The following is a 288,358-nucleotide window of genomic DNA, read 5'->3' on the forward strand; positions in this document are numbered from 1 at the left end:
GCAAATACAAGGACAGATACAAAGAGTAAGGCAAAGAGCTGGACACACACACAATAACCGTCTGCATGGATAAGGCACATGTGATCTGTAACAAAGATTATACAGACATGTGCATGTGAACTACGGCACTCACTTACATTGACCAATCCGAAGTAGTGCTCGTTGACAGGGAACTGCTCTGAGCCAATCTCTTTCTCCAGAGCGGAGGCATTGGCGCCCTGTAATACAAAGTGCTGATATTTTTGGCATAGGTCGATGGGAGTGTGTACCGATCAATAGTTCCAAATGGAATTTCATATCCAATGCCAATAGCTGTCAGTGGGAGGGGGGGCAGAACGACTGTCATTCTTTGTTAATGGAACATGACCCTAACCATCAGAGGCTGTGAAAATGCACAACAACCAGAATTTCCTGAGTAGGCCTACATGGACAAAGGTTGGGTTTGATCATAAAAAAATAAATAAACTAAATGTATGATCCAAATGAATGAAGTCTGTCTGACAGGTTTGCCAAACTAAGTAGTTATATTGTTCCCAGTTTACAAAGATGACAGCCAGTCTGTCTTGTCTAGCAGCTGATCATGTCGTCATCTGCTGTGTTCCAGAAATAGCTCGCGCTTCGGTGGAATTCAGAAAAGGGGGTTTACAGGAAGACAACTCACTGTATCGTCAGTCACAATGTTAGATTTTGACTAACTAACTACTGTAACTATCTGGAAATGCTGTCGAGCGAAATTAACATTCACATACAGGAAAAGCACAACTGTGAACATTACTTTGTTAGGTTTGACATTGATCGTGGAGTTGAGTAAACTCAGCTAACAATTACGGAGTTATGTTGATATAGTATTCAAATTGTGTCCAGTGTTGAAATGTCTTGACATCCACACTGCTTTACTGCAAAATGAACGTGCAAGCTAGCTAGCCTCGGTAACTAGTTAACCAGGTGCTGAAGCCGCAGAACTATGCAGTGCGGTCACAGTGCGGGAGGAGATAAGCATCAATAATCAATGAAAGATCATACATAAACAGCCCACTAATATAACAAATTAAAGGCCTACGACATTAGTTATCATAGCTAGCAATAGAACGTAAGACAAAAACAATGTGTCAGTGAAGCCAGGAAAACTGACTTGGGTAGCAACAGAAAAGCAGACGATTTTAACCATCTTCCATGTCACGCAAGATAGTAACAACACAACCACGGTTGTCGTGCCACCCTCTCATCACTTTGCAATGTGTTTAGTAGATGCCATTTACTCACCATGGTACAAAAAGAGGCAAATTTGGAAACTGTCATTAGGATTTCCATTCGCCCAACGCCATCTTCCACCCAATCACCGCGAGGAGGACTCCCTTGTGACAGGGCACACTGGACGGGCGATGGGAGCTCCTCTAGGTCTTAGAGGGTCATCCCTGGAAGCAATCCATCTTTTGTTAAATTAACGTCAAATTAAAGAGAATACGGTAAAGGTTTGGAAAAGATGTAGTTAGCGAAAATGCAACAAAAACAAAAAAAATATATACTTTTACGTTAATTTGACAAAAGCTCGATCCCTTCTAGCCGTGACCGTTTTAGCTCCGTGCAAGATAACCTCCATCCGATGTCCATGTTCTGTGGCGTAGATAATATAACATTCACAAATGTGCCCACATGAGAATTTCTGGACACACAGCTGTGTAGAGAATAACGACTGTAATTAATGTCAAACCAGAGTCAAACTCACTGAAACTTTGATCAGGCTTTTGAGACGAGAATCCAATTTATTTGTCAATATAACTGGCTGTCACGGTCAGCAGTTCATCAATCAATTATTTTTGATAATGTACAAGCACAACAAAATCTGCATTATTTTAATAAATTTTGTTAACAAAAGTTAATCAGATGAGTCGTTCAGCAGTTCACTGACATGGTCATAGGACGCTTCACAGTGCCTCAACATTCCAATAGGAAAGGAAGTTAGCTATTATCTGATCTGAAATCATTTAATACATTGTACCAATGGAGCTTAGTCAACGAGGTAGATAACCAAAACTGGACTTAGATCAGCACAGAGGGGAAACAAATTATTCTACCCCAGCATGTTTGTTCAGGCAATGGGAAGGCCATGCTTAAATCTATTTCAGAAGGAGGAGTTTCGGGTCCTTTAATCTCTCTTTCCGCCGTACCCGCCATCTTGTGAGTTACCGGGGGTAAGATGTGCTCTGCATTTAAAGACCATAAACATATAAAATATAAATTTAAATGCATATGAAGACATTGATATAAGTATGTTAAAACATACTCTATATTTGAGGCGAGAATTCACCTTTTAAAATCCGTATGTGTGGCATATAGTGACACGGCTTGGTAATGGGGTAACAGCGTGGCTGCACATGCGGGCCTAACCACTGTTGCGTTCGCAGGATTTATTATTTCTTAGGCACAATAGCATACACAGCCAGAGAATTTGACAGGCAAAATAACTTAACTTTGGTGCAACGTGGCAGTTAATTTAATTGTCAATCTGGGAAAATCAAGCGGCATTGGACTGAGTTTGCGAGCTAGGTAACGTTGGACTTCAATAGCTAACGTTCGTTTTTTGGCGTTGTATTTTTGACTGACGTTTCCATGTTTTGCGTGTCCCCTTATTATTAGTAACTGGTGTACATCTTATAATCACTAGCTATGATTCGGACAACATTGTTTTTCTTTGCAGTTAAATTCACTTTGTAGTGAAATTCACTTTGTTACAACAGGTTGCAGTTGTCAGAAAAACGTTAATCAGACCACTGTATTGGTAATTTAGTTACATAACATAGATACATAGGGCGGGGTTAAATTAAGTTTTTGTGTCTGACAGCATTATGTCCAATGACTACTAAACCCTAGTATACAAAGTCCTCGACCACTCTTGTAATCATACATTTTACAGCCACAGTAATTAAGAATTCCTACTTTGCCATTGAGTTTATCTAACATTTGAATGTCCATGTTTTCAAGTAATCAGGCATCATGACGAACACAAGAGGCAAGAGGAGGGGGACGAGGTACATGTTCAGCAGGGCCTTCCGCAAGCATGGTGAGTTCATATCAGAAAGACTGCAGATGAAATGTCTCATTAGGTCACTACAATTTCTGAGTTATTTGAAGTAAAGAACTTGAGATTAGGGGTGTTACTGGCATGATCCACAGCTGAGTAGCCCTCATTAGTTACTCCAAGCCCATTTTCAAATTGTTGTTTTGGTTGATTGTGAGGAATCAATGTACTTTGTTCCTCAGGTCCCATTCCCCTGTCCACCTACATGCGTATCTACAGGAAGGGCGATATCGTTGACATCAAGGTAGGGTTTGTTCCACCTTTTCCAGGTTTCACTAACCAGGTTTCCATCTATCTATTCATGCTGATGAAATGCCTGAAGCATGAAAGTCACCATCAGGCTGACACCAGAACAATGTTATAAATGCAGACTCAATTTGCTCCTTCTATAGGGCGGAAACTTTTTGTGTCAAATAAATAATGTGAAAAATGGTTATGGAAACCCGTTAGTGCGCATATATTGATATAATAACTCATATCGAAGTACATTTGTAGTCATGCAATGATATGGTGTGGACCTCCCATTACGAATCGGAAACCATGCAGTTTATTGGGCTCAGAATAAATATGTTTTTGATTAACTTCACAGGGTGGTGAATGTCCAATAATTATCCAGGGTCTTATTCAGGTGACATAATTGATGCTTGGCTGCCGTTTGACAAATACATACAAATGACATCGCTTTAATCTATAATAATCTCATAATGTAGATAGTTTCAGGTAGGCTATCTGTGAGCTGTTGGTTAAAGGTAGTGGTCACATTTGCTATATAATGCAATAGGTTTTGTGATATTGAGAATGCATTGGAAACACATCTTTCTTGTATTTTTCATTTGGTACATGGGAATTTAACAGCAAGTTATGTGCACTACGTCATCAAAACAAAGTCAGTTTGATGGAAACACATCTTCACCAAAAATGCAGTCCCATTTTCACTTTGCCACCTGGGCTGTCCTGAGTGGTCATTCACGTGTACTTTATCACCCCGGCCAAGCATCTACCGTATGTTTGAACTTGGGTTGTTGGAGACCAGCACAACAACACAAAATTCCGCACAATTGCAGGTCATGGCATAGCACAAGTTCCAGCAAAATTAAGGATGTATAGAATTTCAAAAACATTACAATACATTTCACACCGCATTGTTTGCCCTCAGGCCACTACTCTACTACTACATATCTACAACACAAAGTCTGTAGGTGTGTCCATGCTGTACCATATGGTGTGTTATATTTTTTCAGATTGTATTGCTTGCGTGCGAAACTTGGCGTGGAATAGAGTTCCATGTAGTACTAGATGCGCCTCCCGTAGTCTGTTCTGGACTTGGGGACTGTAAAGAGACCTCTGGTGCAGGTTTTTGAATATTCACATGAAAATTGGATGGAAACCAGGCTATTGGTAGTGACTGCAGCGTAACTAAATTAGTTATATTTTGGACTTCACCAAAACCCAACTCTTAAGATGGTGAATGTCTCTCCTCCAGGGTACAGGTACCATCCAGAAGGGAATGCCTCACAAGTGCTACCACGGCAAGACGGGCCGAGTCTACAACGTAACCCAACATGCTGTCGGCATCATTGTCAACAAGCAGGTCAAGTAAGTACGGCAATGTATGGTGGATTGGTCAGTATTGGTTTCCTTTCCAGCTTGGTCATGTTTTAGGTCTTTCATAAAGGAAACTGATGTGCCCTGCCGGTATCTTTGTAATGGAAGGTTACTGTTGCAGAAGTATGATTGCTGCCTATCTCAAAACCCCACCTTCACTTTGCCGCCCGGGCTGTCCTATGTCCTAAGTGGTCATTCACGTGGGGGACAGTATTTGTACTTCAGCATCCCGGCCAAGCATCTACCGTATGTTTGAACTTGGGTTGTTGAAGGAGACACACACACAAAACATTTGCAGGCCATGGCATAACACATTTCTTTCACCATTTGGAAGTGTTATGTTTTCTGATAAGTCAGGGTCTCAATTACGCTGCTTACATCCATCTTGTGACCAGTAGCCTTTTGTATGTTGTGCTGACCACATCCCTGATTTATTTCCAAGCTAAAAATGTCTCCCCTTCTCTCTGTAGAGGTAAGATCCTTGCCAAGAGGATCAACGTACGTATTGAGCACGTGAAGCACTCTAAGAGCAGGGACAGCTTCCTGCAGCGCGTCAAGGAGAACGAGAAGAGGAAAGTGGAGGCCAAGCAGAAGGGCACCTGGGTGGAGCTGAAACGGCAGGTATGGAGAGCACATTTACCTGGGCCCGTTGTCAGTAGTGTTTTAACCTCTGGCCCACCCGACACGCTAGCGTCCCACCTTGCCAACAATAATTGCAAATGCGCTACGCCAAATGCTAATAGCACTCGTTAAAACTCAAACGTTCATTAAAACTCACATGCAGGGTACTCAATTCAAGCTACACTCGTTGTGAATCTAGCCAACAAGTAAGATTTGTAAAATGCTTTTCGGCGAAAGCGTGAGAAGCTATTATCTGATAGCATGCAACCCCCCGAAATACCAGAAGGGGACGTAAACAAAGGAATTAGCGTAGCCGGCGCTACACAAAACGCAGAAATAAAATATAAAACATTCATTACCTTTGACGAGCTGCTTTGTTGGCACTCCTATATGTCCCATAAACATCACAATTGGGTCTTTTTTTTCCCGATTAAATCGGTCCTTGTATACCCAAAATGTCCATTTATGAAGACCGTCAGATCCAGGAAAAACACTGTTTTTAAACGCAATGTTATTTTTTTTAATTAAAAAAGTTGCCTATAAACTTTGACAAAACACTTCAAACTACTTCTGTAATCCAACTTTAGGTATTAGTAAACGTTAATAAACAATCAAATTGATCACGGAGCGATCTGTATTCAATAGGCACAAGTTTGGGAAACGTAGCCAGCTTTTCCGGTTCCATTTTTCACAGCTGTGGACCTGAGAACCGGATGTGGCTATTACTCAGATGACCAAGGATTTAGTTAAATCGTAATCACAACACTGGCGACATCGTGTGGAAGCTGTAGGAACTGTAATCCCACCCTGAAGTATTTTTCCTTCCAATAGACGATACATAGACTGGCGGATTGATTTTTTTTCTCCGTCGATTTTGTGATCAGGTTTCCTTGCGATTTTGACCACGGAACTCGTTCTGTTATAGTCACAGACACCATTGAACCAGTTCTAGAAACTTCAGTGTTTTCTATGCACACATACTAATCATATGCATATACTATATTCCTGGCATGAGTAGCAGGATGTTGAAATGTTGCACGATTTTTAACAGAATGTTGAAAAAAGTAGCCCAATCTCTAAGAGGTTTAACAGGCTGTACATCCTATAGCTCTCTAGGACCAGCCTTGTTTGTCACTATTCTATGTAATTGAACATTCCAGATAGATTGAAGATATAGAAAGGACATCAACACATCTAGTGGAATGTTTTGATATTTTGAAGCATTCTGTAATGGTAATTCAGCCATGTCATCATTTCTGATAGTCCTTTGAATTGTATACCCACATATGAATGTATGCACACGTGACTGAGTCGCTTAGGATAAAAGCCTGCTAAATGGCTATTTTTATGTAGCCTTTATTTCATTATTTTGTATTTGTAGTGGCATCTCATCTGTGCATTTGTCCTTTCCTCATCTCCCCTTGCAGCCCACTGCTCCCCGTGATGCCCGCTTTGTCAGCACCAAGGGCAATGAGCCTCAGCTGCTGGAGCCCATCCCCTATGAGTTCATGGCATAACTCTGCTGACCCAAATAAAACTGTTTCTGCACAGATTAATGTGAGCTTGAGTCTTATGTACACTAACATGCAGGGATGTTGGTAACTTCTGTGTCTAAAACTACCTAATGGAAAAGGAGATGGTTCAGGGCAGGGGGAGAACTGACCCTTATGTGATACCTTGAGTTATGTAGGTGCTGTCCAGGGAGACTTAGGTTGCAGTTGTCGTTCAATGATTGTCTTTCATTGATCACTCGTAGGGAAGTGAAATGCGATTTCTATTTCACCGGCAAACAGAACTCCAAGCACAGCAGTCTCAAAGTATACGCACAGCTTTTACTCAACCCACTTCAGGCACTCTACACTTGCGTTTGAGTTGACATTAATGTGAAGTGTTTTGACACTTTAAAATGTGAGTGCTGTCCATTGTCAAAAAATAAAGAACATCTGGGTGTATGTTTTTAAAATTGATTGGTTGTGTTGCAAATATGTCAATGTTCAAGGTAGACTTTTTCAAAATGTACATTTCTCTGTACACCAGTCAGGCCAGCAGGTGGCAATGTTCACCAGGGTAAGTGCCTTCCTCTCGGAGCTGATCCTTGGATTATTTATTACTATGGATCCCCATTCGCTACTCTTCCTGGGATCCAGCAAAATTAAGGCTTTATACAATTTAAAAACATTACAATACATTTCACAGCACATTGTGTGCCCTCAGGCTATTATTCTAATACTACATATCTACACGTCTCCACTGTTCCAGAGGGTGTATTTAGCTTTTATTTATCAGATTTTACTTGTATGAGTTGATGTGGAATAGCATTCCATGTAGTACATTTGTCATTGTTTCATAGTACAGATTGAACGTCCAGGCTCCTTTACAAATGTCAATGGTCATAGACTGCTACTGAGAATACATTTGAATAAGCTATACCCTGAATGTTGATTGTGTCTTATCAGATTTAGAAGCATTTGAGAGCAGTGAGCCCTTAAATGCCCTTCAAGTACGATCACAACAGGCTGGTGTTCAGTCTTTAGTGTAAAGTACATCATTCTTCATTCAAGTGTTACATCTCTTTTCTGGTGGTGTGACCATGCAGCCATGCCTGTTATGTGTGTGTCATGTGGTACTGTTTGACTGTGTACTTTGTGTGTGTAGGGAGGAGGGACTACCCCTGTCCTATCTTGACTTGCGCTGTTTAATCAGCAGAGCCTGAATGGCTGACTGGGTATCTGACATATGTTATCGCATCCTACCTCAGTTCTTTACCCAATATTTACTCCAATTAGGACCAGTTTACTGAGATAGTAGCAGCAGCTGGGAGAGAGAGCATGAACTGACGCTATCAGGTAATGAGCCATATCGTGAATGTATATGAAAATGTATCACTTTCTTTATTGAAATGTCATGCTTGATGAGTTGTCTATCTGAATATCATTCTAGTTCTGTGGTATGTCCTGTGTCGTTGCATTTTTGAAAATGCCTCTATTTCTCCCCGATTATTTTAAAATGCAGCCAATTGGCTGCATTTATAGAGGCAGACCAATTTATATATTTTTTTCACTAATGGTCTTTTGACCAATCAGATCTGTTGGGCAAAATAAATGAATATGTCTGCCTGTGTAAATGCAGCCTATTTAGTGTTCCCATTGGTGGGATACTATCCCTCATAAAGACCTCAAACCTACAGCCCCTGTTACCCCTGTCTGTCTCCATAAAGGCAGAAGATAACTGGTGGAACAAGTGTCCAACAAGCTGAATGAATACAATCTGGGGTTACACCCAAAATCAATGTGATCAATCAGTAGCGGACATCCAAATCCCTGGTTATTGATCAGTATAGACTGCGTTGAGGCCTGGGTGCTTAGATAACTGCCCATGTTGTTGGGCATCTACCATTTCACCTATGGAGCTTCCTTTAAACAGTGATATCTGTACCGTCAGACAGAACAAGGATATGAAAGAGTATGAAAGAAGGAAACATAATGAAACTGTGTGAATCTGCTCTCACAGACAGAATGGGCCTTCATCTGGAGCGCTGACTCATGTAAGTTAGTGATTGAAGGAGGAAAAAGTAAACAGTCTGAGAGGAAAAGAGCGAGGGAGGGAGGAGAGAGAAAGGAGGGGTGGTGTGGAACGGGACTTGTGGATAAAAGCCATGGATCACTATGGGCTCCTTAATCACACACGTTCGACACACAGATTGAGGCTGTCAACTCAGCCAGCAGCCCAGAGCAGCCATATCGACCTTGTGTGTCACACATTAACCACTCACACCACTGGTTGATGGAGGAGAGCAGAAGCTGTATGGGATGATAATAACGACAGACATCAGACTATGTCTCTCTCTTTCTATCCACAATGTTTCCATGAGTTCATGTTGTTCTCACACACTTGTCAACCCTTCTTGTTTCACCTCTCTCTCTCTGTTTTTCTTTGTCTCTGGCCTGATTAGAGTCGGATTAAAACCGCTGAAGGACTGCCAGTGAGTAAATGAAGGGTGTATTTGTGTCAGTAATGTGAGGGGGGAGTGTGTGGTATGTGTGTCTGTTTTCGTTTGGGGGGTGGGGATGGACAATGGAGCTAGGAAATCCCAGGCCAAACACAGAGCACACTGTATCTCTCTGGGGGATAGGTGGACAGATAGGGTCTTTCTTCCCCCTCTACTTGTCAGTAGTGGTTATCAGTGAAGACCATGGTCATATACAGAACTAGGGTTATTGATCCTGTCAGTGGAGGGATTGGGCCAGTGTGACCGGACAGGGAGAGGTTGATAACGGTGGCGGGTGACCTGAAGCGTGGGAGGGAGCAGAGGTAACGCCCTGGAGTCCTTAATAGGCCTCATTCAGAGAAGTCAGCCAAAGGTTTCTCACCAGATCATGGGAAAATGACACATGCATGGTAGTTGGTCTCTAGTCTTTAGGAAATGGACAGACCATATTGTATTGAAGATTTTCTGTTTTGTTTTCACAATTAAGTACCCCTGTGGAAACATATTACATTGTTAATCTAAGTAAAGAGCAGTGTCATAATTGGGAGTGGGTTGAACGGTCTTCATAATTGCATGACTCAGTCTTGTGGGTTAAAGAGGATCACATTGGGAGAGAGTAGGAGAATGAAGACTGGGGTTTGACTGTAAATCCCAGTATGGAGCTGGTTGATAAGACCACGATTAGGGCTGTAATTTCCATGTGCGTTTGAAAGCTGGGGACAGACAGTCACTTAGCGCATACGACAAACGGACGCAGACAGAAGATAGCGATGCAGAGTCAGGAGCCTGGATAACAATATTAAAGCCTGCAATCAGTCAGAGAAAGGTAAATTCAAGGACTTGAATCACAACAACTGCTGGCTAGTCTACTCAATTTACCAATAACAACATTTAGATCTAGAAAATCAGAGCCAGAAACCCAAACACATCCATTTGCAAGAGAGGCTATTTTGGCCGAGTTCAGTCAAGCAGCCCAATTCTGATACTTTTACACTAATTGATCTTTTGACCAATCACAGCAGATCTTTTTCAGAGCTAATCCGATTGATCAAAATACCAATTAGTGAAAACTGGGCTGCCTGTGTACACACTAATTGAAAGGAAAACCCCAAACTCAGACACTAGGCTTTCCATGGAATGAGTTTGAAACCCCTGCAGACACTCCTCGTCACAACTCTGTATAGGCTGTTCATAGAGATAGATAAAGGACTGTGCCATTAAAGCAGGGGTGTCAAACTCGTTGAAAGGAGGGCCGAGTGTCTGCAGTTTAAAAATAAATCTATAATTATTAAGATCTAAACAACCAGGTGAGGGGATTTTCTTACTAATTAGTGACTTCAAGTACAAGGGTGGAGCAAAAAACCTGCAGAAACTTGGCTCTCCTTGGAATGAGTTTGACACACATGCGTTATAGCGTGTGTGGCAGCACCATTGAGGCTATAACCCATAGGAATTCCCACCCAGTTGACTGCTTTAAAACGGTGGAAACATGCAAGCCCTCAATGGCAATGTCCATGCTAAGACAGGTTATATCCATGATGAGTCCTTTCTCTATCAGGCTGTTTGCATCGATTCACAACAATTCACTGTTCCTAACTTCCTCCAAACAGGAACGAACCAATATAAAAAGTAGGATGATGAGTGAATAAAATCACAAAGCAGATGTCCAATATTAATTTATAAAACATCAATATTTCTCCAAAATAATGAAAATACTTATTAGGCTACCAAGACAAAAAATTTGCTTTCCATTTATTTAACTTTCCATTGCGTGAATTGAAACACCCCTGTATTATCCAATAGTGGTATCGCCCAATATAATATATCATCCTCAGGTGTGTCATTTACATTTATATTTAAGTAATTTAGCAGACGCTCTTATCCAGAGCGACTTACAAATTGGTGAATTCACCTTCTGACATCCAGTGGAACAGCCACTTTACAATAGTGCATCTAAATCATTTAAGGGAGGGAGGGAGGGAGGGGGGGTGAGAAGGATTACTTATCCTATCCTAGGTATTCCTTGAAGAGGTGGGGTTTCAGGTGTCTCCGGAAGGTGGTGATTGACTCCGCTGTCCTGGCGTCGTGAGGGTGTCAATCTGTGTAGTGTGGTAAATGACCTGCTCTCGGTTTTTTTTTATTAGAGGTGGTTCTTTACCAAAACACTGTCATCTTTACCACCTATACAATTAAAATGGGGGAAAGGATACAAGTCCCAAAAAAGTTTTAGTTGTTATTTTGTGAACTGCGAAGCCACCTTCAATAAATCTTGGAAATTAGATGCCCATCTTTGTAAGCACACAGGTTTGGTGTGTTTATATCTGTCCTGCCCAGCTTTAGCTTCTTTCAAAAGATGGTCCCAAAGAGATCAGATCTTAGCTCCTTGGGCTTGAAATTCACATTTCTGTTAGATCAAAGACTGGACATCCTATGTTGTTTTTTTTACTAATAGATGAATGTTAATGTGTCTGGGGGTCAGAAACACATGGGTATTATAGTGTTTGTTACAGAGAGGAATCCATGATGTTGCTGTTTCTCTTCCATAGAAACCCTTCTCACTTAAACTGTGATGAGCTTCTGGATCCGCTATCGGGTCACCAGACACGGGCTGAGCCACAGTGGAGAGAAGCCATACATGTGAGTGTGAAGCTTCAATATCCTAAAGGGCAATGGTTCACTTCACTGTCAATGACTGTTTGTTTGAGGCTGGATGGCTGATCTTTCTACAATACTACATTGTTTCCTTTCCAAGCCATTTGTCAAGACAACCAGTTGGCTAAAGCAAAGCAGCAGGTTGGCTCCGAGGCTCGGGTCTAGTTCTGAATGTGTTTGAACCAGAAATGTTACTGAATGGACTTGAGTAGTAACCTAACTCACTGTGACACTTCCACTCTACAGGTTTTGAGTGGGTGAAGGAAAAGTGACGGCCATATCGGAAAATGACAAACATGGGTCCTGCTGCACAAGATTGAACACGCACATCTGCTGCCCTTTCAGTGAAGATACACACACGGGCGTCTACGAGGGTATTTAGGCTCTACCACATCCGCCTGAGCTCTGACCCTTTCTCATAGGTATAACTTTTGGGGCTGTAAGAGAATTTGCTACTTTTTGTCCCAAGTTATGTTTGGGGCAAGTACAACAAATTACAAAGTACCACTCTCCATATTTTTAAACATAGTGGTGGCTGCATCATGTTCTGGGTATGTGTGTAGTGGTTAAGGACTGGAGAGTTTTCAGGATATAATTTTAAAAAATGGAGCTCAGCACAGGAAATATCCTAGAGGAAAACCTGGTTCAGCCTGCTTTCCACCAAACACAGGGATATGAATTCACCTTTCAGCAGGACAATAACCTAAAAACCCAAAGCTGAATCTACTGGTGTTCCTTACCCAAGAACACAATGACTTCCTGAGTGGCCAAGTTAGTGTTTACTTGAAAAGTGGCAAGAGTTAGACCTGAAAATGGTTGTCTAGCAATGATCAGCAACCAATTGGAAAAGGCGTGGAAAGCTCTTAGATTTACCCAGAAACGGGAGGTCCGTGGGGCGACCCACAATTGGCCGAGCTTCGTCCGGGTTAGGGAGGGTTTGGCCGGTAGGGATGTCCTTGTCTCATCGCGCACCAGCGACTCCTGTGGCGGGCCGGGCGCAGTGCGCGCTAACTAAGGTTGCCAGGTGCACGGTGTTTCCTCTGACACATTGGTGTGGCTGGCTTCCGGGTTGGATGCGCGCTGTGTTAAGAAGCAGTGCGGCTTGGTTGGGTTGTGTATCGGAGGACGCATGACTTTCAACCTTGGTCTCTCCCGAGCCCGTATGGGAGTTGTAGCGATGAGACAAGATAGTAGCTACTAACAATTGGATACCACGAAATTGGGTAAAATTAAAATAAAAAAATAAAGATTTACCCAGAAGGACTCACAGCTGTAATTGCTGCCAAAGGTGGTTCTACAAAGTATTGACTCAGGTGTGAATACTAAAGTAAATTAGATGTCTGTATTTCATTTTCAATATATTTGCTGAATTGTCTAAATATGTGTTCACTTTGTCATTGTGTGGAGATGGGCATGGGATCTATTTAAATCACTAAATATGTGTTCACTTTGTCATTGTGTGTAGATGGGCATGGGATCTATTTAAATCACTAAATATGTGTTCACTTTGTCATTGTGTGTAGATGGGCATGGGATCTATTTAAATCACTAAATATGTGTTCACTTTGTCATTGTGTGTAGATGGGCATGGGATCTATTCCTCGGACCACTTCCCTATTGAACACATCACTGGTACAACCTTTTAAAGTTTTTGCTTGTAAGCAGGAATCGGGAGGATAGAATTATAGTCAGATTTTCCAAATGGAGGGCGGGGGAGAGCTTTGTATGCGTCTCTGTGTGGAGTCAAGGTGCTCTAGAGTTTTTATCCCTTTAGTCACACAGCTGAACTGCTGGTAGAAATGAGGTAAAACAGATTTGAGTTTCCCTTCATCCAAATCACCGGTAACTAGGAGAGCTTCCTTGATGAGCATTTTCTTGTTTGCTTGTGGCCCTATGCAACTCGTTGAGTGCCGTCTCAGTGCCAGCGTTGGTTTGTGGTGGTAAATGGACAGTTTGAGGTATTCTAACTCAAGTGGGCAGAATCTTGAGACTTCCTTAATATTAGAGATTGCGCACCAGCCGTTAAATACACCACCACCCTTGATCTCACCGGACTCTGCCGTCTGTCCTGCTGATGCATAGAAAAACCCAGCTACATTTCTGCTACATTTCTATTATTCATGTCCTTGTTCAGCCATGACGCTGAGAACCATTGTATATTCATTCTTAATGTCCCGTTGATAGGATAGTCTCAAACGGAGCTCATCCAGTTTATTTTTCAGCGATTGCACATTAGGTAAGAGGGTAGAGGAGATTTTTTAAATTAATTCGCCGACATAGTCTTACCAGGGTGCTCTCACACCGGCCTCTATAGGACAATATTCCCCTTCTATGAGTGTTGGGGATTAGGGCCTGGTCTGGGATCGATGCCAATCGCCGCCTCTATTTGGACGAGGACTTCTACTTTAATGAGTCGGTTAGTGACAGCTGTTCTGATGTCCAGAAGCTCTTTTCAGTCATGGGAAATGATGGCAGAAACATTATGTGCAAAAAAAAAGTTAAGATCAGAGCAAATAAAGACAACAGTCTTAAGTCGTCCCATCAGACTCAGTTGGAGTCCGGGACTGTCTCCAATAATGGAACTTTCATATCGTGTTCTAAAGTGTGTTCCTTTCATCCAGGGGAGGGGGGATCTTGAAATGGCACTTAAAATAGCCAAGAGGTTTGTGTGCTCCTAATATATCAACTCTCGCATGCTCTTCTCAGTGCTCACAAGACACCAACAGAACTGACTGAACACACACGGCAGGGAGCCTAGTGGTTGAGTGTTGGGCCAGTAACCGAAAGGTTGCTGGTTTGAAACCCTGAGCCAACTACTTGAAAATGTGGTTTGAGCTCCTGAGCAAAGCTCTTAACCCAAATTGCTCCTGTAAGTCGTGTCTGCTAAAATATAAATGCATCCAGGTGCTGAACTGACTCCAGTAAACTAGCGCGCCAAAGACATGTTTTCCTCTTTCACTATGAAGGTGTGGGGCCAGTCGGAGGTGGTAAGGTAAGGTAAGAGAGAACTGACTCATATGCGCTCTGTGGGAAGTCTTTATTAAACCGCAGAACACACATTCACACACGTATAAAACCCCAGCAAGCTGACGGCTGGGTCGTCACGGTGATGAGGCCTAAGGCTGTGTCCAGAGGGGCGGGTCGGGCCTCCAGGGCGTGGCAGGTATTTGGTAAGGCCTGGGTTTATTCAGTTGGGTTGTATTCAGTAAGAGCGACTGGGTGAATGTTTTTTATATTTTTTTGGAAAGGGGTGTTACCTGAACTTGTTTCAAAATGATTTCTCCTCCTGAACATAACCCTAGAAGCGTTTTATAATGACAGAAATACATGGCCTAAAGCTGATCTATTTCATTATCCTACATGGCAGAGAATCCTGTTCTATGCAGGGAATTTCTATCTCAAACGTTCTGTAACGTTGCGGCCATGTGAATATGCCCCTGGTATCTACTAATGGAGTCCAGTAAAGAGAAACAGAGATGATATACTGTCCTCTAACATACAGTCCCACTCTCTCTGTGTGGAAGTGAAGACGGGTAACATGACCATACAGATATAGCTTCTTCATTTCAGCCAGTTTGCTACAGCAGGAAATGTTGATTATAAAGGATGGACATTTTTGTAGCGTTTTGATACAATTTTCGTAAGGAAAAATGAAGTCTTGAATTTTAAAGTGGACCTTTTTAAACCTCATACACTACAAGTTTGAAATGTCCTGCATTGCAGGATAGTTCTGCAACAGGGTGATCAAATTAGGATCTTACATCTGTATGAACACATCAGTATGTGAGTGCAGTGTGGTGTGGGGCTGGCACAGTCCAGCCTAGTATCGAGGGATTTGGCCTCGGAGGGCCAGGTTCACTCTAGCCTGGTTTGATGAAGTCCATGTGATTTGTCCCAGGTTACAGTAGGTTAGATCCAGAGCAATTTCAGTATGGCATGATTTGGCACCATAGCTTGGGTTCGATGCAGTCTAGCATGATTTGGTCCTGGTTAGATACAGTCTAGAGTAATATCAGCATGGCATGACGCAGTCCAGTGCAGTTTGACCCGGTTCTATGCCAAGCTGCCAGGCCAGGAGACCACAGTGAGAGCCACTCTGCTACGCTGCTCCTTCAGCATGGGTACCAGGGCTGAGTGGCTCATACCAGCTGTAGACAGCCCGTTAACCGCCACTATCATGTCCCCACACCTAGGGTACAGAAGGGGACACAGAGGGGAACATCAATATGGATGGACCATATACACTGACTATACCCAACATTAAGAACACCTTCCTAATATTGAGTTGCACCCCACCCTTTACCCTCAGAACAGACTCAATTCATCAGGGGAATGGACTCTACAAGGTGTCAAGCATTTCACAGGGATGCTGGCCCATGTTTCCCACAGTTGTGTCAAGTTGGCGGGATGTCCTTTGGATGGTGGACCATTCTTGATACACACGGGCAACTGTTGAGCCTGAAAAACCCAGCAGCTTTGCAACTCTTGATACAAACAGGTGTGCCTAGCACCTACTACCATACCCCATTCAAAGGCACTTAAATTGTCTTTCCCACTCACCCTTGGATTGTGTATGTGTGCCATTCAATGTCTCAATTGTCTCAAGGCTTAAAAATCCTTATTTAACCTGTCGCATCCCCTTCATCTACACTGATTGAAGTGGATTTAACAAGTGACAATAGGGGATCATAGCATTCACCTGGTAAGTCTGTCATGGAAAGAGCAGATGCCCTTAATGTTTTATATACTCTGTGTGTGTGTGTGTGTACTTTATTGCCTATTAACTTACAAATAATGGAAATGTGTCTTTATGTTCACAAGCCAACAACATGAATGATGGCTTACTTGAGGCGGCCATCATAGTATGCAGGCGTTCCAAGGACAATGGTCTTGATGAAGAATGCCTGGTTGCTATGGTTTTCCTCGTATCCCCCAACGATGCTGAAGCCCCAGCTCCCAGGGTGACTTCTACGCAAAACAATCTCATGGCTACTGTGAAGGAAGCTGAGATAAATGGATGGAAATAATGAGTCAGTGTTTTAGTGAGGGAGACAGAAGAAGGGGGAGATGGAGAGGGAGGAGCCAGATTTAGAGGGAGAGGGAGGGGCCAGGTTTATAAGGAGAGGGAGGGGCAGGTTGAGAGGGAGGGGCCAGGTTGAGAGGCAGAGGGAGGGGCCAGGTTGAGAGGGAGAGGGCCAGGTTTAGAGAGAGAGAGAGGGCCAGGTTTAGAGAGAGAGAGAGGGGCCAGGTTTAGTGAGAGAGGGAGGGGCCAGGTTTAGTGAGAGAGGGAGGGGCCAGGTTTAGAGAGAGGGAGGGAGGGGCCAGGTTTAGAGAGAGGGAGGGAGGGGCCAGGTTTAGAGAGAGAGGGAGGGGTCAGGTTTAGAGAGAGAGGGAGGGGTCAGGTTAAGAGAGAGAGGGAGGGGCCAGGTTTAGAGAGAGAGGGAGGGGCCAGGTTTAGAGAGAGAGAGAGAGGGAGGGGCCAAGTTTAGAGAGAGAGGGAAGTAGGGTAAGAGAAAGGGTGAAAGGAGAAAGACCGAGGTGGGGAGGAAAAGAGAGTTTGTGGAAGGGAGATTCAGAGAGGGAGGAGAGAAACAGAGACAGAGCAGAACAAAAGGAGAGGGCGATAGATAAAGGGAGGAATGAGTTTGAGGCTGTCCTCTCTGTACCAGTCTCAGAAGGATGAATGGGGGAGAGACACTGGGGATGTCACCACATGCCCCTCAGTTGATAATCAACAGCTGTTGAGTTTTACAGCGCCGTTCAGGACAACACACACACATGTCAACACACACACACATGTCAACACACACACACATGTCAACACACACACACATAATACATGATCTGTGTGACATTTACATCCCAACACAGAACACACTCGAATCAAGATCAACACAAACGCTCCAACTACACATTCTCCGCAGATTACTTCAGGTGAATCATGGGGTGGATCTCACTAGTCAACTTGCTTCCTTTCCTTGTCTCCTCTGCTTCACCTACACTAATATGAAAACACTAAATTAATCAAAGCAATATTTTCACACTCAAACTCCCAACATCCCAACCACCCCAGGTGAGTCCAACCCAACGAGGTATGTCTTCTATATCTCCTGTTTACCTGGGCAGGCCGAGCCACAGGACCCAGGAGGGGGACCAGGAGGAGTCGAAGTCTGAGTCGTGTGTGTGGTGGTGTGTGGGCAGCAGCTGGTCCTCGGGGCTCATGTCCTGGTCTGGCTCCTCCACCATGCTGACCTCCAGCGCCCTCAGCTGGACGGAGGGTGACGCCGCACTGGCCTTCAAGGTGCCAACCGCCTCGCTGTGGCTCAGGTAGGTCAGGTCCTGGTCGTTGATACTCAGGAGGATGTCACCTGCAGGAGAGGAGGGGACAGAGAGAATGAGAGAGAGAGGAAAACAGAAGTTGGTGATGCAGAGTGAAGAACCGAAAGAGTACAGAGACAGAGAGAAAGAGGGAGAGATAGAAGGGGCGAGAGGGACATAGAGAAATACATTGTTACTTCAGGACAAAGAGTCCTGAGAGAGAACATTCAAACACTGACCCCTGAGAATGTAGCTGTGGCAGATAATGAGCCAAACCAAATAAGAACTTGGCCTCGACAATCTAACAGGCTGTGATGCAGCCCACAGCTCACCTTGTTTGATTCGTCCAACCCGTGACAGGCAGCCATGTGGTTGGACGCTGGTCACAAAGATGGGCAGCTCGCCACTCTTGCTGCCCCGCCCCCCGGCCACGGTCATACCCAGAGACTCATGAGTCTCCTTCTTCACAGTGATGTGTTTCTCCTTACAGGTCACACACTGGGACAGGTCCTACACACACACACACACACACACACACACATATAAATACAGTTGAAGTCGGAAGTTTACATACACTTAGGTTGGAGTCATTAATACTCGTTTTTCAATCACTCCACACATTTCTTGTTAACAAACTATAGTTTTGGCAAGTTGGTTAGGACATCTACTTTGTGCATGACACAAGTTATTTTTCCAACAATTGTTTACAGACCAGATTATTTCACTAATAATTCACTGTATCACAATTCCAGTGGGTCAGAAGTTTACATACACTAAGTTGACTGCCTTTGAACAGCTTGGAAAATTCCAGAAAATTATATCAATGCTTTAGAAGCTTCTGATAGGCTAATTGACATCATTTGAGTCAAATGGAGGTGTACCTGTGGATGTATTTCAAGACCTACCTTCAAACTCAGTGCCTCTTTGCTTGACATCATGGCAAAATCAAAAGAAATCAGCCAAGACCTCAGAAAAATAATTGTAGACCTCCACAAGTCTGGTTCATCCTTAGGAGCAATTTCCAAATGCCTAAAGGTACCACGTTCATCTATACAAACAATAGTACAAAAGTATAAACACCATGGGACAACACAGCCATCACACTGCTCAGGAAGGAGACGCATTCTGTCTCCTAGAGATGAACATACTTTGGTGCGAAAAGTGCAAATCAATCCCAGAACAACAGCAAAGGACCTTGTGAAGATGCTGCAGGAAACAGGTACAAAAATATCTATATCCACAGTAAAATGAGTCCGATATCGACATAACCTGAAAGGCCGCTCAGCAAGGAAGAAGCCACTGCTCCAAAACCTCCATAAAAAAGCCAGACTACAGTTTGCAACTGCACATGGGGGCAAAGATTGTACATTTTGGGGAAATGTCCTCTGGTCTGATGAAACAAAAATAGAACTGTTTGGCCATAATGACCATTGTTATGTTTGGAGGAAAAGGGGGGAGTCTTGAAAGCCAAAGAACACCATCCCAACCGTGAAGCACGGGGGTGGCAGCATTATGTTGTGGGGCTGTTTTGCTGCAGGAGGGATGGTGCACTTCACAAAATAGATGGCATCATGAGGGAGGATAAGTATGTGGATATATTGAAGAAACATCTCAAGACATCAGTTAGAAAGTTAAAGCTTGGTTGCAAATGGGTCTTCCAAATGGACAATGACCCCAAGCATACTTCCAAAGTATTGTGGCAAAATTGCTTAAGGACAACAAAGTCAAGGCACTGGAGTGGCCATCACAAAGCCCTGACCTCAATCCTAAATAAAATTTGTGGGCAGAACTGAACGTATGTGTGAGCAAGGAGGCCTACAAACCTGACTCAGTTACACCAGCCCTGTCAGGAGGAATGGGCCAAAATTCACCCAATTTATTGTGGGAAGCTTGTGGAAGGCTACCTGAAAAGTTTGGCCCAAGTTAAACAATTTTAAGGCAATGCTACCAAATACTAATTCAGTGTATGTAAACTTCTGACCCACTGGGAATGTGATGAAATAAATAACTCTCTCTACTATTATTCTGACATTTCACATTCTTAAAATAAAGTGGTGATCCTAACTGACCTAAGACAGGGAATTGTTACTAGGATTAAATGTCAGGAATTGTGAAAAACTGAATTTAAATGTATTTGGCTAAGGTGTATGTAAACTTCCGACTTCAACTGTACACACACACACACACACACACACACACACACACACACACACTAAGAGAGGTCCTACAGTGTATAATACACATTGGGAGGCCTCCAGCATAAACAGATACATATGAACAAACACAGTCAGACACACACTCAGGTGTGTACTCACTCTGTGGGTGCTGGAGCGGGCCAGGTGGGCGCAGGTGGGCACGGTGCTGGGGTTGGGAGAGAAGCTGTGGTGATGGTGGTGGTGGTTGGGGAGGAAGTGGTCATGGCAGTACAGATCTCTGCTGGAGGTGGAGCTTGATGGAGGGGGAAGGGTAGGCTTGCTGGGACGGCCAATCAGCAGATAGACTCTTTCGCCGCTGGCCTGTAGTTGACAGGAAAAGAGAGTTGGGTTAGCCATCCACAAGAGGATGGTCAGAAACACTGTTAATCCCTTAGCAGTCTTACCTGTATGATCTGAGCAGCCTGTTCAGGCGTGCCGTGGCGTAGGTCCTGCTCGTTGACCGCCAGCACGCGGTCGTTACTACACAGCCTCCCGTCCTTGGCAGCCAGGCCACCGTCCAGCAGGTCTAACACAAACACCCCCTCCTCATCAGTCCTCCGCACCAGCTTGATGCCCAGCTGCTCCGACGAGTCCCGCTTCTGCAGGGTGATCCTCAGGCTGGCAGGGCTGGATGGAGTACCCTCTGGGGTGGAACAGGGGGCGTGGGGCACCGAGGGGGTGGTGGAGGGAGGTGGGCGAGAGACACAGCGGCGCTCCCTTAGGACAGTGAGCTGCAGTGTGGCACAGGGGCGTGCCAACATGGAGCGAGCAAAGGTATGGGCCACATTGCTGATGTCTACACTGTTGACCTGCAGAGGAGCAGAAAGAGAGAGACCTAGGAGGAGGGAGCTTGGCTTTGGAGGAATATTAGAGGAGAAAAGGTGAGGATGGATCCATGGTCCTCACCTGTAGAATCTGGTCCCCGGCCAGAAGCCTGCCATCTCGAGCAATGACCCCATCACGGTATACTTCCTGGATCACCACGTTGATGAGAGGCGTTTCGTTGCCCCCGACGATGCTGATGCCCAGTTCTACATAGGGGTTGGAGCGGTGGACCTCGATGGTGGTGATCTCACCCTCTGGAAGGGACGGCAGCTTCACACTACCTGGGAGATACACAGGAACATGGAAGCACATCAATCTCTTATATTCATGAATGTTTAGATTCGACATGATTACATTGGAAGGTTAGAGACAGGAAGTCAGATGGAGGAAGTGATGTCATACCCTCTTCTGCAGAGAGGGGCGGTGACTCTGGGCTGTCCCACCCAGAGGAGGCAGAGCTGGCGGTGCGGAGGAGGTGGATGCACGGGTTACTGAGGGGTCGCTTTACCCTGGGCACCACACACTCCAACCCTACCACACCTACACACAGAGAGAGAGGTTATACACACATACACACACACACACACACACACACACACACACACACACACACACACACACACACACACACACACACACAGTTGTTACTCACTGTCCTCCTCATTGCTCTCCTCGAAGGCGGGGTTGTCCAATCCAGGCTCGTCGGTCCACATGGGGATGCTGCTTCCGGCGGTGGAGGTGACACCAGGAGGCGAGGAGGACCTCTCCTCCTGCAGGTCTGTCTCCGTCTGGTGGGAGCGTGGGGACTTGGAGGGGCTGGTCACCATGGCTCCCTCCTCGGGATCACATGGTGGTCCCTCTAAACTGGTTTGCTGACACTGCGTCCCCGGACACCTGGACTCAGAGAGAGAGGGATGTGGTGGTCGACTTTGGGCAAAAACTGATCAATGCACTACCAGGTCATTTAATGCTTAAAAACAAACACATTAGGATGAATACTCGAGTAGAATTTTACTGGGTGAGTTTTACTTGAGTCATTTTCTATTAAAGGTATCTTTACTTTTACTTAAGTATGATATTTGGGTACTTTTTCCACCCCTGGCATTGACCAGTCCATCCTATAGCTGCTATGATTTAAGCTGTGCAGGAAGAACCACAGCTAGTCCTAAAGGATCAAGGATCAGATCATCAGACAAGTTCCAGAACATTCCACCCAGTTCAAGGACGTTCCAAGTGCCCTGGCAGTCTTCTGTTCTAATCTCTGACTTTAAGGCGGCTTTAGTGACACAATATTACATGTCCAAGCTGACAGACACCCAAGTCTGTCTCTCATGATCTCATCCCATCCTTAGCTTCATTACTGTCTTAGGGTTGGGGCATGGGGAATGACCCACATGGACCTGGGCCTTAATCTATAGATGCTTTAAGAACAGACAAAGGAATGCCCAGTCATGCACAGACACCTCAGAAAGATCTAGGGACCCCTTGGAGTGAGACATAAAACACACCTCTTCAACTGGTTGCCCAGTGGGAAGCAATTTTGTATACTTGTCCATATGCTGAGGAGAAGGTGTAGTGGATACCTAGTGAGGAGAAGGTATAGTGGATACCTAGTGAGGAGAAAGTATAGTGGATACCTAGTGAGGAGAAGGTGTAGTGGATACCTAGTGAGGAGAAGGTGTAGTGGATACCTAGTGAGGAGAAGGTATAGTGGATACCTAGTGAGGAGAAGGTATAGTGGATATCTAGTGTTGAAGGTACCAAAGGCAATGTAATAATTCCATGCAGAAATGTTCAGTGCCGGGTGCAAAAATCATATCAAATCAAATTGGATTGGTCTCATATACGTATTTTGCAGATGTTATCCCAGGTTTAGTGAAATGCTTATGTTCATAGCTCCAGCAGTGCAGTGATACCCAACAAGAAAAATTGTCTAGGAGATACGAACAGGGCAACCATGTCTGTTCACACCATCTTGTCAGTCTGGAAGTGAATGATAGCATAACTGTTTTACTGTCATTAAATTAAACATTTTTCAAATGATCTTCAACCACTGTATTATTTGATTTCCAGACGGCTGGTCATGTGTTTAATGCTCATCCTGTAGAAATAGCAATGGCGCTGGTCCAATGATTTCGTTTATTTTCTCACGCTGCCACATGGAAATATTAGGTTGTCTTAACCTGTATTTTTCCGACCTAGCATTTTACACTTTGTTTAAAAACTTTAAAAGGTATCCTTCCTTCCTTCATTGCTTCATTGAGGCAATCACTGATTAAAATGAATGGCAATGTTTGTTGACCAAGTTGACGTTGTTGGCAAAGGTTTTCATCTCATTGGTTTCACCAATCCAACCTTGACAGATCAGTGATGACTTTGAGGGAGGAAGGAAGTAAGAGAGGATGCACTTTAAAATGATTAGAATTGTGCTTTAGTGGACAATGTGCCATAGGCTGGGCAGAGCAGGGCAGGGTAGAGCAGTGCAGGGCAGAGGAGGGCTGGGTAGAGCAGTGCAGGGTAGAGCAGTGCAGGGTAGAGCAGTGCAGGGCAGAGCAGTGCAGGGTAGAGCAGTGCAGGGCAGAGCAGTGCAGGGTAGAGCAGTGCAAGCCAGTGTGTCCATGTATTAGGATGACTCAACACTATACATGTCAGCTACTACAGCAACTGAAATGACTGTAACACTTAACAAAGAGCTGCAGTTAGTTTCAGAATGGGTGGCAAGGAATACGTTAGTCCTAAATATTTAAACAACTAAAAGTATTGTATTTTGGACAAATCATAAACCCCAAACCTCAACTAAATCTTGTAATGAATAATGTGGAAATTGATCACGTTGAGGTGACTAAACGTCTTGGAGTAACCCTGAAATGTAAACTGTCATGGTCAAAACATTGTTGATGTGACAGAAGATAAGATGGGGAGATGTCGCTCCATAATAAAGCGCTGCTCTACCTTCTGAACGACACTATCAACAAGACAGGTCCTACAGGTTCTAGTTTTGTCGCACCGGGACTACTGTTCAGTCGTGTGGTCAGGTGCCACAAAGAGGGACATAGGAATTGCAATTGACTCAGAATAGGGCAGCACGGCTGGCCCTTGGACAGAGAGAAACATTCATAATATGCATGTCAATCTCTCCTGGCTCAAAGTGGAGGAGAGATTGACTACATCACTACTTGTATTTGTGAGAGGTATTGACATGTTGAAGGCACCGAGCTGTCTGTTTAAATGACTAGCACACAGCTCAGACAGACCTGCATACCCCACAAGACATTCCACCAGAGGACTCTTCACAATCCCCAAGTCCAGATCAGACAATGGGAGGCGCACAGTACTACATAGATCAATGACTACATGGAACTCTATTCCACATCAAGTAACTAATGCAAACAGTAGAATCAGAATTAAAAAACAGATAAAAATACACCTTATGGAACAGTGGGGACTGTGAAGCAACACAAACATAAGTACAGACACATGCATGCAGACACATGATAACATACGCACTACACACACATATTCATGTATTTTGTGTTGTAGATATGTGGTAGTGGAGTAGGGGCCCGAGGGCACACAGTGTGTTGTGATATTTGTTCTGAATGTATTGTAATGTTTTTTAAATTATAAAGGACTCCAGGATCCTTTATAAATACAAATTCAGCAGGAGTCAGGACAACAAACATGTTGGCTGAAGATGAAAGGCTAGCACTCAAGCTAGCTATAGAAACCAAGCAATAAGCTTCAGATACAGTTGAAGTCTGAAGTTTACATACACCTTACCCAAATGCATTTAAACTCAGTTTTTCACAATTCCTGACATTTAATCCTAGTAACAATTCCCTGTCTTAGGTCAGTTAGGATCACCACTTTATTTTAAGAATGTGAAATGTCAGAATAATAGTCGAGAGAGTTATTTCTTTCAGCTTTTATTTCTTTCGTCATATTCCCAGTGGGTCAGAAGTTTACATACACTCAATTAGTATTTGATAGCATTGCCTTTAAATTGTTTAACTGGGCCAAATGTTTCAGGTAGCATTCCACAAGCTTCCCACAAAATGTCAGGTGAATTTTGGCCCATTCCTCCTGACAGAGTGTCACACCCTGACCTTAGAGATCCTTTTTATGTCTCTATTTGGTTTGGTCAGGGCGTGAGTTCGGGTGGGCATTCTATGTTTTGTGTTCTATGTTTTCTATTTCTGTGTGTTGGGCCGGGTGTGGTTCTCAATCAGAGGCAGCTGTCTATCGTTGTCTCTGATTGAGAACCATACTTAGGTAGCCTTTTCCCACCTGTGTTTTGTGGGTAGTTGTTTTCTGTTTTTGTGTCTGCACCAGACAGAACTGTTTCGTTCGGGCTCTTTGTTGTTGTTCAGTTCTATCAATAAATCATGAACACTTACCACCCTGTGCTTTGGTCCACTTCTTCCAACAGCCGTTACACAGAGCTGGTGCAACTGAGTCAGGTTCGTAGACCTTGCTCGCACACACTTTTTCAGTTCTGCCCACAAATTTTCTATAGGATTGAGGTCAGGGCTTTGTGATGGCCACTCCAATACCTTGACTTTGTTGTCCTCAAACCATTTTGCCACAACTTCGGAAGTATTCTTGGGGTCATTGTCCATTTGGAAGACCCATTTGCAACCAAGCTTTAACTTGATGTCTTGAGATGTTGCTTCAATATATCCACATTATTTTCCACCCTCATGATGCCATCTATTTTGTGAAGTGCACCAGTCCCTCCTGCAGGAAAGCACCCCCACAACATGATGCTGCCACCCCTGTGCTTCACGGTTGGGATAGCATTCTTCGGCTTGCAAGCCTCCCCCTTTTTCCTCCAAACATAACGATGGTTATTATGGCCAAACAGATCTATTTTTGTTTCATCAGACCAGAGGACATTTCTCCAAAAAGTACGATATTTGTCCCCATGTGCAGTTGCAAAACGTAGTCTGGCTTTTTTTTATGGCGGTTTTGGAGCAGTGGCTTCTTCCTTGCTGAGCGGCCTTTCAGGTTAGGTCGATATAGGAATCGTTTTTACTGTGGATATAGATACTTTTGTACCTGTTTCCTCCAGCACCTTCACAAGGTATTTTGCTGCTGTTCTGGGATTGATATGCACTTTTCGCACAAAAGTATGTTTATCTCTAGGAGACAGAACACGCCTCCTTCCTGAGCAGTATGATGGCTGTGTGGTCCCATATATATATTTGGAAATTGCTCCCAAGGATGAACCAGACTTGTGGAGGTCTACAATTGTTTTTCTGAGGTCTTGGCTGATTTATTTTGATTTTCCCATGATGTCAAGCAAAGAGGCACTGAGTTTGAAGGTAGGCCTTGAAATACATCCACAGGTACACCTCCAATTGACTCAAATGATGTCAATTAGCCTATCAGAAGCTTCTAAAGCCATGACATAATTTTCTGGAATTTTCCAAGCTGTTCAATGGCACTGTCAACTTACACAAAACCCAAACCGTCTGCGCGCCATCGTACATTCATTTATTTTGTCACCCCACACCAAACGCAATCACGACACACAGGTTAAAATATCAAAACAAACTCTGAACCAATTACATTAATTTGGGGACATACATTAAATATGTATGGCAATTTAGCTAGTTAGCTTGCACTTGCTAGTTAATTTGTCCTGGGATATAAACATTGAGTTGTGCATTTCAGGTAAAATAAAGTCCTCTACTCTGACAATTAATCCACACATAAAACTACCAACCGAATCGTTTCTAGTCATCTCTCCTCCTTCCAGGCTTTTTCATCTTTGAACTTAAATGGTGATTGGCATCTACACTTTTACCACGACAACCGGCAAAACATTTTGTCTTTCAATCACCCATGTGGGTATAACCAATGAGGAGATGGCACGTGGGTACCTGCTTCTATAAACCAATGAGGAGATGGGAGAGGCAGGACTTGCAGTGCAATCTGCATCAGAAATATAAAGGAGTTCTATTTTAGCTCTTGGCATCGCAGACGCTTGTTGGCGCAATAATTGAATAACATGGATTTCTACATTTATTTTGCGATGCTCGCGCACGCGACGTGTCCGGTCTGCTCAGCATAATAGTGTATGTAAACTTCTGACCCACTGGAATTATGATACAGTTAATTATAAGTAAAATAATCTGTCTGTAAATAATTTTTGGAAAAATTACTTGTGTCATGCACAAAGTAGATGTCCTAACCGACTTCCCAAAACTATAGTTTGTTAACAAGAAATTTGTGAGTGGTTAAAAAACTTGTTTTAATGACTCCACCCAACTTCTGACATCAACTGTCAAATCATCTCTACATAGTAACTGCAATGTCTGTCCTATTTACTGTTTTTAACACTACAAATGTCAGCATCAAGACATCCCAGCTTAGAGACCAGATCCTGCAACCGAAATTAGTACTTTACACTACAGATCTCTCTCACTTCAGATATAGTTGATGTACAGTTTCCTCACAGCGACCACTAGCCTGCTGAGCTCCCAACCGTCACATATCCACTCACATTGAGGTGTGTGTGTGTGTGTGTGTGTGTGACTCCACTCTACCGCTGTGTGTGTGTGTGTGTGTGTGTTACTCCACTCTACCGCTGTGTGTGTGTGTGTGTGTGTGTGTCTGTGTCTGTGTGTGTGTGTGTGTGTGTGTGTGTTACTCCACTCTACCTGTGTTTGAGGTGAGCCTCCAGGTCACAGCGGGGCATGCTGAGGCTGCAGGCCGGGGCCAGGGGACAGGACACAGACAGCTTGTCAAGCAGCTTGTGTACCAGGATGCTGCTCCGCCTACACACCTGCAGATGTAGCCGCTCCCGGTCCAGCGGGCAGAAGTCCCGCTCCTGGAGGAAGCTGCGGAGGCAGCGGGCACAGAAGGTGTGTCCGCAGGGTGTGTCCAGGGGCTGGACCAGGGGCTGCAGGCAGATGTGACACACCAGGTCATCGTCCACCTCCAGGCGGTAGTTATAGAGGTGGTTCTCCCAGGCCCGGTGGATCTGACCACACTCTGGACACAAGGCCTCCAGCACGGGCTCCACAGGCCCTGCCGGACTCACCTGGATAAAGGAGAAGAGATTTATATGGGAGATGTTGGAGGACAATAATAGTTGAACAGAAAAGCTTGTTTGAATGAATCCCAAAGAAACAACCAAGTAATCTATATGTTATTACGGTGTAATTACCAACTTGTCTTTTATTTGTGTATACAAGGTAATTAGCGGATCGGAATGGTTAATAGCAGATCAGAGGATCAGCATTACACAATTCATGCACACAGCTGGGAGGGTACAAACTGCAAAATCAAAACCCACCTCACAGCCGGGGCTGCCCATGTCAGGACCAGGGCTCCAATCGCCAGGCACGGCCTTCGGCACAATCGTCACTGGGGTTACAGGTCGGGAGGTTACAAAGGGGTTGGGAGGGGGGCGTCCTATCCCATAAGCCTCAGAGGGTGAGCTGGTGACAGAGAGGACAGCCGCCCCCCAGTGGCCAATCAGACTTCACCCTGTAGGTCAGAGAGCAGAGGTTAAAAAGCTGGGAAATTAAAGTGTGTGTGTGTGTGTGTGCATGTGAGTGTGTACTCAAGCATACATGTGTACTACTGTATAACTTCGTAAATATTTGCATTGTATGTGTGTATATGTGACGTGTACATGTTAATATGAACGCGTGTGTGTGAGGTGTGTGCAGAGATGATGTATTGTAGCACTGCGCCTGCTCAGTGTAATCTCTCTTTCGCTCTCGCCTGCTGCAATATTATAGTCTCTCAGAGAGGGATTTATCTGGGATTGAGACAGAAGGAATTATCTGGGATTGAGACAGAAGGAATTATCTGGAATTGAGGCAGAGAGGAAATGGGTATGGTTGAGAGGAAGGAGAGAGAGATAAAGAGGGAGAGGGCTAGAATGATGAAGAGAAAGAAGGATAGAGAGGGAGAGGAGTGAGAAAAAGAGAACGAGAGAGAGAGAATATGAAAGGGAGAGGGGAGGGAGGGGAGAAAGAAATCAGGAGAGAAGAGAGAGATGGAAAGAGAGAAGGAAAAAGGTTGACAGAGAGAAAGGGTAAAACGGAAAAACAAAGGAGTAGAGAAACAGAATGAAAATGAGAGACGAAGACAGAAAGAGAGAGAGAGCTGTGAGATAGGGACAAGAAAAAGAGTGGAAGACTGTCAACTGATCACTGTGCATGTGGTGTGTGATGTGGTGTGTGATGTGGTGTGCATGTGGTGTGTGATGTGGTGTGTGATGTGGTGTGTGATGTGGTGTGTGATGTGGTGTGTGATGTGGTGTGTGATGTGGTGTGTGTTGTGTTTTTGTTTTACTATCCTTGTGGGGACCAGAATTCCTCACAAGAACAGTAAAACAAATATTTGGTCAAGTGTGGACATTTCGTCGGTCCCCACAAGGAATAAGGCTATTTTAGGCTTAGGGGTCAGGTTTAGGGTTACAGTTAAGTTAAGGGTTATGGTTAGGTTAAGGATGAGGTTAAGGGCTAGGGTTAGTGGTTACGGAAAATAGGATTTTGAATGGGGGTCAATTGTTTGGTCCCCACAAGGATAGTAAAACAAACGTGTGTGTGTATGTGTATGTGTGTGTATGTGTGTGTGATGCACTCTGGCCGGTTCTGCAGGGTGAGAGAGCCAGAGCTAACAAAAACTCCTTGCAGCTCTGAAACACAGCCGACCACTCATACAAATCCCCAATGCTGAGCCATCCTCAAAACTAATGCATTGTGTACCAGTCATTTCCCCAGTGTTACACGTTCAAAGCCATTTAGACTCACTTCCCCTACTACAGTACTCTAGCCCCATCCCTGAGGAGCTCATGGACACAAATCGACACAAGGGAGCGTATTTAAGCATGAAACAGAGCCAAGCTAATGACACCTGACTACCAGCCTCTATTCTCATCTCCTTGCCTCCTTCTGCATGAATCTAAAAGAACTAAAGAGGTCATAGCAAATGCTAAATAGTCGTCCACCATATTGCTTTCACCAATCCTGTGATTTCAGACCAAAGCAGATGACGTGGAGAGGAAGCCACTTTAGACTGTTAAGATGCAGCCTCTGTCTGTGCGAGGGTCTGCTCCTGTCTCCATGGCTACGGAGCATGTTCAGTAGAGCTTGACATTCAGAGCTGTGTAGATAGAGATGAAGTGTTCTCTCCTCCATGTGTCCTTTCTATTTCTGTACACTTCTATCGGCTGCTGGCTATATTCTCAATGGTTCCTGTCCTTCTGACCGTGCCACTGCTGTCTCTGCCTGTCTTTATGACTGTTGTTTCCATGACTACATGCCTCAATGTAACCTGTCTATGTAACCTGCTTCTGTCTCCTTGATTGCTGGTACTCTTTTCCTTCTTTTAAGTACCTGCTTCTGTCTGTATGTGTGTGTGTGTGTGTGTGTGTGTGTGTGTGTGTGTGTGTGTGTGTGTGTGTGTGTAGCTGGAGATGCATTATTCATGTAGACAGAAGGCTCCTCTGTTTCCATATCCAAGCTCTGACATCATTTTACCTCACACACGCATGTACACACACAGTGTATGTTTTTGGGTATGAGTTTGTGGGTGTGTGCAGTGTATTCTAACCACTGCTGTGTATATGTTTGACATGCAAGACTAATGCAGTCTATAAGTTCGATCTCTCTTTCCCTCTCTCTCCCTCACTCTCTCTCTCTGTTTTTAACCTTCTGCCAGGATAATACAGCAGTTACAAGAGCACTTAAATCGTATCTTACTTTCAAAATAGCTGGATTGCAACAGCATGTGTTTGTGTTTTATTGTCTTTGTTGTGTTACCCGGCGCCTCAAGGCCACTATGCTATTGTATTGTTATTTCATACATAGGCTTGCTGTTCTCTGCTCCTTCTATTGATACCAGCAGTAGACACGGCCTACAGCGACTAATGCACAACACCCGATAACTAACGCAATAAGAAGATGACGTCTGTCCTATTGCCAACCCAAATAAAGGGGTAAACCAGGACTATAACACATAGTCTACAACAATCTTGCATGTCAGACAAGAGGAAATGCGATATCTCCTTGCCCTCAGGAACAGTTGATCACGTTAATAAGGTAGTCAGTAGACTAATAAAACCACAATCCCAAAGATGCATTACGCCTAACATGGATTTCAATAGCATAATCATCTTATCAACCTTCGCAAAAAAACTAACCTGCATATGCAATGTTTAATTTCATGTTTCGTTTCAATATAGCCTAGCCTAGAATATATATTGTTGAAGGCTGAATAACATAATGGCTTATTGAAGGGGAGAAAAAACGGCATATACCAAACAAAGGCTATCTATTCAAATTGCATTATTTAGCTACCCATTTTATGCACTGCCCTGAAAGACGACACTCAGATTCAGATAGATCATATAATTGGTTCGACGACAGCAATGCCCTTCTCCATTTAGGCTGGTGAGTGAACCAGCCGGAGTGTCTGTCTGATTGTCAGATTCCCCCCTCCCTTCCTTCGAGATCCGTGGAATAGCGCTGAGATGGATACATAATGGATGGACAATAGCGACTTCAATTGAAAGCTATATAGACTATTACTAGACCATAGATATAGAACCTGCTTTATATATATGTTCTAGACATCGTGATAGTGAAGATCTGCGATCAGAATACATACATTATATTACCTATTCCGGCTTCTCCTTGGTGCCGAGAACTCCAGCCCCGAGAGGGGACAATTAACCGACCTCAATCACACATTCACCGCAACAAGCAGAGCCGTAGCAGCCGCACATAAAACGCTCCTGTGACTTTCGCCGTGAAGAACCCGCCCACGGCTCTTCTCCAGCAGTCAGTCAAGGAGAAGGGGGCAGGGTCTCGTGCTGTCAATCCCAAAATTAAATTAGAGGCTTCGCTTTATGCCTGTTTGAAACTAACCACTAAAAAGTATCATTATGACATTTTATTTTCAATATTAGACAAAATATATACTGTTTTACAACATTGTAACATAATTTGTTTGTTGTTAAGCAATGCTATCTGTTTTTTACGTATATAATTCGATATTACGTAAGGCACTGCTAAGGACAGTAGTCATGCGGGGTCCCTGCCGGAAGGCCCCCATTGTGGAGAAGTAAACATACATATTCAGAAATAAACATTAGCTAGCATTGGCCGTATTGATTTGAAATATCTTTTGATTAATTTACATTGATCATTACACTATGGCAGATGATGGCGAATTGGAGAAGTATGTTATAATCTATCCTATTGCCAGACTGGTATTTCTTGCTTGATGTGAATTTCTGGGGTGTTTTGAAGGGGGAGCTAACGTTAGCCAAGGAACGTCAGATAGTAGCGTTAGTCAAGTAGCTAGGTCAATGTGATTTATTGTGCTATTAAAATAGCTAGTTAATTGTTCACCAGCTTAGTTACTAGGTAGCTTGCTATGCGTGTCAATGATTAGCTAGCTATGTTTCAATTATTTGTTGCATGACTATCTAGATAACTCACATAGAGGCTGAATTGTTGTCGAGATTCAGTAGGGTACTGTATGCCAGTTTAACAAGTTGAGGATATTTTTGAGTCACAGCTGCTGGAAAGTGTGTGGGTGTGTGTGTGTGTGATTCTGTATTTCCTGTGCACACTTGTCTGGGATCCGTGGTCAAAGGTCAGCTGTTACAGCTGATCTGTAGTCAAAGGTCAGCTTTAACAGTTGATCTGTAGTCAAAGGGCAGCTGTAACGGTTGATGGTTGATCTGTAGTCAAAGGGCAGCTGAAACAGTTGATCTGTAGTCAAAGGGCAGCTGTAACAGTTGATCTGTAGTCAAAGGGCAGCTGTAACAGTTGATCTGTAGTCAAATGGCAGCTGTAACAGTTGCTCTGTAGTCAAAGTGCAGCTGTAACAGTTGCTCTGTAGTCAAAGGGCAGCTGTAACAGTTGCTCTGTAGTCAAAGGGCAGCTGTAACAGTTGCTCTGTAGTCAAAGGGCAGCTGTAACAGTTGCTCTGTAGTCAAAGGGCAGCTGTAACAGTTGATCTGTAGTCAAAGGGCAGCTGTAACAGTTGATCTGTAGTCAAAGGGCAGCTGTAACAGTTGATCTGTCGTCAAAGGGCAGCTGTATCAGTTGATCTGTAATCAAAGGGCAGCTGTAACAGTTGATCCATGGTCAAAGGGCAGCTGTAACAGTTGATCCATGGTCAAAGGGCAGCTTTAACAGTTGATCCATGGTCAAAGGGCAGCTGTAACAGTTGATCCATGGTCAAAGGGCAGCTGTAACAGTTGATCCATGGTCAAAGGGCAGCTGTAACAGTTGATCCATGGTCAAAGGGCAGCTGTAACAGTTGATCCATGGTCAAAGGGCAGCTGTAACAGTTGATCCATGGTCAAGGGCAGCTGTAACAGTTGATCCATGGTCAAAGGGCAGCTGTAACAGTTGATCCATGGTCAAAGGGCAGCTGTAACAGTTGATCCATGGTCAAAGGGCAGCTGTACCAGTTGATCCATGGTCAAAGGGCAGCTGTACCAGTTGATCCATGGTCAAAGGGCAGCTGTAACAGTTGATCCATGGTCAAAGGACAGCTGTAACAGTTGATCCATGGTCAAAGGGCAGCTATAACAGTTGTTCCCACTGACTCAGCAGATCAACCCAGGACACACATGACATGTGCCTCTAGCTCTGTGACTGACTATCTTCTCGCTCTACTTTTTATCCTGCTGTTTTCCTTCACTTTTATTCTCTTTCTGTCTCTTTCTCTATTCTTACTTTTTCCTCCTAATTATATGTTAATTAATTTCTCCCTCTCTTGCACCCTAAACACTCTCTGTCACTCTCTCCATGTGCCATGTAGACGTGCAGTGGAGGAGCTGCTGAAGGAGACCAGTAGGGCTCGGGTGCGAGCAGAAACTATGGGTCCAGCAGGCTGGTGAGTGGCATACGTTAGTAAAGGATCTGGTAAACCATCTGTTATGGGTGTTTGGCTTTCAATGCAGAATGTACTTGACACATGGCAAGGTGTGACAGACCAAGACGGATGCATATCAAAGACAATGGCTCATATTGAAGGCCTTGCTGGATTTGAAATGTTAATTTTGGTTCAACTTTCTTCCAGGATGAAATGTCCACTGCGTAGCACCAACAAGCGTTTCCTGCTCAACACACTGCGCACCACCATCCCACAGCGCCGCCCTGCTGGCCACTCAGGAGAACAGACATCAGAGTGTAGGAGGCGCAGCAGGACCCCATCCACAGACCACAGAGACAGTCACAGACGACACAGGGACGTAGACAGTCATAGGGACAGCAGAGAACATAGTCTCAAAGATGGACACAAAAGAGACAAAGACAGCAACACGTGCCATAGAGATGGCTACAAATACAGAGGGGTTGGAGACGATGACAGATATAGACATAGAGACAAGAAACACCGGGATAAAAGTGTCCCTGGTCACAAAACACACAGTCCCCATTCTAAAGAACACTTCCCATCTGAAGTCCCTTCCTCTTGTAGAGACCGCTCTCTCCGCCGATAGTAGCTCCTCCTCCTCATCACCCCACGCCCATTTCAGGGCCAGTTCTCACTCCATAGGCCACACCTATCAATCAAACCAGCACGCTCTTGCACACCTGTCAAAGACACTCCCAGTGGGAGGAGCCACATGTGACATCATAACCTTGTAGGGAGTGCTGTAACGGCATTACCAGAGGAGGTTTTCTCCCTCGAAGACATACATAACCATTGAATGACTGGAATGAATGTATTGTCTGAGAATGTGAGAAAGATTGGGGTTGCTGTTGTCAGTTTGTGACAAGCATAACTGATTAAATTGCATTTGTTTCTACTGATCTTTTACCTGGAGGTCGTGTCTTTTCTATTCTTATTCTCAATTTTGACACACTTATTCCCATCTTGCACTCAGCTCTGTTATTTCATTGTGAATCATGCTGGTATGATCTGTAAACTGACATGATCAAATCAAATTTTATTAGTCACATGTGTCAAATACAACAGGTGTAGACATTACAGTGAAATGCTTACTTACGAGCCCCTAACTAACAGTGCAGTTTCAAAAAATATGGATAAGAGTAAATAAAAGTAACAAGTAATTAAAGAGCAGCAGTAAAACATAACAAAATGCATGGGGGGAGCTGTCTCAGCCTCCAGCAAGAGGTAAAATATATAGTGAAAACAACAGTGGTCCTAAAACAGAACCTTGAGGAACACTGAAATTTAGGCCATAAGACTCCTGAACATGTAACCAATGGTTACCCGGACTATTTGTATTGTGTGCCTCCTCCTCCCATCCCCTCTTTTACCCTGCTGCTACTCTCTGTTTATCTTATATGCATAGTCACTTTAACTATACATTCATGCACATACTACCTAAATTGGCCCAACCAACCAGTGCTTCCGCACATTGGCTAACCGGACTATCTGCATTGTGTCCCACCACCCGCCAACCCCTCTTTTTACGCTTCTACAATTCTCTGCTCATCATATATGCACAGTCACTTTAATGATACCAACATGTACATACTACCCCAATAAGCCTGACTAACAGGTGTCTATATATAGCCTTGCTACTCTTTTTTCAAATGTCTTTCTACTGCTGTTTTATTTCTTTACTTACCTACACACACATACCTTTTTTGGCACCATTGGTTAGAGCCTGTAAGTAAGCATTTCACTGTAAGGTTTACACAAACCAAATCAAATGTATTTATATAGCCATTCGTACATCAGCTGATATCTCAAAGTGATGTACAGAAACCCAGCCTAAAACCCCAAACAGCAAACAATGCAGGTGTTGAAGCACGTTGGCTAGGAAAAACTCCATAGAAAGGCCAAAACCTAGGAAGAAACCTAGAGAGGAACCAGGCTATGAGGGGTGGTCAGTCCTCTTCTGGATGTGCCGGGTGGAGATTATAATAGAACATGGCCAAGATGTTCAAATGTTCATTTGACCAGCATGGTCAAATAATAGGTCTGGGACAGGTAGCACGTCCGGTGAACAAGTCAGGATTCCATAGCCGCAGCCAGAACAGTTGAAACTGGAGCAGCAGCACGGCCAGGTGGGGACAGCAAGGAGTCATCATGCCAGGTAGTCTCAGGCTCAGGCCCTCTGAGAGAGAGAAAGAAAGAGAGAATTAGAGAGAGCATACTTAAATTCACACATGACACCGGATAAGACAGGAGAAGTACTCCAGATATAACAAACTGACCCTAGCCCCCCGACACATAAACTACTGCAGCATAAATACTGTAGGCTGAGACAGGAGGGGTCAGGAGACACTGTGGCCCCATCCGATGATACCCCCGGACAGGGCCAAACAGGAAGGATATAACCCCACCCACTTTGCCAAAGCACAGCCCCCACACCACTAGAGGGATATCTTCAACCACCAACTTACCATCCTGAGACAAGGCCGAGTATATGCCCAGTCACGGACCAGGATGTCTTGCTCCCAGGCAGACTAAATAACTTTTTGCCCGCTTTGAGGACAATACAGTGCCACTGACACGGCCTGCAACGGAAACATGCGGTCTCTCCTTCACTGCAGCCGAGGTGAGTAAAACATTTAAACGTGTTAACCCTTGCAAGGCTGCAGGCCCAGACGGCATCCCCAGCCGCGCCCTCAGAGCATGCGCAGACCAGCTGGCTGGTGTGTTTACGGACATATTCAATCAATCCCTATACCAGTCTGCTGTTCCCACATGCTTCAAGAGGGCCACCATTGTTCCTGTTCCCAAGAAAGCTAAGGTAACTGAGCTAAACGACTACCGCCCCATACCACTCACTTCCGTCATCATGAAGTGCCTTGAGAGACTAGTCAAGGACCATATCACCTCCACCCTACCTGACACCCTAGACCCACTCCAATTTGCTTACCGCCCAAATAGGTCCACAGACGATGCAATCTCAACCACACTGCACACTGCCCTAACCCATCTGGACAAGAGGAATACCTATGTGAGAATGCTGTTCATCGACTACAGCTCGGCATTCAACACCATAGTACCCTCCAAGCTCGTCATCAAGCTCGAGACCCTGGGCCTCGACCCCGCCTTGTGCAACTGGGTACTGGACTTCCTGACGGGCCGCCCCCAGGTGGTGAGGGAGGTAACAACATCTCCTCCCCGCTGATCCTCAACACTGGGGCCCCACAAGGGTGCGTTCTGAGCCCTCTCCTGTACTCCCTGTTCACCCACGACTGCGTGGCCACGCACGCCTCCAACTCAATCATCAAGTTTGTGGACGACACAACAGTGGTAGGCTTGATTACCAACAACGACGAGACGGCCTACAGGGAGGAGGTGAGGGCCCTCGGAGTGTGGTGTCGGGAAAATAACCTCACACTCAACGTCAACAAAACTAAGGAGATGATTGTGGACTTCAGGAAACAGCAGAGGGAACACCCCCTATCCACATCGATGGAACAGTAGTGGAGAGAGTAGCAAGTTTTAAGTTCCTCGGCATACACATCACAGACAAACTGAATTGGTCCACTCACACAGACAGCATCGTGAAGAAGGCGCAGCAGCGCCTCTTCAACCTCAGGAGGCTGAAGAAATTCAGCTTGTCACCAAAAGCACTCACAAACTTCTACAGATGCACAATCGAGAGCATCCTGGCGGGCTGTATCACCGCCTGGTACGGCAACTGCTCCGCCCTCAACCGTAAGGCTCTCCAGAGGGTAGTGAGGTCTGCACAACGCATCACCGGGGGCAAACTACCTGCCCTCCAAGACACCTACACCACCCGATGTTACAGGAAGGCCATAAAGATCATCAAGGACACTGCCTGTTCACCCCGCTATCATCCAGAAGGCGAGGTCAGTACAGGTGCCTCAAAGCTGGGACCGAGAGACTGAAAAACAGCTTCTATCTCAAGGCCATCAGACTGTTAAACAGCCACCACTAACATTGAGTGGCTGCTGCCAACACACTGACACTGACTCAACTCCAGCCGCTTTAATAATGGGAATTGATGGGAAATGATGTAAATATATCACTAGCCACTTTAAACAATGCTACCTTATATAATGTTACTTACCCTACATTATTCATCTCATATGCATACGTATATACTGTACTCTATATCATCGACTGCATCCTTATGTAATACATGTATCACTAGCCACTTTAACTATGCCACTTTGTTTACATACTCATATCATATGTATATACTGTACTCGATACCATCTACTGTATCTTGCCTATGCTGCTCTGTACCATCACTCATTCATATATCCTTATGTACATATTCTTTATCCCCTTACACTGTGTATAAGACAGTAGTTTAGGAATTGTTAGTTAGATTACTTGTTGGTTATTACTGCATTGTCGGAACTAGAAGCACAAGCATTTCGCTACACTCGCATTAACATCTGCTAACCATGTGTATGTGACAAATAAAATTTGATTTGATTTGATTTGAGTATAGCCCACAAAGATCTCCGCCATGGCACAACCCAAGGGGGGGTGCCAACCCAGACAGGAAGATCACATCAGTGACTCAACCCACTCAAGTGACGCACCCCTCCTAGGGACGGCATGAAAGAGCACCAGTAAGCCAGTGACTCAGCCCTTGTAATAGGGTTAGAGGCAGAGAATCCCAGTGGAAAGAGGGGAACCGGCCAGGCGGAGACAGCAAGGGCAGTCTGTTGCTCCAGAGCCTTTCCGTTCACCTTCACACTCCAGACTACACTCAATCATATGACCTACTGAAGAGATGAGTGTTCAGTAAAGACTTAAAGGTTGAGACCGAGTTTCCGTCTCTCACATGGGTAGGCAGACCATTCCATAAAAATGGAGCTCTATAGGAGCCCTGCCCCCAGCTGTTTGCTTAAAAATTCTAGGAACAATTAGGAGGCCTGCGTCTTGTAACCGTAGCTTACGTGTAGGTATGTACGGCAGGACCAAATCAGAGAGATAGGTAGGAGCAAGACCATGTAATGCTTTGTAGGTTAGCAGTAAAACCTTGAAATCAGCCCTTGCCTTCACAGGAAGCCAGTGTAGGGAGGCTAGCACTGGAGTAATATGATCAAATTATTTGGTTCTAGTCAGGATTCTAGCAGCCGTATTTAGCACAAACTGAAGGTTATTTAGTGCTTTATCTGGGTAGCCGGATAATTTTTCTGCATCATTTTTTGGACAGAAAGTTTCTGATTTTTCCAATGTTACGTAGATGGAAAAAAGCTGTCCTTGAAACAGTCTTGATATGTTCGTCAAAAGAGAGATCAGGGTCCAGAGTAACGTCGAGGTCCTTCACAGTTTTATTTGAGACGACTGTACAACCATTAAGATTAATTGTGTGTCATCCGCATAGCAGTGAAAGTTAACATTATGTTTTCGAATGACATCCCCAAGAGGTAAAATATATAGTGAAAACAATAGTGGTCCTAAAATGGAACCTTGTGGAACACCGAAATTTACAGTTGATTTGTCAGAGGGCAAACCATTCACAGAGACAAACTGATATCTTTCCGACAGATAAGATCTAAACCAGGCCAGAACTTGTCCGTGTAGACCAATTTGGGTTTCCAATCTCTCCAAAAGTATGTGGTGATCGATGGTATCAAAAGCAGCACTAAGGTCTAGGAGCACGAGGACAGATGCAGAGCCTCGGTCTGATGCCATTAAAAGGTCATTTACCACCTTCACAAGTGCAGTCTCCGTGCAATGATGGGGTCTAAAACCAGACAGAAGCATTTTATATACATTGCTTGTCTTCAGGATGGCAGTGAGTTGCTTCGCAACAGCCTTTTCTAAAAATTTTGAGAGGAATGGAAGATTCGATATAGGCCAATAGTTTTTTAAATATTTTCTGGGTCAAGGTTTGGCTTTTTCAAGAGAGGCTACCTGTTGTATTCAGCACATGTGACAAATAAACTTTGATTTGATGTTCTGCAGTGGTATACCCAGGGTTGACTGGCTGGGGTTGTATCCATATCACGCCCACAAGTTCTACAGTGGTATACCCAGGGTTGACTGGCTGGAGTTGTATCCAAGTCGCTCCCACATGTTCTACAGTGGTACGCCCAGGGTTGACTGGCTTGGGTTGTAATCCAAGTCACGCCCACATGTTCTACATTGGTATACCCAGGGTTGACTGTCTGGGGTTGTTTTCCACAGATGTAATGTGCCTTTTAATCCAGCAGGTGATGTGTGATATCCGCATTGACCCAGGGCCTTTGACGTTCGCGTTGTAATACAGCAGAGATGTTTTTGCAGTCATGTCCCTGGCGCTAATGATGGGGAAAAAAACATAACAAAGCGAACAAACGGGGCCTTATCCAACGTTAGAATTATAAAGCCTAGGGAGATTTAACTGGTCCTGGTGAATATATTCTTCTCGTGTTCAAATTACTCTTCTCGTGTTAATGATTTCCCCTAAAATATAGTCTACATATTATTAGACCCACAAAATGGCACTTCAAAATCCCATAATGTAGATAGTATATTTGTTGCTTAATCCTTTCGATTTGGCATTAAGCTGATTTGCAGTCGTTATTTCACATTGTCTCTCATAGTTTGATTTATGGTGCCGTAATTTCTTCACTCAGAATAGATTTGATTTTAATTGTCGTTTGCATTTGGTCGTTACTCACTGTTGGCCATGTTTACATAAGCTATGGCTGTCGCCATGGGTAAGCACTTTTTATCGTGTCTACTCATTTTTGACATGTATATACCTGCTTATATCAGAAACGGCTTTGTTTGTGAAAGAAAGAATATCTACTATTTTCGTGACACTCCTCGGGTTCTGTAAAACCTGTTTATTGAATTCCACTTGGTTTTTCTTTAATCCATTAACCAACATTTTACTTCAATAATTATAATTTTTAATTACACAGAAATAGGATAATACAACAACAACAATATCTATTCATATTAGTTCATCATGGTTGTTGTTAATTTGGAAATATATATAAATGTGTGTGTGTGTAGTACCAATCAAAAGTTTGGACACACCTACTCATTCGAGGGTTTATCTATAGTTGTACTATTTTCTACATTGTAGAATAATAGTGAATATATTAAAACTATGAAATAACACATATGGAATCATGTAGTAAACAAAAAAGTCTAAATATATATTTTCTATTTGAGATTCTTCAAAGTAAGTACCCTTTGCCTTGACGACAGCTATGCAGACTATTGGCATTCATGTGTTATTTCATAGTTTTGATGTCTTCACTATTATTCTACATGCTTTGCTCTATCTTGGCCAGGTCGCAGTTGTAAATGAGAACTTGTTCTCAACTGGCCTACCTGGTTAAATAAAACAAATAAATATATATATACAGTATATCCATATTTAATTAAACCAGAGAAGTCCCATTGAGATGTACATCTCATTTTCAAGTGAGCCCTGGACAAGGGCGGGGTCGAGGGAGCGGCATACATATAATTAAACAACAGACCTGGACAAGGGCGGGGTCGAGGGAGCGGCATACATATAATTAAACAACAGACCTGGACAAGGGCGGGGTCGAGGGAGCGGCATACATATAATTAAACAACAGACCTGGACAAGGGCGGGGTCGATACATATAATTAAACAACAGACCTGGACATACATATAATTAAACAACAGACCTGGACAAGGGCGGGGTCGAGGGAGCGGCATACATATAATTAAACATACATATAATTAAACAACAGACCTGGACAAGGGCGGGGTCGAGGGAGCGGCATACATATAATTAAACAACAGACCTGGACAAGGGCGAGGGGGACCTCGGGTCGAGGGAGCGGCATACATATAATTAAACAACAGACCTGGACAAGGGCGGGGTCGAGGGAGCGGCATACATATAATTAAACAACAGACCAAGCAAAACAATGAATGAAAGTTAAAACAGTGCAAAGTGCATAACTGACCTTAAAAGAGCAGCTTTAAAAACGTGCATTCAGTGGTCAGCGGTCCTCAATTATCATTTTAGACACATTGTTGATGGGTTATTAGGCAATACTAATTATCCCTATTACTTTAGATTTTTTTATGGGATTGACAATTTCCATGAATTGAGAAAGACCTTGTTTGAGCAATTTAATTTATTAAGATTGAATGAATGAATCATGTTGCTCGCTAGGCGCACATAGGGGGTAACCCAGGGACTATATGAGGCAACATCAGTATGAACAGCATGGCCATTCACTAAAGCATTATCGTATCTCTCCCCACAGCACTCCGTTCCATCTGGGTCCATAACCTGTACTGCACTCTATACGACAATGGCCCCTCTCGATTGCCTACAGACGTTTTATTGCGGTTCATATTAAGAGTCCTTAAAGGCTTTTTATTTGCAAACCTGTTTGTGAATCATTGCATTTGGGTTCAGCAACGCCGCATTAACTTTCACTTAAAACCATTACGCAAATTTCAATGCCATGGATAAGGGGCCTAAATAGCGTTTTACGCAGTCACGCTTCATAAACTCCGTTGTGCGTTTTCAGTGTCGTGAGGAAATACATGCGGTTAACAGTTTCCTTCCTCGTTCAAACGACGAGCAAATATAAACACCATTAAGCGACAATACATGGACTGATTTGTATGGAATTGATTTACTTGAACTTTATAGCAGGTGCTGAGTGCCCCATTAAGATACTGGAGAAAGAGCCATAATCTCTCTTGAAGAACTCAGTGCTGCCATAGGCCTATTAGTTTATGTGTGCGTTTGAACTGGTCATTTTAGACATCACGTCAACTGTCATGTCTAAAATGTAGATAAAGCCTTTCTAAGCACAATGGCCAAAATAGAAAAACAATGTAAACGTTATATATATTACATTTCTTATCTCATGTAGGCAAATGGTTATTATCGATGGCCTGCAAGGCCAGCTGAAAGAAATGCTAGTGCTTTATAACATTACAGTTATAACATGGTAATACATTTGATATTTTAATAAGTCGTGGGCCTTAGCTGCTGTTTGGCACTCAGTTGCTGCGTAAATGTGCTCGCCCGCCTGGAGAGACGTGTATTTCCTCGCACCACGCGCGCTAATTGAGTGCTGCTCCTCACTCCATGCTAATTGGTTTACACCCTGGCTCTCCTCTTTACTTTACCGTGAAGAGTGTTGTTTAATGGAGCGAGCACCTGTCTGCCTAATGTCCAGCAAACACAGAGGAAGAGTGGCGGTGGGAGACACGAGCTCTGCTGCTGTTTGTTATGAACCAGAGGAGATCCGTTAAATGGTGTTAAATGAGCCATTGGCTATAATGGGCTGGATTTAAAAAGTCGCAAGTTCGGCCACTTTTAAGAGAACACTAAAAGGTATCCAACCAGGTGAGGGTTCGTCCAGGACTTGGTCTTTGATCCCCCTCACATCTCATTGCCAAGTTTCCAAGACAACCGCCGCTGCAAGTTGCTTATCACCAGGGTCAGCCGATGCGAGTAGGCTATTAGGCCTATACATCTGGTTATCGATTTCCCACTCTATCAGTCGCCTATTGATAAGAGAACTAGGTTCATATAAATGTTCAATGGCTGACATTGTTCTACGGCAGTGAAATCTGCATTCAGGCTTCACGAGCGCACTGCATTCCCATCGTTTCTTCTTATTTTCCATCAAGAGAACCAAAGCCGTGATGATACTGACATTGTGGAGACACTTTCTGTTTGCGTTTCTCGTCGTGCTTTTTCTCTGCGGGCCGCAATCTCTCTGATTAGTTCGATCGCATTAGCCCCTGTCCGCTCGCAGCGATAGGACCCGCAGATTCCGCTGCTCACCTGTATATCGCTGCATTAGGACCAACTTGCGGCAGGTGGGTCTCAGATATCCGCCGTCAAACAGTGGAGTGTTTGCCGAGGGCATTGATTTGTGCACGGTCAATTCTGTTCAATTATTGTCGCTCCGCGGGGCAGAGAATACAGACACGAATAGAAACTAAGGTGACGACTTCTCAGTTTTGTGTAATCAGTGAAACCGATGGCTTAGGTGCAGCAGGGTCACGTGGTGGCGGTGACACACCTGCGCAGGGCCTATAGCGGCGACAGATGCACGAGCAGCACAGGTAGAGCAGAGCACAAGGTTCCACGCAGCAAAGGCAATAGGGCGCATGTATATGTGTGCACACACACCCGTTGGATAGCCCTGGCCCTCGGCAGTCATGAATCGAGAAGAGCACTACTATTCCCCCGCGCAGCTGTTCAAAGACCCCTGCCCCTACCAGAGACCCCACAGCGAGGACTTCAGCCACAGCCCTCCGCCCTGCCTCTATATGGGCCGGCAGGCTCAGTCCGTCTATTCCTCGCCTTCCATCGGAGGGCTAGACCAGGCAAGTCTCCCTGATATTGCTCCGTACAGTATGCCCATGCGAGAGGACCCAGGTGTGCCGCAGCTCCACCACCCCCAGGCGCCCCAGCAGACTATCCAACCGGGGGGTTACGGAGACCCGGGGGAGCTGGCTCTGTGTGCCGATAGGAACAGATACCACCTGCCTTTCCCCTGGATGAAAAGCACCAAGTCTCACGTGCAAACCTGGAAGGGACAGTGGGCAGGTAACTCACTGCAGTCACCTTGGTAATGTTCGTATAATTCTCGTTGTTGTAGGGCTGCAAAGAAAGCTTTTCATCTAGGCCTCTCAAGGAATCTACCCACACATTTATAGGAATTTTGCAGAGCGTTCTTTTGCAGTAGGCCTATCTAAATATATTCGTTTGAACACACTTTTATAAAGTATAAATACCCTACAAGTGGATAATCTATTTGATTAAAATACAATATTTCAACAAAAGTATTTACGTAATAGTTAATTGAACATTCAGGAGTTTTCTTTTGCCAATAGCCATGGAGTGAATGTTATTTGACCATAGAGAATTCAGCAGACATAAAAGTGAACATTGAGTGTAATTCAAAAGCTTTTTAACTCACACAATCAACTGTCGTGTATAGAGCATGAGTTGCCGCTGCTTTATGTGTAGGCTAATGCCACCGATGTGAACATAGGAAAACGATCAGACGTTCATCGTGATAAATGTTCATGAAGTTTGAATAGACTGAGTCTTTTGTTCATGTATAAGAACTTAAATTACATCATGATGTCTATAATATATTTCGAGGGTGGGTGTCAGTTTACCTTGTCAATCAATCTGTAAAGGACCTAGGTTCCCTCATACAGGCCAAACTGTTTTGTATGCCTCTGAAGGTGTGCCTCCTCTCTCAAGTATCAAGTTGAGATATACTTCAAATATGTGAAAATTTCAGTTGTGATAATTTCTTTGTTAATGATTTCCTAATGGCAGTTATTATCCATATAGGCCTTCATGAAAAATGCTGCGTAGTATATATTACAATAACCTTCATTATATCAATATTTTTTAGACATATCAAATATATTAAAGTGTATATCATTAAAGGTGGAGTCTTCAGGAATCGTAGCAAAATAACGAGTCAACTCTTCCTCCTAAAAGTATTTTCTGTTGCGGCCATTTTAAGTGAACTTGGTTCAGCGGGTATATGGGAACTCGATTGAGCCTTTTTTTCTCGAACCTAAAATATCTCAATACGTTTTCAAGCCACTTACACAATTAAACGAAATATAAAGTAGTGTATGTTACTCAGCGCCTGACTTGGGCAGGCGTCCACCGGAGCTGAGGACCGGCACTTTCAATTTTCTTCTGCTTGATCTCTTGTTCCACTTATATAATATTAGCTCAAAAGTATTGTGGAGCACCTGCACCTTACTATAAACAGTACCAGAACCCAGAATGAGCACCGGCACCTATTTCAGTCCAGGTGAGGCACTGATGTTACTTAAATAACTTGATGGTAACAAGATGTGGGAAGGTTAGAGCAGAGCACACGGTTCTTCTCAATTATTCCGTAGGCCTATAGACAATTATTCTCTCAACTCAACCTTCTTCAAAAACAATAACACAAATATTGTTTGTAAATAATAGGACAATTAGGATACAAATGTGTTAAATATGACTTAATTGGGCTATATGTGCTTTTATTGTTTATTCCCGTGGCTTTAGAAAATGTGTGTAACTTTACACACGATACACTTTTTGGCAAATCATTTCGATAAAAGCTTATTTCAGTAAAAATATCTTCCTCATTAGACAAACGCAACCAGGGCAAGAATAAGCTTACTCTAAATAATTAAGCAGTTCAACTATTGAATAGAATAGATTTGAAATGCTTATTTATTTTGAAGTCAAAGACCACCTTGACCAATAAAAAAGTTTAACAGTTGTGCCACTAATTTCATAATTCAAAACACAAATGAATTGTAGTGGTGATACAGGAAAAACTATGTCTGTTCTTTTATCATATGGGCCTACCTTCATGTTTTATAAAAGTCATTACGTTAAATTAACGGACTGTCTGTAAATTGCCTTGTTGATCCAGGCTTTGTGTTTTAGTGAACAGTTCAAGTTAGCGAAACTTGTCAGGTGAAATTACTATAGAATAATAGCCTATCATGTGAAGAGAGATTAGATTATAAGCCACAGGATGTTCAACTATTGTACACTTTTGTCAACTAACAAAACCCACAGTAATCGTGTCACAGAGCCTGGAGCGGTGGGTGCGGAGTCAAACGCAGAGAGCAGAGGATACTGGGGAAACCGGACTTTATTTCGGTTTCCAATGCGAACGCCCAAAACAGGCAAAATAATCACAAAAATGTCCAACCCAACACATGGCACAAACGGACAGGAACAATACACGCACAACCTCGACTAACAGAAAACAAGTCCGCACAAAAACAGACGGGCCTATTTATTTATTTATTTATTTTTTATTTCACCTTTATTTAACCAGGTAGGCTAGTTGAGAACAAGTTCTCATTTACAACTGCGACCTGGCCAAGATAAAGCATAGCAGTACGAACAGACAACACATTACATGGAGTAAACAATTAACAAGTCAATAACACAGTAGAAAAAAAGAGTCTATATACATTGTGTGCCAAAGGCATGAGGAGGTAGGCGAATAATTACAATTTAGCAGATTAACACTGGAGGGATAGATGATCAGATGGTCATGTTCAGGTAGAGATATTGGTGTGCAAAAGAGCAGAAAAGTAAATAAATATAAACAGTATGGGGATGAGGTAGGTAAAATTGGGTGGGCTATTTACCGATAGACTATGTACAGCTGCAGCGATCGGTTAGCTGCTCAGATAGCAGACGTTTGAAGTTGGTGAGGGAGATAAAAGTCTCCAACTCCAGCGATTTTTGCAATTCGTTCCAGTCACAGGCAGCCTAACAGGCGTAAATAGTCCTGAATCAAAAAACAAAATAAGAGACAGGTGCAACCAATAAGACAAAACAAACAGAAAAGGAAAAAGTGATTGGTGGCAGCGAGAAGACCGGCGACGACGACCGCCGAGCGCCGCCCGAACAGGCAGGGGAGCCACCTTCGGTGGGAGTCGTGACAAATCGAAATGTTACTGTTCTTTTTTTATATAGTCCTAACCTTTTCCCCTCAAATTGATTGACCCATTTGTGAGTCTTTGTTATAGAATATGCAGTAATGTGAAATTCAGTGTGCTGTGACCCAGGCAGAATTGTTCGGCACAGAATACATGATACCTCACATAGTCAATTTCCAGTATACAGTATCTGTTGCTATAGTTGCATTGACAGCTGTGAGGGTTACCTGTCATCTGATCTAGCCTACTGTATGTGTTGTAGTTATCATCAGTTACCCAACTGTTTCTATACAGTAGATGTTCTGCATTCTAGGGTGGTCAGTGGGTGAGCTGAGTTCAGTCAGCGTGCTGTGTGCGTTTCAGCTAGACCCAATGGGTTAAAACCCACTGGTGGGTCATTGCCAATTTCATCTCGATTGTGCATTTGGGACTTTGACTGTGACAGGGTACAATGTTAAGTTAAAAACTCAAAACCCTTTCCATCTCTCCACTCCTGCTCTTTCATTGCCTCTCACTCTTTCTCTATCTTCCCCTCCCCTCCCTCCCCATCCTCCCCCCAGGCCACTACATGGAGGCAGAGGAGAACAAGCGGACAAGGACTGCCTACACGCGAGCCCAGCTCCTGGAGCTGGAGAAGGAGTTCCTGTTCAACAAGTACATCAGCAGGCCGCGGCGTGTCGAGCTGGCCCTCACCCTCAGCCTCACAGAGAGACACATCAAGATCTGGTTCCAGAACCGACGGATGAAGTGGAAGAAGGAGGAGGACAAGAAGAGAGTGAGGGGGGTCGACCCCGAGCAGGACTCGTCCATTACGTCAGGGGACCTGAAGGATGAGGCTGGGCTGGGGGTCGGAGGGGCTGGGATGGGGGTCGGGGGGGCAGGGGTGGGGGTGGGGGTTGCATTGGCTGGGGCTCCCACACCGGCACCTCTCACCACTACCACCACACCCCCCTCACCCCTACACTCCCACTCCCACTCCCTGTCAGGTTCGAGAGACTCGGCTTAGCAGGGCTGATATGGGTGAAAATTGGGCAGACACTGAGGAAAAGGAAGGCACTTTTCAAACAGACTCCGCTGGCATCATTCATGTTCATTGTCGGCCGTGAAAGATTGAAGAGATGTGAAGGGAGAGGACTGCAGGGACATTGTCTGTGATGTCATCATTCTGCGACTGAACTGACCTCATGTTGGTGTTGAGGACCTGAGGGGCATGCACTGATGATGACACTTTGCATTGGACATACATATAGACCCACTTTATACTATTGCTCTGAATCCCTGGGCAGTAGCACCAGCAGCTTGGAGAGACCGTGGTGATACAGACCACACAACTCTGGTGAGAGCTACTTTTAAAGCAAGCTTAGTGCTTTAAAACCAATGCACTTCAGATTTCAAACTTTTCTCTGAACATTTTGGCAGTATAATGTATGCAGTTTACGCACAGTACATGGTTCTGCTGTCAATATTAACAATACTGATGCATTTTCTGATAAATTGTTATATGACAAAAATGAGTCACTCATACCAGTTATATAGCCTTTACATATGTGTTATATAGCCTTTACATATGTGTTATATAGCCTTTACATATGTGTTATATAGCCTTTACATATGTGTTATATAGACTTTACATATGTGTTATATAGCCTTTACATATGTGTTATATAGACTTTACATATGTGTTATATAGACTTTACATATGTGTTATATAGCCTTTACATATGTGTTATATAGCCTTTACATATGTTATCATATTGTTATGTCTAAATGATAGGCACTGTGAAGAATGTACTATATTTTGAAATCTTTATTAATTAAGCTATCATCTCAGACTTATCAAATTAAAGTGCATATTTGAAATCAGAATAAAATCAATGAAACATCTGCAGTTATTTAATTACTTTTGCTCAATTTTGGCACTTGGTACAATTAAGCACATTTAGGCACAGTTACTCCTTTACGCACAATGACGCAGCCATTATGATGCACTATTCAAACACATACAACTCATCAGGTAGACCACACGAAACTGTATGTCATCCCGTCAGTCAGTTATAGCTTGTTGGACGTCTCTGGGACCACGAGCCCCTGCAGACGGAGGTGACAGATCTTCTTCACTTCATCGATGGCGCACGCCCTCTCAATGGTGCGCTCGTTCCGGAGCCGCTCCTCTAGCTGCCGCAGGATGGTCGCCTTGTTGTTCATCCGCGCGCAGATCACGAAGGGGAAACCGAAGTGGTGCTTGTATTCCGTATTCAGCCGGGCCATGCGAGAGACCTCCGCGGTGGTCAGCGTGTCCAAACCGGCCTGGACCTGTTCCTCTCTCGACTCCCGGGTCAGAGTCCCACTCTGGAGGTCTCTACCCGTGAGGTCGGGGTGAACTCTGAGGATTCCCTCTTTACCTGTGGATAGTAGAGTTTAGATAGTAGTCCGATGCTGGAAAAACTATCGCAAATTCAATATTCATTGGTTAATAGAATACCGTGTAGTAAAATATATTTCACATCCACGTTTAAAAACCTTATAGTTTAACAATCTCTCGTTGGACTCGTAACTTAAAGGTTGCAAGTTCGAATCCCCGAGCTGACCAGGTACAAATCTGTCGTTCTGCCCCTGAACAGGCAGTTATCCCACTGTTCGTAGGGCGTCATTGAAAATAAGATTTTGTTCTTATTAACTGACTTGCCTAGTTAAATAAAGGTTAAAAAAATAAATTAAATAAAAAACAATCTCTCACCAGCTGAATGTAAAAAATAAAAAATATTACATTTTAAAGAAAGAACAAATAACGGCCTATGGGTTATCCATTCATCCTTGGCTATACCTGATTCGGGGAGGGCATCGATGAAGTCGTTTATACTGGCCTCCAGGTCAGCAAGGTTCGAGAAGGGACGGCGTGACCATACTGCGGCCGTTATGAGTGGACATTTCTCCACCACGTTACCGAAAACATCCACAAAGTCCTCATAAGGAAGATAATTCACTGATCCGATGTCCATATTAAACTCTACTGTCTCGTCTCCACAGACTCATTTAGTAGCGGCCCCAAAACTGCCCTTCGGACAGGTCAACAGAAAAGCCCAGCATGCCAACACTGTAGGGTTATTGAACTCCGGGACAGCAAGGCGCGATGACCCCTCAAGCCTTCTTATGCCCAGATTTGAAATCTTACTACTTTATAATGAAACCCGAACCTTGACCTGTTTGTTATATTTCAAAAGGTTTGAATTGAGATAAAGTGGTCTTTCACAGCTTTTAATTTGATGCGAGCCAGGTGAATGACACTATTGCGTCTCTGAACACCGGAACGGCAGGCGTAGCTCTGGCGCCACCAATCGTGCAATTTGTGCCATTGCTCCCTACCCCCTATAAATATAAAACATTACTGTTCATTCCCAATGTCACTCAGACCTAATATAAAAGCCACAAAAACAGTGATCATTTCAAAGACTTTATTTCAAATATTTGAATAATTTCCAAAACTCAGATGGACAAACATACCGAAAACTAAATCATTGTTATTCATTTAAAAAAAAAAACTTCACATATGAAAGAAAAGACAGAAAAATCCAGCTGTCAAAATGATTGAAATATCTCTTCTCCAAAAGCAGTAATAACATGATTAATATTGAATTAGTTGCACACAGTGTATAATATGTTCACAAAAACAGGTTGTGTTAATTTTGACATCCATTACTGTTACAATGTTAAATATTACTTTATCAATTCCTACAGTGACGGAGCTACTGGCATTTGATACAAAAACAGTTTTAATTGACATATTCATTGTTAAACATATTTGGAGAAAGCAAGTCATTAGTGCATTTGAAATCCACAGCATTATACAAATATACACTACCAGGATATAATAGGAGAAATCCTTATGGCACAGAAGAATTAGAAAGACAGGCCACTGCTCTCACTGACATGGTTTCAGAGGATTGTCATCATCAGTCTCCATGGCAACCCTGTCAGACAGTGTTTTGGTGGTTGTTGTTGGGGCCTCTCCAGTGGAGTGGGTCTTGCAGTATTGGTTCTGTGACTGTGCTTGATGACCCTTTTCTTTGGCCAAGGCTGAGAGATCAGATTTCACCGGTGCATTCTGGTACAACACATGACTGCAGCTCCTGTCCAGGATGTTATGGTAGAGCTAAAAGAGAAATCACGACTTTAATGGAATGACGTGCACTGAGGTTTGTTGTATTGTTTGAGCCTCACCTTCTTCTCCATGTCAGCCAGTTGGTCGTCCATGAAGGCCACCAGCTTGGAGAAGTGAGGGCGGTCCCGAGGCTCCAAGGCCCAGCACTTACACATGATCGAATACCTGCAGGAGGGAGGAAGGGAGGGGGTATGAAACCTCTTTTACAGTTCCTATATTTGATAATAATTAAATGTGCATGATGTAATGTTATAGATGTAGGTGCAGAGCGGTTCTGGATACGTACACAGATTCACTGGCGTAGTATGGCTGCTCCATCTTAAAACCTCTCTCTATCATCACATAGAAGTTGTTGTCCACCTTTATCCCTGGGTAGGGGGTCACACCTGAGAGAGAGAGAGAGAGAGAGCGCAAATCACTTAATACAGTGCCTTCAGAAAGTATTCACACCCCTTGACCTATTCCACATGATGTTGCTTTACAGCCTAAATGCAACATTTATTAAATCAACAAAATTCTCACCCATCTACACACAATACCAATGATAAGGTGAAAACATGTTAAAACATTTTTGCAAACATATTGAAAATGAAATACAGAAATATCTAATTTACAGAAGTATTCACACCCCTGAGTCAATACTTTGTAGAAGCATCTTTGGCAGCGATTACAGCGATTAACATGATGCAGCCACCACCATGCTTGAAAGTATGAAGAGGGGTACTCAGTGATGTGTTGTGTTGGATTTGCCCCAAACATAATGCTTTGTATTCAGAACATACAGTTCATTTCTTTGCAATATTTTTGCAGTTTTACTTTAGTGCCTTATTGAAAACAGAATTCATGTTTCAGAATATTTGTAATCTGTACAGGCTTCCTTCTTTTCACGCTGTCATTTAGGTGTCACGCGGGTATAAAGGATTTTGGAGACAGGCGCAGGAATATACAATAGGGTTTTTTAATACACCCAAAAAAACACATATACAAAAACACTGGGCTGTACACAAACAAACGACACGATACCCGTAACACACAATATATATAGCACGCAGCATAACAGCTGCACCAACGCATAGATACTCGCTGCACCAACGCATAGATACTCGCTGCACCAACGCATAGATACTCGCTGCACCAACGCATAGGTACTCGCTGCACCAACGCATAGGTACTCGCTGCACCAACGCATAGGTACTCGGGGGGGGGGGTCCATGACATTAGGTTAGTATTGTGGAGTAACTACAATGTTGTTGATCCATCCTCAGTTTTCTCCTATCAGAGCCATTCAACTCTGTAACTGTTTTAAAGTCACCATTGGCCTCATGGTGAAATCCTTGACCGGTTTCCTTTCTCTACGGATCTCCCCAGTACTGATGCTCATCAGTACCTCATTCTGTTCACCATTTCCGCAGGTCTACGTCACCGGTTTTCTAGGCTTCACTTCACATGATCATCAACCCCGGACTGTCTTTACAAGGACACCTGTATCTTTGTAATAACTGCGTGTATTTATACACCATCCAAAGTGTCATTAATACATTTACTATGCTCAAATGGACATTCAATGTCTGCTTTTATTTGATTTTTTACCCATCTACCAATAGATGCACTTCTTTGTCAACTGTTGGAAAATCTCAAAGTAATCCATTTTAAAAAGTCACGGGGAGTGAATTCTTTCTGAAGGCACTGTATCAGGGAAAACATCAAGTTTTAACAAAAACCCCCACGAGAAACAAGAAAGAAAGAGAAAAACCAAGAGAATGTAAAAGCTACAGGGTCAGTGCCAGTACCAAATTCACACATGGTCTGTGTGTAGTTCGTACCCACTGGGACAGACGTCAATCTAACGTCTATTCCACGTTGTTTCCACGTCATTTCATTTAGTTTAAATGACGTGGAAACAACATTGATTCAACCAGTGTGTCCAGTGGATATTCTTATTTTTTTTGTGAACAAAAGTATGCTTTTTGAACCCTTCCACCCCATCCCACCCCACCCCCATCCCCACCCCCACCCCATCCCCACCCCCACCCCCATCCCCACCCCCATCCCCATCCCCACCCCCATCCCCCACCCCCATCCCCACCCCCCATCCCCCACCCCCATCCCCACCCCCATCCCCCATCCCCATCCCCACCCCCATCCCCATCCCCACCCCCCATCCCCATCCCCACCCCCACCCCCATCCCCCCCCATCCCCACCCCCATCCCCATCCCCACCCCCCATCCCCATCCCCACCCCCACCCCCCATCCCCATCCCCACCCCCCCATCCCCATCCCCATCCCCCCCCCATCCCCACCCCCATCCCCACCCCCCATCCCCATCCCCATCCCCATCCCCACCCCCATCCCCATCCCATCACCACCCCCCATCCCACACATACACTGACACCCTACAATACAACCAAAAGTAAGAGTAGGTATGTTTATGTGTCTACCCAGAGAGAAGACTTCCCACAGCAGGATACCATAGGCCCAGACATCGCTCTGCATGGTGTACATCCCCTGGAAGATACTCTCTGGAGCCATCCACTTCACTGGCAGACGCACCTGCAACACAACACACACACACACATCAGTCACACACACTGACACTGGATTCTGAGAACACAGATGTCACTGACACAACAGAGAATTTGTCGAATACATACAGACAAATACAGACAAACACTCGGTTTCCACTATATAGCACAGCCACAAAGTCAAAATTGGCTATTGTAAAAAAAAGCAGGATTATTTCATTAGCTTTTTAGTCTTACTTGAAGGTTAGAGTTAGGCACAAGGTTAGCAGAAATAGGAAGGGTTTATGTGGTAACTAGCAGTGCTTGACTGAAATAGGTGCTGGTACTCATTGTGGGTGCCGGTACTGTTAATATTTAGGTGCAGGAGCTTTTGATACTACAATACTTTTGAGCTAATATTCTATAAGAGGAACAGGAACTCAAGCAGTTGAAAATTGAAGGTGACGGTATTCAGCTCCGTTGAACTCCTGCCCAAGTCAAGCACTGCTAACTAGTGACGACCGAAACACTCCCGGCTGTGTATAGTCCTTACGTTTCCTCTCACTACGTAGTTGGAGTCATTGTCGATGTCCCGGGCCAGTCCAAAGTCCCCGATCTTTACTAGTCCACCCTGAGTCACCAACACGTTCCTGGCAGCAAGGTCCCGATGGATACACTGGAGACAGATACACACACCCAGGACACAGAGAGGGTGTGACGATGTCGGGGACAGGGATTATTAAGATTTAGTGCAGTGAGCGCAGCTTTGTATAATTCAGGGGGGACATGGTGAAGTGAATATGGTGCCATGTGTAGTGTGTAGTTTGCAGTGGGCAGTATTGTTGCTCCACATACGTGTTTGGAGGACAGGAAGTCCATGCCCTTGGCCACCTGATAGGAGAAGCTGAGCAGGTCGTCGTAGGTCAGCGCCTCCTCCTCCTCCTCCTCCTCCTCCTCCTGCAGCTCATTTAACTCCTCATAGATCCCTGGACCTGAGGATCAATAGTGATCAACAGGGATCAACAGGGATCAGCTGGGATCAACAGTGATCAACTGGGATCAGGTGGGATCAACAGTGATCAACAGGGATCAGGTGGGATCAACAGTGATCAACAGGGATCAACAGGGATTAGCTGGGATCAACAGTGATCAACAGGGATTAGCTGGGATCAACAGGGATCAGCTGGGATCAACAGTGATCAACAGGGATCAGCTGGGATCAACAGTGATCAACAGGGATTAGCTGGGATCAACAGGGATCAGCTGGGATCAACAGTGATCAACAGGGATTAGCTGGGATCAACAGTGATCAACAGGCATCGGCTGAGATCAACAGTGATCAACAGGCATCGGCTGAGATCAACAGGGATCGACAGAATCCACTGGACAGCAGTGGGGAGATCCTACAGATATTTTAAGTAAGTAAACAAGCCTATTTCTTAATTTGTGTGTGTGTGTGTGTGTGTGTGTGTGTGTGTCTACCCCACACTGACCATCAGAGGTGTTCATGGGAGAAGAGTTGAGGCTGATCAGGGCAATGCTCTCTTGCCCTCTAGTGGTGGTGGGGGACATGGGGATGTATATGCTGTCCACTGGCCTCTGGAACTCACTAAGAAGAACACAGACAAACATTAGCACATTAACCCTCACAATCATACCCCTACTTCACCATGAGAGTAGCCTACAATCCCGTTTCTGAATTAAACTAAACCTTGACACCCCTACATTAACCCCAACCTGGAGCTCCTCTTGGGCAGGTTGTGGTAAAGTCTGCTGAAGCGGTCCCTGGTGAAGGCCTCGGTCAGAGACTTGTGGTAGAGCTCTCTGTTGTTCTTCAGGTAGTTCAGCAGGTCCCCGTTACGGCAGTACTGAAATATCAGGTATGTGGGCCCTGTCAGAGTCACACAGTGTCAGAGTCACACACAGTCACAGAGTCACACACAGTCACGGATCTGCACACAATCACAGATCTACACAGTTACAGATCCACACAAACAGTCACAGATCCACACACAGTCACAGAGTCACACACAGTCACACAGCCAATCACAGAGCCTGTGATTGGCTGTCGTACCTGAGCCAGTGCATGCCCCCAGCAGGTTGACGATGTTGGCATGCTGTCCGATGTGAGTCAGCATCTTCAGCTCTGACATCAGAGCCTCCTTCTCTACTGTCTCATGCTTCTCTGCATGGGCAAACGTTAGCACTCAACAATGACCTGAGAGACTTCACTGGTGCAGGGTACAATAGTATGACAAAAGTTTCTTCAGCAAACACCAACACTTAGCCAGCAGGGTAAAACATCACACAGGTAAAACCCTGTACCTTTCAGCATCTTGACAGCCACCTGCTGGGAGACTCCCGGCTTGCTGATTCCGTAGGCTGTAGCCTGAAGCACCATGCCAAAGGCCCCAGAGCCCAGCTCCTTCCCTGGGGAGAAAGACCACAACAAACACAGGGTTGGTGGGAATACTATTGGTGAGGCTGGCTGTACTGGAGACTAGAGATTCCCAAGTAGATGGGTCAGGCTAAGTCATTCCACTGGTACATCTCCCCCAGTCTTACCTAGCTCCAGGTTCTCTCTGGGGAACTCCCATTTCTGGTCATACTGGAAGTCTTTGAAGTTGATGTAGATGTAGTCGTTGTCATTAGGCCCAACCATCTGGATCATCTGCAGCTGACTCTGGTACTGGGGTTTCTACACAGGAAATATCAGGAAGGTGTGCGACAAAGAGGGTGCATGTGTATGTGTGTGTATGTGTGTGTGTGTGTGTGTGTGTGTGTGTGTGTGTGTGTGTGGGAGTACCTTCTTCCTGATGAAGTAGAGCAGCACCAGGCTGACCAGCATCAAAGCCAGGAACAGGACCAGACTGGACACTTTCAGGAGGAGTTGAGAGGAGGCTGGTGGAACAGATTTAACTAATAGAAAGGGGAGGAAGGGAAGCGCTACTAAGGTACACAACAGTATATTTTGGTAGACAGAAGGTGCTCTTTGGTAAAAGGGGTGAATTGGTCATCAAAAAGAAAGGAGGACCAAGGCCTCTTCATATAATGAATTAAAATGCCTTTATTTGCATGGCATGTTCAATAGAAACAACGTTTTAAAAATCATACAAATAAATGCATTTTAATGAATTATATGAAGAGTGCCCTGGTCCTCCTTTCTTTTAGATATAACCAATGTCTGACTATAGCGATGCCAATACTGTGACCAATTCTGTTGCACACTGGGACAACTGTTATAAACGTATTTAAAGTTGTCAATTATTTTCTGAGGACACATTTTTCCTGACCGACCACTTACATTGTATGTTGAACAGTGTCTCACTGCAGTGAGACTGTGAGCGGACAGAGTTTGTGATGCAGCACTTGACAAAGTCCCCCACCTCGGTACTGTCCCGGGTACTGAGGATCCTCTTATGACAGAACTGGTCTGAGTCAGAGAGCTTCAGGGGTGGGCCAGGGATCTCCTTCCAGCCTGCAGACTCTGACTGACAGCTGGCAAAGAGCACAGGTTAACATACACAGGTTAACATACACAGGTTAACACACACAGGTTAACACACACAGGTTAACACACACAGGTTAACATACACAGGTTAACACACACAGGTTAACACACACAGGTTAACACACACAGGTTAACACACAAAGGGTAACACACACAGGTTAACACACACAGGTTAACACACACAGGTTAACACACAAAGGGTAACACACACAGGTTAACACACACAGGTTAACACACACAGGTTAACACACACAAGTTAACAGACACAGGTTAACACACACAGGTTAACACACACAGGTTAACACACACAAGTTAACACACACAGGTTAACACACACAGGTTAACATACAAAGGGTAACACACACAGGTTAACACACACAGGTTAACACACACAGGTTAACACACACAGGTTAACATACAAAGGGTAACACACACAGGTTAACACACACAGGTTAACACACACAGGTTAACACACACAGGTTAACATACAAAGGGTAACACACACAGGTTAACACACACAGGTTAACACACAGGTTAACACACACAGGTTAACATACAAAGGGTAACACACACAGGTTAACACACACAGGTTAACACACACAGGTTAACACACACAGGTTAACATACAAAGGGTAACACACACAGGTTAACACACACAGGTTAACACACACAGGTTAACACACACAGGTTAACATACACAGGTTAACACACACAGGTTAACACACACAGGTTAACACACACAGGTTAACATACAAAGGGTAACACACACAGGTTAACACACACAGGTTAACACACACAGGTTAACACACACAGGTTAACATACAAAGGGTAACACACACAGGTTAACACACACAGGTTAACACACACAGGTTAACACACACAGGTTAACACACAAAGGGTAACATACACAGGTTAACACACACAGGTTAACACACACAGGTTAACACACACAGGTTAACACACACAGGTTAACATACACAGGTTAACACACACAGGTTAACATACACAGGTTAACATACACAGGTTAACAGACACAGGGTAACAAACACAGGTTAACACACACAGGTTAACACACACAGGTTAACACACACAGGTTAACATACAAAGGGTAACACACACAGGTTAACACACACAGGTTAACACACACAGGTTAACATACAAAGGGTAACATACACAGGTTAACACACACAGGTTAACAGACACAGGTTAACACACACAGGTTAAAGATGGATTGCCAAGTAGGGGGAAACAGCGCCCCCGTCCGCCCCAAGGCCGTTGTTATTCCGAAGCGGAGGTGGGGAGCATTGAGCATCAGGGTAAAAACATGTGATTGCATCAGCAGGCAGTTAAGTAGGGTTGCAGGAACAGTCACGTATGCTCTTTTACACAACAGTGTCGTTTAACAGCCAGGATAAACTGATATCATGATATGCTCTGCTCCTATCGATATAATTTGATATTGTTATCATATCAAATGATCGATATTGGTGCCTACCACTACAGAGCTGAATCCTAACATTAGAAACTGACCTAGATCTAATACCTGTCATTGGTCAAAGAGCAGGAGCTCCAGGTGAGGTTGAAGGGGAGGGGGGTGTTAGTCTCACAGGTGATATTGTCTCCATTCTGTAAGAGACTGGGGGTGGACGTACCTGAGAGACAGAGGACAAGGACTTACTGAGGAGTCATGCACACAATCACACATCTTATCTATCTGGGCAATCGGCTGTCACTCACCTGCCACACACAGAGAGAGGGTCTTTGTGAGGTTCAGCTCTCCAGCCTCCAGGTGTAACTGGTACTCTCCTGGCTCTGTGTTACACAACTCCAGAGTCCTGGAGAGAAAGGGAGAGATGATGAAACCACAGGGAATCTTATATAGTATCCACATCAAACCTCATCAAACTACTGTACATAAACATAACTAACTACATCTGACGTTCTCTACCTGCTCTTCCAGAGCCGTGTGGGCTCAGGGCACTGGGTCTGTCTGCTGTCCGGGCCCAGCCAATGGCAGCGTAGGAGAGGGTGTGAGGAGACCAGGGCCCGCAGACAGAACCCTGGCTTCTCCTGGGCTGAGATGGTACTGCTCTCATTCAGCTGGTCGATGGAAATGAAGCCCTTCTCTGAGGACACACAACACAGGAAATTACATGTAGATCACGTTTTGGGCAAAAACATGCAGGCAGGTGGTGATAAAGAGAGAATCACAACAAGAATGTGTCTGAGAGATTAGTAAAGACCAAGTACAGATAGACATTTAAAAGGGAATGTTTGACTGAAAACAGGTAACGAGGAGGATTCAGTGTTGTAGCCTATAAACTGACCCAGGACCTGGACATGGGTGGATTTGACCTTGTTCTTGTTGCCTCGGCATGTATAGATTCCACTGTGGTTCACTGTCACCGACTCAATGAACAGGTAGGTCATATATATTTCTTTATATGTGAGTTGATATATGGAGACCTGGAGGAAAATATGGCATGCTGCATTACATTACATAACTACAGTGAGGAAGTCATGATGGGGAAGGTGGAAGGGGTTTCAGCAGAGAGAAGAGAAGGCTGATAAAACGTGAAAAAAAGATTGTCAGATTGATAAATCTTACTTGTCTCTGGTTGTCAGGCAGCCACAGTGTGGTGCTGTTCTCTTTCTGCCGACAGCTGAGCAGCAGGGGCTGCCCAGGACTCACAGTGATCTCTGGAGCCTCATCATCCTCATCACTGGCACGGTCCAGATCTGAGGCACACACAGAAAAACACATATGGTCAAGCTCACGCTATAGTGTACTGCAAATGTAATATTGTAATTTGATTACTTTTGTTCAACGGTTAACTTACCGTAATCATATAGTTGAGAACACTCCTCTCCCTGAGAATTGCTAGCACAGCACATAACTGTTGTCCTGTAGTAATTTTTACTTTTCTCTTTGTTGTTAGCCCTCTCTTTGATCGTAGAGGGAATGTCTGTCCCATCATTACCTTTTCTGTTGGAACGGAGGAGAAATTAAACGATGGTACGGCTGCTATTGATGGCTGAGATTGAAATCATGTATAGCCATTGCTTTATAAAACTTTAAAGCAATACCCTGAAAATAATTATTTTGGATTCTATACATTTTCATTGAAATCTGGTGAGACCGTACCCAGTCTTGTCGAGGTTGTTGAACCATTTGATCTTGGGCTTAGGGTTTCCCTCTGAAGAACACTGATAGTCTGGTAAGAAGCCTCTTTTCCCAGGGATAAATTTCAGCTGTGGTTTTGTGGGAAGTCCTAGATAGGTGGATTGAGCCATAGCTATGAATTTTGCATCAAACATAATTTCAATGTGGTTCAGAATCAATATGGTGCTATAGATTCAACTCTGATACAAGACATGAATATTGTGTAGATCTGAATATGATTTCAAATGATTGTGTGGTTAGGAACATAAATTTTGATAATAATTTTGTAGCAATGGAGAGGATGCTGTGAATATGGTTTCAGGTAGTCTGAGGAGGCTTGAGGTCCAAAAGAGCTAGAGTATTGGGTCATGTGGCTGTCACTCACTTAGCAGAGGTATGACCAGTAGAGAGAGGGTCAGAGAGGAGTTGATCCCGCCTCTCTCACAGCTGAATGTGTACTCTCCAGAATCACTCACATGTGTCTGTAGTATGGTCAAGGAATAGCCCCTTCTGTTGGCAGGGCAAACTACAGATGTAGACAGCAGGGAGGCAATAGTACACCCCTATGGATGCAATAACAATACAATAACACAGTGGCTTTGAGGCACCAGGTAAAACAACAAACACACCTTTTTGGGTCAGCTCCACGGCTCCAGATGCAGACAGGGTCTCCTGGGAGGCTCTGCATGGTGATCAGGAGCCTCTGTCCAGCAGGGACCTCTAGTCTGGTAGGACCAGAACCATTCAGATGGGTTTCAGACAGAGTACACAACCGTCCCTGGAACACAGAACAACATGTCACCATGTCAGGGAGAGAGAGAGTCAGAGAGGAAGACCAGCTCTAAAATGATGTGGCTTTTGAAGGGAAATAGAGATCACTATTCAGAATATTCATTATTAAGTAATTCCGTCACAAAGGTCAGATAACCAAACTTTGTACCAGAAGCCCTACCAGAATGTCAATTGTACATTTAGTTGAATTTCTATTGAAATAGCAGTTCTGCTTTTTCTCTTTGACTTGGTCACATATAAAGGATTGCATCTATAAGCATGTGTTCTGAACACTTTTTACACTGTGTATTACAGGAACAGGGCCTTCAGAAAGTATTCACACCCCTTGACTTTTTCCACATTTTGTTGTGTTACAGTCTGAATTTTACATGGATTCAACTGAGATTTTGGCTCACTGGCCTACACACAATACCCCATAATGTCAAAGTGGAATTAGGTTATAAGTTTTTTAAACAAATTGATTAAAAATGTTTTTTTTTAATTATTTTGACCTTGTTGAGGCCAGAGTCTTCTTTTCAGAGTTATGTTATTAAGGCAGCAGAATTTCGTTTTTATTATCCTCTAAAAAATTCACAAGATTCTTCAAGAACACAATACAACAGACCTACAAAATGATCAGAGCAATTCTGCATCCTTCTACAATGCAATGTGAAATGGCATTATGCTACACAGCCTATAGGCCTGCCATCAGAAAAATACAGAACATAAATGAAGGTTTACTATTTGTGAGGTTGATCTCAAAAGGTGTAACGGTTCTCGTCTGTCGAAGGAGAAGCGAACCAAAATGCAGCGTGGTGGTTAGTCATGTTCTTTAATGAAAAGGAACTCGACATGAAATAACTAACAATACAAAAACAACAAACGGAACGTGAAAACCTATACAGCCTATCTGGTGAACACAAACACAGAGACAGGAACAATCACCCACGAAACACTCAAAGAATATGGCTGCCTAAATATGGTTCCCAATCAGAGACAACGATAAACACCTGCCTCTGATTGAGAACCACTCCAGACAGCCATAGACTATGCTAGATACCCCCACTAAGCCACACACCCAACACCCAACAAAACCCAAGACAAAACACACCACAATAAACCCATGTCACACCCTGGCCTGACCAAATAAATGAAGACAAACACAATATACTTCGACCAGGGCGTGACAGAACCCCCCCGCCCCAAGGTGCGGACTCCCGGACGCACATCAAAACAATAGGGGAGGGTCCGGGTGGGCGTCTGTCCATGGTGGCGGCTCCGGCGCAAGACGTGGACCCCACTCTATCAATGTCTTAGTCCCTCCTCCTCGCGTCCTAGGATAGTCCACACTCGCCGCCGACCATGGCCTAGTAGTCCTCACCCAGAACCCCACTGGACTGAGGGGAAGCTCGGGACTGAGGGGAATCTCGGCACTGAGGGGAAGCTCGGCACTGAGGGGAAGCTCGGCACTGAGGGGAAGCTCAGCACTGACTGGCAGATCTGGAAGAGTCTGGCTGACTGGCGGATCCTGGCAGACTGGCGGATCTGGAAGAGTCTGGCTGACTGGCGGATCTGGAAGAGTCTGGCTGACTGGCGGATCTGGAAGAGTCTGGCTGACTGGCGGATCCTGGCAGACTGACGGATCTGGCTGCTCCATGCTGACTGGTGGCTCTGGCTGCTCCATGCAGACTGACAGCTCTGGCGGCTTCTTGCAGACTGGCAGCTCTGGCGGCTCCTTGCAGACTGGCAGCTCCTTGCAGACTGGCAGCTCTGGCTGCTCCATGCAGACCGGCAGCTCTGGCTGCTCCATGCAGACCGACAGCTCTGGCTGCTCCATGCAGACCGACAGCTCTGGTGGCTTCTTGCAGACCGACAGCTCTGGCAGCTCCTTGCAGACTGGCAGCTCCATGCAGACTGGCAGCTCTGGCTGCTCCATGCAGACTGGCAGCTGCTTGCAGACTGGCAGCTCCTTGCAGACTGGCAGCTCTAGCTGCTCCATGCAGACCGACAGCTCTGGCTGCTCCATGCAGACCGACAGCTCTGGCTGCTCCATGCAGACCGACAGCTCTGGCTGCTCCATGCAGACTGACAGCTCTGGCTGCGCTGAACAGGCAGAAGACTCCAGCAGCGCTGTAGAGGGGGAAGGCTCTGGCAGCGTCGAACAGGCGGGAGACTCCGGCAGCTCAATCTAGCCCGGCCGATACGCGGAGCTGGAATATACCGCACCGGGCTATGCACCCGCACTGGAGACACCATGCGCACCACAGCATAACACGGTGCCTGCCTGGTCTCTCTAGCCCCCCGGTAATCACAGGAAGTTGGCGTAGGTCTCCTACCTAGCATCGCCATACTCCCTGTGAGCCCCCTCCCAAGAAATTTTTGGGGCTGACTCTCAGGCTTCCATCCTCGTCACCGTGCTGCCTCCTCATACCAGCGCCTCTCAGCTCTCACCGCCTCCAGTTCTTCTTTGGGGCGGCGATATTCTCCAGGCTGATCCCAAGGTCCTTCTCCGTACAATTCGTCCTCCCATGTCCATTCCTCTCTTTGTTGCTCCTGCTGTTGCTGTTGCCTGTTACCACGCCGCTTGATCCCGTTGTGGTGGGTGATTCTGTAACGGTTCTCGTCTGTCGAAGGAGAAGCGGACCAAAATGCAGCGTGGTGGTTATTCATGTTCTTTAATGAAAAGGAACTCGACATGAAATAACTAACAATACAAAAACAACAAACGGAACGTGAAAACCTATATAGCCTATCTGGTGAACACAAACACAGAGACAGGAACAATCACCCACGAAACACTCAAAGAATATGGCTGCCTAAATATGGTTCCCAATCAGAGACAACGATAAACACCTGCCTCTGATTGAGAACCACTCCAGACAGCCATAGACTATGCTAGATACCCCCACTAAGCCACACACCCAACACCCAACAAAACTCCAAGACAAAACACACCACAATAAACCCATGTCACACCCTGGCCTGACCAAATAAATGAAGACAAACACAATATACTTCGACCAGGGCGTGACAAAAGGGCACTGTAAATGTACAGTGACTCAAAATACTGTAATTATAATACAGCTGTGTTACAGTAATGATTACAGTAATAATACAGTAATAAATCTGTATACAGTAATAATACTGTAAAATCATATTACAGCATCCCTGCTGTATTGCAAAATTCCAGTATTAAGCAGGCAACTTTACTGCCAGTACAATGCTGTACATTTCAAGGGGAAAGTTTACAGTGTGGGAATTCCGGAAGCACATTCCTGCCACCCTCATTTCTTTCATAAAATGTTGATATTATCTCAACATTTTGAGATACGTTAGGAAACATTTTGAGATACTATCAACGACCAAAAAATATATAGATCAAACATATATGTTGTTTCTTCATGTATGGCATTGTGTGGCAAATTCCATCTGTCCACGTTGCAGAGATCAGCACAGCTGGGCCGCCGGAAAACGTGTGGTGAGCTGGCATTTGCCCCAGCGCTTTTGATTTGGTTTAATACAAAATATGGATGGAAAAGCATTGAAAGGAGGGACAAAGTACTGCTGTTTAGACTGATTTTGCCTCATGATTTGTCAACTCGTGCACAATTAATCTGTGCTTCAATCTAGTCAACTGTAGCCTACTGATAACAACCACAGCTGCAGGAAGCCTAGAGAAGCCTATGCCCTCTAAACCCATCTGGGCCAGGGGAAACGAAACGGTAATGTCATGTATTTACAGCCTAAGCTATGTCTTTATAGCCTAAAATAGGCCACATTTAATATCTTTTATTTATTTTTTTGTTAAAAAGAGTATTTATCTATAGGTACATCAAGAGGCACATGCACATCATCCTGGAGCAAAGAGTTGTTTAAAGAGGTCTCCATGGAGATGGAGATGGACACATTCTCTAGGCAATGTTTCAGAGACCTTGCCATCACGTATCCTGAAAATGTGAAAAAGTCCATCCCCAGAGACTCTGAGGGAAGACTTCGTCCTAAAAATGAACAAGGAAAGAAAGGAGACCTGTTCTACATAGATTATCCTTGGCACACTGCTCCAACAATTAACTTCAAATGTCATAAAACAGAAAAATTAGGCAACTGTACATTGATTCCACCCCCAAATGTAACATTAATATTTATAATATTGCCACTGTGAAGGTTCAAGGTTCGGAGGCCAGTCTGGATCAATTTGTCCATTACTTCGACCAAATAAGAAGGAGCTACATGAGCTAAGACAGGAATTTCTCAGCTACTACCATCCACTCTACAAACAGTCCCATAAAAAACACAGGACCAAACCAACAGCTGAATCAGAACCCACCCACCAACCAACCAAACCAACCAATGCACCAACCCAGCTGACCCCCTCCATCCCCATCTCACAGCCTGTAATTACTCATATCCCTCCTGCCATCCTCCATCAACCTGACGAGAAACCAGACATTATACTAGTGATAGACACCAATGTAATGTTTATATCAGAGAACAAACTTATACCAAATAAAAAAGTGGAAAAGTTATACTGCCCCACAACAGAGGGAGCTATGGAGCTCTTGACTGTGGCCCAGCTTGGCTCCCCTAGCCATATCATCACTCCCCTTGGGATCAATGACCTGCGAGCCTAACAAGAGAGGGTGGCCACATCACTAAGGGGAGTGATGGAGAGGGCCTCCACCATCTTCCCTGCTGCAAAGATTGTAATATCTAACCTGCTCCAGAGGAGAGATTTTCATCCTGCCACCATCCAGAGGGTAAATGCCAGCATCTCTCAGGACTGTGTGCTATGGCCCATCATACACCTGGCCCACCATCCCACCCTCAGCCTGGACTGTCTTTATGACAATGTAGACCTGTACAAAGAGACAGTCCCCACCTTCATTAAAGGATGTTGCTCCGGGTGGCCAGTCCACCTCACCTGACAGGAGCAACAGACCAGTAATCAACTCCCTGAGACAAATCAGACGCTCCTTTAGAACTACGTCCGGTGGTGCCTCACAGAGACTGGAGAACAGCCAGCAACACTGCCCCCCACACCACCCTCCACCACTTCTCTACCAGGAACTGCATGCAGATACACTGAACTATGCCATACTGCCTTCCACACCTACCTCTTCAATTTCCCCTAGATGTGTCCATAAACCAGAATACACATTTATTTGTTGCTGGGATTTACCTCCCCCCTGTTGCCATGGCAGATGCTATTAGCGCTATATCTGAGTGTTTAACACCTTTTTTGTCCTCGCAGTTGGTCATTTTAAGGGTTTTGAATCTGGATTGGCTTCCCTCTGCCTCAGATCAATTTAAGAGTATATGCATAGATTTTAATCTGACTCAATTGATCTCAAAACCCACACAGCTAAATGTGAAAGCCCTATTTATTCCTCTGGCAGATAAAGATGCCTCTTTTAAACTATTTTGAGTCAAAGATAGATCTAACCCTTGGTTTTCTTTGGAGCTATCTGAGCTCATTCAGATGAGAAATCAGGCCTGGGCCAAAGCAAGAAAAACTGACTCTGTAGCGGACTGTCAATCTTTCAGACAATTGAGATAATTGAGATACAGATGTACTATCTCCATTTATTTCCCTCACCAACTTCAAACATCAGCTATCTGAGCAGCTAACCGATCGCTGCAGCTGTACATAGTCCATCTGTAAATAGCCCACCCAATCTACCTACCTCATCCCCATGCTGTTTTTATTAATTTTATTATTTACTTTTCTGCTCTTTTGCACACTAGTATCTCTAATAATAATAATAATATATCCCATTTAGCAGACGCTTTTGTCCAAAGCGACTTACAAGTCGCTACTTGCACATCATCATCTGCTCATTTATCACTGCAGTGTTAACCTGCTAAATTGTAATTATTCGCTCCTATTGGCGTATTTATTGCCTACCTCCTCATGCCTTTTGCACACACTGTATATAGACTTTTTTTCCTACTGTGTCATTGACTTGTTTATTGTGTTATTGGCTTGTTTATTGTTTACTCCATGTGTAACTCTGTGTTGTTGTCTGTGTCACACTGTTTGCTTTATCTTGGCCAGGTCGCAGTTGTAAATGAGAACTTGTTTACAACTAGCCTACCTGGTTAAATAAAGGTGAAATAAATAAAATAAAATAAAATAAAATTAAGAAAGCTAGATCAAGCTCATTTTAAAACTCTATCTCTGACTCTGCTGGTGATCCTTATACATTTTGGAAAACTGAAAATGGACTGAAGCGTAGAAATTGCTCTTCTTCCCTGCATAAGCAAGTTCTGTTTGACTCTGGCATCATAACTGAGAAGAATGGGATAAGTGATGCTTTTAATTATAATTTTACCTCTGCAAGCTTTTTATTTGAGAGAGATGGTGGTTTAATTGACCCTGGTCAGTCAATCGACTGCTCTTCCCTCCGCCAGTCTCTAGCTGACCCGACAGTTAACCCTTTAACTTCAAGTGAATTTTTGTTTTCATATTAACAATTTACTATCTGTGATGTGCTTGATGCCTTGCTTAAGATTGATGTAAAAATATAAATCCACTGGGGCTGATATGCTTGATCCAGTTTTGCTGCAGCTCTCTGCCCCCCTGATTGCTGAATCATTAACTCATATTTTTACCTAATGATTAAATCTGGTACTATCCCCAAGGTTTGGAAGGTAGCCCATGTACTCCCCCTTCACAAGGGTGGTGACCCTTGTGACCTAAATAATGACTGCCCTATTTCTAAACTTTCTTGCCTAACTAAAATATTATAATAGTTGACAAATTCTCAGCTAAGATCTTTCTTATCTTTGAAATGTATTCTAAATGTACATCAGTAAGGTTTTAGAATAGGTCATAGCACTATCTCTGCTGCATCCCTAGTTATAAATGATGTGGTTAACTGTATGGATAAAAGGCAACATTGTGCTGCCCCCTTCCTTTACCTATCAAAGGCTTTCCTCAATTAGCCTAGACCAGACTGTACTTCTTACTGTTTACATTAACAATGTTGACTGGTTTGAAAATAATTGTCACCTGCACTACTTGTATGCTGATGATACTGTTGCGTATGCTATCTGCCTTCATTGAACCACAAAAAAACCTATATTTTCCTGAATTTAGTATTGAATGCATATAGAGACTAATGAGTTAGGTACATCTGTTATTCTGCACCTTATTTGTGGAACAATCTTAAATGTGATGTTTTGTTGCCTCTGGGGAAATTCAGAATGCTGATTGAGGACCTTATTAACGATGAATGGCTTGTTTTTATGACCATGTTTTTCTTTCTGTTTGCATTTTGTATTTATATTTTAAAATGTGTATTTTATGTAATTACAGGAATTCATGGTTACTAATAATAATGAATGGCTGTAATGGGCTTCCATTATTAAATGATTATTAAACAGGAACCGAACGGAGGACACGGGTCTTTCTTTACTGTCCGTGACATACACTGAGTGCACAAAACATTAGGAACATCATCCGAAAATTGAGTTGCACCCCGTTTCATCCTCAGAACAGCCTCATTTCGTCAGGCCACGGACTCTACGAGGTGTCGAAAGTGTTCCACGGGGATACTGGCCCATGTTGACTCCAATGCGTCTCACAGTTGTGTCAAGTTGGCTGGATGTCCTTCGGGTGGTGGACCATTCTTGATACACACAGGAAACTGTTGAGCATGAAAAACTCAGCAGCTTTGCAGTACTTGACACTCAAACCCGTGAGCCTGGCACCTACTACCATACCCGGTTCAAAAGCACTTAAATATTTTGCCTTGCCAATCCACCCTCTGAATGGCACTCATACACAACCCATATCTTAATAATTTTCTCAAGGATTAAAAATCCCTATTTAACCTATCTCCTCCCCTTCAACTACACCGATTGAAGTGGATTTAGCAAGTGACATCAATAAGGGGTCATAGCTTTCACCTGGATTCACCTGGTCAGTTTGTAATGGAAAGAGCAGGTATTTCTAATGTTTTGTACACTCAGTGTATTTTCCCGCAACAGTCACCGGCTGCAGCTCGCCCACTCTCCTTTCTCGTCGCTGGCTAATTTCCTTGAACAACTGTTTGAAAACGTGGATGAGGCCAAAACCTGATGTGCCATAGGTTTAGAGTGGGTGACCGGTCAGTTTGGTCAATTATAATCCCACGGATGCACAGTTTAGCCACCTACCTCCTGGCTGGTAATACAGTGCGCTCGAGGTGAGTCTCCCTGAGGCTGCGACGCGTTTCCATCACAACGGGCGAACAGCAACAGGAGCGCAGCTGGAGAGAGAACAAGATCAGCGAAACGCAAGAGTTTATAACAGCTAATCAACACGAAGAATCATCAACTTGTTGTAATGCTTTTCTTTCAGATAAAGACAAAAAATACAGCTTTTGATGCATTAAAAAATACAAAATTATGCGCAGCAGGTAGGTGATTGGTCTATTGGGGAAATTGGGACTATGGGAAAGTATCAAATTCAGCATATAGTGTTGTGCAACATAGAATATAAAACGTATTTTGAAAATATATAGGCTGGGATTGTTATTTTAGGGTTATCGAATAAAACAGTCGTTGGACATAAGACAAAAAAATGTAAATAATTAGTTTAGAGATAATAATATTCAATTGATTATTTTTGGAATTAAAACGTTGTTGATTATTTTAATAACTCACCGATGAGAACTCTGCTATTTCCCTTCACTGGCATTGGTGTTCAACGTGTGTCTCTTTTTTTCACAATGAGAAGTTCTCGAGAGTGATGCCCCAAGAAGGTATCTTTTATGTGTGACGTTTGATCTGCGGTTCTTTATCAGAGACTTATTTGGTACTTGAAGGTTCATGACGTTATCACAGTAACTTTGAATGTCAGGCCACGAAAATTGCGATGGTTGACTTTGAAAAAATATATACACTACATGACCAAATGTATGTGGACACATCTCATTCCAAAATCCTGGGCATTAACATGGAGTTGGTCCCCTATAACAGCCTCCACTCTTCTGGGAAGGCTTTCTACTAGATGTTCAAACATTTCTGCATGGTGTTGCTTCCATTCAGCCATAAAAGCATTAGTGAGGTCGGGCACTGATGTTGGGTGATTAGGCCTGGCTCACTGTTGCAACTTGGTAGTGAGTGTTGCAACCGAGGACAGACAATTTTTACACGCTAAGTGCTTCAGCACTCTGCAGTCCTGTTCTGTGAGCGTGTGTGGTCTACCACTTCAGGGCTGAGCCATTGCTGCTCCTAGACATTTCCACTTCCTAATAACAACACTTATTTGTTGAAGGTTGCATTCTATGACGGTGCCACGTTGAAAGTCTCTGAGGTCTTCAAGTAGGGCCATTCTACTGCCAAAGTTTGTCTATGGAGATTGCATGGCTGTGTGCTGTCAGCAACTGGTGTGGCCGAAATAGCCGAATCCACTCATTTGAAAGGGGTGTCCACATACTTTTGTATATTTAGTGTATATTGTCACCCCAGACAGGTGCAGTGAAATGTGTAGTTTTACAGGGTAGTAGTACGGCAACAAATTAATGTTAAGTGGATCAAAACTGGATCAAATTAGGTTAAGTGGATCAAAACTGGATCAAATTAGGTTAAGTGCATATTGACAGACTTTTCACCTTGTCGGCTCAGGTATTCAAACCAGCAACCTTTCGGTTTCTGGCCCAACGCTGGGCTCCAGAGTGGCACAGCGGTCTAAGGCACTGCATCTCAGTGCTATAGGCATCGCTACAGACCATGGTTCGATTCCAGGCTGTATCACCACAGGCCGTGATTGGGAGGCCCATAGGGCAGCGCACAATTGGCCCAGTGTCGTCCTGGTTAGGGTTTGGCTGGGGTAGGCCATCACTGTAAATAAGAATAGGGTTTTAACTGACTTGCCTAGTTAAATAAAGGTTAAATAAAAAATGTATTAAAAAAACACTCTAACTGCCAGGCTACCTGGTGATGAACTAGAGCCAATAGGCCCTAATGTAATAACCACTTACTTATTATATAGCAATATTTCTAATAACCTAATAAAATGAAACCAAATGTATATAAAATATCCCACATATTTATTTAGTATGAAATATTCTCATATTCTCAAATTTTCATTGGATTGATAATAATATTATTGTAGGACCATAGGGATTTTACTTTACAGAAATGTCTTTATCAAGTGATTACGAGTAATCCAAGGACTGGTGAAATGTCAAAGGGAAAAGGAATACTGCGTAATGCCTGCTACAATGTAACAAACAGCCCTAAATGTTGGCTTGTAACAATGTGACATGACATCCAGCCTTTTCTGTGACATCAGTGATTTACTACATCACAGTGGTTTAATATCACACGTCACTTGCACTTTCATGACTGCATATTCTATACAACGATTGGGTATGGTGACAAACTAACATATTTCTGTATAGGAAATCGTTGTTTCTGTACACAGACAAAAAAACTGTCCCTCAGTCAAAGCCGCTCACATGTCACTGGGGCGTATTCATTACGCCGAACCTGTTGCTAACCGTTTCTTAAACGGAAGCAAACGGAACGAAACGGGACGGGACCTACCTGAATTTGTCTAATAGAAACGGTTGTTTTCGTTTCAAAAATGAAACGTTTTGCAACTGTTTGGACTAATGATTACACACTTTGCTTTGTAGCAAGCTACCCACAATGCAATGCTATGCTAGCTGGTTCTTAGCGGAGTAGCCAGAGACCAGAAAACAACAACAACAAGGGTGAACGAGGCTCAACAACAGGCTAGCTACTAGCTAGGCCAGCTACATGGGTAGCGACAAAAACGACCAGGATTTATCAAACGCAATGTCCTTATCATCTAGACGTATATGTGAGTGATGTAATTTTAGGTTTGGACGAATCATATTTTCTGTTGCATTTACATTAATCTAACCCAGCTCGAGAGCAAGCTAACTAGCAATCGACGTCTCTCTATGTTCGAATATTTTCCGGCGGCAGCAGCGGTGCCATGAACAGTGGACTCCCAGCTTCAGCTGCTCCGCTCGGGGGTGTCGGAATTCCCTGCGTCAAGGTGAAGTTCTGCCGATACTACGCAAAGGACAAGACTTGCTTTTATGGGGACGAGTGTCAGTTTTTGCACGAGGAACCGTCCATGGCAAACATGTCTCTTCACGGTGGAGGAAGCCCTGTCCCTTTATCCATGTCAGGAGGAGCCGTGACGGCAGCGGGGTATCCGCTTAGTGCACCCCCGGCCTGCCCGGTAGGGGTGCCGACCGTCACCAAAAAGAGCGACTCTCTTGGGTCTGCAGGCACGGCTCTGGATGGACAGCTGTTAACCAGTGAGTATGCTTGGTCTGGTTGCCCCCTGTTCGACACGACAGGGCCTAGCACATCCTCATCGGTGGTTGTTGGTTTTGGGGCGTGTAAGTGGCTTTGTTAAAATTGAGCCCGGGGATTCTTTGAGGCCCCTGCCCCCAAAACGTGTTTTTCAAGCTACACAATCAAGCATACCTAATTAAAGTGTCGGATCACTAAAGTTTTCATCCAGCGTCGACGCTTGAGCTCCTTCAAATAATGCATTTAGCTAACTGAGACAATTCAGTGTTTTGTATTTGACCGCTTCAAGACATGAGTGGGCAAATTCAGACAATCATTGGCTAACTTGTTAACTATCAAACTATGGCTAAACAACTTAGCCTAGCCATAATCAACTCTTGCAAAATCAAAGTTTGTGGCAAATTAACGTTTACACAACTCTTGCAATAGCTACGTTAACGCGCTAGTTAATGCATCTAACTAGTTAATGTGGAATAGTTTGGAAGCGAGATATTTTATCATTCTTGTCTTCATGCATGAGTAGGATGGCTAGCTAGCTTACATGCTAACCCAAAACAGCTGCTGCAGTGTTATGAAGTCCCTTTATTTAGTAGCTAGTTAGCATAATTAACTAGCAACATATTGCAACCACCACACAGCTGTATGCGATATCATTGAACTATGCACAATGACACGTTTGATTGCAACGTGGATATTATCATTTTGCACACAAGTTGACTAGCTAGCTGACTGGATATAGTTTAAGTGTTTACATCTTCTCAAGAAGCTTGCTGATTGGCTACTCATCTGTAACTGACCAGTCCTGCAAATGAAGACAGTCAACATTAGTTAAACGACTTTTGTGCATTACGTGCATTTTGCTTCACACAGCCATTTAATGAATGAGATTCTTGTTGACTCTTTAAGGGAGAAAGTGAGCTGTTCTTTAATTGAGATGTTTTCGACCAGCAACTGGCCAAACAATACATTAGGCTGATAGTCTGTTTGGCATCGCTTGTCTCAGTCTCCATAATGTTTTCCAAACATTGAATAGGACATTTACCAGGACCATCCAGATCTTGTGCCTGTGTAGTAGAAGGGATGTCTGATTCTGAACCCCTCATCCCTGTCCTCTGCAGTCCCTGGTATGGAGGGTGGGACTGATGCTAATCTGACCAACTCCTACTTCAGCAGCAGCTTCATCGGGGTCAACGGCTTCGGGAGCCCCGCAGAGTCTAAATACTCAATGATGCAGGTATGACCAGCCTCAGAATGAAACTATATAGTACTGACTGAACAGATGCACTCAAGTGTTCCGGTACCAGCTTTAGATCTACAGTAAATGGGGAAATATGGGTCAATTACTGAATGATAGTGCTAATGTGGAAAAGGTGTTCTTCTTGTATGTTAATCAGAAAGTCTGGTTCAGTACTGGTCCAAAGACAATTAATTGCGTAGGCCTAGGTACTTGTTTATTTCAATTGTGCATGTATGTAGGCTATTTAATCTGTAATTTGAACCAGATTTATACACCTAAGCAGAATTCCAAGACAATCAGCCAGTGATGCAGATACTAATGGGAATTATTTTGCTACAGACTAGTACCTTTTAAGAAAATCAGGGTTGTTTGCTTTGCTAGGATATGTTAGCTAACTAAGAGAGTACACTTTTAAGCATCTGTGTTTTGTTTGTGATTGTTTTGTAGAGAATGACCAGCAGCAGCAGCAGTTCTCCCAGTCTCCTTGATGATGGTGCAAAGAACTTTAGCCACAGCGCTCACGGTAAGAAGTTAGAACACTTTATGTATCAGATCATTGACACTAATAATTGTATAATTATAAATTAAGTAGTTTCTAACTCTTTGATTGGAACACCCATGACATCACTGACAGATCTATTCCATGGAACCCTGGCAGTTGGACCAGGTCAGAGTTGTGGGTCGATGGAAAACTCTCCGTGGACAACACAGTCTTCATTCCCTCTATGTCCTCTTCCTGATCCAGTTAGTTCTCCCATGTCCTCACTCTTCAGTGACTTTGGTGCTCTGAGCATATCACAAAGGAGAAAGGTAAGAGCACCACTACCCTGGGTCCTGGTGCGGTTATCAACCAAGGGTAATAGTTGGATTTTGAGGCGGTTATTGTGGGTTTTTTTAGGGCCTACTTTGGAAAATAGTTCAACCAAAACCCATCCGTGGTGGTTGGGTTGTGTGTTTTCTCTAGCTAATGTCATCCTGTCTCTGTTGGTTGTTTTATACACTCCCCTACGTATTTATTTGGACAGTGAAGCTAAAACTTTTAATTTGGCTCTGTACTCAAGCATTTTGGATTTGAGATCAAATGTTCTGAGGCAAGATTACAAAAAGTCACCTTTTTATTTGAGTGTGTTTTCATGCTTTGTTTATATTTAGAAATGGAGGTGTCATAGGTGTTTGGAGAAATTTCATTTATAGTGTATTCAATTTTGTCAAGTTTAGTATTTGTTCCCATATTCTTAGCACGCAATGACTACATCAAGCTTGTGACTCTTCAAACTTGTTGGATGCATTTGCAGTTTGTTTTGGTTATGTTTCGGATTATGTTGTGCCCAATATAAATTAATGCTAAATAATGTATTGTCATTTTGAAGTCACTTTTATTGTAAATAATAATAGAACGTTTCTGAACACTTCTACATTAATGTGGCTACCAATATTACAGATAATCATGAATGAATTGTGATTAATGATGAGTGAGAGAGGCATATCATATGCCCGCCAAAAATGCTAACCTCCCTTGTTATTGGTAATGGGGAGAGATGTTAGTATGTTTTGGGGGCATGATCTTTGTGCATCTGCAGCTTTCTCGCTCATCATTGTTCACGATTCATGGCAAAATCGATGCCATAACCAATTGCATTACCGCTAAACCCAGCTTTGATCGGTCTTAAATATCCCTAGTTGCATTCACTGAAATTGGCATATTTGTACAAAAAATGTTTAAGGACACACCTAAAATATTTCCATCTCTCCCACCTCAGCGCAAACCAGCTGATTTTTAGACTGGTAAATTGCTGAACCTGGTGCAATAGCTGGAAAATGCCAGTGCGCCAGATTTAACATGATGAAATTGCAAACTATCGTGCTTTGACAGTTCCGCCTCCTTACCGCCAGCTGAATATAGAGCCCTATAAGTGAATTTATCCAATTAATAGTGACACCTTCAAATGGAGGGAGTAGATGCTTTTATTTCTAAACGGTTAAACTGATGTGTATGAAAATACCCTCAAATAGAGTGACATTCTGTACTATCATCCATGGACGCAACTTTCACTGGGGACGTTCTGAAATGTTATTTTTGTCTCCCCGTGTTTTATTATTGAAATGTGATACAAAACGAGGCAATAGTGTGCTTTAGGACCATGCGGACACACGCCTCCGAGGGATTGGGCAGGCTGTTTGGAGCATTTATCTGACCGGATAAAAAAATGTATGATGTCCCCCCCACTTCGAAAACTAAAGTTGCACCCCTGATGTCTACTCATATGAAACATTTGCGCTCAAATCCGAAATGCTGGAGTATAGAGCCAAATAAACAATTTGAGCTTCACTGTCCAAATAAATACATAGAGAAATGTATGTTTTCCAGTATGCGATGAAGCCAAAGCTGCTTACAAGGAAACAAACATTATACTAATACAATCTCTGATGAAGCAGAACAACTTAATCTAATTTTAATATCATGCATCTCTCGCTCTTTCTCTCTCATGCTCCCTCTCGCTCGCTCTCCCAGGCTCCCAACCCTACAGCCAATGAGTTCATCCCTAAGGGGGTTCCCCGCATGGCCACTATGGTCCAGTCCAGTGTTCCAGCCTTCCCCTTGCCCCTCTTCCCCCACCCCAGCCTCAGCAGCTCCACCGCCGCTGCCCTAGCACCCGGTGAGCCATCCACTACAGAAACCACTTCATTCTCTGACTTAGAACCCACCAACCAAGGGGTTGTATTGCTTTCAGCCCTGCTCTCTTTTTGCACCATATCGTGGATATGTCAGGTTGAGTGAGTTTGTAGAGGTTCTCTAATGATGTTACTTCCCATTGTTCTCCTGGCAAACAGGTGAATGGACTCCATACAATGGAGATGCTCTAGAAAAAACCGCAGACAATGTATTATTCAAGTAAATCCCCAGCATGATGAATTCCACCATAGTCAGTCACCCGTTAGAACAATGATTGGAGCCACCCCAATGAACTCTGTACCTCTGCTTAACCAATGTCCTCTCTGGTATCCCCCCTCTCCACAGGGATGTCTCTTTCTGCAGGGTCCTCCCCCCTCCACTCCCCCAAAATCACCCCCCACACCTCCCCTGCCCCTCGCCGGCGCAGCCACACCCCCAACCCCAACAACCCCAATCCAGCTAACTACATGGTGCCCACCAGTGTGTCTGACCAGGGGGCCCACATCATCCAGAAGGAGACGGTGGGGGACCACCTACTTCTACACCGACAACACCCCCGCTCCCATGGCCGGGATGGTACGTTCCATTTAGTTGCCTTTACTGACGGCATTGAAAATAAATTCCTCATTATCATCAGTGGACTGTCAGTTATGATTTCTCCATCAATAGGAAGTACAGTCGTTAAATGTGTTTTTGTGCAGGTGTTTCCTACCTACCACATCTACCCCCCCACTGCTCCCCACGTGGCCTACATGCAGCCCAAAGCCAACGCGCCGTCCTTCTTCATGGCTGATGAACTCCGACAGGTACCCCCCCCCCCGTCTCTAATTTGTCAGTATCCTTCTCTCTCTCTCTCTTCACCCCCTGGTTCTTTCCTGTCTGAAACCAACTTTCTGTTTCCCTTTTGGTCCCTTCTCTTTTTTGCCCTGTCTCCATGCTTGACTCTTTCTCTCTCATCTACCTGGTTCTGTTTGTCTGGCTCTGTTCTAATCCTCCAATCATACTGTGATGTCAGTGTTGATCTCTGATGTCATTTCCTATGGTTCCCTGTAGGAGCTGATAAACAGACATCTAATCACCATGGCTCAGATCGACCAGTCAGAGAACACCGGTAAAGCATTCCTTCCCTGATTGGCCAAATAGAGGTAGTGGAGGGGCTATTATTGGAGTTGTGGTCACTGTGGACAGTTGATACGGGTTCTGACGTTGTGGTCATTGTTGGACAGTTGAAATGTGTTCTGACGGTATGGTTGTGTAGCTTCTGTTGCGGTCGATGTAGAGTTTCCTTGCTGGCTGAAAGTGAGACTCCCAACTGAGTCGTGTCTCTGTCTGTAGGATTACACACACACACACACACACACACACAGTCACACTGGTTGGTTTATAGAACATTGTCAAGTTGTTCAACTATCAAAACTTAAGATGAAGATGAGTGTCAACTGATGTATTTGATGTAGACATTGTGTGTTGGTGTATATACGCTGTGTACACCCCCCTTTGCCCTCAGAACAGCCTTAATTTGTCAGGGCAGGGACTCTACAAGGTATCAAGCGTTCCACAGGGATGCTGACCCATGTTGACTCATTGCTTCCCACAGTTGTGTCAAGTTGGCTGGATGTCCTTCGGGTGGTGGACCATTCTTGATACACTTGGGAAACTTGAGCATGAAAAACCCAGCAGCGTTGCAGTTCTTGACACACTCAAACCGGTGCCAGGCACCTAGTACCATACCCTGTTCAATGGCACTTAAATCTTTTGTCTTGTCCATTCACCCTCTGAATGACACACATACACAATCCATGTTTCAATTGTCTCAAGGCTTAAAACTCCTTATTTAACCTGTCCTCCCCTTCATCTACACTTGTTAAAACAAGTGACATCAATAAGGGATGATAGGTTTCAGCTGATCAGTCTGTCAAGGAAAGAGCAGGTGTTTGTAATGTTTTGTCCACTCTGTGTACATGTGTTCTCATGATGTGTATCCCTGTCCCAGGTGTTCCATCTGAGGTGGATAGCTACCACAGCCTGTTTCCCCTGGAGCCTGTTCCCCCTCCCAACCGCCTGCAGAAAACCAGCAACTTCAGCTACATCACTTCCTGCTACAAGGCCGTCAACAGCAAGGACGACCTGCCTTACTGCCTGAGGAGGGTACATGGTGAGACCACACACACTTTGCCTTCATGTCCTTGGGATTTTAAATGATCAGCCTTGATTGAAAATAAAAGGATTCTTGAGTGGTCATGTTCTCTAAATGTCTTTCCTGTGTGTTACCAGGTTTCAGGCTGGTGAACACCAAGTGTATGATGCTGGTGGACATGTGGAAGAAGATCCAGCACTCCAACTCTGTTACCCTGAGGGAGGTCTTCACCACCAAGGCCTTTGGAGACCACTGTGAGTTGTGTGTGTGGGTGGGGGTCTCTAAGTGTGTTTCCATTGGTTTTTGTTTCAGTGTATGTCTGATTCATAACCCCCACACTAACCTCCTGTTTCTCTCTCAGCGTTGGTGTTTTCCTATGACTTCCATGCTGGGGCAGAGACCATGTTTAGCAGGCACTTCAACGACCCCACTGCCGACTCTTACTTCACCAAGAGGAAGTGGGGTGAGTCTTTTTCCACCTCTTTCATATTGACCCCAACGTACCCCCTCCACCGCTCTCATATTGACCCCAACGTACCCCCTCCACCGCTCTCATATTGACCCCAACGTACCCCCTCCACCGCTCTCATATTGACCCCAACGTACCCCCTCCACCGCTCTCATATTGACCCCAACGTACCCCCTCCACCGCTCTCATATTGACCCCAATGTACCCCCTCCACCGCTCTCATACTGACCCCAACGTACCCCCTCTACCCCTCTCATATTGACCCCAACGTACCCCCTCTACCCCTCTCATATTGACCCCAACGTACCCCCTCCACCCCTCTCATACTGACCCCAACGTACCCCCTCCACCGCTCTCATACTGACCCCAACGTCCCCCCTCCACCGCTCTCATACTTACCCAAACGTCCCCCCTCCACCGCTCTCATACTGACCCCAACGTCCCCCTCCCCCTCTCATACTGACCCCAACGTCCCCCTCCACCCTCTCATACTGACCCCAACGTCCCCCCTCCACCGCTCTCATACTGACCCCAATGTTCCCCCTCTCACACCGACCCCAACGTCCCCCCTCCACCGCTCTCATACTGACCCCAACGTACCCCCTCCACCGCTCTCATATTGACCCCAACGTACCCCCTCCACCGCTCTCATATTGACCCCAACGTACCCCCTCCACCTCTCTCATACTGACCCCAACGTACCCCCTCCACCGCTCTCATACTGACCCCAACGTACCCCCTCCACCGCTCTCATACTGACCCCAACGTACCCCCTCCACCGCTCTCATACTGACCCCAACGTACCCCCTCCACCTCTCTCATACTGACCCCAACGTACCCCCTCCACCTCTCTCATACTGACCCCAACGTACCCCCTCCACCGTTCTCATATTGACCCCAACGTACCCCCTCCACCTCTCTCATACTGACCCCAACGTACCCCCTCCACCTCTCTCATACTGACCCCAACGTACCCCCTCCACCGCTCTCATACTGACCCCAACGTACCCCCTCCACCGCTCTCATACTGACCCCAACGTACCCCCTCCACCTCTCTCATACTGACCCCAATGTACCCCCTCCACCGCTCTCATACTGACCCCAACGTCCCCCCTCCACCTCTCTCATACTGACCCCAGTAAGGTGACCGGTGCTAGCGGTGTCTCTGTGAGGTGACCGGTGCTAGCGGTGTCTCTGTGAGGTGACCGGTGCTAGCGGTGTCTCTGTGAGGTGACCGGTGCTAGCGGTGTCTCTGTGAGGTGACCGGTGCTAGCGGTGTCTCTGTGAGGTGACCGGTGCTAGCGGTGTCTCTGTGAGGTGACCGGTGCTAGCGGTGTCTCTGTGAGGTGACCGGTGCTAGCGGTGTCTCTGTGAGTGTGGTAAAGGGGTGGATGTTGTGGTGCCAGCACTGACAGTTGCTGGTCTGTGTGATAGTAGGGATGTTGTGTGTGTGTGTGTGTGTTGCTGGTGTGCTCATGCTGTAGTTGGGGTGGGTGGGGGAAGCTGTGGCTGAAACTGATCCTGAGACAGGTGCTATAGCTACTAGGCAGGCCCAGAGGAAGCAGAGCCTCTCTGACCACCATTGTAATTACTACTCTATATCACACTAACACCTCTCTCAAGTGTGCATTGTGTGTGTGTTGTATGTCTGTGACTACATGTCTTGACATTTGGTTCCCAAGTGGTGCAGCGGTCTAATGCACTTCATCTTAGTGCTTGAGGCGTCACTACAGACACCCTGGTTCGAATCCAAGCTGTATCACAGCTGGCCGTGATTGGGAGTCCCATAGGGTGGTGCACAATTGATCCAGCATTGTATGCGTTTGTACGGTGTAGGCTGTCATTGTAAATAAGAATTTGTTCTTCTGACTTGTCTAGTTAAATAAACAAAACTGGCCTAGGAAGTCTATCCTTTTTATTTGAGAAGCCTCTATGTGTTTCTAATCGTGTGAGTCTGGTGCCCCCCTGTAGGACAGCACGAGCCCCCACCACCCCGGCAGCATGCTGGTCTGCTTCCTGAGTCTCTGATCTGGGCCTACATCGTCCAGCTGAGCTCAGCTCTCAGAACCATCCACACTGCTGGCCTGGCCTGCAGGGTCATGGACCCCAGCAAGATCCTCATCACCGGCAAGACCAGGTAGACACACACACACACACCTTGCAGGCGCACATAATAGTGACCAAGGTTATGGATCCCAGCAAGGTCCATGTTTTCTGACACCAGGTAGAGACACAGATTTTTAATGTGACGCAGTGTGGTCAGAAACTGATCGCTACCTCGAACCAGTTCAATGTTGCAGCTGCTGTCACTGTGTTAGTCCTAAATTCCCACCATTTTTGCATTGCTTGATTGTGGGCAAGCTACGTAAAGTTCCCTGCTAGGGAACTGTGTATAAACCATTGTGTCTGCAGCCCCCTGATGCTTATCTGGTGGCCTATTTCCTGTAGAGGAACAGTGAAAGCAGAAGCTCTGTATTAGTCCTGGCTTCCTTTTTTCAGACTGCAGGCACACACACACACACACACACACACACACAGCTCACCATGCCGTTTGTCCCTGCAGGTTACGGGTGAACTGTGTAGGGGTGTTTGATGTCTTAACGTTTGACAACAGTCAGACCAACCATGTGACCCTCATGCCACAGTACCAGGTACAGTAACCTCCCCCTCTGTCAGTCTGGCAGAACATAGCCTAGTTCTGATTCAGATGGACACATGGTTCTGTTCTGTACCCTGTTCGTGTGTGTGTGTCAACTTTCCTTCCTGGTATTCCCATTCAAACTGGAAATGTGTATTTTGTCAAGTACTTTAGAGGCCACGTTGTATCAGCCATTTTGTTAGCCACGGTTTCTATTTTAGCATCTGCCACTGCCACACAGCTTGTTTGGAGATCAAAATGTGAGATTGAGATTGGACATTGTCTACACTAGCTGCGGCAAGAGGTTGCGTGTAGCCTGTACATGATAGTAAGCAATTCAATGTATAGATGCCATGCAGGTAAGTGATGACTTCAGTTGAGTGAATATGGTGGACTGCTAGTGTAGTGGTGACTGGTGTTGAGTGAATATGGTAGACTGCTAGTGGAGTGGTGACTGGTGTTGAGTGAATATGGTAGACTGCTAGTGGAGTGGTGACTGGTGTTATGTGAATATGGTAGACTGCTAGTGGAGTGGTGACTGGTGTTGAGTGAATATGGTAGACTGCTAGTGGAGTGGTGACTGGTGTTATGTGAATATGGTAGACTGCTAGTGGAGTGGTGACTGGTGTTGAGTGAATATGGTAGACTGCTAGTGGAGTGGTGAGTGGAGTGAATATGGTAGACTAGTGGAGTGGTGACTGGTGTTATGTGAATATGGTAGACTGCTAGTGGAGTGGTGACTGGTGTTATGTGAATATGGTAGACTGCTAGTGGAGTGGTGACTGGTGTTATGTGAATATGGTAGACTGCTAGTGGAGTGGTGACTGGTGTTATGTGAATATGGTAGACTGCTAGTGGAGTGGTGACTGGTGTTGTTATGTGAATATGGTAGACTGCTAGTGGAGTGGTGACTGGTGTTATGTGAATATGGTAGACTGCTAGTGGACTGTTAGTGGAGTGGTGACTGGTGTTATGTGAATATGGTAGACTGTTAGTGGAGTGGTGACTGGTGTTATGTGAATATGGTAGACTGTTAGTGGAGTGGTGACTGGGACGGTACCAGTATTCTTTCGATGACAAAAATGTAAACATGAAGCAGACCTCACTCATTGTCCCTTTAATAACCTGCTGTATGTAACATATTGTGCTGTAGTTTAGAAAATAAATACATGTGACTCTGCATGACAACATAATGATGTTTGTTTCCAACATTAGGGCTGTTCTCCTAAAGAGGTTAAATCAGCTTTGTTTCCTTACCACAATACTAACTCATATCGCGATACTGGTATTGTCCCGGACATAGTTTCATGTATGAATGAAGCCAGAGTTGATATGTCACTACCTGTCATTTTATTTAAAAAATGTATGGGAAGGAGCTTGGTTGGGAAATCTCAGGATACCAGGATCCAGTTTTAAATCCTAGTGTGTGTCTGTTATACTTGGCTTAATGAGATGTTGACCTGATATTCTTTGAAATGGTTGAGTTGGCCCCTCCCTGTAGTGTGTTTTTGTTAACCCGTTTCTCGTGTGTGTGTAGCAAGCGGACCTGATATCCCTGGGCAAGGTGGTGTTGGCCCTGGCCTGTAACTCTCTGGCTGGCATTCAGAGAGAGAACCTGCAGAAGGCCATGGAGCTAGTGTCAATCAACTACTCATCAGACCTCAAGAACCTCATCCTGTAAGACACCCACAGACAGAACCTGCACAAGGCTATGAAGCTGGTGTTAATCAACTGCTCAGGCATCTGCAGCAAACACTCACGTATGGCACCACATGTCCAACTCCAGTCCTCAAGGGCCGAGTGTCTGCAGGTTTTCACTCTTCCTTTCCACTTGATTGATGAATTAAAGGTCACTACTGAGTAAGGAAGTCCCCTCACCTGTTTTTTTGATCTTAATTGGGCACCAATTGAAAGACGAGAACAAGAGCCTCAGACGTGACCCTCCAGGAATTGAGTTTGACGACGCTCCTGCGTTGTTAGTTTGGACTGACTGAAATAATGCTGTCTGTGTTGTAGGTATCTGCTGACAGAGCAGTCAAGGCTGCGAAGCGTCAATGACATCATGCCTATGATCGGAGCTCGCTTCTACACACAGCTGGACGCATCACAGATGAGGAATGATGTCATCGAGGAGGACCTTGCCAAGGTACACACACTGTTGGGTCATGGAGTTCGACAGTAGCTAAGTTTTCATCCAATTGGAGACAGATTTTCATGTGAATATTCTCAAATCTGCATACACACAATATGCTAATTTTCCCACCAGAGATGCTTCCATCAAATTGACTTGTTGATGATAAAAGGCTGTGTGTGAGGACTTATTTCAAATAACTTTTGCACTTAAATTCTTGCAAGTTAAATGGATTTCCATCTCATTTTCTACTTTACAGATGGGTTTTGTCATAAATGTTGCATTTATATAGCAAATGTGCCCACTCTGGTGTTGGTATGTGTGCTCTAGCCAACAGCTGGCAGATAGAGTGATGGTAGACTACCTACATGATGAGATTGTTATGGACAAAAGAGTATTATTCTGTGAAATGGCAGCCAAGCATCGATCATCATGCCACCAGAGTAGGACCCTGGATATTTATTGGGAAGGAGCATCAAGCCTTCCCCACCCTGTGAAGTTAATCAGAAGTTAATCTGTAACCAAATAAACGGAATGGTTTTCTGAGTTGTAGTGAGAGGGCCACACACCATGTCATCGTGTGACTCCAAGTTGACTTCGATGTGATGGTTAGTTATTATAGCAATATTTGCTCATAAAGGCAATTCCCCTGCCATTTCTTGCATCATTAATTTGACTGACGTAGAGATCCCACCTTGTCAAGTATATTTAGTATTGTCGACATGTTCTGTTTCCATCAGGCCTGTCGTGACACTCTTTTTCCCCGTCATGTACTTTACACTTTACTCACATACGCATCAAAAGGCTGTGTGTGTTTGTGACCCCTGCTCTGTAGAAGGCGTGGTGAAGGGAAGGTGGCGAGGGTGAGGAAGGAGAGGGGTGTGGAGATACAGGGTGTGGAGATGCAGGGTGTGGGTTGTGGTCCCTCTGTCCACTCTACAGCTTCTGCTTTCCTCTTCTGTCCTGCCCCCCCTTCCGTTTTGTTTTGGTGCTTGTATCAGGAAAGAGAGGAGTGAGTATGTCCTGTGTGAGCGGTTCTGCTGCCATCTTTAGCATTAAACAGGAAATGCCACCTTTCAGTCTATGAGTTGTGTATGTGCGAGAGTCATGTTACTCCCTTGGTGTGGGGTTCCTGTTCAGATGGGTTTCTGGTAGTATTTTTATCCACATTAACCTTCGTGCTTTTACACGTACTTCTCCTTCCTTACATACAACACAGATAAGCACCACTGTGTCAAATTGTGTTACCAACAGGAAATGTGTGTGTGTGTGTGTGTGTGTTCATGCTCTCTGTGGGTTTGCATTGATGGTGACTTACTTAAAGGAACAATCTGCAGTTCAAAATATAAAAAAGTGCCCCCCCCCTCTCTCTGTTTTGGAAAGTAGTTGAAGGATAGGACTGGAGAAATGTAACCACTCTCAAATTCATAGATTTAGCTATGGATGCAAGGACTGACTGTCCGTGAGATCACAAATACTATAATACTATTTAGCAGACACTTTAGCCAAAGTGACTTAGTCATGTATGCATACATTTTACATATGGGTGGTCCCAGGAATCGAACCCACTATCCTGGTGTTACAAATGCCATGCTCTACCAACTGAGCCATAAAGATTTGATCAAAATATTGAGGCTATATTTATACTTTATATTCTTCAAGAATCAATGGGTATATACCGTTTCATTTAAAAGTCCAAAAATGTATTGCAGATGGCCTGTTTAACTCCAGTAAAGTAATATACACTGAGTGTACAAAACATTAGGAACACCTGCTCTTTCCATGACAGACTGACCAGGTGAATCCAGGTGAAAGCTACGACCCCTTATTGAGGTCACTTGTTAAATCCACTTCAATCAGTGTAGAGGAAGGGGAGGAGATGGGTTAAAGACAGACTTTTAGGCCTTGGATTATGCCCTTGACAACTTGAGGTTGTTTTGAAGTCAAAAAGGGAGGGTGCATCTGGATATTAGGAATGTTTTGTACTCGGTGTATAAATAATATTACCACCTACAGTTCACACAGACAAACACCTCTTCTAGTTGAAAATAATACATTTTGGACTTAACATCAATGGTTCATTTGACCCGTTGTGTTGTGGTTCTAGGAGTATGATATTTGCGAATCAAGTTGTTTTATATCTGTTGTAGGAGGTCCAGAATGGTCGTCTCTTCCGTCTGTTGGCTAAACTGGGCACCATCAATGAGAGGCCAGAGTAAGTACTGTATCACTCTGAAGTAAATGTTTCACATTGACCAATTGACTCTCCCTTCATTTCACACTTCTACAAGCTCTTTTCACTTGTTGGTGTCTAACTTTTTGTCTGTCTGTGTGTCTCTGTGTGCCAGGTTTCAGAAGGACCGTACGTGGTCGGAAACGGGGGACCGGTACCTGCTGAAACTGTTCAGAGACCACCTGTTCCACCAGGTGACGGAGTCTGGGACCCCCTGGATAGACCTCAGCCACATCGTCTCCTGCCTCAACAAAGTATGTCTGCCTCCTCCTGCTTCTCTTCCTGTATTTCTCTCTTTCTCCCTCGCTCTTTCTGCCTCTCTCTTCTCTGGGTCGTTCTCACCCTTCTTTCTGTCTTTTACTCAGTGCTCTTTCTCGTCACCCATCCCTCATCTCTTTTGCTCATTCTCTTCACTCATTTCCCTTTCATTCCCTTCTCCCTTGTGCCTTCCTCTGCACTCACTCATACTCCACCAACCGTCCCTACTCTCCACTCACACACTCACCCCCCCTCTCTACTCATCCCCCTTCTCTCCACTCACCCTCCTTCTTCTGCACTCACTCTCCACTCACTCACGCTCCTCTCACTCACCCTCCCTCTTCTGCACTCACTCACCCTCTCTTCCTCCTCTCACCCTCTCTTCCTCCTCTCACCCTCCCTCACTCACCCTCTCTTCCTCCTCTCACCCTCCCTCACCCTCTCTTCTTCCTCCTCTCACCCTCCCTCACTCTCCACTCACTCATCCTCTGTCCTCTCCACTCACCCTCTGTCCTCTCCTCACTGTCCACTCACCCTCTTCTCCACTCACCCTCACTCCTCTTCACTCACTCTCCTCTCACCCTCCCTCCTCACTCCTCTTCACTCACTCTCCTCTCACCCTCCCCCACTCCACACACTCTTACATTTCTCCTCACTCTCCACTCACCCTCCGTCCTCTCTTCACTCTCCACTCACCCTCTTCTCCTCACTTTCCACTCACTCACAGTCTTCTCCTCACTCCACTCACCCTCCCTCCTCTGTTCTCACCCTCTTCTCCACTCACCTCCCCCACTCCACACACTCTTCTCCTCAGTCTCCACTCACTCACCGTCTTCTCCACTCACTCTCCACTCACCCCCTTCTCTCCACTCACCCCCCTTCTCTCCACTCACCCCCTTCTCTCCACTCACCCCCCTTCTCTCCACTCACCCCCCTTCTCTCCACTCACCCCCCTTCTCTCCACTCACCCTCCCTCCTCTGCACTCACTCTCCACTCAGCCATTCTCTCTCCTCACTCATCCTTACTCTCTCCACACTCCTCTCAACTCACCCTCCCTCCGCCTTCTCTCCTTCCGCTTCACCCACCCTCTCTCCTCACTCTCAACTCACCCTCTTCTCCTCTCCACTCACCCTCTGATTTCCCTCACCCTCTTCTCACTCTCCACTCCTCACCCTCTTCTCCTCTCCACTCACCCTCTTCTCCTCTCCTCACTTTCCACCATCCTCTCATCACTCACCCTCCTCTCCATCCTCATCCCTCTTTTCCACTCACCCTCTTCTCCTCACCCACTTCTCGTCACCCTCCTCTCCCACACTTCTCCTCACCACTCACCCACTTGTTCTCCTCTTCTCCTCTCCCTCCAATTTCCCTCCCTCTGCTTCAATCACTCACACACTCCCCACTCACCCACTTCTCCTCTCCACTCACCCTCCTCTCCCGTCTCTCTGTGTAGCTGGACTACCAGTCTAGCAGTACTTATCGCTCTCTGTCTCCCGTCTCTCTGTGTAGCTGGAGTACTTATCTTGCTCGTCTCTCTGTGTAGCTGGACTAGCAGTCTAGCAGTACTTATCTGTCTCTGGTCTCTCTGTAGCTGGACTGGCAGTACTTATCACACTCTCTCTCTCCTTTCTTTCTGTGTAGCTGGACTACCAGTGTAGCAGTACTTATCTCTCTGTGTCTCTGGTCTCTGTTTAGCTGGATTAGTGGTCTAGCAGTGCTTATTTCTCTCTCTTGTCTCTCTGTGTAGCTGGACAACCAGTCTAGCAGTACTTATCTCTCTCTCTCCCGTCTCTCTGTGTAGCTGGACGCGGGCGTGCCTGAGAAGATAAACCTGGTATCTCGTGATGAGAAGAGTGTTCTGGTGGTGACCTACTCAGACCTGAAGCGCTGCTTCGACAGTACCTTCCAGGAGTTGCAGCAGGCGGCTGCCACTGGCCCCCTGTAGCGCCCCTGCCACCCCCCACACACAGGCAGCGGGGTGGGACTGCCTGAACCCTGAACCTGAAAGCACATTATTGCACTACATCGGAGGACCAGGCTCATAGTGATGACATCATCAGAGGGGGCGGGACTTGCTGGAACAGTCACATACACTGTCTTAGCAACCAGGATAATTTTTGTTGTTTTCCTAAAAACCCAGCAGCTGCCACTACAAATAGTGGACAGAAACGGAAGCTGTGACGATGACAACAAGGATGATGAACACTGCATTATTTTATTTTAGAACTGGGGAACAAAACGGATACTAAAAAAATAAACCAACCACATGGTATTGACCTTTTTCCTGCTCTTTTTCTGTGGAGGATTCACTATTGGACTTTTAATGAATGTGTGAGTGGCCTACAAGATGCACCTCCAGACAGAGCTGAAGTCAGACACACACCGACACAGACTGAGAACTGAATATAAATCAGGCTTTCTACTGCGTGTCTCTGCTGGAGACCACATCCCTTCATACCAACACATTAAGAGACGGGACAGACCACTGGATGCTTTCTAAGGGGGTGGTCAAAGAACCCATTCATGAAATGGGCCAGTCCAAGTCAACCTTAGTTGTCGGTTCCCACTCAGAAAGGACAACCCACTGAGTTTTGGAGTAGGCTGTGGGTTGGAATGGGGACTCTGTTGAAGCAGACCATTGAGGAGTGTGTTGTGTTTGTTAGAGCAGAGTCAGGCAGGCCAGGCAGCCCCTCCTTTATTGCTCAATGATGGACACTATTGTGGAAAATGTTGTGACACAAATTATGAACTCGGGGGATGGAACTGTTTTGTCAGCTCTGGGGTAGAACCCATGGATTGGGCATAACTAGAGAATGGAGCCAGTTCTGCCTCAATTATTTTCTTTGCTGCCTCCCTCTTTCTCCCTCTCCCGAAGGGTCCCTCCCTCCCTCTTTCTCCCTCTCCCGAAGGGTCCCTCCCTCCGTCTTTCTCCCTCTCCTGAAGGGTCCCTCCCTCCCTCCCTCTTTCTCCCTCTCCTGAAGGGTCCCTCCCTCCGTCTTTCTCCCTCTCCTGAAGGGTCCCTGGTGACCTCTTAATTTGAGAATACGTTATGCTTTTTGTGATGATTCTTTCTAGCTGGTTCTTCTCACTTTACTCTGCTGTTGTGCAGTGATGCATGATGGGACATGGAAGGGACAGTCTTTCTGCCTCAACAAAAATGTTTTTCTGTGGACCAATTTGGGGGGGGGGCAAGGAACGGGGCGATGGGGCGAAGTGGATTGTAGGAAGGGGTTTTGAATCATTTTAAGAAAATGTATTTTTTTTATTTGACCTTTTAAGATCATGTGACACAAAACGTGCTGGAGACACCGAGCAGCGATGACCAGGAGTCACCTTTGACCCCTTCCGGAGGTCCCCTGGGTTTTTCCCCCTGAAGTGTGCTCTCATTCACACCCTCTCATGGCTTTAAAAATAATGGATTGGCATAAGAGATATGATGGAAACTCCAAACCATGCTTCTACCAATCCAATGCCTTTCAATTCATAATGGGTAGTGAAGGAGTGTACATCAGGGAGAAGGATAGAGAATTGGTAAGGGGGGTGGGATGGCTGTTGCACTCAGAAGCAAGGATCTATTCAGAAGGGTGAACCATTCAAAGTGTTTTAGAAATGTATTATATAGATCATACCAAGACTTCTAGTCACATGAGAAGGTCTATTCTATACATCACAGGTCTATGTGCAACATTCAACCCTATTGAATAGACCCTCTGGATGGTTTGGAATTCTCTCAGGACAATGGACAGCTGCAGGGGCCCAATGACTGAATGTGTTTGGCCGTCATTGGTCGCCCTTTATCCAGTCAGATCGGTGTGGGCGGGACTCTAAAGTGCGGGTGGGGGTGAGGGGATGGATGCTCCTAAGCACAGATCTAGCATCAGTTTACCGTAGTCCAGTCTTACCTGAACTACTAAGGGGATGACAACATATCTGACCCTATGTCAGTTGTTAGGGGCATCTTCTACCTACTCCATGAGGTGAGCTGTGAGTTGGCTATGTTAGAATCATGTACTGTTTCCTGTTTTTAGTGACATGATCAAGACCGAAAGCACATTTGGTGAATGTGGTGCTTAGACCCCTATCTTTAAACCAATCTCTTCCACACACCCATACCAACACAGCCATCACTATCCACACATGTCAACGTTTATCATATCACCATCATGACACACACTCCAGTAGTACTAGCGTTAGTGATGCGCGGGTCAGCTGTTTGTTCACCCGCACCCCCAACAACCCGACTATATGTGATAGTGGAAATCTGAGGGCTGCATCCAATCCTAACCCGCTAATATAGAAAATGCTCTGTTCCTTTTCTCTTGAACATTTATTGAACAATGATGTTTTTCTTCAACATTTCATCAATTTGACTATTTTGGCCTATTCAACAGTAGCCTGATGTTTTGCTGAAACAATAGCCTAAATTGACACCTTTTGCGAAACAAAATGTGAAACAATAAATGGATATATTTTAGGCCGACTGCCTGTGGGCTAATAGCCTCTACCAGCATATGAATTAAATAAAACATCTAATGAAGTGTGTGTGTGGGGTGTGGGGTGTGTGTGTGTGTGTGTGTGTGTATATATTTCTTTTTACTATTTTCTATGGCTTAGAAAATAAATACACTATTACACAAAATAAAGTTTAGAAACCCAAAGTAGCCACTGTCCAGTTGATACTATAACGGCCTACTTTTGTCGTTCTTTTGCAGCACTGTTGGGAAATAAAATAGCGCCCTCTGTGCTAGGTTAGTTGGCACGCGGAGCCTGCAGTTAGGCCCTGAAGCTTAGGTTTACACACTCATTTTTCTAATTAAAGAAAAACCTCAATGTAGCCTATAGATATGAGTTACTCAATTAAACATGTTTTTCCCCCCTCACTTTATTCCACCTGCCACCCTTCATCCACACACTATTTCAGGACCCTAAAACCCTTGCCCTGCAGATATAACCGTGGGGACTGTGGGTTATGAGTCAACCCGTGCATCACTAACTATTGCTGCCTCTCTCCCACACACACACACACCTCTCTCCCCCCACACACACCTCCATCACCATCTTAGTATGTTTTATGCCCCTCTTGTGTTTGACTAAAATGTTGTAATATTTGTGTGTACAGCAGTATTTTAATAAAGAATACCAAAACATAGTGTGTTTGTCTTCTAGGTTCATGCTGGTGAGAAAATAGGATGGTGTTGTCAGTCAGTTTGCTAAGTGTGGTATCTCTCTTCTTTACTTAAACATTTGAAATGTGTTTTGACTACATGCACGTGTCAGTTAGCCACTGAGTTCTTTGCACTATCATGTTATATAGAACTTCTAAACCATAGCTCTGCATAGATTGGAATGGTTGGACATTCAGCACCAGTCAAAGTCTGGACACTTTACTCATTCAAGAATTTATATTCTTTTTACTATTTTCTACATTGTAACCCCAAAAAGTGTTAAATCAAAATATTTTAGATTATTCAAAGTAGCCACCCTTTTCCTTGATATGACAGCTTTGCACACTTGGTATTCTCTCGACCAGCTTCACCTGGAATGCTTTTCCAACAGTCTTGAAGGAGTTCCCACATATGCTGAGAACTTGTTGGCTGTTTTTCCTTCACTCTGCAGTCCAACTCATCCCAAACCATCTCAATGGGGTTGAGTGTGTGTGATTGTGGAGGCCAGGTCATCTGATGCAGCACTCCATCACTCTCCTTCTTGGTCAAATAGCCCTTACACAGCCTGGAGGTGTGTTTTGGGTCATTGTCCTGTTGAAAAACAGATGAAAGTCCCACTAAGCCCAAACCAGATGCGATGGCCTATCACTGCAGAATGCTGTGGCAGCCATGCTGGTCGTGTGTCTTGATTTCTAAATAAATCAGCGATGGTGTCGCCAGCAAAGCACCCCCACACAATCACACCTCCTCCTCCGTGCTTCACGGTGGGAACCACACATGCAAAGATCATCTGTTCATCTAGTCTGTGTCTCACAAAGACACGGCGGCTGGAACCAAAAATCTCAAATTTAGACTCAGACCAAACAGATTTCCACCGGTCTAATGTCCATTGCTTGTGTTTCTTTGCCCAGGCTAGTCTCTTCTTCTTATTGGTGTCCTTTAGTAGTGGTTTCTTTGCAGCAATTCAAACATGAAGGCCTGATTCACAGTCTCTGAACAGTTGATGTTGAGATGTGTCTGTTACTTGAACTGTGAAGCATTTATTTGTGCTGCAATTTCTGAGGCTGGTAACTCTAGTGAACTTGTCCTCTGCAGCAGAGGTAACTCTGGGTCTTCCTTTCCTGTGACAGTCCTCATGAGAGCCAGTTTCATCATAGCGCTTGATGGGTTTTGCGACTGCACTTGAAGAAACTTTTTTCCGGATTGACTGACCTTCATGTCTTAAAGTAATGATGGACTGTCATTTCTCTTTGCTTGTTTCGAGCTGTCCTTGCCATAATATGGACTTGGTCTTTTACCAAATAGGGTTATCTTCTGTTTACCACCCTTACCTTTTCCCAACACAACTGATTAGATGAAATACATTAACAAAAATTCATTCCACAAATAAACTTTTAACAAGGCACACCTGTTAATTTAAATGCGTTCCAGATGACTACCTCATGAAGCTGGTTGAGAGAATGCCAAGAGTGTGCAAAGGGTGGCTAATATATAAAATATATTTTGATTTGTTTAAACACTTTTTGGTTACAACATAATTCCATATGTGTTATTTCATTGTTTTGATGTCTTCACTATTATTCTACAATGTAGATAATAGTAAAAATAAAGGAAAACCTTTGAATGAGATGGGGTGTCCAAACGTTTGACTGCTACTGTACATATATTGATTTAATGATCATTGACCGCAATTGAGCCTACATTTTTCTGCAGCCTTCCTTGACATAATCTCATGAGGTTAACATATTGTAAATAAATAGCTAAAACACTAATCCATAGTTTCCAATGAATAAATTCTTCCAGCATACAAGTGTGTAGGAACATCATGGTCATCATCAGGGAATGATGGAGTGATATAGACAGGGAATGATGGGGTGATATAGACAGGGAATGATGGAGTTATATAGACAGGGAAAAGGGAATGATGGAGTTATATAGACAGGGAAAAGGGAATGATGGAGTGATATAGACAGGGAAAAGGGAATGATGGAGTTATATAGACAGGGAAAAGGGAATGATGGAGTTATATAGACAGGGAAAAGGGAATGATGGAGTGATATAGACAGGGAATGATGGAGTGATATAGACAGGGAAAGGGGAATGATGGAGTGATATAGACAGGGAAAAGGGAATGATGGAGTGATGTAGACAGGCAAAGGGGAATGATGGAGTGATATAGACAGGGAATGATGGAGTGATATAGACAGGGAATGATGGGGTGATATAGACAGGGAATGATGGAGTGATATAGACAGGGAAAAGGGAATGATGGAGTGATATAGACAGGGATGGTGGAGTGATATAGACAGGGAAAAGGGAATGATGGAGTGATATAGACAGGGAAAAGGGAATGATGGAGTTATATAGACAGGGAAAAGGGAATGATGGAGTGATATAGACAGGGAAAAGGGAATGATGGAGTTATATAGACAGGGAAAAGGGAATGATGGAGTGATATAGACAGGGAATGATGGAGTGATATAGACAGGGAAAGGGGAATGATGGAGTGATAAAGACAGGGAAAAGGGAATGATGGAGTGATGTAGACAGGCAAAGGGGAATGATGGAGTGATATAGACAGGGAATGATGGAGTGATATAGACAGGGAAAGGGGAATGATGGAGTGATAAAGACAGGGAAAAGGGAATGATGGAGTGATGTAGACAGGCAAAGGGGAATGATGGAGTGATATAGACAGGGAAAAGGGAATGATGGAGTGATAAAGACAGGGAAAAGGGAATGATGGAGTGATGTAGACAGACAAAGGGGAAAGATGGAGTGATATAGACAGGGAAAGGGGAATGATGGAGTGATATAGACAGGGAAAGGGAATGATGGAGTGATATAGACAGGGAAAAGGGAATGATGGAGTGATATAGACAGGGAAAGGGGAATGATGGAGTGATATAGACAGGGAAAAGGTAATGATGGAGTGATATAGACAGGGAAAGGGGAAGGATGGAGTGATATAGACAGGGAATGATGGAGTGATGTAGACAGGTAAAGGGGAATGATGGAGTGATATAGACAGGTAAAGGGGAATGATGGAGTGATAAAGACAGGGAAAGGGGAATGATGGAGTGATAAAGACAGGGAAAGGGGAATGATGGAGTGATATAGACAGGGAAAGGGGAATGATGGAGTGATATAGACAGGTAAAGGGGAATGATGGAGTGATAAAGACAGGGAAAGGGGAATGATGGAGTGATATAGACAGGGAAAAGGTAATGATGGAGTGATATAGACAGGCAAAGGGGAATGATGGAGTGATATAGACAGGTAAAGGGGAATGATGGAGTGATAAAGACAGGGAAAGGGGAATGATGGAGTGATATAGACAGGGAAAAGGGAATGATGGAGTGATATAGACAGGCAAAGGGGAATGATGGAGTGATATAGACAGGTAAAGGGGAATGATGGAGTGATATAGACAGGGAAAGGGGAATGATGGAGTGATATAGACAGGGAATGATGGAGTGATATAGACAGGGAAAAGGGAATGATGGAGGAATGATGGAGTCATATAGACAGGGAAAGGGGAATGATGGAGTGATATAGACAGGGAAAGGGGAATGATGGAGTGATATAGACAGGGAAAAGGTAATGATGGAGTGATATAGACAGGGAAAGGGAATGATGGAGTGATATAGACAGGTAAAGGGGAATGATGGAGTGATAAAGACAGGGAAAGGGGAATGATGGAGTGATATAGACAGGGAAATTGGAATGATGGAGTGATATAGACAGGGAATGATGGAGTGATATAGACAGGGAAAAGGGAATGATGGAGTGATATAGACAGGGAAATGGAGTGATATGATGGAAAGGGGAATGATGGAGTGATATAGACAGGGAAAGGGGAATGATGGAGTGATATAGACAGGGAAAGGGAATGATGGAGTGATATAGACAGGGAAAAGGGAATGATGGAGATGGAGTGATGATATAGAGGACAGGGAAAAGGGAATGATGGAGTGATATAGACAGGGAATGATGGAGTGATATAGACAGGGAATGATGGAGTGATATAGACAGGTAAAGGGGAATGATGGAGTGATATAGACAGGGAAAAGGGAATGATGGAGTGATATAGACAGGGAATGATGGAGTGATATAGACAGGGAAAAGGGAATGATGGAGTGATATAGACAGGGAAAAGGGAATGATGGAGTGATATAGACAGGGAATGATGGAGTGATATAGACAGGAAAAGGGAATGATGGAGTGATATAGACAGGGAAAAGGGAATGGAGTGATATAGACAGGAAAAGGGAATGATGGAGTGATATAGACAGGGAAAGGGGAATGATGGAGTGATATAGACAGGAAAAGGAATGATGGAGTGATATAGACAGGGAAAGGGGAATGATGGAGTGATATAGACAGGAAAAGGGAATGATGGAGTGATATAGACAGGGAAAGGGGAATGATGGAGTGATATAGACAGGGAAAGGGAATGATGGAGTGATATAGACAGGAAAAGGGAATGATGGAGTGATATAGACAGGGAAAGGGAATGATGGAGTGATATAGACAGGAAAGGGGAATGATGGAGTGATATAGACAGGGAAAGGGGAATGATGGAGTGATATAGACAGGAAAAGGGGAATGATGGAGTGATATAGACAGGGAAAGGGGAATGATGGAGTGATATAGACAGGGAAAGGGGAATGATGGAGTGAGACAGGGAAAGGGGGAATGATGGAGTGATATAGACAGGAAAGGGAATGAATGATGGAGTGATATAGACAGGGAAAGGGGAATGATGGAGTGATATAGACAGGGAAAGGGGAATGATGGAGTGATATAGACAGGGAAAGGGAATGATGGAGTGATATAGACAGGGAAAGGGAATGATGGAGTGATATAGACAGGAAAGGGAATGATGGAGTGATATAGACAGGGAAAAGGGAATGATGGAGTGATATAGACAGGGAAAGGGGAATGATGGAGTGATATAGACAGGGAAAGGGAATGATGGAGTGATATAGACAGGAAAGGGAATGATGGAGTGATATAGACAGGGAAAGGGAATGATGGAGTGATATAGACAGGGAAAAGGGAATGATGGAGTGATATAGACAGGGAAAGGGGAATGATGGAGTGATATAGACAGGGAAAAGGGAATGATGGAGTGATATAGACAGGGAATGATGGAGTGGACAGGGAAGGGAATGATGGAGTGATATAGACAGGAAAGGGGAATGATGGAGTGATATAGACAGGGAAAGGGGAATGATGGAGTGATATAGACAGGGAAAAGGGAATGATGGAGTGATATAGACAGGGAATGATGGAGTGATATAGACAGGGAAAAGGGAATGATGGAGTGATATAGACAGGGAAAAGGGAATGATGGAGTGATATAGACAGGGAAAAGGGAATGATGGAGTGATATAGACAGGGAAAGGGGAATGATGGAGTGATATAGACAGGGAAAAGGGAATGATGGAGTGATATAGACAGGGAAAGGGAATGATGGAGTGATATAGACAGGAAAAGGGAATGATGGAGTGATATAGACAGGTAAAGGGGAATGATGGGAAAGGGAATGATGGAGTGATATAAAAGGGAATGATGGAGTGATATAGACAGGGAAAAGGGAATGATGGAGTGATATAGACAGGGAAAAGGGAATGATGGAGTGATATAGACAGGGAAAAGGGAATGATGGAGTGATATAGACAGGGAAATGGGGAATGATGGAGTGATATAGACAGGGAATGATGGAGTGATATAGACAGGAAAAGGGAATGATGGAGTGATATAGACAGGCAAAGGGGAATGATGGAGTGAATAGACAGGTAAAGGGGAATGATGGAGTGATATAGACAGGGAAAGGGGAATGATGGAGTGATATAGACAGGGAAATGGGGAATGATGGAGTGATATAGGGAATGATGGAGTGATATAGACAGGGAAAGGGAATGATGGAGTGATATAGACAGGAAAGGGGAATGATGGGTGAAAGGGGAATGATGGAGTGATATAGACAGGGAAAGGGGAATGATGGAGTGATATAGACAGGGAAAGGGGAATGATGGAGTGATATAGACAGGGAAAGGGAATGATGGAGTGATATAGACAGGAAAGGGAATGATGGAGTGATATAGACAGGTAAAGGGGAATGATGGAGTGATATAGACAGGGAAAGGGGAATGATGGAGTGATATAGACAGGGGAATGATGGAATGATGGATATAGACAGGGAAAGGGAATGATGGAGTGATATAGACAGGGAAAGGGGAATGATGGAGTGATATAGACAGGGAAAGGGGAATGATGGAGTGAGGGAAAGGAATGATGGAGTGATAAGGGAATGATGGAGTGATATAGACAGGGAATGATGGAGGATATAGACAGGGGGGAATGATGGAGTGATATAGACAGGTAAAGGGGAATGATGGAGTGATATAGACAGGGAAAGGGGAATGATGGAGTGATATAGACAGGGAAAGGGGAATGATGGAGTGATATAGACAGGGAAAGGGGAATGATGGAGTGATATAGACAGGGAAAGGGGAATGATGGAGTGATATAGACAGGGAAAGGGGAATGATGGAGTGATATAGACAGGGAAAGGGAATGATGGAGTGATATAGACAGGGAAAGGGGATATGATGGAATGATGATATAGACAGGGAAAAGGGAATGATGGAGTGATATAGACAGGGAAAAGGGAATGATGGAGTGATATAGACATGGGGATAAAGGGAATGATGGAGTGATATAGACAGGGAAAAGGGAATGATGGAGTGATATAGACAGTGATATAAGGGAATGATGGAGTGATATAGACAGGTAAAGGGAATGATGGAGTGATATAGACAGGGAAAAGGGAATGATGGAGTGATATAGACAGGAAAGGGAATGATGGAGTGATATAGACAGGAAAGGGAATGATGGAGTGATATAGACAGGGAATGATGGAGTGATATAGACAGGGAATGATGGAGTGATATAGACAGGAAAGGGAATGATGGAGAGTGATATAGACAGGGAAAGGGAATGATGGAGGATATAGATGGAAAAGGGAATGATGGAGTGATATAGACAGGGAATGATGGAGGATATAGACAGGGAATGATGGAGTGATATAGACAGGTGAAAGGGAATGATGGAGTGATATAGACAGGGAAAAGGGAATGATGGAGTGATATAGACAGGGAAAGGGGAATGATGGAGTGATATAGACAGGGAAAGGGGAATGATGGAGTGATATAGACAGGGAAAAGGGAATGATGGAGTGATATAGACAGGGAAAGGGAATGATGGAGTGATATAGACAGGGAAAGGGAATGATGGAGTGATATAGACAGGGGGAATGATGGGGAAAGACAGGGAATGATGGAGTGATATAGACAGGGAAAAGGGAATGATGGAGTGATATAGACAGGGAATGATGGAGTGATATAGACAGGGAATGATGGAGTGATATAGACAGGGAATGATGGAGTGATATAGACAGGGAAAGGGGAATGATGGAGTGATATAGACAGGGAAAAGGGAATGATGGAGTGATATAGACAGGGAATGATGGAGTGATATAGACAGGGAAAGGGAATGATGGAGTGATATAGACAGGGAAAGGGGAATGATGGAGTGATATAGACAGGGAAAAGGGAATGATGGAGTGATATAGACAGGGAAAGGGGAATGATGGAGTGATATAGACAGGGAAAGGGGAATGATGGAGTGATATAGACAGGGAAAAGGGAATGATGGAGTGATATAGACAGGGAAAGGGGAATGATGGAGTGATATAGACAGGGAATGATGGAGTGATATAGACAGGGAAAGGGAATGATGGAGTGATATAGACAGGGGGAATGATGGAGTGATATAGACAGGGAAAAGGGAATGATGGAGTGATATAGGGGAATGATGGAGTGATATAGACAGGTAAAGGGGAATGATGGAGTGATATAGACAGGGAAAGGGGAATGATGGAGTGATATAGACAGGGAAAGGGAATGATGGAGTGATATAGACAGGGAAAAGGGAATGATGGAGTGATATAGACAGGTAAAGGGGAATGATGGAGTGATATAGACAGGGAAAGGGAATGATGGAGTGATATAGACAGGGAAAGGGGAATGATGGAGTGATATAGACAGGGAAAAGGGAATGATGGAGTGATATAGACAGGAAAAGGGAATGATGGAGTGATATAGACAGGGAAAGGGAATGATGGAGTGATATAGACAGGGAATGAAAGGGAATGATGGAGTGATATAGACAGGAAAGGGGAATGATGGAGTGATATAGACAGGGAATGATGGAGGATAAGGGAAAAGGGAATGATGGAGTGATATAGACAGGGAAAGGGGAATGATGGAGTGATATAGACAGGGAAAGGGGAATGATGGAGTGATATAGACAGGGGAAAGGGAATGATGGAGTGATATAGACAGGAAAGGGAATGATGGAGGATATAGACAGGGAAAGGGAATGATGGAGTGATATAGACAGGTAAAGGGAATGATGGAGTGATATAGACAGGGAAAGGGGAATGATGGAGTGATATAGAAAGGGAATGATGGAGTGATATATAGACAGGGAAAGGGGAATGATGGAGTGATATAGACAGGGAATGATGGAGGATAAGAAAGGGAATGATGGAGTGATATAGACAGGGAATGATGGAGTGATATAGACAGGGAAAAGGGAATGATGGAGTGATATAGACAGGGAAAGGGAATGATGGAGTGATATAGACAGGGAAAGGGGAATGATGGAGTGATATAGACAGGGACAGGGGAATGATGGAGTGATATAGACAGGGAAAGGGAATGATGGGGATATAGACAGGGAATGATGGAGTGATATAGACAGGGAAAGGGGAATGATGGAGTGATATAGACAGGGAAAAGGGAATGATGGAGTGATATAGACAGGGAAAAGGGAATGATGGAGGGAAAGGGGAATGATGGAGTGATATAGACAGGGAAAGGGGAATGATGGAGTGATATAGACAGGGAAAGGGAATGATGGAGTGATATAGACAGGGAAAGGGGAATGATGGAGTGATATAGACAGGAAAGGGAATGATGGAGTGATATAGACAGGGAAAGGGAATGATGGAGTGATATAGACAGGGAAAAGGGAATGATGGAGGATATAGACAGGAATGAAAGGGAATGATGGAGTGATATAGACAGGGAAAGGGAATGATGGAGTGATATAGACAGGGAAAAGGGAATGATGGAGTGATATAGACAGGGAAAGGGGAATGATGGAGTGATATAGACAGGGAAAAGGGAATGATGGAGTGATATAGACAGGGAAATGGGGAATGATGGAAAGGGAATGATGGAGTGATATAGGGAATGATGGAGGATATAGAAGGGAATGATGGAGTGATATAGACAGGGAAAGGGGAATGATGGAGTGATATAGACAGGGAAAGGGGAATGATGGAGTGATATAGACAGGGAAAAGGGAATGATGGAGTGATATAGACAGGAAAAGGGAATGATGGAGTGATATAGACGGGGAATGATGGAGGATATAGACAGGGAAATGGATGGATGATGGAGTGATATAGACAGGGAAAAGGGAATGATGGAGTGATATAGACAGGGAAAGGGAATGATGGAGTGATATAGACAGGGAAAGGGGAATGATGGAGTGATATAGACAGGGGAAAGGGAATGATGGAGTGATATAGACAGGTAAAGGGAATGATGGAGTGATATAGACAGGGAAAAGGGAATGATGGAGTGATATAGACAGGGAAAGGGAATGATGGAGTGATATAGACAGGGAAAAGGGAATGATGGAGTGATATAGACAGGGAATGATGGAGTGATATAGACAGGGAAATGGGGAATGATGGAGTGATATAGACAGGGAAAGGGGAATGATGGAGTGATATAGACAGGGAAAGGGGAATGATGGAGTGATATAGACAGGGAAAAGGGAATGATGGAGTGATATAGACAGGGAATGATGATATAGACAGGGAAAGGGGAATGATGGAGTGATATAGACAGGGAATGATGGGGATAAGGGGAATGATGGAGTGATATAGACAGGTAAAGGGGGAATGATGGAGTGATATAGACAGGGAAAGGGGAATGATGGAGTGATATAGACAGGGAAAAGGGAATGATGGAGTGATATAGACAGGGAATGATGGAGTGATATAGACGGGGAATGATGGAGTGATATAGACAGGGAATGATGGAGTGATATAGACGGGGAATGATGGAGTGATATAGACAGGTAAAGGGGAATGATGGAGTGATATAGACAGGGAAAGGGGAATGATGGAGTGATATAGACAGGGAAAGGGGAATGATGGAGTGATATAGACAGGGAAAGGGAATGATGGAGTGATATAGACAGGGAAAGGGAATGATGGAGGATATAGAAAAGGGAATGATGGAGTGATATAGACAGGGAAAAGGGAATGATGGAGTGATATAGACAGGGAAAAGGGAATGATGGAGTGATATAGACAGGGAAAGGGGAATGATGGAGTGATATAGACAGGGAAAGGGGAATGATGGAGTGATATAGACAGGGAATGATGGAGTGATATAGACAGGGAAAAGGGAATGATGGAGTGATGTAGACAGGCAAAGGGGAATGATGGAGTGATATAGACAGGTAAAGGGGAATGATGGAGTGATATAGACAGGGAAAGGGAATGATGGAGTGATATAGACAGGGATGGAGTGAAAGGGAATGATGGAGTGATATAGACAGGTAAAGGGAATGATGGAGTGATATAGACAGGGAAAGGGGAATGATGGAGTGATATAGACAGGGAAAAGGGAATGATGGAGTGATATAGACAGGGAAAAGGGAATGATGGAGTGATATAGATAAAGGGGAATGATGGAGTGATATAGACAGGGAAAGGGGAATGATGGAGTGATATAGACAGGGAAAAGGGAATGATGGAGTGATATAGACAGGGAAAGGGGAATGATGGAGTGATATAGACAGGGAAAGGGGAATGATGGAGTGATATAGATGGAGGGAATGATGGAGTGATATAGACAGGGAAAAGGGAATGATGGAGTGATATAGACAGGAAAAGGGAATGATGGAGTGATATAGACAGGGAAAGGGGAATGATGGAGTGATATAGACAGGGAAAAGGGAATGATGGAGTGATATAGACAGGGAAAAGGGGAATGATGGAGTGATATAGACAGGTAAAGGGAATGATGGAGTGATATAGACAGGGAAAGGGATGATGGAGTGATATAGACAGGGAATGATGGAGTGATATAGACAGGGAAAAGGGAATGATGGAGTGATATAGAAAGGGGAATGATGGAGGATATAGACAGGTAAAGGGAATGATGGAGTGATATAGACAGGGAAAGGGGAATGATGGAGTGATATAGACAGGGAAAGGGGAATGATGGAGTGATATAGAGGGAAAAGGGAATGATGGAGTGATATAGACAGGGAAAGGGGAATGATGGAGTGATATAGACAGGAAAAGGGAATGATGGAGTGATATAGACAGGGAAAAGGGAATGATGGAGTGATATAGACAGGGAAAAGGGAATGATGGAGTGATATAGACAGGGAAAGGGGAATGATGGAGTGATATAGACAGGGAAAGGGGAATGATGGAGTGATATAGACAGGGAATGATGGAGTGATATAGACAGGTAAAGGGGAATGATGGAGTGATATAGACAGGGAAAGGGGAATGATGGAGTGATATAGACAGGGAATGATGGAGTGATATAGACAGGGAAAGGGGAATGATGGAGTGATATAGACAGGGAAAGGGGAATGATGGAGTGATATAGACAGGGAATGAGGGAATGATGGAGTGATATAGACAGGGAAAGGGGAATGATGGAGTGATATAGACAGGGAATGATGGAGTGATATAGAAAGGGAATGATGGAGTGATATAGACAGGGAATGATGGAGTGATATAGACAGGGAAAAGGGAATGATGGAGTGATATAGACAGGGAATGATGGAGTGATAGACAGGGAAAGGGGAATGATGGAGTGATATAGACAGGGAAAGGGGAATGATGGAGTGATATAGACAGGGAAAGCGGAATGATGGAGTGATATAGACAGGGAAAAGGGAATGATGGAGTGATATAGACAGGGAAAAGGGAATGATGGAGTGATATAGACAGGGAAAAGGGAATGATGGAGTGATATAGACAGGCAAAGGGAATGATGGAGTGATATAGACAGGGAAAGGGAATGATGGAGTGATATAGACAGGGAATGATGGAGTGATATAGACAGGGAAAAGGGAATGATGGAGTGATATAGACAGGTAAAGGGGAATGATGGAGTGATATAGACAGGGAAAGGGGAATGATGGAGTGATATAGACAGGGAAAAGGGAATGATGGAGTGATATAGACAGGGAATGATGGAGTGATATAGACAGGGAAAGGGGAATGATGGAGTGATATAGACAGGGAATGATGGAGTGATATAGACAGGGAATGATGGAGTGATATAGACAGGTAAAGGGGAATGATGGAGTGATATAGACAGGGAAAGGGGAATGATGGAGTGATATAGACAGGGAAAAGGGAATGATGGAGTGATATAGACAGGGAATGATGGAGTGATATAGACGGGGAATGATGGAGTGATATAGACGGGGAATGATGGAGTGATATAGACGGGGAATGATGGAGTGATATAGACAGGTAAAGGGGAATGATGGAGTGATATAGACAGGTAAAGGGGAATGATGGAGTGATATAGACAGGGAAAGGGGAATGATGGAGTGATATAGACAGGGAAAGGGGAATGATGGAGTGATATAGACAGGGAAAGGGAATGATGGAGTGATATAGACAGGGAAAAGGGAATGATGGAGTGATATAGACAGGGAAAGGGAATGATGGAGTGATATAGACAGGGAAAGGGGAATGATGGAGTGATATAGACAGGGAATGATGGAGTGATATAGACAGGGAATGATGGAGTGATATAGACAGGGAATGATGGAGTGATATAGACAGGCAAAGGGGAATGATGGAGTGATATAGACAGGTAAAGGGGAATGATGGAGTGATATAGACAGGGAAAGGGGAATGATGGAGTGATATAGACAGGGAATGATGGAGTGATATAGACAGGTAAAGGGGAATGATGGAGTGATGTAGACAGGCAAAGGGGAATGATGGAGTGATATAGACAGGGAATGATGGAGTGATATAGACAGGGAAAAGGGAATGATGGAGTGATATAGACAGGTAAAGGGGAATGATGGAGTGATATAGACAGGGAAAGGGGAATGATGGAGTGATATAGACAGGTAACGGGGAATGATGGAGTGATATAGACAGGTAAAGGGGAATGATGGAGTGATATAGACAGGGAAAAGGGAATGATGGAGTGATATAGACAGGGAAAAGGGAATGATGGAGTGATATAGACAGGGAAAGGGGAATGATGGAGTGATATAGACAGGGAAAAGGGAATGATGGAGTGATAGACAGGGAAAAGGGAATGATGGAGTGATATAGACAGGGAAAAGGGAATGATGGAGTGATATAGACAGGGAAAGGGGAATGATGGAGTGATATAGACAGGGAAAAGGGATTGATGGAGTGATATAGACAGGTAAAGGGGAATGATGGAGTGATAAAGACAGGGAAAGGGGAATGATGGAGTGATATAGACAGGGAAAAGGGAATGATGGAGTGATATAGACAGGGAAAAGGGAATGATGGAGTGATATAGACAGGGAAAAGGGAATGATGGAGTGATATAGACAGGGAAAAGGGAATGATGGAGTGATATAGACAGGGAAAAGGGAATGATGGAGTGATATAGATAAAGGGGAATGATGGAGTGATAAAGGGAATGATGGAGTGATATAGACAGGGAAAAGGGAATGATGGAGTGATATAGACAGGGAAAAGGGAATGATGGAGTGATATAGACAGGGAAAGGGGAATGATGGAGTGATATAGACAGGGAAAAGGGAATGATGGAGTGATGTAGACAGGGAAAAGGGATTGATGGAGTGATATAGACAGGGAATGATGGAGTGATATAGACAGGGAAAGGGGAATGATGGAGTGATATAGACAGGGAAAGGGAATGATGGAGTGATATAGACAGGAAAGGGGAATGAAGTGATATAGGGAATGATGGAGTGATATAGACAGGGAAAAGGGAATGATGGAGTGATATAGACAGGGAAAAGGGATTGATGGAGTGATATAGACAGGGAATGATGGAGTGATATAGACAGGGAAAAGGGAATGATGGAGTGATATAGACAGGGAAAAGGGAATGATGGAGTGATATAGACAAGGAAAAGGGAATGATGGAGTGATATAGACAGGGAAAAGGGATTGATGGAGTGATATAGACAGGGAATGATGGAGTGATATAGACAGGGAAAAGGGAATGATGGAGTGATATAGACAGGGAAAAGGGAATGGTGGAGTGATATAGACAATGAAAAGGGAATGATGGAGAAAGGGATTGATGGAGTGATATAGACAGGGAATGATGGAGTGATATAGACAGGGAAAAGGGAATGATGGAGTGATATAGACAGGGAAAGGGGAATGATGGAGTGATATAGACAGGGAAAAGGGATTGATGGAGTGATATAGACAGGGAATGATGGAGTGATGTAGACAGGGAAAAGGGAATGATGGAGTGATATAGACAGGGAATGATGGAGTGATATAGACAGGAAAAAGGGAATGATGGAGTGATATAGACAGGGAATGATGGAGTGATATAGACAGGGAAAGGGGAATGATGGAGTGATATAGACAGGGAAAGCGGAATGATGGAGTGATATAGACAGGGAATATGGAGTGACAGGACAGGTAAAGGGGAATGATGGAGTGATATAGACAGGTAAAGGGAATGATGGAGTGATATAGACAGGGAATGATGGAGTGATATAGACAGGTAAAGGGAATGATGGAGTGATATAGACAGGGAATGATGGAGTGATATAGACAGGTAAAGGGATGAATGATGGAGTGATATAGACAGGTAAAGGGAATGATGGAGTGATATAGACAGGGAAAGGGGAATGATGGAGTGATATAGACAGGGAATGATGGAGTGATATAGACAGGTAAAGGGGAATGATGGAGTGATATAGACAGGTAAAGGGGAATGATGGAGTGATAGAGACAGGGAAAGGGGAATGATGGAGTCATATAGAAAGGGAATGATGGAGTGATATAGACAGGGAAAGGGGAATGATGGAGTGATATAGACAGGGAATGATGGAGTGATATAGAAAGGGAATGATGGAGTGATATAGACAGGGAATGATGGAGTGATATAGACAGGGAAAAGGGAATGATGGAGTGATATAGACAGGGAATGATGGAGTGATATAGACAGGTAAAGGGGAATGATGGAGTGATATAGACAGGGACAGGGGAATGATGGAGTGATATAGACAGGGAAAGGGGAATGATGGAGTGATATAGACAGGGAATGATGGAGTGATATAGACAGGTAAAGGGGAATGATGGAGTGATAAAGACAGGGAAAAGGGAATGATGGAGTGATGTAGACAGGCAAAGGGGAATGATGGAGTGATATAGACAGGGAAAGGGGAATGATGGAGTGATATAGACAGGGAAAGGGGAATGCTGGAGTGATATAGAAGAGGGAAAGGGGAATGATGGAGTGATATAGACAGGGAATGATGGAGTGATATAGACAGGTAAAGGGGAATGCTGGAGTGATATAGACAGGGAAAGGGGAATGATGGAGTGATATAGACAGGGAATGATGGAGTGATATAGACAGGTAAAGGGGAATGATGGAGTGATAGAGACAGGGAAAGGGGAATGATGGAGTCATAGAAAGGGAATGATGGAGTGATATATAGACAGGGAAAGGGGAATGATGGAGTGATATAGACAGGGAATGATGGAGTGATATAGAAAGGGAATGATGGAGTGATATAGACAGGGAAAAGGGAATGATGGAGTGATATAGACAGGGAAAAGGGAATGATGATATAGTGATATAGACAGGGATTGATGGAAGACAGGGAATGATGGAGTGATATAGACAGGGAAAAGGGAATGATGGAGTGATATAGACAGGGAAAGGGAATGATGGAGTGATATAGACAGGGAAAAGGGAATGATGGAGTGATATAGACAGGGAAAGGGGAATGATGGAGTGATATAGACAGGAAAGGGGAATGATGGGATAGACAGGGAATGATGGATAGACAGGGAAAAGGGAATGATGGAGTGATATAGACAGGGAATGATGGAGGATATAGACAGGGAAAAGGGATGATGATGGAATGATGGAGTGATATAGACAGGGAAGGGGAATGATGGAGTGATATAGACAGGGAAAGGGAATGATGGAGGATATAGACAGGGAATGATGGAGTGATATAGACAGGTAAAGGGAATGATGGAGTGATATAGATAAAGGGAATGATGGAGTGATATAGACAGGGAAAGGGAATGATGGAGTGATATAGACAGGTAAAGGGGAATGATGGAGGATATAAAGGGAATGATGGAGTGATATAGACAGGGAAAGGGAATGATGGAGTGATATAGACAGGGAAAGGGAATGATGGAGGGAGGTAAAGGGAATGATGGAGTGATATAGACAGGAAAGGGGAATGATGGAGTGATATAGACAGGGAAAGGGGGAATGATGGAGTGATATAGACAGGGAAAAGGAGGGAATGATGGAGTGATATAGACAGGGAAAAGGGAATGATGGAGTGATATAGACAGGGAAAGGGGAATGATGGAGTGATATAGACAGGGAAAGGGGAATGATGGAGTGATATAGGAATGATGGAGTGATATAGACAGGAAAAAGGGAATGATGGAGTGATATAGACAGGGAAAGGGGAATGATGGAGTGATATAGACAGGGAAAAGGGAATGATGGAGTGATATAGACAGGGAATGATGGAGGGATATGATGGAGATGAGTGATGATGGAGTGATAGTAGACAGGGAAAGGGGAATGATGGAGTGATATAGACAGGAAAGGGAATGATGGAGTGATATAGACAGGGAATGATGGAGGAATAGGGGAATGATGGAGTGATATAGACAGGGAAAAAGGGAAAAGGGGAATGATGGAGTGATATAGACAGGGAAAGGGGAATGATGATGATATAGACAGGGAAAGGGAATGATGGAGTGATATAGACAGGGAAAGGGAATGATGGAGTGATATAGACAGGGAAAGGGAATGATGGAGTGATATAGACAGGGAAAGGGAATGATGGAGTGATATAGACAGGTAAAGGGAATGATGGAGTGATATAGACAGGGAAAGGGGAATGATGGAGTGATATAGACAGGGAATGATGGAGTGATATAGACAGGTAAAGGGGAATGATGGAGTGATGTAGACAGGCAAAGGGGAATGATGGAGTGATATAGACAGGGAAAGGGGAATGATGGAGTGATATAGACAGGGAATGATGGAGTGATATAGACAGGGAAAGGGGAATGATGGGGATAAGACAGGGAATGATGGAGTGATACAGAAAAAGGGAATGATGGAGGATATAGACAGGGAATGATGGAGTGATATAGACAGGGAAAAGGGAATGATGGATGATGGAGTGATATAGACAGGGAAAAGGGGAATGATGGAGTGATATAGACAGGGAAAGGGAATGATGGAGTGATATAGACAGGGAAAGGGAATGATGGAGTGATATAGACAGGGAATGATGGAGTGATATAGACAGGTAAAGGGAATGATGGAGTGATATAGACAGGGAAAGGGAATGATGGAGTGATATAGACAGGGAATGATGGAGTGATATAGACAGGAAAGGGGAATGATGGAGTGATATAGACAGGGAAAGGGGAATGATGGAGAAAAGGGAATGATGGAGTGATATAGACAGGGAAAGGGGAATGATGGAGTGATATAGACAGGGAATGATGGAGTGATATAGAATGATGGAGTGATATAGACAGGGGGAATGATGGAGTGATATAGACAGGGAAAGGGGAATGATGGAGTGATATAGACAGGGAATGATGGAGTGATATAGACAGGTAAAGGGGAATGATGGAGTGATGTAGACAGGCATATAGACAGGGAATGATGGAGTGATATAGACAGGGAAAAGGGAATGATGGAGTGATATAGACAGGAAAGGGGAATGATGGAGTGATATAGACAGGGAAAGGGGAATGATGGAGTGATATAGACAGGATGATAGACAGGGAATGATGGAGTGATATAGACAGGAAAGGGGAATGATGGAGTGATATAGACAGGGAATGAAGGGAATGATGGAGTGATATAGACAGGTAAAGGGGAATGATGGAGTGATATAGACAGGGAAAGGGGAATGATGGAGTGATATAGACAGGGAAAAGGGAATGATGGAGTGATATAGACAGGGAATGATGGAGTGATATAGACGGGGAATGATGGAGTGATATAGACGGGGAATGATGGGTGATAAAGGGAATGATGGAGTGATATAGACAGGTAAAGGGGAATGATGGAGTGATATAGACAGGGAAAGGGGAATGATGGAGTGATATAGACAGGGAAAGGGGAATGATGGAGTGATATAGAAAGGGAATGATGGAGTGATATATAGACAGGGAAAGGGGAATGATGGAGTGATATAGACAGGGAATGATGGAGTGATAGAGACAGGGAATGATGGAGTGATATAGACAGGTAAAGGGGAATGATGGAGTGATATAGACAGGGACAGGGGAATGATGGAGTGATATAGACAGGGAAAGGGGAATGATGGAGTGATATAGACAGGGAATGATGGAGTGATATAGACAGGGAAAAGGGAATGATGGAGTGATGTAGACAGGCAAAGGGGAATGATGGAGTGATATAGACAGGTAAAGGGGAATGATGGAGTGATATAGACAGGGAAAGGGGAATGATGGAGTGATATAGACAGGGAATGATGGAGTGATATAGACAGGTAAAGGGGAATGATGGAGTGATGTAGACAGGCAAAGGGGAATGATGGAGTGATATAGACAGGGAATGATGGAGTGATATAGACAGGAAAGGGGAATGATGGAGTGATATAGACAGGGAAAGGGGAATGATGGAGTGATATAGACAGGGAATGATGGAGTGATATAGACAGGGAAAAGGGAATGATGGAGTGATATAGACAGGTAAAGGGGAATGATGGAGTGATATAGACAGGGAAAGGGGAATGATGGAGTGATATAGACAGGGAAAAGGGAATGATGGAGTGATATAGACAGGTAAAGGGGAATGATGGAGTGATATAGACAGGGAAAGGGGAATGATGGAGTGATATAGACAGGGAAAAGGGAATGATGGAGTGATATAGACAGGGAAAAGGGAATGATGGAGTGATATAGACAGGTAAAGGGGAATGATGGAGTGATAAAGACAGGGAAAGGGGAATGATGGAGTGATATAGACAGGGAAAAGGGAATGATGGAGTGATATAGACAGGGAAAAGGGAATGATGGAGTGATATAGACAGGGAAAGGGGAATGATGGAGTGATATAGACAGGGAAAGGGGAATGATGGAGTGATATAGACAGGGAATGATGGAGTGATATAGACAGGTAAAGGGGAATGATGGAGTGATGTAGACAGGCAAAGGGGAATGATGGAGGATATAGACAGGGAATGATGGAGTGATATAGACAGGGAAAGGGAATGATGGAGTGATATAGACAGGGAAAAGGGGAATGATGGAGTGATATAGACAGGGAAAGGGGAATGATGGAGTGATATAGACAGGGAAAAGGGAATGATGGAGTGATATAGACAGGTAAAGGGGAATGATGGAGTGATATAGACAGGGAAAGGGGAATGATGGAGTGATATAGACAGGTAAAGGGGAATGATGGAGTGATAGAGACAGGGAAAGGGGAATGATGGAGTCATATAGAAAGGGAATGATGGAGTGATATAGACAGGGAAAGGGAATGATGGAGTGATATAGTGAATGATGGAGTGATATAGAAAGGGAATGATGGAGTGATATAGACAGGGAATGATGGAGTGATATAGACAGGGAAAAGGGAATGATGGAGTGATATAGACAGGGAATGATGGAGTGATATAGACAGGTAAAGGGGAATGATGGAGTGATATAGACAGGGAAAGGGGAATGATGGAGTGATATAGACAGGGAAAGGGGAATGATGGAGTGATATAGACAGGGAAAAGGTAATGATGGAGTGATATAGACAGGTAAAGGGGAATGATGGAGTGATATAGACAGGGAAAAGGGAATGATGGAGTGATATAGACAGGGAAAAGGGAATGATGGAGTGATATAGACAGGGAAAAGGGAATGATGGAGTGATATAGACAGGGAAAGGGGAATGATGGAGTGATATAGACAGGGAAAGGGGAATGATGGAGTGATATAGACAGGGAATGATGGAGTGATATAGACAGGTAAAGGGGAATGATGGAGTGATATAGACAGGCAAAGGGGAATGATGGAGTGATATAGACAGGGAATGATGGAGTGATATAGACAGGGAAAAGGGAATGATGGAGTGATATAGACAGGTAAAGGGGAATGATGGAGTGATATAGACAGGGAAAGGGGAATGATGGAGTGATATAGACAGGGAAAAGGGAATGATGGAGTGATATAGACAGGTAAAGGGGAATGATGGAGTGATAAAGACAGGGAAAGGGGAATGATGGAGTGATATAGACAGGTAAAGGGGAATGATGGAGTGATAGAGACAGGGAAAGGGGAATGATGGAGTCATATAGAAAGGGAATGATGGAGTGATATATAGACAGGGAAAGGGGAATGATGGAGTGATATAGACAGTGAATGATGGAGTGATATAGAAAGGGAATGATGGAGTGATATAGACAGGAAAAGGGAATGATGGAGTGATATAGACAGGGGAATGATGGAGTGATATAGACAGGAAAAGGGGAATGATGGAGTGATATAGACAGGGAAAGGGGAATGATGGAGTGATATAGACAGGGAAAGGGGAATGAGGATAAAAGGGAATGATGGAGTGATATAGACAGGAAAAGGGAATGATGGAGTGATATAGACAGGGAAAAGGGAATGATGGAGTGATATAGACAGGAAAAGGGAATGATGGAGTGATATAGACAGGGAAAGGGGAATGATGGAGTGATATAGACAGGGAAAGGGGAATGATGGAGTGATATAGACAGGGAAAGGGGAATGATGGAGTGATATAGACAGGGAAATGGAGGGAAGGGAAAGGGGAATGATGGAGTGATATAGACAGGGAAAGGGGAATGATGGAGTGATATAGACAGGGAATGATGGAGGGACAGGTAAAGGGAATGATGGAGTGATATAGACAGGGAAAGGGGAATGATGGAGTCATAGAAAGGGAATGATGGAGTGATATAGACAGGGAAAAGGGAATGATGGAGTGATATAGACAGGGAATGATGGAGTGATATAGACAAAAGGGAATGATGGAGTGATATAGACAGGGGAAAGGGGAATGATGGAGTGATATAGACAGGGAAAAGGGAATGATGGAGTGATATAGACAGGGAATGATGGAGTGATATAGACAGGGAAAAGGGAATGATGGAGTGATATAGACAGGGAAAAGGGAATGATGGAGTGATATAGACAGGAAAAGGGAATGATGGAGTGATATAGACAGGGAAAGGGAATGTGATATAGGAGTGATATAGACAGGGGGGAATGATGGAGTGATATAGACAGGGGGAATGATGGAGTGATATAGACAGGGAAAAGGGAATGATGGAGTGATATAGACAGGGAAAGGGGAATGATGGAGTGATATAGACAGGGAAAGGGGAATGATGGAGTGATATAGACAGGGAATGATGGAGTGATATAGACAGGTAAAGGGGAATGATGGAGTGATATAGACAGGCAAAGGGGAATGATGGAGTGATATAGACAGGGAAAAGGGAATGATGGAGTGATATAGACAGGGAAAAGGGAATGATGGAGTGATATAGACAGGGAAAAAGGGAATGATGGAGGATATAGACAGGGAAAAGGGAATGATGGAGTGATATAGACAGGGAAAGGGGAATGATGGAGTGAAAGGGAATGATGGAGTGATATAGACAGGTAAAGGGGAATGATGGAGTGATATATAGAGGGAATGATGGGTCATAAAAGGGAATGATGGAGTGATATAGACAGGGAAAAGGGGAATGATGGAGTGATATAGACAGGGAATGATGGGTGAAATGGAGTGATATAGGGAATGATGGAGTGATATAGACAGGGAAAAGGGAATGATGGAGTGATATAGACAGGGAAAAGGGAATGATGGAGTGATATAGACAGGGAAAGGGAATGATGGAGTGATATAGACAGGGAAAGGGGAATGATGGAGTGATATAGACAGGGAAAGGGGAATGATGGAGTGATATAGACAGGGAATGATGGAGTGATATAGACAGGTAAAGGGGAATGATGGAGTGATATAGACAGGGAAAAGGGAATGATGGAGTGATATAGACAGGGAAAAGGGAATGATGGAGTGATATAGACAGGGAAAAGGGAATGATGGAGTGATATAGACAGGGAATGATGGAGTGATATAGACAGGAAAAGGGAATGATGGAGTGATATAGACAGGTAAAGGGGAATGATGGAGTGATATAGACAGGGAAAGGGGAATGATGGAGTGATATAGACAGGAAAAGGGAATGATGGAGTGATATAGACAGGGAATGATGGAGTGATATAGACAAAAGGGAATGATGGAGTGATATAGACAGGGAATGATGGGGAATAGACAGGGAAAGGGAATGATGGAGTGATATAGACAGGTAAAGGGGAATGATGGAGTGATATAGACAGGAAAGGGAATGATGGAGTGATATAGACAGGGAAAAGGGAATGATGGAGTGATATAGACAGGGAATGATGGATAGACGGGGAATGAGGATAAGGGAATGATGGAGTGATATAGACAGGGAAAGGGGAATGATGGAGTGATATAGACAGGGAAAGGGGAATGATGGAGTGATATAGACAGGGAAAGGGGAATGAGTGATATAGAAGGGAATGATGGAGTGATATAGACAGGTAAAGGGAATGATGGAGTGATATAGACAGGGAAAAGGGAATGATGGAGTGATATAGACAGGCAAAGGGGAATGATGGAGTGATATAGACAGGGAAATGATGGGGAATGATGGAGTGATATAGACAGGGAAAGGGAATGATGGAGTGATATAGACAGGGAAAGGGAATGATGGAGTGATATAGACAGGATATAGACAGGTAAAGGGAATGATGGAGTGATATAGACAGGGAAAGGGGAATGATGGAGTGATATAGACAGGGAATGATGGAGTGATATAGACAGGAAAGGGGAATGATGGAGTGATAGAGACAGGGAAAGGGGAATGAGACAGGGAAAGGGAATGATGGAGTGATATAGACAGGGAAAGGGGAATGATGGAGTGATATAGACAGGGAAAAGGGGAATGAATATAGACAGGGAATGATGGAGTGATATAGACAGGGAAAGGGAATGATGGAGTGATATAGACAGGAAAAGGGAATGATGGAGTGATATGATGGAGTGATATAGACAGGTAAAGGGAATGATGGATGATAGACAGGGACAGGGGAATGATGGAGTGATATAGACAGGGAAAGGGGAATGATGGAGTGATATAGACAGGGAATGATGGAGTGATATAGACAGGTAAAGGGGAATGATGGAGTGATAAAGACAGGGAAAAGGGAATGATGGAGTGATGTAGACAGGCAAAGGGGAATGATGGAGTGATATAGACAGGGAAAGGGGAATGATGGAGTGATATAGACAGGGAATGATGGAGTGATATAGACAGGGAAAAGGGAATGATGGAGTGATATAGACAGGTAAAGGGGAATGATGGAGTGATATAGACAGGGAAAGGGAATGATGGAGTGATATAGACAGGGAAAAGGGAATGATGGAGTTATATAGGGAATGATGGAGTGATATAGACAGGGAAAGGGGAATGATGGAGTGATATAGACAGGGGGAATGATGGAGGATATAAAGGGAATGATGGAGTGATATAGACAGGGAAAGGGAATGATGGAGTGATATAGACAGGGAAAAGGGAATGATGGAGTGATATAGACAGGGAAAAGGGAATGATGGAGTGATATAGACAGGGAAAAGGGAATGATGGAGTGATATAGACAGGGGAATGATGGAGGATATAGAAGGGAATGATGGAGTGATATAGACAGGTAAAGGGGAATGATGGAGTGATATAGACAGGTAAAGGGGAATGATGGAGTGATATAGACAGGGAAAGGGGAATGATGGAGTGATATAGACAGGGAAAGGGGAATGATGGAGTGATATAGACAGGGAATGATGGAGTGATATAGACAGGGAAAAGGGAATGATGGAGTGATATAGAGGATATAGACAGGAAAGGGGAATGATGGAGTGATATAGACAGGGAAAGGGAATGATGGAGTGATATAGACAGGGAAAGGGAATGATGGAGTGATATAGACAGGGAATGATGGAGTGGAATGAATGATGGAGTGATATAGACAGGGAAAGGGGAATGATGGAGTGATATAGACAGGGAATGATGGAGTGATATAGACAGGGAAAAGGGAATGATGGAGTGATATAGACAGGTAAAGGGGAATGATGGAGTGATATAGACAGGGAAAGGGGAATGATGGAGTGATATAGACAGGGAAAAGGGAATGATGGAGTGATATAGACAGGGAATGATGGAGTGATATAGACAGGGAAAGGGGAATGATGGAGTGAAATAGACAGGAAAAGGGAATGATGGAGTGATATAGACAGGAAAAGGGAATGATGGAGTGATATAGACAGGAAAAGGGAATGATGGAGTGATATAGACAGGGAAAGGGAATGATGGAGTGATATAGATGATGGAGTGATATAGACAGGTAAAGGGGAATGATGGAGTGATATAGACAGGGAAAGTGGGGAATGATGGAGTGATATAGACAGGGAAAAGGGAATGATGGAGTGATATAGACAGGGAAAAGGGAATGATGGAGTGATATAGACAGGAAAGGGGAATGATGGAGTGATATAGACAGGTAAAGGGGAATGATGGAGTGATATAGACAGGGAATGATGGAGTGATATAAAGGGGAATGATGGAGTGATATAGACAGGGAAAGGGGAATGATGGGGATATAGAAGGGAATGATGGAGTGATATAGACAGGTAAAGGGGAATGATGGAGTGATAGACAGGAAAGGGAATGATGGAGTGATATAGACAGGCAAAGGGGAATGATGGAGTGATATAGACAGGGAATGATAAGTGATAAAGGTAAAGGGGAATGATGGAGTGATATAGACAGGGAAAGGGGAATGATGGAGTGATATAGACAGGGAAAGGGGAATGATGGAGTGATATAGACAGGGAATGATGGAGTGGAAGGTAAAGGGGAATGATGGAGTGATATAGACAGGAATGATGGAGTGAAAAGGGGAATGATGGAGTGATATAGACAGGGAAAAGGGAATGATGGAGTGATATAGACAGGTAAAGGGAATGATGGAGTGATATAGACAGGGAAAGGGGAATGATGGAGTGATATAGACAGGGAAAAGGAATGATGGAGTGATATAGACAGGTAAAGGGGAATGATGGAGTGATAAAGACAGGGAAAGGGGAATGATGGAGTGATATAGACAGGGAAAAGGGAATGATGGAGTGATATAGACAGGGAAAAGGGAATGATGGAGTTATATAGACAGGGAAAAGGGAATGATGGAGTGATATAGACAGGGAAAGGGGAATGATGGAGTGATATAGACAGGGAAAAGGGATTGATGGAGTGATATAGACAGGTAAAGGGGAATGATGGAGTGATAAAGACAGGGAAAGGGGAATGATGGAGTGATATAGACAGGGAAAAGGGAATGATGGAGTGATATAGACAGGGAAAAGGGAATGATGGAGTGATATAGACAGGGAAAGGGGAATGATGGAGTGATATAGACAGGGAAAAGGGAATGATGGAGTGATATAGACAGGGAAAGGGGAATGATGGAGTCATATAGAAAAGGAATGATGGAGTGATATATAGACAGGGAAAGGGGAATGATGGAGTGATATAGACAGGGAAAAGGGAATGATGGAGTGATATAGACAGGGAAAAGGGAATGATGGAGTGATATAGACAGGGAAAGGGGAATGATGGAGTGATATAGACAGGGAAAGGGAATGATGGAGTGATATAGACAGGGAAAAGGGATTGATGGAGTGATATAGACAGGGAATGATGGAGTGATATAGACAGGGAAAAGGGAATGATGGAGTGATATAGACAGGGAAAAGGGAATGATGGAGTGATATAGACAAGGAAAAGGGAATGATGGAGTGATATAGACAGGGAAAAGGGAATGATGGAGTGATATAGACAGGGAAAAGGGAATGATGGAGTGATATAGACAGGGAAAAGGGAATGATGGAGTGATATAGACAGGGAAAAGGGAATGATGGAGTGATATAGACAATGAAAAGGGAATGATGGAGTGATATAGACAGCGAAAAGGGATTGATGGAGTGATATAGACAGGGAATGATGGAGTGATATAGACAGGGAAAAGGGAATGATGGAGTGATATAGACAGGGAAAGGGGAATGATGGAGTGATATAGACAGGGAAAAGGGAATGATGGAGTGATATAGACAGGGAAAGGGGAATGATGGAGTGATATAGACAGGGAAAAGGGATTGATGGAGTGATATAGACAGGGAATGGTGGAGTGATGTAGACAGGGAAAAGGGAATGATGGAGTTATATAGACAGGGAAAGGGGAATGATGGAGTGATATAGACAGGGAAAAGGGATTGATGGAGTGATATAGACAGGGAATGATGGAGTGATGTAGACAGGGAAAAGGGAATGATGGAGTGATGATAGGGAATGATGGAGTGATATAGAAGGGAATGATGGAGTGATATAGACAGGGAAAGGGGAATGATGGAGTGATATAGACAGGGAATGATGGAGTGATATAGACAGGGAAAGGGGAATGATGGAGTGATATAGACAGGGAAAGCGGAATGATGGAGTGATATAGACAGGGAATGATGGAGTGATATAGACAGGTAAAGGGGAATGATGGAGTGATATAGACAGGTAAAGGGGAATGATGGAGTGATATAGACAGGGAAAGGGGAATGATGGAGTGATATAGACAGGGAATGATGGAGTGATATAGACAGGTAAAGGGGAATGATGGAGTGATATAGACAGGTAAAGGGGAATGATGGAGTGATAGAGACAGGGAAAGGGGAATGATGGAGTCATATAGAAAGGGAATGATGGAGTGATATATAGACAGGGAAAGGGGAATGATGGAGTGATATAGACAGGGAATGATGGAGTGATATAGAAAGGGAATGATGGAGTGATATAGACAGGGAATGATGGAGTGATATAGACAGGGAAAAGGGAATGATGGAGTGATATAGACAGGGAATGATGGAGTGATATAGACAGGTAAAGGGGAATGATGGAGTGATATAGACAGGGACAGGGGAATGATGGAGTGATATAGACAGGGAAAGGGGAATGATGGAGTGATATAGACAGGGAATGATGGAGTGATATAGACAGGTAAAGGGGAATGATGGAGTGATAAAGACAGGGAAAAGGGAATGATGGAGTGATGTAGACAGGCAAAGGGGAATGATGGAGTGATATAGGCAGGGAAAGGGGAATGATGGAGTGATATAGACAGGGAAAGGGGAATGATGGAGTGATATAGACAGGGAAAGGGGAATGATGGAGTGATATAGACAGGGAATGATGGAGTGATATAGACAGGTAAAGGGGAATGATGGAGTGATATAGACAGGGAAAGGGGAATGATGGAGTGATATAGACAGGGAATGATGGAGTGATATAGACAGGTAAAGGGGAATGATGGAGTGATAGAGACAGGGAAAGGGGAATGATGGATGGAAAGGGAATGATGGAGTGATATAGACAGGTAAAGGGGAATGATGGAGTGATATAGACAGGGAATGATGGAGTGATATAGAAGGGAATGATGGAGTGATATAGACAGGGAATGATGGAGTGATATAGACAGGGAAAAGGGAATGATGGAGTGATATAGACAGGGAATGATGGAGTGATATAGACAGGGAAAGGGGAATGATGGAGTGATATAGACAGGGAAAGGGGAATGATGGAGTGATATAGACAGGGAAAGGGGAATGATGGAGTGATATAGAGGGAATGATGGAGTGATATAGACAGGTAAAGGGAATGATGGAGTGATATAGACAGGGAAAAGGGAATGATGGAGTGATGTAGACAGGCAAAGGGGAATGATGGAGTGATATAGACAGGGAAAGGGGAATGATGGAGTGATATAGACAGGGAATGATGGAGTGATATAGACAGGGAAAAGGGAATGATGGAGTGATATAGACAGGAAAAGGGAATGATGGAGTGATATAGACAGGGAAAGGGGAATGATGGAGTGATATAGACAGGGAAAAGGGAATGATGGAGTGATATAGACAGGGAATGATGGAGTGATATAGACAGGGAAAGGGGAATGATGGAGTGATATAGACAGGGAATGATGGAGTGATATAGACAGGGAATGATGGAGTGATATAGACAGGTAAAGGGGAATGATGGAGTGATATAGACAGGGAAAGGGGAATGATGGAGTGATATAGACAGGGAAAAGGGAATGATGGAGTGATATAGACAGGGAATGATGGAGTGATATAGACGGGGAATGATGGGGAATGATGGAGTGATATAGACAGGGAATGATGGAGTGATATAGACAGGGAAAGGGGAATGATGGAGTGATATAGACAGGAAAGGGGAATGATGGAGTGATATAGACAGGGAAAGGGGAATGATGGAATGACAGGGAAAGGGAATGATGGAGATATAGACAGGGAATGATGGAGTGATATAGACAGGGAAAGGGGAATGATGGAGTGATATAGACAGGGCAAAGGGAATGATGGAGTGATATAGACAGGAAAGGGGAATGATGGAGTGATATAGACAGGGAAATGGGGAATGGGAATGATGGAGTGATATAGACAGGGAAAGGGGAATGATGGAGTGATATAGACAGGGAAAGGGGAATGATGGAGTGATATAGACAGGGAAAAGGGAATGATGGAGTGATATAGACAGGGAATGATGGAGTGATATAGACAGGGAATGATGGAGTGATATAGACAGGGAAAGGGGAATGATGGAGTGATATAGACAGGGAATGATGGAGTGATATAGACAGGGAATGATGGAGTGATATAGACAGGAAAGGGGAATGATGGAGTGATATAGACAGGGAAAAGGGAATGATGGAGTGATATAGACAGGGAATGATGGAGTGATATAGACAGGGAATGATGGAGTGATATAGACAGGGAATGATGGAGTGATATAGACAGGTAAAGGGGAATGATGGAGTGATATAGACAGGAAAAGGGAATGATGGAGTGATATAGACAGGGGAATGATGGAGGAAAGACAGGGAAAGGGGAATGATGGAGTGATATAGACAGGGAAAGGGGAATGATGGAGTGATATAGACAGGAAAGGGAATGATGGAGTGATATAGACAGGGAAAGGGAATGATGGAGTGATATAGACAGGGAATGATGGAGGATAGAGAAAGGGAATGATGGAGTGATATAGACAGGGAAAGGGGAATGATGGAGTGATATAGACAGGGAAAGGGGAATGATGGAGTGATATAGACAGGAAAGGGAATGATGGAGTGATATAGAAGGGAATGATGGAGTGATATAGACAGGGAAAGGGGAATGATGGAGTGATATAGACAGGGAAGGGAATGATGGAGTGATATAGACAGGGAAAAGGGAATGATGGAGTGATATAGACAGGGTAAAGGGAATGATGGAGTGATATAGACAGGTAAAAGGGAATGATGGAGTGATATAGACAGGGAAAGGGGAATGATGGAGTGATATAGACAGGGAGTGATATAGAAAAGGGAATGATGGAGTGATATAGACAGGGAAAGGGAATGATGGAGTGATATAGACAGGGAAAGGGAATGATGGAGTGATATAGACAGGGAAAGGGAATGATGGAGTGATATAGACAGGGAAAGGGGAATGATGGAGTGATATAGACAGGAAAATGGGAATGATGGAGTGATATAGACAGGGAATGATGGAGTGATATAGACAGGTAAAGGGAATGATGGAGTGATATAGACAGGCAAAGGGAATGATGGAGTGATATAGACAGGGAATGATGGAGTGATATAGACAGGGAAAAGGGAATGATGGAGTGATATAGACAGGGAAAGGGAATGATGGAGTGATATAGACAGGAAAGGGGAATGATGGAGTGATATAGACAGGGAAAAGGGAATGATGGAGTGATATAGACAGGTAAAGGGGAATGATGGAGTGATATAGATAGGGAATGATGGAGTGATATAGACAGGAAAAGGGAATGATGGAGTGATATAGACAGGGAAAATTGATGGAATGATATGGGGAATGATGGAGTGATAAAGACAGGGAAAGGGGAATGATGGAGTGATATAGACAGGGAAAAGGGAATGATGGAGTGATATAGACAGGGAAAAGGGAATGATGGAGTGATATAGACAGGGAATGATGGAGTGATATAGACAGGGAAAGGGGAATGATGGAGTGATATAGACAGGGAAAAGGGAATGATGGAGTGATATAGACAGGGAATGATGGAGTGATATAGACAGGGAATGATGGAGTGATATAGACAGGGAAAGGGGAATGATGGAGTGATATAGACAGGGAATGATTGAATGATATAGACAGGGAAAAGGGAATGATGGAGTGATATAGACAGGGAATGATGGAGTGATATAGACAGGGAATGATGGAGTGATATAGACAGGGAAAAGGGAATGATGGAGTGATATAGACAGGGAAAATGGAATGATGGAGTGATATAGGCAGGGAATGATGGAGTGATATAGACAGGGAATGATGGAGTGATATAGACAGGGAAAAGGGAATGATGGAGTGATATAGACAGGGAATGATGGAGTGATATAGACAGGGAATGATGGAGTGATATAGACAGGGAATGATGGAGTGATATAGACAGGGAAAAGGGAATGATGGAGTGATATAGACAGGGAATGATGGAGTGATATAGACAGGGAAAGGGGAATGATGGAGTGATATAGACAGGGAATGATGGAGAGATATAGACAGGGAATGATGGAGTGATATAGACAGGGAAAGGGAATGATGGGGTGATATAGACAGGGAATGATGGAGTGATATAGACAGGGAAAAGGGAATGATGGAGTGATATAGACAGGGAATGATGGATTGATATAGACAGGGAAAGGGGAATGATGGAGTGATATAGACAGGGAAAGGGGAATGATGGAGTGATATAGACAGGGAATGATGGAGAGATATAGACAGGGAATGATGGCGTGATATAGACAGGGAATGATGGAGAGATATAGACAGGGAATGATGGAGAGATATAGACAGGGAATGATGGAGAGATATAGACAGGTAATGATGGAGTGATATAGACAGGGAATGATGGAGTGATATAGACAGGGAATGATGGAGTGATATAGACAGGGAATGATGGAGTGATATAGACAGGGATAAGGGAATGATGGAGTGATATAGACAGGGAATGATGGTGAGATAAGTGGCAGGGTAAAGGACTGATAGAGTAGTTAGAGGGATGGTAAATGAGTGATAGAGTAGTTAGAGGAGGGGTAAAGGACTGATAGAGTAGTTAGAGGGAGGGGTAAAGGACTGAGAGTAGATAGAGGGAGTGGTAAAGGACTGATAGAGTAGTTAGAGGGAGTGGTAAAGGACTGATAGAGTAGTTAGAGGGATGGTAAAGAAGTGATAGAGTAGTTAGAGGGATGGTAAAGGAGTGATAGAGTAGTTAGAGGGAGGGGTAAAGGAGTGATAGAATAGTTAGAGGGATGGTAAAGGAGTGATAGAGTAGTTAGAGGGAGGGGTAAAGGACTGATAGAGTAGTTAGAGGGAGGGGTAAAGGACTGATAGAGTAGTTAGAGGGATGGTAAAGGAGTGATAGAGTAGTTAGATGGAGGGGTAAAGGAGTGATGGAGTAGTTAGAGGGAGTGGTAAAGGACTGATGGAGTAGTTAGATGGAGGGGTAAAGGGCTGATAGAGTAGTTAGAGGGAGGGTAAAGGACTGATAGAGTAGTTAGTGGGATGGTAAAGGAGTGATAGAGTAGTTAGAGGGAGGGGTAAAGGACTGATAGAGTAGTTAGTGGGATGGTAAAGGAGTGATAGAGTAGTTAGAGGGAGGGGTAAAGGACTGATAGAGTAGTTAGAAGGAAACGTAAAGGAGTGATAGAGTAGTTAGAGGGATGGTAAAGGACTGATAGAGTAGTCAGAGGGAGGGGTAAACGACTGATAGAGTAGTTCGAGGGAGTGGTCAGGCAGGTGTGTGTGTCCTCACGTCAGGGCCAGGCAGGCTCTTTCATGGCAGCTCCTCAAAGGTCCTGAGTGTTGCTGTGCTCCTGGTGTTCATGTAGCTGGAACAGACAACCCACACAATGAAAACATGACCAACTACAACCCGTTGGACTCTACCTACTGTCTTAGCCCAGGCTGGTGAGTCTGTGTGTACACTGAAATGTAGTCCTTCCCATCCTTATCACACACAAACAGCTGGGTGTGTGCATTCATGTGTTTGTTACCTGTTGAGCCCGTGCCTCCAGCAGATCTCCCAGTGATTCCAGTAAGCCAGTGAAGGTGGGATGGGCTGAGGGGTTAGCCTCCCAGCATGCCAACATGGTGTTGTAACTACAGACCAACACACACCAGTTATACTCAAGCCAAGTCTCTCTATGAGGTGAGGAACTCCGTGCCTCGAGCCACCTGGAAACTGTAGGACATGAGATTCTCCAGCAGCAGAGGACACTTGGAGACACCTGGAAACTGTAGGACATGAGATTCTCCAGGAGCAGAGGACACTTGGAGACACTTGGAGACTGTAGGACATGAGATTATCCAGGAGCAGAGGACACTTGGAGACACCTGGAGAGAGAAAGAGAGAAAGAAAGAGATCAAATGATGTGTGGATAAACTTTTTGGCTCGTCTCTCTCTTACCCCCCTCCTCTATACTCTCTCTCTGCTCCTTGAACCCTGAGCTGGTGCTGCTCTCACTGCTAGACATACCTGTGAGTGAGTGAGTGAGTGAGTGAGGGAGGGAGGGAGCGAAGAAGCGAGTGAGCGAGAGAGTTGTGATTAGTGTGTTTTGGTAGTGCTAGTAGTCAATATAGAGTGATAGTTGACTTGATAGTTGAAGGTTCTAATGCAGTGTGTTATCCCACAGATTGAATTAATGTTGTTTCCACGTCATTTCAACCCCAGAAATATATGTGATGACGTTGAATCAACGTGGAAAACTGATTGGATTTGTAAAAAGTCAGCAACATACGGGCATTTTTGTTGTTTTTTCTCCCAATGTTTAACCCAAATCCAATGACATGGTGATATTTTGTTGTTGATTTCATAATGAATTCACATCAGTTGACAACTCAACCAAATGTAAATCAAGCATAATGTGTTTAGTGGTGTAAACTGGAGTTCAGTGTGTACAGATATGGAACTGAGCTCATTCTAAAAACACGCACTGTGAGTGTTTACATGAATCATAGAGAACTAGATACTCAGAACGACAGATTTGAAGATAATGTCACTCTTGCTCTTATTACAGATAATACCACAGAACATAAATTGATTGCAGAAGTGAGTCTATGTGTTTCAGTGCTTGAGGTTAATTTTGTAGATCCATAAGAGGAAATAAGAGTTGGCTGTGAGATAAGTCTGTTAGTGTGACACTGACACCTTCTTGATGCACTTCACAGCATAGACATAGTCACTGAGTATTCAAAACATTAAGAACACCTGCTCTTTCCATGACATAGAAGGACCACGTGAATAAAAATCCAAATCCAATGTTATTTGTCACATACACATGTTTAGCGGATATTACCGTGGGTGTAGCGAAATGCTTGTGTTTCCAGCTCCAACAGTGCAGTAGTATCTAACAATTCACAACAATACATGCAATACATACAACCTAAAAGTAAAATAATGGAATAAGGGAATATATAAATATTAGGATGAGCAATGTCAGAGTGGCATAGACTAAAATACAGTAGAATAGAATACAGTATATACCTATGTGATGAGTATAGCAAAAATACGTAAACATTATTGAAGTGACTAGTGTTCCATTATTAAGTGGCCAGTGATTTCAAGTCTATGTATATAGTGCAGCAGCATCTAAGGTGCAGGGCTACATAACTTGGTAGAAGCTGCCTAGTGTTGGCTATTTAACAGTCTGATGGCCTTGAGATAGAAGCTGTTTTTCAGTCTCTCGGTCCCAGCTTTGATGCACCTGTACTGACCTTGCCTAATGGATGATAGCGGGGTGAACAGGCAGTGGCTCGGGTGGTTGTTGTCCTTGATGATCTTTTAGGCCTTCCTGTGACATAGGGTGCTGTACGTGTCCTGGAGGGCAGGTAGTTTGCCCCGGTGATGCGTTGGGCAGACCGCACCACCCTCTGGAGAGCCCTGCAGTTGTGTGCGGTGCTGTTGCCTTACCAGGCTGTGATACAGCCCGATAGGATGCTCTAAATTGTGCATCTTTAAAAGTTGGGGGGGTTTTAGGTGCCAAGACAAATTTCTTCAGCCTCCTGAGGTTGAAGAGGCACTGTTGCGCCTTCTGGAAAGAGCAGGTGTTCCTAATGTTGTGTACACTCAGTGTACACTCACCACACATACAGTGTGGTGAGTGTACACTGAGTGTACACAACATTAGGAACACCTGCTCTTTCCATTACAAACTGACCAGGTGAATCCAGCTGAAAGCTATGACCCCTTATTGATAACACTTGTTAAATCCACTTCAATCAGTGTACATGAAGGGGAGGAGACAGGTTAAAGAATGGCGCCTGAAATGGATTTATTTGTAACCAATTTTGCACATAATGAGTAGCAACCGTATCTTACGGCAAAAAAAGAGCTTCTGGATATCAGGACATCGATCACTCACCTTCGGATTAGACAAAGATTTTTTCTACAACAAGTATGACGCACAAGACATTCTCCATACACCCCACAGGGCCGACATCCCTGTTATTTGTAAGAGGAAGTGACGTAGGTACAGAGGACAAAGAGGCTGATGCCTGGTCAGGACCCGGAGAAGGTGAATGGGAAAGCTGCCGTTACCGTCAATAAGTTACTAGACAAGGTACGATCACGAATATCCTACCAATGGGACATCAAAAACTGTAATATCCTATGTTTCACGGAATCGTGGCTGAATGACGACATGGATATTCAGCTAGCGGGAAATACGCTGCACCAACAAGATAGAACAGCACACTCCGGTAAGACGAGGGGGGCGGTCTGTGCATATTTGTAAACAACAGCTGGTGCAGGAAATCTAAGGAATTCTCTAGATTTTGCTCGCCTGAAGTAGAGTATATTACAATAAATTGCAGGCCACGCTACTTGCCTTTGAGAGTTTTCAACTATACTTTTTGTGGCTGTTTATATACCAGCACAGACAGATGCTGGCACTAAGACCGCACTCAGTCAGCTGTATAAGGAAATAAGCAACACCATAGTACCCTCAAAGCTCATCACTAAGCTAAGGATCCTGGGACTAAACACCTCCCTCTGCAACTGGATCCTGGACTTCCTGACGGGCCGCCCCCAGGTGGGTAGGTAGCAACACATCTGATCCTCACCCACGACTGCGTGGCCATGCACGCCTCCAAACTCAGTCATCAAGTTTGCAGACGACACTACAGTGGTAGGCTTGATTACCAACAATGACGAGCCTACAGGGAGGAGGTGAGGGCCCTTGGAGTGTGGTGTCAGGAAAATAACCTCACACTCCACGTCAACAAAACAAAGGAGATGATTGTGGACTTCAGGAAACAGCAGAGGGAGCACCCCCTATCCACATCGACGGGACAGTAGTGGAGAGGGTAGTAAGTTTTATGTTCCTCGGCGTACACATCACGGACAAGCTGAATTGCTCCACCCACACAGGTAGTGTGGAGAAGAAGGCGCAGCAGTGCCTCTTCAACCTCAGGAGTCTGAAGAAATTTGGCTTGTCACCAAAAGCACTCTTTCACTTTTACAGATGCACAATCGAGAGCATCCTGTCGGGCTGTATCACCGCCTGTTACGGCAACTGCTCCGCCCACAACCGTAAGGCTCTCTAGAGGGTAGTGAGGTCGGCACAATGCATCACTGAGGGCAAACTACCTGCTCTCCAGGACACCTACACCAACCGATGTTACAGGAAGGCCATAAAGATCATCAAGGACAACAACCACCTGAGCCACTGCCTGTTCACCCCGCTATCATCCAGAAGGCGAGGTCAGTTCAGGTGCATCAAAGCAGGGACCGAGAGACTGAAAAACAGCTTCTATCTCAAGGCCATCAGACTGTTAAACAGCCACCACTAACATTGAGTGGCTGCTGCCAACATACTGACTCAACTCCAGCCACTTTAATATTGGAAAAGTTGATGTAAAAAATGTATCACTAGCCACTTTAAACAATGCCACTTAATATAATGTTTCCATACCCTACATTACTCATCTCATATGTACAGTGCCTTGCGAAAGTATTCGGCCCCCTTGAACTTTGCGACCTTTTGCCACATTTCAGGCTTCAAACATAAAGATATAAAACTGTATTTTTTTGTGAAGAATCAACAACAAGTGGGACACAATCATGAAGTGGAACGACATTTATTGGATATTTCAAACTTTTTTAACAAATCAAAAACTGAAAAATTGGGCGTGCAAAATTATTCAGCCCCTTTACTTTCAGTGCAGCAAACTCTCTCCAGAAGTTCAGTGAGGATCTCTGAATGATCCAATGTTGACCTAAATGACTAATGATGATAAATACAATCCACCGGTGTGTAATCAAGTCTCCATATAAATGCACCTGCACTGTGATAGTCTCAGAGGTCCGTTAAAAGCGCAGAGAGCATCATGAAGAACAAAGGAACACACCAGGCAGGTCCGAGATACTGTTGTGAAGAAGTTTAAAGCCGGATTTGGATACAAAAAGAAGCACTGTGCAAGCGATAATATTGAAATGGAAGGAGTATCAGACCACTGCAAATCTACCAAGACCTGGCCGTCCCTCTAAACTTTCAGCTCATACAAGGAGAAGACTGATCAGAGATGCAGCCAAGAGCCATGATCACTCTGGATGAACTGCAGAGATCTACAGCTGAGGTGGGAGACTCTGTCCATAGGACAACAATCAGTCGTATATTGCACAAGTCTGGCCTTTATGGAAGAATGGCAAGAAGAAAGCCATTTCTTAAAGATATCCATAAAAAGTTGTTGTTTAAAGTTTGCCACAAGCCACCTGGGAGACACACCAAACATGTGGAAGAAGGTGCTCTGGTCAGATGAAACCAAAATTGAACTTTTTGGCAACAATGCAAAACATTATGTTTGGCGTAAAAGCAACACAGCTCATCACACTGAACACACCATACCCACTGTCAAACATGGTGGTGGCAGCATCATGGTTTGGGCCTGCTTTTCTTCAGCAGGGACTGGGAAGATGGTTCAAATTGATGGGAAGATGGATGGAGCCAAATACAGGACCATTCTGGAAGAAAACCTGATGGAGTCTGCAAAAGACCTGAGACTGGGACGGAGATTTGTCTTCCACCAAGACAATGATCCAAAACATAAAGCAAAATCTACAATGGAATGGTTCAAAAATGAACATATCCAGGTGTTAGAATGGCCAAGTCAAAGTCCAGACCTGAATCCAATCGAGAATCTGTGGAAAGAACTGAAAACTGCTGTTCACAAATGCTCTCCATGCAACCTCACTGAGCTCGAGCTGTTTTGCAAGGAGGAATGGGAAAAATGTCAGTCTCTCGATGTGCAAAACTGATAGAGACATACCCCAAGCGACTTACAGCTGTAATCGCAGCAAAAGGTGCCGCTACAAAGTATTAACTTAAGGGGCTGAAAAATTTTGCACGCCCAATTTTTCAGTTTTTGATTTGTTAAAAAAGTTTGAAATATCCAATAAATGTCGTTCCACTTCATGATTGTGTCCCACTTGTTGTTGATTCTTCACAAAAAAATACAGTTTTATATCTTTATGTTTGAAGCCTGAAATGTGGCATAAGGTCGCAAAGTTCAAGGGGGCCGAATACTTTCGCAAGGCACTGTATATACTGTACTCGATACCATCTACTGCATCTTGCCTATGCCGTTCTGTACCATCACTCATTCATATATCTTTATGTACATATTCTTCATCCCTTTACACTTGTGTGTATAAGGTAGTTGTTGTGAAATTGTTAGTTTAAATTACTCGTTGGTTATTACTGCATTGTCGGAACTAGAAGCACAAGCATTTCGCTACACTCGCATTAACATCTGCGAACCATGTGTATGTGACAAATACAATTTGATTTGATTTGGTAGTAGGTGCCAGGCGTACCGGTTTGTGTCAAGCACTGCAATGCTAATGGTTTTTCACACTCAACAGTTTCCCGTGTGTATCAAGAAAGGTCCACCACCCAAAGGCCATTCAACCAATTTGACACAACTTTGGGAAGCATTGGAAACAACAACGGCCAGCATCCCTGTGGAGCGTATTTGACACCCTGTTCGGGCCATGCCCCGATAATTTCAGGCTGTTCTGAGGGCAAAAGGGTGGGGAGGGGGGAGGCGCAACTCAATATTAGGAAGGTGTTCCTAATTTTTGGTGTACTCAGTGTAGACAGGATGTCTTATCAATGGAAACCTGTGTTTCCAAGTGTTTCCCCTATATTCATGCAAAATTGTTGCCTACTTTGGTTCAATGACTGGAAGTCTATGGCACTGCTAGCATGTCATTGCGCTAACGCTAGTAGCAATGTCATTACCCTTTCCACCACTGCTGAAAAAAATCCTAGGGGAAACACTGATTTACCCAAAGCCCTGTGCAACTGAGTCCTGGACTTCCTGATGGTGATGAAGGTAGGCAACATTACCTCCTCCACCCTGATAACATTACCTCCTCCACCCTGATAACATTACCTCCTAGACATTGATTCTCAACACGGGGGCCCCACAAGGGTGCATCCGCAGTTCCTGCCTATACTCCCTGTATACCTACGATAGCGTAGCCTCACATAGTTCCAACTACATCATCAAATTCGCTAAACAACATGACAGTATTAGGCCTGATTACCAACAACGACGAGACGGTCTACACGGAGGAGGTAGGCACTATGATGGTGTGGCGTCAGGTAAACAACCTCTCCCTCAATGTCAGAAAAACAAAGGAGCTGATTGTGGACTTCAGGAGGAACCAGGCTGGACACGCCCCTGTCCTCATCAATGGGGTCACCGTGGAGACGGTCAAAAACATCATCGGAGTACACATCTCTGAGGAGCTCAGATGGTCAAACCACACAGACACCTCCGTGAAGATGGCTCGACAGCGACTGTTCAACCTCAGAATGCTGAAGAAATTCGGCCTGTCCCCGAGGGGATACTGCCGGGCTGCATCACATCCTGGTCAACTCCAGCACCCCGGACCGCAAGGCACTACAGTCAGTGGTACGCTCAGCACAACGCACCATTAGGTGCACACTGCTTGCCCTCCAGGACACCATTAGGTGCACACTGCTTGCACTCCAGGACACCATTAGGTGCACACTGCTTGCACTCCAGGACACCATTAGGTGCACACTGCTTGCCCTCCAGGACACCTACAACACCAGGTGTCGCAGGAAGGTCAGGAAGATCATCAGGGACCCCCAAGGCAGGGCCTCTGATGGTCATAGTAGAGTACTGTAGGCACGGAAACCTCTCCACCTACCTGAAAAGCAAGAGAGATGTGTTCCTGCTCAACAGTGTGTTTAGACAGATAGGCAGGCAGACAGACGGACACTCACAGCCTTTTCTTACGGACCTCTAGATTATTAAATTAAATTAGAGAGTTTTATAGTCACATGTACAGGGTTGCAGATGTAATTACAGGGTACAGTGACACTCTTGAGCACCAACATACAGGGGAAAGTGAAATAAAACAATACAAATTATACAAGTAGGTAACAATAAAAATAGAAATAACTATATGTGGCAACAATAAATGCCCATTGGGGTAGTGGTAGGGTAAATGAGAGTGATGGAGTGATGGAAAAGTGATGGAAAAGGGCCAATAGCAACAATCCATGGTTCAGGTGTCTGGGCCTTGGTGCAGGCTCACAGCAGCTTGACCACATTCATCAGAGCCTTGTGCTCACTGTGAGTAGCCCCCTCTGGTGGACAGCAGTCAGGACAGCACATTATAAATACAGCACATGCCTCAGTCATTATGGTAGTAAAGTACAGTCATGTTATATCCTATTCACTTTTGTATTACTCTACTCTATTCTGATCGGTCCTCATTTGTTCTTAGATATCATGACTGAGGTATAATGAGCATAAGGAAGCATGCACCTTTAATAATGAACATAAGAAGCTTGTACCTTTATGAACATAAGGAATCAGGTACCTTTATGAACATAAGAAGCAGGTACCTTTATGAACATAAGGAAGCAGGTACCTTTATGAACATAAGGAAGCAGGTACCTTTATGAACATGAGGAAGCAGGTACCTTTATGAACATAAGGAAGCAGGTACTTTTATGAACATAAGAAGCAGGTACCTTTATGAACATAAGGAAGCAGGTACCTTTATGAACATAAGGAAGCAGGTACCTTTATGAACATACGGAAGCAGGTACCTTTATGAACATAAGGAAGCAGGTACCTTTATGAACATAATAAGCAGGTACCTTTATGAACATAAGAAGCAGGTACCTTTATGAACATAAGAAGCAGGTACCTTTATGAACATAAGGAATCAGGTACCTTTATGAACATAAGAAGCAGGTACCTTTATGAACATAAGGAAGCAGGTACCTTTATGAACATAAGGAAGCAGGTACCTTTATGAACATAAGAAGCAGGTACCTTTATGAACATAAGAACGCAGGTACCTTTATGAACATAAGAAGCAGGTACCTTTATGAACATAAGAAGCAGGTACCTTTATGAACATAAGGAATCAGGTACCTTTATGAACATAAGAAGCAGGTACCTTTATGAACATAAGGAAGCAGGTACCTTTATGAACATAAGGAAGCAGGTACCTTTATGAACATAAGGAATCAGGTACCTTTATGAACATAAGAAGCAGGTACCTTTATGAACATAAGGAAGTAGGTACCTTTATGAACATAAGAAGCAGGTACCTTTATGAACATAAGGAAGCAGGTACCTTTATGAACATAAGGAAGCAGGTACCTTTATGAACATAAGGAAGCAGGTACCTTTATGAACATAAGGAAGCAGGTACCTTTATGAACATAAGGAAGCAGGTACCTTTATGAACATAAGGAAGCAGGTACCTTTATGAACATAAGGAAGCAGGTACCTTTATGAACATAAGGAAGCAGGTACCTTTATGAACATAAGGAAGCAGGTACCTTTGAGCATCTTGACAGCCACAGTTCCGCAGCCTGTAGAGTTGTAGATGCCAAAGGCAGACACCTGCATGACCTTCCCAAAGGCCTCATGGTCCAGAGGTTCCTCTGGAAGGACACAGAGACAGAATCAGAACACAATCTCCTTAGCTATTTGTTTCTCAAATGGTGTGTTGGAACCTAAAGGTGTGTCGTGGTTTAACACTGGGTGGTGGCAGTCTGTCAGAGTCAATGTTTTGTTAAATCTTTACGGTCATGAGAAAGTTCAGAAGGCTTTAGGTGGGAACCACCTAGATGTTATAAAGTTAAGTTGAAATTCAACAAGACTTTATTAAAACGACATTATCTGTATATCCAACAAGCCCAGCTCAGATCACACCCAAGCCAGACCTGATTAGTTACAGTAAACACAGCTCCCACCCTTGCACAACACAGATAATGCTGATTACATGGGACACTCCTAGTCATCTCTGAAGCAGATGAGAAAGTGATCTTATCTATCTTCAATCTTAATCATCTCCTCTTTCCGAAGTTCATACACAGGGAGTTCCTAGAATGAGAATGTCTGTAACCAATCACTACACAGTGTACTGGGTCAGTAACCAATGGTGTAAAGGTATACCCAGTTCGAGGCGGTCTCTGGGAACTCCCATTGGCTGGGGTCGTACTGTAGTCTATCACACTGCTCCTCCGGAGGCCCCTTGTCCCGGGTCCAGGATGATTGACAGGTACTCTGCCTTTGCCTGAGAGAGAAAGGGATTTATATAGTATTATCAAAAATAAGATATTTATGCAATTATATACACTCTAGTCTGCTCCATTTGTCTCATCTATTTGAGTTTACATATGAAGAGAGTGATCACCTGTTTTAGTTTACGTATGAAGAGAGTGATCACCTGTTTTAGTTTACGTATGAAGAGAGTGATCACCTGTTTTAGTTTACGTATGAAGAGAGTGATCACCTGTTTTAGTTTACGTATGAAGAGAGTGATCACCTGTTTTAGTTTACGTATGAAGAGAGTGATCACCTGTTTTAGTTTACGTATGAAGAGAGTAATCACCTGTTTTAGTTTACGTATGAAGAGAGTGATCACCTGTTTTAGTTTACGTATGAAGAGAGTGATCACCTGTTTTAGTTTACGTATGAAGAGAGTGATCACCTGTTTTAGTTTACGTATGAAGAGAGTGATCACCTGTTTTAGTTTACGTATGAAGAGAGTGATCACCTGTTTTAGTTTACGTATGAAGAGAGTGATCACCTGTTTTAGTTTACGTATGAAGAGAGTGATCACCTGTTTTAGTTTACATATGAAGAGAGTAATCACCTGTTTTAGTTTACGTATGAAGAGAGTGATCACCTGTTTTAGTTTACGTATGAAGAGAGTGATCACCTGTTTTAGTTTACGTATGAAGAGAGTAATCACCTGTTTTAGTTTACATATGAAGAGAGTAATCACCTGTTTTAGTTTACGTATGAAGAGAGTGATCACCTGTTTTAGTTTACGTATGAAGAGAGTAAGCAGCAGCCAGAAGAGAGTGGCCACCAGACAGGTACAGGTGAGAGTAAGGATCTCCAGAGACAGGCCCTCTGACGAGTCTACACACAGACAGAAAGAGAGAGAGAGAGAGAGAAAGAGAGAGAGAGACAGAAAGATAGAGAAAGAGAGAGAGAAAGTGAGAGAGAAAGAGAGCGAGAGAGAGAAAGAGAGAGAGAGACAGAAAGATAGTGAGAGAAAGAGAGAGAGAGTGAGAGAGAGAAAGAAAGAGAGAAAGAGAGAGAGATAGAGAGAGAGAGAAAGAGAGAGAGAGAGAGAGAGAGAGAGAGAGAGAGAGAGAGAGAGGATAGCCCAAGTTTACAGGGCATCAGAGTGGGGCTTCTGGAGATATAGAAATTGTCCAAGTTTACAGGGCAGCCAGGAGTATTTCTGAAGATATAGAAATAGCCTCAGTTGACGGGCAGCAGAGTGGGGCTTCTGAAGATATAGAAATAGCCTCAGTTGACGAGGCAGCAGAGTGGGGCGCTTCCGAAAGGAAATCAAAAAGGGAGACAGCTTCCTTCCTGACTTATCAGAACACAACAACACTCAGCCACTCCTCTCCATGGTCAGGCTAGAGAGCATCCGCTGCTGCTGTCCAGGGAAGAGCCCTCCAAACGGGCGTGATGCCACAGAGGACTAGCCTATACTGGAAAGGGCTGGGCCAAGGCTCTCGAAATGAGGAACAGAACTGTGATATAAACCTTCAAAATGTGTTCTGGGAAAATCTATCAAGACTAAGACCAAGTAAATAGTATGCAGCATTGTCTTCATACTGTATCTTGTTATAATAAATGACTGCAATATGTATACATTTAATAATCTAATGGTAGGTATCACAACAATGTGTCCACAGACATAAAAATGCCCATATATGGAAGAAACACATCTTGGATGGTTATAGAAAGAGAGAAGAGAGAGAGTTTAATGTATTCCAGAGTTACTATTGGTTAGTGGATCCTTACTGTGAACCCAGATGTGTATCTTACCTGAGCAGTGTGTATCTTACCTGAGCACTGTGTATCATACCTGAGCACTGTGTATCTTACCTGAGCACTGTGTATCTTACCTGAGCAGTGTGTATCTTACCTGAGCACTGTGTATCTTACCTGAGCACTGTGTATCTTACCTGAGCAGTGTGTATCTTACCTGAGCACTGTGTATCTTACCTGAGCACTGTGTATCTTACCTGAGCACTGTGTATCTTACCTGAGCACTGTGTATCTTACCTGAGTCCTGCAGAAGAGAGTGTTGGTCCTTGTACCATGTGATGAGGGGGTGTGGCACGCGCCGTGGGCGAGGCAGCTGAGTGTCACTGAACCACTGTCTGTAACAGCACTGGAGTCTTCAATACTGTGGGGGAACACACACAATGAGTGTGTGTGTGTGTGAGTGTGTGTGTGTTTATGTGGAGGTGTGTGTGTGAGTGAGTGAGTGAGTGAGTGAGTGAGTGAGTGAGTGAGTGAGTGAGTGAGTGTGGAGGTGTGTGTGCGTGTGTGTGTTGTTAATAACCCAAGGGCCAAGGTCCATGAGAAAAGAGGTCATCACTGCACCACATTCATAAGTCATACAGTAGTCCTCTGAATAGATCATACAGTAGTCCTCTGAATAGATCATACAGTAGTCCTCTGAATAGATCATACAGTAGTCCTCTGAGTAGATCATACAGTAGTCCTCTGAATAGATCATACAGTAGTCCTCTGAATAGATCATACAGTAGTTCTCTGAATAGATCATACAGTAGTCCTCTGAATAGATCATACAGTAGTCCTCTGAATAGGTCATACAGTAGTCCTCTGAATAGATCATACAGTAGTTCTCTGAATAGATCATACAGTAGTCCTCTGAATAGATCATACAGTAGTCCTCTGAATAGATCATACAGTAGTCCTCTGAATAGATCATACAGTAGTCCTCTGAATAGATCATACAGTAGTCCTCTGAATAGATCATACAGTAGTCCTCTGAATAGATCATACAGTAGTCCTCTGAATAGATCATACAGATCATACAGTAGTCCTCTGAATAGATCATACAGTAGTTCTCTGAATAGATCATACAGTAGTCTCTCTGAATAGATCATACAGTAGTCCTCTGAATAGATCATACAGTAGTCCTCTGAATGAATAGAGTCCTCTCATACAGTAGTCCTCTGAATAGATCATACAGTAGTCCTCTGAATAGATCATACAGTAGTCCTCTGAATATCATACATCATACAGTAGTCCTCTGAATAGATCATACAGTAGTAGTCCTCTGAATAGATCATACAGTAGTCCTCTGAATAGATCATACAGTAGTCCTCTGAATAGATCATACAGTAGTCCTCTGAATAGATCATACATAGTCCTCAGATCATACAGTAGTCCTCTGAAGTCCTCTGAATAGATCATACAGTAGTCCTCTGAATAGATCATACAGTAGTCCTCTGAATAGATCATACAGTAGTCTCTCTGTAGTCCTCTGAATAGATCATACAGTAGTCCTCTGAATAGATCATACAGTAGTCCTCTGAATAGATCATCTGAATAGATCATACAGTAGTCCTCTGAAAAGTAGTCCTCTGAATAGATCATACAGTAGTCCTCTGAATAGATCATACAGAATAGTCCTCCTCTGAATAGTCTGAATAGATCATACAGTAGTCCTCTGAATAGATCATACAGTAGTCCTCTGTATAGATCATACAGTAGTCCTCTGAATAGATCATACAGTAGTCCTCTGAATAGATCATACAGTAGTCCTCTGAATACAGTAGTCCTCTGAATAGATCATACAGTAGTCCTCTGAATAGATCATACAGTAGTCCTCTGAATAGTCCTCTGAATAGATCATACAGTAGTCCTCTGAATAGATCATACAGTAGTCCTCTGAATAGATCATACAGTAATAGATCATACAGTAGTCATCTGAATAGATCATACAGTAGTCCTCTGAATAGATCATACAGTAGTCCTCTGAATAGATCATACAGTAGTCCTCTGAATAGATCATACAGTAGTCCTCTGAATAGATCATACAGTAGTCCTCTGAATAGATCATACAGTAGTCATCTGAATAGATCATACAGTAGTCCTCTGAATAGATCATACAGTAGTCCTCTGAATAGATCATACAGTAGTTCTCTGAATAGATCATACAGTAGTCCTCTGAATAGATCATACAGTAGTCCTCTGAATAGATCATACAGTAGTCCTCTGAATAGATCATACAGTAGTCCTCTGAATAGATCATACAGTAGTCCTCTGAATAGGCCATACAGTAGTCCTCTGAATAGATCATACAGTAGTCCTCTGAATAGATCATACAGTAGTCCTCTGAATAGATCATACAGTAGTCCTCTGAATAGATCATACAGTAGTCCTCTGAATAGATCATACAGTAGTCCTCTGAATAGATCATACAGTAGTCCTCTGAATAGTCATCTGAATAGATCATACAGTAGTCCTCTCTGATCATAGATCATACAGTAGTCCTCTGAATAGATCATACAGTAGTCCTCTGAATAGATCATACAGTAGTCCTCTGAATAGGTCATACAGTAGTCCTCTGAATAGATCATACAGTAGTCCTCTGAATAGGTCATACAGTAGTCCTCTGTATAGATCATACAGTAGTCCTCTGAATAGATCATACAGTAGTCTCTCTGAGTATCTGAATAGATCATACAGTAGTCCTCTGAATAGGTCATACAGTAGTCCTCTGAATAGATCATACAGTAGTCCTCTGAATAGGTCATACAGTAGTCCTCTGTATAGATCATACAGTAGTCCTCTGAATAGATCATACAGTAGTCCTCTGAATAGGTCATACAGTAGTCCTCTGTATAGATCATACAGTAGTCCTCTGAATAGGTCATACAGTAGTCCTCTGAATAGATCATACAGTAGTCCTCTGAATAGATCATACAGTAGTCCTCTGAATAGGTCATACAGTAGTCCTCTGTATAGATCATACAGTAGTCCTCTGAATAGAATGAGTGACATTCTTCCTGCAATCGAAAGGAGGGATATTTGACATCCGTCTCTGGACCCCTGCCATGCTCTGATGACAATGTGTGTGTTAGTAACACATTTCTGTGTGAGTGTATGTGTGTGTGCCCTTAACTTCAACTTCACATCAGCTGACGTGCGTCCCTCTTGGGTTTGTAGTAGTAACCTTAAAATACCTCTTTTCCCACTGACCAAAACAATGTATCATTCATCATCAGGGCTGTTATTAGCTGTTAATAGACCATTGACCATTAGTCATAAATGACCACTAAACATTACTCACCACCTAGAATAAGGACATTCCCGCCCCTCTTTCCCTTTTCTCTCCCTTTTCTCTCTCTCTCGCTCTCCTTCTTATTCTCTCTTTCTCTCTCTCCTTATTCTCTCTCTCTCTCTCTCTCTCTCTCTCCTCTCTTATTCTCTCTCTCTCTCTCTCTCCTTCTTATTCTCTCTTTCTCTCTCTCCTTATTCTCTCTCTCTCTCTCTCTCTCCTTCTTATTCTCTCGCTCTCTTTCCTTCTTACCCCCCCTCTATCTTTTGTATTATCTCTTTCTCTTTTTCTCCTTCTCTCTCTCTGTCTCTCTCTAGTAAAAAGCCCATGGGGTCTTGCAGAGGAAGTGTACGCATCAGGATTTGATTGTGAGCAGCAGCAGTAAAAGACATGAATAAAAGGTACTTAAGTAACGCGGGACTGACTGTTGTTTCCCATATCTTCCCCCTGGACAACAATTGATGATTGTCTGTGAGTTCGTGGTCTGACAGTGTCTGATTGGCTGATTGTTCCTCTGGCCCTGTGAAGGGGCCTGTAAATGTGGCATTGTGGGAAGTGCCATTGTGTCCTCTTCCTCCTGACGAGGGAGCATTCCCACGTGAAAGAAAGACTGAGGCAGGGAGGGGCCCCAGGAAACTACAGGACCCAGTTCCCAAGCACTGATCTGACAACGTGTGTGTGTGTGTGTGTGTGTGTGTGTGTGTGTGTGTGTGTGTGTGTGTGTGTGTCGTTGTGTGTGAACTTGAGGGTTTATGTGCATACCAGGTGGTGAATGGTGTTATCGCCATACAATGGAAAGGGCCATATAGGCAAGCAGTTGTATTTTCTGCTGAGTTGAAATGACATTGTATGTGTGTCTATGACCCTGTTTGTCAGTGGATGTGTTATAGTGATGTTGATGTTGATGATGATGATGATCAGAGTGATCACGTGTGAGAGGTTAGAGGGCTCTGCTGTGTCAGTCACTCGTTGCCATGACAACTTGGTGTACAGTTGTTTATTGGCTACGCAAGTGAGGTCTCCTCCCTCTCTTAGTTCCTCCTCCTGTTTCACACCGAAGCCTCCTGGGACATCTGAGAGAGGGAGGTTGGAGAGAAAGAAGGAGGGGGGAGACCGGGAGGTGAGGAGGGAGAGAGGGAGGTCGGAGAGAAAGAAGGAGGGGGGAGACCGGGAGGTGAGGAGGGAGAGAGGGAGGTTGGAGAGAAAGAAGGAGGGGGAGACCGGGAGGTGAGGAGGGAGAGAGGGAGGTCGGAGAGAAAGAAGGAGGGGGGAGACCGGGAGGTGAGGAGGGAGAGAGGGAGGGAGGGCTGCAGAGATTCAGTTCCTATTCAAGCCACTTTGGTCTACACCTCCCTATCACACAACTCTGAAAACCCTTGTAACACCACAACAAACCTTCCTGCCCATCTCACTAGACCTCTTGAACTTGAGTCCACCAAGCCACTATTTTCTTAACCTTTGATGACAAAGTTGAAGAACTATTGTGGGTAAAAGTATTTTGAAGAATAGGGTAAAAAGGCCTTTTATTATGGCTCGAGGCTTTCCTGATGGCAGGTAGTGTTCATCTGTCTCCAACACCCCCAGTTCCCTCCAAATAAAGGGGGCCTGGCGGCCCAGGGAAGTGCACCCCACACAGGGAAGTGCACCTCACACAGGGAAGTGCATCCCGCACAGGGAAGTGCACCCCGCACAGGGAAGTGCACCCCGCACAGGGAAGTGCACCCCGCACAGGGAAGTGCACCCCGCACAGGGAAGTGCACCCCGCACAGGGAAGTGCACCCCGCACAGGGAAGTGCACCCCGCACAGGGAAGTGCACCCCACACAGGGAAGTGCACCCCACACAGGGAAGTGCACCCCACACAGGGAAGTGCACCCCACACAGGGAAGTGCACCCCACACAGGGAAGTGCATCCCACACAGGGAAGTGCACCCCGCACAGGGAAGTGACTCGATAAGAGCCCAAGGTTCCTGTTTCACTCAAACACACACATATATACAGCAGACAACACACACAGGGGTAAACACACACATATATACAGCAGACAACACACACAGGGGTAAACACACACATATATACAGCAGACAACACACACAGGGGTAAACACACACATATATACACACACATATATACAGACAACACACACAGGATTAAACACACACATATATACAGCAGACAGGGGTAAACACACACACAGCAGGGTAAACACACACATATATACAGCAGACAACACACACAGGATTAAACACACACATATATACAGCAGACAACACACACAGGGGTAAACACACACATATATACAGCAGACAACACACACAGGGGTAAACACACACATATATACAGCAGACAACACACACAGGGGTAAACACACACATATATACAGCAGACAACACACACAGGGGTAAACACACACATATATACAGCAGACAACACACACAGGGGTAAACACACACATATATACAGCAGACAACACACACAGGGGTAAACACACACATATATACAGCAGACAACACACACAGGGGTAAACACACACATATATACAGCAGACAACACACACAGGGGTAAACACACACATATATACAGCAGACAACACACACAGGGGTAAACACACACATATACACAGCAGACAACACACACAGGGGTAAACACACACATACAAATACACAGCGGACAACATTCTCTCACGCGCACACACACACACAACAACACCAGCACGCACACACGTACAGACGCGTGCACACACGCGCGCACACACACACACACACACACACACACACACACACACACACACACACACACACACACACACACACACACACACACACACACACACACACGCACGCTCTTTCTCTCTATCATCACAGTGAGAGAGGGGGAGGAATTGAGAGAGAGACAAAAGACAAGAAGAGAGAGAGAGAGAGAGATAGAGAGGGGGGGAGGGTGAAAGATTGGGAGAGGCAGTGACGATTAATATGATAGTCACTCATAGCTTTTACATCATGACACAGAAACACACCAACGTATGCAATAGTGCACATACCGGTAGTACTATACTGCAAGTCATAATGTAGGACGTTGTTTGGATTATGTGACTGTGTAGTGACCAGCATGTTGGTGTAATGTTGTTGTACTGCACCTGTAATATAAAAGGACATGTCCAGTTCGTTCTTGAGGCAATACAGCGATACACTGCGGATACAAACACCTCAGCAACCATCAAAATCCCCACAGTCTGTGGAAAATAAACCCACGCACGCACACACACACACAGACACACACACTCTCTACCTCTGCTACCACCGATAGCAGCAGTAAGATTTTCCAGCAGCCGATTGAGATAATAGATGTCTCTGAGCCAGCACTACTGCCCACCAGACCACAGGGCAGCTAAACACACTACACGCACTCAATTAACTAAGTGTGTGTATGTGTGTGATAGAAAGATTAATGAGATGTAGCATCTTTGGGTATATGATATCAATCAAATCAAATCAAATTGTATTTGTCACATGTGCTGAATACAACAGGTGTAGTAGACCTTACCGTGAAATACTTACTTACAATTCCTTAACCATCAATGCAGTTAAGAAAATATTTACTAAATAATCTAAAGTAAAAAAGTAACACAATAAAAGAACAATAACAAGGCTATATACAAGGGGTACCGGTACCGAGTCAATGTACAGGGGTACAGGTTAGTCAAAGTAATTGAGGTAATTTATACATGCAGGTAGAGGTAAAGTGACTATGCATAGACAATAAACAGTGTGTAGTAGCAGTGTAAAAACAAAGGGGGAGGGGGGTCAATGTAAATAGTTTTGGTAGCCTTTTGATTAATTGTTCAGCAGTCTTATGGCTTGGGGGTAGAAGCTGTTAAGGAGCCTTTTGGACCGAGACTTGGCGCTCTGGTATCATGAGGTAGCAGAGAGAACAGTCTGTGACTTGGGTGACTGGAGTCTTTGACCATTTTTGGGTCCTTCCTCTGACACCGCCTGGTATAGAGGTCCTGAATGGCATGAAGCTTGGCCCCAGTGACGTACTGACATTTACGCACAACCCTCTATAGCGCCTTACGGCCGGATGCCAAGCAGTTGCCATACCAGGCTGTGATGCAGCCTCAGGATACTCACGATGGTGCAGCTGTGTAACCTTTGAGGATTTGGGGAACCATGTCTTTTCAGTCTCTTGAGGTGGAATAGGCGTTGTGGTGTCCTCTCGCGACTGTCTTAGTTTGGACCACACAGCTGCCATACCGCTCAGGAAGGAGACACGTTCTGTCTCCTACAGATGAACATATTTTGGTGTGAAAAGTGCAAATCAATCCCAGAACAACAGCAAAGGACCTTGTGAAGATTCTGGAGGAAACAGGTACAAAAGTATCTATATCCACAGTAAAACGAGTCCTATATCGACATAACCTGAATGGCCGCTCAGCAAGGAAGAAGCCACTGCTCCAAAAACGCCATAAAACGCCAGACTACAGTTTGCAACTGCACACGGGGACAAAGATCCTACTTTTGTCCTCTGGTCTAATGAAACTGTTTAGCCATAACCACTGTTATGTTTTGAAGAAAAAGGGTTAGGCTTGCAAGCAGAAGAATACCATCCCAACCGTGAAGCATGGGGGTGGCAGCATCATGTTGTGGGGGTGCTTTGCTGCAGGAGGGACTGGTGCACTTCACAAAATAGATGACATCATGAGGGAGGAAAATTATGTGGATATATTGAAGCAGCATCTCAAGACATCAGTTAGGAAGTTAAAGCTTGGTCGTAAATGGGTCTTCCAAATGAACAATGACCCCAAGCATATTTCCAAAGTTGCTGCAAAATGTCTTAAGGACAACAAAGTCAAGGTATTGGAGTGGCCATCACAAAGCCCAGACCTCAATCATATAGAACATTTCTGGGAAGAACTGAAAAAGCATGTGCGAGCAAGGTGGCCTACAAACCTGACTCAGTTACAGCTATGTCAAGAGAAATAGGCCAAAATTCATCCAACTTACTGCTGGAAGCTTGTGGAAGGTAACCCAAAATGTTTGACCCAAGTTAAACAATTTAAAGGCAATGCTACCAAATACTAATTGAGTGTATGTAAACTTCTGACCACTCGGAATGTGATTAAATAAATAACTATCTCTGCTATTATTCTGACATTTCACATTCATAAAATAAAGTGGTGATCCTAACTGACCTAAGACATGGAATTTTTTACTTTTGACTTAAATGGATTAAATGTTAGGAATTGTGAGATTCTGAGTTTAAATGCATTTGGCTAAGGCGTATGTGAACTTCCCACTTCAACTGTATATGATAACAGTGGCAAGAAAAAGTATGTGAACACTTTGGAAATACCTGGATTTCTTCATAAATTGGTCATACAATTTAATCTGGTCTTCATCTACAGTGCCTTGCGAAAGTATTCGGCCCCCTTGAACTTTGCGACCTTTTGCCACATTTCAGGCTTCAAACATAAAGATATAAAACTGTATTTTTTTGTGAAGAATCAACAACAAGTGGAACACAATCATGAAGTGGAACGACATTTATTGGATATCTCAAACCTTTTTAACAAATCAAAAACTGAAAAATTGGGCGTGCAAAATTATTCAGCCCCTTTACTTTCAGTGCAGCAAACTCTCTCCAGAAGTTCAGTGAGGATCTCTGAATGATCCAATGTTGACCTAAATGACTAATGATGATAAATACAATCCACCTGTGTGTAATCAAGTCTCCGTATAAATGCACCTGCACTGTGATAGTCTCAGAGGTCCGTTAAAAGCGCAGAGAGCATCATGAAGAACAAGGAACACACCAGGCAGGTCCGAGATACTGTTGTGAAGAAGTTTAAAGCCGGATTTGGATACAAAAAGATTTCCCAAGCTTTAAACATTCCAAGGAGCACTGTGCAAGCGATAATATTGAAATGGAAGGAGTATCAGACCACTGCAAATCTACCAAGACCTGGCCGTCCCTCTAAAATTTCAGCTCATACAAGGAGAAGACTGATCAGAGATGCAGCCAAGAGGCCCATGATCACTCTGGATGAACTGCAGAGATCTACAGCTGAGGTGGGAGACTCTGTCCATAGGACAACAATCAGTCGTATATTGCACAAATCTGTCCTTTATGGAAGAGTGGCAAGAAGACCATTTCTTAAAGATATCCATAAAAAGTGTCGTTTAAAGCTTGCCACAAGCCACCTGGGAGACACACCAAACATGTGGAAGAAGGTGCTCTGGTCAGATGAAACCAAAATGGAACTTTTTGGCAAAAATGCAAAACGTTATGTTTGGCGTAAAAGCAACACAGCTCATCACCCTGAACACACCATACCCACTGTCAAACATGGTGGTGGCAGCATCATGGTTTGGGCCTGCTTTTCTTCAGCAGGGACAGGGAAGATGGTTAAAATTGATGGGAAGATGGATGGAGCCAAATACAGGACCATTCTGGAAGAAAACGTGATGGAGTCTGCAAAAGACCTGAGACTGGGACAGAGATTTGTCTTCCAACAAGACAATGATCCAAAACATAAAGCAAAATCTGCAATGGAATGGTTCAAAAATAAACATATCCAGGTGTTAGAATGGCCAAGTCAAAGTCCAGACCTGAATCCAATCGAGAATCTGTGGAAAGAACTGAAAACTGATGTTCACAAATGCTCTCCATCCAACCTCACTGAGCTCGAGCTGTTTTGCAAGAAGGAATGGGAAAAAATGTCAGTCTCTCGATGTGCAAAACTGATAGAGACATACCCCAAGCGACTTACAGCTGTAATCGCAGCAAAAGGTGGCGCTACAAAGTATTAACTTAAGGGGGCTGAATAATTTTGCACGGCCAATTTTTCAGTTTTTGATTTGTTAAAAAAGTTTGAAATATCCAATAAATGTCGTTCCACTTCATGATTGTGTCCCACTTGTTGTTGATTCTTCACAAAAAATACAGTTTTATATCTTTATGTTTGAAGCCTGAAATGTGGCAAAAGGTTGCAAAGTTCAAGGGGGCCGAATACTTTCGCAAGGCACTGTAAGTCACAACAATAGGAAAACTGTCTGCTTAAGCTAATAACCTTAGGATGAGGTTTTGATGTTGGTGTGCTGTGCCTTTTTTTCTCCACACATAGTGTTGTGTTCCTTCCAAACAACTCAACTGTAGTTTCATCTGTCCACAGAATAGTTTGTCAGAAGATCTGTAGAACATCCAGGCGCGCTTTGGCAACTTCAGACATGCAGCAATGTTTTTTTTGGACAGCAGTGGTTTCTTCCGTGGTGTCCTATGAACACCATTCTTGTTTAGTGTTTTACGTATCGTAGACTCGTCAACAGAGATGTTTGCAAGTTCCAGAGATTTCTGTAAGTCTTTAGCTGACACTCTAGGATTCTTCTTAACCTCATTGAGAATTCTGCGCTGTGCTCTTGCAGTCATCTTTGCAGGATTGCCACTCCTAGGGAGAGTAGCAACAGAGCTGAACTTTCTCAGTTTATAGACAATTTGTCTTATCGTGGACTGATGAACATCAAGTATTTTAGAAATACTTTTGTAACCCTTTCCAGCTTTTTGCAAGTCAACAATTCTTAATCTTCTGCGATCTCTTGTTCGAGGCATGGTTCACATCAGGCAATGCTTCTTGTGAATAGTAAACTAAAATTTTGTGAGTGTTTTTATAGGGCAAGGCAGCTCCAACCAACATCTCCAATCTCGGTTCATTGATTGGACTGCAGGTTAGCTGACTCCTTACTCCAATTAGCTTTTGGAGAAGTCATTAGCTTAGGGGTTCACATACTTTTCCCACCTACACTGAGAATGTTTAAATTATGTATTCAATATAGACAAGAAAAATACAATAATTTGTGTGTTATTAGTTCAAGCACACTTGTTTGTCTATTGTTGTGACTTAGATGAAGATCAGATCAAATTTGATGACCAATTTATACAGAAATCCAGGTATTTCACAGGGGTTCACATACTTTTTCTTGCCACTGTCTCTCTCTCTGTGTGTGTGTGTGTGTGTGTGTGTGTGTGTGTGTGTGTGTGTGTGTGTGTGTGTGTGTGTGTGTGTGTGTGTGTGTGTGTGTGTGTGTGTGTGTAATCCATCATGGTGTGCTGTGTGTGTCAGTGTAATCCATCGTGCTGTGTCAGTGTGATATCCATCATGGCTGTGTCAGTGTGTGATCCATCATGGCTGTGTCAGTGTGTGATCCATCATGGCTGTGTCAGTGTGTAATCCATCATGGCTGTGTCAGTGTGATATCCATCATGGCTGTGTCAGTGTGTGATATCCATCATGGCTGTGTCAGTGTGTGATCCATCATGGCTGTGTCAGTGTGTGATCCATCATGGCTGTGTCAGTGTGTAATCCATCATGGCTGTGTCAGTGTGATATCCATCATGGCTGTGTCAGTGTGTGATAATCCATCATGGCTGTGTCAGTGTGTGTAATCCATCATGGCTGTGTCAGTGTGTAATCCATCATCCATCATGGCTGTGATCCATCAGTGTGTAATCCATCATGGCTGTGTAATCCATCAGTGTGTAATCCATCATGGCTGTGTCAGTGTGATAATCCATCATGGCTGTGTCATGGCTGTGTCAGTGTGTGATCCATCATGGCTGTGTCAGTGTGTAATCCATCATGGCTGTGTCAGTGTGTGATCCATCATGGCTGTGTCAGTGTGTGATCCATCATGGCTGTGTCAGTGTGTGATCCATCATGGCTGTGTCAGTGTGTAATCCATCATGTGTTTCTCTGGGGTAGTGTGTAATCCATCATGGCTGTGTCAGTGTGTAATCCATCAGTGTGCTGTGTCTGGGGTATGTGTGTGTAATCCATCATGGCTGTGTCAGTGTGTAATCCATCATGGCTGTGTCAGTGTGTAATCCATCATGGCTGTGTCAGTGTGTAATCCATCATGGTCAGTGTGTGTGTGTTTCTCTGGGGTATGTGTGTGTAATCCATCATGGCTGTGTCAGTGTGTGTGTGTCAGTGTGTGTGTGTTTCTCTGGGGTATGTGTGTGTAATCCATCATGGCTGTGTCAGTGTGTGATCCATCATGGCTGTGTCAGTGTGTAATCCATCATGGCTGTGTCAGTGTGTGTGTGTCAGTGTGTGTGTGTTTCTCTGGGGTATGTGTGTGTAATCCATCATGGCTGTGTCAGTGTGTGTGTGTCAGTGTGTGTGTGTGTTTCTCAGTGTGTAATCCATCATGGCTGTGTCAGTGTGTGTGTGTCAGTGTGTGTGTGTGTTTCTCTGGGGTATGTGTGTGTAATCCATCATGGCTGTGTCAGTGTGTGATCCATCATGGCTGTGTCAGTGTGTGTGTGTCAGTGTGTGTGTGTTTCTCTGGGGTATGTGTGTGTAATCCATCATGGCTGTGTCATCATGGCTGTGTCAGTGTGTCAGTGTGTGATCCATCATGGCTGTGTCAGTGTGTGTGTGTCAGTGTGTGTGTGTTTCTCTGGGGTATGTGTGTGTAATCCATCATGGCTGTGTCAGTGTGTGTGTGTCAGTGTGTGTGTAATGTGTAATCCATCATGGCTGTGTGTGTGTGTCAGTGTGTGTGTGTTTCTCTGGGGTGTAATCCATCATGGCTGTGTCAGTGTGTGTAATGTGTCAGTGTGTGTGTGTTTCATCTGGGGTGTGTGTGTCAGTGTGTGTGTGTTCCATCATGGCTGTGTCAGTGCTGTGTCAGTGTGTGTGTGTGTTTCTGGGGTATGTGTGTAATCCATCATGGCTGTGGGTATGTGTGTGTCAGTGTGTGTGTTTCTCTGGGGTGTCATGGCTGTGTCAGTGTGTGTGTGTGTGTGTGTGTTTCTCTGGGGTATGTGTGTGTAATCCATCATGGCTGTGTGTGTGTAATCCATCATGGCTGTGTCATGTGTGTGTGTCAGTGTGTGTGTTTCTCTGGGGTATGTGTGTGTATCCATCCATGGCTGTGTCATGTGTCAGTGTGTGTGTGTTTCTCATGTGTGTGTGTGTGTCATGTGTGTGTGTGTGTGTCAGTGTGTGTGTGTTTCTCTGGGGTATGTGTGTGTAATCCATCATGGCTGTGTCAGTGTGTGTGTGTCAGTGTGTGTGTGTTTCTCTGGGGTATGTGTGTGTGATCCATCATGGCTGTGTCAGTGTGTGTGTGTCAGTGTGTGTGTGTGTTTCTCTGGGGTATGTGTGTGTCAGTGTGTGTGTGTTTCTCTGGGGTATGTGTGTGTCAGTGTGTGTGTGTTTCTCTGGGGTATGTGTGTGTAATCCATCATGGCTGTGTCAGTGTGTGTGTGTCAGTGTGTGTGTGTTTCTCTGGGGTATGTGTGTGTAATCCATCATGGCTGTGTCAGTGTGTGTGTGTCAGTGTGTGTGTGTTTCTCTGGGGTATGTGTGTGTAATCCATCATGGCTGTGTCAGTGTGTGTCAGTGTGTGTGTGTCAGTGTGTGTGTGTTTCTCTGGGGTATGTGTGTGTAATCCATCATGGCTGTGTCAGTGTGTGTGTGTTTCTCTGGGGTATGTGTGTGTAATCCATCATGGCTGTGTCAGTGTGTGTGTGTCAGTGTGTGTGTGTTTCTCTGGGGTATGTGTGTGTCAGTGTGTGTGTGTCAGTGTGTGTGTGTTTCTCTGGGGTATGTGTGTGTCAGTGTGTGTGTGTTTCTCTGGGGTATGTGTGTGTCAGTGTGTGTGTGTCAGTGTGTGTGTGTGTGTGTGTGTTTCTCTGTGGGTCAGTGTGTGTGTGTCATGTGTGTGTCAGTGTGTGTGTGTCAGTGTGTGTGTGTTTCTCTGGGGTATGTGTGTGTCAGTGTGTGTGTGTTTCTCTGGGGTATGTGTGTGTCAGTGTGTGTGTGTTTCTCTGGGGTATGTGTGTGTCAGTGTGTGTGTGTTTCTCTGGGGTATGTGTGTGTAATCCATCACAGTCCCTCCCTCTGTGTCTCAGCCTGTCCACTCCACCGGTGGTGCGCTCACCTTATTCTTCCCCTGGAGCACTTCCTGTCTGTGTGTAGGATGTGGTTCTGTGTGGATGTGCTGGGGGCCCTCTCTCTCACCAGGCTCCATAGTGAGGAGGAGTAAGAGAGGGACAGGGCTCAGCTGTGTTGACACAGTGAAGTCACGGCTAGCCAGACGGCAGGTGTGTGTGTGAGAGTGTGTTTGTTCCACAGCTGTGCGCTGCAGGAGGAAGACCGGAACTCATCATCACTATTGTAATCGCTATCTTCATCTTTATCTTGGCCATCATCGTCATCATCATCCCTATTATTGTCTCCTAACCATCAGCATCCTTATTATGACATCAGCAGCACTACCATCATCATCATCATCCCTTGTTCACTGCTCAACTGCTTTCCCGATGGAGTCTTGTAAATGGTGTCAGTGTCTGTAGCAGCATGTACTCTCTGCCGACATTGTTCATTCCTGTACTGTAGGATGTAGAGGTGGTATTGTCAGCTAACATCCCTCCATTCTTAAATCATCCCTCCATTCTTAAATCATCCCTCCATTCTTAAATCATCCCACCATTCATGAATTGTCCATTCTATTCTTAAACATTCCAAGGGGATTAACCACTGGGGTTTTCCCGGGTAATGAACAACTCCTGGCTACACTGTTACCTTTCTATGTCCATCTGAAGAAAAAAGAATATCTCTCTGCCTGCTTTTAAATGACATTGCGCGCCTTCAAGTAGATCATTTGAGATTTTTCTCGCAGAGCAACTCTGATTTTTATATTCCTACAACAATATTTCAACACCTTTCATAATCTCAAATGATCACAAACCCTTTCCAGCTTTATGCAAGTCAACAATTCTTAATCTTCTGCGATCTCTTGTTCGAGGCATGGTTCACATCAGGCAATGCTTCTTGTGAATAGTAAACTAAAATTTTGTGAGTGTTTTTATAGGGCAAGGCAGCTCCAACCAACATCTCTAATCTCGTTTCATTGATTGGACTGCAGGTTAGCCGACTCCTTACTCCAATTAGCTTTTGGAGAAGTCATTAGCTTAGGGGTTCACATACTTTTCCCACCTACACTGTGAATGTTTAAATTATGTATTCAATATAGACAAGAAAAATACAATAATTTGTGTGTTATTAGTTTAAGCACACTTGTTTGTCTATTGTTGTGACTTAGATGAAGATCAGATCAAATTTGATGACCAATTTATACAGAAATCCAGGTAATTCACAGGGGTTCACATACTTTTTCTTGCCACTGTCTCTCTCTCTCTCTCTCTCTGTGTGTGTGTGTGTGTGACAAACTGATTCTATCCCATGGCCAGTGCCTCCTCCCCTCCCCCTCCCCCCCCCCTCCCCTCCCCTCCCTCTCCCTCTCTCTCTGTGTTTCTCTCTCTCTATGTGTCTCTCGCTCCCTCCCTCCTCTCTCTCTCTCTCTCTCTCTCTCTCTCTCTCTCTCTCTGTTCTCAGACTATCCCATACCCCTCCCTGGTTGGCTCCTCTCATCTCTCCCATCCTCCTCTCAGCCCTCTCTCTTTCTGATTGCTCTTCCTCTTGGCAGAGATAGCGAGTGCCCGTGTCCTGTAGGGGTGACCCACCCTGTGCATGACACCAAGGGCCCTGACACACACTCACACACACATACACTCATCAGCCAGCCGACTCTCCCACGCCTCCCAGGAAACACATGCACATACGTGCACACACACTTGCACGTACACACACACACACAAACACACAGAGATGGTTCTACATATGTGGACACAGACAAGTTTAGTTAGATGACATAACACACGCATACACATACACACTCATACATAGACACATTCACACAGTGTGCCTTCCCAGGGTGAGATGACTGACTGTTGGCCTGTCTATGATGTTGTCTCAGTATTTAATTTAGAAAACCCGCAAAATGAGTTACTACCTAAAAACCATGACACGTCGAAAAGTAGGAAGCAACACACAATTTAAAGCAACATTTAATGTAAAAAACATACATTTAATATAACATTTAAAACAATACATATGAAAAGTTTTCATACAAATTTGGCCATTATTGGCAATTATCATAAGTAAGTTAGTCATATAAAATTATTAAATATTAGATTCATATATTACTCATAGAAAATCTGTATACATGGAATGAATCACAAAGGGAGAGACCCGTAGAATGAATAAACTCAGTGTGGAAGTCTCGTTGCTCATCATCATCATCATCATCATCATCATTAATACACACACACACACACACACACACACACACACACACACACACACACACACACACACACACACACACACACACACACACACACACACACACACACACACACACACACACACACACACAAATCAACAGACATTACATTCTTAGAAAATAATGTAACCTGAAAGGGTTCTTTGGCTGTCCCAATAGGAGAACCCTTTGAAGAACCCCTTTGGTTTCAGGTAGAACCCTTTTGGGTTCCATGTAGAACCCTTTCCACAGAGGGTTTTACATTAAACCCAGAAGTCTTCGACATGGAACCAAAAAGGGGTTTGGAAGCCTACATGCACGACTATGACACTCAAAAAAACCATAAAAACAGCTTCCTGTACATATGAAGAGTTTATTTCCAAAACACTATATCCACCAATTATTCACATTTGTGTTTTTTTCATCAGAAATTATTGCTTATGGGTACCTTTATGTGTGTGTAAAATATAACTGTTTTCAGATTTTTTTATTCATAGATTTTAGATGTGAATTGTAATGTTTTTTTTTGCAAATCTCTATATATCAATTGTTACGCTGGAATGGAATGTTTGTATCCTGCATATTTGACTGTGATATGTGGTTGTCTCACCTAGCTTTCTTAAGATGAATGCACTAACTCTAAGGCGCTCTGGATAAGAGCATCTGCTAAATGACTAAAATGTTAAATGTTTTACATACAGATCTCATATTACTGTGTTGAATTATATTTATAAAACATTTTAAATCATTTAAAAAAATATTGATGTCACAAATGTATCATTTGAACAGTTCTTTATTCAAAATGTAGTTATTTGTTACATTTGAATGTGTAAAACCTAGCAGGACTACTTCTCTGAGAGTGAGGCGGATAATTAGCATTTTGCAAAAAAGAAATGTAAACAATTTTTGTCTGAAATGAATCCATCAAGTGAGAGATTTTAAACAAATACATGTCTTTCATTGAACAACCCATGTCATGATTAGATAGTGACAAAATACACCAATCTCTTTCATAACTTTAAACAATAAAAGCTAATTTACCAACACTTCTGAAAATTGATATTTAGCATTTTGGAAATACATTCTTCATATATCACACGCAAAGACAAACTATTTTCCACACAATAAATTGCAGTATAATACATAAATTCACTCTGGATGACAAATGGTTGATATACAGTGAAACGCCTTACAAATGACATAACATGACATAAGATGACATATGACTGTCATTGACTCTGGGTCCTGGGTAACTCCTACATGGTAGGTGTTTGATGAGCAGTCCCCGAGTATCTTCCAGTAACAGAGAACTGTAAGGCATCCCCCCCTCTCTCTCTCTCTCTCTCTCTCTCTCTCTCTCTCTCTCTCTCTCTCTCTCTCTCTCTCTCTCTCTCTCTCTCTCTCTCTCTCTCTCTCTCTCTCTCTCTCTCTCTCTCCCGCTCGCCCATCTGAGATGTAGCAACTTACTTATAAGGTATATGATTTACAGTCAGAACTCACAGCTTTTGTGGATGTCAGAACTACAACAGGATGGCAGGGCTCGGGGCTGGGGACAGGCTCATGTACCCATTATAGTACCACTCTAGGAACACAAGAAGCAAAAGCAGCTCCAGAAAAACGTGGCTTAGTGGATGGATGGAAGGGCACTTCTTTCTGGCTCAAAATGTCTGAGAAAAGTAACAATGTAAAAAGAAGAAGAAGCCAGAGAAGGGGTGTAAAAATGCAACCTGGGTAACGGGAAATAAATAAATAGAATAATAACCATTAAAAGCAGATCAGATCATTGTCCTCAGTGTGGTGTGACCTCTCACTCCTCTTCTTCCTCATCCTCCTCTTCAACAGTGTACCAGGTCACTGTCCTGCCCCCCTGCCCTCCAACCCCAAGATCCCAGAGAGCACCAATGTGGGGTCGCTAGGTGGCTGTAATGTCTGTCATTGAAGGCGCCGGCTGCCTTGGGAACAGCCTTGCTGAGTGTGGTGGAGCCGGTGATGGTGGTGGTGGTGTGGTGGGGGGATATTTTAATGAAGTGAAACGAAGGTTTGGGGATGAGGGGCAGAGCTGGCGAGTTGGGGAAGGCCAGGGGAGGGGGAATGAGGAGGGGAGGGGGGGTCTCAAGAATAGATCAAGCCCTTGAGGAAGCAGGACTCTGCCACGTTTGAAGACGGAGGGACAATCACGCTGCTGGGAAGCGTCTCGCGTCGGGGAGGAAGCCAAACAAGGAGAGGAAAAGCGCTCTGATTTTCGCACAGGAAACCCGGCGAGCCTCCTGCCCGGGCCAGATAAGAGCGCTGCGGTTCCCAGGGCCCAGGACAAGACCAAGGATCCATGACTGGACCCAGGGACACATCCAGCACCAAGGACCCAGACCTAGGACATAAGGGTGGATCCAGGCCCCAGACCCAAGTCCAAGGATCCAGGGCCAGAAACAGGCTGTAGACCCACACCCTACCCTGAGGACCCAGGTCCCCATCAGCCTGGCCCAGCCTGGCCCACTGTCGCTGGGCCTCCTCCGGCGCGGCATCAGGCCCGTGTTCCGCCAGAGCTACAAAGAACAAGGGCCTGGTCAGGGCGAATCAGAATCTATTCACATTCTGAATCATTACTCTAGAACTCTAGAACAAGAACAGAATGCTGGAGCTCTCACTGCTTTACAGTAAACAAACAACAAGGAAATCACATTCAAAGAAATCTCATTACACAAGTCTGAACCCCAAATCTCTTTCACCTGTCTGAATACCTCATTTGTAATGAAAGCAACTTAAATGGATCACTCTTTGCAGGTAGTGAGAGTGGCCAACGGGGAGTATCAGTACGCATGCAAGACTCAACATAGGCTATAATTGATGACTTGTCACAGCTCCTCTGTGCTCAGAAGGCATCTTCTTGTTAGGCTGTGTAAGCCTCGTTAGACCTTTCTGGACTGTGAGGTGTCACACTTTCTCCTGGCTGGCTTGCCAATTCATAATCATTGAAAATGTCATTTCTACCAGAGTTTTACCAGGTAAAGCCATCCATGTTGAGGTAGGAGCACGAGTCACTGCTCATTGGTTTAGTGAAGTTATGTGATGTTGCTATGGCAATTTACTGTGGAGATGTGACGATAAAGACTTTCCACAAGAATTGGAAGTGGGCAGTGTGTGTTTGTGTGTGTGTGTGTGTGTGTGTGTGTGTGTGTGTGTGTGTGTGTGTGTGTGTGTGTGTGTGTGTGTGTGTGTGTGTGTGTGTGTGTGTGTGTGTGTATGCTGGTGTGAAATGTCAAGTACACAGTGATGTCACAGTGTGTCTCAGTAGGGGAATATAACATGGGCGGTAGCTTGGTCTGGAAGCCATGATGTTCAGGTAACGGTTAACCTCTTTGACCTTAACACAACCAACACAATAGTGTCTGACCTCCAAAACCAACTCAAGTCATGTTTTTGCCAAGTGTGTGTGTGTGTGCGTGCGTGCGTGCGTGCGTGTGTGTGTGCGTGTGTGTGTGTGTGTGTGTGTGTTGTGTGTGTGTGTGTGTGTGTGTGTCAATGACAGTTGATTGCTGGGCAGGGCCACTTCTCATGAGGACTTAAAAATGTGTGTATGGTAAGATCAGTGTGTGTGTTGGAATATCATTGCTGATTGTTGGGCAGGGCCGTTTTTACAAGACCTTTCAAAAAATGTGTGTGTCAGTGTATGAGTGTGTGTTTTGTGAGAGTGGTTTGAAAGTGTGTGTGTGTCATATTAGAAAAGGCATCAAAGAATCCAGTGCGCAATCACAATAATAAACATCTCACCCTGCATTCAGGACAGGAAGTTCATTAAATCATAGCGTTTGATTTAGAAAACAACCAATCTTGACTGAGAACACAGAACAGGCCTCTATTTAAGTGACTGAGAACATAGGACAGGCCTCTATTTAAGTGACTGAGAACATAGGACAGGCCTCTATTTAAGTGATTGAGAACATAGGACAGGCCTCTATTTAAGTGACTGAGAACACAGAACAGGCTTCTATCGAAGTGACTGAGAACACAGAACAGGCCTCTATTTAAGTGACTGAGAACACAGAACAGGCCTCTATTTAAGTGATTGAGAACACAGAACAGGCTTCTATCGAAGTGACTGAGAACACAGAACAGGCCTCTATTTAAGTGACTGAGAACACAGAACAGGCCTCTATTTAAGTGACTGAGAACACAGAACAGGCCTCTATTTAAGTGATTGAGAACACAGAACAGGCTTCTATCGAAGTGACTGAGAACACAGAACAGGCCTCTATTTAAGTGACTGAGAACACAGAACAGGCCTCTATCGAAGTGACTGAGAACACAGAACAGGCCTCTATCGAAGTGACTGAGAACACAGAACAGGCCTCAATTTAAGTGACTGAGAACACAGAACAGGCCTCTATCGAAGTGACTGAGAACACAGAACAGGCCACTATCGAAGTGACTGAGAACACAGAACAGGCCTCTATCGAAGTGACTGAGAACACAGAACAGGCCTCTATCGAAGTGACTGAGAACACAGAACAGGCCTCTATCGAAGTGACTGAGAACACAGAACAGGCCTCTATTTAAGTGACTGAGAAGACAGAACAGGCCTCTATTTAAGTGACTGAGAACACAGAACAGGCCTCTATCGAAGTGATTGAGAACACAGACAGGCCTCTATCGAAGTGACTGGGAACACAGAACAGGCCTCTATTTAAGTGACTGAGAACACAGAACAAGCCTCTATCGAAGTGACTGAGAACACAGAACAGGCCTCTATTGATGTGACTGAGAACACAGAACAGGCCTCTATTTAAGTGACTGAGAACACAGAACAAGCCTCTATCGAAGTGACTGAGAACACAGAACAGGCCTCTATCGAAGTGACTGAGAACACAGAACAAGCCTCTATTTAAGTGACTGAGAACACAGAACAGGCCACTATCGATGTGACTGAGAACACAGAACAAGCCTCTATTTAAGTGACTGAGAACACAGAACAGGCCTCTATCGAAGTGACTGAGAACACAGGACAGGCCTCTATTTAAGTGACTGAGAACATAGGACAGGCTTCTATCGAAGTGACTGAGAACACAGAACAGGCCTCTATTTAAGTGACTGAGAACACAGAACAGGCCTCTATTTAAGTGACTGAGAACACAGAACAGGCCTCTATTTAAGTGACTGAGAACATAGTACAGGCTTCTATCGAAGTGACTGAGAACACAGAACAGGCCTCTATTTAAGTGACTGAGAACACAGAACAGGCCTCTATTTAAGTGACTGAGAACACAGAACAGGCCTCTATTTAAGTGATTGAGAACACAGAACAGGCTTCTATCGAAGTGACTGAGAACACAGAACAGGCCTCTATTTAAGTGACTGAGAACACAGAACAGGCCTCTATCGAAGTGACTGAGAACACAGAACAGGCCTCTATCGAAGTGACTGAGAACACAGAACAGGCCTCAATTTAAGTGACTGAGAACACAGAACAGGCCTCTATCGAAGTGACTGAGAACACAGAACAGGCCACTATCGAAGTGACTGAGAACACAGAACAGGCCTCTACGAAGTGACTGAGAACACAGAACAGGCCTCTATCGAAGTGACTGAGAACACAGAACAGGCCTCTATCGAAGTGACTGAGAACACAGAACAGGCCTCTATTTAAGTGACTGAGAAGACAGAACAGGCCTCTATTTAAGTGACTGAGAACACAGAACAGGCCTCTATCGAAGTGATTGAGAACACAGACAGGCCTCTATCGAAGTGACTGGGAACACAGAACAGGCCTCTATTTAAGTGACTGAGAACAGCCTCTATCGAAGTGACAGAACACAGAACAGGCCTCTATTGATGTGACTGAGAACACAGAACAGGCCTCTATTTAAGTGACTGAGAACACAGAACATATCGAAGTGACTGAGAACACAGAACAGGCCTCTATCGAAGTGACTGAGAACACAGAACAGCCTCTATTTAAGTGACTGAGAACACAGAACAGGCCACTATCGATGTGACTGAGAACACAGAACATCTATTTAAGTGACTGAGAACACAGAACAGGCCTCTATCGATGTGACTGAGAACACAGAACAGGCCTCATCTGAAGTGACTGAGAACACAGAACAGGCCTCTATCGAAGTGACTGAGAACACAGAACAGGCCTCATATCGAAGTGACTGAGAACACAGAACAGGCCTCTCCATTCACACCTCGATTAAAACTTGAAGGCCCTCTGTGTCTGTGAATAGGCACACGGAGACGGACAGATGACAGACACACGGACATTAGGCAGTGACAGAAACATATGGTAATAGACACAGACAAAGACATGATGAAACACACAGACACACAGACACACACACATTCACACACTCACAGACATGAAAGGCTTCAAAAGGCATCTGTTCTGGTTGCAAAGAGGAAACCCTGTCTGAACACATGCTGAAATAGACCAAACATGTCTCCCTTCACAAACAAACTCACAGACATTCTCCATTCACACCCTAAAACAGGCCCTCATATTATAGACACAGACATTCTCCATTCACACCCTAAAACAGGCCCTCATATTATAGACACAGACATTCTCCATTCACACCCTAAAACAGGCCCTCATATTATAGACACAGACATTCTCCATTCACACCCTAAAACAGGCCCTCATATTATAGACACAGACATTCTCCATTCACACCCTAAAACAGGCCCTCATATTATAGACACAGACATTCTCCATTCACACCCTAAAACAGGCCCTCATATTATAGACACAGACATTCTCCATTCACACCCTAAAACAGGCCCTCATATTATAGACACAGACATTCTCCATTCACACCCTAAAACAGGCCCTCATATTATAGACACAGACATTCTCCATTCACACCCTAAAACAGGCCCTCATATTATAGACACAGACATTCTCCATTCACACCCTAAAACAGGCCCTCATATTATAGACACAGACATTCTCCATTCACACCCTAAAACAGGCCCTCATACTTTAGACACAGACATTCTCCATTCACACCCTAAAACAGGCCCTCATATTATAGACACAGACATTCTCCATTCACACCCTAAAACAGGCCCTCATATTATAGACACAGACATTCTCCATTCACACCCTAAAACAGGCCCTCATATTATAGACACAGACATTCTCCATTCACACCCTAAAACAGGCCCTCATATTATAGACACAGACATTCTCCATTCACACCCTAAAACAGGCCCTCATATTATAGACACAGACATTCTCCATTCACACCCTAAAACAGGCCCTCATATTATAGACACAGACATTCTCCATTCACACCCTAAAACAGGCCCTCATATTATAGACACAGACATTCTCCATTCACACCCTAAAACAGGCCCTCATATTATAGACACAGACATTCTCCATTCACACCCTAAAACAGGCCCTCATATTATAGTCACAGACATTCTCCATTCACACCCTAAAACAGGCCCTCATATTATAGACACAGACATTCTCCATTCACACCCTAAAACAGGCCCTCATATTATAGACACAGACATTCTCCATTCACACCCTAAAACAGGCCCTCATATTATAGACACAGATACCTTTCTGTCCCAGTTCTAAGTTAAGAACAATATGACTAAAATACATGACGTATGTAATGTAAAGGAGAACTTCCACACCTTTAGGAAGACGTGTGTTTCTGTGCTACTGCGTGTGACAATGTGAGCACCAGATGTACTTACAGGCCTTTGGGGGGGCAGGGGTGCCAGAGCCAGGCGATTTGAGGAGGGGGGACTCCGTGGGAGCTGCAGTGCAGGGCTTGTCTGCTGCCCTGCGGGACACTACCTGGGTCCTGCAAGGACACCGCCTTCTCCCCTATCCCAGGACTCACTGGAGGAAAACAGAGAGAGACACAGACTGGTGGTGTACGGGTCTGCTGTTTGTTCACCCACCCGACATTGCTAATAATCCATCCGCAACCACCCGACTATACACTGAGTGTAGAAAATATTAAGAACACCTTCCTAATATTGTGGAATGCTCCGTTCCACAGGTGTGCTGGCCCAGGGAGTTGCAACAAGGTGTGGAAATGCGTTCCACCCACAGGGATGCCCCATGTTTTTCCCCCTCAGAATCAGCTCAATTTGTCTGGGCATGGACTCCACAAGGTGTGGAATGATTCCACAGGGATGCTGGCCCATGTTGACTCTACAAGGTGTGGAAAGCGTTCCACAGGGATGCTGGCCCATGTTGACTCTACAAGGTGTGGAAATCGTTCCACAGGGATGCTGGCCCATGTTGACTCTACAAGGTGTGGAAAGCGTTCCACAGGGATGCTGGCCCATGTTGACTCCACAAGGTGTGGAACAAGGGATGTGTGTTGACTCCACAAGGTGTGGAATCGTTCCACAGGGATGCTGGCCCATGTTGACTCCACAAGGTGTGGAAATGCGTTCCACAGGGATGCTGGCCCATGTTGACTCCAAGGTGTGGAAAGCGTTCCACAGGGATGCTGGCCCATGTTGACTCCACAAGGTGTGGAAAGCGTTCCACAGGGATGCTGGCCCATGTTGACTCCACAAGGTGTGGAAATCGTTCCACAGGGATGCTGGCCCATGTTGACTCCACAAGGTGTGGAATGCGTTCCACAGGGATGCTGGCCCATGTTGATGCGTTCCACAGGGATGCTGGCCCATGTTGACTCCACAAGGTGTGGAAATCGTTCCACAGGGATGCTGGCCCATGTTGACTCCAATGCTTCACACAGTTGTGTCAAGTTGGCTGGATGTCCTTTGGCTGGTGGACCATTCTTGATACACACAAACTGTGAAAACCCCAGCAGTGTAGCATGTTCTTGACACAAAAAGAGGCGCCTGGCACCTACTACCATACCCCGTTCAAAGGCACTTCATAAAATGCAATAAAATGCACAAAAACCCCCCAGGTTTGACAGTTTTAAGGAAATGAAAAGCTGTTAAAACAACCCAACATGTTTTTTTTGATAAGATTTCAGTTTGGCTTGGATACATATTTTATGTGGTTGAAAAACAATTAGCTCTGATGATGCTGATAAAGATAACACCTCCGATGAACCCATCTAAACAGTACAGTTCCTTGACGTGCCATTTTGAAGTCCCCGTCCTGTGACTGTTGAATGTGTATAGCGCCTCACAATCATCACCATAACATAGTTACCACTGCTATCATCTTCTTTTACCACTTCACCTAATATTTCCCAAACATTAGACTACTGTTCTGGCCCTCCTTCTATTTATTTTCAACTCTCTATTTCGCAGCTTTTCTCTTACTGAATTAACTCTGACATTGTCCTTTTCCCCTCAGTGGATCGACATGAACCTTTTCTGATATGAATTGCACAAGAAGGATGCATTTATGGATTTTTAATGCATTGTTTTCTCTTTATTCAACCAGGCCGACACCCACACACCCTTCATCCACTCAATGTTTAAAGACCCTAAACCCACCTGCCCCATGGGGGATAAACTACGCATCACTACCAACAGACCATGAGCACAGAGAGGGAGAGAGGACAGACCGTGAGCACAGAGAGGGGGAGAGAGAGAGGACAGACCATGAGCACAGGGAGAGAGAGGACAGACCATGAGCAGAGAGAGAGAGAACAGACCATGAGCACAGAGAGGGAGAGAGAGAGAACAGACCATGAGCACAGAGAGAGAGAGAGAGAGAGAGAGAGGACAGACCATGAGCACAGAGAGGGAGAGAGAGAGGACAGACCATGAGCACACAGAGAGAGAGAGAGAGAGAGAGAGAGGACAGACCATGGGCACAGAGAGAGAGAGAGAGAGAGGACAGACCATGAGCACAGAGAGGGAGAGAGAGAGGACAGACCATGAGCACAGAGAGAGAGAGAGAACAGACCATGAGCACAGAGAGGGAGAGAGAGAGGACAGACCATGAGCACAGAGAGGGAGAGAGAGAGAACAGACCATGAGCACAGAGAGGGAGAGAGAGAGAACAGACCATGAGCACAGAGAGGGAGAGAGAGAGGACAGACCATGAGCACAGAGAGAGAGAGAGAGAGAGAGAGAGAGAGAGAGAGAGAGAGAGAGAGAGAGATGACAGACCATGAGCACAGAGAGAGAGGACACACCATGAGCACAGAGAGGTAGAGGACAGACTATGAGCACAGAGAGAGAGGACAGACCATGAGCACAGAGAGTGAGAGAGGACAGACCATGAGCACAGAAAGAGAGTGTGAAGGAAAGATGAAGGTTGAGAAGAAGAGAGAGAAAAATAACAAATAAAAGAGCGCTGGAGAAAGAGATAAAAAGGGTGAGAATGAGTGAAGCGAGAGGAGACAATGTGGAACAGAATAATGGGTTGGAGACACAAAGTGGGCACAGAGCAAAAGAGAGGGTTGTATGAAGAGGAAAAAGAGGACAAAGCGATGGAGGGTAAAGAGAGGAGGGAAGACTTGGTCCTCACCGTTGACCACCAGAGAGAGCGTTAGGTTCTGGTAGAGTCTGTGTTCCTGGATTCCCACCAGGATAGTGTACTTCCCTGCATCCTCCTTCGCCACATCCCGGATCACCAGGGAATTCCCGTCCACATGGTAACGGGAACACTGTTCTGCTGCTACCTTCCCATCCTTCAACCTAATACGGAAAAACATACAGGAAATTCTTCAATTAACTTAAAGAACGATCAAATTAAGAATGATACAATGTATACAGTATCTGTATTTGTCCCTCAAATAGTGTAGGCTGGTGTAAGATAGTGTGCAGGTTAGCTGACAGTCCGTATGTTCTTACCAGATGATCTCTGGGGCAGGGAAGGCCCGTAGTTTGGGGGAGAGTCGGTAGGACTTCTGTCCTGCATGAGCCTCCACTATAGCCCCTTGTCTGGGTGTCAGACGGATATACGGACGGTCTGGGACGATACACAGACACAGAAACAGACAGACAGGCAGGCAGACAGACAGACAGACAGACAGACAGACAGACAGACAGACAGACAGGCAGACAGACAGACAGACAGACAGACAGACAGACAGACAGACAGACAGACAGACAGACAGACAGACAGACAGACAGACAGACAGACAGACAGACAGACAGACAGACAGACAGAAATGCACGAACACACATACACACACAGAGAATATCACGCATTAATGATATATTACAGAGAGTGACACAGACTGTGATTGTGGTTAATATTATTATGGTAAAAGGGGGTGTTAACCATCAATGAATTTGTCACAGATGTGGGTGTAGTCGGAGGTGAGAAGTAGTGTGTTTATTTTGACTCACCGTAGACTGTGACTGACACGTTAGTCTCTCGGCTGACCGGTCCACTGGTCACTCGGCAGATATAGAGCCCTCTGTCAGAGCGGTGGAGTTTAGGGATGGACAGAATACTGTAGAAAACCATGTGAGTTTTACTGGCCATGATACGCCTACTAATTATGGCTGCCCGGTTTACCTGAGGGGAGAGAGAGAGGAGGGGGGGAGACAGAGAGAAAGGGAGAGATATTATTCTGATAGTAAAAGTCTTCCAAACAGGTAGGCAGATGTTGAAGTTGTTATCTACTAAGCATATATATATATATATATATATATACAGTTGAAGTCGGTAGTTTACATACACCTTAGCCAAATACATTTAAACTCAGTTTTTCACAATTCCTGACATTTAATCCTAGTAAACATTCCCTGTCTTAGGTCAGTTAGTATCACCACTTTATTTAAGAACGTGAAATGTCAGAATAATAGTAGAGAGAATGATTTATTTAATATTTTATTTCTTCCTAGTGGGTCAGAAGTTTACATACACTCAATTAGTATTTGGTAGCATTGCCTTTAAATTGTTTAACTTGGGTCAAACGTTTCGGGTAGCTTTCCACAAGGTGTACTACAGCATCCCTGAGTTGCCTCTTCACTGTTGATGTTGAGACTGGTGTTTTGCGGGTACTATTTAATGAAGCTGCCAGATGAGGACTTGTGAGGCGTCTGTTTATCAAACTTGTCCTCTTGTTCAGTTGTGCACCGGGGCCTCCCACTCCTCTTTCTATTCTGGTTAGAGCAAGTTTGCACTGTTCTGTGAAGGGAGTAGTACACAACGTTATACGAGATCTTCAGTTTCTTTGCAATTTCTCAAGTGGAATAGCCTTCATTTCTCAGAACAAGAATAGACTGACGAGTTTCAGAAGAAAATTCTTTGTTTCTGGCCATTTTGAGCCTGTAATCGAACCCACAAATGCTGATGCTCCAGATACTCAACAAGTCTAAAGAAAGCCAGTTTTATTGCTTCTTTAATCATAACAACAGTTTTCAGCTGTGCTAACGTAATTGCAAAAGGGTTTTCTAATGATCAATGATAAACAAATGATAAATTTGGATTAGCTAACACAACGTGCCATTGGAACACAGGAGTGATGATTGATGATAATGGGACTGTAGATATTCCATAAAACAAATCTATTTCAGGAACTTTGACAAAGCTGTCATCAACGAAAAGGGTGGCTACTTTGAAGAATCTCAAATATAAAATATATTTAGATTTGTTGAACACCTTTTTGGTTACTACATGATTCCATATGTGTTATTTCATGTTTTTTTTTAAATAAAGAAAAACCCTTAAATGAGTAGATGTGTTCAAACTTTTGACTGGTACTGTTATAAATACTTCAAAGTTATTCTACATACACTACTACATAACATAGTGTACTTCATTGTAGTGTACTTCATAATTCTAGTGTACTTCATATGTTTCTCACCTGCCCAGGGTAGTCCCAGCTGATGGACACTCTGCTGTTCCACTCTGCAGTGACAGTACAGTTGATGGCCAGACTGTCCCCCTGTAAAGTCTGGACGGGACTAGTACTGTTCAGATACACCTCCATAATCTTATTCACTGGAGAGGAGAGGGGGAGTGGAAGAGACACTCATTTAATTGCTGCAATATATAAAAACTGCCAGATCAATTGAGATGCTTGGCCTTGGTAGTGCTCAACTGGTCTGTAGGTGTGTCATGTAAGTGTGTGTGTGTGTGTGTGTGTGTGTGTGTGTGTGTGTGTGTGTGTGTGTGTGTGTGTGTGTGTGTGTGTGTGTGTGTGTGTGTGTGTGTGTGTGTGTGTGTGTGTGTGTCTGTGTGTGTGTGTGTGTGAGTGTGTATGAGTGTGTGTGTGTGCACGTGCATGTGTGTATGTATGTGTCTGTGAGTATGTGTCTGCATTTGTGTGTGTGTGCTCACCTTGTCTGTGTGTGAGGTAACTGAGGGAGTGTGTGGTCCCGTTGACAGAGGTCTTGCAGGAGAACAGGCCGATGTAGAAGTAGGTGGGACTGCGGATGAGGAAGCCCTGTCTGCTGTTCCACACTATGTTCCTCTGGTCTGGGGTCAACTCACGGTCAGGGAACTGGAGGCATGAACACACACGGTCATGACCACAACCACAACTGTACAAACAGTCTAATAAAATCAATGTCACACAAAATGAGATATCTGTTTCCGGTTAGGGATTAGAAAACATGGTCAACAACCATAGCCACACCATAAACCCAGCACAACAACAACCATTTTGTGAACTCAACCACCAACCAATCATGAAGTCAACCCAGCCATGTCATGAGTTATTCAGAACCATGACCACATCCTGAACACAACACAACCATACTTACAGTCACACAAAAGCAACACTGCATACATTCACAACTCCTGAGCAAATCATGAACATCACAACCACACAGAACAGTATGGGGGCTATTAATGACTCAAATGAGGCCACATTGGCAAGACGCGGGATGCATGTTATTATTATTACTGCATAACACAAAACGATTACTAAAAAATCTGTATTACTATAGAGAGTCTTGTCAGTGTAAAAACAGTCTTGTGTTACTGTAGACAGAGTCTTGTGTTACTGTAGAGACAGGGTATTGTGTTACTGTAGAGACAGTCTTGTGTTACTGTAGAGACAGAGTATTGTGTTACTGTAGAGCCAGAGTCTTGTGTTACTGTAGAGACAGAGTCTTGTGTTACTGTAGAGACAGAGTCTTGTGTTACTGTAGAGACAGAGTCTTGTGTTACTGTAGACAGAGTCTTGTGTTACTGTAGACAGAGTCTTGTGTTACTGTAGACAGAGTCTTGTGTTACTGTACAGCCAGAGTATTGTGTTACTGTAGAGCCAGAGTATTGTGTTACTGTAGAGACAGAGTTACTGTAGAGACAAGGTCTTGTGTTACTGTAGAGACAGAGTCTTGTGTTACTGTAGAGACAGAGTCTTGTGTTACTGTAGAGACAGAGTCTTGTGTTACTGTAGAGACAGGGTATTGTGTTACTGTAGAGACAGAGTCTTGTGTTACTGTAGAGACAAGGTATTGTGTTACTGTAGAGACAGAGTCTTGTGTTACTGTAGAGACAGGGTATTGTGTTACTGTAGAGACAGAGTCTTGTGTTACTGTAGAGACAGAGTCTTGTGTTACTGTAGAGACAGGGTATTGTGTTACTGTAGAGACAGGATATTGTGTTACTGTAGAGACAGAGTCTTGTGTTACTGTAGAGACAGAGTCTATTGTTACTGTAGAGACAGTCTTGTGTTACTGTAGACATAGTCTTGTGTTACTGTAGAGACAGGGTATTGTGTTACTGTAGAGACAGTGTCTTGTGTTACTGTAGAGACAGAGTCTTGTGTTACTGTAGAGACAGGGTATTGTGTTACTGTAGAGACAGTGTCTTGTGTTACTGTAGAGACAGAGTCTTGTGTTACTGTAGAGACAGAGTCTTGTGTTACTGTAGAGACAGAGTATTGTGTTACTGTAGAGACAGAGTCTTGTGTAAAAGGGTTGTTTTCTTGGAGGAGGTAGACTCAAGGAAATGTTTACTAGAGTTTCAGTGACATGGTGGAAGCATCCAGCCATCACTCAGGGGAACATGTGGACCCTCCACCTCGCCCCCCTCACCCCCAGTGTTAACTGGCTGATAGCCCACCTCACCCCCAGTGTTAACTGGCTGATAGCCCTCCTCACCCCCAGTGTTAACTGGCTGATACCCCCCTCACCCCCAGTGTTAACTGGCTGATAGCCCTCCTCACCCCCAGTGTTAACTGGCTGATACCCCCCTCACCCCCAGTGTTAACTGACTGATACCCCCCTAACCCCCAGTGTTAACTGGCTGATACCCCCTCACCCCCAGTGTTAACTGGCTGATACCCCCTCACCCCCAGTGTTAACTGGCTGATACCCCCTCACCCCCAGTGTTAACTGGCTGATACCCCCCTCACCCCCAGTGTTAACTGGCTGATACCCCCCCTCACCCCCAGTGTTAACTGGCTGATACACCCTCACCCCTTCACCCCCAGTGTTAACTCTGATACCCCCTCACCCCTTCACCCCCAGTGTTAACTGGCTGATACCCCCCTCACCCCTTCACCCCCAGTGTTAACTGGCTGATACCCCCCTCACCCCCAGTGTTAACTGGCTGATACCCCCTTACCCCTTCACCCCCAGTGTTAACTGGCTGATACCCCCATAACCCCCAGTGTTAACTGGCTGATACCCCCTTACCCCTTCACCCCCAGTGTTAACTGGCTGATAACCCCTTACACCTTCATCCCCAGTGTTAACTGGCTGATACCCCCCTAACCCCCAGTGTTAACTGGCTGATAACCCCTTACCCATTCACCCCCAGTGTTAACTGGCTGATACCCCCTTACCCCTTCACCCCCAGTGTTAACTGGCTGATAACCCCTTACCCCTTCATCCCCAGTGTTAACTGGCTGATACCCCCCTTACCCCTTCACCCCCAGTGTTAACTGGCTGATACCCCCCATACCCCCAGTGTTAACTGGCTGATACCCCCTTACCTCTTCACCCCCAGTGTTAACTGGCTGATACCCCCTTACCCCTTCACCCCCAGTGTTAACTGGCTGATACCCCCGCAACCCTTCACCCCCAGTGTTAACTGGCTGATACCCCCCTTACCCCTTCACCCCCAGTGTTAACTGGCTGATACCCCCCTTACCCCCAGTGTTAACTGGCTGATACCCCCTTACCCCTTCACCCCCAGTGTTAACTGGCTGATAACCTTTCACCCCAGTGTTAACTGGCTGATATCCCCTCATCCCCAGTGTTAACTGGCTGATATCCCCTTACCCCCAGTGTTAACTGGCTGATACCCCCTTACCCCTTCACCCCCAGTGTTAACTGGCTGATAACCTTTCACCCCAGTGTTAACTGGCTGATATCCCCTCATCCCCAGTGTTAACTGGCTGATATCCCCTCACCCCCAGTGTTAACTGGCTGATATCCCCTCACCCCCAGTGTTAATATCCCCTCACCCCCAGTGTTAACTGGCTGATATCCCCTCACCCCCAGTGTTAACTGGCTGTTACCCCCCCTCATCCCCAGTGTTAACTGGCTGATAGACCCCTCATCCCCAGTGTTAACTGGCTGATAGCCCCCCTCATCCCCAGTGTTACCTGGCTGATAGCCCCCCTCATCCCCAGTGTTAACTGGCTGATAGCCCCCTCATCCCCAGTGTTACCTGGCTGATAGCCCCCTCATCCCCAGTGTTACCTGGCTGATAGCCCCCCTCATCCCCAGTGTTACCTGGCTGATAGCCCCCTCATCCCCAGTGTTAACTGGCTGATAGCCCCCCTCATCCCCAGTGTTACCTGGCTGATAGCCCCCCTCATCCCCAGTGTTACCTGGCTGATAGCCCCCTCATCCCCAGTGTTACCTGGCTGATAGCCCCCCTCATCCCCAGTGTTACCTGGCTGATAGCCCCCCTCATCCCCAGTGTTACCTGGCTGATAGCCCCCTCATCCCCAGTGTTAACTGGCTAGCCCCCTCATCCCCAGTGTTCTCCCCTCACCCCCAGTGTTAACTGGCTGATAGCCCCCCTCATCCCCAGTGTTACCTGGCTGATCTCCCCTCACCCCCAGTGTTAACTGGCTGATAGCCCCCCTCATCCCCAGTGTTAACTGGCTGATCTCCCCTCACCCCCAGTGTTAACTGGCTGATAGCCCCCTCATCCCCAGTGTTAACTGGCTGATAGCCCCCTCATCCCCAGTGTTAACTGGCTGATAGCCCCCTCATCCCCAGTGTTAACCTTAAGACCCCCTCATCCCCAGTGTTACCTGGCTTATACCCCCTCATCCCCAGTGTTACCTGTCTTGTTAGCCCCCTCATCCCCAGTGTTACCTGGCTGATAGCCCCCCTCATCCCCAGTGTTAGCTGATCTCCCCTGGGACCCCCAGTGTTAACTGGATGATAGCCCCCTCATCCCCAGTGTTAACTGGCTGATCTCCCCTCACCCCCAGTGTTAACTGGCTGATAGCCCCCTCATCCCCAGTGTTAACTGGCTGATAGCCCCCCTCATCCCCAGTGTTAACTGGCTGGACTCCCCTCACCCCCAGTGTTAACTGGCTGATAGCCCCCCTCATCCCCAGTGTTAACTCCTCATCCCCCTGGGTCACCCCCAGTGTTAACTGGCTGATAGCCCCCTCATCCCCAGTGTTCCCTGCTGATAGGTGGGACATCCCCATTGTTACCTGGCTGATAGCCCCCTCATCCCCAGTGTTACCTGGCAGAGTGTAGTGACATCCCTTGTCCAACCTTAAGACGCCTCTTTTCCCTCCTATTTTCCTCTGCCTTATACACTACACTATAGTAAATACCTATATGTCTCCTCTGTCTTGTTAGGCCCCTGTGAATGCCCTTGGTGCCCCCCTCCACCCCACCCCCTGGTAGCTGAATCCTGGAAGGAGAGGCTTCAGAGGATGTTGGGGACGGAGGGTGGTTGGAGGGGGGTGTATGTGGGTGTAAGGGGGTCACAAGGGGGTGCAGGTGGGTGAGATGACTGAGGGTTGCAAGGTGAGAGAGAAGTAAGCACGTAGGAACATGACTCCAGTCCATCTGCTCATATCCTGTAACTACAGGATGGAGACTGAACTGGACTGGAACCCTAGGTCATGCTACACTACCCCCTTCCGCTTGCCTCCACTCCTCACCCCACTGGGTCACCTTCACGGTGGCAGCGAGAGGGAATGGCCCCCTGGGTAGTGTTCCCTGCTGAGAGGTGGGACAACAAATTAAAGATCCAAGCAGAGTGCAAAATCCTTCCAGGAAAAAAACACTGCAGAGTGTGTGACAGTGTTTGTGTGTGGAGTGGACTCCAGGTTCGGAATGCTGGGCCAGGCCGGGGCGGATGGAGGGAGTGAGAGAACAGGGGATATTTTTAGAATAATTACCTTTGTGGCTCGAGACTGGACGTTTGTGTGGAGATAGGAGCAGGACGTAAACACAGGGAGCCAACAGAAGTGAAGTGTGTGGTTTGTGTGGAGATAGGAGCAGGACGTAAACACAGAGAGCCAACAGAAGTGTGTGAGAATGTGTGTGTTGTGCAACGCCCGTTTCGGGGTCCGCCTCACATCCTGAAGGGAGAGCAGGGACTGAGAGATGACTGAGGGGTTCATTTTGTTCTTTCGCTCTTTTTCAGTTTCCTGAAACTCTCTTTGGAAATTCCTTCATTCACCTGATAAAGTACCAGTAGCCCACTTCTCTCACCTGGATGTTATTGCATCACCTGGATGTTATTGCAGTCTCTGCACACAGAAGACGCTACCTACGTACAACACCACTGTTAACAGATCTGCCTGAGGGGCATGCCTTGCCGTGCTAGCACCAGTCAGTCCTGGCCAGCCCATTAAGCCTGGCACCTCATCATCCTCTGGCCTGAAGGCCGGCTGGTTAAGGAATCAGGAGGAGTTTGGCAGCCAGATCGCCTCCAGTAGAGGATAGGAGTGAGGGGTGTGTGAGTGGGGGGGAGGGGGCGGAGGCAGGGGGCCCTCCAGACCCCACGTCCTGTCTCCGGGGGTAACAACGGTGCCAACAGAGGAAACTGCAGGCGCCGCTCACTCGGAACATGGCAGTAAAAAATAGGTATCACACACACTGAGACGCTGCCACAAACACACATACACACACACTGAGACGCTGCCACAAACACACATACACACACACTGAGACGCTGCCACAAACACACATACACACACACTGATACGCTGCCACAAACACACATACACACACACTGAGACGCTGCCACAAACATACATACACACACACTGAGACGCTGCCACAAACACACATACACACACACTGATACGCTGCCACAAACACACATACACACACACTGAGACGCTGCCACAAACACACATACACACACACTGAGACGCTGCCACAAACACACATACACACACACTGAGACGCTGCCACAAACACACATACACACACACTGAGACGCTGCCACAAACACACATACACACACACTGAGATGCTGCCACAAACATACATACACACTGAGACGCTGCCACAAACACACATACACACACACTGAGACGCTGCCACAAACATACATACACACTGAGACGCTGCCACAAACATACACACACACTGAGACGCTGCCACAAACACACATACACACACACTGAGACGCTGCCACAAACATACATACACACTGAGACGCTGCCACAAACATACACACACACTGAGATGCTGCCACAAACACACATACACAAACACTGAGACGCTGCCACAAACATACATACACACTGAGACGCTGCCACAAACACACATACACACACACTGAGACGCTGCCACAAACACACATACACACACACTGATACGCTGCCACAAACATACATACACACACACTGAGACGCTGCCACAAACACACATACACACACACTGAGACGCTGCCACAAACACACATACATACACACTGAGACGCTGCCACAAACACACATACACACACACTGAGACGCTGCCACAAACATACATACACACACACTGAGACGCTGCCACAAACACACATACACACTGATACGCTGCCACAAACATACATACACACACACTGAGACGCTGCCACAAATACACATACACACACACCGAGACGCTGCCACAAACACACATACACACACACTGAGACGCTGCCACAAACATACATACACACACACTGAGACGCTGCCACAAACATACATACACACACACTGAGACGCTGCCACAAACATACATACACACACACTGAGACGCTGCCACAAACACACATACACACACACTGATATGCTGCCACAAACACACATACACACACACTGAGACGCTGCCACAAACATACATACACACACACTGAGACGCTGCCACAAACATACATACACACACACTGATACGCTGCCACAAACATACACACACACGGAGACGCTGCCACAAACACACATACACACACACTGAGACGCTGCCACAAACATACATACACACACACTGAGACGCTGCCACAAACATACATACACACACACTGATACGCTGCCACAAACATACACACACACTGAGACGCTGCCACAAACACACATACACACACACACTGAGACACTGCCACAAACATACATACACACACACTGAGACGCTGCCACAAACATACATACACACACACTGCACTTCATTGCACTTACGTACACTCCCTCGCCACTCAGGCAGCAACACTCACAAACATATCCACACACTTCCACACACATCCGCAGACTGACACAAACAAACGGACACACACACTCCAAGGCAGGACGGTTGCCAAGATAAGAACAATGTGTTGAATGATCTGTACTAGCAGAAACAACATGACTGTGACTTGTGTACAGATGAGAGTGCTGATGGAGAAACAGAGAGAAGTGTTTTGTTCTAAGATGTAGTCAGGAGTGCTAGTAGTGGAAATAGTGAAGGCAACTCACCTTGACCAATGACACGGTGGCGTCAGGGTGGGTGACCCTACAGGGGAAGACCAGAGGCTGGCTCTCCTTGATATACACCACGTCTGGACTGTTATTCTGCTCCTCTACAAATGGCCGCTGTCTGTCTGAAACCACAACACTGAGGTTAGGGATAGACACACACACACACACACACACACACACACACACACACACACACACACACACACACACACACACACACACACACACACACACACACACACACACACACACACACACACACACACTTAATACCCATTCAGCAAATAGTCTCCTGGAGTCAACAATAAACACACACAGATTGTTTCGAGGTAATCAAACAGCCTGTGATCCTTCCAGGTACATTACCCCCTCCACACCCACCCTCTAATATTCCTGTGCCATTGAAAGGCGTGGGCGGGTGGAGCTCACCTCATTGTTTGTCAGCTACTGTACTGTGTTATTCAAGGAAAGTATAATCTCTGAACATTTGAACAAAAGTACCCCAAGGACTAGTGGCCTGGACCGCAGGGCTTCCTCCTGCTGCTTTGATTACATATGAAGGAACTAGCGAGGGGGCAGGATAGTGAGAGCAGAGAGGGGCAGGAGGGTGAGAGCAGAGAGGGGCAGGAGGGTGAGAGCAGAGAGGGGCAGGAGGGTGAGAGCAGAGAGGGGCAGGATAGTGAGAGCAGAGAGGGACATGATAGTGAGGGCAGGAGGGTGAGAGCAGAGAGGGGCAGGAGGGTGAGAGCAGAGAGGGACAGGATAGTGAGAGCAGAGAGGGGCAGGAGGGTGAGAGCAGAGAGAGGGGGCAGGAGGGTGAGAGCAGAGAGGGGCAGGAGGGTGAGAGCAGAGAGGGGCAGGAGTGTGAGAGCAGAGAGGGACATGATAGTGAGAGCAGAGAGGGGCAGGATAGTGAGAGCAGAGAGGGGCAGGAGGGTGAGAGCAGAGAGGGGCAGGAGGGTGAGAGCAGAGAGGGGCAGGAGGGTGAGAGCAGAGAGGGGCAGGAGGGTGAGAGCAGAGAGGGACATGATAGTGAGAGCAGAGAGGGGCAGGAGTGTGAGAGCAGAGAGGGACATGATAGTGAGAGCAGAGAGGGGCAGGAGGGTGAGAGCAGAGGGGCAGGATAGTGAGAGCAGAGAGGGGCAGGAGGGTGAGAGCAGAGAGGGGCAGGAGGGTGAGAGCAGAGAGGGGCAGGAGGGTGAGAGCAGAGAGGGGCAGGAGTGTGAGAGCAGAGAGGGACATGATAGTGAGAGCAGAGAGGGGCAGGAGGGTGAGAGCAGAGAGGGGCAGGATAGTGAGAGCAGAGAGGGGCAGGAGGGTGAGAGCAGAGAGGGGCAGGAGGGTGAGAGCAGAGAGGGGCAGGAGGGTGAGAGCAGAGAGGGGCAGGAGTGTGAGAGCAGAGAGGGACATGATAGTGAGAGCAGAGAGGGGCGGGAGGGTGAGAGGGTGAGAGCAGAGAGGGGCAGGAGGGTGAGAGCAGAGAGGGGCAGGAGGGTGAGAGCAGAGAGGGGCAGGAGGGAGCAGGAGGGTGAGAGCAGATAGGGACAGGAGGGTGAGAGCAGAGTGGGGCAGGAGGGTGGAGGGGAGGAGGGTGAGAGCAGAGAGGGGCAGGGGAGGGTGAGAGCAGAGAGGGCAGGAGGGTGAGAGCAGAGAGGGGCAGGAGGGTGAGAGCAGAGAGGGGCAGGATGGTGAGAGCAGAGAGGGGCAGGAGTGTGAGAGCAGAGAGGGACATGATAGTGAGAGCAGAGAGGGGCAGGAGGGTGAGCAGAGAGGGGCAGGAGAGGGGCAGGAGGGGCAGGAGGTGAGAGAGAGGGGCAGGATGGTGAGAGCAGAGAGGGGCAGGAGGGTGAGAGCAGCAGAGGGGCAGGATAGTGGGCAGAGAGGGGCAGGAGGGTGAGAGCAGAGAGGGGCAGGAGGGTGAGAGCAGAGAGAGGAGGCTGGGGCAGGAGGAGGGTGAGAGCAGAGTGGGGCAGGATGGTGAGAGCAGAGAGGGGCAGGAGGGTGAGAGCAGAGAGGGGCAGGAGAGGGCAGGAGGGTGAGAGCAGAGAGGGACAGGAGGGTGAGAGCCGGGAGAGGCAGGGGGGTGAGAGCAGAGAGGGGCAGGAAGGGCAGGAGGGGCAGGAGGGTGAGAGCAGAGAGGGACAGGAGGGTGAGAGCAGAGAGGGGCAGCAGGGTGAGAGCAGAGAGGGGCAGGAGGGGCAGGAGGGTGAGACCAGAGAGGGGCAGGAGGGGCAGGAGGGTGAGAGCAGAGAGGGGCAGGAGGGTGAGAGCAGAGAGGGGCAGGAGGGGCAGGAGGGTGAGAGCAGAGAGGGGCAGGAGGGTGAGAGCCGAGAAGGGCAGGAGGTTGCGAGCAGAGAGGGGCAGGAGGGGCAGGATGGTGAGACCAGAGAGGGGAAGGAGGGGCATGAGGGTGAGAGCAGAGAGGGACAGGAGGGTGAGAGCAGAGAGGGGCAGGAGGGGCAGGAGGGTGGGAGAAGAGAGGGGCAGGAGGGGCAGAAGGGTGCGAGCAGAGAGGGGCAGGAGGGGCAGGAGGGTGAGAGCAGAGAGGGGCAAGAGGGTGAGAGCAGAGAGGGGCAGGAGGGGCGGGAGGGTGAGAGCAGAGAGGGGCAAGAGGGTGAGAGCAGAGAGGGGCAGGAGGGTGAGAGCCGAGAGGGGCAGGAGGGTGCGAGCAGAGAGGGGCAGGAGGGGAAGGAGGCTGAGAGCAGAGAGGGGCAGGAGGGGCAGGAGGGTGAGAGCAGAGAGGGGCAGGAGGGTCAGGAGGGTGAGAGCAGAGAGGGGCAGGAGGGTGAGAGCAGAGAGGGGCAGGAGGGTAAGAGCAGAGTGGGGCAGGAGGGAGCAGGAGGGGCAGGAGGGGAGGGTGAGACCAGAGAGGGGCAGGGGGGCAGGAGGGTGAGAGCAGAGTGGGACAGGAGGGTGAGAGCAGAGAGGGGCAGGAGGGGCAGGAGGGGCAGGAGGGTGAGAGCAGAGAGGGGCAGGAGGGGCAGGAGGGTTGAGAGCAGAGAGGGGCAGGAGGGGCAGGAGGGTGAGAACAGAGTGGGGCAGGAGGGGCAGGAGGGTGAGAGCAGAGAGGGGCAGGAGGGGCAGGAGGGTGAGAGCAGAAATGGGCAGTAGAGAGAGCAGAGAGGGGCAGTAGAGTGAGAGCAGAGCGGGTATTGGAGTCAGACGCCTAATGGACTTGGCAGCCAGAGTGATTGATGGGCCCCAGGGCTCCTATTGGCCAAACCGTAGCTCCACCCTGTGACCCTGGCACCTCTGGTGCCGCTATCTCCTCTGGCCCCTGGCCCAGCTCCATGCCCAGCCAGCCTCTACCCAGGACAGGGAAAGGCAGAGTGGGGCAGACAGGGCTGTCAAGGTGCCTCCTCTGCCCTTGGATGTCCCTGAATCATGAATCCTGCCTGGCCTTCATCCTATTTCAACCCCCTTACCCTCCCACCTTCCACTCCTGTCACCTTTGAACAGAACCAGAGACCCCCCCCCCCGTCTATAGACCTCCAGCTCCCCTCCCACCTCCACCCCCCGCGGCCTCCTCCCGTCCCCAAGCACAGGATGCTGTGAGCAGGGCTGAGGGGAGCAGATAAGCCTGGTGCCCTGGGAAACTCTGCCCAAACCTGAGCATTTCAGCAGCTGGGCTATTCCTGGCCCCGAGGACTAAGGTAGCACGTAAACGAAAGTAAAAAGCTTTTATATATAGACCTGGTAGAGGGAGGGAGGGAGGAGGGAGGGAGGGAGGGAGGGAGGGAGGGGGAGGGAGGGAGGGAGGAGGGAGGGAGGGAGGGGGAGGGAGGGAGGGAGGGAGGGAGGGAGGGAGGGAGGGAGGGAGGGAGGGAGGGAGGGAGGGAGGGAGGGGAGGGAGGGAGGGAAAGAGACAGGCTCAGGGGGAGAAACTGTGCCAGAGTCATTAGGATGTACAGTGCCTTGCGAAAGTATTCGGCCCCCTTAAACTTTGTGAACTTTTGCCACATTTCTGGCTTCAAACATAAAGATATAAAACTGTATTTTTTTGTGAAGAATCAACAAGTGGGACACAATAATGAAGTGGAACGACATTTATTGGATATTTCAAACTTTTTTAACAAATCCAAAACTGAAAAATTGGGCGTGCAAAATTATTCAGCCCCTTTACTTTCAGTGCATCAAACTCTCTCCAGAAGTTCAGTGAGGATCTCTGAATGATACAATGTTGACCTAAATGACTAATGATGATAAATACAATCCACCTGTGTGTAATCAAGTCTCCGGATAAATGCACCTGCACTGTGATAGTCTCAGAGGTCCGTTAAAAGCGCAGAGAGCATCATGAAGAACAAGGAACACACCAGGCAGGTCCGAGATACTGTTGTGAAGAAGTTTAAAGCCGGATTTGGATACAAAAAGATTTCCCAAGCTTTAAACATCCCAAGTAGCACTGTGCAAGCGATAATATTGAAATGGAAGGAGTATCAGACCACTGCAAATCTACCAAGACCTGGCCGTCCCTCTAAACTTTCAGCTCATACAAGGAGAAGACTGATCAGAGATGCAGCCAAGAGGCCCATGATCACTCTGGATGAACTGCAGAGATCTACAGCTGAGGTGGGAGACTCTGTCCATAGGACAACAACAGTCGTATATTGCACAAATCTGGCCTTTATGGAAGAGTGGCAAGAAGAAAGCCATTTCTTAAAGATATCCATAAAAAGTGTTGTTTAAAGTTTGCCACAAGCCACCTGGGAGACACACCAAACATGTGGAAGAAGGTGCTCTGGTCAGATGAAACCAAAATTGAACTTTTTGGCAACAATGCAAAACGTTATGTTTGGCGTAAAAGCAACACAGCTCATAACCCTGAACACACCATCCCCACTGTCAAACATGGTGGTGGCAGCATCATGGTTTGGGCCTGCTTTTCTTCAGCAGGGACAGGAAGATGGTTAAAATTGATGGGAAGATGGATGGAGCCAAATACAGGACCATTCTGGAAGAAAACCTGATGGAGTCTGCAAAAGACCTGAGACTGGGACGGAGATTTGTCTTCCAACAAGACAATGATCCAAAACATAAAGCAAAATCTACAATGGAATGGTTCAAAAATAAACATATCCAGGTGTTAGAATGGCCAAGTCAAAGTCCAGACCTGAATCCAATCGAGAATCTGTGGAAAGAACTGAAAACTGCTGTTCACAAATGCTCTCCATGCAACCTCACTGAGCTCGAGCTGTTTTGCAAGGAGGAATGGGAAAAAATTACAGTCTCTCGATGTGCAAAACTGATACCCCAAGTGAGACATACTGAGACATACCCCAAGTGACTTACAGCTGTAATCGCAGCAAAAGGTGGCGCTACAAAGTATTAACTTAAGGGGGCTGAATAATTTTGCACGCCCAATTTTTGGTTTTTGATTTGTTAAAAAAGTTTGAAATATCCAATAAATGTCGTTCCACTTCATGATTGTGTCCCACTTGTTGTTGATTCTTCACAAAAAAATACAGTTTTATATCTTTATGTTTGAAGCCTGAAATGTGGCAAAAGGTCGCAAAGTTCAAGGGGGCCGAATACTTTCGCAAGGCACTGTATTGTTGGTACAAACAGTGTTGAGATATAAATTTCTCTCTGGTATTGGTGTGCATTTAGCACCCATTGACACTATGTTTTGTTTAACCTAAGCATATAAACAATGAGACAGAGTGAGCAAGAGATTGACTGACCATTCTATCCTTGAGGGGGATAGAGAGAGAGAGAGAGAGAGAGAGAGAGAGAGAGAGAGAGAGAGAGAGAGAGAGACCACTCCATCAATGGGGAAGAGAGAGAGGGAGGGAGTGGGAAGAGAGAGAGGGGGAGAGATAAAGAGAGAGGGTGAGGGAGAAAGTGTAATTGAGAAAGAGAGGGAGCGAGAGAGAGCGAGACAGAGAGAGCGAGACAGAGAGAGCGAGACAGAGAGAGCGAGACAGAGAGAGCGAGACAGAGAGAGTCCATCAGTGAGAAAAGAGGTGGACAGATGGTTCATATCCTAAACCTTATTCCCATTTCCTGAGCTCTAGCATTTGTGACACTGACAGGGATTTGGGAGTACAGGACACTGTAATGAGTGAGTTGGTAGTTGTTAAATGTTACCTGTGACATAGATGTAGACAGCACTCTGCCTGCGGGTCCGCTGGCTATACCGACACCGGAACGATCCTGTGTGCTGGGCCTGGGCTGAGCTAATAATCAGTTGGCTGCAGTAATGCTGGCTCTGCCTCCCACAGCGAGAATCCTCCAATTGCACACTCTCTTTATCTCTGGCCACACCTCCAGGGAACACCCACGACAGCTCCCACCGACCCCTGATTGGTGAAAGGTAGATTGCTGTAAAACATTCCATCTTTCTCATTGCATCACAACTTCTGAAAGCTGACCATAAAAAGGTGTATTTTAAAGGTGTATATTAAAGCTAATCTGATCAGTGAATAAATCTACGCAGACAATCTTTCCTTTCATTGACATTTCCCACTTGACCCCTTTCACTAACCTACAACCCACACACCCCGGCCCCCAACCAGCGCTCACTGATCTGCACTGACTGCCCGCCCACTCACCCCATCCACCTATCACCTCTGACCTCTAACCGTTGACTCCAGAGAGACTCACCTGCAGTGGATCGTCAGAGTCTGGTTGGCCTCCAGGACCAGCTGTCGACTCTTCACATCCAGAACAGGAACACTGAACTTCCCCTTAGGCTCCCTATCCACTTTACCTGGGAGAGAGAAAAGAGATGATGTCTTATTGGCTTTACCTGGGAGAGAGAACAGAGAAGATGTCTTATTGGCTTTACCTGGGAGAGAGAACAGAGATGATGTCTTATTGGCTTTACCTGGGAGAGAGAGCAGAGAATATGTCTTATTGGCTTTACCTGGGAGAGAGAACAGAGATGATGTCTTATTGGCTTTACCTGGGAGAGAGAACAGAGATGATGTCTTATTGGCTTTACCTGGGAGAGAGAACAGAGATGATGTCTTATTGGCTTTACCTGGGAAAGAGAACATAGATGATGTCTTATTGGCTTTACCTGGGAGAGAGAACAGAGATGATGTCTTATTGGCTTTACCTGGGAGAGAGAACAGAGATGATGTCTTATTGGCTTTACCTGGGAGAGAGAACAGAGATGATGTCTTATTGGCTTTACCTGGGAGAGAGAACAGAGATGATGTCTTATTGGCTTTACCTGGGAGAGAGAACAGAGATGATGTCTTATTGGCTTTACCTGGGAGAGAGAACAGAGAAGATGTCTTATTGGCTTTACCTGGGAGAGAGAACAGAGATGATGTCTTATTGGCTTTACCTGGGAGAGAGAACAGAGATGATGTCTTATTGGCTTTACCTGGGAAAGAGAACAGAGATGATGTCTTATTGGGTTTACCTGGGAGAGAGAACAGAGATGATGTCTTATTGGCTTTACCTGGGAGAGAGAACAGAGATGATGTCTTATTGGGTTTACCTGGGAAAGAGAACAGAGATGATGTCTTATTGGCTTTACCTGGGAAAGAGAACAGAGATGATGTCTTATTGGCTTTACCTGGGAGAGAGAACAGAGATGATGTCATATTGGCTTTACCTGGGAGAGAGAACAGAGATGTCTTAAAGGCTGCAGGCCAGGCAGGCCCCCATTCATTGCTCTTTGCTCATAACAATCAGTGACTGATCAACATATTTCCTCTGTAAAATCTGAATCAACTTTGCAATATACTCATATATACAGGTTGAATTTCGCAAAACTACTAGCCACTACGATGGCACACAAGTGATAACAACACGATAGTCAACCACTCCCACCATATTAGCCAATAATACCACTGACCACTTACACTACTGACCATAGCTCTGGTCCAGGGGGTTAGTGTGAAATATTTCCTTCGTGAAGGAATTCACACTAACACCCTGGTCCAGAGCTATGCTGGCCACAACAACATGAACCAAAAAATAACAGAGAACAATACAACAACTGACCACAACACAACACTCACTGACAGCTTCATCATAGACACTCCCAGGCAAAAACAGCAGACCCTCGTCACCTCCTTGTTCCCATGCCACTAAACCACTTGAGGACCAAAGTGGAAATGCGTAAGCAGTGTCACTTTTGTTTATGAAATAAAAGCAACGTTCTACTCCATGGTAAGTGAGGCTTTATTAATGAGAGATAAATGGTGCTGTCCATCCACCCTTCCTTCCTCTCAGTCCAAACTGAATCATTCACACAGTCACGTCCTTAAACCAGCCAACTCATAAATGGAACCTAATCACGCAGTTGGATCAAATTGGAACATACACAAACCTAATGCACTATACTGTGCACTTGATTAAACTGATATAGCTATGACAGGAAAAAAATAAATTATGCGTAGCAATGTACTGAGTGATCCAAAAATCTATTTCCAGGAAATCCAGTGTGTTTTTACCGTTGCAGCCATTATTTAAAGGAGATGATTTATGTGTTACAAATGACCAATGAGTTGTGGCTTGAGCCAACAGCAGGGTATTGATGACTTTAATGATGTGGTCTATAACTCGGCATAGTACAGTAGACTGGGGGGGCTTTCCATGTCCTCAGGTCTTCTAACAGTCATTTCACTCTCCTGCATTGAGGAAAGCCTTTCTTTGGGTCCTCCACGTCATAACCAGCATGTCAAGCACTTTCAATTGACCAAAAGTGTGCCAGTATGCTATCTTCGCTACTATCTTCCTGATCGAACACATCATTGCCCTATGACCATTATCTGACCCCTCAGTGACTAGCAACCCTCAAATGAGGTTGACCTTATGATGATGCATGAGTTGAGTTCCACCTCAGCTGGACAATATGAATGCAACCCCATTACTACTATTCATTGTCTTGGTTACCAGTGGATGCTCTAATTTGACTCACTCTGGTCGTTTCCTCTGCTTCCACTCTGAGTCATGCTCACACACCCACACCCACGCACACGCACACGCACACGCACACGCACACGCACACGCACACGCACACACACACACACACACACACACCCCGCACCCGCGCACACACGCACACGCACGCACACACACCCACACACACACGCACACACACACACACACACACACACACACACACACACACACACACACACACACACACACACACACACACACACACACACACACACACACACACACACACACACACACACACACCCAGAGTCCTGCAGCAGAGTCTATATGTTGGGGTAAATAGTTTAAAGGAGGAAGGGAAGTCAAGTCTATCTCAGCACGGACCCAAGGGGCATTTCAACAGGCTGTGAATTGGACAGAAAGTCGCTTCCCATTTCATTCAATACAGCTGGAGCTTTCATCCAACAAACCCTAGTGTAGGATCTCATGCACTTCAAGGACATGACCGTTTGAAACCCCAGAATGTGCCTGCACGACATGAATAAGTTCATGAGCTGAATGTAGATGACATTTTTTTTAAATGGACATGTTTTCCTCATGTGTTGTACATGTTATTCCAATTATGTAAACCACAGAAGTTATTTTACATAGTGTGGTGACATTTGCATATCATTAGAGTGAAATAATAATGCTTGACCTTTGATATCTTGTGTTCACATGGTACAAATCATTCTTTTCAGATCCTTATCTGGGGCGGCAGGTAACCTAGTGGTTAGAGCGTTGGGCCAGTAACTGAAAGTTTGCTGGATCGAATATCTGAGCTGACAAGGTAAAAATCTGTCATTCTGCCCCCGAACAAGTTGGTTAACCCACTGTTCCCCGGTAGGCCGTCATTGTAAATAAAAATGACTTGACTAGTTAAATACTGACTTGCCTAGTTAAGTACAGACTTACCTAGTTAAATACTGACTTGCCTAGTTAAGTACAGACTTACCTAAATACAGACTTATCTAGTTAAATACTGACATACCTAGTTAAATACTGACTTACCTAGTTAAGAACAGACTTACCTAGTTAAATACAGACTTACCTAGTTAAGTACAGACTTACCTAGTTAAATACAGACTTACCTAGTTAAATACAGACTTACCTAGTTAAGTACAGACTTACCTAGTTAAGTACAGACTTACCTAGTTAAATACAGACTTACCTAGTTAAATACAGACTTACCTAGTTAAATACAGACTTACCTAGTTAAGTACAGACTTACCTAGTTAAATACAGACTTACCTAGTTAAATACAGACTTACCTAGTTAAGTACAGACTTACCTAGTTAAATACAGACTTACCTAGTTAAGTACAGACTTACCTAAATACAGACTTATCTAGTTAAATACTGACATACCTAGTTAAGAACAGACTTACCTAGTTAAATCCAGACTTACCTAGTTAAATACAGACTTACCTAGTTAAATACAGACTTACCTAGTTAAGTACAGACTTACCTAGTTAAATAAATACAGACTTACCTAGTTAAGTACAGACTTACCTAGTTGAATACAGACTTACCAAGTTAAATACAGACTTACCCAGTTAAATACTGACTTACCTAGTTAAATACAGACTTACCTAGTTAAATACAGACTTACCTAGTTAAATACAGACTTACCTAGTTAAATACAGACTTACCTAGTTAAGTACAGACTTACCTAGTTAAATACAGACTTACCTAGTTAAGTACAGACTTACCTAAATACAGACTTATCTAGTTAAATACTGACTTACCTAGTTAAGAACAGACTTACCTAGTTAAATCCAGACTTACCTAGTTAAATACAGACTTACCTAGTTAAATACAGACTTACCTAGTTAAGTACAGACTTACCTAGTTAAATAAATACAGACTTACCTAGTTAAGTACAGACTTACCTAGTTGAATACAGACTTACCAAGTTAAATACAGACTTACCCAGTTAAATACTGACTTACCTAGTTAAATACAGACTTACCTAGTTAAATACAGACTTACCTAGTTAAATACAGACTTACCTAGTTAAATACAGACTTACCCAGTTAAATACAGACTTACCTAGTTAAATACAGACTTACCTAGTTAAGTACAGACTTACCTAGTTAAATACAGACTTACCTAGTTAAGTACAGACTTACCTAGTTAAATACTGACTTGCCTAGTTAAGTACAGACTTACCTAGTTAAATACAGACTTACCCAGTTAAATACTGACTTGCCTAGTTAAGTACAGACTTACCTAGTTAAATACTGACTTGCCTAGTTAAGTACAGACTTACCTAAATACAGACTTATCTAGTTAAATACTGACATACCTAGTTAAATACTGACTTACCTAGTTAAGAACAGACTTACCTAGTTAAATACAGACTTACCTAGTTAAGTACAGACTTACCTAGTTAAATACAGACTTACCTAGTTAAATACAGACTTACCTAGTTAAGTACAGACTTACCTAGTTAAGTACAGACTTACCTAGTTAAATACAGACTTACCTAGTTAAATACAGACTTACCTAGTTAAGTACAGACTTACCTAGTTAAATACAGACTTACCTAGTTAAGTACAGACTTACCTAGTTAAATACAGACTTACCTAGTTAAATACAGACTTACCCAGTTAAATACAGACTTACCTAGTTAAGTACAGACTTACCTAGTTAAATACAGACTTAACTAGTTAAATACAGACTTACCTAGTCAAATACAGACTTACCTAGTTAAATACAGACTTAACTAGTTAAATACAGACTTACCTAGTTAAATACAGACTTACCTAGTTAAATACAGACTTACCTAGTTAAATACAGACTTACCTAGTTAAGTACAGACTTACCTTGTTAAATACAGATTTACCTAGTTAAATACAGACTTACCTAGTTAAATACAGACTTACCTAGTTAAGTACAGACTTACCTAGTTAAATACAGACTTACCTAGTTAAGTACAGACTTACCTAGTTAAATACAGACTTACCTAGTTAAATACAGACTTACCCAGTTAAATACAGACTTACCTAGTTAAGTACAGACTTACCTAGTTAAATACAGACTTAACTAGTTAAATACAGACTTACCTAGTCAAATACAGACTTACCTAGTTAATTACAGACTTACCTAGTTAAATACAGACTTACCTAGTTAAGTGCAGACTTACCTAGTTAAATACTGACTTACCTAGTTAAATACAGACTTACCTAGTTAAATACAGACTTACCTAGTTAAGTACAGACTTACCTAGTTAAATACAGACTTACCTAGTTAAGTACAGACTTGCCTAGTTAAATACAGACTTACCTAGTTAAGTACAGACTTACCTAGTTAATTACAGACTTACCTAGTTAAATACAGACTTACCTAGTTAAGTGCAGACTTACCTAGTTAAATACTGACTTACCTAGTTAAATACAGACTTACCTAGTTAAATACAGACTTACCTAGTTAAGTACAGACTTACCTAGTTAAATACAGACTTACCTAGTTAAGTACAGACTTACCTAGTTAAGTACAGACTTGCCTAGTTAAATACAGAAGAAAAAAAGTCTGACACACAAAATAATGCAGTATTTAGAAATGGAAACAGGTAAATCCCAACTAGCACATTTGGTTCCTTGGAAGTTGTGGGAGCGTAAGTCTTTGGTTCCCATTGGTTCTGGGAACGAAGCCATAAATGTTGTTTCCTGCCCGTAAAAACTGAAAGTTCTATGGTTCCCTGAAAGTTTTCCTGGGAAGTTTTATCAGCGCTCTGAGAAATGATATTATAGGTTATTTGAATGTAATTAAATAAAGTTCAGAGAGCATGTTACAATAAGACTTCTAATAACATGGCTTGCTTAGTTTGGGTTAACTGTTTTGAACTCCAAGCACAGATAGGACACATAGTAACTCATTTGCTTTAGGCATTAATTATGCACACACATTTACTTTCTATTGTGGCATGAAGTCAGTGAGATTCAAACCAACACACCTGAACACAAGAAAAGAGAGAGTATTTCTCCACTGAGAACAGAATGTATCTTCTTAAATAACATTCTTCAAACATTCTTTGAATGTTACTAATGTTTTCTTGTGGTTTTTATAGAAAGTTTTCTTAATGTTCTGAGAACATGACTTGAAAGAGAACCACGAGGAAACTTGTAGAAAACATTATGCTGAAGTACTTAAATTCACACAGAAGAACGTTGTTTCTTAACATTCTTGGAACAATTTGAGATCCTTACTTTAAATAGAACAATGAAGAAACCTATAGGAAACGCTATGCTTAAGTACTGGAATTCCATAGAGATAGATAGAGGACTCATCTTTATATCTGTGACATTATAGCATCTGTGAAAGCATGGGCAGTGCCATTGAGGCTACAACCCTTATGAATCCCCACCTAGTTGACTACTTTTAAATGGTGGAAGCTTGGTGGAAGCCCATGCTAAACGGCCTTTTGGCCACCAGAGGCCTCAATCATTCTCAGTGAAATTCCCACCTAGGAAACATAGTTCTCAGAACATTATATGCTACATGGGTACCCTGCACCATTCCCATTCAAATATTGTGGATTAAAATGTGTATTTAAATTAGATAAAACAAATGTGATTTAATCATTGTGGACCTTATTTTGTTCCTTGATTTTGCTAATAAATATATACAGGAAGAGGACAATAGTAACAATATATCAGGTTATGTAAGACAAGAAAACTTGGTCCATATACACTGAACAAAAATATAAACGCAACATGTAAAGTGTTGGTCCCATGTTTTACGAGCTGAAATAAGAAATCCCTGAAATGTTCTATACGCACAAAAAGCTTATTTCTCTCAAATGTTTTGCACAAATGTGTTTACATTCATGTTAGTGAGCATTACTTCTTTGCCAAGATAATCTATCCACCTGACAGGTGTGGCATATCAAGAATCTGATTAAACATCATGATCATTACACAGGTGCACCTTGTGCTGGGGACAATAAAAGGCCACTTTACATGTGTAGTTTTGTCACACAACACAATGCCACAGATGTCTCAAGTTTTAAGGAAGCTACAAGTGGCATGTTGACTGCAGGAATGTCCACCAGAGCGGTTGCCAAACAATTGAATGTCCATTTATCTACCATAAGCCGCCTTCAACATAGTTTGGGAGAATTTGGAAATCCAACTGGCCTCACAAACACTGACCACATGTATGGCGTCATGTGGGTGAGCGGTTTGCTGATGTCATCAACGTTGTGAACAGAGTGCCCTACGGTGGCACTGGGGTTATGGTATGGGCAGAAATAAGCTACAGAAGACAAACACAATAGCATTTGATCGGTGGCAAGTTGAATTCACAAAAATACCTTAACGAGATCCTAAGGCCCATTGTGAGGCCCATTTTTAAAGGTCTCTGCATATCTGCATTCTGTATTCCCAGTCATGTGACATCCATAGATCAGGGCTGATTTCCTCATATGAACTGTAACTCAGTAGAATCTTTGACATTTTTGCAATTAATTAAATTGTTGCATGTTGCGTTTATATTTTTATTCAGTATAGTACAAAGTTGTTGACCAATAAGCATATGCGCTGCGTCCATACTTTACGCACACAGGAGCCAGTTCGAGCCAGTTCACCTCAGTTTCCTCCCCGAGGGTCTGTTTTAGCTATAAGCACTGATTAGCGCCAGTTCCTGCGCTCTAGAAAGTTTCCTTGCGCTGGTCATGACCCCACACTCATTTATATTAGAACTTCCATTTCACAAACTCATCAGCGTCAGGAAGTAGCCGAACGCCCTGTGTGTGCCGATTCAACCCGGGTCAAAGAGCGCACAGAAAGGCGGATACAAAGCAGGGCCACAGAGGTCTCCGTTATCCAAACAACTATCCCACAGGACAAGGCTTATCTACTAAATAACAGTTAGCTGTAAAAGAAGCGCACTTCTTCAACCATCCGTGCTATATGACCACACTGATATCTCAATGGGCCGATTAATGAGACAGTCGACGGAAATAGCGCCAAGAATACTTGGCCCGTTATGTTCAAAGCTCGGGATGCTGGCTAAACTGTCTGCCAAGTGCCAAGTGTTTGACGAATGTTCCCCTGGCGTCAATACTATCTCTTTACTGTGACAGTACGCACGTTCCTCTTGATTATGTTGACAATCCATCTTACATGGTATTGCACAATAGGACTACTACTAATAGATGGCAAGTTGGCAACCTATGCGCACATCCTGCGTCAATGATGTAGACAATAATTGCGCATCATGCCTCAATGTGTAATACATAATACATTGATGAAGAAATATTTATATTTATTTAAATCATAAATATAAGCACACTTGAATATGGAATGATTTGTGTGATTTGTCCATAGGCGACCAATAGTTTCATCAATCAGTGAACTCTCTACTTACCTTTTGCAAGCGCACTGCCAGACAATCCACATAGAACCACGAAGATAAAGCAAATCATGTTGTCTGTCTTCCCCGTTGCACTGAAGAGCTATGCAAAAAGAAACGTGTCACAGAGGGTTTAGTCCTTATTCTCCAGAGAATAGAAAGCTACAGACCGCACAGCATCAGCGCGCTTATAGCTGCTGATTCGCATTGATTCTGACGAGTAGGAGAGGTTTCCCGAATAGAGGAAAGGAGAACCGTGGGAGACGCTACAGAACACCGCGCATCAACTCCAGTAAACTTTTTTCCCAATGTGAGCGTGGGCACCGGTTTTATACAGTTCCCATAGCAAGCGGATAACGGGCCTTCCCGTGACGTCCCATCGCCACACCCATGGCGCGTAAAAGCCGAGTCCCACCCGCACAGTACCCATTCTTACACAGTCACTCTAGACTAATTGAAACAATGAAGATGACGTACTGATACTGATACCCTGTCTGACTCACAAACATCACATAACCATACGATTTATTCAAAAACAGGGAGTAAACATAAGCATACACAAGCAATTACGCGCCACTGCTGCCTAAAGCGCAGTGCCCTGGGTGGCTGCGGGAAAAGTGGCACGTAGGCAATAGGATATATCGCCAACAGGTAAGACTTTCTTGAGACAATTACCAGCTTTTATCCTATAAAACACCACCAATGTCTATCTACTGTATCTCCCCCACCCAGGTTCCATATGACAGTGGTGGGTGTATGCCCATGGCATGACCTTACCTGGTGTCAGGGACGCACATAATTCATTCACTTATTCATGGCAACAGCATGACAGTAGGGCTGGCAAGAGTTTTGACTAGAGGGTACACAGCTACCGACTGAAGTGATCTTTCATATCAGGTTATGAGAACATACGCTGCAGGTTAGGATAATCAACCTAGCCGGTCAGGATAATTAGGTTAAGGTTAGGAAAAAGGTTAGGGTGGTTAGGGCTGGCTAAAATGCTATCCTAACCTGTCCTGACCATGACAAGTCACTTCCATCCATAGCTGTATACCATCAAGCCACAAATTGACCACTTACATTTACATGACATTTAAGTCATTTAGCAGATGCTCTTATCCAGAGCGACTTACAAATTGACTTGGTCTATAAAAAGTGGTCAGATTGAGCAGATGCTAAACTACAGGACAGTTTTGCGAGCACAGACTGGAATATGTTCTGTGATTCTTCCGATGGCATTGAGGAGTACACCACATCAGTTACTGGCTTATTATCAATAAGTACATCGAGGACGTTGTCCACCCAGAGACTGTATGTACATACCTCAACCAGAAGCCATGGATAACAGGCAGCATTCGCACTGAGCTAAAGGGTAGAGCTGCAGCTTTCAAGGAGTGGGACTCTAACCCGGAAGCTTATAAGAAATCTCACTATGTCCTCCGACAAACCATCAAACAGGCAAAGAGTCAATACAGGACTAAGATCGAATAGTACTTCACCGGCTCCAACGCTCGTTGGATGTGGCAGGGCCTGCAAGCTATTACAGACTACAAAGGGAAGCACAGCCGAGAGCTGCCCAGTGACATGAGCCAGACAGGCTAAATTACTTCTATGCTCTCTTTGAGGCAGGTAACACTGAGACATGCATGAAAGCATCAGCTGTTCCGGACGACTGTGTGATCACGCTCTCTGCATCCGATGTGAGTAAGACCTTTAAACAGGATTACCAGGCCAAGTACTCAGTACGCGCTGACCAACTGGCAAGTGTCTTCACTGGTATTTTCAGTACGCGCTGACCAACTGGCAAGTGTCTTCACTGGTATTTTCAAACTCTCCCTGTCTGAGATCACCATAGACCCTGTGCCCAAGAACACTAAGGTAACCTGCCTAAATAACTACAGACCCGTAGCACTCACGTCTGTAGCCATGAAATGCTTGAAAGGCTGGTCATGGATCACATCAACACCATTATCCCAGAAACACTAGACCCACTCCAATTTGCACTTCAACAGATCCACAGATGATGCAATCTCCATGGCACTCCACACTGACCTTTCACACCTGGACAAAAGGAACACCTATTTGAGAATGCTATTCTTTCTCTCGGAGGACCTCCGCCCAAGGACCAGGACTACCTGGCATGATGACTCCTTGCTGTCCCCAGTCCACCTGGCCATGCTGCTGCTCCAGTTTAAACTGTTCTGCCTGCGGCTATGGAACCCTGACCTGTTCACAGGATGTGCTACCTGTCCCAGACCTGCTGTTTTCAACTCTCTAGAGACAGCAGGAGTGGTAGAGATACTCTCAATGATCGGCTATGAAAAGCCAACTGACACTTACTCCTGAAGTGCAGACTTGTTGCACCCTCGACAACTACTGTGATTATTATTATTTGACCATGCTGGTCATTTATGAATATTTGAACATCTTGGCCATGTTCTGTTATAATCTCCACCCGGTACAGCCAGAAGAGGAGCCTTTTAGCCTGGTTCCTCTCTAGGTTTCTTCCTAGGTTTTGGCCTTTCTAGCCAAGGTTTCTTCCTAGGTTTCTTCCTAGGTTTTGACCTTTCTAGCCAAGGTTTCTTCCTAGGTTTCTCCCTAGGTTTTGGCCTTCCTAGCCACCGTGCTTCTACACCTGCATTGCTTGCTGTTTGGGGTTTTAGCCTGGGTTTCTGTACAGCACTTTGAGATATCAGCTGATGTAAGAAGGGCTATATAAATACATTTGATTTGATTTGATATTCATTGACTACAGCTCAGCGTTCAACACCATAGTGCCCTCAAAGCTCATCACTAAGCTAAGGACCCTGGGACTAAACATCTCCCTCTGCAACTGGATCCTGGACTTCCTGACGGTCAGCCCCCAGGTGGCAAGGGTAGGTAACAACACATCAGCAATGCTGATATTCAACACAGGGGCCCCTCAGGGTGAATGCTCAATCTCCTCCTGTACTCCCTGTTCGCTCATGACTGCACGGCCAGGCACGACTCCAACACCATCATTAAGTTTGCTGATGACACAACAGTGGTAGGCCTGATCACTGACAACAACGAGAGAGCCTATAGGGAGAAGGTCAGATACCTGGCCGTGTGGTGCAAGGACAACAACCTTTCCCTCAACGAGATCAAGACAAAGGAGATGACTGTGGACTACAGGAAAAGGAGTACCGAGCACGCCCCCATTCTCATCAATGGGGCTGTAGTGGAGCAGGTTGAGAGCTTCAAGCTTTTTGGCGGCCACATCACCAACAAACTAACATGGTCCAAACACACCAAGACAGTCGTGAAGAGGGCACGACAAAGCTTATTCCCTCTCAGGGGACTGAAAAGATTTGTCATGGGTCCTCAGATCCTCAAAAGGTTTTGCAGCTGCACCATTGAGAGCATCCTGACGGGTTGCATCACCGCCTGGTAGGGCAACTGCTCGGCCTCTGACTGCAAGGCACTAAAGAGGGTAGTGTGTACTGCCCAGTTCATCACCGGGGCCTAGATTCCTGCCATCCAGGGCCTCGATACCAGACGGTGTCAGAGGAAGGCCCTAAAAATGGTTAAATACTTTTTTGCCCCCCCATTGCTGCTATTCTTTGTTATTATCTATGTATAGTCACTTTAAGAACTCCACATACTTGTACCTATAACCTCAATTACCTCGACACCGGTGCCCCTGCACATTGACTGTGTACCGGTACCCCCTGTATATAGCCTCCACATTGACTGTGTACCGGTACCTCCTGTATATAGCCTCCACATTGACTGTGTACCGGTACCCCCTGTATATAGCCTCCACATTGACTGTGTACCGGTACCCCCTGTATATAGCCTCCACATTGACTGTGTACCGGTACCCCCTGTATATAGCCTCCACATTGACTGTGTACCGGTACCCCCTGTATATAGCCTCCACATTGACTGTGTACCGGTACCCCCTGTATATAGCCTCCACATTGACTGTGTACCGGTACCCCCTGTATATAGCCTCCACATTGACTGTATACCGGTACCCCCTGTATATAGCCTCCACATTGACTGTGTACCGGTACCCCCTGTATATAGCCTCCACATTGACTGTGTACCGGTACCCCCTGTATATAGCCTCCACATTGACTGTGTACCAGTACCCCCTGTATATAGCCTCCACATTGACTGTGTACCGGTACTCCCTACATAAAGCCCCGCAATTGTTATTTACTGCTGCTCTTTAATCATTTGTTATTCTTATCTCTTACTTTTTTAGGTATTTTTCTTAAATCTGCATTGATGGTTAAGGGCTTGTAAGTAAGTATTTCACTGTAAGATCTACTACACTTGTTGTATTTGGCGCATGTGACAAATACAATTTGATTTGATTTGAGTGCTCATATTAAAAGTGTGCACGAGTCACGGTGAACATTTTTTTTATAGTCATTTCAACTATACTGAACAAAAATACAAAGGCAACATGCAAAAATGTCAAAGATTTTACTGAGTTACAGTACATATAAGGAAATTCACTCAATTGAAATACATTCATTAGGCGCTAATCTATGGATTTCACATGACTGGGAATATGCTTCCGATGGTCACAGATACCTTAAAAAAAGGAAGGGGCGTGGATGAGAAACACCTGTCAGTATCTGGTGTCACCACCATTTGCCTCATGTTGCGCAGGGGAGAGAAGGGGATGAATGAGCCAATTGGAAGCAGGGGATGATTATGTGGACATGATAGTATGAAGGCCAGATTGGGAATTTAGCCAGGACACCAGAGTTAACACCCCTACTCTTATGATAAGTGCCATGGGACCTTCAGTGACCACAAAGAGTCAGGACACCAGGGTTAACACCCCTACTCTTATGAAAAGTACCATGGGACCTTCAGTGACCACAAAGAGTCAGGACACCAGGGTTAACACCCCTACTCTTATGATAAGTGCCATGGGACCTTCAGTGACCACAAAGAGTCAGGACACCAGGGTTAACACCCCTACTCTTATGAAAAGTACCATGGGACCTTCAGTGACCACAAAGAGTCAGGACACCCGTTTAACATCCCATCCGAAAGAGGGTACCCTACACAGGGTAATGTTCCCAACCACTATCTCAGTGCATTGGGATATGTTTTTAGACCAGAGGAAAGAATGCCTCCTACTGGCCCTCCAACACCACTTCCAGCAGAATCTGGTCTACCAGCCAGGGACCAATCCTGCTTAGCTTCAGAGGCAAGCCAGCAGTGGGATGCAGGATGGTATGCTGCTGGCAAATACTGGCGGGAAATGAAACATGCTGTCGTACACATCGATCCAGAGCATCCCAAACATGCTCAATGGGTGATATGTCTTGTGAGTTTGCAGGCCATGGAAGAACTGGGACATTTTCAGCTTCCAGGAATTGTGTACAGATCCTTGCGACATGGGGCTGTGCATTAACATGCTGAAGCATGAGGTGATGACGGCGGATGAATGGCACGACAATGGGCATCAGGACCTCACCACGGTATCTCTGTGCATTCAAATTTCCATCGATAAAATGCAATGTGTTCGTTGTCCATAGCTTATGCCTGCTAATACTATAACCCCACCGCCACGATGGGGCACTCTGTTCACAACGTTGACATCAGCAAACCGCTCACCCACACGACTCCATACACACTGTCTACCATCTGCCCAGTACAGTTGAAACCGGGTTTCATCCGTGAAAAGCATTCTTCTCCAGGGTGTCAGTGGCCATTGAAGATGAGTATTTGTCCACTGAAGTCAGTTTTGATGAACTGCAGTCAGGTCAAGACCCTGGTGAGGACGATGAGCACACAGATGAGCTTCCCTGAGACGGTTTTTGACAGTTTGTGTGAAAGATAATAATAATAATAATAATATATCCCATTTAGCAGACGCTTTTGTCCAAAGCGACTTACAAGTCGGCTGGGGCCACTACTTTTTACATATGGGTGGTCCCAGCGGGAATCGAACCCACGACGCTTGGCGTTGCAAGCGCCATGCTCTACCGACTGAGCCACACAGGTTTGGTTGTGCAAATCCACAGTTTCATCAGCTGTCCAGGTGGTCTCAGATGATCCCGCAGGTGAAGAAGCTTGATGTGGTCCTGGGCCTGCGTGGTTACATGTGGACGTATTGCCAAATTCTCTAAAACAACGTTGGAGGCGGCTTATGGTAGAGAAATAAACATTACATTCTCAGGCAAAAGCTGTGGTGGACATTCCTGCAGTCAGCATGCCAATTGCACTCTCCCTCAACACTTGGGACATATGTGGCGTTGTGTTATGTGACAAAACTGCACATTTTAGAGTGGCCTTTTATTGTCCCCAGCACAAGGTGGACCTTTGCAGTGATCATGCTGTTTAATCAGCTTCTTAATATGCCACACCTGTCAGGTGGATGGATTATCTTGGCAAAGGAGAAATTCTCACTTACAGCAATGTGAACAAATTTGTGCAGAAAATTTGAGAGAAATAAAAAATGTGTGCGTATGGAACATTTCTGGGATCTTTTATTTCAGCTCATGAAACATGGGACCAACACTTCACATGTTGCATTTATATTTTTGTTCATTATAAATAGGATATCTATCATGTTTAGTGAGTATTGGTGAAATGTACAGTCCAATCAGCAGGTGTACATGTATAAACAATAGACAACATATAGACAATAGTGCCATCTAGAGAGAGACTCATGCAATGGCATGATGGTTTGAGCTTCACAACCTCCTACTCAACCTACTAGTAAAATAATTTTGACGGTACACCATACAAAGATCAAATGAGCAGACAGACAACATTACAAAAGGCAACAAAACAAAAGATACACTTAGAAAAAAAGGTGCTATCTAGAACCTAAAATGGCTATTTGGCTGTCCCCATAGGAGAACCCTTTAAAGAACCCTGCTTGGTTCCAGGTAGAACCCTCCTTTTGGTTCCCTTTTGGGTTTCATGTAAAGCCCTTTACCACAGAGGGTTCTACATGGAACCCAAAAGAGTTATATCTGGAACCAAAAAGGGATTGCCTATGGGGACAGCCGAGGAATCATTTTAAAACCCTTTTTTCTGTGTACAGTGCACAGACACAAATAGACAACACACACATTGAACATACCACATAAGCGCTCTGTTTAATATGGATTTAACGCCTTCAATAATCTAAATACAAATTAATAAACAGGGTTGTTTTTTTTCCATTTACATCTTAATAAAAAGTGTTAGGATATAAAACATGTTGAAATGGAATTGGATGATTGAGGTGTGATGTCACACAATGGCCACTGTGAGCCGCTGGTATCTTGGAAAGAAGGGGCAGCAACCCTCACTCAGGTTCCGAGGCTATTAGTAAAAGAAGCCTTAGTCACTAGTCTCAATGAAGGATATCATACTAGAATAAGATAACAGTGTACATTTGAAACAGACAATATTATCCCCTACACAGGGAACGTTTACCACAAAACAAATATAATCTAAATAGAATATTGCCTATAAATCAAACAGGCTCATAATATACAGCACCAGTCAAAAGTTTGGAAACACCTCCTCATTCAATTGTTTTCCAAGGTAGAGGTGGTATACAGAAGATCTGGTAAAAGACCAAGTCCATTTAATGGCAAGAGCAGCTCAAGTAAGCAAAGAGAAAAACGACAGTCCATCATTACTTTAAGACGTGAAGGTTAGTCAATACAGAACATTTAAGGAACTTCAACATTTTCTTCAAGTGCAGTCGCAAAAATCATAAAGCGCTATGATGAAACTGGCTCTTTTGAGGACCGCCACAGGGAAATAAGACCCAGAGTTACCTCTGCTGTAGAGGATACATTTATTAGAGTTAACTGCACCTCAGATTGGAGTCCAAATAAATGCTTCACAGAGTTCAAGGAACAGACGCATCTCAACATCAACTGTTCAGAGGAGACTACGTGAATCAGGCCTTCGTGGTCGAATTGCTGCAAAGAAACCATTACTAAAGGACACCAATAAGAAGAGACTTGTTTGGGTCAAGAAACATGAGCAATGAACATTAGACCGGAGATAATCTGTCCTTTGGTTTGATGAGTCCGAATTTGAGATTTTTGGTTCCAACTGCGTGTCATTGCGAGACACAGAGTCGGTGAACGGATGATCTCCGCAGGTGTGTTTTCCACCGTGAATCATGGAGGAGGCATTTGCAGCGATACACCATCCCATCTGGTTTGCGCTTAGTGGGACTATCATTTGATTTTCAACAGGACAATGACTCAACACACCTCCAGACTGTGTAGGAGAGTGATGGAGTGCTGCATCAGATGACCTGGCCTCCACAATCACTCAACCTCAACCCAATTGAGATGGTTTGGGATGAGCTGGACCGCAGAGGGAAGGAAAAGCAGCCAACAAGTGCTCAGCATATGTGGGAACTCCTTCAAGACTGTTGGAAAAGCATTCCTCATGAAGCTGGTTGAGAGAATTCCAAGAGTGTGTCATCAAGGCAAAGGGTGGCTAATCTAAAATCTAAAATATATTTTGATTTGTTTAACACTTTTTTGGTTACTACATAATTTCATGTGTTATTTCATAGTTTTGATGTCTTCACTATTATTCTACAATGTAGAAAATAGTAAAAAATAAAGCAAAACCCTTGAATGAGTAGGTATGTGCAAACTTTTGACTGGTATTGTACATATTCATACAATGATACAGTACATATGTTCACAAATACAGTCATGCACACACAATGTAAATAGACATAATAACACACTCGCTACAGCACATTGTACTACGACATAGAGATCTCATTCCACTTCAATTGCTGTGTGCAGTGTGGACATGAGATAAACCAGGCACATCATCATCTCCAAGTGGTCACTTCACAGAGAACAAATACACCACTGGGATGATCAGGAGTGGGGACAGGGGAAGTGGAGAGAGGGGAACAGTCAGGACAGACAGACCACTGGGATGATAAGGGACAAGTGGGGAGAGAGGAACAGTCAGGAGGACAATGGAAACCATGAGGAGACAAAGAGAGGTGCTTGGCCATACATGAAGAGGGGGTGGGTATGATGGGGTGGGGAGTAACAGTTGATAATGATGTCAGTGACATGGGGCCTGCTATAAATCATAAAGCAGGGGCTGCGTGGTGATGTCTCTTTACCCCCGTTACAGTCACATGGTGCCAGCCACTGAGTCTGTTCACATGCTGATGTCATCCAGATGTCTGTCTGTCAGTCTGCCAGTCTGTCAGACCTGTCCTTTAGTCTGCAGGTGGATCCAGTCCGTGAACTTGGTGACCTGTGTGTAGACTCCAGGGCGGTTCTGCCGAGCGCACCCCTCCCCCCAGCTCACGATCCCCGCCAGGAACCACCGCCGACCCCTCTCTAGACACACCAGAGGACCCCCTGAGTCACCCTAAACACACACACACGTTTAAACACAGACAGACACGTAAAACAGCAAAACACACAGGAAAACATCCACACAGATAAAACTCAACAAAGACAATGTAGAGGCACTTTAACACACACCACACACTCAGAAACCCCTCCTCACCTGACAGGCATCCACTCCTCCCTGCAGGTTGCCAGCACACAGCATCCTGGGAGTGACAGCGTCCTCATATAGCTTGTTACAGTTGTTCCTGTTGATGATCTTCACTGTGGCCTCCTGCAGCAGAGATGCCAGCTCACCTGGAACAAACACAGGAAGTCAGTAACACTTCGTTTTATATAGCTAGTTCTGTTAGAGTCAGTATTTACCTGGTATTTACAACAACAAAAATATGTGCAAACACCTGGAACTCAACAGAACATTCTTTATAGAATGTTGTATGAACGGTAACTAGCTGCAAAATCGTACAAGGATTCCAAAGAGACCAAAGTGTGTCAGTTGTCATGTTGGACACATTGTCTGTTTTCTGCCAGGTATCCAACATCAGCCGTTATCCCTGGGCAGCTCTTACCATCCTCCATCAGGACCCCCCAGCCCGTGACGTGGCAGCTGGTCCCGGTGGTGAAGGCGTGGGAAGAGGCGGGGACACAGACGGGCTGTACCAAGTCATTGAAGTAGACAGGGGTGCTGAGCTCCAGCAGGGCGATGTCATAGTCAGAGGTAAACTGGTCGTACTGGGAGTGGAGGATGATACGACGGATCTGTCTGGTGGCTGCAGCGTTGCTGGCCGTGTTCATCACACGCACGCCCATGTAGGCACGCCAAGACCGCGCATCAGAGTACCTACACACACAGCCATGCAGGGACACATATTGAAGTACACAGGCACACTAATCATCATTACAGTAATGATGATGATGATGAGGATTATTATTATGATGATGATGATGATGATGATGATAACGATGATAAGGACTATGATGTTCTTGATTTTTGATTTGAATCTCTTTTAGTCCCCATTTGAACTAATCTTCCAAGAGTCCTTGGAACATTTGAAATACAATGTATTATAATGATGATGATGATGATGATGATGATGATGATGATGAGGACTATGATGAGGAGGAGGAGGAGGAGGAGGACTATGATGATGATGAGGAGGACAATGATGATGATGATGATAAGGACTATGATGATGATGCTGATGATGATAAGGACTTTGATGATGATTATAAGGACTATGATGATGAGGAGGAGGAAAATGACGATGATGATGATAAGGACTATGATGATGATGATGATGATGATAACGAAAAAGACTATGATGATGATGACGATAATGAAAAGGACTATGATGATGAAGATAAGGACTATGATGATGATGACTATGATGATGATGATTATTATGATGATGATGATGATGATGATAATGATGATACGGACTGTGATGATGATGATAAGGACTATGATGACGATGAGGAGGAGGACAATGGTGATGATGATGAGATGATAATGATATACGGACTATGACGATGATAAGGACTATGATAATGATGATAAGGACTATGATGATGATGATAAGGACTATGATGACGATGATGAGGACTATGATGATGATGGAGGACAATGATGATGATAAAGACTAAAATGATGATGATGATAAGGACTATGATGATGATGATGATAATGAAAAATACTATGATGATGATGATGAAAAGGACTATGATGATGATGATAAGGACTATGATGATGGAGGAGGACAATGGTGATGATGATGATGATGATCATGAAAATGAATATGATGATGAGGATTATTATAATGATGATGATGATGATGATGAGGACTATGATGATGATGATACGGACTATGATGATGATAAGGACTATGATGATGATGATGATGATAAGGACTATGATGATGATGATAAGGACTATGATGATGATGATGAGGACAATGATGATGATGATAAAGACTAAAATGATGATGATGATAATGATAAGGACTATGATAATAAGGACTATGATGATGACTATTATGATGATGATGATGATGATGATGATAAGGACTATGATGATGACTTATGATGATGATGATGATAAGGACTATGATGATGATGATAAAAGGACTATGATGATGATGATGAGGACAATGATGATGATGATGATAAAATGATGATAAGGACTATGAGGAGGACTATTATGATGATGATAAGGACCATGATGATGATGATAAGGACAATGATGATGATGATGATGATGATGAGGAGGAGGACTATGATGATGATGATGAGGACTATTATGATGATGATGATAAGGACAATGATGATGATGATGATGATGAGGAGGACTATGATGATGATGATAAGGACTATGAGGAGGACTATGATGATGATGATGAGGACTATGATGATGATGACAAGGACTATGATAATGATGATGATAAGGACAATGATGATGATGATGATGAGGAGGAGGACTATGATGATGATGATAAGGACAATGATGATGATGATGATGAGGAGGACCATGATGATGATGATAAGGACTATGATGATGATGACAAGGACTATTATGATGATGATGATAAGGACAATGATGATGATGATGATGATGAGGAGGACTATGATGATGATGATAAGGACTATGATGATGATGACAAGGACTATGATAATGATGATGATAAGGACAATGATGATGATGATGATGAGGAGGACCATGATGATGTTGACGATGATCATCATCACGAATAAACGAATGAACACAGCAATGCTGACTACAATAACTAAGCATCTCACTTGATGGTGTCAGAGTCCTGGAAGCAGTGTGCAGCAGAGATGAGCCAGCGGCTGGTGACCAGGGTCGCTCCACACACATGCCCATAGCGCTCCATCTGTAGACTGACCTGCCACGGCCACGCCCCCGTCCCCGCATCAGACCCGCCCACTATCTTAGCACGCTTCCTGGGCCGGGTGCCACAACCTGGGGGGAAAGTAACTGGTGTAAAAATGTGTTATAACTGGTGTATGTAGGTTCATACATGTGTTATAACTGGTTTATGTAGGTTCATACATGTATTATAACTGGTATATGTAGGTTCATACATGTGTTATAACTAGTATATGTAGGTTCATACATGTGTTATAACTGGTGTATGTAATTTCATACGTGTGTTATAACTGGAATATGTAGGTTCATGCTTGTGTTATAACTGCTATGTGTAGGTTCATACGTGTGTTATAAGTGGTAATGAGTCTCACCGCAGCGCGTCTCGTCTGATCCATCAGAACAGTCTTTGACGCTGTCACACTCTGGGTTGATCTTATTCACACACTTCCCATTGGCACACTTATAGGAGGATGGAGAGCAGCCCTTATGGACTGGACACACAGAAAGAGAGGGAGGGAGGGAAAAACAGAGAAAGAGAGAGGGATTGAGGATTGGATGAATATAAACAAAGAAAGATGCAGGACGGATGGACCAATTGACAGATGGACTCACATGCTTTAGTGCAGTTGATCTCATCACTGCGGTCCTTGCAGTCTATGACACCATCACAAACGGAGGACTTGGAGACACACACCTTGTTGTGGCACATGTGGTAGCATTGACCTGCTGGGGGGACAACAAATCAAATGTTATTTGTCACATGCCCTGAACCTTACCGTTAAATGCTTACTTATAAGCCCTTAACCAACAATGCAGTTCAAGAAATAGAGATAATAAAATATTTGCTAAATAAACGAAAGTAAAAAAATAAATAAAAAAGTAACACAATAAAATAACAATAACGAGGCTATATACAGGGTGTACCGGTACCAGTTAATCAATGTACAGGGGTAATCAATGTACAGGGGGTTAATCAATGTACAGGGGTAGTTAATCAATGTACTACCGGTTAATCAATGTACAGGGGTACCGGTTAATCAATGTACAGGGGTACCGGTTAATCAATGTTAATCAATGTGGAGGCTATATCAATACAGGGTACCGGTTAATCAATGTACAGGGTGTTAATCAATGTACGTTAATCAATGTACCGGTTAATCAATGTACAGGGGTTAATCCGGTTAATCAATGTACAGGGGTACCGGTTAATCAATGTACAGGGGTACCGGTTAATCAATGTACAGGGGTACCAGTTAATCAATGTACAGGGGTACCGGTTAATCAATGTACAGGGGTACCAGTTAATCAATGTACAGGGGTACCAGTTAATCAATGTACAGGTTAATCAATGTACAGGGGTACCGGTTAATCAATGTACAGGGGTACCGGTTAATCAATGTACAGGGGTACAGTTAATCGGTACAGGAGTACGGTTATCAATGTACAGGGGTACAGTTAATCAATGTACAGGGGTACCAGTTAATCAATGTGGAGGCTATATACAGGGGGTACCGGTTAATCAATGTACAGGGGTACCGGTTAATCAATGTACAGGGGGTACCGGTTAATCAATGTACAGGGGTACCGGTTAATCAATGTACAGGGGTACCGGTTAATCAATGTACAGGGGTACCGGTTAATCAATGTACAGGGGTACCAGTTAATCAATGTGGAGGCTATATACAGGGGGTACCGGTTAATCAATGTGGAGGCTATATACAGGGGGTACCGGTTAATCAATGTACAGGGGTACCAGTTAATCAATGTGGAGGCTATATACAGGGGGTACCGGTTAATCAATGTGTAGGCTATATACAGGGGGTACCGGTTAATCAATGTGCAGGGGTACAGGTTAGTCGAGGTCATTTGTACATGTAGGTAGGGGTAAAGTGACTATGCATAGATAATAAACGGTTAATCAATGAGTAGCAGCAGTGTAGGCTATATAACCGGTTAAAAAAGGGGGAGGGGGGTCAATGTAAATAGTCCGAGTGGCCAGTTGATTAATTGTTCAGCAGTCTTATGGATTGGGGGTAGAAGCTGTTATGGAACCTTTTGGACCTAGAGTTGGTGCTCCAGTACCACTTGCCATGCGGTAGTAGAGAGAACAGTCTATGACTTGGGGGACTGGAGTCTCTGACAATTATTTGGGCCTTCCTCTGACACCGCCTGGTATAGAGGTCCTGGATGGCAGGAAGCTTGGCCCCAGTGATGTACTGGGCCGTACGCAGGACCCTCTGTAGCGCCTTACGGTCAGATGCCGAGCAGTTGCCATACCAGGCGGTGATGCAACCTGTCAGGATGCTCTTGATGGTGCATCTGTAGAACTTTTTGAGGATCAGGGGACCCATGCCAAATCGTTTCAGTCTCCTGAGGGGAAAAAGGTGTTGTCGTGCCCTATTCACGACTGTCTTGGTGTGTTTGTACCATGATAGTTTGTTAATGATGTGGACACCAAGGAACTGCTCTACTACAGCCCTGTTGGTGTGAATGGGGGAGTGTTTAGCCCTCCTTTTCCTGTAGTCCACGAAAAGCTCCTTTGTCTTGCTCACATTGAGGGAGAGGTCTCTGACCTCCTCCTTATAGGCTGTCTCATCATTGTTGGTGATCAGATCTACCAAATCAAATCAAATGTATTTATAAAGCCCTTACATCAGTCAATGTTACAAAGTGCTGTACCGAAACCCAGTCTAAAACATCAAACAGCAAGCAATGCAGGTGTAGAAGCACGGTGGCTAGGAAAAACTCTCTAGAAAGGCCAGAACCTAGGAAGAAACCTAGAGAGGAACCAGGCTATGAGGTGTGGCCAGTCCTGTTCTGGCTGTGCGAGGTTGAGATTATAACAGAACATGGCCAAGATGTTCAAATGTTCATCATTCAGAGTATCTCTACCGCTCCTGCTGTCTCTAGAGAGTTGAAAACAGCAGGTCTGGGACAGGTAGGACGTCCGGTGAACAGGTCAGGGTTCCATAGCTGCAGGCAGAACAGTTGAAACTGGAGCAGCGGCACGACCAGGTGGACTGGGGGCAGCAAGGATTCATCAGGTAGTCTGGGGCATGGTCCTAGGGCTTAGGTCCTCCGAGAGAGAGAAAGAAAGAGAGAAAAAGAGAGAACAACACTGTTGTGTAGTCAGCAATCTTAATGATGGTGTTGGAGTTGTGCTTGGCCACGCAGGCGTGGGTGAACAGGGAGTACAGCAGAGGAATAAGCACACACCCCTGAGGGGCCCCGTGTTGAGGATCAGCATGGCAGATGTGTTGTTGCCTACTCTTACCACCTGGGGGCGGAACGTCAGGAATTCCAGGATCCAGTTGCAGAGGGAAGTGTTTTGTCCCAGTGTCCTTAGCTTAGTGATGAGCTTTGTGGGCACTATGGTGTTGAACGCTGAGCTGTCGTCAATGAACAGCATTCTCACATAGGTGTTCCTTTTGTCCAGGTGGGAAAGGGCAGTGTGGAGTGCGATTGAGATTGTGTCATCTGTAGATCTGTACGGGCGGTGTGCGAATTGGAGTGGGTCTAGGGTGTCCAGTATAATGGTGTTGATGTGAATCATGACCAGCCTTTCAAAGCACTTCATGGCAACCGATGTGAGTGCCACAGGGCGGTAGTCATTTATTCAGGTTACCTTTGCTTCCTTGGGCACAGGGACTACGGTGGTCTGCTTGAAACATGTAGGTATTACAGACTCGGTCAGGGATAGGTTGAAAATGTCAGTGAAGACACTTTACAGTTGGTTCATGCATGCTCTGAGTACACATCCTGGTAATCCGTCTGGCCCTGCGGCCTTGTGAATGTTGACCTGGTTAAAGGTCTCACATCGGTGAAGGAGAGCGTGATCACACAGTCGTCTCGAAACTATGTTTGGTCATACGATACGGTAGCAGTAACATTATGTACAAAATAAGTTATAAACAATGCAAAAAAACAAACAAAACGGCGCAGTTGGTTAGGAGCACATAAAACGGCAGCCATCCCCCCGGGGGCATCATTATTACAGAGTAAACACCTGACCTAGGGCACGCACACACACACACGCACACACACACACACACACACACACACACACACACACACACACACACACACACACACACACACACACACACACACACACACACACACACACACACACACACACACACACACACACAAACAGAAACGCACACACAAACAGAAACGCACACACAAACAGAAACGCACACACAAACAGAAACGCACCCAGACCCAGAAATGGGGAGAGGGGCCGTCCTTACCACAGACCAGTCCTTCATGCAGCTGGCATAATGAAGACAAGTAACAAATGGTCTCACACAACCTTATGATGAACAAACAATGCAATGACGTTTATAAGTAGTTTATAATTAAGATAAAGTGTGTGGTCCAGGCATGTGTATGGTACTCACCACAGTCGGCCTCCTCGCTGCTATCTCCACATTTACTCTGGCTGTTACATTGGCTGCTGTGAGGCCGGCACTGACCGTTCCCACAATACACCTCACCTGGACGACAGGTCGCTACACACAACACAATATACTGGTCTTGTTTTGAAGAAATACAGTACTTATTGCACAGGCAGATCACTTATGGTGATCTTCGTCATCCTTACTGAATACATGTACAGTATGTGAGGAGTGTTGAGGGTAACATACAGCATTTAGCCTCGTCCCGTCCGTCTGAACAGTCTCTGACTCCGTCACACACCTTCCTGAGAGGAACACACCTCCCATCCCCACAGCGGAACTGGCGAGGACACGCTGGAGAGAGAGAGCGGGGGTTGAGAAAGGGAAAGATGAGAGAAAGAGAGACTGACTACAGTATCTCTGTATGGGTGAGAACCTGGAATCTACAGGTCTGTCTCAGTTTGTATGGTAGAGTTGAGTATTTTGGTTGTATAGCTCTGTATAGGCTAGTGTAAAGGACGTCACACTGCTTGCTCAGCGAGTACCACTTGCTCCAGATTCCACCGAGTCTTGAACCTAGCACCTCTGCCTTGCTAGCACACGTGACAGCCCTCTTGAAGCCTCTTACCAGTCGGCGCCAGTGAAAGTTAACAATTTGGCGGCGCAGGTGGCGACACCTCAGTCTGAGGAGTAAGTTTCACATCCAAATGAACTACACTTGCTGTCTTACTAGTTTGTGGTAGAAGTGTGAGGTAGAGGTGTGTCTGGTAGAGTTGTTTGGTAAAGGTGTGTGAAACAGGTGTGTCAGGTAGAGTTGTTTGATACAGGTGTCTGTGGTAGAGTTGTGTGATACAGGTGTCTGTGGTAGAGTTGTGTGATACAGGTGTCTGTGGTAGAGTTGTTTGATACAGGTGTCTGTGGTAGAGTTGTGGTAGGTGATGTGGTGTTTGATACAGGTGTCTGTGGTAGAGGTGTTTGATACAGGTGTCTGTGGTAGAGGTGTTTGATACAGGTGTGTGGTAGAGGTGTTTGATACAGGTGTCTGTGGTAGAGGTGTTTGATACAGGTGTCTGTGGTAGAGTTGTGTGATACAGGTGTCTGTGGTAGAGGTGCTTGATACAGGTGTCTGTGGTAGAGGTGTTTGATACAGGTGTCTGTGGTAGAGGTGTTTGATACAGGTGTGTGGTAGAGGTGTTTGATACAGGTGTGTGATAGAGGTGTGTGATACAGGTGTGTGGTAGAGGTGCTTGATACAGGTGTGTGGTAGAGGTGTTTGATACAGGTGTGTGTGATAGAGGTGTGTGATAGAGGTGTGTGATACAGGTGTGTGGTAGAGGTGTTTGATACAGGTGTGTGGTAGAGGTGTGTGATACAGGTGTGTGGTAGAGGTGTGTGATACCGGTGTGTGTGGTAGAGAAGTGTGATACAGGTGTGTGGTACAGGTGTGTGATACAGGTGTGTGTGGTAGAGTTGTTTGGTAAAGGTGTGTGAAACAGGTGTGTCAGGTAGAGTTGTGTGATACAGGTGTGTGGTAGAGGTGTGTGAGACAGGTGTGAGGTAGACGTGTGAGACATACTGCTCTCAGGGGAGAAGGCTCTGTAGAGAAGGTAGAAGCCCTTGTGAGTGACAGACTCATCAGAGTGGAAGTGTAGAGAGACGGGAGAGGAGTAGGTTTTCCTTCTGCCGCTGTCAGTCATGGGGTTACACAGCCTGAGACAACACACACACACACACACACACACACACACCAAATTGTATCTGTCACATGCGTCGAATACAACAGGACCTAGACCTGACAGTGTAACGCTTACTTACAAGCCCTAAACCAACAATGCAGTTTTAAGAAAAATACCTACAAAAATAAGAAATAAAAGTAACAAATTATTAAAGAGCAGCAGTAAAATAACAATAGCGAGGCTATATACAGGGGGTACCAGTACAGAGTCAATGTGCGAGGGCACCGTTTAGTCAAGGTAATTGAGGTGATATGTACATGTAGGTAGAGTTTTTAAAGTCACTAAATACATACATACAGTTCATGTAACATGCACACACCACATAGACAGTATTCACATTCACTGTGCAGTATGTCACCAGTACTGCTACCATGGCAACACTTACTTGACACCTCCAATGTCCAGCCAGTCTTTCTCACAGCTGTCCGAAGATGAAGAGTCCTGGATATTCAACGTCACAATTGTCATGGAGATCAGGTATCCAGGCAACGGTGGCTGAAAGAGACACAACAGAGAGAAGTAGAGGTTCAGATGCAGGAATGTGGAGAGATCTACTGTCAACACACACACACACACACACACACACACACACACACACACACACACACACACACACACACACACACACACACACACACACACACACACACACACACACACATACACACACACACACACACACACACTGTGGGTCTCCTGGGGTGTGAGCTCACCCGTATGGTCCAGCTGCAGTCGATGTTTGGGGGATAGTGGGCAGGGTAGTACGGAGAGGACAGAGAGCCATTCCAGGAGGACAGAGAGCCTCCACAACCTACAGGGGGCGATGGTGACACAGACCACACATCAACAGGAGTCTATAGGACAGCTGTAATAGACAAGTTATTACATAAGACATACGACCTATTGTAAAATACAGACGGTATCTTGGTGACTTGTGTTAGCTCCCAGAGCCAAGGCATTGGACTGACATGGTCTTTATTCTAGAATGTCTGTTACAGAGGTGTAATAAAGAACGAAAGAATGTCGAACACTCTAAATATGCACCCAATAATTTAATTTACAACCAGCGTTTCGGCAAGCAGTGCCATCCCCAGGGTTGTAGTGTGTGGTAATAGAAAATATTTTTTATAACTAAACCAAGATGGACCACAGCCTGTCATGTCAAACGGGAACAAATGAGTCATAGTGGGCAGAGCCAAGCAGGAGCTAGCGAGATCCTATTGGCGCGTTCTAGGATATATTTGCACATTTCCGTTAGGTAACGTCTAGTCTGTGAAGTGCACGTGTGCAATAACTGAATTCTCCTTTTGCTTCTGTCTAAAGAACTACATTTTTAGAAAACTTTTTCTGCGAAACTTAGTCCACTCTGTTCATAACAGATTCTAGTTTAGGGAACAGAAAACTGTATTGAGATGTTTCATCGATATCAAAATTTGCAGAATGACGGTCAAAATCCATCTCGTTCCATCTTCTCCCACTGCCGGCTGGCACTTGGCTTCCTCTCACTAGAGGAAACGCCAAGCGGATGCTTCATATGTATACATCCGGTGAAATATCTGTCTGTGGTAATAGTGTGTCTTTCCTGCTTTGGGGATGGCCTGGAAGTAGGCCTTGAAGATGGCTCCATCTCTCTGTCTGCTGAAGGAGAAGGTGACCAGCATCACGTTACCAGACGACGTCAGCTTCATTACAGGAGATGAGCCAGACACTGGGAGACCACACCACCTGGAATGGACAGATAGAAATGTCACAATACAGGCGTGCACGCACCCACCCACGCACCCATCCACGCACCCATCCACGCACCCACGCACGCACCCACCCACGCACGCACCCACGCACCCATCCACGCACGCACGCACGCACGCACGCACCCATCCACGCACCCACGCACGCACGCACGCACCCATCCACGCACCCACGCACGCACGCACCCACCCACCCACGCACCCATGCACGCACCCACGCACGCACCCACCCACCCACCCACCCACGCACGCACCCACCCACGCACCCATCCACGCACCCACCCACGCACCCACCCACACACGCACCCACGCACCCACGCACCCACCCACACACGCACCCATCCACGCACGCACCCACCCACCCACCCACCCACACATGCACCCACCCACCACGCACGCACGCACCCACGCACGCACGCGCACCCATCCCCCCACCCACCCACGCACCCACCCACCCACACACGCACCCATCCACGCACGCACCCACCCACGCACCCATCCACGCACGCACCCACGCACCGACCCACACACCACCCACACGCACCCACGCACGCACCCACCCACACACGCACCCATCCACGCACCCACACACGCACCCATCCACACACCCACGCACGCACCCACCCACCCACCCATGCACCCACCACGCACGCACCCACGCACGCACCCATCCACGCACCCACGCACGCACCCACCCACGCACGCACCCACCACGCACCCACCCACGCACGCACGCACACACGCACCCACCCATCCACGCACCCACCCACACACGCACCCATCCACGCACCCACGCACGCACGCACCCATCCACGCACGCACCCATCCACGCACCCACCCACGCACCCACCCACGTACGCACGCACGCACCCACGCACCCACCCACCCACGCACCCATGTCATGCACCCACGCACACACCCACGCACACACCCACGCACGCACCCACGCACGCACGCACGCACGCACCCACCCATCCACGCACCCACGCACGCACGCACCCACCCACCCACACACGCACCCATCCACGCACCCACGCACGCACGCACCCTTCCACGCACGCACCCACCCACGCACCCATCCACGCACCCACCCACGCACCCATCCACGCACCCACCACGCACCCATCCACGCATGCACGCACCCATCCACGCACCCACGCACGCACGCATGCACCCACCCACGCACCCATCCACGCACCCACCCACCCACCCACGCACACACCCACGCACCCACACGCACCCACACACGCACCCATCCACGCACGCACCCACCCACGCACCCATCCACGCACCCACGCACGCACGCACCCACCCACCCACACAAGCACCCACCCACGCACCCATCCACGCACCCACCACGCACGCACGCACCCACGCACACACCCATCCACCCACCCACCCACCCACGCACCCACCCACCCACACACGCACCCATCCACGCACGCACCCACCCACGCACCCATCCACGCACCCACTCACGCACCCACGCACCCACCCACACACGCACCCACGCACCCACGCACGCACCCACCCACACACGCACCCATCCACGCACCCACACACGCACCCATCCACGCATGCACCCATCCACGCACCCCCACGCACGCACCCACCCACCCACACACGCACCCACCCACCCACGCACCCATCCACCCACCCACCCACGCACCCACCCACCCACCCACACACGCACCCATCCACGCACGCACCCACCCACCCACGCACGCACCCACCCACACACGCACCCATCCACGCACCCACACACGCACCCATCCACGCACGCACCCACCCACGCACCCACGCACGCACCCACCCACCCACACACGCACCCACCCACGCACCCACCCACGCACCCACCACGCACGCACCCACGCACGCACCCACGCACGCACCCACCCACGCACGCACCCACCACGCACGCACCCACGCATGCACGCACCCACCCATCCACGCACCCACGCACGCACGCACCCACCCACCCACACACGCACCCATCCACGCACCCACGCACCCATCCACGCACCCACGCACGCACGCACCCATCCACGCACGCACCCACCCACGCACCCATCCACGCACCCACCCACGCACCCATCACGCACCCACCACGCACGCATGCACCCACCCACGCACCCATCCACGCACCCACGCACACACCCACGTACACATGCACACGCACCCACGCACGCACACACATCCACGCACGCATGCACACACACACAATAATATTGTGCACATACACTAAATACACAAGAGTGTGAAGGACACCCCTTCAATTTAGTGGATGTGGCTATTTCACCACACCTGTTGCTGACAGGTTTTTAAAATCGAACACACAGCCATGCAATCTCAATAGACAAGCATTGGCAGTAGAATGGCCTTATTGAAGAGCTCGCTGACTTTCAACATGGCACCCTTAAAGGATGCCACCTTTCCAACAAGTCAGTTCATCAAATTTCTGCCCTGCTAGAGCTGCCTCAGACGACTATAAGTGCTGTTATTGTGAAGTGGAAACGTCTAAGAGCAACAATGGCACAGCCGCGAAGTGGTAGGCCACACAAGCTCACAGAACAGGACCGCCGAGTGCTTAAGTGCGTAAAAATTGTCTGTCCTCATTGCAACAGTCACTACCAAGTTCCAAATTGCCTCTGGAAGCAACGTCAGCACAATAACTATTCGTCAGGAGCTTCATGAAATGGGTTTCCGCGGCAGAGCTGCCACACACAAGCCTAAGATCACCATGCGCAATGCCAAGCGTCGGCTGGAGTGATGTAAAGCTTGCCGCCATATTACTCTGGAGCAGTGGAATTGCGTTCTCTGTAGTGTTGAATCATACTTCATCATCTGGCAGTCTGACCAACGAATCTCGGTTTGGCGGATGCCAGGAGAACGCTACCTGCCCGAATGCATCGTGCCAACTGAAAAGTTTGGTGGAGAAGGAATAATGTTCTGGGGCTGTTTTTAATTTTCTCAGGCCTGCACAGAGCCCTGACCTCAATCCCATCGAACACCTTGGGGATGAATTGGAACACTGACTGCGAGCCAGGCTGAGTCACCCAACATCAGTGCCCGACCTCACTAATGCTTTTGTGGCTGAACGGAAGCAAGTCCCAGCAGCAATGTTCCAACATCTAATGGAAAGGCATCCTAGAAGAATGGATGCTGTTATAGTTCATGTATATGTCCTACCTGGCGATGATCTTGTTCTGTAGTGGCAACAGGAAGTCATAGGCAGACAGTTTGTGGGAGGAGCAGCTTCCGGGTGTGGCTCCATGCAGGGTGAGGACGACCAGACGCACCACATGACCTGACGGGACACGAAGGCGCCACTGGTAGTATGGCTTCTTGGGACTCACCAAGCTCAGGGTACGGTTGTTACCGTACTTCGCATAGAGGTCAAAGGACATTGCTAGGGAGAGGGAAAGATTGGTGGAAGTGTGGGGTTGCTGTCACCAAGGTTGTGGGTTCATACTTTATAGGTCATACCAGAAAGTGTCTTTGGTTGAAGAGTCTTTGGAGTGACCATATCTGTATGTTTATATTCTAAGAAAGACAATGATTTCTCACCTTGGAATCCCAGCTGCCACTTGCCGCTCTGTAGAGAGTTCTGCAGGGAGTTGGGGTTCTTGATTTTATCTGCCTTGTCATCTGAATCATAGTCATAGTCTAAACCTGTACACAAATACATACAATATGGTAGGTACAAATTTGAGTTTTAAATAGCATGAGAAGCAAGAATACACACTAAAGAAAGGATTCTGGGAGCTGTAGTCACAGAGAGACAGAGCGTGAGCAAGAGAGAGAGAGGCAGCGAGGCAGAGAGAGAGAGAGAGAGAGAAAGAGAGAAAGAGAGAGAGAGATAAAGAGAGAGAAAGAGAGAGAGAGACAGAGACAGAGACAGAGACAGAGAGAGAGAGAGAGAGAGAGAGATACAGAAAGAGAGAGAGAGAGGGATACAGAGAGAGAGAGAGACAGAGAGAGAGCGAGCGAGAGAGAGAGAAGTTACAGTACCCAGCAGGTTGAGTGATTCGTTGTCTCTCTCCATGTAATAGCGCTCCTCGTTCTGGCTGTACAGCAGCTTATTGGTGCCAGGGAGACGGCGCTGTACAAGCTTTGTACTCCACCGCTGGATCTCCATGGCAACGCCCCCAGGGCCCGAGAACTTACTCCAGTAGAACACGTTCAGTCCATCTGCTCCTTCACTGTCAACACACACACACGCACACACACACGGAAGCAAACACCGTTACAAACGGACTACATTACTAACGGTGATTATCTGGTTTCCTGGTGTAGGCTCACATCCAGGGCTCACCTGAAGGCAGTAATTCCTGAGCGTAGGTAGTAGGCGCTCCAGGGAGAGGACTCATACAGCTCTGAGAACTGATCACAACATTGTTATAATGCCATCCCAATGTTGAGAAAAAACACACATTGGAAAAACATACAATGGGATAAACCTTTAACTGAGGAAATGTTACACTGAATGTGATGTCACAGAGTGACATCACAGCACCAAGACTGAGGTCACAACTGTGTGTGTGTGCATATGTGAGTGTTTTTGAGTATGTCTGTGTATATGTGACACCAGCGCACCTGGCGGAACCTGCAACCTGAGAACAAAAGCCCTTCTCTTTTTGTGTGTGTGTGTGTGGGGGGGGGGGGCATGTGAATGTCTGTGTGCATGTGGAGGTGTGCATGTGTGTCTGTGTGTGTCTGTCTGTGCCCATCTGTGTGTGTGACTGGTTTTGTGCAGCATAGAGCTCCATTGTCTCCAGACATCCCAGTCAGCCATGTAGAGGTAATGTATATCCTTGGTGGTATGGGTCTGTGGCCCCCGGTTTAATCAACAGAGACCTAATATGGTAACAGAGACCAGTATAGCCAAATTACAGCAATTACTGCAGACCTATTAGGACTTTCAACCCTATCAATTAACTCTACCATGTATATTAACCTTTCTCTGTCTAAAGAGTGTATCCATCTCTTCTCTTGTCTTTCAATGCTTTTCACTCTCTCCTTACACTCTCTGTGAGTCCTGATCCCTTCCTTTCCATCAGTCTCCTCAGTTTCCCTCTCTCTTTGTCTCTACCGCTGCACCTAAATCCATCTCTTTCCTCACCCTATCCCAACCTGATCTCTCTCTCTCTCTCTCTCTCTCTCTCACTCCTCACCTCTTCCCTCGAATCCTCCTTTCGTCTTCCTCTCTCTTCATCTCTTACTTATCACCCCTCCCCTCCCTCCTCCCAACCCCTTCCCCTCCCAATCTCTCAGTCTGGCTGTGTGGGGCTACTGGCTCTCTCAATTCAATTTCAATTTAAGGGGCTTTATTGGCATGGGAAACATATGCTTACATTTTAATGACTATACTGCATAAGGTTTTGTAACAATGTGCAAATAGTTATAGTACAAAAGGGAAAATAAATAAGCATCAATATGGGTTGTATTTACAATGGTGTTTGTTCTTCACTGGTTGCCGTTTTTCTTGTGGCAACAGGTCACAAATCTTGCTGCTGTGATGTCACACTGTGGAATTTCACCCAGTAGATATGGGAGTTTATCAAAATTGGGTTTGTTTTTGATGTTCTTGTGGGTCTGTGCGAACTGAGGAAAATATGAGTCTCTAATATGGTCATACATTTGGCAGGATGTTAGGAAGTGCAGCTCCGTTTCCACCTCATTTTGTGGGCAGTATGCACATAGTCTGTCTTCTCTTGAGAGCCATGTCTGCCTATGGCGGCCTTTCTCAATAGCAAGGCTATGCTCACTGAGTCTGTACATAGTCAAAGCTTTCCTTAAGTTTGGGTCAGTCACAGTGGTCAGGTACTCTGCCACTGTGTACTCCCTGTTTATAGGGCCAAATAGCATTCTAGTTTGCGCAGTTTTTTTGTCAATTCTTTCCAATGTGTCAAGTAATTATCTTTTTGTTTTGTCATGATTTGGTTGGGTCTAATTGTGTTGTTGTCCTGAGGCTCTGTGGGGTCTGTTTGCGTTTGTGAACAGAGCCCCAGGACCAGCTTGCTTAGGGGAATCTTTTCCAGGTTCATCTCTCTGTAGGTGATGGCTTTCTTATGGAAGGTTTGGGAATCGCTTCCTTTTAGGTGGTTGTAGAATTGAATGTCTCTTTTCTGGAGTTTGAAAATTAGTGGGTTTCAGCCTAATTCTGCTCTGCATGCGTTATTTGGAGGATATTTTGGCAGAATTCTGCATGCAGTCTCAATTTGGTGTTTGTCCCATTTTGTGAATTCTTGATTGGTGAGCGGACCTCAGACCTCACAACCGTAAAGGGCAATGTGTTCTATAACTGATCCTAAATTGGTATGTTGAATTTTATGTTCCTTTTGATGGAGTAGAAGGCCCTTCTTGCCTTGTCTCTCAGATCGATCACAGCTTTGTGGAAGTTACCTTTGGCATTGATGTTTAGGCCGAGGTATGTATAGTTTTTTGTGTGTTCTAGGGCAACAGTGTCTAGATGGAATTTGTATTTGTGCTCATGGCAGCTGAACCTTTTTAGGAACACCATTATTTTTGTCTTACTGAGATGTACTGTCAGGGCCCAGGTCTGACAGAATCTGTGCAGAATATCTAGGTGCTGCTGAAGGCCCTCCTTGGTTGGGGACAGAAGCACCAGATCATCAGCAAACAGTAGACATTTGACTTCAGATTGTAGTAGGGTGAGGCCGGGTGCTGCAGACTGTTCTTGTGCCCTCGCAAATTTGTTGATATATATGTTGAAGAGGGTTTGGCTTAAGCTGTATCCCTGTCTCACCCCACGGCCTTGTGAAATGAAATGTGTGTGTTTTTTGCCCATTTTAACTGCACAATTTTTATTTGTCTTTGTTTTGGTCTCTCTCTCTCTCTCTCTCTCTCTGCCAAAGCAAATGGAATAGACAATAAACAAGGGAAATATTAGTAAACATGAAAAGAGTATTGACATTTCAAATGTTATATAATTGGCTATGTGCAGTGTTGTAACAATGTGCAAGTAGTTGCAGTAAGAAAGGGAAAATAAATGAACAGATAACGGCCACAAATCTTGGTATTTCCCCTAACAGATATGGGAATTTATCAATGTTCGATTTGATTTCAAATTCTTTGCGGGTCTGTGTGATCTGTGGGAAATATGTATCTCTAATGTGGTCATACATTTGGCAGGAGGTTAGGAAGTGCAGCTCAGTTCTCTCTTTCTCTCTTTCTGTGTGGTGTGGCGGTAGTGAGACACAGAGTAGCTGATTGTGTGAAAGCCCGATAGACAATGTTTTTATTGAGGATCTGCTCTTCCTCTCACTCCAGCTACTTGGGCCCTGCTGTTCTCACAAACGCTGGGCTTGTCCTCGCTGCTGAAAAGGGCCTGGTCTCTAGGGGCCTCAGACCTCAGCGCCCCAGGACTCACACACACACACAGACCTGGGCTCCTGTTACACACCCGCTTTACATTTAACACTGAGACAGAGAAGGAGGGGGAGAAAGGGAGGAAGGGATATGGGGGAGAGAAACTGGGTGCTTATATTTGTCCTGTTTCACACATGTACAAGGGGAGAGAGAGACGGGAGAGAAGGGAAAAAGGACGAGGGGAGAGAGAGACCAGCAGCCTTCAGGAGTAGAATTAGTACCACAGCATTCTTTAAAGTGCCAAATATATGCATATCATTCAGGACTATGCTCTAAAATGACACAGGGAGGGAGGTTCTAGAAACACCAGGGTTCTAGACTTGATATGTTCTAATCTGAGTGTACAAAACATTAGGAACACCTACACTTTCCAGGTGAACGCTATGGTCCCTTATTTATGTCACTTGTTAAATCCATTTCAATCAGTGTAGATGAAGGGTAGGAGACAGGTTAAATAAGGATTTTTAAGCCTTGAGACATTTGAGACATGGATTGTGTATGTGTGCCATTCAGAGGGTGAATGGACAAGACAAAATATTTAAGTGCCATTGAACAGGGTGTGGTAGTAGGTGCCAGGTGCACCAGTTTGAGTGTGTCAAGAACTGCAATGCTCAACAGTTTCCTGTGTGTATCAAGAATGGTCCACCACCCAAAGAATATTCGGCCAACTTGACACAACTGTGGGAAGCATTGGAGTCAACATGGGCTAGCAGCAAAGTGGAACACTTTCGATACCTTGTAGTCCATGCCCCAATGGATTGAAACAGTTCTGTGGGCAAAACGGTGTGCAACTCACTATTATAAACGCATTCCTAATGTTTTGTACCATCAGCGTATTTATGAGAGAGAGGAGAAAAAGAGAGAAGTATTATCTCAGAGCATCAGGACAGGACAGGAAAAGACAGGACAGGGCAGATAGACCATAACACTTACATAAAGGTTTAGAGCCTGAGCCTGAAGGCGGAACTGTGGAGAGGCGGGGTCAGTCAGGTCCAATGAGAAGCTAATGTTGGGAAACTCCACGCTGCCACCAAGGTAGAACACTGAAGGGGGTGGAGCTTGAAGGCAAACACATTGTTATGCTTTGAAAGTAGAGCTCACGAGCCACAAATGGTCCCCTGAAAATTGCATACTGTGTAACATATGTGCATATGTAGGCACCACATCACTGCTCTCACTCTCGCTCTGCTGTGGGTGCATCATGTGTCTCTTGCTAGCTGTCACTTATATGGCGAGGGGTTCGAAGCTCACTGATTGAACTTGAATTGCTAGGTGGCTGGCCCACCTGGGGGAAAGCTGGGGGAAATGGCGCAGCACAGCTTCCAAATAAACAGTTGCTTTCAAACTAAGGATTTCACGGCTAATTGAGGTAAGACAGTAATTCTGTTCACAGATTATGCACATATGAACTACAGATTATGCACACCCAGCCCAAAGCGGGAGGTTTAAAAAATACTAGTCACCAAAGATCCAGAGCATGTCTTTAAATAATTTAAGCATAATTTCTAAGACAATATATACAAAAGGGTGGGTTTGTGTCGAAACCCAGAGTCTGCACACACACACACACACACACACACACACACACACACACACACACACACACACACACACACACACACACACACACACACACACACACACACACGATACTGCTTACTTACATGTAAAGAAATGGAGACTCAGTGCAATGGCGGCAGTGAATGGCAAGAGGGGTAGGACCCCCAGAGCCCACCTCCTCCTTCCCACACAGACAGGTCCTCTGCTTCCCTTGTCCCCCTGGTCCTTCCAGTCGCTCTGAGTCTTGGACTCCGTGGGGGGGCTAAGTGACTGGGTGGGCTCTGTAATGACCCCCTATATCAGATACAAACCTGCTTCACTTATTCACATCACAACACCCCCCGTCTCTCTTTGTGTGTGAGTAGACCTCTTTGTGTGTAAGTAGGCATCTCTCTTTGTGTGTGTAGACCTCTCTCTTTGTGTGTGAGTAGACCTCTCTCTTTGTGTGTGAGTAGGATTCTCTCTTTGTGTGTGAGTAGACCTCTCTCTTTGTGTGTGAGTAGGCTTCTCTCTTTGTGTGTGAGTAGGCTTCTCTCTTTGTGTGAGTAGACCTCTCTCTTTGTGTGTGAGTAGGATTCTCTCTTTGTGTGAGTAGACCTCTCTCTTTGTGTGAGTAGACCTCTCTCTTTGTGTGAGTAGACCTCTCTCTTTGTGTGAGTAGACCTCTCTCTTTGTGTGAGTAGACCTCTCTCTTTGTGTGTGAGTAGGCTTCTCTCTTTGTGTGTGAGTAGACCTCTCTCTTTGTGTGTGAGTAGGCTTCTCTCTTTGTGTGTGAGCAGGCTTCTCTCTTTGTGTGTGAGTAGACCTCTCTCTTTGTGTGTGAGTAGGCTTCTCTCTTTGTGTGAGTAGACCTCTCTCTTTGTGTGTGAGTAGGCTTCTCTCTTTGTGTGAGTAGACCTCTCTCTTTGTGTGAGTAGACCTCTCTCTTTGTGTGTGAGTAGGCTTCTCTCTTTGTGTGTGAGTAGGCTTCTCTCTTTGTGTGTGAGTAGGCTTCTCTCTTTGTGTGTGAGTAGGCTTTGTGTGTTCTCTCTTTGTGTGTGAGTAGGCTTCTCTCTTTGTGTGTGAGTAGGCTTCTCTCTTTGTGTGTGAGTAGGCTTCTCTCTTTGTGTGTGAGTAGGCTTCTCTCTTTGTGTGTGAGTAGGCTTCTCTCTTTGTGTGTGAGTAGGCTTCTCTCTTTGTGTGTGAGTAAGCTTCTCTGTTTGTGTGTGAGTAGGCTTCTCTCTTTGTGTGTGAGTTGGCCTCTCTCTTTGAGTGTGAGTAGGCTTCTCTCTTTGTTTGTGAGTAGGCTTCTCTCTTTGTGTGTGAGTTGGCCTCTCTCTTTATGTGTGAGTAGGCTTCTCTCTTTGTGTGTGAGTTGGCCTCTCTCTTTGTGTGTGAGTTGGCCTCTCTCTGTGTGTGAGTAGGCCTCTCTCTTTGTGTGTGAGTAGGCTTCTCTCTTTGTGTGTGAGTAGGCCTCTCTCTTTGTGTGTGAGTAGACCTCTCTCTTTGTGTGTGAGTAGACCTCTCTCTTTGTGTGTGAGTAGGCTTCTCTCTTTGTGTGTGAGTAGGCTTCTCTGTTTGTGTGTGAGTAGGCTTCTCTCTTTGTGTGTGAGTTGGCCTCTCTCTTTGTGTGTGAGTAGGCTTCTCTCTTTGTGTGAGTAGGCTCTCTCTTTGTGTGTGAGTAGGCATCTCTCTGTGTGTGAATAGGCCTCTCTCTTTGTGTGTGAGTAGGCCTCTCTCTTTGTGTGTGAGTAGGCATATCTCTGTGTGTGAGTAGGCCTCTCTCTTTGTGTGTGAGTAGGCCTCTCTCTTTGTGTGTGAGTTGGCCTCTCTCTTTGTGTGTGAGTAGACCTCTCTCTTTGTGTGTGAGTAGGCTTCTCTCTTTGTGTGTGAGTTGGCCTCTCTCTTTGTGTGTGAGTAGGCCTCTCTCTTTGTGTGTGAGTAGGCTTCTCTCTTTGTGTGTGAGTAGGCTTCTCTCTTTGTGTGTGAGTTGGCCTCTCTCTTTGTGTGTGAGTTGGCCTCTCTCTTTGTGTGTGAGTAGACCTCTCTCTTTGTGTGTGTTGGCCTCTCTCTTTGTGTGTGAGTTGGCCTCTCTCTTTGTGTGTGAGTAGGCTTCTCTCTTTGTGTGTGAGTAGGTTTCTCTCTTTGTGTGTGAGTTGGCCTCTCTCTTTGTGTGTGAGTTGGCCTCTCTCTTTGTGTGTGAGTAGACCTCTCTCTTTGTGTGTGAGTTGGCATCTCTCTTTGTGTGTGAGTTGGCCACTCTCTTTGTGTGTGAGTAGGCTTCTCTCTTTGTGTGTGAGTAGGCTTCTCTCTTTGTGTGTGAGTAGGCCTCTCTCTTTGTGTGTGAGTAGGCTTCTCTCTTTGTGTGTAAGTAGGCCTCTCTCTTTGTGTGTAAGTAGGCCTCTCTCTTTGTGTGCGAGTAGGCTTTGTCAGGTAGCAGGTAGCCTAGTGGTTAGAGCGTTAGGTCAGTAATCAAAAGGTTGCTAGATTGAATCCTTGAGCCGACAAGGTAAAAATCTATCGTTCTGCCCCTGAACAAGGCAGTTAACCCACTGTTCCTAGGCCATCATTATAAATAAAGAATGTGTTCTTAACTGACTTGCCTAGAAAATAAAAAATATGTCTGTATGGTCTCTCTCGCACTCCCTCTCTGTCTCAGCATATTTACTTTCTGCCAGTCCCCAACCACCGGATGTGCCGGTTTTCCAGGGAAAATGGAAATAGAACCCATAACACAAGTTCCTCTTTTGGACATTAATAACAAGGTGACACCAAAGATCATGGATATACTGACAAGATACTTTTCTATCCGCTCTAACAATGGTAGTCGTTGTCCACAAAGCGGCACGGCGGACTGTCTAACTCCCACCTATCTTTTCTTTGGATTGGTGAATACATCTCATTACTTTTGCACTATTCGATGAGGTTTGTTGACGTCAACTGCCTGTATTCAATGGCGAGAGATGCTATGCTACTAGCCTCATGCCATGAACATGCATAGCCATCTGGAGACAACTTCGATATGAAGTATTTTTACTCAAAGTTGTGGGGATGTCATATCAGTACACTCATAACAACCTAAGAATTACGAAACGTATATTAAATCAAATAAACCTCTGTAGCAAAAAGCCATAAATGTTTTTGTTGACCAAATTCGACACTCTCTCATAGAGCCCCACAGTGGATGTGTCATAATACCCATAAAACCAAGCGGTCAAACAGGGAAAGTGTTCCAATCGTTTTTCCACCCTTCATTTTTTGAATTTGGCTGTGTTTCGTGTAGGCTGACCCTGGTGATGTTTTGATAACTGTGTAAATCTCTCTCGGACAAGGTGACTTTTATCAATATATTCGTCTCTATCTACTTTCAGATTCGAAAATGCGAATTAGCATAAAAGTAGACATCATGCAAGACTACAACTCCCTGCTAGCTCCTACACGCCATCTCTAGCTGAGACCTTTTCTTACAGCTATTGTGTCAATTTAAAACTTGCACAAGACAATTTACAGAATTGTCAATTTAAAGAAATGTAGCTAATTTATTCATTACTAAATTTAGCTAACATTAGATAGTTAATCCAGAGATTCTTCCCTTTGCCTTGATTCGGCAGTCTCATCCAGATCATCATGGCATATGTAGTTCTTTATGATAGCGACATTAGCAGCTAGAAAGCACTTCATTTTTGAGGGGTAAATACCTTGTCCTAGAGAGATTTAAACAGTTATCAAAATGTCACGCCAGGGTAAGCCTACACGAAACACAGCCATTATTTGAAGTTTATTAAATCCCCAATGGGAAAAATTAATGGTGGAAAAATTATTGGAATAATTTCCTTGTTTGACCGCTAGGTTTTATGGGTATTATAACTCATACTGTGGTAGCCTACAGACCTCCATAGAAAAACTCCTTGCTTGGTTGTTGGGAGACAGTTGGGTCTCTCTCTTTACCTTTTCCTCTCTGGCCACACTCCATCTTAACTCCTCTACATTTACAGGATTGGTTGAACAGTGCAGAAGTGAACCTCCACCCCCGTTTTTTATTTATTCTCATCAAGATCAGTATTTAGGGGATCTAGTTTCAGCCTTTTATTTTATGCCTGCTACATTAGGTTAGAGCATATTCAAGTGATGGGTCAGCATTACAAAGGTTTAACAGGCCACATAGTCAATAAAAATAATAATTAAAAACTTAATTTATCTTACATGTAGGCCTACCCAGTACCCACCTTTCCAGTCCACCATGTAGCCTACTGTTTACTTAGCGCAGTAGGGTAAACACTAAACACATACCTAAATCAAGTTACCCGAGAGCGACAACAGCAGCAAACTGTCCTTTGTTTCTGAAGGAATTGAAGTAAAACATTTGGCGTCTTGGCAGGATCCCCCAAGGGAGCACACAAAGCGTGGCTCCAGGGGTCTGCTTTCCCACGGCCTTGCGCAGCAGTGTCAGCACTGAATCAAGCGCGTCCTCTGACGGACATTCATGAGAGTGAGAACCAGATTTCCCTAGAGACTGATTTTACAATTAAGATGAACCAGAACTAAGTGGGGAAAGTTGGCGGCCGACTCAAAACCATTACCGGTGAGCCAGCACATCCAATTATAACAGCACATCCAATTGAAACAATTTATAACAGCTAAAAGTAAGACCTAATATAATGAAAAGTAAATTGATAAAAACCTATACCTGAGAAGACTGTTGCTTTGATTGTGCAGCCTGAAAGCATCCCTTTGTCTCCCCTGTCTTTGCGGACAGGGTGAAAAGTGCAGTGAGTGCTGAAGCCATCTCTCTTACCTGTGCAGGTGAACCAACAGCAGAACAATGTCCATATCCCGAGACACTGTAAACCTCACAAGTTCTGCTTTTAGGGAAAGTCCTCATGGCACTGTCCCGTTTAGCTCCGTGGCGGCGATATGCAATGATACCCCAGGCATAGAAATTACAGAGGGAGGAGATCCTCTTTGCGACCCTAAAGTTCCTTTGAAAAAGCGCAGAAACCGGACCTGAGCGGGTCGGATGCGGCGGGAGCATTCACTCACTCACTCACTCCCCCATATACCTGTGCGAGCAGGTGTCACACGGAGCCCCAGCATGCAGTGCGGCACAATGGGACCACTATGAAAGAGTACAATCCACACAACCATCCGTGCGACAGAAATTGGGGGCAAACTTGCTCCCCCGCGTGCCTGGCTGGACAAAAGAATGTTTGATGCCACTGTGTGTAAGGTATTACAAAAATGGAAACTTGGCTGCCATGTCCGTGGGTGTTACATAGGGCTCTGTGGAACCACAATAACCTGTAATTATTGGCCAGACAGTGTAACAAGACAGATCGAAATTTACTGGGGGTTTAGGAGCCAGGTCCAACTCGCAGTGTCATAAAAACGTTACAACTATTATCACATGACCCTCCCCTTGTACTGTGAATAAAAATGTGCACATCCTCCCCAGTCATAGCCTTTTACCAAAACATGATTAGCACCACAAGTAATGGCTTTAGCAACTTGGTGTTCATGTGGATGTCACTTGAACACTTCAACATGGTTTTGTGGGACAGTCGATGCCATGCTGGGCTACAGCCCAGAAGGTTGAGGAGCTCTCTTCTCCCTGTCTGTTTCATTACTTCACAATCAGAGCGGGTTGCAGACAGTAATCAGCTAGGAGGAAATCAGATTAACATTTTGATGCCATATTTGTAATATATTTGTCAATGCACCACACAACCAATAAGCAACGCTGCATACATATTACCGACTTGGAGCATTTAATCATGGTTTGCATTTTCCACACCACAATCAAATAGAGCATGTCGATCTTGACAAACAGAAATAACATCCCTCCCTACTCATATAGAAGGTTTGGCTTGACAATCTCCAAATGTCATTAAACTTTTTATTGTTTTGTAATAGATGTCTCTTTCCATTCATCGCATGGCAGGTGGGCAGTTTGGACCCTGGAAAAAATATAAGAGTGTTGTAGATGAACATTTGCAGGTAGCCTACAGGAGACTTTTGAAGTAGCCTGATCAGATTAACACATTGTGACTGGTTGTGTTTATGCCACACATAAATTAAATGACAAATGGAATATCTACATAGGTGTACAGAAGCCCATTATCAGCAACCATCACTCCTATGTTCCAATGGCACTTTGTGTTAGCTAATCCAAGTTTATCATTTTATGTTAGCACAGCTGAAAACTGTGGTACTGATTAAAGAAGCAACAAAACTGGCCTTCTTTTGACAAGTTGAGTATCTGGAGCATCAGCATTTGTGGGTTCGATTACAGGCTTAAAATGGCCAGAAACAAAGAACTGGAGTTCGGCCCCAATGATGTACTGGGCTGTCCGCACCAACCTCTGTAGCGGCTAGATGTTTTTAACTTAACCAAGATATAGCACAGCCCATCGTTTCAAATGGAAACAAATGAGTCATAGTGGGCAGATCAAGCAAGCAGGTGGGCAGAACCAAGCACGAGCTAGCAAGATCCTATTGGCACATTTGTAGCATGCCAGTAGGGTCTTGCTAGTTGGTTTTAGTATACGTGTGTAATAACTCAATTGATTTTTGCACTCCTAAACAACGCAATTTCTTTTACTTTGGAAAAGGGTAAAGTCTACAAAACTTAGTCCACTCTGTCCGTAACAGATTCTAGTTTTGGGAACAGAAAACTATATAGATGTGGATGGGGGTGTGCTCTCCCCTCTTTCTCCTATAGTCCTACAGCCTTTTGGTCTTACTGAAGTTTGAGGGAGGTCCTGGCACAACACTGCTAAGTCTCTGACTTCCCTGTAAGCCGACTCATCGCCGTCAGTGATCAGGCCTACCATGTCGTGTCAACAGGAAACTTGATGGTGTTGGAGTTGTTTGCGGCCATGCAGTGTGGGTGAACAGGGAGTACAGGAGGGGACTAAGCCCACACCCCCGAGGGTTCCCCTTGTTGAGGGTTCCCCTTGTTGAGGTACACTGTGGCGGAAGTGTTATTGCCTACCCTCACCACCTGGGGCCAGCCTTTCAGGATGTCTAGGATCCAGTCGCAGAGGGAGGGGTTCATTCCCAGGGTCCATAGCTTGGTGATGAGCTTTTCGGGGAACAGGATGTTGAACGCTGAGCTGTAGTCTATGAACACCATTCTCACATAGTTTTTTCCTCTTTTGTCCAGGTGGGAGAGGGCAGTATGAAGTGCAACTGAGATTGTGTCATCTGTGGATCTGTCGGGACGATATGTGAATTGGAGTGGGTCTAGGATGTCTGGATGATGGTGTGTCATGACCGGTCTTTCAAAGCACTTCATAATTACAGTTGTGAGTGCTACAGGGCGATAGTTATTTAGGCAGTTTACCTTGGAGGTCAATGCTGATCATCTTGAAACATTTTGGGATTACAGACAGCGACAAGGAGAGATTGTAAATGTCTGAAGACACCTGCCAGCTGGTCTGTACATGCTTTGAGAGCGTGCCCTGGTATTGTTTCTGGCCTGTTAACCTGTTTAACTTTTTGTGGCTGGGGGGCAGTATTGAGTAGCTTGGATGAATAAGGTGCCCAATGTAAATGGCCTACTCCTCAGTCTCAGTTGCTAATATATGTATATTATTATTAGTGTTGGATAGAAAACACTCAAAGTTTCTAAAACTGTTTGAATGATGTCTGTGAGTATAACAGAACTCATATGAAAAGCAAAATCCTGAGGAGAAATCAAAACAGGAAGTGAGATAATGAAATCCCCTTGAGATATGAATGATGTTGCACTGCCTAGGGGTTCCACTAGATGTCAACCATCAATAGAAATTATAATGAGGCTTCTATGTTGTTGTGGGAGTGAATGAGAGCAGAATATATCAGCTGTCCATCAAGCAGCCATTTTGTGATTGTGCTTTTTCCTCATGGTACCCACTTGCTTTCCATGGCTCACGAAGACTAGAAGGAATACTCCGGTTGGAACTTTATTGAAGCTGTATGTTAAAAACATCCTAGTGATTGATTCTGTACTTAGTTTGAAATGTTTCTTCAACCGATAATATCACTTTTTGAAGTTTTTGTCCGATATAACGCTGACCAGAATTAGCGTTTGGATATGTATACCAAACGCTCTAACAAAAGAAGGTATTTGGACATAAATAACGGACATTTTCGAACAAAACAAACATTTGTTGTGGACCTGGGATTCCTGGAGTGCTTTCTGATGTAGATCATCAAAGGTAAGGGAATATTTATCATGTAATATCTTGATTATGTTGACGCCATCTTTGCGGCTGTGGTGTTTTTAAATTGAGCTCTGTCTCAGATTATTGCATGCATTTCTTTTTCCGCAAGGTTTTTTTGAAATCTGACACAGCGGTTGCATTAAGGAGAGGTGTATCTATAATTCCATGTGTATAACTATATTATCATCTACATTTATGATGAGTATTTCTGTTGAATGATGTGGCTATGCAAAATCACTTGATGTATTTGGAATTGGTGAATCTAACGCGCCAATGTAAACTCAGATTTTTTTGTTATAAATATGAACTTTATCAAACAAAACATGTATGTATTGTGTAACATGAAGTCCTATGAGTGCCATCTGATGAAGATAAAATTAATCACTAACCTTGATTTATCTTGATTTCTGTTTTTTCTGAATGCTATATTTTGCTGGAAAATGTCTGTGCTTATTGTGGTTTGGTGGAGACCTAACATAATCGCTTGTAGTGCTTTCGCTGAAAAGCCTATTTGAAATCGGACAGTTTGGTGGGATTAACAACGAAAATAGATTTAAAATGATATAAGACACATGTATGTTTTAAGAATTGTAACTATGAGATTTCTGTGGTTTGAATTTTGGCGCCCTCTATTTTCACTGGTAGTTGTCATATCGATCCTGGTATCGGGATTGCAGCCATAACAGGTTAAACGCTTTGCTCACATCGTCCACGGAGAAAGAGACCACTGAGTAATCTGGAAAAACAGGGGCTTTCACACAAGGCAGAGTGCTATATTCCTCAAAGAGAGCATAAAAGGCATTTAGCTCGTTTGGGAGTTCTTTATTGCTGGGCAACTCATGGCTGGGTTTCCCTTTGTCATCTGGTATCGTCTGCAAGCCCTGCCATATACAACGAGCGTCGTAGCCAGTGTCATAGGATTCCACCTTCCTCCTATAATGTCCTTTTGCATGTTTGTAGCGGAACTTCTTGTGTGCGTCCATGTCATTGGATATGTTCTTATAGTCACTGTGAGGACGACATCATCTATGCACTTATTGATGAAGCCTGTGACTGTTGTGGTAAACTCCTCAATGTTATCGAATGAATCCCGGAACATATCCCAGTCTGTACTAGCAAAACAGCCTTGTAGCCTCGCGTCTGCTTTGTTCGACCACTTCCGTGCATCACTGGTACTTCCTGTTTGAGTTTTTGTTTATAAACAGGAAGGAATAAAAATAAATCACACATCCCTCCTCAAAACCAAAAAGTAAGCTAGACAACCCTCCCCTATTTTGGACCAGCCCCCCCACCCCAGTACATTTTGAACTGTCTCTTAGAACCTCTATAAGGATTTATGAGTTACAAAGTTGTAGCCTTATAAATGACAAATAGCGTACACGACATTAAGGGGGAAATTTAGTCTCCGAGAAGCAGTTTTTGTCATGGAATATTTATTGTTGAAAGTGATGACTCAACAACATATAAATTACTGTTACATAGAGTACAGTATATAGCTGAGCCAGTGTAACCCAGGCAGCAGTTTCAGCCATGGATGTGCAACATCCTAAATTGTCAGAAAATGCAAAAATGGTGGAAAATTGTTTCATGACGGAAGTATGCATATTTCCCCCGTTTTCTCTGCCTTCTCTTCATTAAAGGGGTGGCAGGGTAGCCTAGTGGTTAGATCGTTGGACTAGTAACCGGAAGGTTGCAAGTTCAAACCCCCGAGCTGACAAGATACAAATCTGTCGTTCTGCCCCTGAACAGGCAGTTAAAAAGGTAGTTAAGGAGGAAAATGATGCCTTCACAGCCTGAATGGAGGATGCTTTATGTACAAGCAGTTCCACAGGGGACTGTATTACCAGGAATGCACATAGTACCTAAACGATAGTGCAGGCTGCCTAGGCTAGAGCCAGCATAGAGCTAGACATACAGAGATTTGGAGACTATATGGCCATATGGTTTAGGTCTACTCTCTAAAAATGTCTAGGTTAAAAACAACCCAATTTGGTAACCAAGTGCTGGGTAAATATTGGACAGAACACATGCTGGGTTACTTTGACCCAGACAGCTGGGTTGCGTGAATAACCCAACAAGTTGGGTTGTTGGGATTACTCAAACATGGGTTAATTTAACCAACTGGGTATTTTATACTCTCATGATGGGTTGATTTAGCAGCTGGGTATTTTTTATGCTATTTTCAGGAGGCGTGGCTTATTAGGGGTGTGGCTTTCAGCTAGATCTATAATGCAACATTTGGGTCAACCAAACACATATCTATTTTTTTTACACTGTATGTTTGCAGTTAGGGTTGATTGGCTGAGGGGGACCAGTGCTGCGTCTAACTTGTGTCAATCTCTCCTGATCTTCATTTCTGTAACAGCTTTACATACTGTCCACTCATTACCTGGTGTTTTCGAAGATGATATAGATAGTAATTACATTTTATATGGGATTCATTGAAGTAGACACCAGAAAGTACACATTGTAATTTCATAGTAAATACCAGTTGAAATAGGACTATGAAATAAAGGGTGTTGAAATTGACTCAGGTGACAATGTGGCTCTGGATCCAGGTGGTGAACTTGTTGACACGGGTGTAGACGCCTGGTAGGTTGGGTCTGCCGCACCCCGCCCCCCAACTCACGATTCCTGTGAGGAACCATCGCCCCTCTGAGCCTGGGGCCCAGCACGACAGAGGACCCCCTGAGTCCCCCTGGGGAGGGCGAAAAGGGCACTGTAAGGATTAGGGCCTATGGGTAAAGGGGATAAGGGCAATAGACGATAAGGACATACTAAGAAAGAGGGCTAAATGGTACACTTAATGTAAAGGGCATTTGGGAATAGGAGCACACTAAGTCTGAGGGTGGTTGTGGGCCACTTACCCTGCAGGCGTCCCGCTGTCCAGAGGGGACACCGGCACACAGCATGCGGGGCGAGACGGGGCCGTACCTCCTCTTACACTCACTCTGATCCAGGACAGAAACCTCTGCCTTCTGTAACACTGTGGGAAGGGTCTTATCTGAGGATAGAAGGGAACATGATCTCTGTATGTGAGATTCTTGTTCACCAAACTCTGTATATCCATGGTTCTGTCTCTCACCCTCCTCAGAGCGGTACCCCCATCCTGTGACCCAGCAGCGGTGTGCATGTGTGAGGGTCTGTGAGGTGGCCGGCAGACACACGGGCTGGATGAGGAAGCTGAGGGAGGGTGGCCATGGGCTCCTCAGCTGCAGCAGGGCGATGTCATAGTCAAAGGTCAGCCTGTTGTAGTACTCGTGCACAACGATGCGCTGGATCTCTGCCACGTGCCTGGCATTACCCTGGTACAGCATACCCAGATGGGCACTCCACTGGCGCGGGTCTGACAGCCTGGGGAGCGTCAAGAGAAAGTGGTTAGAGGTCAAAGGTTATGGCTGAACAGGGATCATGTAAATAAACTTTATTCAATGAAGTGAAAAGCTAATTTTGTTCATTACTGTCATTGCCAGAGAAAAGGTACATGTGGATGATGGGATGGGGTCAATCTGGTATCAGTGTGTACCTGGTCCACTTCTATTCAGTACAGTAGTTATAACAGGATCATAATGTGGTCAGTCAGTCTGTAGACTGCATACACACCTGTCCCTGCTGAAGCAGTGTGCTGCTGAGATGAGCCAATCAGAAGAGAGGACAGAGGCTCCACAGTACAGGTAGCCAGAGAAGTGCAAGCTGACCTGCCATGGCCACTCCCCCTCTAGGGCATTGATTCCACCGACCACCCGAAGACCCGAGGTCGAGTCTACTTTCTTCACAGTAGAGGGCCGGCCACAGGCTGTGATGAAGATCGTTAATAAAACTTTGGAAAGTGTGTGTGTATGTGTACATGCATGTCTCTTATGTGTACATTATGTGTTTTTGTGTGTTTTGTATGAATATCTGTCTGTGTGTGTATATAAATGTATGTTGGTGTGTGTGTAAAGTAACTGTTTGTCTGTGTGTAGTAAAGTACGGTACACGTGTGCTGAGTCACTTCTGTGACAAACTGGTCTGCCGCAGCCTGACTAAAAACGATCGCTCTGAGGTGTGTGATCAAAGCCTCGGCCGCTCCAATCACAGCATATTACCAGCAAACACAGAGAGCCTTTACAGTGGGGGCAGAACAGAGCTAGAGGGAAGCAGCTACAGTACCCCACTAAATAACTGCAGCATAGTAAATACACATAATCAGAGGAAGGCTCACAAAGCCACGTGGGGATTTTTTGGGTCTGGCTAGACTGATTGAAACTGTAGATAAATGGTAGTGATTAAAGTGGTTGAGGCACAAGGTTTGATCATTTGTTTGTGTGTTTTTATATTGAGGTTTAGTTGCCATAAATGGAATATGTTCACGTTGTGGTTGAGATGAACCAAATGAATGGTTATGTTGTGGTTGAGATGAACCAAATGAATGGCTATGTTGTGGTTGCGTTCCGGTTGAGGACTCACCACAGTCCATCTCGTCACTGTGGTCTGAGCAGTCGGTGACTCCATCACACCTGGCGTTCTTCTTCAGGATGCAGGACCCACTGTTACACCTGTACCTGATGTCAGAGCAGCTCGTCTCTGTACAGCACCAGGGAACACACACTCAGTATACTCATCCACAATGGCAGATTAGTGGTATACACACGCACACATGGACAGAGACATGCATACCGTAAAGCTTATTAAAGAGCAGTGATACTAGCAAGAGCAGTGTGCCGGTTTCTTCTTTTTTCTCATACACTACATGACCAAAAGTATGTGAACACCTGCTCGTCAAACATCTCATTCCAAAATAATGGGAATTAATATGGAGTCGGTCCCCCTTTTGCTGCTATAACAGCCTTCTGGGAAGGATTTCCACTAGACGTTGGAAAATGTCCGCAGGGACTTGCTTCCATTTAACCATGAGCATTCCTGAGGTCGGCCACTGATGTTGGGCGAATAGTCCTGGCTCGCAGTAGGCATTCCAATTCATCCCAAAGGTGTTCGATGGGGTTGAGGTGCTCACTTTGTGCACGGAGGCTGAAACAGGAAAGGGTCTTCACCAAACTTTTGGTGGTACCTTTTGGTTACTGGCCCAACGCTCTAACCACTAGGCTACCTACCTTGCCACAAAGTTGGAAGCACAGAATCGTCAAGAATGTCATTGTATGCTGTAGCGTTAAGATTTCCCTTCATTGGAACTAAGGGACCTAGCCCGAACCATGAAAAACAGCCCCAGACCATTATTCCTCCTCCACCAAACTTTACAGTTGGCACTATACATTCAGGAAGGTAGCATTCTCCTGGCATCTGCCAAACCCAGATTTGTCTGTCGGACTGCCAAATGCTGAAATATGATTCATCACTCCAGAGGACGTCTATCCACTGCTCCATAGTCCAATGATGGCGAGCTTTATACCACTCCAGCCGACGCTAGGCATTGCCAATGGTGATCTTAGGCTTGTGTGCGGCTACTCAACCATGGAAACCCACTTCATGAAGCTCCCGACGAACAGTTATTGTGCTGACATTGCTTCCAGAGCCAGTTTGGAACTTGGTAGAGTGTTGCAAAGTTTTGTGAGCTTGTGTGGCCTACCACTTTGCAACTAATCCGTTGTTGCTCATAGACGTTTCCACTTCACAATAACAGAATTTACAGTTGATTGGAGAAGCTCTAGCAGAGCAGATATTTGACTTGTTGGAAAGGTGGCATCCTATGACAGTGCCACGTTGAAAGCCACTGAGCTCTTTAGTAAGGCCATTCTACTGCCAATGTTTGTCTATGAATATTTGATGGCCTTGTGCTCAATTTTATACACCTGTCAGCAATGGGTGTGGCAGAAATATCCAAATGCACTAATTTGACGGGATGTACACATACTTTTGTATATATAGTGTACACACATATATAAAAACAGGATAGGATTCCTTTCTACCCAGAGTGCAGTTGGTTTCGTCCCTGCCGTCATTGCAGTCTCTCTCTCCGTTGCACATGTACAGTGGGTGAAGAGGACTGGAGCCTCCACAGTTCTTACTAGGCCTTGCTGAACAGGAAAATATCAATTTAAAGGAATATATCAGTTCTTAACTAAATTTGATGTCAATACTGAAGTTCTAGCATGTATGATGCTGTTGTTAATTCCTGTTTACATACCGCAGAAGACCTCATCACTCTCGTCCTGACAGTCGTCCAGGCCGTCACAGCGTCGGGTCTTCTCCACACACAGCCCCGTGGAGCACAGGAAATGGCCCTCTGCACACGCTGGGGGAGACAGCGGAGAGGGAAGGGGGAGACAGCGGAGAGGGAAGGGGGAGACAGCGGAGAGGGAAGGGGGAGACAGCGGAGTGGGAAGGGGGAGACAGCGGAGTGGGAAGGGGGAGACAGCGGAGTGGGAAGGGGGAGACAGCGGAGTGGGAAGGGGGAGACAGCGGAGAGGGAAGGGGGAGACAGCGGAGAGGGAAGGTGGAGATAGGGTGTATAGTAGAAGAGAGGTGAGTGAGCAGTGTGGTTCTTCTACTGTCTCATGGTAGTGAAATTAAAATGAATATATAAATGAACAAGATGCAGATTCAGTGAAGGTGATGGGTAAGGAAGTCGTGAGAGAAGGAAGCACGACAGAGAAAAGGTCCTCATGAAGTTATTACGTTGGCTGATGTTGAAGCTACTAGATTCGGCCTGGAAGGGTTGGTCAGAGCTCCGGGAGCTGCTGCGAAACTCCACCTCAGCGGTGGGGTCAGGGATACGGAACACTGTGGTGTGGCCTATGTAGCTTCCACAGTATCTATGGACATCAGCACACAATCAATCAAATAACAAACCAATCTGGAAATCAATCTGTCCATCGGTTCTGGAACACAACATACACAGTCATTTTACCCCTACCTACATCTACAAATGATCTTGACTAACCTCTACCCCTGCACGTTGACTCAGTACCCCCTGTACACAGCCTTGTTATTGTTATTTAATTATGTTACTTTTTATAATTATTTACTTTATTTTATTTGGTAGATATTTTAACTCTTTCTTGAACTGCATTGTTGGTTAGGGGCTTATAAGTAAGCATTTCACGGTAAGGTCTACACCTGTTGTATGTGACAAATAAAGTTTGATTTAGATTTGAGGTTAAAACAGACAGTCACACACACACACATTCTTACATGATCTCCTTGACCTTCCACCAGCCGTGCTCACAGGCCGCTATGTCCTTCAGCTTCAGCACATAATTCTGGAACTTCAGAGCCACTCCCAGAGCAATGTGGGGGGTCTGTGGACAACAACACATGACGTCTGTTGACATTTCATCAATATTAGTCAGTGGGGTGAATGTGAGCCAAATGGACTTAAATACCTGAAACCTCCATATGAAGGAGCACTGAGGAGGCAGTAGGCTGGGGTAGAAGGGACTGGTGATCTGACCGGAGAAATCTGGCTCTGCCTGGATCTCTATGTAAGTCACTGTTAAGGGAATTTTTATCAATGATGACTAATTATGTATACATTTCAATCAGAACTGACTAATCAGAATACTATTATATGTATGAATTTTCCTTTTAATCTTAGTACTGAATATAATGTGTGTAAATATAATCAATAATTAGAACAATGACTGTCTGTTCCTTGGTAGAAATGAATGAACTATATCACCAGAAGGCTTATCTTCAGAAGCATGTCCTTGGCTCGGTCGTATATTATCTTAATGGGGAAAGACTATTTGAGAACCATGCAGCCTTTGTATTAGAACGGAGATGGCACGGGTTGGTACTGGAACTAATGACGTCCTTTTAAGTTTATAACCTGTGGTAAAATGTGTAAGGAGTAGTACTCTGAATAAAATCTGCTGTTTGACTTTAAGACTGGGCTCTGTCCATTACTATACAAATAAGGGTCTTACTCTGTCAATTCATAAGGATTTGTGTCTAATTTTAATTGGGTGTTAAAACAGAGCAATTTAATTCCTGCAACAGTCACACGCTCTGGTAGGGAGACACACAGCAATGAGATAAAATACCAGTCTGTCAGTAGTATAGTATTATTGTCAGAGAATCTGTCTTACGTTCCTCAGTGATGGCTTGGAAGTGTCCTCTGAAGTGCTTGTTGCCCTGGGTCATCCTGAGGGACAGCAGCATTACGTTGGACGTGGAGACCAGAGACAGGGACTGGGACACGGGCTCACACACCCTGCAGGGTATGGGCAGAGTTAGACTTTTCGGTCGGTCGGGGGTTCTGTCAGTCTGTCTGTCTATTCATCTTCATCCGTAGATCCATCCAGAGTCACACTGACTCACCTGTAGAGAGTACGCCCCCTCATGGGCAGCAGGGCGTCGTACATGGTGAGGGCATCACTGACACAGTCGCTGGGCTCAATGTGCAGGGAGGTAATGGTGAGGCGGATCAGAGAGCCAGGGGTAGACGTCAGCTTGATGTAGCAGCTCAGACCTCCCCATGACGAGTAGACATTTAGGGGAACACTGGAGCCTGGCAGGCTAGCATACAGCTTGTCCACACACTGAGAGCCTGTAGCACAGAGAGAGAGACGAGGGCTTTGCTTGTACTCTTACTCTACCACAGCCATGCTAGTAAGTAGGAAGATACTCAACATAATGTGGCAATAAAACAGATGAATTGAGTTCACTCACCCGCTGCAATTGATGTATAATCTGATCGTAGAGCAGCTGAGGAGAACAAAAAGAACATCAACAAAGGATATATAGAGATCGCACAAACCTATACACACACACACTCACCATTAACGAGTATGGAATCTATGTCTACGGGCAGCCCCAGTAGGTAGCCTACAGAAGACCTGTTTCTCAGGCTGGTGAGGACTGAGTCTCTGAGGATCGCTCCTACACACTCCTCACACACGGCTGGGGTCTTCAGTCTCGGCACCACAAACACCATCCAGAAATGCACCAGCAGACCACCCTTGTTATCACTGTGAGGAGATGTATGTGTGTACAGGGGTTTGTTCCAACCAAGCACTATAACATCTTATTCAACCAATCACTGACTGATTCACAGTGTACCTGAGGTCTGATATGGCGGTGAGTTTGTAGAGTTTGGACACTGAGGACATTCTGTACACACTGCTCACCTGTGGGGGATATTTTTAGTAACCATGAACATAATGAAGGACTTTTATTTATACGCTATAGATATAGAGCTCCAAGCTTAGGGTGTGTGTTTGCTCAGTGTATTTGACCACTGCAGAAAACAGTAAATCGTCTCACACTCACCACGTGCTGTATCTTGTTTGCCATGGAAACAAACTCATGGGACTCTGCCTGGCGGTACTCGGGGATGAAATCTACGTTGGCAACACGGAACATTCCGGCAAAATACACTCCGCTGTTGCTCTCCCTGCGAACTGGAAATAAATATACAATGTAAGGAACTATTCAAGAAGATTTAGATAACTAAAATGTTTGTGTGTACATGTGAGAAAGACATTGCGTTTGAGTCTCCATGTAAGTTAACTCACATATGAAGACCCAGAGCAGTGACCACACGATGACCACGACCACAAACACAACCACGGTGATGAGGATGGTCAGGTTCTGGAGGTTCCACAGAGGAGCCCAGCTCTTCCTGGGCAGCTGGGTCCTGATGCGTGACATACGTCTGGCTCTGCTGCGGCCGTTGTACCTCGTACACAGCCTCTGGAGGGTGTGGTCAACCGTGGCCACCTCCACAGTCACATCCTTAACCTGGAGATCATACAGCACATCAACACGTAGCAGCATCTCCCCACACTGCAAGACAGCAGAACAAATAGGGCATAAAGTGCCACTGTCTTTGTGGGCCAGTATACTGTAAGTCACCAACACTCTCACCAAATGTTGAACATTTCTAAAACTAAATGTATTGTATTTGGTTCAAGATATATGTTTGTTGATGATCCCCAATTGAATTTGTTGATGAATAGAACGTATGTAGAGCAAGTGAGAAAAAAACTACTATAGGTGTCATGTTGGACACAGCTTTATCATGGTCAGAACACACACTACTGGTCAAAGGTTTTAGAACACCTACTCATTCAAGGATTTTTCTTCACTATTATTCTACAATGTAGAAAATAGTAAAAAATGAAGACATCTAAACTATGAAATAACACATGGAATCATGTAGAAACCAAAAAAAGTGTTAAACAAATCTAAATATATTTTATATTTGTGATTCTTCAAATAGCCACCCTTTGCCTTGATGACAGCTTTGCACACACTTGTCATTCTCTAAACCATCTTCATCAGGTAGTCACCTGGAATGCATTTCAATTAACAGGTGTGCCTTGTTAAAAGTTAATTTGTGGAATTTCTTTCCTTCTTAATGCATTTGAGCCAATCAGCTGGGGGGGGGGGGTCTACAGCAAAGAAATCCCTCAGAACAGGGCTGCCAGATTAGCTCTTCATTGCTCTGTCCAAATGAATGCATCAGAATCTCCCATGGATTCACATTGTGAAACGAATTACTATCCAGTCTTCTGATTTTCCTTAGGAATGGTATAGATTTTTTTTAAACACACAGTATTTTTCAGGCCAGTTAGTACATAACAAATCAAATCAAATTTTATTTGTCACATACACATGGTTAGCAGGTGTTAATGCGAGTGTAGCGAAATGCTTGTGCTTCTAGTTCCGACAATGCAGTAATAACCAACGAGTAATCTAGCTAACAATTCCAAAACTACTACCTTATAGACACAAGTGTAAAGGGATAAAGAATATGTACATAAAGATGTATGAATGAGTGATGGTACAGAGCAGCATAGGCAAGATACAGTAGATGGTATTGAGTAGAGTATATACATATGAGTATGTAAACAAAGTGGCATAGTTAAAGTGGCTAGTGATACATATATTACATAAAGATGCAGTTGACGATATAGAGTACAGTATATACGTATACATATGAGATGAATAATGTAGGGTATGTAAACATTATATTAGGTAGCATTGTTAAAGTGGCTAGTGATATATTTTACATCATTTCCCATCAATTCCCATTATTAAAGTGGCTGGAGTTGAGTCAGTGTGTTGGCAGCAGCCACTCAATGTTAGTGGTGGCTGTTTAACAGTCTGATGGCCTTGAGATAGAAGCTGTTTTTCAGTCTCTCGGTCCCAGCTTTGATGCACCTGTACTGACCTTGCCTTCTGGACTATAGCTGGGTGAACAGTCAATGGCTCGGGTGGTTGATGTCCTTGATGATCTTGATGGCCTTCCTGTGACATCGTGTGGTGTAGGTGTCCTGGAGGGCAGGTAGTTTGCCCCCGGTGATGCGTTGTGCAGACCTCACTACCCTCTGGAGAGCCTTACGGTTGTGGGCGGAGCAGTTGCCGTACCAGGCGGTGATACAGCCCGACAGGATGCTCTCGATTGTGCATCTGTAGAAGTTTGTGAGTGCTTTTGGTGACAAGCCGAATTTCTTCAGCCTCCTGAGGTTGAAGAGGCGCTGCTGCGCCTTCTTCACGATGCTGTCTGTGTGAGTGGACCAATTCAGTTTGTCTGTGATGTGTACCCCGAGGAACTTTGTGGATAGGGGGTGTTCCCTCTGCTGTTTCCTGAAGTCCACAATCATCTCCTTAGTTTTGTTGACGTTGAGTGTGAGGTTATTTTCCTGACACCACACTCCGAGGGCCCTCACCTCCTCCCTGTAGGCCGTCTCGTCGTTGTTGGTAATCAAGCCTACCACTGTTGTGTCGTCCGCAAACTTGATGATTGAGTTGTAGGCGTGCGTGGCCACGCAGTCGTGGGTGAACAGGGAGTACAGGAGAAGGCTCAGAACGCACCCTTGTGGGGCCCCAGTGTTGAGGATCAGCGGGGTGGAGATGTTGTTGCCTACCCTCACCACCTGGGGGCGGACCGTCAGGAAGTCCAGTACCCAGTTGCACAGGGCGGGGTCGAGACCCAGCAAAAAAGTTATTTAGTCTGCCTGGGAGCAAGACATCTTGGTCCGTGACGGGGCTGGTTTTCTTTTTGTAATCCGTGATTGACTGTAGACCCTGCCACATACCTCTTGTGTCTGAGCCGTTGAATTGAGATTCTACTTTGTCTCTATACTGATGCTTAGCTTGTTTGATTGCCTTGCGGAGGGAATAGCTACACTGTTTGTATTCGGTCATGTTTCCGGTCACCTTGCCCTGATTAAAAGCAGTGGTTCGCGCTTTCAGTTTCACGCGAATGCTGCCATCAATCCACGGTTTCTGGTTTGGGAATGTTTTAATCGTTGCTATGGGAATGACATCTTCAACGCACGTTCTAATGAACTCGCTCACCGAATCAGCATATTCGTCAATGTTGTTGTTTGATGCAATACGAAACATATCCCAGTCCACGTGATGGAAGCAGTCTTGGAGTGTGGAATCAGCTTGGTCGGACCAGCGTTGAACAGACCTCAGCGCGGGAGCTTCTTGTTTTAGTTTCTGTCTGTAGGCAGGGATCAACAAAATGGAGTCGTGGTCAGCTTTTCCGAAAGGAGAGCGGGGCAGGGCCTTATATGCATCGCGGAAGTTAGAGTAGCATGGGTCCAAGGATTTTCCAGCCCTGGTTGCGCAATCGATATGCTGATACAATTTAGGGAGTCTTGTTTTCAGATTAGCCTTGTTAAAATCCCCAGATACAATGAATGCAGCATCAGGATATATGGATTCCAGTTTGCAAAGAGTAAAATAAAGTTTGTTCAGAGCCATCGATGTGTCTGCCTGGGGGGGAATATATACGGCTGTCATTATAATCGAAGAGAATTCCCTTGGTAGATAATGCGGACGACATTTGATTGTGAGGAATTCTAAATCAGGTGAACAGAAGGACTTGAGTTCCTGTATGTTGTTGTGGCCACACCACTTCTCGTTAACCATGAAGCATACGCCCCCGCCCCTCTTCTTACCAGAAAGATGTTTGTTTCTGTCGGCGCGATGCGTGGAGAAACCAGCTGGCTGCACCGACTCCGATAGCGTCTCTCCAGTGAGCCATGTTTCCGGGAAGCAAAGAATGTTACAGTCTCTGATGTCCCTCTGGACTGCTACCCTTGCTCGGATTTCATCAACCTTGTTGTCAAGAGACTGGACATTGGCGAGAAGATTGCTAGGGAGTGGTGCACGATGTGCCCGTCTCCGGAGTCTGACCAGAAGACCGCTTCGTTCCCCCTTTTACGAAGTTGTTTTTTTTGGGTCGCCGGCTGGGATCCATTCCGATGTCCTGGGTGAAAGGCAGAACACAGGATCCGCTTCGCGAAAGTCATATTCTTGGTCGTACTGATGGTGAGTTGACGCTGCTCTTATATTCAGTATTTCTTCTCGACTGTATGTAATGAAACCTAAGATGACCTGGGGTACCAATGTAAGAAATAACACGTAAAAAAACAAAAAACTGCATGGTTTCCTAGGAACGCGAAGCGAGGCGGCCATCTCTGCCGGCGCCGGAAGTAGTAGCAACATGCATAACCACCAAACCAGACAGGTAAGTTCAGGGCATCTAGGACAACCCAAGCCAAGGACAAATCGACTTAAATCTACAGTTTTATATAGAGCCATAGCTGAATGGAACTCTAAACCAATGCATATTTCTCAGGCAAAAACTAAATCCACCTTCAATCATTTTTTAAAAGACATCTAATGAGATAGACCATATGACTGGACAGGAAATAGAAAACATCAACTGAATGTTAAATGTGCTTCCTGTCAGGTAATTTAATTGTTTGTATTGTCTATTTGGTAATTGTTTGTAATGTTTTACTAAACTGGTGTTGGACCCCAGGAAGATTAGTTATGGCGTTAGCTAATGGGGATCCTAATAAAAATGAGCAAATTCTCTGAATATTAAAAAACGAAACCAAGACATCCCCATATGCATCAGAATCACGTATTTTCAGGTATTTTCCAGCTTGTTTCCAGCATAAAACATTGCGGACCAAAGGGCTGTTACAGATCGCTTTTTGTCAACTGTGTGGGTCGAGCCCTGAATGCTGATTGGCTGGCAGCCGTAATATATCAGACCGTATACCACGGGAATGACTAAACACTTATTTTTACTGCTCTCATTATGTTGGTAACCTACAAATCTATGGCTATAGCAGCCTATAGCCTAATTTAATCTGTCAAACAGGTAGGCCTACCCCATATTTTTTTAAATAGAAAGAAATAGGCTGCAACACAAAGCCCTCTTGTTGTTAGTAAAGTGTAATTAAAATGAAGACAGTTAAAATTAATTATACTTAGTCGAATTTGACTACTTTCAGCACCACAAGCTGTCCATTTCTGATTGATTGTGCCACAGCTGCTGCTTCAGGTTTCAGCACCAAAGTAAATTACTCAAATCTGGTTTATTGTGAGGTCAATAACTCTGATAAATAGGCCTACATCACAGGCAAGAAACATATTGTTTATAATAAAATCAATTATAGTAGTAGCAAAGCTAGTCCGCATGCATTTTCTAGACTAGACTTAATCAAAAATAAATTCAGAAGGAGCCTTTGAATCTCCTCCTGAACTGCCCTGTAAGCCTACACAGCACAGCCATTGGTTAGGCAGCCCACTAAACAGTTTTTGATCAGCAAGAGCAGAGCAGACCCAGGCTCAGGGTTGGAATATCCATTGTTATGTGTAATGCAGCCTAGTTTTATTTACACCATCCCAGCAGCTCTCTTAGAAATAGAACTTTGCTCTATACTTCTCCGAGCGTGCACTTCATAACCTATAGGCTTTGGATCATTTGAATGAGGCCACATTAAATAGCCTATAGGCGCACTTAACATTGTGCGCCCAGGGGAGAGTCAGATGAGGCGAGGCATCAGGCACCCATTGATGTATATTCTAATAAGCAACTAATACTAAAACACTGAGACATATAGACATTCAATCAATTACAAATTGCATGACCCTTCCCTGAACTAGATTTAAAAAAGACTAAAGCCTCCTTGACTGAAACTGAAAAAGCATGACCCTTCCCCATTTCCTCATTATGTAAATGTTGATCCATCCTTAGGCTGGATCACATGGAAAAACCATATGTAACGGGTTGCATAAGGTGGTACGGGTATGTATTCTGTTTAAATGTCTCAGGTCTTGGCGAGGTGCCAAGTAACCCCATCGGCTCCAAAACGCTCATGCTCTGCATTATTCATGTGGCGTCATCCCATCCTGTGCGTGGAACTTAATCCACCATGAGGTAAATGGGGGTGTAGATTCTCTCCATGGAAACGACCATAGCCGCGGGAAGGAGGAGTGCTGCAGAACCCCTGAAAAATCTGAATTTAAAAAAAGTATATTATTATTATTTATTTTTAATCCTCACAAAAATAGTACACTGGGCCTTTACTAGTCCTATGTAGCGGTCTGTAGCGCGAGAAAAAAAAATCTTACAAAAGTAGTACACTGGGCCTTCAGTCCTGTATTAGTGGACCGATTATAGCCTTCTGCAGCACAGCCCAAAAATGTTTTACAGCCCCGCAATATATCTCCGTTTATTCCATAAATTGTGCATGCATTGGATTGCAATGCTGGTGCGGTAAAATGATCCAGTTTAATGAATTACAGTGTAGGCTAATCCAAGTGTAGGCTATGACACAATGTAAATGGAGAAGAAACCCTGTCCATAATGAGCACGTGATGGTTGCAGTTTGCGGGGAACACATGCAGCACACAGACACCCCTGTCTACAGACCTACCATAAATCTGACTTGCAGTGGAGTAGCGCAAAGAAATATGTATATGACGTCACCATTCTCGAAGTTTTTTAAGGACAGATGTAGTCAAAAATCTGCATAAAATGCGTCTGCCTATGCCCACACATATTGCCCCAAGAAAATTGTATATTTTTAATACCCGTTATCACTGGCAATTGTGAATGCTAAATATTCACGTTTTACCGGTGGCATAGAGATGCAGTTTCAATCTTTTGATTGATCTCAATCAGTTTCATGGGAATCAGCATTTCCGTCTTCCAGAGTTACTGTTTCGTGAGACGATTAGAGCGGATGATGTTAACTATTAGCCTTTCTTGGATTTTGTTTCAATTAAACCATATATCCTGCATAGTGGCTCTGAGTTTTGGCGCATTCTATATTTTTTAGACAATTCAGCTTCAGCTAACCATCTTAAAACCTCATTAGAAATGAGATGTTTTTGGTGTAACAGTGGTGTTATTGGCCTGCTATGCTATTAGGTTCTGTTATATAAAATACGAATTAATCGTTGCGTGATCATAGCAAGACATTGACTCAGCTTTGATCTACCTTTGCTAAACGAGCACCATTGTGAGAAGTGATAATCTACTATTTATAATAATAATAATATGATGAGTAGGAATATTAGGTAACATATCTTGATGAGGGTTATTTTAAAAGATTGGCGCGCCCCTTCGTTGTTTTCAACGTACAGCGCTAAACTTTGATTTGATTAGCTTGAATACATTGTTAAAATATTCATATTACATAATAAAAGAAAACAAAGGGCTGAACTATCAATTCATATAATTTATTTGCATAGATTTAATAATTAAATCAATTGTCCAAGTAGTGAAGATAAATCATTACCACACATAATTGCAGGAAATGTGTTTGAAAATAGCCATAAAAGCAAGCTTTTGGTGTGATGTAATCATTCCACTCAAACTATAACCTAAATACATTACTACCTCCATCTTGGCCCAATTCACATGTCCAATTTCCCACCCTGACATAGTCTTCCCTAACGGGTCCTAAGTCTCAATCAATAGTCAATATAGGCTAAAGATCCCAAGCAGGGCTACAGCAAAGGCTCTTGGGCATTACTGTGGACACTGGTTTGGGTGTCCTCAGAAGAACGGTGTCGCTGTAACCAAGTGGTCACATAGTCACACACTGTACTCGTTTTTATTTTAGTGTATGCCTAAAACCTACGTTCTCTATTAAGGTACTTAAAGCTAATTTTATGGAGACGAAAAGTGCGTAATCATTTCAACTCATCGGCTTCTCGAGTGATATGACAACAAAATTACAGTTTTACTCGTCACTTGTTTGTTGTTAATTAAAAAAATCGAATTATTCCCATTCACCAACAGCAAGTAATAATATTCCAATACTTACACTGGCGGCATCTCCGCTCGTCAGCTCGCGCTCTGTCCCCATGACACCGGTAAAGGGACATTACTTCGCACCTCTCATATCATACGATTGTTCGCTTCTGAGTGAGATCGGTCATTTCTACTGTTCCACTCTAAGATGTAAAATATAAAGATGGAAAAAGCAGCACCCCTGTGTACTGGTTAAACCGTTCTGCTGTGGGGCGTCTCGCTTCCTACCCTGAGCCGTCAGGTGAATGGAACCAGATCCGACCGCACAAGTGAGGAAGCAGCGACGAGCTGGGGCTCCTTCAGGGTTTCTACAGCCACAGAGTATACATAGGTTATATCGTAAAGAAAATATATTAACAAACATTTGCTTTTTGGTCTTAATTTAAGGTTAGGTATAAGAAATTGTAGAAATAGGCGGGTTTATAACTTTGTGGCTGTGGTAAGTGACGACCCTCATTCATGTTGACAGAATTCTGATATAATTCATATGATTACAGCAGATGATACATCTCACAACCAACCAATAAAAGTATTGATAAATACACTACTTGTATTTGGTACTTTTTGTAAAAGAGTTTATTTACAACAGTGTTAACAGGGTTACTGAATGTGCAATTGCATGTGTAGACTGTCCTCTGGGCATTCAGCTCTCAGAAGAGCCACTTGTGCCTTCACTAGCAGTCCAACTCCAACAGGGCCCAGCCTCAGAGAAATGAACTAAAACCAAGGTAGCAGGTAAGTACTCAACTCCTAATTGAAAAGCTAAAATGTGCTGCACATCATGGTCATAATTACATGAATACAGGTTTGTGTTGGGCGGTTGGGAACCTCAGACCTACAAAAGCAGCATCTTTACCACACCAGCACATGGAGGGAGTCTGTCTGTATGCATATTAACACTTATGGGAAATCTCTCCCAATTTCCAGGCACAGATTTGAATAGACACAAATAGAAACCAAACAGAGACATAATGCACACAAGACCACAACAAAATATACATACACTTTAAGAGGCACACAAACACATTGATAAAACACAAAGTAGTACATGCACAGATACTATGCTGAAATATGTAGGTCCATAATTGTATGTTTTTCTCTGAGTCCTCAGGGCGAGATCCTCACTTCCTGAACAAGGCATGTCGGGTGAAGGTGTACCACAGGTGGGCGGGCTTTCGCTTGGGCTCGGCCAATGTGAACACCTGCTGCTGAGGCACACTGGTTGGCACAGTAACATGGCGCTGGTGAATTGGATGCAGGGGTTGGTGGTGGTGGGGCGGGACAGAGCCAGAGTAGCCCATGGCTGAGAATAAACAACGTTTTTAAAACATTTGCAATAAGAGTATTTCACTAAATCCAACACCACAGCAATTGTAAGAACACAGAAGTATGATTGCTTGCTTACTCTTCATTTTCCCTTTTTTGGATCTTCTTGCATTGAAGATTGCTTGTTTTCTCTGCGTTTCACTGATCTTCATTCCTGTCATGAAATTAAAAAAATACCAGTCAACCCAATGTCATTCAACATGGACTTACTTACACATTCTCCTCTTGTGAATGGTTTTTGATTTAATTTATTCGAAACCAAAGAAGAAAAGTGAAAGACAACAGTACAGAAAAAAACATTTGCAGGTGAGGTTGAAAACAAGAGCTTATACAAAAAGCACACAAAAAAATAAATATACACTACCGTTAAGAAGTTGAGTCACTTAGAAATGTCCTTGTTTTTGAAAGAAAAGCACATTTATTTGTCCATTAAAATAACATAAAATTGATCAGAAATACAGTGTACACATTGATAATGTTGTAAATTACTATTATTGTAGCTGGAAACAGCAGATTTTTAATGGAATATCTACATAGGTGTACAGAGGCCCATTATCAGCAACCATCACTCCTGTGTTCCAATGGCACGTTGTGTTAGCTAATCCAAGTTTATTATTTTAAAAAGGTAATTGATCATTAGAAAACCATTTTGCAATTATGTTAGCACAGCTGAAAACTGTTCTGATTAAAGAAGCAATACAACTGGCCTTCTTTAGACTAGTTGAGTATCTGGAGCATCAGCATTTGTGGGTTCAATTACAGGCTCAAAATGGCCAGAAACAAATAACTTTCTTCTGAAACTTGTCAGTCTATTCTTGTTCTGAGAAATGAAGGTGATTCCATGCAAGAAATTGAAGATCTTGTACAACGCTTTGTACTACTCCCTTCACAGAACAGCAAGCGGGCTCTAACCAGAATAGAAAGAGAGTGGGAGGCCCCGGTGCACAACTGAGCAAGAGGACAAATACATTGGAGTGTCTAGTTTGAGAAACCGACACCTCACAAGTCCTCAACTAGCAGCTTCATTAAATAGTACCCGCAAAACACCAGTCTCAACGTCAACAGTGAAGAGGCAACTCTAGGATGCTGGCCTTCTAAGCAGAGTTCCTCTGTCCAGTGTCTGTTCTTTCACCCATCTTAATCTTTTATTTGTATTGGTCAGCCTGAGATATGGCTCTTTCTTTGCAACTCTGCCTAGAAGACCAGCATCCCGGAGTCGCCTCTTCACTGACGTTGAGACTGTTGTTTTGCGGGTACTATTTAATGAAGCTGCCATGAGGACTTGTGAGGTGTCGGTTTCTCAAACTAGACACTAATGTACTTCTCCTCTTGCTCAGTTGTGCACCGGGGCCACCACCTTTCTATTCTGGTTTAAGCTAGTTTGAGTTTGCGCTGTTCTGTGAAGGGAGTAGTATACAGTGTTGTACGAGATCTTCTGAGAAATGAAGGCTAGAGAAATTGCCAAGACTCTGAACAAGAAAAGATTGAGTTTCAGAAGAAAGTTCTTTGTTTCTTGCCATTTTGAGCCTGTAATCTCCCAAATTCTGATGCTACAGATATTCAATTAGTCTAAAGGCCAGTTTTATTGCTTCTTTAAGCAGAGCAACAGTTTTCAGCTGTGCTAATGTAGCAGTGTGATGTTGTTCTCCTAGATTATGCACCAAGTTGCACACAAGGACCAATTCAAATAGGCCAGGTCAAGGGGGGATGTTAATAATTTGATAATAATAATTCAGTGTTTTTTTATTTAATTACAGCTGCATAGCTAATGTTATTCTTTGGTGTACAAACACTTTTTCATATCAACATTGTACATACATGTGATTGTAAAAGTTGTGTATATTTTGGTTTGGCCCATCGCGGGTTATCTGTATTTCCGTACCCCCTTATTGTTCTCTTTCGCCTGACCTTCAGCTAGCAAGGTGCCAGAGCTGTGACTGCGCCAAGGGCTAACATAAAGTGTGTTGTCTCTTCGTGCGCAGGGAAAATACAAATAATTCAACTAGCAGACCTCCAGTTGTGGCAGCGTCATAATTAAAAGTACACAACGAAGAATGAACCACGTTACACTAACATATTTGCAAAAGGGTTATCTAATGATCAATTAGCCTTTTTAAAATGATAAACTTGGATTAGCTAACACAACATACCATTGGAACACAGGAGTGAAGGTTGCTGATAATGGGCCTCTGTAGATATCCCATAAACAATCTGCCATTTCCAGCTACAATAGTTATTTACAACATTAACAATGTCTACACTGTATTTCTGATCAATTTGATGTTATTTTAATGGACCAAAAAAATGTGCTTTTCTTTCAAAAACAAGGACATTTCTAAGTGACCCCAAACTTTTGAACGGCATTATTTGTATTTGTGTTTAATCAGTTAAAGCATACTAATTATAGCTGAACATGATAGAGTCAGTACACAAAAAAAACGTGCATGAATGTGTGTTTAAGAGTTAGGCTACATGAAGGAGACAAGGGAAACACCTTTCCCATCTTCCCAACAACCCCTCTTCTAGTCGCCACCCCTTTCCACTTCCCTCATCAGTCTCTCCTTTTCCACTTCCCTCATCAGTCTCTCCATCCCTTTCCACTTCCCTCCTCAGTCTCTCCATCCCTTTCCACTTCCCTCCTCAGTCTCTCCATCCCTTTCCTCTTCCCTCCTCAGTCTCTCCATCCCTTTCCACCTCAGTCTCTCCATCCCTTTCCTCTTCCCTCCTCAGTCTCTCCATCACTTCCCACCTCAGTCTCTCCTCCCCTTTCCACTTCCCTCCTCAGACTCTCCTCCCCTTTCCACTTCCATCAGTCTCTCCTCCCCTTTCCACCTCAGTCTCTCCTCCCCTTTCCACTTCCCTCATCAGTCTCTCCTCCCCTTTCCACTTCCCTCATCAGTCTCTCCTCCCCTTTCCACTTCCCTCATCAGTCTCTCCTCCCCTTTCCACTTCCCTCATCAGTCTCTCCTCCCCTTTCCACTTCCCTCAGTCTCTCCTCCCCTTTCCACTTCCCTCATCAGTCTCTCCTCCCCTTTCCACTTCCCTCATCAGTCTCTCCTCCCCTTTCCACTTCCCTCATCAGTCTCTCCTCCCCTTTCCACTTCCCTCATCAGTCTCTCCTCCCCTTTCCACTTCCCTCATCAGTCTCTCCTCCCCTTTCCACTTCCCTCATCAGTCTCTCCTCCCCTTTCCACTTCCCTCATCAGTCTCTCCTCCCCTTTCCACTTCCCTCATCAGTCTCTCCTCCCCTTTCCACTTCCCTCAGTATCTCCTCCCCTTTCCACCCTCATCAGTCTCTCCCCCTTTCCACTTCCCTCATCAGTCTCTCCCCCCTTTCCACTTCCCTCATCAGTCTCTCCTCCCCTTTCCACTTCCCTCATCAGTCTCTCCCCCTTTCCCCTTTCCACTTCCCTCATCAGTCTCTCCTTCCCACTCCTTCTCACCCATCTCCTGGTCCTCCTGTACCCTCTGTCTCTCCCTGGCGAAGGCCTGCAGCCAGCGTTGTCTATCCTGGGGTTTCCTGCAGCAGAGGTAACACAGGGTCTCCAGGGTAGAGCTGTTCCGGAGCCGCAAGGCGTTCTTCAGCAAGATGCCCAGCTCGGGGTCCCTGCCATCGGGCATCTGCAGCACCGATGTGTTGTCCATGTCCAGGCGACCACGGTAGTGCAGCAGGTCACGGCGCAGTACGTCCTTCTTACAGAACACCAGCTGGTGGTCGAACAGGAAGAAGCTGCGCTGCTGCGTCTTGTTGCCCTGCCGGACAATCCGGGTGAGTTCCCCAGAGTGGATCAGCTCCGAGCTGCACTCCAGAACATCCGCTCCCTGGGAGAGAGCACACACAGAGAGAGAGAGGGGAGTGAACCAGTATCTGGGCAGAGGAGGAGACAATGAATATGACTAGTCTCATCTCTAGCCTAGTTTGCTACCATTTATTTTCCCATTAGACAGCTATGCAAGCATTATGTCAAAATATCAGTTACTCACTAAATATGTTTCGCTGAGCAACTATCGTCATTTACTGCCGTCCTACCAGGTATGTATATTCCCCAAAAAAGTCTACATAAAAATATACATGTGCCAAATCCACCTCTTCGGAAAGCCCTCTAAAAACATACCCTATTCAGTCTACTTGATCTCTAAAAACATACACTATTGTGTCTACTTAACCTACTTGATCTCTATTACCATGGTCTACTTAACCTACTGGCATTAAATATGATTACAGGTTGATTGATGATTGGTTAGTGTACTGGTGCTGGATCAGCCGACATGCACGTGGTTGTAATGAGGGATTTTATTGGCGGTACCGAAGAGGTGATTTGAGACTAGTCATTCATTGTCTCCTCCTCTGCCCAGATACTGGTTCAGAGAGGGGGTTGCATTTGTCAGATCATTGATTGAGTCAGTCTACATCTGAAATGGTTAGTGCTAGCCGGGATCCTTGGGAAGTCTCTACCCCTAACCCCCTACCCTTACCATAACCCTCAACTTTTTTACATTTCAACATCAAATGGAGTAGGGATGCCCCAAGGACCCCGGATAGCATGGACCCATGTTAAACGACACCTTATTTCCCAGACTGAGTACAGGAGACGAGCACAAGGTTGAAATGGGTTTTGATGCAAAGCCTTAACATAAACACTGTAGTAGCCATGTAATAGTATGGTGGTAACAGGTTCCTCCTACAGTAACAATGTAAAAAAGTTGTGAGGAGCCTCACCTCCCAGCGTAGGATGGCCACCTGCCAGTGAGCTATGGCGTCAACACTCTCCAGCCTCCTTTTCCCCTCGTTGATCAGGCTCGCCACATTCTTCATCGCCTCGTACGCGTCACTAACTCCACCATAGTCACTACAGAACACAACATCAACAGCATTGGAGTGTGTGAAAAGGTTTGTGTGAGTGGGTATATACGCTGTGAAGTCCGTAAAGAAAGTGTCCAGTGTGTGTTGTGGCCTACCTGTGGTCTTTGGGGGTGTATTTGAGCAGCTCTCCCAGCTGCAGGGGGTACTTGCAGATCTTCTGGACAGGCGTGAGCAGGAAGCCGGCGATGGAGATGTCAATCATCTGCTGCAGCAGCCGGCAGGCCTCAAAGAAGTGCTTGTACCTGCCCAGCTTCATGAGGCGCTGCAGCTCCCCACACGCTGCAGGGTGGGTGTTACAGTACTCAGAGTAGATGGAAAAACCCTCCCCCTGAGAGAGAGGATAAGAGGATGGGGGGGGTGAGTGAAGAGGGTGAGAGAGTGGGTAAGGAAGGAAAGAGGGTGGGGGGTGGAACAGCCGGGAGGGAGAGAGGCAAAATAGTTCAATAGAGCCAAACGGGGATATGACGGTGTTGAAATGTATAACTGTGTAAAGTACTCACGGAGCAAAAAGATAATGGTATGGAAAAACGCTGGATCCAATTCTGAAAAAAGTGTGTGTGTGTAAAGAAAGTGTGAACACAAAGGGTATAGCGTACCTGTAAGAGGAAACAGGCTCCTATCTCACTGAGGTGAGGCTGGTCTGTGTTGTACTTCCTCTCCAGGTCTTTGAGGAACTGTCTCTGGAACTTGTAGATGTCCTCGATGTTACTGAAGATGGTCTTCAGCTGCAGCTCAGTGAACATGCCCGGGTGTTTACTACACTGACGGATATAGCCCTGGGAAAAGCATTAGACATTTTGTCTGGGTCAAAATGAGGCTTAAGTGGTGGGGCGCAGCCAATGGTGTGGTCTCCAATCAAACATTTTAGAGGCCCTCCTGTTGGGCGCAGTGACAAAATGTAGCTGTTTTAAAGCTAATGTGTACATTTATACACATTTTACATGATATAGAAAATGTGCAGTTTTAAAGCAAATGTCCTGCAATTCTACACATTTCACCATAGCTTATGCTATCTGAGCAACACAAACAAACAAAATCAATGGGGGCCCCCCTGACTGTCTAGCTTTAATTTTTGTGATTGTTAGTTCTCAAAGATGATCTTATCACAAAATGCACTAGTATGTTATCTTTTCTACATACTAAAACTAGATAAAGTCTTTTAAGTTAACACTGGAAAAAAAAATGTCTATCCTGAAAATAATTTTCATAAAAATAACACTAATAAAAATGTATCTATTTGGATATAGGCCCCTGAAAAAACAGGTGGCCCACCCAAGACTTTTCTATGCAGAAAAAAACAGACATAGATGTTGTGTTCAATGCTAAGGTTTGACCAGCAGGGGGAGCCAATGGGCAGAATAGCTGGTGGCAATCCAGAGTCCTAGTTGTAATATCAGTGATGGTGGAAAGAGATGGGTTAGGGTCGGTTAATGTTGGTGGTTGTGGTCGAGCCTCCACCCACCTCACAGATGTCCCGGAGATGTTTGATGTAAATGCGTTCAGTATTCATGATCTCTTTGACCACGTTAGTCCTCATCTGCTCACGGTGCTCGGCGCTGTGTGTGTGAGTGTCCCGGGTGTCAGTGTGTGGGTCCTCTTGGTCCAGAGCACAACTCTCTATACTTTCTGCTCCTGAGTCCTCCTCCTGGTTCACACGAACCTGTCAATCAAAACACACTCCCCCACATTACCAGGGAAACCAGTCACACAGTCCACCTAGTTAACTAGCATCTATAAATGAAACTTAACCCAACCTACATCCCTATGGTAACATTAGAAACACCATGTATGGTTAACAAGCCCCTGTCCGTCAACAACAATCACCAATAAGGGAAATTACCAAACGGTCACCCACCTATCAATTAACTGGCCTCGCCATGGTTACCATAGCTTGCCTTACTAAGACGTAACTGTCAATCAACACAAGTCACCAGGGAAACCACTGAAACCTCTGAACCCCTCAGCTCTTGAACACACACTACTAAGGGGCGTGGTTGGCGCGAAGCCAGTTTCAGAGCCTTTGGCTGGGAGGGTCTACAGTAAACATCAATTACACAGGGAGGTCAATATCCACTTAGACAAAACATGGACACTTCTATTTCAACAACCCAACCATCATGTCTTGTACAGACAGTTTTGTTTGTGGCCCTTTGTTTAGTTTTTTGCTTTATGGCCTGAGCTATATCTTGGTGTTGTGTAAAAATAGAAATAAAAACATGAAGAAATGGTGAATAATTGACTGATTGAAATTGTAAATGTAAGAAGAAAAAAAATCAGGGTTAGTGCACCAGAAGGACTTGATGACACAGTGCACAAAATGTACTTTTCATGTACCGAATAAAATTCTAAAGTTCAATGTGTTTTCAACTCCGCATTTCGCATTTCAACTCCGATAGTTTTGTCACAAAAACGGTTGAGTTAAATAGCAAATGTGCCTACTCTGGTCTTTGGAAATTTCTTGCATAATACATTTTACCGACACAAAATGATCCCACCATGTCGAACAAACAAATGATCTGTCGGAATTTATAAAATTGTACCAAAACTCCCTGATTCCATCACAGCTGTTGCGATTTTGTATTTTTTTTTTTTTATACGGTATGACTTTACTCACAAAAACTGGATGGAAAAGTGATTAGAGTAGTTTTACCCTGACGAAGCTAGAGGGGAACCAGGCCTCCCTGTCTGCCCCCATGCCCCACCACCAGTCCTTGTGAGGGGCCTCCAGCACCCGGATCACATCCCCCGCCTTGAACGCCAGCTCCTGCTCCTCCATCGTCACATGGTCCCACAGGGCCTCCGCATACACTGCTTGACCCTGGCTTATCCACTGACACACACACACAGAGAGAGATATATATATAAACAAACTATTACATCAGACTGTCTGATGGCTGAAGATTTTCCAGTTAAAGAAATGAGGAGTCACATTATTCCCCTGATGTTTCTATGTACTCAGAGTTACAGAGTCAGAGATACAGAGTTTCATGTAATGACAGACACACACAGATAAATACAGATTACATGCACAGCACACTCATGTCCGACACACAGATTATGTTTGGACTTGGACACCACAAATTTGGACCAAAAGAGATCACACACAATCACATAGAAATAGAAACATCAGAGACGACTTGGCAGAAACGGCATGTTGACTTGGAGACGTTACCAGGTAACAGGTCTGTTGCCAGGTAACAGAACACACTCTGCACCCAGGTGGGCAGCTCACCTGGCTGAGAGCAGACAGCTCCACCCCAGGCTGCAGGTACGTTGTGACGTCGCTGAGCTCATCGAAGCTCCCCTCCTCCTCACTCACACTGTCACCATCCACCGCTGCAGAACGCTCTGAGCCGGCATCTGCTTTGGGGAGAATACAGTTACAAACATTATACATGCTCACGCACACACTGCCTCATTCTCACACACCCTCACCACTCAACCCCACTGCCTCATTCTCACACACCCTCAACCCCACTGCCTCATTCTCACCACTCAACCCCACTCTGCCTCATTCTCGCACACCCACTGCCTCATTCTCGCTCACCCACTGCCTCATTCTCGCTCACCCACTGCCTCATTCTCGCTCACCCACTGCCTCATTCTCGCACACCCACTGCCTCATTCTCGCACACCCACTGCCTCATTCTCGCACACCCACTGCCTCATTCTCGCACACCCACTGCCTCATTCTCGCACACCCTCACCACTCAACCCCACTCTGCCTCATTCTCACAGACAAGCTCTCTCCATCTTTATTCCTCTCTTTCACACACACACACACCCACCCTCAACACTGAGGACTCTGTGTAGTTTGCGTCGTCCGAGGCGGTCCAGTCCGATGGGGGTGCTCTGGGAGAAGGTGGAGGGGCGGAACCTGGCCGACACCGCTTTGTAGGGGGGCACTTGGTGGGACGGGACAGGGGGGCGCAACAGGGGCTAGAGGGACATGGAGAGGACAGTGTTAGGGCCTTTGGGAACAAATCACAAACAGGGCATTATGATACATACTGGGCATTTCCTCTGGAATACAGATGGTGTAAATGATTTCACTGAGTTACAGTTCATAAGGAAATCAGTTCATAGATTCGGGCCTAATGAATTGATTTACAGAATGGAAATACAGATATGTACATTACCAGCCAAAAGTTCGGACACCCTACTCATACCAGGGTTTTTCTTAATTTTTTACATTGTAGAATAATAGTGAAGATGTCAAAACTATGAAATAACACATGGAATCATGTAAAAACAAAAAAAAAAAGTGTTAACTAAATCAAAATACATTTTATATTTGAGATTCTTCAAAGTAGCCAACCTTTGCCTTGATGACAGCTTTGCACACTCTTGGCATTCTCTCAACCAACTTCATGAGTAAGTCGCCTGGAATGCATTTCAATTAACATGTGTGACATGTTAAGTTCATTTGTGGAATTTCTTTCCTTCTTAATGAGCTAATCAATTGTGTTGTGACAAGGTAGGGGCGGTATACAGAAGAAAGCCCTATTTGGTAAAATACCAAGTCCATATTATGGTAGGAACGACAGTCCATTACTTTAAGACATGAAGGTCAGTCAACACGGAACATTTCAAGAACTTTAAAAGTTTCTTCAAGTGCAGTTGCAGAAACCATCAAGTGGTATGATGAAACTGGCTCTCATGAGGACAGCCACAGGAAAGGAATGCCCAGAGTTCTCTGCTGCAGAGGATAAGTTCATTAGTAAACTGCACCTCAGATTATTTGGGCTGCAAATGCTTCAGAGTTTAAGTAACAGATACATCTCAACTGTTCAGAGGAGACTACGTGAATCAGGCCTTCATGGTTGAATTGCTGCAAAGAAACCACTACTAAAGGAAACCAATATTAAGAAGAGACTTGCTTGGGCCAAGAAACACAAGCAATGGACATTAGACCTGTGGAAATCTGTCCTTTGGTCTGATGAGTCCGAATTAGATTTTTGGTTCCAACCGCCGTGTCTTTGTGAGACGTAGAGTAGGTGAACGGATTATCTCTGCATGTGTGATTGTGTGGGGGTGCTTTGCTGGTGACACTCTCTGTGATTTATTTAGAATTCAAGGCACACAACTGGCATGGTTACCACAGCATTCTGCAGTGATACACATGTGGGAACTCCTTCAAGACTGTTGGAAAAACATTCCTCATGAAGCTGGTTGAGAGAATGCCAATAGTGTGCAAAGCTATCAAAGGCAGAGAGTAGCTACTTTGAAGAATCTAAAATATATCTTGATTTGTTTAACACTTTTTTAGTTACTACATGATTTCATGTGTTATTTCATAGTTTCGATGTCTTCAATATTATTCTACAAAGTATAAATTAGTAAAAATAAAGAAAAACCCTTGAATGAGTAGGTGTGTCCAAACATTTGACTGGTATTGTATCTGTTGGTCACAGATACATTTAAAAAAAGGGAGAGGCAAGGATCCTAAAACCAGGCAGTATTTGGTGTGACCACCATTTGCCTCATGCAGCGCGACACGTCGCAGAGTTGATCAGACTGTTGATCGTGGCCTGTGGAATGCTGTCCCACTCCTCTTCCATGGCTGTGTGAAGTTGCTTGATATTGGAGGGAACTGGACCAGTCATACATGTCGATCCAGAGAATCCCAAACATGCTCAACGGGTGACATGTCTGAGTATGCATGCATTGAAGAACTGGGACATGTTCAGCTTCAAGTAATTACTTACAGATCCTTGCGACATGGGGCCGTGCATCATCATGCTGAAACATGAGGTGATGGTGGCAGATGAATGGCACGACAACGGGCCTCAGAATCCCGTCACCGTATAGCTGTGCATTCAAAATGCCATCCGTAAAATGCTAAATGTGTTTGTCTGTAACTTTTGCCTGCCCATACCATAACCTTACCACCACCATGGGGGACTCTGTTCACAACGTTGACATCAGCAAACCGCTCGCCCACACAACACCATATACGCATGCTGCCAGCCATTTGCTCGTGAAGAGAACACTTATCCAACGTGCCAGTGGCAATCGAAGGTGAGCATTTTTCCACTAAAGTCAGTTACGACGCCGAACTGCAGTCAAGTCAAGACGACAAGCAGCCAGATGAGCTTCCCTGAGAAGTTTCTGACAGTTTGTGCAGAAATTCTTCAGTTAAACAAACCCACAGTTTCATCAGCTGTCCAGTTGGCTGGTCTCAGACAATCCCGCAGGTGAAGATGTGGATGTCCTGGGCTGGCGTGGTTACATGTGGTCTGCGGTTGTGAGGCCAGTTGGTCGCACTGCCAAATTCTGTAAAATGACGTTGGAGGTGGCTTATGGTAGAGAAATTAACATTCAATTCTGACAACAACTTAAGACATCTGTGGCATGGTGTTGTGACAAAACTGCACATGTTAGAGGGGCCTTTTATTGCCCCCAGCACAAGGTGCACCTGTGTAATGATCGTGCTGTTTAATCAGATTCTTGATATGCCACACCTGTCAGGTGGATGGATGGATTATCTTGGCAAAGGAGAACTGCTCACTAACAGGGATGTAAAAAAATCTGCACAAAATGGGAGAAACAAGCTTTTGGTTCATATGGAAAATTTCTGGGATCTTTAATTTCAGCTCATGAAACATGGGACCAACACTTTACATGTTGAGTTTATATATCTAGCCATTGTTTAGAGGTGAGGTTCTTACAGAAGGCAGACGGTCCTCTCTCTCCTCAGCTCCTCCAATAACAGACATTGGCTGTCTCCTCCGGCACGGGAGATCTCCATTCATATTGTAGTTCTCTGTGCTGTCACTGTCCTGCGAGCCTCCATTGCTTTTGCCGTCTTGATAGAGAGTTCCATTTGTAGTCCTCTCCTTTGGATGTAGCTCCGTCTCCTCCTCGGGGATGGCGTACTTCCTGGCTACCAGCTGAGCGTAGTCAGAGATTGGTCGAGGCCTCGATCGGCCCGCCCTTTGCCTGGGGATGAAGGACGTGGACGTTTCTGTGGAACCTATTTTCGTCGGTGACATGGGAGACTCTGGGGGCCATGTTGGTGTGAGAGAAGGGGTACTGGTGGCTGAAGGAGGGGGCGTCTCTTCACCCCCTAATAGTGCCTCTCTGCCCTGTTCGTCTAACGTACCCTGAAGGAGATAGCAAAGATGAAAGGTCAATGAGATGCCCCAATGTTTGCTTCTAACAAACATCTGCAGGAAGGAAAGTCTGAATCAAAAACAGAGCATGCCATTTAGTTGACGTGTCATTAATGTGGAAAGTTATTACTAGTATATCTTTGGACTCTAATATATATTTGCACATTCTTTTTCCCATATCACATAACCTCAAGAAATAAAAAGGTCTTATCAAATTATATGTGTACACACAAGTAGGAGTGATAGCAGAGTACACATTTATTCCTATTTAGGTTACTGGTCATTTAAAAAATAGAGCAATGTTTAATCTGTAACTGACCAGAAAGCTTACTACTGTAATGTGTTCTGTTTAAGGCTAGTTTGACATTAGTATTGTTTTTCCCCCCAAAAGAGAGAGGGGTAAACTCATTTGAACGCAATCACTTTGACAGTACCCCTTTTAAATTTGAACGAAACCTTTCATACATACAGTGCCTTCAGAAAGTATACATACCCCTCGACTTATTCTACAGCCTGTGTCACAGCCTGAATTCAAAATGGATTAAATAGATTTTTCTATTTATACAACTCCAGTACGAACTTGGGAGAGACGAAGGTCGAGAGCCAAGCGTCCTCCGAAATACAACCCAACCAACCTGCACTGCTTCTTAACACAGCGTGCATCCAACTCGGAAGCCAGCGAGATGAGACAAGGATATCCCTACCGGCCAAACAATCCCTAACCCGGACGACGCTAGGCCAATTGTGCGTCGCCCCATGGACTTCCCGGTTGCGGCCGGCGGCAACAGAGCATGGACTCGAACCAGAGTCTCTGGTGGCACAGCTTGCAGTGCCTTAGACCACTGCGCCACCCAGGAGGCCCCAGACAACCATTTAAGTCTAGCCATAGATTTTTCAAGCAGGTTTAAGTCAAAACTGTAACTCAGGAACATTCACAATCTTCTTGGTAAGCAACTCCAAAGTAGATTTGGCCTTCTGTTTTAGGTTATTGTCCTGCTGAAAGGTGAATTCATCTTCCAGTGGCTGGTGGAAAGCAGACAACCAGATTTTCCTCTAGGATTTTGCCTGTGCTTAGCTCAATTCCGTTTCATACTGAAAAACACACAGTTCTTAAAAGATTACAAGCATACCCATAACATGATGCAGCCACCACCATGCTTGAAAAAAATGGAACAGTACTCAGTAATGTGTTGTATTGGATTTGCCCCAAACCTAACTTTGTATGTATTCAGGACAAAAAGTGAATTACTTTGCCAATTTTTTGCAGTATTACTTTAGTGCCTTCTTGCAAACAGGATGCATGTTGTGGAATAGTTTTATTCTGTTAGGATTCCTTATTTTCACTGTCAATTAGGTTAGTGTTGTGGAGTAACTACAATGTTGATACATCCTCAGTTTTCTCCTATAACAGCCATTAAACTCTGTAACCGTTTTAAAGTCACCATTGGCCTCTCCGGCAAATAAGTTAGGAAGAAAGACCATCTTCATAGTGACTGGGTGTATTGATACACCATCCAAAGTATAATTGATAAATTCTCCATGCTCAAAGGGATATTCAATGTCTGCTTTTAAATGTTTTATTTTTTACCTATCTACAAATAGGTGATGATCTTTGCGAGGCATTGGAAAACCTCCATGGTCTTTGTGGTTGAATCTATGTTTGAAATTCACTGCTCGACTAAGGGACCTTACAATTATCTGTATGTTTGGGGTAGAGAGACGAGGGAGTAATTCAAAAATAATTTTAAAACACTTATTGTACAGAGTGAGTCCATGCAATTTATGTAACTTTGTTTAAATCAAAAGGGGTGGTGTCAAATAGTGATTGAATTCAATTGCATTTACCCAGAGATGTCCTCTTACCTGCTGGTCCTCCTGATCTTGGTCTGGTCTGGTCCATACGCACTGGAAATGTACACAGTGGATCAGCATCATGGTCAAATGACAACCCACTGGCAGGTCTCTGTCCCGAGGCCTGGGTCTCCCTCTTCTTTAGTCCTCTACTGTACGTTCCCCTGCTTCTCGCTCTTCAACCAAAGTAAATGTGCTCCTTCCCCTCATCTTATCAGCTAAAATCTGCCATCATGGTCCTCGATCAAATAAACCAGTCTTCTGATCGACCTCTAGTCCTCTAACAACCCTAGTGTATTATTCCTGGTTGTGTCTGTAGCGTTTTCCTACAACTCCCTCAGTAAACTCTCCCAGGCTCAGTGTGACTAGTGGCCTTTGTCCCCGTGGCCTGCCTGCTGTTGAGGGCAGAGAGTGGCTGGCTGGGGGGGTAAGGGAGGGGACAGCAGTGCATTTACTGATAACCACACAGCCAACCAGCCACAGCACACTGGAACGGGAACACTGCTTGCTTACGCAATCCCACCACCACCAATCATAAACAAATCCTAATAATTAACTGTGCCTGTTCTACTCCTTCAGAGTGGCTGGGCTCCACAGCTGGCCTCTACAGTCACACAATCAAAGTGGGGAAAAATACACTGCCAACGCAGAGACACAGAGAGTAGAGTGACAGTAGATACGACACGGGGCTGGAGCCAATCAGCTGGGCTGTAGAGCTTGATTGACAATTGACTTGACCAATTAGGGTAGCTAGGTTTGAGTGTTGTTAAGACTGTCGCATGCTTCCTAGTCAAAACAGTTCACGTAAACATGAACATTTGGTATAGTTTTGGTGTTCGGCAGGTTCTTTTTCCTGGCTGTTCGTACACACACAGAGGCAAGTCGAAGCTCGGGGGGCCGAAGTCAACGCCCCTTCATCAGTACTACTCTTAAGCCTTATTCAGGATGGGTTTTACTGGGGGTGGTCGAATAATGTAATTATGTACACAAGCACAAAACACCACGTGTCATTTTATCCCCATCTGAATCTGCCATGTCAGTAATCGTTACATGTCAGGAGAGTAACAACCAGAACAACATACTGATAATACTAGTCGGTGTGATTTGAGAGAATTGTCTGAGTTTGACAGGTGTTGCTTGCAGTTTCAGCAAGAAAACAATAACTTCAACAAAGTGCTGCGCATAAGCTATATATGAATGGCCTGCATGTATTCACTTTCACAGTGAATACTTTTGTTTATACGTTTTGTGTATGAATTGAATATTGCCAAATGCATCAGTCAAAAATATGATGCCTATTTAATGGAACCCTTGCTGTTAATAGATCACAAACCAGCAGCATACAACTGACCTAAATGTTGGGAAATTACAACTTTTTCATCCAGTAGCTTAAAAATACATCTCAAGTGCACTGTTCAGCTCCCACCTGAAGGCTGGGGGGCATTCAGGACGTACTGTTCAGCTCCCACCTGAAGGCTGGGGGGCATTCAGGACATACTGTTCAGCTCCCACCTGAAGGCTGGGGGCATTCAGGACGTACTGTTCAGCTCCCACCTGAAGGCTGGGGGGCATTCAGGACGTACTGTTCAGCTCCCACCTGAAGGCTGGGGGGCATTGAGGACATACTGTTCAGCTCCCACCTGAAGGCTGGGGGGCATTCAGGACGTACTGTTCAGCTCCCACCTGAAGGCTGGGGGGCATTGAGGACGCACTGTTCAGCTCCCACCTGAAGGCTGGGGGGCATTCAGGACGTACTGTTCAGCTCCCACCTGAAGGCTGGGGGCATTCAGGACATACTGTTCAGCTCCCACCTGAAGGCTGGGGGCATTCAGGAACTGTTCAGCTCCCACCTGAAGGCTGGGGGCATTCAGGACATACTGTTCAGCTCCCACCTGAAGGCTGGGGGCATTCAGGACGTACTGTTCAGCTCCCACCTGAAGGCTGGGGGGCATTGAGGACGTACTGTTCAGCTCCCACCTGAAGGCTGGGGGGCATTCAGGACGTACTGTTCAGCTCCCACCTGAAGGCTGGGGGCATTCAGGACGTACTGTTCAGCTCCCACCTGAAGGCTGGGGGCATTCAGGACGTACTGTTCAGCTCCCACCTGAAGGCTGGGGGGCATTCAGGACATACTGTTCAGCTCCCACCTGAAGGCTGGGGGCATTCAGGACGTACTGTTCAGCTCCCACATGAAGGCTGGGGGCATTCAGGACGCACTGTTCAGCTCCCACCTGAAGGCTGGGGGCATTCAGGACGTACTGTTCAGCTCCCACCTGAAGGCTGGGGGCATTCAGGACGTACTGTTCAGCTCCCACCTGAAGGCTGGGGGGCATTCAGGACGTACCGCGGGTTACCAACATATCCTAATGACTATGATCACACTTCATCAATTCAAATATTATGGTGACACTATACCAAAGATGGTTTGGTACAGTTTAGAAACTTGGGAACCAAGTTTGCGTTATCAGTAGGGCTAGGCGGGATACCGGATTTGACTATATACCGGTATTGATGCCAAGACCGGTTTGGGTTTATACTTTACCTTCTTTAACGGTATTTGAATGTTTAATTTGTTAAATACACCGTAATACCTCTCTTCTCTCTCCATGCAGTGTTCCTCACAGACCTAGCCCCGCCCTCTGTCACTCAAGCTTCACCACAAGCCATTTGCTTTCAGTCTGCACGGTCAATGCAGCACATGTAACAATGTTGACGACAACGACAGTGTTTCCACTTTACTTCTTAATATAAATCCACAAGCTTTCTATGATCAAATCACTGTTCCCTTTGAGCCCGCTGATCAACAACAATATGTAGAGGATGGGGTCACTACCAGCACATCACTTTCACCTGATAACACCTTTCAGGTCAGTAGGCAAGCCATTCCAAAGCACTACAGGACAGAGCCAGTGTAGTATTTTGGACTATCAAAGTATTCTCTTACCTGCTTTGGTTCCGTCTTTCCCTCTGCGTTGACGTCTGGCTGGTGTTTGCTGTGACTCACACAGGGCTCCCGCTGGGGGTGTGGAGCGGAATCACACCGTGCTCTCCACCCATCTCCCTGTCTCTCCTGAGGCCTGTCCCCCTCACACAGGCTGCTCCGCTGAGCACGAGCACTCAGGGAAAATGAGGTTGTAGTGAAAGGCTGGTTAACGCTGGGAAAAGTGAAGACATGCTCTGGTTCCTCCTGGGGCTCTATGGGGAACAGGGCTGGGTGGTACTCAGACTGGGGCTGGGGGTGGATGGTAGGTGTGTGTTCCAGTCGTACTGAAGTGCTATTCCTCTTCCTCTCCGCTGCAGCTCTCGTTCTGGCGGGCGAGGGCCGGCGTTGGCGGTCGCTGGCGGGCAGGCAGGGCGTGCGGCGTGAGTAGTCATCATGGAGACGGCTGAGGGGTGACAAGGGGGTCACGGGGGAGCCCGGGGAGGTGACAGGAGGCGGGTTAGGTCTGCGTCTCACGGTCAGGTCAGTTATACTGCCCACTAGCTTCAACATGTGGCCCTTGGCCCCCACTGGACTCCTAAAGCGAACAGGGCTCTGGCTGCGGTCCCTAAGGTCACCAGATGAGGCACTGGCTGTTCTCTGGATGCTGGGGTCCCCATTGGCACCCGGGGAGTCTGTCTGAGGAGAGGGACAGGGGACTTTGTGTCTGAAAGGACCCTTGAAGAGGTGTAGGTTGTCTGCACTCTTGCTCAGTCTGCTTAGCGCATTCACGTTTTCATTCACACTCTCCTCCAAATGGAGGTTCACTTCTGACACTGAACCGGAGCCTGAACTTGGCCTCTGATTGGTTGAAACCCCCAGTCCTGGACCATCCCCTCGTTTCCCCTCCCCAGCGTCCAGCAGTGAGATGCGCCCCGCCCCGTACGCTCTCCGGATACTCCTGGAGAACCATGTGTTTCTCTGTAGTCCATCTTCCTCATCTACTACCTCCTCCTCATCTTCATTGTCAGAACCATAAGGGCTCAACCCAGCCATCTGTTGGCCAATAGACACCCCATTGGAGACTCTATAGCCCTTTCCACATCTAAGACTTGGGCTCTGACTGGTTGTGACCATTTCATTATCTCCACTCTGGATGGCTGCTGAGGTGTACTCGTCATCCTGATTGGCTGTCCCTCGGTTCTGGATACCCTGGAGCACTGAGGAGCGTAGCTTCTTAAAGGAGCCCATGACGGTCAGCCCTGACAGGCCTGGCCAAACCTGTGGGACCCCGGCACTGGATGGAGGGCCCTGGAAGGAGAGGGGCCTGGTAGAGCCCTGACTGTCCCCAGGAACAGTGCACTTCTTCTGGGTAGAGAAGAGCCTCATGATCCTGGAGGGGTGTCCTATCACAGGGCTGGACCAGGTGGCTGTGTTGAACCCGTTCAGTCTACTCTCTTCACTGTTAAAGTCACAGGTCATGGGCTGTACCTGAGCATCACACCTAGACAGCAAAGATGGGGGCACTGCCATCGAAACATGAGCTTTCAAGGGGTAAAGGTCGCTGAGGGGTCGGGGTGGAGGTCGAAGGTCAGGGTCGGATGTGGAGCCACGGCGGTAGGAGAGAGAGTCCTCGCTGGTGGACGGGGTTCCATCGCTCTGCCATGCCTAAAGAAACAATATAACATGTCTATCATTGTTTTATCACTCTTACTATGTACAGTGTCCTTGAAGACACTTCAATTTCAATGTTTTATTATCCCTTATTACAATGCTAAACACAGTGAAAATAAGAGCAGGTTAGCCCCCTAGTACCAGTAGCCTTTAACTCGCATTAACACTAGGCCTTTTATATTAATGTCATTTAGCAGATCTAAAACAGGTCTTATGCAGAGCCACTTACAGGGGCAATTAGGGTTAAGAGTGCCTTGCTCAAGGACACAGACAGAATTCCCCCAAACCTAGTCAGCTTGGGGATTCAAACCAACGACCTTTCGGTTACTGGCCCAGTGCTCTTAACCGCTAGCCTACCTGCCGTCTCCTTACACACAGCCCTCAATGTGGAACAAGACAGCAGTTGTACACCAACTCTAAAGACCTTTCATTAAGTATTTTACACCAGAGGCACACAAAAACACACTGCAAATTCAGAAGGTCATTCAGAGAAACAGAAAATACACATTATTCAAGTAACAGATGTAAAAAGGACTAATTATCTGTTCCGACAACTGAAGAACGAGTGCCACTGTCAGTATAATGTTTAGCCAATAATACTATGCATTTATGAGTGTGCGAACGGCATGTTGCTGTGAAGAGTGAATTGAATCTCTTACAGTAACCTAAACCTTAGTGTGTATGTGAGTGCAAGAAAAAGAGGGCATGAGATTCCTCTGCTTTGTCTCTACAGCATGTGTTTCTCAGCTTTGAGTGAGAGAGGATGAGAGAAAGATATCGCATGTCTCTCACTGTGGGATGCCATGTGAATCTCCTTGGCAATGTATATTTTCTATGGGCAAGGAGCAGTCGGCCCCATTGCAGGGATGAGTGTGTGTGCGCGAGCGCAGAGGTTAATGCAGGCCAGTCTTCGATGAAAGGCTTTGTGAGCATGACTAAGCAATGAGAATCACTAATCCATTGTGATTAATGCCACAAATTGCCCATTTTTTCCAGATTTGGCCGATGAAGAGTGGGAAAGCTGGTGTGACCCCTGCCTGTGCTTCTATCCTGGGATCTGTGCAGTTTAACGCTCTCTACATCTGTTTGCCTCACTCTACCTACCTCCCTCCCCGTCCACATCTCTCCCCCCTACTCGTATCTCTCCCCCCCTACTCGTGTCTCTCTCACTCTCTCCAATTGACTCCTCTCTCTCCACACTCCCTCTCAACTCACACTCCCCCTACGCCCCTTCTCTCTCGCGCTCCCCCTACTTCTCTCTCGCGCTCCCCCTACACCCCTTCACTCTCCCTCCCGCCACACGCCCCTTCGCTCTCCCACAAGGTGCCATTTCAAAATTAGGTTGTGCATCAGCAGTTTCTCTCTAATGTCAGTCACTGACCTCTTTCAGCAAAAAAGGTTTAGTTTGGTAAATTAGACTAGCCAATTATCTAAAATTGCAGTAATCATGGTCGAATGAACGATCGGGAGGACCCCATTGATTTTGTTTGTCACTCTCACTCAGATATCATATTTAAAACTGGAAACATCTCTCCACCCTATGGCAAAATGAGTAGAATTACATGGAATGAGTTATAAAATTGTAAAATCTCTACACCCCATGGCCAAATGTGTAGAATCTTCTCTCTCTCTGCTGTCCCAACAAAATGTTGCTTAGGGCCCCCAAAAGGCTAGGGCCTGACTGCATGTGTGGGTATGGATGTGGGTAAACAGACCCACAAGACACCTCATCAGTTCAGATCGTTTTGTGGGCCCCATCCCCATCAAAGTTGCTCACCCTGCTCTAACACCTGAGAGTGGGAGGGAGACTACATGATGTTGGCATACTCTTTTACCAAACTGATTCTCAATGCTACCTCTGCTGACAATTCACCCACGTCTCTCCATCACTCTCTCTCACCACTACTGTAAACAGAAAACCCCTGCTATAAACTAACTCCCACTATCACCATTACATAGCATTCCTCTAGGCTCTCCAGTAATACTAGGGCTGGAAGGTGTACCGAATTTGACTATATACTGGATTTGATGCACGGGCTGGTTTGGATTTTTACTCTACCTTCTATAACTGTATTTCAATGTTTGGTTTGTTAAATGTGATACGCAACTCCGGGACGTATAATGTCTGTTTTTTATAGTTTACTCCATTTGCTACTGCATGCCGCTAACTTATTCGTTTGTGTATCTTACGGTCTGTAAACTACTGTTTGCTAGTTTGTCTTTTCTTAGCAAGGTCTTGTTAAAATAATTTGTGTTAGCCGCTAATGCTAATCGCCAGTTAGCTGTCCAACATGCTAAATGTACTAAGAGTGACAGCAAATACAGCCTGGTACCAGTGCTGGTGTAGGCCTAGATAAGCATTTTTGTGCAACGCTATCTTATCAGAGAGGAATATGTGATATATGATTATGTTGGCTAGCTGGCTAAAACATGGAATGTAACCTCTAATTAGGAAACACTGACCAACACTTTGGTTCTCACCCTGCTTAATAATTCCTCCCCGGTTTAATAATTTGTCGTCATGTCAAACAATGTATTCTAGGTGCTACCCACTATATTCAAACCAGTGATTATTCTATTTGTCCATGATTCCAACAGTTCAATTAACTAGGCCTAGATGTTTTTGCCCATATCATGCTGTGTGAAACAGTGTGGGAAATAATAGTAAAATTGAAGGAAATGCTGAAAATTATTTTTGTTTGGAGTTGGATTGAACAGTATAAATGGAGAAAGCCCCATTGAAATCCCTTATAATGTATGCGTTGTCCCACTAGGGTCATGAACTAATGAGAAAGCATAACATGTTATTCAAAAACATGAAATACCGCCAAAAATGTGGCAAATATCGTGACATGACATTTTGTCCATAACGGCAGCCCTAAATAAGACAAGGTTGGGGAATGAAAGAGACTGCTCTAGCACTGAAAGGGCACACCAAGGCAGTCCTCTATCAATGCATTACCTCATACTCACCTTATCTTCCTATTCTACCACCCGCTCCACTACCTTGCACAATGCACACTACCCCTATGGCTTCTCTCTCAACCTGGTGCCAACATCCACAGCCCAGTTGGGACCTGTTTATTTGGCACGATACATCATAGGGTTCTGTTTCAAAGGAGTTGGAGTTACTGCCAGTACTTAAAATCTAGAGATCAGCCAACTTATTGTGTGTAGTTTTGCCCTGGCCAGCACAATAAGCTGCGTAGGACAGTGGAACCTCCTACCGTACTAGGTGCTACTCTACCCTCTTAGTACAACTAGTACATACAGTTGAAGTCAGAAGTTTACATACACCTTAGCCAATTACATTTAAACTCAGTTCCTGACATTTAATCCTAGTAAAAATTCCCTGTTTTAGGTCAGTTAGGATCCCCACTTTATTTTAAGAATGTGAAATGTCAGAATAATAGTAGAGAGAATGATTTCAGCTTTCTATTTCTTTCATCACATTCCCAGTGGGTTCGAGGTTGACATATACTCAATTAGTATTTTGTAGCATTGCCTTTAAATTGTTTAACTTGGGTCAAACGCTTCAGGTGGCCTTCCAGAATCTTCCCACTAAGTTGGGTGAATTTTGGCCCATTCCTCCTGACAGAGCTGGTGTAACGGAGTCAGGTTTGTAGGCCTCCTTGCTCGGACATGCTTTTTCAGTTCTGCCCACACATTTTCTATGGGATTGAAGTCAGTGCTTTGTGATGGCCACTCCAATACCTTGACTTTGTTGTCCTTAAGCCATTTTGCCACAACTTTGGATGTATGCTTAGGGTCATTGTCCATTTGCAAAACGTAGTCTGGCTTTATGGCGGTTTTGGAACAGTGGCTTCTTCCTTGCTGAGTGGCCTTTCAGGTTATGTCGATATAGGACTCGTTTTACTGTGGATATAGATACTTTTGTACCCGTTTCCTCCATCATCTTCACAAGGTCCTTTGCTGTTGTTCTGGGATTGATTTGCACTTTTCGCACCAAACTACCTTCATCTCTAGGAAACAAAATGAGTCTCCTTCCTGCGTGGTCCCATGGTGTTTATACTTGCGTACTATTGTTGTACAGATGAACATGGTACCTTTAGACGTTTGGAAATTGCTCCCAAGAATGAACCAGACTTGTGGAGGTCTCAAAAAAAAAAAATCTGAGGTCTTGGCTTATTTCTTTTGATTTTCCCATGATGTCAAGCAAAGGAGGTAATGAGTTTGAAGGTAGGCCTTGAAATACATCCACAGGAACACCTCCAATTCACTCAAATGATGTCAATTTAGCCTATCAGAAGCTTCTAAAGCCATGACATCATTTTCGGGAATTTTACAGCTGTTTAAAGGCAACTTAGTGTATGTAAACTTCTGACCCACTGGAATTGTCATACAGTGAATTATAAGTGAAATAATCGGTTTGTAAACAATCGTTGGAAAAATTACTTGTGTCATGCACAAAGTAGATGTCCTAACCAACTTGCCAAAACTATAGTTTTTTAACAAGAAATCTGTGGAGTGGTTGAAAAACAAGTTTTAATGACTCCAACCTAAGTGTGTATGTAAACTTCTGACTTCAACTGTACTACAGCACTATGCAGGCCATTTAAGATATGCTTGAACAATATGGAAGCTGAATGCGAGTGGTTCTCTGGGGTTACCTTCCCAGGTCAGGGTTCCTGTGTGGTTACAGTTGAAGCCTGGGAGCTAGTGGTGCTCTGGCTCTCAGGTCCAGAGTTAATTAAGAGAGAGGAGAGAAGAGTAGCCCCCCCACACGACTGCCAGCTGGAGCCAGCCTCAGATTAGACTCCCAGAGAGAGGAGGGCTGGGGTCACACAAACTGAAAGACATGCACATTTACACATACTTCAGAAGACACTGTCAAGGCCAACTCAGTATACATGTGCCCCCCCACACACACGGGGGGGGGGGCACTTAGGCAGGCATTCTCTTGGTCATCAACTCCCTTCCTTTTGGGCTGATGAAGTCACAGCCTTATGTAAGGGGTCATAAACATATAATCATTAATGTACTCCAGCCCCCAATTCAGCTTCACAGAACCAACGTATGTCCTGCCCCAGGTCAAGTTCAAGCTAATTGGGCAGAGATGAGCGGAGAGTTAAACTAAATAGACGTCTAGACAGAGAATATCAAGGGAAAGCCACTTCTCTAGCGGTTTCTCTCATTTTGGTAGCTAAGCCATGGGACCCAGACAGAATTGGCCAAAAGCACTAGCACAGCCATTCTTTGGTAAGCTGCTCATTTTACTGGTTGTCTGCTTAGCTGAGTGATTGAATCTAGCTAGCCAGGCTCATCAGTGCTGTCGTGACCAGAGAAAAACATGTTCAGGAAAAATAACTTCATAAAACACTAAAAACCGACTGAACTAGTGAAAGTATGCAAATGGTTTATTCTTTGTATACCTTCCATGTTAGCCACGCTGATACGCACGTAGGAGACCTTCCATGTTAGCCACGCTGATACGCACGTAGGAGACCTTCATGTTAGCCACGCTGATACGCACGTAGGAGACCTTCCATGTTAGCCACGCTGATACGCACGTAGGAGACCTTCCATGTTAGCCACGCTGATACGCACGTAAGACACCTTCCATGTTAGCCACGCTGATACGCACGTAGGAGACCTTCCATGTTAGCCACGCTGATACGCACGTAGGAGACCTTCCATGTTAGCCACGCTGATACGCACGTAGGAGACCTTCCATGTTAGCCATGCTGATACGTATGAGACCATCGGGCATGAAACAGGGGCGGCAGGTAGCCTAGTTGTTAGAGCATTGGGCCAGTAACTGAAAGATTGTCTGGCTCTGAGATTCGATCCAGCAAAGTAAAAATCTGTAATTCTGCCCCTGAACAAGGCAGTTAACGCACTGTTCCCCGGTAGGGGTTCATCGTAAATAAGAATTTGTTCTTAACTCACTTGCCTAGTTAAAGGTTAAATAAAATAATAAAAACAGACCTAAGTGGACTACACACGGAGTGGTTGTGTGTGTAAAACTAACCATTCTGTGGTCCAAAGAGAAGTGGAGTTTCTCTGAGTTAAAGGTAACACAGATGGCTCCCTACACCAAGCCCCTTTCAGCATGTGTTTGTTCCTCTCCCAGGACTAATCAGGAGGCTTTACCAGTCTGTGCAGCACTTTTTCCTCTATGGCACAGTCAAAAAGCAACACACACTATGAGTTGATCATATAGAATACTTAATGCCTTCAGAAACGATTCATACCTCTTGATTAATAACACCCCCACCAACTACACACAATACCCCATAGTGACAAGGTGAAAACATGCTAGCAAAATTTTAACTAGGCCACTCAGGAACATTCAAGGTCGTCTTGGAAGGCAACTCCAATGTAGATTTAGCCTAGAATTTTAGGTTATTGTCCTGCTGAAATGTGAATTTGTCTCCCAGTCTGAAAGCAGACAACCAGCTTTTCCCTGTGCTTAGCTCTATTCGTTACTTATCACAAAAAACTATGTAGTCCTTGCCGATGACAAACATACCCATGACATGATGCAGCCACAACCATGCTTGAAAATATGAAGAGTGGTACTCAGTGATGTGTTGTGTTTGCCCCAAGCAACATTTTAAGCAGTTTTACAAAAAGTATGCATTTAAAAATATATATTTTTCTGTACAGGCTTCCTTCTTTTCACTTTGTCAATTAGGTTAGTATTGTGGAGTAACTACAATGTTGTTGATCCATCTTCAGTTCTCCTATCAAAGCCATTAAAGGACACTATCTTTGTAATGACACCATCCAAAGTGTAATAACTTCACCGTGCACAATAGAACATTCAATTATTTTTACCCCCATTTTTTAAATCTATCAATAGGTGCCCTACCTTAAGAGGCATTGGAAAACCTCCCTGGTCGTTGTGGTTGAATCTGTTTGAAATTCACTGCTCAACTGAGGGACTTTACTGATAGTTGTATGTGTGGGGTAAAGAGATGAGGTAATCATTCAAAAATCATGTTACACCTTATTATTGCACATCTAGTGCACAACTTGTGACTTAATAAGCAAATTTACTCCTGAAATTATTTAGGCTTGCCATAACAAAAGGGTTTAATATGTATTGACTCAAGACATTTCAGCTTTTCATTTTCTATTAATTTGTAAAAAAAAAAAAAAACATGATTCCATTGACATTATGGGGTATTGTGTGTAGGAAATTGAAGAAAATAAACATCTACATTTAATCAATTTAGGCTGTAAAACAACAAAATATAGACAAAGTCCAGGGGTGTGAATACTTTCTGAAGGCACTGTATAGTCCGAATCAGGGAAGCCTGTCGACCAGTTTGGGAAATTCCACCCACTCAGACTTTCCCACCAACCCATCCACTTCCTGTTCCAGAGGCGGGACTTCTGCCACACCCACTCTACCTTTAAATGGCAGCCTGACAAACCTACCTGTCGTATTCCGTGTTCGTATCAGTTCAGTTATTTCTTACCTTAACCCTCACTATGGATGTTTTCTGTTTTTTCTGTTCCTGTTATATTGTTCCTTTGAGCACAGTATTGTTTAATTGCCCCAGTTGTGTGCCGTGTGCTCATTGGTTTGCCTTAAAGGTCCAAGGCAGCTGTTTTTATCCTAATATCAAATCATTTCTGGGCAGCAAAAACTCTACAGGATTGGTGGGTCCCCCTGCAGGACAGTTGAGCTAACGTAGACTAATGCGATTAGCATGAGGTTCTAAGTAACAAGACAATTAGACAGACATATCTGATATTGGCAGAAAAATTCATGTTAATCTAACTGCACTCTCCATTTTACAGTGGCTATTACAGTGAAAGAATACCATTCTATTGTTTGAGGAGAGTGCACAGTCATGAACTTGAAAATGTATTAAACCAATTAGGCACATTTGGGCAGTCTTGATACAACATTTTGAACAGAAATGCAATGGTTAATTGAATCAGTCTAAAACTTTGCACATACACTGCTACCATATAGTGGCCAAAATCTAAATTGCACCTGGGCTGGAATAATACATTATGGTCTTTCTCTGCCATTTCAAAGATGATGGTACAAAAAAAAAAAAAATCTTTGTATTATCTTTTACCAGATCTAATGTGTTATATTCTCCTACATTCATTACACATTTCCACAAACTTCAAAGTGTTTCCTTTCAAATGATATGCATATCCTTGCTCAGGTCCTGAGTTACAGGCAGTTAGATTTGGGTGTCACTTTAGGCGAAAATTGAAAAAAAGGGTTCAATCCTTAAGAGGTTAAGTACCTTACTGCGGTTGATTTAAATTAAAAATGGTCAAAAAGAAACAAAAATAGCTTCATAGCAAAGAGCAAACTGAAAACTAGCTGTTTTTAGCAGAGAGGTTTGGAACATTTTCTTATTGATCTATTAACCCTTTACACTCGTACCCATATACAAGTTCAAAAATGGCAGATTTGGGCATTGATAAGCTCCTAAATTGGAGCACAGTGGCTGTACAGTAACATGCCATAAATGACATCAGAGCTCAGGCTCTGCGCTTCACAGCGCTGTATGAGTTTTAACTGATAGATGTTCTTTGTTGTCTTGGTGAGGAAATGCTGTAAATGAAGAGAACTCAATGTATTTTAAATGATGAGATGTTGAGGATTATAATAACACAGCTTTGATGTCATACAAGCAAGCCAAACACCCGTGAGTCCAAATGTGCACTTCACATTTCCACATCATAAAACTCATGTCATATACAGTGTCAACGTTTATAATCACTATGTTTGATGTACACTACAAGATGACATTGCGTCATACCCTGGGTTTTCCGGAACAGAACAAGCCCGTTTGTCTATTGTGAGGAAGATTTGGTGCGGAACACACCTTAATGCACTCATGACTCCTTACTATGCGCACCAAAATTGCAATCTGTTTCTTAAGCCCATACCAACAACAAACCAACCTTCAATACAGTCCTTTGCCTAAAAACCTTATCAGTTTTTACAACCAGAGGGAGTACTGCACTCTACAGCTACTGAAAGACAACTCTAGACTCCAGCTTATTGGAATGGATCGTTTAAATATTCCGCCATATTGGTGGATCCATGTAAAATCATATGGAATTTAGAACCATGTGTTTCTAGGCTATATAAAGTATACTCAGAAAACGATATCTTTGGGATGCCATCTATACAAGAATCTAGATCACAGAGAGTGCCTGCAAATTGTGCATATAGTAGACTGCTCTAGCTACTATCAGGGAGGGAAAGAGGAAGATAAAATCATTCACTTTCCTCCCATCACAGTCTGCCCTTTATAACTGTTAAAATGTCTTTAAGTCAACTTTTATCATTTAGCCTATATAGAATCACATTTAAATTCTGAGGAAGTGATTTCCAAAGACAGGGCACTGGCAGCCTTGTCTGTGTGCTTGTTCACAAGATTCATCCTAAGCCTGGCACAGGGCAGATTCACTAATCTCTATATACACAGCACAATCTCTTATTGCCCAGTTGTTTGCCATTTGGGCTGATTTATGGAATCTGACTAGCTCAGGCCTGCATACAAGCAGTAGCCTACTCCTAAATGTTCCAAGATGCTGCCGATAGAAATGTCCAGTATAAAACAGCTGACACAACTGACTATTCTCTGTAGCAAAGTTCAATTTTTATTTTATCTACATAATATAGCCCATTTCTGTCTGAATGATCTGCAACACTGCACCTTCCTAAATAAGCACATGTTGCTTATTGAAGTCATCTCACAATGACCCAATTCCTTTTCTTATGACAGAGGGCATACCGAGAGCGAGACCACGCCCCTCTCCCTCTTGATCGTGGGAAGCCAGGTATTGGGTAGAGGGTGTCACCCACTTTCTCCGTCTCGTTCACACATGCACCCGATATGCTACCGTCTGTGGTCTGTCAGAACTGAATGGGAAATCCAACACCAAGCTCAGAGGACAAATGCTAATATGAACACGAGGACATGTAGGAATGCTAAACGCATACATATCTGACCTAACAAAACAGTAGCAGCATTCTTCAGGAGTGGGCTATATACAATAATACACTGGTTCCTGAATGCTGATTGGAAAGCCATGGTATATCAGACCGTATACCACGGGTATAACAAAACATTTATTTCTACTGTTCCAATTATGTTGGTAACCAGTTTATAATAGCAATAAGGCACCTCGGGGGCTTGTAGTATATGGCTAAAATGCCACAGAGGTCGACCGATTATGATTTTTCAACGCCTATACCGATTATTGGAGAACCAAAAAGCCGATACGGATTAATCAGACAATTTTTATTTATTTATTTGTAATAATGACAATTACAACAATACTGAATGTTACTGCATTCGCATAACAGGCAGTCAGTCTCCTTGTGGAGTGCAACGAGAGAGAGGCAGGTCGTTATTGCGTTGGACTAGTTAACTGTAAGGTTGCAAGACTGGATCCCCGAGCTGACAAGGTGAAAATCTGTCGTTCTGCCCCTGAACAAGGCAGTTAACCCACCGTTCCTAGGCGGTCATTGAAAATAAGAATGTGTTCTTAACTAACTTACCTAGTTAAATAAACAAATCTGCGCCCAAAAATACAGATTTCCGATTGTTATGAAAACTTGAAATCGGCCCTAATTAATCGCCCATTCCGATTAATCGGTCGACCTCTAATACCACGGCTAAGGGCTGTATACATGCACTCTGCATTGAAGGTTTCCGGCGCCGACAGAGATGGCCGCCTCGCTTCGCGTTCCTAGGACACTATGCAGTTTTTTTTTTTTTTTTACGTGTTATTTCTTACATTAGTACCCCAGGTCATCTTAGGTTTCATTACATACAGTCGAGAAGAACTACTGATTATAAGAGCATCGTCAACTCACCATCAGTACGACCAAGAATATGACTTTCGCGAAGCGGATCCTGTGTTCTGCCTTTCACCCAGGACAACGGAATGGATCCCAGCTGGCGACCCAAAAAAATGACTTCGTAAAAGAGGGAAATGAAGCGGTCTTCTGGTCAGACTCCGGAGACGGGCACATCGTGCACCACTCCCTAGTATACTTCTCGCCAATGTCCAGTCTCTTGACAACAAGGTTGATGAAATCCGAGCAAGGGTAGCATTCCAGAGGGACATCAGAGACTGTAACATTCTTTGCTTCACGGAAACATGGCTCACTGGAGAGACGCTATCGGAGTCGATGCAGCCAGCTGGTTTCTCCACGCATCGCGCCGACAGAAACAAACATCTTTCTGGTAAGAAGAGGGGCGGGGGCGTATGCCTTATGGCTAACGCGACGTGGTGTTGTCACAAAAACATACAGGAACTCAAGTTCTTCTGTTCACCTAATTTAGAATTCCTCACAATCAAATGTCAACCGCATTATCTACCAAGGGAATTCTCTTCGATTATAATCACAGCCGTATATATTCCCCCCCCAAGCAGACACATCGATGGCTCTGAACATCGATGGCTTTTAACAAGCCTAATCTGAAAACAAGACTCCCTAAATTGTATCAGCATATCGATTGCGCAACCAGGGCTGGCAAAACCTTGGATCATTGCTATTCTAACTTACGTGACGCATATAAGGCCCTGCCCGCCCTCCTTTCGGAAAAGCTGACCACGACTACATTTTGTTGATCCCTGCCTACAGACAGAAACTAAAAGAAGCTCCCACGCTGAGGTCTGTCCAACGCTGGTCCGACCAATCTGATTCCACACTCCAAGACTGCTTCCATCACGTGGACTGGGATATGTTTCATATTGCGTCAGACAACAACATTGACGAATACGCTGATTCGGTGTGCGAGTTCATTAGAACGTGCGTTGAAGATGTCATTCCCATAGCAACGATTAAAACATTCCCAAATCAGAAACCATGGATTGATGGCAAACATGCGGCTTCTCCTTCACTGCAGCCGAGGTGAGTAAAACATTTAAACGTGTTAACCCTCGCAAGGCTGCAGGCCCAGACGGCATCCCCAGCCGCGCCCTCAGAGCATGCGCAGACCAGCTGGCTGGTGTGTTTACGGACATATTCAATCAATCCCTATCCCAGTCTGCTGTTCCCACATGCTTCAAGAGGGCCACCATAATTCCTGTTCCCAAGAAAGCTAAGGTAACTGAGCTAAACGACTACCGCCCTGTAGCACTCACTTCCGTCATCATGAAGTGCTTTGAGAGACTAGTCAAGGACCATATCACCTCCACCCTACCTGACACCCTAGACCCACTCCAATTTGCTTACCGCCCAAATAGGTCCACAGACGATGCAATCTCAATCACACTGCACACTGCCCTAACCCATCTGGACAAGAAGAATACCTATATGAGAAGGCTGTTCATCAACTACAGCTCGGCATTTAACACCATAGTACCCTCCAAGCGCGTCATCAAGCTCGAGACCCTGGGTCTCGACCCCGCCCTGTGCAACTGGGTACTGGACTTCCTGACGGGCCGCCCCCAGGTGGTGAGGGTAGGCAACAACATCTCCACCCCGCTGATCCTCAACACTGGGGCCCCACAAGGGTGCGTTCTGAGCCCTCTCCTGTACTTTCTGTTCACCCACGGCTGCGTGGCCACGCACGCCTTCAACTCAATCATCAAATTTGCGGACGACACAAAAGTGATAGGCTTGATTACCAACAACGACGAGACGGCCTACAGGGAGGAGGTGAGGGCCCTCGGAGTGTGGTGACAGGAAAATAACCTCACACTCAACAAAACTAAGGAGATGATTGTGGACTTCAGGAAACAGCAGAAGGAACACCCCCCTATCCACACCGATGGAACAGTAGTGGAGAGGGTAGTAAGTTAAGTTCCTCAGCATACACATCACAGACAAATTGAATTGGACCACCCACAAAGACAGCATCGTGAAGAAGGCGCAGCAGCGCCTCTTCAACCTCAGGAGGCTGAAGAAATTCGGCTTGTCACCAAAAGCACTCACAAACTTCTACAGATGCACAATCGAGAGCATCCTGGTGGGCTGATCACCGCCTGGTATGGCAACTGCTCCGCCCACAAACGTAAGGCTCTCCAGAGGGTAGTGAGGTCTGCACCATCGCATCACCGGGGGCAAACTACCTGCCCTCCAGGACACCTACACCACCCGATGTTACAGGAAGGCCATAAAGATCAAGGACAACAACCACCCGAGCCACTGCATGTTCACCCCACTATCATCCAGAAGGTGAGGTCAGTACATGTGCATCAAAGCTGGGACCGAGAGACTGAAAAACAACTTCTATCTCAAGGCCATCAGACTGTTAAACAGCCACCAGTAACATTGAGTGGCTGCTGCCAACACACTGACTCAACTCCAGCCACTTTAATAATGGGAATTGATGGGAAATGTAAAATATATCACTAGCCACTTTAAACAATGCTACCTAATATAATGTTTACATACCCTTCATTATTCATCTCATATGTATACACTGTACTCTATATCATCTACTGCATCTTTATGTAATACATCTATCACTAGCCACTTTAACTATGCCACTTTGTTTACATACTCATCTCATATGTATATACTGTACTCAATACCATCTACTGTATCTTGCCTATACTGCTCTGTACCATCACTCATTCATATATCTTTATGTACATATTCTTTATCCCCCTACACTTGTGTGTATAAGACAGTAGTTTTGGAATTGTTAGTTAGATTACTTGTTGGTTATTACTGCATTGTCGGAACTAGAAAAACAAGCATTTCGCTACACTCGCATTAACATCTGCTAACCATGTATATGTGACAAATAAAATTTGATTTGATTTTTAATTGCTTCAGCTCATCTTCATAACTAAAGCTGGGGGACAGCTGTGAGTGGAAAACAAGCTCTAAGTTCTAAAAGCCATGAAATATGTTTGACTGAAAAGCATTTGAGATTTGGTATGCTACAATACTTTGTAATGGTCAAAATTCATACAATTTCCTACTTAAATGTTTCAAATAAAGTCTAAACTTAATATGAAGAATTATGGTTTCATTCGGAAATGACAAAATTTACTTGTGGATGCTCAGGTTGACTTTCCCACGGAATTACCCATAAGCTTCTCTGAGACCATGGACATGAGCATTTATGAGGCTCAAACAAGTTCAAACAAAGTTGGACAATCACAATGATCCATATAAGTCCCACTGCTGTGACACGGTGGATTTACAAGTGTGTAAAACAGAACCTGTCTCCTATATACCAGTGTTAATATATGGATACTGGAACGAAAAAGCAAAGTTTGTGTGATGTGTTCAGATAGATATATATGAGAGTTCTCCCCTAACGCAGGATAGAACCTGACTTGCCTAGTTAAATAAAACTCCATCTATACAGGTCGAACTGTTCTGTGGTTCCATCTCCCTGGTGTACGGGCGCGTGACAGTTGGGTTTGCGAGTCTACAAAGATGTCATTCAGTGGGAAACAATCTACTACTGTTACAAATCCATACTGAAAAGGAAGTATAAGTAACAGGGAATTTTTCAAATGAAAAAGAGCTGGAGAATGACATGTTAAAGGCGATTATGTTACAGTTCTTCCGCGTAAGCCAGCAAAACACCACCGAGGAAAAAGTGCTTATTTATTTGTGCTTTTAATTAACTTATGTTTTCTCCATAAACCTCTTACTTGTAGTTGACCGAGCCCCCACCCCTCCTCTCCACCTCTATAGAAGTGCCTGGCATCCCCCACATCACTATAACAACCGGGGGAGTAATGCACTACAACAACCCCCCTATTTTCTTCGTTAACGTTACAGAAACAAACCAATGCTAGAACCCAAACGAATTTGATCAATAGACTGAATGACACATTTAAATCCTAAAAATAAAAATAGTTAACCAGTTTGATGTAAGCCATACATTTTTTACAATTGAACAATTGACATGGCATTGAACTGCAAGTTGGTCACATTTGCTTACCCTTCTCATAGTCGTGTTGTTCTGTGCCACCGATATGCCATCAACAGAGTAGCAGCTGTTTTTGTTGATTAGTTAGCCATCCTCGGTCAACGCTTTACTAAAATGGTTAGTTAGCAAGCTAGCTACTTAAGTCCAAAGGTCTGCTGGGTCATGCAATCGATGATTACACACGAAAACATGTCGGAAGTAGCAGGCTACTGCTGCTGGTTAAACTGGCTTGCAAGATGTCGAGACAAATGGCTAACTTCGCTCCTTGCAACATGAAACAGTAGGCTAACATTAGTTAGCTACCTGGGAAGTTCTAAAATATTCACAAAACGGAAAACTCGATTGTGAAAGGTTTCGGGAAAGTAAGCATCAGCCGTTAGGTATGCCAGTGGATAAATGATAAAAGTGGTTCAAACAAACTCAGAAATCCGTTGGTACTCAAGTGTGAGAGGATGGTCGATTCTTTGGAGCTCGCGCTGTCGTTACTGGACGGCGTCGGTGCACTTGTTGCAGTGATTGCTTGGGGGCGGAGTTTGAGTTCCACATTTACTCAAAGGACGTTTTGCACTGATATTTTGTGGTCTGACCGCAAGAGGCCCTCACCGCCGAGAGCCAAGTTAAACAGAACGTGAACACTGCAGTAAAGCACGCCCATAGCAGGTTGCGCTCCATTGAGAAAAAACAGCCGTGTATTATATATATGTGCTAACGTCTTTGGACGTCATTTCTGGCACCAACATTTGAAATTCCTTTAAAACAATTACATAATCTTCCAGATTGTGGTATTGCGAAGCTCATCCTGTTTTCTAATCATTCCCGCACCCAGGAAGTCATGACATTGCACCAGCTGATACAGCCTATTGCCACACATTGATTTATGAATATTGTAGCCAGCATATTACATTGTACACAGGAGTAGTAAATTAAAGACAGTCAATGGGATTTTACATTGTATATTATGGTATTGAAATCAAAACAAGATACAATAACACTTGTCACATGAAATCTGTCAGATTGGTGAGTTTTCAGAGGAGATATGATCTTAAATAATAGGCTATATCAGCTGTAGCATAAAAATATTACAAAAACGTAATTCATATTCATATTTGATTAAAACATGTTTTATTACTGTAGGCTATTACATTCATCTATAACAGGTGGTAATAATTTCCTATGTAACATCCCATGAGCAAATTCACTGAGTCATGTGGGCCTAATCTGCACCGAAGAGCAGGAACCCAGAGAAGATTGTATCATCATCTTCATCAGCAAACAGCCCGTTTAAAGAGCTCTCCTCCAGCCACCTGCAGCCACACTTTGTCCCCCTTCTCCAGGTGCAGGACAGCCCCGCCTGCTGCCTGGTCCTCACTGCTCGTGTAGTTATTCATGGTATGGATAACTACTCACTGCTCGTGTAGTTATCCTTCAACCCGTTTCTCACTAATGCTACTTTTACATTACGGGAGAACACAGTGATGTGGTAGGTGAAGCAGTAGGCCCCAGCCAGAGCGCAGGTGAACCGTCCGGTCTGTGCGTCGTAATGGTTCTGCCTGTTGTAGATCACCTTGTCGAACCTGATCGGCATGTTCTCCGGTGGGAGTTTGGTGTATTCGGTTAAACTGACGTGTCCCCCTTCTCCCCCTTGTCCCCTGTCTCACCGCCTGATTCCCTTGTTCTCCGTTGTAACCAATGTTGCCTTTGAACCCTGGGGGACCGAGATCTCCCTTCGGACCTGGTCGTCCTGGGGGTCCCAAGGGCCCTTGGATGCCTCGCTCAGGTAACCTGATCTCCTTGAGGCCCATGTGCCCTGAGACTCCTTGGGGCCCCATCTTCCCCGGTGGCCCCTTCTCTCCATTCTCACCCCATTTTCCCTTTATTCCTGCCAGGCCAGCCGTACCTGCAGGTACAAGGATAATATAATTATGTTAATACTGATTGTCAGAGAAAGCCAGTGGTGATAACTGTAAAACGTATTTTCATTATAAAATAAAACAGTCTCACCCAGCTCCCCTTGTCTTCTTTGGGGCCACTCTGTCCTGTTTGTCCGGTGATGCTGATTTCCCCTTTAATGAATAAAATGACCAAGAACTTTAAAAAATGTATCAGCATGGGACCAGAAAAGCTGATTTCAATTGAGACTTATCTAACAGAGGAGGTTGTGCCATTGTCTTACCTCGGTCTCCCTTGTCACCTCTGAACCCGTCTCGTCCATCTCGGCCTGGCATTCCGTTGTGGGCTGGGTCTCCTGGTATTCCTGGGTATCCACAAACACATCAGTTCTTCTTGAATTCTTCATGTGCTATGCACCTCACAGCCAGCAGGAGGAGCAAGAGAGTGACTCTGAGTCTAACCCCCATCATGGGCCCTCAAGGACCAATGCTTCAAAGACTTCCAATTGAGTATTCTCAGCACTAGATGCACAAGATAGAAGAGTGGGGTAATCCAGTGCAACGCATTATGTCCAACGCACACCCACACATTCACACATAAATACATGCACAGACACACACATGCATATGAACTGAGAGGTGGAGACAGCTGAATGTTTGGAGAGCCAAGACACCAAAGGAGGCCACACAAACTTTACCAAGGACTGAAAAGCTAGTGAAATCACCAAGCCAGCCACCTCATTGGTTTGACAAGGATAACGGCTATTTTAGGTTACTTATTCTGTCTGTCCAGCCCTCACCGTTCCATATCACCTGCCCCCTTCTAGAATGTTCCCCATTCTCTGAATTTGTAATGACCAGCTTGGACTGTGCTGGGAGTACAGTATCTATCACCATAGGGATGTTAGCAAGGCAACAAAATGGTGGTTTTCCGTATTGCTTCCCTGTAGCAATACATGCAGGATTTCAATTCTGGCCTGTGGTTATTACATCCGCACAGTAATTTGAGTGGCTGTCTAGCTCCTCTTGAATGAGGTCATCAAACGAAAATGTGCAGGGAGTATCAGGGATAAAGAGCAAGATTAATATCGGATGCCTAATTTGTCCTAATCAATTTAATTTTTAATGTCAAAGTAGGATAAAACGTCCCCTAGCTAGCGCCTGAAATCATTAGCAACAGAACACAATAGTAGGGACACTCCGGATGGGGAGATGCTACCTCGTGTGTTTATCTTCTATATCTGAAACATCAATAGAAGAATGTTGTTAAAATGTTTGCCCCCATAAATTAGACCATTGCCATAAACTCTGACCTTTCCAGCTAGTGTTCTAGAACCTTTACATCCGTCCCTACCCCCATCGGAATGCCTAGGAAGAGTGATTGTTTTAAACAACATTCTCCTATCTTCACGGATAGCATTCCATATAAGTCTGGTACACTTTCCTGATACTGGAAATCCATTGGGATATATATTAGAAAGCCAAAGATACAGATGTCCAAGAGCAATGACTTTAGTATATTTCACAGATCAGAAAAACAATACAATTCCAGAATCAGTTTTCACCTAATTTATTATGTTTTCTACACACAATGATTCAGATATAAACATATTTGTTTATGTAAACATGACCAATTACATTGAAGGGAAAAAAAATACATTCAAGCAATATCAGCCCTGGAACAAAATGATCCTACTGTCACTTTCATACTGTGGGTCTTTAACAATCATGGGATTGGCTGAAACACACATGGACAGTGGGCACATACAAGTACATTACATCAATTATACATAAGTAATAAATGCACAGCACAGAATGTTAGTACAAAAACAGAACTGAATTTAGGTCTATGAATTCCTCTGCATTAGGGTCTCTTATACAAGGCATAGCTTATGGTCCCTTTGCTATATTAACCAGGCACAATGTGATGGTCATTTGGTTACAGAAGTTACCGCAAAGTCTTCACATATTGACACAAGACATCCGAGGCATCATCGTTCACTGAGTTCCATTCGGTTACACATTAAACTTTTCATGAGGTATAGCAAACCCTCCCAAATGACTATACAATGACTCAGACACACCTACTGTACATACAAACAAACAGTTAATTAAAATATGTAACATGCTATAACGTTTCGTGCTATAATATTTGTTAGAAGTGTAAAATACTATTTGCTTGTTTTGTAGAGGGATGACTTCAATCTTGGGTTCTCTGTACCGACTGAATTACGAAGACTTCGTCCACTGAAGGGAATGGCTAGCAGGACTATATGGATGGAGAGAGTGGGACCATATGGATGGAGAGAGTGGGACCATATGGATGGAGAGAGTGGGACCATATGGATGGAGAGAGTGGGACCATATGGATGGAGAGCGGGGGTGGGGGAAGCAGAAAGCACTGAGGTCTATAGAATTGTGGTTGGGGTATAAGGAGCACTCTGTTTGGGTTGAGGATGAACAGTAAAAGTGTGTGTGTGTGTGTGTGTGTGTGTGTGTGTGTGTGTGTGTGTGTGTGTGTGTGTGTGTGTGTGTGTGTGTGTGTGTGTGTGTGTGTGATTTGCTAGTGCTTCTGGGGAAGGGGGAAAAGTGGTTGGGTCATATCATGAGGTTCCAGGGGCGTGATGGAGCTTTCTTCTGGACTACACAGCCATGCTGAGAGAGTGGCTGGCAGCTGGCTGAGCGGCTGGCTGGTGTCTCTACATGATCTGGCGGTGCGATCCGTAGCCTGTCATGCCGGACTGAGAGGCCCCGCGGTTGCTTCCCATCTGCAGACCAATCAGACTCTGGCCTTGACGAAGCTGGTCCTCAGAGAACTCCCGCCGGTAACCCTGGGCTTTCCTACACAGGCCAGGACAAACAGGAGAGTTGAGACATAGAACAACACTCACACAACATTAAGATAACACTGCCACAGAGTTTTCCAAGTAAGGGGTCGTGGCCAGTCCATTACCTGTGGAACCAGTCGCGGTCGCCACGGTAATGTCCATCGTCCTTGGTGAGGGCGACACTACCTAGGGCCATCAGAGTTCTCTGCACTGCGGCCATATCCTTCCCTGTAACCATAGCAACAGTCCTCACAAACACTGGATCACACCCAGACAGCAAAGAACAGGCAAACAGGTTCCAAATAAAACAACATTTAAACACAGCTACCTCTTGAGTCATATGTCAAAAAGTATTTCAATGTCTCCATGGAGTATCACCCATATAGTGGACTATAAATAGCCTGGGTACCAACCAGTCTGTTTAGCTATCATTCCACTTCCTGCCACTCTGTGTCATATGACACGGAGTACAATGAGCGGAATGTTAGCAGAAACAGACTGGCTCCCAGACTATACAGGCTCTTGTAAATGTAATGTGAGTATTGAAGGTACTGTACAGGCAGAAAGAGCTCCACGGAGACAAGACTGTGAGAGTCCCCGTAATTGGACATGCATGTCAATGTCACATGGATGTATGGAGACATGATATGTGTCAGTGAACGTGCAGCCCACCTTCCCACAGGTCCACGGTCTGGAAGATGTCTGTGGTGATGACTCCGTAGACCTCTGCTGCCTGCAGGAACTGGGAGATCTTCTCCATCTGCTTAAAGGCCATCTGGGTCTCCAGAATCTTCTTGATGGGCTCCTTACCACGCGGGTACAGGCTATTGATGAGCCTACAGAGAATCTACAGGGAGGAGAAGAGAACGGGGGAGTAAGAGGAATACAGATACATGGATAAAAAAAGGTAAGTAGAGAGGGAGAAAGGAAGAGATTCGTCAATGAAAAGGAGGAGAGAGAAACAAAGCAGAGGTCAAATTGGTCTCATTGTTAGCTTGTATAAGCGATCGTCCTCTATCAATGACTGCAGTCCAGTCAATCTTATTGAGCTTGTTCATTGTCATGCAGACTCACTGTTCCATCCATCAGCCATGTCTGGAAGTTCTGTCTGCCTGGCTGTGGTCGCTCCAGGTTCCCCCCACACTGAGCTACGATCCAGTCCACAAGCCGGGCCTCCAAGTCTAGATTATACTTCAGCTCTATCTTCTCCTGCACCTCCTTGCTCAGCCCGTAACTGGGTCCCCTGTTAGCCATTGCTCCTTTTGTCCTGCTCACCCAGACAGACAGACAGACAGACAGACAAGTAGTCTGCAGCTCTGCTGACCAAAACCCTGGAGCAGTTTCAGCACTGGCAGCCTGCACCTGCTATACAAAAACAATACATCATGTAGAAAACTGAACATTGTCAAGCGATATAATGTTTGTATTAAAGTCCAGTTATTGACATCAGAGCCATAAATAATGCATAGGCTTCATAGTAGTCACTTTGTTCATTCTGAGCCAGCATTTCTTAATTGTTTACATTTTTTTGTACATTTTAGTCATTTAAAAATACACTCTTATCCAGACCGACTTACATGATAAATTAGGTTTAGTGCCTTGCTCAATGAAAGGTTTTTCACCGAATCGGCTCGGGATTCGAACTTTTCGCTTACTGGCCCAACGCTTTTAACCATTAGTCTACCTGTCGTCGTTTTTCTATCATAAACTGCATCACCTGTTGTTTTCCTAATTTCACATCCTTTCCTCACACACCATCCTCTGCTTTCTCCTTAATGGCAACTGTGTCCCTTACAGGACGGGCACATCCCCAGAGAACCAGAGCACTTGCCGGAATGGGTGTGGTCCTTGGCACCCGTCCTGCACAGGGACACGCACATTCTAATGAGGTAGCCTATGGTAGCCTAGACTGTGTGCGGGATGAGCATAACATCGAAAAGCAATCGCATTGCATTGATTGTGTAGCAAACTATGAACGCGAAAAAAAGCGTAACTTTTTTTCACAATAAAACTGGATTTAGAAATTAGGAAGGCAGATGATATTTTTTAATCATGCACATTTTCGTAATAGCCCCTTTGAAATTGAATAAACTAGCAGTGACGTTTAATAATGAATCCACAAATATATATATTTTGAAACGAACGTTTCATGCTCTGAATAAATAATGATGAATAAAAGCTCTGGGCACACTTACTATAAAGAAGAGGAGAGTTATTTTGTCCGGTAGCTGTTGTGCTGTTAATTCCGCCGAGCTGTTCGGGGCAGAGGATGCTGAACTGCTGAAGCATGCATTAAGCGGTGACGCGTGCGTGGGGCGAGGCTGGACTCAGTGTCCGGGAGTTGCAAACCACTGGTTTTATATGTGCGGGCGCCACGAGGAGGCTCCCTCGAGATGTCTCATTCAGAATGAGACAGGACAGCAGAAACAAGAGGACAGCAAGGCAAGGCAAGGCGAGTCCCCAGGCAGCTATGGCAAGGCGAGTCCCTCGACCCCAGCCAGCTAAGGTGGGTCCTGGCCCCAGTTAAGGCAGGGCATGTTCCCTCCCCCATCCCCAGCCCAGCTAAGGATGGGTGATTTCCAAAAGGTGCATGACATAAGGTGTTCACTTCTCATTGTTGATGTATTTGGCCTTACTACTCGCATATGTAGTATTTTACTAGGATCCTCACTAGTTGCTGCTACAACAATACACCTGATGGCGTGCAGAATTAATATTTACAGAAGAGAAACAAAATATTTTCACCTTTACATCTATCTTAAATGTTTCTGCAGGTTTGGAAGGCACAGAACAGCCTGTTAGTGGCTGTTGCCTCTCAGTTTCAATAATGAGAGCCATTGCTCTGCTTTAATTGGGTTAGTTACAGAAGTGGACACCAGATAGATCTGGAAAGAGGCTGGGTGCGGTGTACTCCACAGTACTGATATGACAACATGCGTCACAGACTGGAAAAAGTCTAATTGAAATACAGGAAATAGATATTCGTGCTTTTCTAGAATGTCTGAATATCAGAAAAGCTTTTGAACATATCATTGCTATACTACTGTACCCTTTGACTGTCAGGCTAAAATAACATCAGTAGTATTCTCACCATCACTGTATCTGTGTGTTGGCATTTCCAGCCCTTGTCTCTACATATTAGTCAGTTACTCAGTGATCTATATTAAACATAACCCAGGCAGGATTTTCTTACTCCCTGATGCATGCATATGTTTGAGTGATGTCACCCAGTTGGTGTTGTGATGCGGAGGTGACTGATTGCATATATTCTGCCTAAGAGTGAAAGGTCAGAGCAGCAGTTAGAGGGTCAGAGAGAGTTACTGCGTCTGCTGCAGCAGGTCTGGCTTTCTGCCCCATTGAACACAGTCCAATGACCAACAACATGCTAATCAACAGCCCATTGGCTCCAACAGGGCCAGGCATTTTATTACACCAAACCAATGGGATGTATATTATGAAAATAAATGAAACAAGGCAATCTTTGGTGGTAGGTTGAACATTTTATGGGGCCTCTGGGATGTGGTGCTCATAGTATTAACCTTTATTTGAAGTTTCCTCTTAACTTGAAGGGTTTTCTTTTGCTATTTTGAGATAGTGTGATGCTCAGTCCTAACGAAAAGACGATGTAACAGTGCTTCTGCATAGGAGGCAGTTTGACGGAGCTTGTCATTTGTGTGGATTGTATGAACTCAATAACAGCTCATATATCTGCATGCACAGTAACAGACAAGACCTGCACTCCACTCTGGTGTGCAGAGGCTTTATTGGCCCAACGGGGTGAGACGTGGTAAAAAGGCACAGGAAAACTACTGGGGTCTGGCAAAAGGACCAGCATGTTCTGTCAACCAAACAGCAGCAGCAGTGGCAGCATGGCCCATAGAAAGCTTGACCAAAGCAACACTGCACAGAGTAAACTGGAACTTGTAACAGTCACACTCCCTCCCCAAGGCATCCAGAACCTGGCTGAGGTTATTGACAGACGTGCTCCTCGTTCCATCAGTTTGTACTTTCGGTGATCCTCGTTTCTCTCCTTCTCTTTGTAACAGCATAATTAGGATAAACTGACCAGGGGCAGACTGGGAGGAAGGGTAAGGGGAGAGTGGGAGAGCTGGGATAAAGGGATCTTATATGGCTGGGAGGTAGGAGCAGCTCCAATGGGGGGTGGGATTTCCAACTCACCCCCCCTTCCCTAACCCTTCCACCGGCTCAAACGAGCGTGGTCAGCTTGTCTATGAGGTCGTCAATGGTGTAGACCATGAGCTTGATGTCGTCCTTCTCGGCCATGCGGTGCTGACCGTGGCGGCGGAGGATGACGTCCACGTCTGGGCTGAGGACGCGCTGGGCCACTTGCATGGAGATGTGCCAGGGCACGTCGTCATCCTTCAGGCCATGGATGAGCCTCACGGGGCAGGTGATGGGGATGGGACTCTGGAGGACACAGTGGTTCTCCGCCTCCTTCAGGAAGTCCATGGTGAATGTGTAGACGCCCTCCTCTCTGTGCTTGCTGGGCATCGTCAGCACGCCCTTCTCTTCAATCTCCTTACGCACCTGTGGTGAAATGGGATCAAATATATTTTAAATCTAAAAATGAATTGACATTCACACAGATGATTGAATTTCAATTAACAACACGCCTGAATTGACCGAATAGAAATGGAATTCACATTAGTTAATGTAATTCATAGTAATCCAGGGTTTATTTCACGATGTCCTCTCTCACCTCTAGAGACATTGACTTGAAGGCAGTGACGACATGGTCTGCTGCCGTGGAGATCCCAACCAGAGCTGCAGTCTTCTCCGGCCTGGCAATAGCTGCCAACAGCATGAGCCAGCTGCCCATACTGGACCCCACCATGATCTAAACAGAGACCATGGGGAAAGACATGATTACATTAAAGATGCCTAGACTTAAGATAGGGAGCAATGGTACATAGAAATACCAATAGTTTAATATGGATTGTTTCGCCTGTCTCCTCTCTTCCATTTGAACTGACTCCGTAGAGAAGCACCATGTGTGACAGTATCTAGCAATCGCTACAATGGAGAGAAGAACAGCAGTTTGTAAACACAAATGTGATTCTAACCACTAATCGTAACCACAACATATAGTCCTAACCTTGACTGTAAATCATCATCACAGTCACATTGGGAGTAATATCATCCATTGGTGAGTCTGGCCCTGCTAATGGTGTCATTCACTAGCTGTGTGTCTGATTAATGACTAAGACAGCATTGAATCCTGGCATGGAGGCTATGATACTCTCATAATGATTGAATGGTGTGAACTTTACATGGTGGTGAGATGCTCTTACATTTGTGTGACACAGTGCCCCCTTGTGGAAACATGTGTCACTAAAAACACCACAGCAGAGTCAAATACAGCGTATACAGTGCTTACAGAAATATTCAGACGCCCTGACCTATTACCCATTTTGTTACATTACAGCCTTATTCTAAAATAGATCAAATCAAATTTAGTCCTCATTAATCTACACACAATACCACAGAATGACAAAGTAAAAAAAGGTTTTAAAAATAGGAGAAATACATTATTTTATAAGCATTCAGACCCTTTGCTATGGGATTCAAAATTGAGCTCATGTGCATCCTGTTTCCATTGATCATCCTTGAGATGTTTCTACAACTTGATTGGAGTCCGCCTGTGGTAAATTCAATTGATTGGACATGATTTGGAAAGGCACACACCTGTCTATAGAAGCTCCCACAGTTGACAGTGTCTGTCAATGCAAAAACCAAGCCATGAGTTGAAAGGAATTGTCTGTAGAGATCAGAGACAGGATTGTGTCGAGGCACAGCTCTGGGGAAGGGTACCAAAAAATGTCTGCAGCAATGAAGGTCCACAAGAACAGTGGCCTCCATCATTCTTAAATGGAAGAAGTTTGGAACCACCCAGACTCTTCCTAGAGCTGGCCCCCGGGCCAAGCTGAGCAACTGGGGGAGAAGGGCCTTGGTCAGCGAGGTGACCAAGAACCCAATGGTTACTCCGACAGAGCTCTAGAGTTCCTCTGTGGAGATTGGAGAACCTTCCAGAAGGACAACCATCTCTGCAGAACTCCACAATATCAGGCCTTTAGGGTAGAGTGGCCAGACGGAAGCCACTCCTCAGTAAAAGGCACATGACAGCCCGCATGGAGTTTGCCAGAAGGCACCTAAAGGACTCTCAGACCATGAGAAACTAGATTCTCTGGTCTGATGAAACCAAGATTGTAGGAAACCTGGCACTATCCCTATGATGAAGCATGGTGGTGGCAGCATCGTGCCGCGGGGATGTTTGTCAGCAGCAGGGACTGGGAGACTAGTCAGAAACAAGGGACAGATG

The 288,358-nt window shown here is 44.7% G+C and overlaps 12 protein-coding genes and 2 pseudogenes across 21 annotated transcripts in view; 4 read left to right on the forward strand and 10 right to left on the reverse strand.

The window, feature by feature from the left end:
* The window catches only part of LOC135522822 (ubiquitin carboxyl-terminal hydrolase 12-like), a 4,601-nt gene extending 2,685 nt beyond the window's left edge, over positions 1-1,916 (reverse strand). For 3 of the 6 annotated variants that reach the window (XM_064949446.1, XM_064949447.1, XM_064949442.1), the window contains exons 1-2: positions 1,264-1,916; positions 138-218 (exon numbers count right to left, since the gene is read on the reverse strand). In XM_064949446.1, coding sequence (XP_064805518.1) covers positions 138-218; positions 1,264-1,311 — 129 coding nt within the window. In that variant the 5' untranslated portion in view covers positions 1,312-1,916. The remainder of the gene's footprint in view (positions 1-137; positions 219-1,263) is intronic. The other 3 variants (XM_064949444.1, XM_064949445.1, XM_064949443.1) reach the window with 3 other exon arrangements.
* Positions 1,917-2,087: 171 nt separating this feature from the next.
* Positions 2,088-6,857, forward strand: LOC135522824 (large ribosomal subunit protein eL21). The gene is made up of 6 exons (XM_064949449.1): positions 2,088-2,192; positions 2,983-3,061; positions 3,262-3,323; positions 4,563-4,675; positions 5,155-5,305; positions 6,733-6,857. The coding sequence occupies exons 2-6, from the start codon at positions 2,995-2,997 to the stop codon at positions 6,820-6,822; spliced, it is 483 nt and encodes a 160-aa protein (XP_064805521.1). The 5' UTR covers positions 2,088-2,192; positions 2,983-2,994; the 3' UTR covers positions 6,823-6,857.
* Positions 6,858-14,965: 8,108 nt separating this feature from the next.
* LOC135522825 (ligand of Numb protein X 2-like) lies at positions 14,966-32,069 on the reverse strand. Of its 2 annotated transcripts, none has more exons than XM_064949451.1 (12): positions 31,926-32,069; positions 28,587-28,780; positions 27,949-28,331; positions 21,936-22,177; positions 21,686-21,823; positions 21,365-21,564; positions 20,863-21,267; positions 20,579-20,779; positions 18,596-18,773; positions 18,064-18,313; positions 16,791-16,949; positions 14,966-16,134 (listed from the first exon to the last, which is right to left on the reverse strand). In XM_064949451.1, exons 2-12 carry the CDS (start codon positions 28,605-28,607, stop codon positions 15,999-16,001), a joined length of 2,313 nt encoding a protein of 770 aa, XP_064805523.1. In that variant the 5' UTR covers positions 28,608-28,780; positions 31,926-32,069; the 3' UTR covers positions 14,966-15,998. The 2 variants fall into 2 exon arrangements, with proteins under 2 accessions (XP_064805523.1, XP_064805522.1); XM_064949450.1 differs by having other exon boundaries at positions 31,916-32,069.
* Positions 32,070-32,350: 281 nt separating this feature from the next.
* On the forward strand, positions 32,351-35,089 carry si:ch211-140b10.6 (protein POLR1D-like). The gene is made up of 3 exons (XM_064949454.1): positions 32,351-32,488; positions 34,088-34,162; positions 34,349-35,089. Exons 1-3 carry the CDS (start codon positions 32,463-32,465, stop codon positions 34,767-34,769), a joined length of 522 nt encoding a protein of 173 aa, XP_064805526.1. The 5' UTR covers positions 32,351-32,462; the 3' UTR covers positions 34,770-35,089.
* Positions 35,090-44,110: 9,021 nt separating this feature from the next.
* Positions 44,111-49,511, forward strand: pdx1 (pancreatic and duodenal homeobox 1). The gene is made up of 2 exons (XM_064949452.1): positions 44,111-44,745; positions 48,188-49,511. Exons 1-2 carry the CDS (start codon positions 44,355-44,357, stop codon positions 48,631-48,633), a joined length of 837 nt encoding a protein of 278 aa, XP_064805524.1. The 5' UTR covers positions 44,111-44,354; the 3' UTR covers positions 48,634-49,511.
* urad (ureidoimidazoline (2-oxo-4-hydroxy-4-carboxy-5-) decarboxylase) lies at positions 49,494-50,698 on the reverse strand. The gene is made up of 2 exons (XM_064949453.1): positions 50,452-50,698; positions 49,494-50,029 (listed from the first exon to the last, which is right to left on the reverse strand). Exons 1-2 carry the CDS (start codon positions 50,624-50,626, stop codon positions 49,680-49,682), a joined length of 525 nt encoding a protein of 174 aa, XP_064805525.1. The 5' UTR covers positions 50,627-50,698; the 3' UTR covers positions 49,494-49,679.
* Positions 50,699-51,546: 848 nt separating this feature from the next.
* Positions 51,547-188,710, reverse strand: LOC135521669 (vascular endothelial growth factor receptor 1-like; annotated as a pseudogene).
* LOC135522830 (PAN2-PAN3 deadenylation complex subunit pan3-like) lies at positions 72,234-91,943 on the forward strand. Its single transcript, XM_064949455.1, is given in 20 exon segments — positions 72,234-72,549; positions 72,681-73,018; positions 74,135-74,250; positions 74,701-74,776; positions 74,888-75,063; positions 76,766-76,910; positions 77,273-77,450; positions 77,452-77,503; positions 77,629-77,733; positions 77,981-78,038; positions 78,921-79,082; positions 79,202-79,318; positions 79,426-79,527; positions 81,505-81,670; positions 82,097-82,184; positions 83,709-83,848; positions 84,188-84,317; positions 86,453-86,517; positions 86,651-86,789; positions 88,596-91,943. Coding segments are annotated over 19 exon segments (2,490 nt in total). The 5' UTR covers positions 72,234-72,549; positions 72,681-72,687; the 3' UTR covers positions 88,740-91,943.
* Positions 188,711-197,615: 8,905 nt separating the features above from the next.
* Positions 197,616-222,345, reverse strand: LOC135523197 (suppressor of tumorigenicity 14 protein homolog). The gene is made up of 19 exons (XM_064949918.1): positions 222,259-222,345; positions 217,589-217,778; positions 216,858-216,982; positions 212,848-212,915; positions 212,544-212,734; positions 212,100-212,204; positions 211,722-211,941; positions 208,369-208,509; positions 207,498-207,597; positions 207,170-207,279; positions 206,625-206,758; positions 205,298-205,402; positions 205,052-205,162; positions 201,261-201,374; positions 201,020-201,139; positions 200,558-200,741; positions 198,334-198,605; positions 197,925-198,061; positions 197,616-197,783 (listed from the first exon to the last, which is right to left on the reverse strand). Exons 1-19 carry the CDS (start codon positions 222,343-222,345, stop codon positions 197,616-197,618), a joined length of 2,682 nt encoding a protein of 893 aa, XP_064805990.1.
* Positions 222,346-227,095: 4,750 nt separating this feature from the next.
* tmprss7 (transmembrane serine protease 7) lies at positions 227,096-234,985 on the reverse strand. The gene is made up of 16 exons (XM_064949919.1): positions 234,878-234,985; positions 234,668-234,735; positions 234,386-234,576; positions 234,278-234,313; positions 233,927-234,155; positions 233,695-233,819; positions 232,990-233,096; positions 232,799-232,905; positions 232,283-232,419; positions 231,792-231,899; positions 231,574-231,681; positions 230,117-230,233; positions 229,271-229,463; positions 228,753-229,021; positions 228,535-228,671; positions 227,096-228,365 (listed from the first exon to the last, which is right to left on the reverse strand). Exons 1-16 carry the CDS (start codon positions 234,968-234,970, stop codon positions 228,198-228,200), a joined length of 2,193 nt encoding a protein of 730 aa, XP_064805991.1. The 5' UTR covers positions 234,971-234,985; the 3' UTR covers positions 227,096-228,197.
* An 8,250-nt stretch (positions 234,986-243,235) lies between these two features.
* On the reverse strand, positions 243,236-277,818 carry spata13 (spermatogenesis associated 13). 2 transcript variants are annotated; one of them, XM_064949456.1, is made up of 14 exons: positions 277,314-277,818; positions 260,788-262,431; positions 257,856-257,897; positions 255,549-255,983; positions 252,666-252,816; positions 252,110-252,237; positions 251,528-251,707; positions 250,340-250,537; positions 249,474-249,653; positions 248,973-249,205; positions 248,734-248,863; positions 247,457-247,835; positions 244,093-244,167; positions 243,236-243,990 (listed from the first exon to the last, which is right to left on the reverse strand). In XM_064949456.1, exons 1-14 carry the CDS (start codon positions 277,320-277,322, stop codon positions 243,809-243,811), a joined length of 3,966 nt encoding a protein of 1,321 aa, XP_064805528.1. In that variant the 5' UTR covers positions 277,323-277,818; the 3' UTR covers positions 243,236-243,808. The 2 variants fall into 2 exon arrangements, with proteins under 2 accessions (XP_064805528.1, XP_064805529.1); XM_064949457.1 differs by lacking the exons at positions 255,549-255,983; positions 257,856-257,897.
* Positions 277,819-278,514: 696 nt separating this feature from the next.
* Positions 278,515-279,661, reverse strand: LOC135522835 (complement C1q and tumor necrosis factor-related protein 9A-like; annotated as a pseudogene).
* Positions 279,662-280,692: 1,031 nt separating this feature from the next.
* LOC135522836 (transgelin-3-like) lies at positions 280,693-285,408 on the reverse strand. Of its 2 annotated transcripts, none has more exons than XM_064949462.1 (5): positions 283,596-285,408; positions 283,093-283,383; positions 282,691-282,865; positions 282,144-282,246; positions 280,693-282,031 (listed from the first exon to the last, which is right to left on the reverse strand). In XM_064949462.1, exons 1-5 carry the CDS (start codon positions 283,692-283,694, stop codon positions 281,890-281,892), a joined length of 810 nt encoding a protein of 269 aa, XP_064805534.1. In that variant the 5' UTR covers positions 283,695-285,408; the 3' UTR covers positions 280,693-281,889. The 2 variants fall into 2 exon arrangements, with proteins under 2 accessions (XP_064805534.1, XP_064805535.1); XM_064949463.1 differs by having other exon boundaries at positions 284,214-284,343.
* A 354-nt stretch (positions 285,409-285,762) lies between these two features.
* Positions 285,763-288,358, reverse strand: part of LOC135522834 (palmitoyl-protein thioesterase ABHD10, mitochondrial-like) — a 12,076-nt gene continuing 9,480 nt past the window's right edge. For both annotated transcript variants that reach the window (XM_064949460.1, XM_064949459.1), the window contains exons 4-5: positions 286,739-286,876; positions 285,763-286,566 (exon numbers count right to left, since the gene is read on the reverse strand). In XM_064949460.1, the coding sequence (XP_064805532.1) occupies positions 286,225-286,566; positions 286,739-286,876 (480 nt within the window). In that variant the 3' untranslated portion in view covers positions 285,763-286,224. The remainder of the gene's footprint in view (positions 286,567-286,738; positions 286,877-288,358) is intronic.

The sequence above is a fragment of the Oncorhynchus masou genome, chromosome 30 (genome assembly GCF_036934945.1).
Source record: "Oncorhynchus masou masou isolate Uvic2021 chromosome 30, UVic_Omas_1.1, whole genome shotgun sequence".
Lineage (NCBI taxonomy): Eukaryota > Metazoa > Chordata > Actinopteri > Salmoniformes > Salmonidae > Oncorhynchus > Oncorhynchus masou.

Excerpts from the sequence above, each read along its gene's own strand:
- LOC135522824 (XM_064949449.1), top strand. The coding sequence starts at position 2,995 with ATGACGAACACAAGAGGCAAGAGGAGGGGGACGAGGTACATGTTCAGC. Across the intron at positions 3,324-4,562 it reads GCGATATCGTTGACATCAAG|GGTACAGGTACCATCCAGAA; the intron begins GTAGGGTTTGTT and ends TCTCTCCTCCAG. Across the intron at positions 4,676-5,154 it reads ATTGTCAACAAGCAGGTCAA|AGGTAAGATCCTTGCCAAGA; the intron begins GTAAGTACGGCA and ends TTCTCTCTGTAG.
- LOC135522825 (XM_064949451.1), bottom strand. The coding sequence starts at position 28,607 with ATGGGCAGCCCCGGCTGTGAG. Across the intron at positions 21,824-21,935 it reads GGAGAGCAATGAGGAGGACA|GTGTGGTAGGGTTGGAGTGT; the intron begins GTGAGTAACAAC and ends CTCTGTGTGTAG. Across the intron at positions 20,780-20,862 it reads AGGCTGCTCAGATCATACAG|GCCAGCGGCGAAAGAGTCTA; the intron begins GTAAGACTGCTA and ends TGTCAACTACAG.
- si:ch211-140b10.6 (XM_064949454.1), top strand. The coding sequence starts at position 32,463 with ATGGCAGATGATGGCGAATTGGAGAA. Across the intron at positions 32,489-34,087 it reads GATGATGGCGAATTGGAGAA|ACGTGCAGTGGAGGAGCTGC; the intron begins GTATGTTATAAT and ends TGTGCCATGTAG. Across the intron at positions 34,163-34,348 it reads ACTATGGGTCCAGCAGGCTG|GATGAAATGTCCACTGCGTA; the intron begins GTGAGTGGCATA and ends ACTTTCTTCCAG.
- pdx1 (XM_064949452.1), top strand. The coding sequence starts at position 44,355 with ATGAATCGAGAAGAGCACTACTATTCCCCCGCGCAGCTGTTCAAAGAC. Across the intron at positions 44,746-48,187 it reads CTGGAAGGGACAGTGGGCAG|GCCACTACATGGAGGCAGAG; the intron begins GTAACTCACTGC and ends TCCTCCCCCCAG.
- urad (XM_064949453.1), bottom strand. The coding sequence starts at position 50,626 with ATGGACATCGGATCAGTGAATTATCTTCCTTATGAGGACTTTGTGGAT. Across the intron at positions 50,030-50,451 it reads CGATGCCCTCCCCGAATCAG|GTAAAGAGGGAATCCTCAGA; the intron begins GTATAGCCAAGG and ends TACTATCCACAG.
- LOC135523197 (XM_064949918.1), bottom strand. The coding sequence starts at position 222,345 with ATGAGGACTTTCCCTAAAAGCAGAACTTGTGAGGTTTACAGTGTCTCG. Across the intron at positions 212,205-212,543 it reads CGAATCACTCAACCTGCTGG|GTTTAGACTATGACTATGAT; the intron begins GTACTGTAACTT and ends ATTTGTGTACAG. Across the intron at positions 205,403-206,624 it reads AGCCTTCTCCCCTGAGAGCA|CGTGTCCTCGCCAGTTCCGC; the intron begins GTATGTCTCACA and ends CTCTCTCTCCAG.
- tmprss7 (XM_064949919.1), bottom strand. The coding sequence starts at position 234,970 with ATGTTCCGTGTTGCCAACGTAGATTTCATCCCCGAGTACCGCCAGGCA. Across the intron at positions 234,314-234,385 it reads AGATTCCATACTCGTTAATG|CTGCTCTACGATCAGATTAT; the intron begins GTGAGTGTGTGT and ends TGTTCTCCTCAG. Across the intron at positions 231,900-232,282 it reads TAGCTTCAACATCAGCCAAC|CGTGTGCAGAGGGCCATTTC; the intron begins GTAATAACTTCA and ends TGTCTCCCCCAG.
- spata13 (XM_064949456.1), bottom strand. Across the intron at positions 249,654-250,339 it reads ATCTCCGGGACATCTGTGAG|GGCTATATCCGTCAGTGTAG; the intron begins GTGGGTGGAGGC and ends TGCTTTTCCCAG. Across the intron at positions 248,864-248,972 it reads TACACCCCCAAAGACCACAG|TGACTATGGTGGAGTTAGTG; the intron begins GTAGGCCACAAC and ends TGTGTTCTGTAG.
- LOC135522836 (XM_064949462.1), bottom strand. The coding sequence starts at position 283,694 with ATGGTTAAAAGCGTTGGGCCAGTAAGCGAAAAGTTCGAATCCCGAGCC. Across the intron at positions 283,384-283,595 it reads CACTAAACCTAATTTATCAT|CAGGTGCAGGCTGCCAGTGC; the intron begins GTAAGTCGGTCT and ends GTTTTTGTATAG. Across the intron at positions 282,032-282,143 it reads GACCGCGACTGGTTCCACAG|GAAAGCCCAGGGTTACCGGC; the intron begins GTAATGGACTGG and ends TGGCCTGTGTAG.